This window comes from Equus asinus, chromosome 2 (genome assembly GCF_041296235.1).
Source record: "Equus asinus isolate D_3611 breed Donkey chromosome 2, EquAss-T2T_v2, whole genome shotgun sequence".
In the NCBI taxonomy this organism is placed as follows: Eukaryota; Metazoa; Chordata; class Mammalia; order Perissodactyla; family Equidae; genus Equus; species Equus asinus.
The window spans coordinates 117,863,341-118,151,698 of NC_091791.1; the positions used below are offsets into that span (position 1 = coordinate 117,863,341).

General features: G+C 43.0%; 1 protein-coding gene across 1 annotated transcript; it reads right to left on the reverse strand.

Annotated features, from left to right (window-relative positions):
* Nucleotides 1-51,078: 51,078 nt before the first annotated feature.
* Nucleotides 51,079-230,404, reverse strand: ATP10A (ATPase phospholipid transporting 10A (putative)). The gene is given in 22 exon segments (XM_014844398.3): nucleotides 51,079-51,431; nucleotides 51,433-52,011; nucleotides 52,154-52,341; nucleotides 52,819-52,923; nucleotides 53,002-53,082; nucleotides 54,662-54,862; nucleotides 58,518-58,643; nucleotides 60,562-60,638; nucleotides 63,241-63,568; nucleotides 69,084-69,268; nucleotides 74,830-74,956; nucleotides 75,046-75,149; nucleotides 88,343-88,940; nucleotides 94,581-94,775; nucleotides 96,068-96,285; nucleotides 99,447-99,699; nucleotides 101,868-101,998; nucleotides 103,044-103,175; nucleotides 103,540-103,646; nucleotides 114,189-114,274; nucleotides 161,795-161,999; nucleotides 226,801-230,404. Coding segments are annotated over 22 exon segments (4,524 nt in total). The 5' UTR covers nucleotides 227,268-230,404; the 3' UTR covers nucleotides 51,079-51,400.
* Between the last annotated feature and the right edge of the window lie 57,954 nt (nucleotides 230,405-288,358).

Sequence of the window (288,358 nt, forward strand, 5' to 3'; positions counted from 1 at the left end):
CTGCCTGCAGGCACCTGTTCTCTTTCTAGCGATTTCTGAGGGCTCACACTTGGACAGCAGGGAGGGGGCTCAGATAGCGTGGGTTCAGTCACAACTCCCCGTTGCTTTTGCCCCCTTGGAGTCACTGGAAGGAGAGCCAAGGCCCTGCCCTGTCCCTCGAGGCAGCCAGTCTTGTTGACAGTGCAGAACCCTCTTCTCCACCAGCGTTGCCTTTTAAATCAACAAAATCACAACAGAATACAAGCCAACAGCCATTCCTGACCCCACCCTTTCCCTTATTTTCACCTAAGTCTCTCTAAGAACACACCAGATGGGAGCAATGCTGCAATAGTCATTTAACTGATCATCACATCTGGATAATGACTGGAGAGTCAAGGCATGTCAGCAGCATGCTTAGAAATACATATTTAGTAGGTACGATAGTTTAAAAATGAACAAAAATCCATCCTAAACCAAAATGAGGGGAAGAGCTGAGGGAGAGGATGGGGCTGTTGTTTGCACCCCAGAGCTCCTCCAATTGGTTGAAGGTCTTAAGAGAAAGAGCCGGACTTCCTCTGAGAAGAAGGAATCCTGTCTCCAGGCTGCCTTCAGACTCGAACTGCAACAACAACTGCAACCAGGTCTCCAGCCTGCTGGACCACCCTGCAGATTTTGGATTTGCTAGCCTGCAAAATCGTGTGAGCCAATTCCTCAAAATAAATCTCTGTAGATCTCTTTCTGTCTCTTTCTCTCCCACTCACTCTCCCTCCCGCCCTCCATCCTATTGGTTCTGCTTCTCTAGAGAACCCTGACTAACATGCCATCCCAGGAGCAAGTGTCAGCATCCTTCCAAGTATGTTCAGCAGGCAGAGCACATGGGGTTCTGTCCTATCATGAAGTATTTTTATATTTTATATAAAATAATAAAACATAATATAGGCTAAATCAGACACAATATGTTTGGCTGTATTTTAATTCACATAAGCAATATTAGATGCCAAAAGTTTAAGAGAACTTATGGGAGAAATTTTAAATTCGACAAAAATCTGTCCACTAGCTTTATTTTTTTCTGCTTAATTTGAAAAAAAAAAATGAACATAACTCCATTTTAGTGGCAGACATTTCTATCTCCTTCATAGAAACCAATGTTTGCTGAAAGCAGACTGAGAAGGGATGAATTAGGACAGAGGATCTCAAACTCACCGGGCCCCACCCCAGAGGTCTGCAGGGCACGTGCTCTGGAGGGTAGTTTTAAGCTCCCAGGTGACCGTGACAGGCAATCAGGATCAAGAATTGCTAGTTTCCAGGGCAGCATCTGACCTTGCGTAGTTGTGGAAGCCATTTGCATGGAGCACTTTACAGGACACTGGAATCCTACAGGACAGTTTAGCAAATGGAACAGGGTAAGAGGTCGGCTGTGAAAAGGGTATACTTTTCCTCCTGTGAGGACAGGAGGGAGATAGAAAGAGCTTTTTCCACAGGAATAACACACAGCTCTGGTGGGGCCAGGTGTGGGTGGAAGAGAAGCTCACACTGCACATGTGAGGGCGTGGATGTGGACAGAGAGAGCAAGGAGGGAGAGCCTCAGGGCTTCCGGTCCCCACAGTAATGTCACTGTCATACTGATGGGGACAGTTAACTGTTAACCAAATTTGTCCCTAAATAAATGCTCTCTCTTTGAGGATTTATTTATTTATTTTTAGCATATATTCTGGAAATATTACAGAAAAGTTGTGATATTTAGTTATTTTTTAATGTGCCTGTGGGTTTGTCACCATTAAAAAAAAGTTAATTAAGGCCTCCTTCTAAGTGGTTCTCACAAATTCAACATCAGCTAGAGAACCGTTGCCCTCGCCTATACAGATACACTTCCCCCTCCTTCCACAACCCAGAGTGAACTCCTCAACCACAGTCCAAGGGCAGTTCTGAGCCTCCCCAAGAGGTTCCTGGAGGAAGCGCAATAAACCAGATTTGTGGACAAGCAGAAACACTTAAAAATGATGCTTCAGCAATATGACAAATCCCCCAGAGCAACTAAAAATGTTCAAGTTTTGATAAAAATTAAGGCAGCTTTTTCTTTGATACCTGCAAAACAGTTTACTAATCATATTGTTTTGGCTTTTAGTAATTCCTCTGACCATGGGTGACAGGTTTATGCCATTAGACAACTGATACATCACTCCGTAGTCTGGAGTTTGCTGTCTTTCTGATGGGTGAGAGGGCTAAATGGATGGTGAGTAGAGAGATGGAGACACGGATAGATGGATGGGTGGATAGATAGCAATTGAATGACCCACAAAGCACACCATCTCCACATGATTTCATTGAATCCTTACAATAATCCTCTTGAACAGGTAGAATTATAATTGTTTTTAATGTGTAGAAGAGAATAATGACTGGGTTAAGGAACTTGCACAAAATCACACCATTTGCAACAAGAAAAGCCAAGATTCAGACAAAGGACTTATTCATTTTCAGTGCCTCTCAGGAAAGGAGTCCCCGTCCTAAAACATCTCTCCATTTCTTCTCAGATGAGCTCAGCTACCAATGAACCACATAGTCCACTATCAGTGATGAGGTTTTCAATGAAATACACCTGTAAGAGGTCACGCATCTGCTAATACCCGCATCAAAGGATACATGACTCCAGTGAAGATGTTTCTTAATGGGTGGTTGGCAAAGGCAAATGAACAAGGAGGAAGCCCCAGACTTCCCTGTCTGCCTGTGTTGGGAGAGAAGGAGGGTCTTCACAGGCAGAGTGGAGGGAAAAAAAGCCAAACCCAGAAAAAGCCAAAGCATGGAGTAGTGAGTGGCCTTTTCTTGAGTCACATGGTCATCTACACCAGCCTTGGTAGGAATAAGGAGGAAGTGTTTATCCATTCCTGCTTTTTCCTTCCTATCCTAGTGCAAGTCCTGGAGAAAGTAAAGCTGGAAACCAGGGTGAAGGTGCTATAATTCTATGTAAAGTTCAAGCCCAGGGCAGTTAGCATGAGGAAAATGGGTTGTGAGGGAAGAGAAGATGCCATTTGATTTTGTGCTTTGCCGTGAAGACACTGCAGTGCTCAGCAGTCTCCTTCATTTGTCCTGTGGACCTTCTCCCTAAGGTTTGTGAGATGGGCACACAGTGTAGAGCAGGCCTTTGGAGAACTGTACTGAGTTCTGTCCCTCTGCAGTTCACATTGGTCAAGTCTCACCCCCCCAGGGACCTACCTCCTCCTCTTTGGCATGCCTGTCGCCTCATCTTCTGAGGCTGCATGGGCACTTCCTGAAGTCCAGGGCTGGGTGGTTGTGAGAAAGAGAGAGAAAGAAGGAGGCAATGAGGGCATCTGAGCCCAATCCAAGGGTGGGTCTCAAGCCGCTGCTCTTGTGGGTATTATTCCTGTGAAATTCTCTCTATGCTTCCACACAAGGAGAAAAAACACTGTCCTCAATTTCAATAATCTTTAAGAGGACGTACTTGTTTATTTAACACTTTAATTCAGCAAATGTAAGGAGTCAGGAGAAGTTGTGCCCATCATCTGCAGCAGACAATTAATGTAAAATGAGGTCCCTCTTCCTTCTGGGATTCTGTCTCGTTTCTACAGTTTCGTTTAGTTTCTAAATGCTTCTTTCCATCTCCATACGCCAGAAATACAGGGTAGGAGATGTGTTTCCTTGCCTATATCTCAAAAGTGATCTGCTATATAATATTTTTTTAGAAAAATTGACCTTGCATTTGCCTCTCTTATTCTCTATTTTCACTTTCCTGGGACAGAGTAAGACCAAGATGGCTGTCATGGAATGCATGCTTTTGAAACCTTGTGTCCTGCACAACTTACCATGGCTTCTCCTTGTGCCGCAGAGCAAGTCCAGTCACTGTGACCTAGCACACAAGTCCTCCACATGCTGTACTGGCCTGGCTTCCCACCTGCCTCCACCACTCCCCTCCCCTGTGCAGCCTCCCTGCCTCCCTCCTGGGCTGCAGCTCACCACACCTACACTTCCCATGGGCTCCCTGATGCAGTGCCCAGGAACATGCTTTGTCTGCCTCAGTGCCTTCTCTCCCCTCCACCCCTTATCCTCCTTGGGAAATCCTTGACACCTAACTCCAGACCACCCCAGTCTACCAAGTACATTGCAAAGACTCTGGATTTTGGAGGCTGATGGCCTGGCTTCAAGTCCAGACCTCATCAGTGTGTGTTCCTGTGTAAGATCCTAACCTTTCTGCACTTTAGCGTCCTCGTCTAGGTGTGGGAATAATAATGTCATCACGTTTTGATAGAAGACATTTTTTCATATATTTTGCATGCTTAAATCGACTTTTGTTCTGGACTATCTTTTCAAAGATGTTCGTATAGCAAATAGGTTTGGGAGATAGAGATAGTGCCTCCCTCTGGGGAGATGCTAGATGTTTCCTGACCAAGACAATAAAAATATTGTTGCCCTGCAGAGCAAATTTAGACAAGTTTGTTAGTAACCCCCTTGTAAGACTGGGGGTTCCTAAGCTCAGGGTACCTCAGCTGTGATACAGACCTACTGTGTGTGCAGCATCCTCCTGGGCCTATCTCCATATCATCCCCATGAAACTTTTGGGGTAAAGGGAACAGATGTCCTAAGCAGTGAAGTCCTTTGTCTCTGACCTAGAAGTCTCATGTCTTCTTCCAGCTTCTCTGAACAGTGACAGGCTAACTAGTTAGCTTGCAGGAAGGTAAAGTCTCAGAACTTTCATAGTTCTTGACACCTGTCCTCTGGCCTGAGGGGAAAATTTCTCACTGCCAGACAAAGAAAATAGAACCTCCGGGAGGGGAGCTGACTTCCCAGTGTCCTCGTAACTTAAAGTCACACACATGTTTCTATTACAGCATAGATCACAGTTGGCTCTGTATCTAGGCATAGTGCCTGGTTCATTCACGGAGGTGTGAAGTAATTTTCCATGAAATAAATCAACACACCTCAAAGATTGTTCTGCTGTTGAAATCTACTGCTCCCCTGCATCTTGCTGTCATTTCATCTCTGTTAAAAATATGATGTTTAAAAAATCATAAACATTTATGTATTCATCATTTACTTTGCAATATAGCCTCTGTTTTAGCCAGGGCCAAATGTTGATACAGGGCTCTTCTCCAGGCTCAATACTGCTTATTAATTTGGAGTGGGGTTAGTGGCCTATGAACCTTCGGAAAGTAAATGAAAGCTGTGTGCATGTGTGTGTTTTCTTGGGGACAGGGGTTATTGCTTTTATTGAATTCATAAAGGTGTCTGAGCTACAGCGCCTGAGATGAGTAAAACATGTATTAGTCAGAATCAGGAGGGCTTTGATGCACTTTCCCTGGAGGCTGTGCAGAGAGTGAGCCAGGCGGTGGGTCATCCAGGCCATGTCAGGAGAAGCTATGAAACGAAAGCAGCACAAGAAGCCTGGCTATTGACGGGGTGCGGTGAGAGAGAGAGAATCAGGTAAGGGAGGAAAGAACCCCCACCAGACCAGAGAAATTGCTAATCAAGATGGGAGTGTGGGGACTCTACTAAAAAGATGATTTTCTTTCCAGAAAAATGTCCTTTAAAGAAAGGTAGGGATTTTCCTGGTGGATACGTAAACTGGAAAACAATTTGGTCTGAGCTACTGTCTTAGTCTGCTTGGGCTACTGAAAATGAGGATGAAGGAGTTAAAATTTCCCTGGATTGGGGTGAAACTGTGCCTTATATCCACAAGGTTAACATGGGAAACAAAATAACCAAAGTTTCTGAGCTTGCCTTCCAGAACAACAGGAGGACCGCTGATAAGAGAGGAACTTGCTGATATCCCCCTGCCTGACTAAGCATCTTTCAGGGACACTGAGAAGCTAAAAGGACTGATCGTAAACTTTAGACATCAAAGACTAAAAATCCACAAAGTGCAACACGTAGAACAGAGAATCAGGCCTGTGCAGACGACTCTTAGAACTTCAGCCCCCAGGCCCACACTGTCCCTCCCCTACCTAAAAACCCAAATAAAAACCCTTGCTTGTAGCTTTTTGGGGAGTTTGGGATTACAACATTAGATGCCCGTTCTCCTTGCTTAGCACTTTGCAATAAAATTCCTACTTTCTTCCACTATACCCTGTGTCAGAGATTGGCTTGCTGTGCAGTGGGTGAGTGAACCCCCTTCAGGTTTGATATCACTACCATCACAAAATACCATAGCCTGGGTGGCTTAAACAACAGAAATTTATTTTCTCACAGTTCTAGAGGCTAGAAGTTCAAGATCAGGGTGACAGCACACTCAGGTTACTGGTGAAGACCCTCTTCCAGCTTGTAGATGGCCAACTTTTTGCTGTGTCCTCACATGGTGCAAGGGGCTAGGGGGCTCTGTGGGAGCTCTTTTTATAAGAGCACTAGTCCCATTCATGAGGGCTCCATCCTCATGACCTGATCACCTTCCAAAGGCCTCACCTCCAAGTACCAACATTTTGAGTGTTAAGATTTGATACATGAATCTGAGGGGGACACAAACATTCCAACCATAGCATATATGTATAATATATATCTCATACACATCATAGATAGCATATATATGTCTTAATATATGTGGCATAATTATATGTCACAAACATTCTTTTATATCCATATTTCAAATTAGATAAGGTGGCATTTACTTTGAAGATGAGCATTTATTTCTGCTCTACTGCCAGCAGCAGCAGCAGGGGGAGCCTCAGCTCACACACCTGGCCTTTGACCTGGGTGATGTCCTAAGAAGCCGGTGGACAGCACGCCACCTTGGGGCAGACATCCACAACAGCTGCTGTGGTCTTACTGCCCAGGTTGGACATGCAGGGCATGGAGCTGGGCAGCCCAGCTCCAGAACTCCTGCTTGTAGGCACAGCTAGCACTGTGTGTGTCCTTTCTGCTCTCTGGGTGAGTAACTGCCCTGGGCCTGCTGTGGTGTCCTGAGAGCTGCCTAAGAAGTTACTAAAACTTGACGAGTTATGTATTAGGGAATAGCGTTGAGTGCGTTCAAGGATTCAAAACTTTGACAGGAGATCACTTAAGCCCCCTACTCAGTGCTCTGCTGTCAAGACTTTTTTTTAATATTGGCACCTGAGCTAACAGCTGTTGCCAATCTTCTTTTCTTTTTCTGCTTTATCTCTCCAAAATCCCCCCTGGTACATCGTTGTATATCCTAGTTTCAGGTCCTTCTAGTTGTGGTATGTGGGATGCCGCCTCAACATGGCTTGACGAGCAGTGCCATGTCTGCACCCAGGACCCAAACTGGTGAAACCCTGGGCCGCCACAATGGAGCATGTGAACTTAACCACTCAGCCATGGGGCCAGCCCCCTGCTGTCTAGACTTTTTAGGTGACTTTGTATTCTAAGGACTGAAGTGCTGCATGCAGTGGGTCTGTATAACCCATAGATGGGCTTGCGATCTCTGCTGTCCACATTGGTGGCAGTGCAGCTGGCATCAACACATGTTCTTCTAGTTCATTCCTGGCACTCCCAGGAACTAGATCAAGGCACAAGCGGGCTCCAAAGTAAAGCCAGCCCTTGAAGAACAGCTCACCTTCCTTTTGGATGCAATTAAATCTTGCAGAGGGTAGACTCTCTCATAATACACCTCTGAAATGTCCAACGTTACTCTTGAGTAGGACAATGGAGTTGTGGGTAATACGGGATTATAGCATGTTCAGTTGAGAGAAATGTCAGAGGTGACAAATGTTGCAAGGTTTCAGAATATACATGCAGAATATGAATATAAACTCATTTCAGAGGATCAGAAACAGATCTCTCAGACTTTGCCACTGGATTTCTTTAGGCATGTGGGGTGAGTCTCCAGAGATATGGGTGCCAAATGGCTTCTGTCTTGCTGGAAATGACAATATGTCATGTATACAAACATCACCTAAGATTCTGAGAGACAAGTGCCAACTATGCTTAGCAAACCTAGAAAGATGTGTTAAATGACACTCCATCCAATATAAGAATTACCAGAATAGAGCTGGGCAGAGGTACTGATAATTTCACCTATGACCACTCCATTCCCTGTGGTAAAAGCCCTACCCCATGCCATACACAAAAGTTAATTCAACATGGATCATAGAGGGGCCAGCCTGGTGGTGCAGCAGTTAAGTTTGCACATTCCACTTCGGTGGCCCAGGGTTCACTGGTTCAGATTCTAGGTGTGGATGTATGCACCTCTCAGGAACTCAAGTAAGATATGAGTCTGAGAAGGAGACATTCATTTTGACAATTAGAAATTATTGCTGCTATTTGCAAGAGCAATTTCTTTGCAGAGATGAGGACAGACATTGCCAAAGGTGGAAGATTCTTCTTCAAAGGACTTTGTACAAGCTCTTCTCCCTCCCCCCAAATTCCCTTGATTCCTTATTCTCTAGCTCAAACAACATCTATCTGTAACATTTTCCTTGATGTTGTCCTTCTCTCCAAGTCACTTCCACCCCCATCCCTCAGCTAGTATCTGCTTCTTGAGTCCTGTATCTATTGCCTGTGCCATGCACTTTCACACTGTCCTGGAAGCAGTCCCTGATGTCAGGCTTCTCCACTGGGCTTTGAAAGGGATTCTGTTGTCTTTGTCTTTGCAAACTTAGTGTCTGTCTCATAGGAAGATTTTAGAAATTTAATTTAATGAAGAGAAAGAGGCAAGAAATGCTTCAGGGGGATCCACTGAAATGGGGGGAGGGGGATGAGCACATTTACAGATGGGAGAGAAGGAATCAGTAAAGGAGGAGAGAGTGAACATAAAAAAGAGAAAAAATAATGGTACTGGAGAGACGATGGGGCAAGAGTCTGGGAGGAGGTGGGACACACCTCTCAGGGGCAGAATGGAAGACATAAAAGCAGGAAGAGCAAGAAATAAATCCACTTCCAGTTTAAGGTGTGAGCTTAAACACATTGCTCATCTCAGCTCTCTTCTGAGGCCCAGTCAAATCATAGTAAAGGAATAAAAAATGTACAGATGCATAAGGACAATGGGGAAAAGGAAAAGTTCAGCAGCTGATCAAGCATTCAGTGAATATTCAGAGGAAAGGAAGGAAGCCAGAAGTCAGAAGTGAGAGAGAGATGCCTCTGAAAGGGGACATGGGCCCAGAGCCTCACTGCAGGAGAACCTCAAGATCCCACACACAAAAGAAAGTGCTCCTCTCCCTGTCTGGTGCACCAGTTAGGCCAGTCAGCCAGAGCGAGGGACCTCCACCAGAGTGCCTGCATGCCTATGTGTGTAAATCAGCAGTGTCCAGCAGGCAAACACAAAGAGGGCCCATCAGCACACCTTCCAAATGACAGGTACGGCTGTCAGGGATCACAGCAGGCTCGGAATACACAGCTCCTGCTCCTTACCCCTCCAGTGGAAGCAGGTGGAATTTTCTACCAGGTGCTACTACTAATCCACAAATCCACCCCATCAAACAACATGAATAGGTATATTAACACTCCCTACCAGAAGGAAAATGACAATACCAGAAATCAATCCTGAAGTCACAGAAATTTACAACCTAAATGACAGAGAATTCAAAATAGCTATCATTAAAAAACTCAGTGAGTTACAAGAAAACTCAGAAAGACAGTTCAATGAAATCAGTTAATGAACAGAGGGAATTCTTCACAAAAGAGATCAAAACTATTAAAAAAACAAGCAGAAATGTTGGAGATGAAAAACATAATGAATGAGATAAAGAAAAATCTGGAGTCCTTAAATAAAAGCTGATATTATGGAGGACAGAATTAGCAATTTAGAGGACAGAAATATAGAAATGCTTCAGATGGAGGAAGAGAGAGAACTAAGACTAAAAAGAAATGAAGAAATTCTCTGAGAAATATCTGACTCAATTAGGAAATGCAACATAAGGATTAGAGGTATTCCAGGGAGAGAAGAGAAGGAGAAAGGAGCAGAGAGCTTGTTCAAAGAAATAATAGCTGAGAACTTCCCAAACCTGGGGAAGAACTAGAATTACAATTAAATGAAGCTAATAGAACTCCTAATTACATCAATGTAAAAAGACCTTCTCCAAGGCATATATTAATAAACTGGCAAAAGTCAATGACAAAGAAAAAATATTAAGGGCAACAAGACAGAAGAAAATAAACTACAAAGGAAACCCTATCAGGCTTTCAGTGAATTTCTCAGCAGAAACCTTACAGGCTAGGAAAGAGTGGAATGATATATTCAAAATTCTGAAAGACAAAAACTTTTGGCTGACAATACTCTATCTTGTGAAAATATCCTTCAGATACATCAGAGAAATAAAAACTTTCGCAGATAAACAAGAATTGAGGGAGTTCATTGCCACAAGACCCCCCCCCACACACAAGAAATTATCGCGAAGGCCCTCATACCTGAAAAAAAAGAGAAAGGGTTCACAAAGCCTTGAGCAAGGAGATAAAAAGGCAGACAAAATCAGAAAATTGCAGCTCTCTATCAGAACAGATTAGTAAACCATTACAACATTAAAGAAAAAGGGAAGGAAAACATCAAAAATAAGTAAAACTGCTTCATTTTAACCTGAAACCCATAGAAGGCAGAATAAGTTGTGACAACAATAACTTAAATGAGGAAGAGGAAAGCGATGGGATCTGCTTAGACTAAAGAAATAAGAGGCTATCAGAAAATGGACTGTCACATCTACAAGGTGTTATTTTTTTTAGGAAGATTAGCCTTGAGCTAACATCTGCCATCAATCCTCCTCTTTTTTGCTGAAGAAGAGTGGCCCTGAGCTAACATCCATGCCCATCGTCCTCTACTTTTTATGTGGGATGCCTGCCACAGCATGGCTTGACCAGTGGTGCATAGGCCTGCACCCAGGATCAGAACCAGCGAACCATGGGCAGCCAAAGCAGAATGTGTGAGTTTAACTGCTGCACCACTGGGCTGGTCCCATACAAGACGTTTTATACATAGCTCACAGTAACCACTAAACAAAAAATCAGAACAGAGACACAAATGATAAATAAAGAGACAACTGAGAAAACCATAGAGAACCACCAAACTGAATTGGCAGTAGGAAATCCATGAGATGAGAATAAGGAAAATACAGAGCAACTGGAAAACCAGTGATAAAATGAAAGCATTAATCCCTCATATATCAATAATCACTCTAAACGTAAATGGACTGAATTCTCCAATCAGAAGACACAGAGTGGCTGGATGGATTCAAAAAAGAAGACCCAAAAATATGCCACCTCCAGGAAACACATCTCAGCTCTAAAGGGAAACACAGGCTCATAGTGAAGGGAGGGAAGACAACAGTCCAAGCCAATGGCAAACAAAAGAAAGCAGACGTTGCCATACTTATATCAGATGAAGTAGACTTCAAGATAAAAAAGGCAATGAGAGACAAAGAGTGGCAGTATATAACTATAAAAGGGACACACCACCAAAAGGACATAACACTTATAAATGTATGTGCACCTAACACAGCAGCACCAAAGTACATAAAGCAGCTATTAACAAATGTAAAAGGAGAAATTAACAGCAACATAGTAATAGTAGAGGACCACAATAACCCAATTACATCAATGGACAGGTCTTTCAGACAGAAAGTCAACAAGGAAATAGTGAAGTTAAGCAAAAAACAGGACCAAATGGACTTAATAGGTAAATATAGAACACTTCATCCAAAACCAGCAGAATACACATTCTTCTCAAGTGCACATGGAAAATTCTCAAAGATAGACCATATGTTGGGAAACAAGGCAAGCCTCAATGAATTTAACAAGATTGAAACCATATCGAGCATCTTTTCTGACCATAATGCTATGAAACTAGAAATCAACTGCAAGAAAAAGCTGAGAAAGAGACAAATATATGAAGACTAAGCAACATGCTACTCAACATCAAATGGATCATTGAAGAAATTAAAGGAGAAATCAAAAAATACCTGGAGACAAAAGAAAATAAAAATAAACCACACTAACTCAAATCAGATGAAGCCAAAGTGGTCATAAGACAGAAATTCATAGCAATAAAAGCCCACCTTAACAAACAAGAAAAATATCAAATAAGCAATCTTACACTGTACCTAACAGAACTATAATTAGAACAACAAACAAAGCCCAAAGTCATCAGAAGGAGGGAAATAATAAAAATCAGAGCAGAAATAAACAAAATTGAAAACAATAAAACAGTAGAAAGGATCAATGAAACTAAGAGCTGGTTCTTTGAGAAGATAAACAAAATTGACAAACCCTTAGTCAGACTCACCAAGAAAAAAAGAGAGCCTCTAATAAATAAAATCAGAAGTGAAAGAGGAGAAATTACAATGAATACCACAGAAACACAAGGAATTATAAGAGAATACTATGAAAAACTATACGTCAACAAAGTGGACAATCTAGAATAAATGGATAAATTCTTAGACTCATATAACCTCCCCAAACTGAGTGAAGAAGAAAGAGAGAATCTGAATAAGCCAATCAAAAGTAAAGAGATTGAAACAGTAATCAAACCACCCGAAATAAAAGACCAGGACCAGATGGCTTCTCTGGAGAATTGTACCAGACATTCAAAGAAGATTTAATGCCTATCCTCCTCAAACTATTCCAAAAAGTTGAAGAAGATGGAACACTTCCTAATACATTCTACAAGGCCAACTTCACTCTGATCCCAAAGCCAGACAAGGACAACACAAAGAACGAGAATTACAGGCCAATATTGCTGATGAACATGGATGCAAAAATCCTCAACAAAATATTGGCAAACCAAATACAGCAATACATTAAAAGGAATCTTACACTGTGATCCAGTGGGATTTATACCAGGGATGCAGGGATGGTTCGACATCTGCAAATCAATCAATGTGATACATCACACTAACAAAATGAGGAATAAAAACCACATGATAATCTCAACAGATACAGAGAAAGCATTTGACAATATCCAACATCCATTTATGATAAAAGCTCCGAATAAAATGGGTATAGAAGGAAAGTACCTCAACATATATGACAAACCCACAGTCAACATAATATTTAACAGGGAAAAACTGAAAGCCATCTCTCTGAGAAGAGGAACAAGACAAGGGTACGCACTCTCACGACTCTTATTCAACATAGTACTGGAGGATTTGATCAGAGAAATTAGGCAAGAAAAAGAAATAAAAGGTATCCAAATTGGCAATGAAGAAGTGAAACTCTTGCTGTTTGCAGACAGCAAGGTTAAACATAGAAAACCCCAAAGAATCCATCAGAAAACTATTAGAAATAATCAACAACTACAGCAAAGTTGCCTGGTACAAAATCAACTTACAAAAATAGATTGCATTTCCATACTCTAATAACAAACTAACAGAAAGAGAATTCAAGAATACAATCCCATTTACAATTGCAACACAAACAATAAAGTATCTAGAAATAAATATAACCAAGGAGGTGAAAGACCTATACAATTAAAACTTTAAGACTTTATTGAAAGAAATCGATGATGACATAAAGAGATGGAAAGATATTCCATGCACATGGATTGGAAGAATAAACATACTTAAAATGTACATACTACCTTAAACCATCTACGGATTCAATGCAATTCTAATCAGAATCCCAATGACATTCTTCATGGAAATAGAACAAAGAATTCTAAAATGCATATGGGGCAACCAAAGACCCTGAATAGCTAGTGCAATCCTGAGAAAAATAACAAAGTTGGAGGTATCACAATCGCTGACTTTAAAATATACTACAAAGTTATAGTAATCAACAACATGTACTGGTACAAAAACAGACACACAGATAATGGAACAGAATTGAGAGCCCAGAAATAAACCCACACATCTACTTACAGCTAATGTTTGACAAGGAAGCCAAGAACATACAATGGAGAAAGGGGAGTCTCTTCAATAAATGGTGTTGGAAAAACTGGACAGCCACACACAAAAGAGTGAAAGTAAACCATTATCATTCACGTACACAAAAATTAACTCAAAATAGATTAAAGACTTGAACATAAGATGCAAAATCATAAAACTCCCAGAAGAAAATATGGGCAGTATACTCTTTGACATTGGTCTTAGAAGGATCTTTTCGAACACCACATTTACTCAGGCAAATATATATGACATAAAATTTACCATTTTATCCTTGTCTACATGTACATTTCAGTGCTATTAAGTACATTTTCATTGTTGTACAACCATCACCACCATCCCTCCACAGAACTTTTTCATTATCCCAAACAGGAACTCTACCCATTAAACACTAACCCCACATTCCCCCTCCTCCTGCTCCTGGCATGCACCATTCTACTTTCTGTCTCTGTGAATTTGGCAACTCTAGGTACCCCATATAAGTGGAATCATGCATTATTTGTCCTTTTGTGACTGGCTAATTTCACTTAGCATTATATCTTCAAGGTTCATCCATGTTATAGCATGTGTCAGAATTTCCTTCCTTTCAAGGCTGAAAAATATTTCATTGTATTAGGATTTTCCAGAGAAGCAGAACCAATAGGATACATATTGATATATTTAAGAAATCTATTATAGGAATTGGTTCATGCAGTCATGGAGGCCGAGAAGTCCCACAATCTGCTACCTGCAGCTGAAGAACAAGGAAACCTGGTGGCGTAATTTAGTCCAAATCCAAAGCCCTGAGAATTTGGGGGCTGCTGGTTTAAGTCCCAGAGCTCAAAGCTCCAAGAACAAGAAGCTCTGATATCTAATGTCAGGAGATGAAGGATGTCCCAGCTCAAAGAGAAAGAATTCACCCTTCCTTTGCCTTTTTGTTCTGTTCAGGCCCTGAATGAATTGGATGATGCCCACCAGCGTTGATGAGGGTGGATCTTTTTACTCAGTCTGCTGATTCAAATGTTAATGTCTTCAAGAAACATCCACAGACACATCCTGAAATAGTCATGCACCGCAAAAAATATAGTCAAGTACTACGTAACAATGTTTTGGTCAACAGCGGACCTCATATGCGATGGTGGTCCCATAAGATTAGTACCATAGAGCCTAGGTGTGTAGTAGGCTATACTATCTAGGTTTGTGTAAGTACACTCTATGATGTTCGTACAATGACAACATCACCCAGCAGCGCATTTCTTAGAACATATTCCCCTCGTTAAGTAATGTTTTGCCAGCTATCCTGGCATTTTTCGCTCAATCAAGTTGACACATAAAATTAACCATCACATACATTGTATAGATATACCACATTTTGTGTATCCATTCATCTGCTGATGGACATTGGGTTGTTTCCACTTTTTGACTATTGTGAATAATCCTGCTGTGAACATGGATGTACACATATAAGTTCAAGTCCCTATTTTTAGTTCCTTTGGGTATAGCCTCAGAAGTGGGATTGCTGGATCATATTGTAATTCTATGTTTAATTTTGTGAGGAACCACCATACTCTTTTCCACAAAAGCTGCACCATTTTATATTCTCATCAACAGTGCACGTGTCCCAATTTCTCCACATCTGACAATTCTTATTTTCTGGGCTTTTTTTTTTCAATGGTAGCCATTCTCATGGATTTGAAGTGGTACTCAGAGACTCTTAATACCATGCTCAAGTTGTTTTTCAATCAAATTTCAGCCACTTTCTCTTGTTTGGGTCCTGAGAGAGATCCTAATAATAACTGTCATCTAGGAAATACCTACTGGGTGGCAAGTATTTTAAATAAATTAAGTCATCCTCAAACAAAACCATAAGTCAGCGTGTTCATGTGTATTTCATACATAAACACATGCATCTTTTGTGGTCCTAGAGAGCAGAGGATCCTGATCATAACTCAGGTTTCACTGCCTCCTACCTGACCCATGCTGGCCTTTCACGTCCCCAAAGTGTGTATCTGACAAGCCCCGGTGTAGACACCCTTCTGTACACTGCGGACTTCCAGGTGCCAAGGTGATAATGGTCTCTGGGGAAAAGAATGCCTCCACTTCCCCTGAGTGCAAGACATTTTGACAAGATCTGTCTTGAATCAAATCTAATACCTTTTGAGGAGATACTCATTCCCTGCCCACAGCCTACCTCATCCCAAGGCTCCATCCATCCTCAAATCTACCACTGTCTTTGTCTTCTTTGCAGACTCCCAGTCTTTCCCTTCTGAATAGACCAAGGACAGTAATGACTGCTTTACCATCCTGATACGGCAACAGAGTGTGCCCAGATGTCCCCTAGCAGGAGCTGAGCTATCCCTGCAGAGGACACACTAGCCTGCCAAAGCTGATACACCCAGGGTTCTGGGGAAGAGATGAGATGCACCCACTGCTCACTGCTTTGATTCAGCACAAAATAGCCTTTCTACTGTTTGTGCCGTGACAGAGATAGATGCGACCTGTGACTGCAAAGCTGCAGATAATTGCACTAGAGGCAGTGCTGGAGGCCAAGAGGCGGGGAGTGGGGAGTGGAAATCCCTCACACGTGGCGAAGCAGACATTTCCACCTGCCTAACCTCGGAGCTGCCATCAGTTGAGGGATGGGGCCAAGGGTGATGTGAAACTCAAGAACAGGGCAGGCGTGCCACATCACAATGAGAAAGTAGCTTATGGTTTTTTCTCTTTTTACTTTTTTTTTAGCTTGATCAAAAATGTTCACCCCATGGCCAAGTGGTTAAGTTCGCGCGCTCCGCTGCAGTGGCCCAGTGTTTCGCTGGTTCGAATCCTGGGTGCAGACATGGCACTGCTCATCAAGCCACGCTGAGGCAGCATCACACATGCCACAACCAGAAGGACCCACAACAAAGAATATACAACTATGTACTTGGGGACTTTGGGGAGAAAAAATGAAAACTTTTAAAAAAATAAACGTTCCCCCAACACTTTTGCTTCAGATAAAGTGCATAAACCATGCTGTTTGTTCCCTAATGTTTTGCAGAGTGTTTTAGAATAGCATTCCACAACATACAGGAGTGGCAGGAGGGCAACCCAGCCAGGCTCAGGGACTTTGCCCCTCTGTGCCTGGCTGCAACTGGCTTCTAAGTGTGGAGGGGCTTGCCCCAGCCAGGTTCCTGGGCCCTCTGAGTGGGCTCCCTCCCAACAGGCCTGGCACTAACTGCCCCCCACCCACCCACCCACCAGGGCCTTCTCCCTAGATCCCCCAAGACTCTGCATGTTCTGGCCTGCTGTGCTTTTCTCTGGAAGTGTTTCTGTTTGCATCCCTGGGATCTTTCTTCCTCATCATCTCTGGCTACTCCAAGTCAGGTTCAAGGCCTGTAAATGAGCACTGACCAAACTCAAGAGTAGTTGGTGGTTCATTTTGAGCAAAACTATTGAATTAAAAACTGAGGTTCATGAAATAGGTAAAGTAGGATCTAATCATCCCCTTGACAAAGGATTCTTGGCTTCCCAGAAGGCTTTGAACTTGAAATGACCTTGTACAGATCCCAAGCCCCACACTTTATTAGCAGGTTTCTAGGAAACTTTCTATTACTTAAGACTAGGTGAGGTGGCCGTGGCCCGGGCACACCCAAGACAGAGACACAGAAGAACATAATTTGTGCAGGTGGGAATTGTGGAGGTTCCTCTTCTATGATAACGGGGGGAACTTGAGGGCTTGTGCCCCAGCCCAGAGGGACAGTACTTCCTCTGGCTGCACAACCTCACCTGTGCAGGTGTCCTTGCCTGGAATTCAGGGGCTCCTTTGTGGGAAGGAAGGAATGTTTGCAGCCCAAGGCTTTACTCTGACCTTGGGTATGCCTTTATGCTTCTTGTCTGCTGGTTTGGTAGTTAATCAGAGTGAAACAGCTTGAAACAAGTGTGAGTCATCTGTCTTTCCAACCTATGAATTCATTCATTCATTTCCTCATTCATTCCACAAATAACTATTACGTGCCCTAGGTGAGCCAGGCACAGCTCTAGACAGTTGGGATACTGAAGTGTTGTGTGGGTCCCAGCCTATCAATAGCAATGCTATGGGCCAGGAATACCGGGACCTCACCTGGGACCATATTAATCCTAGCAAGTCCCCACAGGCATTGCCCTTCCTGAGGCCAGTATCGTGGCCAGACTGGCCCTTGTGGGTCTTATGATCGAAGGAGGCACTTCAGCAAAAACCATGAAGGAATGTTGAGGAATACGATTTATTACTCATAGGTCTTACAAGGTACATCAAACACACGAGGCCACAGAGGGAGATCTCAGGTAGAAGGAAAGGGAGGGAGTACAGACCTGGGGCTCTCCCTTCATTAAGTTCCCAAGGTGGGATGTCTAGAGTTTTGGGTTCACTTTTTATAGTCTAATTTAAAACATAAGAGTGGGAAGTAGGGTGTGGGGAGAGAGAAGCAGGTCATTCAAATAGCCATTTACCTAGGTCACGCAGGGCTTTCTGACAGCACGAACTTCATGGGTGGGGGAGGCCTAATTCTTTATCTGGTTGTTTTGCTAGTGGTTGTGTCACATTGCTCACAATATGTTTATTCAAGATGGGTATCTTTGAAATGGATGGCTCAGCAACCAAAAGCTTGATGTCAGGCACTTACACCATATGAAGTGAACAAAACTGACAAAGATCCTTGACTTTGTGGCACTTATAAGGTAGTAGGGAAGTAGAGACAAGAACCAATGAGCATCATTATGTAAGTGAATTGTAGAGTTCATCAGAAGGTAATAGCAGCTCTGAGGGATAAGAAAAGGTTGAGCAGGGTAGGAAAGGCATGTGATAGATGAGAGTTACCCAAAGTGCAGGGGCCTGATGGAAAACAGAGGAAACCAGCCAAGAGGACATGTGGGACCTAGCACCCAAGCAGAGGAAGCAGCCCCCTAATGCAGGAGCGTGCCTCATCATTTGAGGAAAGGCAAAGAGGCTTGTGTCCTTGGGAGGACAGAGCAAGGGGTTGATGAGATAGGGGAAGGCAGAGATGCAGATCATTTAGGACCTTGTGGGCCCTGCAAGGACTGTGGTTCTTGGGAAGAAATGGAAGCCTTTGAGGAGAGCAGGGACTTACTCTAACTTAAATTTTCATTGGACCCATCTGTTGGGAAGAGACAGTGCAGCATGAGTGCAGTCCCAGGGAGACAATGCAAGGGTCGTGGAATTGGCAGCATCTGGACACATTGTGAAGTTGAACCAACAGGACTTTGTGAAGGATTACATGGGTTGTAGGGGAGAGGGGGGGTCGAAGTTGACTCAGGATGTGGGGTCTGCGAGCTCAGAAAGTATCTGAGCATCATGGGAAGGTAATTTCTCATTTCTCCAGTCCATAGTTTGCTGTTATGCCCAAGTTTACTTTCACGCTCACTTTAGATCCAGCAGGGCCCTTTGATGTTTTCAGAGTTAGTGTCTTGCCATGATGAGTAGTTAAAGTTCCCTTCTGTGCTAGGCTCAGATGAGTTAACATCTTAAACTAATTGAGAGTTTAAAAAATGAAAAGAAAACTGGACCAGAAAGGCAATATTGGTCAAATATTATGGCCTTTCCAACCTTGGCCTTCTCCATCACAGTGGCAGGTTTTCATTTTAATGTGCAATGTCAGCCATCAGCCACAGTCTTGGAGGGGGTGGACTTCTCATATTCCAGATTTGGGAAAGAAGGTTATATTGAGCATTATTGAAGCCACTTCAGATGTAGATTTTAGGAAGACTCATGAAATGAAAGTAAGTGTCTATGACATCATTTCCATATGAAGGGAGCCTGGAACAGATTTCCATAGACAGTGCAGAATAGAGACTGGTAGCTAGGCTGGGGCTTCTTTACTGAGAAGGTGTCAGCTCAATGGTCTCTTGGCAATTCCTATGTTCTCCTTGGGAATTCCCACCTCTAGATATTAGTGTTGGTGGATGAGACGGTTAAAATATCTTTTTTTTTTCTTGAAGAATATTAGCCCTGAGCTAACACCTGTGCCAATCCTCTTCTATTTTTTGTACCTGGGATGCATCCACAGCACAGATGATGAGTGGAGTAGGTCCACACCCAAGATCCCAACCCATGAACTCGGGCCTCAGAAGTAGAGTCGTGGAACTTTAACCACTCTGGCACAGAGCTAGCCTGAAAATATCATTTCTGATTATACTTTAGATCCACATGACCATGATATTTATCTCCCATCACAGCCAATTGTGATTCTTAATAATGCAGTTGTGAACTTCTTGGGGAGATAGTGAATAGTAAGCATGTTCTCAGTATGCACCTATAAATTATCTTCCTTTTTAACTTAGGGAGCCAAGGGTGATGGTGTTGTTGCTTACATTGAATTCCATAATTCATAAGATCTGAAGTGGTGGGAGAAAGAGGCAGAGAAGAAGGCAGGAAGGCAGGAAAGGGAGACCCTTTCCATCAAAATAGCCTTCCTTTAATTCAGTACAAGTATCTGACCCCTCTCTCATCCTCCTTCCCATTTTTCTCTTGCTTCATGAATATGTAATGAAAACAACACTTTGAAAATCTTAAATATTAAGTCTTTTGATTTATCTTAAAGTTCTGCATCCTTGTAGTCTCTCCTGTCTGAGGTGAGAGCCCCCAGAAGAATGTACTTCAAGACTATAGCAAGGTGATATGGACATGTCCTAAAAATTTCTGGATCGCCCTTCACATGGCCAGGTCTAGTCTTGAGGCAGTGGGAGATTTTTATGCCAGAGAGAGCCAGACTGGATGAGAAAGAGAGGAGAGTCCCTTTGTAGGCCACTGGGGACTATGGGGAGGAGGGAGAGGGGGAGGGAGGAGAGCTCAAGTCAGATTTTCATCCCTCTGCCTCTTGCCTGGGTTTCAGTGGGAAAGAAAGGTGCACATTAGCTGAGTAAGGAGTCAAAGGACAAAGGTCACCAGTGGCAGACAGGACAGGGGCTCCTCAAGTCCACGTGGAGTTGCAGTGTGGTTGAGCAGAAGAAAGCATGAGGATCAACTTTCCTGGGGCTGCCTTCATTCCCAGAGCATGGATGTGGTCTGAGGTTCCAGCAGACACTAAAGGCATCAGAGAGGAGCAGAGCCTGTGGGTCTGCCAAGAGGCCAGCCTAAGGCAAAGTTGAGGACCTGGGAGATTCCCCTGGGGTGGCTGTAACAAAGCACCACAAACTAGTGCACTTGAAACAACAGAAATTTATTCTCTTACAGTTTCAGAAGTTAGAAATCCAAAATCAAGCTATCAGCAAAGCTGTTCCTCCTATGAGATTCTGGGTAGAATATTTTCTGGACCCTTCTTAGCTTCTGGTGATGGCTTTTTTTTGAGGAAGATTAGCCCTGAGCTAACTGCTGCCAATCCTCCTCCTTTTTCTGAGGAAGACTGGCCCTGAGCTAACATCCATCCCCATCTTCCTCTCCTTTATATGTGGGATGCCTACCACAGCGTGACATGCCAAGCAGTGCCTCGTCCACACCCAGGATCCAAACCGGTGAACCCCAGGCCGCCAACAAGCAGAATGTGCACACTTAACCACTGTGCCACCGGGCTTGCCCTATGGTGATGACTTTTAATTGCTTGGCCTTCTTTGGATTGCATCACTTCAGTCTCTGCCTCATTAGACACACAGCTGTCTCCTCTGTGTGACTCTCCTCTTCTTATAAAGACATTGGTCATTTGGATTAAGGGCCCACCTTACTTTAGTATGATTTCATTTTAATATTACATTTACAATGACCCTATTTCCAAATAAGGTCATGTTCTGATGTGTCAGGGGTTATAACTTCAGCATACCATTTTGGGTGGCACAATTCAATCCAAACAAGGAGCAATTGCACTGGTCAGGGGACCAGCAGATATTCAGGGGTCTAGAGCACTAGCAGAACCGCAGGTGAGGCCAAGCCAGCAGGTGACAGGGCCCAGAGCCGATGAGATGGCTTTGTGAGAACTGGAAAAAGGAACCCCTCATGGGCTGATGCTCTTTACCCAAACGTCTTGCCAAATGATGGTGCTGGGCCAGGGCTTCTCCTCCTATGGGTCCATGAACTTGGATGGGAAGAAAAAATATGTATTTTCACTAAAGTCTAACTAAAATTTAGTATTTCTTTCACTTATAAATGTGGGCAATAAACTACTGTAGCATTGATGGTACTGATAGAGTTGCCAAATTTAGCAAATAAAAATAAAGGATGCCCAAAAAGGATGTAAGCAACATGGCAGAGTGTGTTGTTACCTTTGTCTCTCCCCCTTTTGAATTACAACTAAATGGACATTCACTGATCATCAGAGGAAGCCCACACAGCACAACAGAACACCTGAGAGACACACACAGCTTTACATCTGAGGGCAGATAGACTGGCCCCCCAGGAAGTGGTGGAGATAGGTGAGCACTTCCTGTTCTCCCCTGGTAGCCTTGTGCACAAGCATGAATGCTTTCCAGGCTGGTACAAGTGCCCCAAAAGTGGGAAAACACATGGGCAACCATAGGAAGAGGGAGTGGTAGCCCTTAGCCCACTTGTGATCACTTTTTTGGCAGGGAGGGTGAGCCCACCATGCCTCTGTGGCCCCAAGGAGTGGCCCTAGCTTGGTCTGGAAAGGAAGCCCTGCCTACCAATCACAGCTCACACAAGCACCTGAATTCACTCCAGGGTGGGGCAAGTGCTCATAATACCCCCACAGCTTCCAGCAGATGAGCTGGGGCCTGCTTCTCCCTAGTGGTAATAGGTGGAATCTGAAACCTAATACTACCATAAATGCCCTGAAAAAGGATTAGTTCATCAAACACCATGAGAAACTGCAGCAACAATTCAGACCAGAAGGAAAATGACAATTCTCCAGAAACCAACCCTGTAGACAGAAAACTTTACAACCTAAATGACAGGGAATCCAAAATAGCTGTCATAAAGAAACTCAGCGATTTACAAGAGAACAAAGAAAGACAATTCAATGAGCTCAGGAATAAAATGAATCTCTTCACCAAAGAGATTGAAACTATTTAAAAAAAAAATCAAGCACAAAGTCTGGATATGAACAATACAATTAATGAAATAAAAAATAATCTAGACTCCTTAAGAAATAGAGCTGATGTTATGGGGGAAAGAATTAGCGATTTAGATGATAAAATATAGAAATTCTATAGGTGGAGGAGGAGACAGAACTAAGATTTTAAAAAGATGAAGGAACAAGAGCAGAGAACTTGTTCAAAGAAATAATAGCTGAGAACTTCCCAAACCTGAGGAAGGACTCAGATTTACAAATACACAAAGCTAATAGAATGGCTAATTACTTCAATGCTAAAAGACCTTCTCCAAGGCATATAATAGTAAAGCCGGCAAAAGTCAATGACAAAGAAAAAATATTGAGGGTAGCAAGGCAGAAGAAAATAAACTACAAAGGAAACCCTATCAGGCTTTCAGCAGATTTCTCAACAGAAACCCTACAGGCTAGGAGAGAATGGAATGATATATTCAAAATACATGAAGCTAAAAACTTTCAGCCAAGAACACTCTATCCCGTGAAACTTTCCTTCACATACGATGGAGAAATAAAAGCTTTCCCAGATAAGCAAAAACTGAGGGAGTTCATCACCGCTAGACCTCCCCCGCAAGAAATAATTAAAGATGCCCTCACACCATCAACAAAAAGGCAAAGGTCTACAAAGATTTGAGCTAGGAAATAAACAGAAACACATGATCAGAAACCTTAAGCTCTCTACCAAAACAGGGAGGCAAAGAGTCAATTACAACTTAAAAGAGAAAGAGAAGAAGGAGAGGAGCCAAGATGGCGCCGTGAGTAGTCCTCTTTGTCTCTCGCCCTTCGAGTCTACAATTATTTGGACACTTATCGCTTGACAAAGGATATCCAGACAGCATCTCAGGACGTCTGAGACACCCACGCGACTATACATCGGAAGGCGGATGGACTTTCCTCCGGGAGGATGTGGAAATAGGTGAGGGCTCTCCGACCCCGACGGGCAGCCTGGTACCCGCAAGCGGCTTTCTTCCAACGGACGCCCCCAGAGGATCCACGCACGTCTAGGGCAGGAGCGAGAACACAACAGAGGAGCGACGGTGGAAACAGGTGACCAGAACCCTACCTAAACCCCCTGCAATTACTCCTAAACGCAGAGGGAAACTTTGGAGTTGCACACCTGAGCCCGCGGGGAGAGTCTCTCCCCGCCATTGGCGGGGGGATCCAGCCTGGTGCTCGGGGCGCCCGGAGGGTCCCAGAGAGAGACACGGAGGGCACGGAGATCTCCCAGCTGCCGTTGCCCGCCCCGTGGGACTAGGGATTGCCGGAGATCTCGGAGAGGACTGGGGCGGGGGGAATTTTCAAAGGCCGGTCCTGCGACCCGGAGGGGAAGCGCCGGAGCTCCGCCCGGGCAGCAGACAAAACTCTCTGTCTGCCATTAGCAGAGGGGCCACGCTGAGCATTCACGGCTCCGGGAGAGGCCCGGAGAGAATCCCTGAGGGCGGGGCGACCCCCAGCTGCCGTTGCCCGCCCCGTGGGGCTAGGGATTGCCGGAGATCTCGGAGAGGACCGGGGCCGGGGGAATTTTCAAAGGCCGGTCCTGCGACCCGGAGGGGAAGCGCCGGAACTCCGCCCAGGCAGCAGACAAAACCCTCTGCCTGCGGTTAGCAGAGGGGCCACGCCCAGCATTCACGCTCCGGCAGAGGCCCGGAGAGAAGCCCTGAGGGCGGGGCGACCCCCAGCTGCCGTTGCCCGCCCCGTGGGGCTAGGGATTGCCGGAGATCTCGGAGAAGACCGGGGCGGGGGGAACTTTCAAAAGGCCGGTCCTGCGACCCGGAGGGGAAGCGCTGGAGCTCCGCCCAGGCAGCAGACAAAACTCTCTGTTTGCTATTAGCAGAGGGGCCACGCTGAGCATTCACGGCTCCGGCAGAGGCCCGGAGAGAAGCCCTGAGGGCGGGGCGACCCCCAGCTGCCGTTGCCCACCCCGTGAGGCTAGGGATTGCCGGAGATCTCGGAGAGGACCGGGGCCGGGGGAATTTTCAAAGGCCGGTTCTGCGACCCGGAGGGGAAGCGCTGGAGCTCCGCTGGGCAGCAGACAAAACTCCCTGTCTGTCATTGGCAGAGGGGCCACGCCCAGCATTCACGGCTCCGGGAGAGGCCAGGAGAGAAGCCCTGAGGGCGGGGCGACCCCCAGCTGCCATTGCCCGCCCCGTGGGTCTAGGGATTGCCGGAGATCTCGGAGAGGACTGGGGCTGGAGAGAGTTCCAGAGACCCAGCTTAGTAGCCTAGGGGGAAACCCTACAGGCTCACAGCAGCCTTAGGGAAAGCCTCTGCACAGCACCAGTAGAAGGCACCCAGCCGCCAGCCACAAGGCTGGAAGACCCCAGGGCAAAAGCAGCATAACTAGGTGTACTAACCACAGACTGTAGAAGATGCCAATAGCTCTCCTGCGACCTATAGAGGACAAGTGAGATTTGGTGGGTGCCGACAGCAACGGAGCGACAAATATAAGTGATCCCACCCCTGGCTGCTGGAAAAGCCCATAACACCGTTGCAGACCCCAAGGAGAGAGCACATCTAGGTGGGCTGCAACAGTAGGCACCTGCAGCCTGAAGCCCCCCTGTGACGGCCCCCACAGCAGAGGAGGGAATCCAAAGGGCCACTGTGGCTACGAAGAGGGGCCCAGGCCCAGTTAGCAACTACGGACAGGGTTCCTGGTTGGTGAAATATAAACAGCTGCTCCTCCCACCGCAGCAGCTGAAACAAGTGAAAGGAGCAACTAAACTCTATCTCCATGCGGAGGCACAAATCAACAACATCAAGCAATATGAAAAAATACATCAAATCTCCAGAACAGAAAGAAAGCAACAAATACACAGAAAACAATCCCAAAGAAAATGAGATGTATAACCTAAATGACGATGACTTCAAAACAGCCATCATTAAGATTCTCAATGAGTTAAGAGAGAATTCTGACCGACAACTCAACGAGTTCAGGAGCTATGTCACAAAAGAGTTTGATACGATAAAGAAGAACCAAACAGAAATATTGGAAATGAAGAACACAATAGAGGAGATTAAGAAAAATCTAGATGCTCTGAACAGTAGGGCCGATAATATGGAGGAAAGAATTAGCAATTTGGAAGATGGCAATATAGAATTGTTGCAGGCAGAGGAGGAGAGAGAAGCAAGACTCAAAAGAAATGAAGAAACTCTCCGAGAATTATCAGACACAATTAGGAGATGCAACGTAAGGATTATAGGTATACCAGAGGGAGAAGAGAAGGAGAAAGGGGCAGAAAACCTATTCAAAGAAATAATGGCTGAGAACTTCCCAAATCTGGTGAGGGAGATGGATCTTCAGGTGACAGAAGCCAATAGATCTCCAAACTTTATCAATGCAAGAAGACCAACTCCACGGCATATAGTAGTGAAGCTAGCAAGAGTCAACGACAAGGAGAAAATATTAAGGACAGCCAGGCAAAAGAAACTAACCTACAAAGGAACCCCCATCAGGCTATCAGCAGATTTCTCAGCAGAAACTTTACAGGCTAGAAGAGAGTGGAATGATATATTCAAAAATCTGAAGGACAAAAATCTACAGCCGAGAATTCTCTACCCAGCGAAAATATCCTTCAAATACGATGGAGAAATAAAAACTTTCCCAGACAAACAAAAATTAAGGGAGTTCATTGCCACAAAACCTCCTCTTCAGGAAATCCTCAGGAAAACCCTCTTTCCTGAAAAATCCAAAAAAGGAAAGGGGCTACAAAACCAAGAGCAGAGGAGATAAGTAGAAGGACAACAACAGAGAGTAGTAGCTCTACATCAGAACAGATTAAACCATGGGACGAGAAACAAAGGAAACTGAAGAAAACCGGAAAACAAGACACAAAATGGGAGTGGTAGGCCCCCACGTCTCAATAATCACTCTAAATGTAAATGGATTGAACTCCCCAATCAAAAGACACAGAGTGGCAGGATGGATCAAAGAACAAGATCCAACAATATGCTGCCTCCAGGAAACACACCTCAGCCCCAAAGACAAACACAGACTCAGAGTGAAGGGATGGAGAACAATACTCCAAGCTAATAATGAACAAAAGAAAGCAGGTGTCGCTATACTAATATCAGACAAGGTAGATTTCAAAGCAAAACAGATAAAGAAAGATAAAGAGGGACAGTATATAATGATAAAAGGGACTCTCCACCAAGAAGACATAACACTTATAAATATATATGCACCCAACACAGGAGCACCAAAATTTGTAAAGCAACTCTTAATAGAACTAAAAGAAGACATCAACAACAATACAATAATAGTAGGGGACCTCAACACACCATTAACACCAATGGACAGAACATCCAGACAGAAAATCAACAAGGAAATAATAGAATTAAATGAAAAATTAGACCAGATGGACTTAATAGATATATATAGAACACTTCATCCAAAAACAGCAGGTTACACATTCTTCTCAAGTGCACATGGAACATTCTCAAGGATTGACCATATTTTGGGAACCAAAGCAAACATCAATAAATACAAGAGAGTTGAAATAATATCAAGCATCTTTTCTGATCATAACGCTATTAAACTAGAAATCAACTACAAGAAAAAAGCAGAGAAAGGTGCAAAAATGTGGAGACTAAACAACACGCTTCTCAACAAACAATGGATCATTGAAGAAATTAAAGAAGAAATCAAATATTATCTGGAGACAAATGAAAATGAGAACACGACATACCAAATCATTTGGGATGCAGCAAAAGCAGTCCTAAGAGGGAAATTCATCGCAATACAGGCTCACCTCACTAAACAAGAAAAAGCTCACGTAAGCAACCTCAAACGACACCTAACAGAACTAGAAAAAGAAGAACAAACAAAGCCCAGAGTCAGTAGAAGGAGGGAAATAATAAAAATAAGAGCAGAAATAAACGATATTGAAACAAAAAAGACAATAGAAAGGATCAATGAAACAAAGAGTTGGTTCTTCGAAAGAATTAACAAAATTGACAAACCCCTAGCCAGACTCACCAAGAAAAGAAGAGAGAAAGCGCAAATTAATAAAATCAGGAATGAGAGAGGAGAAATCACAACAGATACCAATGAAATACAAGAGATCATAAGAGAATACTATGAAAAACTATATGCCAACAAATTGAACAACCTGGAAGAAATGGACAAATTCCTAGACTCCTACAATCTCCCCAAACTGAATCAGGAAGAAATGGAGAATCTGAATAGACCAATCACAAGAAAGGAAATAGAAACGGTAATCAAAAACCTTCCCAAAAACAAGAGTCCAGGACCAGACGGCTTCTCTGGAGAATTCTACCAAACATTCAAAGAAGACTTAATACCTATTCTCCTCAAACTGTTCCAGAAAATTGAGAAAGATGGAGAACTCCCTAACACATTCTATGAAGCCAACATCACTCTGATCCCCAAACCTGACAAGGACAACACAAAGAAGGAGAACTACAGGCCGATATCACTGATGAACATAGATGCAAAAATCCTCAACAAAATTTTGGCAAACCGATTACAGCAATACATCAAAAAGATTATACACCATGATCAAGTGGGATTTATACCAGGGACACAGGGATGGTTCAACATCCGCAAGTCAATCAACGTGATACACTACATCAACAAAATGAAAAACAAAAACCACATGATCATCTCAATAGACGCAGAGAAAGCATTCGACAAGATCCAACACCCATTTATGATAAAAACCCTCAGTAAAATGGGTATAGAAGGAAAGTACCTCAACATAATAAAGGCCATATATGATAGACCCACAGCCAACATCATACTCAATGGACAAAAGCTGAAAGCCATCCCTCTGAGGACAGGAACAAGACAAGGGTGCCCACTTTCACCACTCCTATTCAACATAGTACTGGAGGTGCTGGCCAGAGCAATTCGGCAGGAAAAAAAAATAAAAGGAATCCAAATAGGTAACGAAGAAGTAAAACTCGCGTTGTTTGCAGACGACATGATCTTATACATAGAAAACCCCAAAGAATCCACAGAAAAACTATTAGAAATAATCAACAACTACAGCAAAGTAGCAGGGTATAAAATTAACGTGCATAAATCAGTAGCATTTCTATACACTAACAATAAACTAACAGAAAAAGAACTCAAGAACTCTATCCCATTCACAATCGCAACGAAAAGAATAAAATACCTTGGGATAAACTTAACCAAGGAAGTGAAGGATCTATACAATGAAAACTACAAGACTTTCTTGAAAGAAATTGACGATGACATAAAGAGATGGAAAGACATTCCTTGCACATGGATTGGAAGAATAAACATAGTTAAAATGTCCATACTACCCAAAGCAATATACAGATTCAATGCTATCCCAATCAGAATCCCAAGAACATTCTTCACAGAAATTCAACAAACAATCCTAAAATTCATATGGGGGAACAAAAGACCACGAATTGCTAAAGCAATCTTGAGCAAGAAAAACAAAGCCGGCGGAATCACAATCCCTGATTTCAAAACATACTACAAAGCTACAGTGATCAAAACAGCATGGTACTGGTACAAAAACAGGTGCACAGATCAATGGAACAGAATTGAAAGCCCAGAGATAAAACCACACATCTATGGACAGCTAATCTTCGACAAAGGAGCAGAGGGCCTACAATGGAGAAAAGAAAGTCTCTTCAACAAATGGTGCTGGGAAAACTGGACAGCCACATGCAAAAGATTGAAAATCGACCATTCTTTTTCACCACACACCAAAATAAACTCAAAATGGATCAAAGACCTAAAGATTAGGCCTGAGACAATAAGTCTTTTGGAAGAGAATATAGGTAGTACACTCTTTGACATCAGTTTCAAAAGAATCTTTTCGGACACTGTAACTCCTCAGTTGAGGGAAACAATAGAAAGAATAAACAAATGGGACTTCATCAGACTAAAGAGCTTCTTCAAGGCAAGGGAAAACAGAATTGAAACAAAAAAACAGCTCACTAATTGGGAAAAAATATTTACAAGCCACTTATCCGACAAAGGGTTAATCTCCATAATATACAAAGAACTCACACTGCTTAACAACAAAAAAACAAACAACCCGATCAAAAAATGGGCAGAGGACATGAACAGACATTTCTCAAAAGAAGATATGAATATGGCCAATAGACACATGAAAAGATGTTCATCATCGCTAATCATCAGGGAAATGCAAATCAAAACTACACTAAGATATCACCTTACCCCCGTTAGATTGGCAAAAACATCCAAAACCAAGAACGACAAATGTTGGAGAGGTTGTGGAGAAAGAGGAACCCTCATACACTGTTGGTGGGAATGCAAACTGGTACAGCCACTATGGAAAACAGTATGGAGATTTCTCAAAAAGTTAAAAATAGAAATACCCTATGACCCAGCCATCCCATTACTGGGTATCTATCCTAAGAACCTGATATCAGATATCTCAAGAGTCCGTTGCACCCCTATGTTCATCGCAGCATTATTTACAATAGCCAAGACGTGGAACCAGCCTACATGCCCAGAAACTGATGATTGGATAAAGAAGATGTGGTATATATACACAATGGAATACTACTCAGCCATAAAAAAAGACGAAATTGGCCCATTCACAACAATGTGGATGGACCTCGAGGGCATTATGTTAAGCGAAATAAGTCAGTCAGAGAAAGACGAACTCTATATGACTCCACTCATAGGTGGAAATTAGTATATTGAGAAGGAGATCTGATCGGTGGTTACCAGGGAAAAGGGGGGGTGGGGGGAGGGCACGGAGGGGGTAGTGGTGTACCCACAACATGACTAACAAAAATGTACAACTGAAATTTCACAAGCCTGTAATCCATCATAACATTAATAAAAAAAAAAAAAAAAAAAAAAAAAAGAGAAAGAGAAAGAAAGTATCACAAGTAACATTATAAACACTTCAACTTAGTCACAAAATCACAACATTAAAAACACAACAATTTGTAAGGTAATAACTCAGAAGGGGAGAGGATAGGGAAGTAACCTGCTTAGGTTAATGGAGATGGGAGGCTATGAGAAAACGGACTATCTTATCTATGAGATTTTTTTATACAATCCTCACAGTAACCACTAAATGAAAAATGAGAGCAGAGCCACATACACAAAAAGAGAGAAAATGGAGAAATCCCCCTCAGAAAACCATCAAAATGAAATGGCAGTCAGAAACACAAAGGAAGAGAAACAATGGAAATGTAGAATAACCAGAAAACAAGAGACAAAACGGCAGTATTAAGCCCTCATATATCAATAATCAGTCTCAATGTAAGTGGATTGAGTTCTCCAATCAAAAGATTCAGAGTAGCTGGATGGATTAAAAAACAAGAGCCAACAATATGCTGTCTCCAGGAAACACATCTCAGCTAGAAAGACAAATACAGGATTAGAGTGAAGGGATGGAAGACAGTACTCCAAGCTAATGGCCAGAAAAGAAAGCAGATGTTGTCATACATATATCAGACAAAGCAGACTTCAAGTTAAAAAAGACAATGAGAGACAAAGAGAGGCAGAATATGATAACAAAAGGGACATTCCACCAAGAGGACATAACACTTATTAATATGTATGTACCTAGCATGGGGGCACCAAAGTATATAAAGAAATTATTAACAGACCTAAGGGGAGAAATTAACAGCAACACAATAATAGTAGAGGACCACAACACTCCATTTACATCAATGGACAGAACACTCAGACAAAAAGTCAACAAGGAAATAGTAGATTTAAATGAAACACTTGATCAGATGGACAATAGATATAGAGAGCATTCCATCTAAAAACAACAGAATAGGCTTTCTTCTCAAGTGCACATGGATCATTCTCAAAGAGAGACCATATGTTTGGAAACAAGGCAGGCCCCAATAAATTTAAGAAACTGAAATCATCTCAACCATCTTTTTTGACCACAATGCTGTGAAACTAGAAATCAACCACAAGAAGAAAACTGGGAAAGTCAGAACATGTGGAGACTAAAAAACATGCTACTGAATAACCATTGGATCAATGAAGAAATCAAAGGGGAAATTGAAAAATACCTGGAGACAAACGAAAATGAAAATACAACGTACCAACTCTTACAGGATGCAGCAAAAGTAGTCATGAGAAGGAAATTCACAGCAACAAGCCCCCCTCAAAACAAGAAAAATCTCAAGTAAGTAATCTTAAACTGTACTTAACAGAACTAGAAAAACAAGAACAAATACCAAAGTCAGCAGAAGGAGGGAAATAATAAAAATCAGAGCAGAAATACATGAAATAAAGACTTAAAAAATAGTAGAAAGGATTAATGGTTCTTTGAGAAGATTAAAAAAGTTGACAAACTCTTAGCCAGCTTCACCAAGAAAAAAAGAGAGAAGCTCAAATAAATAAAATTAGAAATGAAAGAGGAGAAATTACAAGGCATACCACAGAAATACAAAGGCTTATAACATACCATGAAAAACTATGTGCTAGCAAGTTGGATGACCCAGAAGAAATGGGTAAATTCTTAGGCTAATACAATCTCCCAAAACTGAATCAGGAAGAAATAGAGAATCTGAATAGACCAATCACAAGTAAAGAGATTGAAACAGTAATCAAAAACATCACAAAAAATAAAAGGCCAGGATCAGATGGCTTCTCTGGATAATTCTACCAAACATTCAAAGATTTAATACCTATCCTTTGCAAACTATTCCAAAAAATTGAAGAATATGGAACACTTCCTAACTCTGATGAGGCCAACATTACCCTGATACCCAAACCAGACATGGACACACAAAGAAGGAAAATTACAGGCCAATATCACAGATGAACAGATGCAACAAAATATTGACAAACAAAACACAGCAATATAATAGAAGAATCATAAGCCATGATCAAGTGGGATTATTCCAGGGATGCAGGGATGATTCAACATCTGCAAATCAATGTGACACACCTCATTAACACAATTAGAAATAAGAATCACATGATCATCTCAATAGAGTCAGAGAAAGCATTTGACAAGATCCAACATCCATTTATAATAATAATAAAAAAACTCTCAATAAAATGGGTATGGAAAGAAAGTACCTCAACATAATAAAGGCCATAAATGATAAACCCACAGCCAACATCACATTTAATGGTGAAAAACTGAAAGCCATCCCTCAGAGAACAGGAACAAGACAAGGGTGCCCACTCTCACCTCTCCTATTCAACATAGTACTGGAGGTTTCAGCCAGCACAATTAGGCAAGAAAAAGAAATAAAAGGAATCCAAATTGGAAAGGAAGAAGTGAAACCCTCACTGTTTGCAGATGACATGATTCTATGTATAGAAAACCCTAAAGAATCCATCAGAAAACTCTTAGAAATAATCAACAACTATAGCAAATTTTCAGGCTACAAAATCAATCTTAAAAAATCAGTTGCAGTTCTATGCACTAACAATGAACTAGTAGAAAGAGAAATCAAGAATACAATCCCATTTACAATTACAACAAAAGTATAGAATATCTCTGAATAAACTTAACCAAAGAGGTGAAAAACCTGTACCCTGAAAGCTGTAAGACATTATTGAAAGAAATTGAAGAAGACATAAAGAAATTGGAAGATATTCCATGCTCATGGGTTGGAGGAATAAACATAGTTAAAATGTTCATACTCTCTAAAACAATCTACAGATTCAATGCAATCCCAATCAGAATCCCAATAACATTCTTCACAGAAACAGAACAAAGATTCCTAAAATTTATATGGAACAACAAAAGATCCGGAATAGCCAAAGCAATCCTGAGCAAAAAGAACAAAGCTGTAGGCATCAACAGTCCCCGACTTCAAAATATACTACAAAGCTATAGTAATCAAAACAGCATGGTACTGGTACAGAAACAGACACACTGATCAATGGAACAAAATTAAAAGCCCAGAAATAAAACCACACATCTACGGAGAGTTACAGTTAATCTTTGACAAAGGAGCCAAGAACATACAATAGATAAAGGACAGTCTCTTCAACAAATGGTGTTGGGAAAACTGGACAGCCACATGCAAAAGAATGAAAGTAGACCACTATCTTGCACCATACCAAAAAATTAACTCAAAATGGATTAAAGACTTGAATGTAAGACCTGAAACCATAAGACCCCTAGATGAAAATATAGACAGTACACTCTTTGACATTGGTCTTAGCAGTATATTTTCTTATCATCTCTACATGGGCAAAGGAAACAAAAGAAAAAGGTAACATATGGGACTAAATCAGACTGAAAAGCTTCTGCACAGCAAAGGAAACCATGAACAAAACAAAAAGACAGCCCACCAACTGGGAGAAAATATTTGAAAATCATTTATTCAACAAGTGGTTGACATCCAAAATATATAAAGAACTCATACAGCTCAACAATAAGAAAACAATCTGATCAAAAAATGGACAGAGTTTATGAATAGATATTTTTCCAAAGAAGATGTACAGATGGCCAAAGACACATGAAACAATGTTCATCACTAATTATTAGAGAAATATAAATCAAAACTACAATAAGATATCACCTTACACCTGTCAGAATGGCTATAATTGTCATGACAAAAAAACAACAAATGTTGGAGAGGATGTGGAGAAAAAGAAACCCTCATACACTACTGGTGGGAATGTTAACTGGTGCAGCAGCTGTGGAAAACAGTATGCAGATTTCTCAACAAATTTAAAATAGAAATACCATATGATCCATCTATCCCACTTCTGGATAGTTATCCAAAGAACTTGAAGTCAATGATCCAAAGATATTTCTGCACCCCTATGTTCATTGCAGCATTATTCACAACAGCCAAGATGTAGAAACAACACAAGTGCCCTTCTACAGATGAATGGATAAAGAAGATGCAGTATATATATACAACGGAATACTACTCAGCCATAAATAAAACAAAATCACCCCATTTGCAACAAGACGGATGGACCTTGAGGGTATGATGTTAAGCAAAATAAGCCAGACAGAGAAAGACAAATACTGCATGATTTCACTCACGTGTGGAAGATAAAACATACTTGGATATAGAGAACAGATTAGTAATTACCAGAGGGGAACGGGCTTGGGGGTTGGGTGAAAAGGATAAAGGGGCACATATGTATGGTGATGGACAAAAATTAGACTACTGGGGGTGAGCACGATGACGTGTATTCAGAAATTGATAAATAATAATGTACACCTGAAATTACACAATGTTATAAACCATTATGATCTCAATAAAATTCCTTGAAAAATAAAGGTTTGCCAGTTAAATCAAAATTTCAGAAAAAGAACTAATTTTCTTTTAGGATAAATATGTTCCACGCAATATTTGGGACACACTTACAGTAAAACATTATTTGTTGTTTGTCTGAAACTCAAATTTAACTGGGCATTCTCTGTTTTATTTGGCAAACCTAAGTAGTCTTTGTCCCCAGTAGTAATTAGCTATTGCCGTTCACATTGTGGTCAGTGCAGTTATCAAGAAATACTGAATACGCTCATCACTACTCCAGAATTGCCACAGCTACTGAACCAGGTGCGCAATTATTTAATGCATTAATAAGGCACATATATTGTCATATAGTGAAGTAGAAGAACACCCAGTTCTTTCCCTCCTGTGTGTCCCTTTCACTACTCACAGAGAACACTTCACTTCTGACACTTCTGTCACCAGATCTGTGGGATTTTTTCCCCTCACCAAGCAATTCTGCAACATGAGCTGGATGTCCTATTAACTTGTCTACCTGGAGATAGCTAGCATCAGATCCCACATGTTAAGGGCTCAGTCACAGGAGACCTCCCCCCTACTTCAGATATCAATTACAAGTAGTAGGCCCCCAAGTTAACCACAACTGTCTGACTTGATTACAAATCAGAGGTTCTCATGACTCCCTCTTCAAGTTCAATTCATTTGCTAGAGCAGTTCACAGAACTCAGGGAAACACTCACGTTTACCAGTTTATTAAGAGATGTGATAAAGGATAAAGATGAACATCCAGATGAAGAGATACGTATGGGCCACTGGAAGGGTCCCCAGTGAAGGAGCTTCTGTCCGTGTGGAGTCGGGGTGTGCCACCTTCCCGGTGTGGATGAGTTCACCAACCTGGAAACTCTACAAACCTCTTACTTTTGGGATTCTTCTGCAGACTTCCTCATGTAGGCATAATCAATCATTAACTCCATTTCCAGACTCTCTCCCCTCTCTGGGGAATGGGGAGCAGGGCTGAAAATTTCAGGTTTCAGATCATGGCTTGGTCTTTCTGGTGACCAGCCCCCATCCAGGAGCCATCCAGGGACCATTCAGAGTCACCTCGATAGAACAGAGATCTCCTAGTGTTCTTGTCACTTAGGAATTTACAAGGGTTTTAGGAGCTCTGTGCCAGCCTATGGGGCAGAGACCAAAATACATATTTTCTATTATCTTACATAGAGCAAATTTGTTTTTAAAAATTATTTTGCTATTTCAGTATAATTGGTTTCCCTCGTCATTGATGTATTTCATTTTATAGGCTTGGAAACAAGAGTCTGAGAAGGAGTCGTGGTCTTGGCCAGATGGCCTAGAGGATCCATGGCATGAAGAAGGTTGAAGTCCCAGCAGTGCAGCACTCCCATTGCCCCCAGTAAGCTCAGGCCTAATGGCAGCCCCCACATACCCCTGAGGCTCGGACCACTGTGCAGCTCGATGACTCTCCTGCCAGGGCCTATCCAAGCTTAGGGAACCCAGAGCACACTCTGACAGCCTGACTTCTGCAGCCATGCAAACAGAAGAGTCTCAGCCCACCTCCCCCAGGCCCGGGGCCTCTGACCTGAGCCAGGAAGCTGCCTTAGAGGCTGGGGAGTAAGCACCCTAAAGACTGAGCAGCCCCAAAGTGACAGCTTTGATGACACAGGATAAAAGCTAATTTGTTCCTGCCACCCAGTGCAGGAAGAATGGATGGGGAGGAAGACCAGATTTTTCCAGAGAAAGGCACCCCATTTGCTGTTTGCTCCGCATATTTGTGTATAGTAGTGTATATCTTGTGTCCAGCTGTACATGGGGGTCTGGAGTCCGGTGGCAAACCCCTCCCTCGCTGTCCAATACCACCCTGCCACAACCCTTCCTATTCCTGTTTTGGGTCAAAGCTGGCAACCATCTTTGCCCATCACCTCGGTTCACCTGTGCATCCACTCTGGCTGAACGTCTCCCGCCACTCCAGCCTGGTCGCAGTCTGACTCCTTAAGAGCTCTTGGTGACATGGGTAACATATCTGACACCAATCACATTCCCACCCTGATTCTCTGACACTTGGGCTGGGTACATGTGTCTCTAGTAATCCTCTAAATTTTCCAGGACAGGGCCCAAGTAGGAAACCATGTGCTGCCTGAGAGCCCCGCAGGGAGCCCCTTGCCCCACACATCCTTGGTGCTCCATGGATGCTTGTTGAAAGAGTGAATGAATGGGTGAGGAAATTGAACTGAACAGTAGGTGCCCTAGGAAACTGGATTTAGAAATAGCGTGTGTCCCACCAGAATTACCTTTAAGTATTTGTTATTTTAATTTACTTTGTCCACAATTGAGAATGACAATTGATATGTCTATGAACAAGTAAAATTAATATTCTTATCTTGTATGTGGAAATTAATTAATATCTGGTAAGCCTTTCCTCAACCAAGATACTATGGTGTGAGTTAAGACTCAGGTGCCAACCTGTAGGCTCAAATCCCAGCTCTACCACTTACTGCTTCGTAATCTGGGCTTGTTAACAACCCTCACCGGGATTCAGTTTCCCCAGGTGAAAAATGGGCAAAATTAGAATATACCTCAAGGGCTTTTGTCAGGGGTTAGGGGGTCCATCTATAGAAATCACTTAGGTGGATGTCTGATTCATAATAAGCATATGCTCAGATCTTACCTCATTTAGTTTCAAAATGTGTGGGCGTCCCATTAAGTGACTGACCTAATGGCCCTAGTCATCCCTGATGACTAGGATCCCTATTGCCTCCTCCCAGTCGCCTGACTCTAAAGTTTAGAGATGTTGACAGAGAAGAAAAATGTATGTAAAATATATTTAGATCTGGGAATATGGTATGCTGCTTCTCACTTACATCTAACTGTAGGAACAAGATTGCTTCACAAAGTTTTGTGCCTCTGTTTCAAGAGAACCAAATTAATATCATCTCCATTTAAGACTATTTAATTAAGGCCACACTACAGAGCACTTTGCTGTCCTCTGTGTGTGTGTTGGGAAGCATTTGTAAAAGCATTCACAGGGTTACTTATGTGCACCTTCTCCCCGGGGAGATCCTCTCCCCATCATTTTCCTGGAATATGCTTAATACTATGCTGTACTTAATAAGTTAAGAATATACAGAAATGCTTTTGTGAAAGGGGATTATAGTATCTGTAACATCATATATATATTTAGGGAAATATGGGACTATTGTCATAAGGACTCTGTCCTTATTTAAAGAGACCTCTCTGTAGCCCGGGTTGGGGGGCGTCTCTGTGTTTGATTCCTACACCTGTCCAGATTTCAGAATCCCTGTCAGAGTAGAGGGATGGAGAAAGGGGGCCACCAAAGGGAGGGACAGGTTACCCTGATTCTTTTCGCAGGATCACCAGCCAGAAGCTGCACACGGCAGCAAACCCTTAGGGTCAGTCCACATGAGAAGTCCAAGCTGAAAAAAGCTCAGAGCCTCACACTCTGGGAGGTGCTATTTTTCGTCCAGGGTTCTTAGCTGCCTTAGAAGTGCTCTGTGCGTAGCACAGAAGAAATTGTGAATACTGGAGGATTTGCTTTATTCTTATCAGCATGCTGGAAAACCTCGAATTCCTGTTTTGTTTTTTTTTTAACTCCACTGCCTTCTGATGCAATCTGGAGTGCGCAAGTAAGGAATGCCAGGCTGTCCACAGGGTTCAGGGGTAGGGTTTGAGGCTGTGAGGACCTGTCCCCCAAGCCCCAGAAGGTGAGCAGGCTCCGTGTACACAGGCACCCCCAGCAGCAGGATCACATGTCCTAGAGTGCATCATGTGGGCTCCTTTTAAGATCTAACTATGCAGCTGCAATTTCAGGTGTAGACAAGAATAACATTCCTTTCTCACACAGTGGAATGTAATGTTACACTTCCTTTTAAAAAAAATGTATATTATCTTCAGCAGTAGAATTGCATGGTTTGCTCCCAGGGCATGATTAAATAAGAAGAAACCAAAAAAGGGAGTTTGGGGTAATTTCTAAAAACATTCAGGTTTTCAAGGTGCACTCCATATGAACTTCCTTTTATTGTACGTACTCATAAATAATCAAATTGCGTGTGTTTGGAAAAGCTAGCATTTTCCAAATCAGGAAGCTTGCGGAATTTGCGCCCTTATTTCTCAAAAAAGCTAAAATTCTGAGGAACATATCTGTGCTTCTTGGTGTGAGATGGTGCTGATGTTTCAATATCAAAGATCAAAACGATGTTTGGCAATTATAAAAATCCTCCTCAAATAACTATGAAACATACTGTCTCATCTATCAGATAATTTCTCTCTCCCTCCCTCCCTCACCCTTTCCCTCCCTTACACTCTCTCTCCCTCCCTGTCTCTGGCTCTCCCACTGCCTCTCTCTCTCCTTTCCCTTCCTCTTCTCTCCCTCTTCCTCTCTCTCAATCTTTCTTGTATGGGAGTTTTGAGAAGGAAACATGCTCCCCCCCCCCCCCAGTGGGAAGGGGGAGAAAGGGGAAATGGAGAACGAGCAAGGCAAAAGTGGCCAAGATAATATCATGAGGTGATAATTGCTACAAAGGAAATGAAGCGGGTGTCTGGCAGATAGAAGACATCCGCTTTGGGGTCTGGGAAGCTCTTTTGGGGAGACACTCTGCAGAGGCTGGGTGTCCGATGGGAGCTGTCCTGAGAAGGTGGACAGAGCACTCCAGCTGGGGCTACAGGCATATGTGACCTCCACCCTGTGAGTGGGCAGCACTTCGTTTCCTCTGAGAAGAGGTGGGAGCAGAAAAATAGGAGAAGGGCTTTTGATTGGATCTCCACAGCCAACGCATTTCCTGCTTCCGCGGCTGTAACTCACTGCAGAGACGTATGGCCACCTGGTTCCAATAAGTTATTTAGAGCTTCTGACAAGGAGTAGACACATTTGCTGTCATGCTTATTTAATAAGCAGTTAAACTCTCAGACCATCCAAAAATGAAGCAGGATTTAGGCAGGCCCAGCTGCCAAGGCAGCAGGAAAGTGGGCCAGGGCACGTGCTGTCTTTCTGAACTCAGTCTCATAACCTCATGCTTTGAAAATATTTTAATCTAAAATTGTATTCTCCAAGGTGCTCTTTTTTAACCTTTTTTTATTGTGGTAAAATACACATAGCATAAAATTCGCCATCTTTAACCATTTTAAGTGTATAGTTTAGCGGCATTAAGTATATTGTTGTGCAACCATCACCAGCATCCCTCCACAGAACTTTTTCATCATCCCAAACAGAAACTCTGCCCCCACCGCATTATAACTACTCTTTCTCCTCTCCCCCTGGCTCCAAGCAACCATCATTCTACTTTCTCTCTCTACAAATGTGACTACTCTAGGTACCTCATATTAGTGAAATCATACAGTATTTTTCTTTTTGTGTCTAGCTTATTTCACTTAGTATAATGTCTTCAAAGTTCAACCATGTGGCAGCGTATGTCAGAATTCCCTTCCTTTTTAAGGTTGAGTAATATTTTATGGTATGGATAAGTCACATTTTGTTTATCCATTCATCTGTTGATGGACACTCAACTTTTGACTATTGTGAATAATGCTACTATAAACGTCAGTGTACAGAAATCAGTTTGAGTTCCTGTTCTCAATCCTTTTGGATATATACCCAGAATTGGAATTGCTGGATCATATCTTAATTCTGTGTTTAGTTTTTTTTGAGGAATCTCCATACCCTTTTCCACAGTGGTTTTACCATTTTATACTCTGAACAACAGTGCATGATGGTTTCAGTTTCTCCACATCCTTGCCAAAACTTAATGTTTTATGGCTTTTTTTTGATAATAAACTTCTTAGTCGGTGTGAAGTAGTATCTCACTGTGGTTTTGATTTGTGTTTCACTAATGATTAATGATGCTGAGCATGCCTTGACTAGTGACATAATGAGGTTTTAATGTGAGTGATTGTCAAAACAATGAAAAGAACTCTCATAGGTTATGCTTTGAAGTGTAGGTTGAGGGTAAGGGAAACCATGGTTTTGGGAGGCAGAAGATGTCCACCAGGGTTTTTTTGCAGAGGGATAATAGGTTTAAGAACTAATCTGCGGTTGTCACCTCTGACACGCACATGTAGGAATGCTTGCTCAGTCACACCCCAAGCATCATACCCATGGCGTGAGGAGGACAAAAGGAGCATCCACAGGGACAGGTGCCAGTTAGTAGAATACAAGGCGCATACCCAGCACCTGATTGGTGGTTCTTTGGATGTTTAGGGTGTGTCATCTTCCCCCAGAAGTCAACCACGCGAAGCACCCCATAATCCCAGTTCCAATATGGAGGGTGGATTTCAGAGGCACAGCCCACTCTCCCGAGTGAGGCAGGCACAGGCAGATCATGCACTTGCCCTCTTAAGGCGCTGGGAAGAGGCAGAGGGCCAACCTTGCTTCACATTTTAACAGGAACTCCTAGTAGGAAAATTGAAAACAAGAATGGAGGAGGGATAGAGCTTCCCGGGTGTCTCTCTTGCCAGACTTCCACTCCTGGGCAACACCAATGGGTCATGGCTAAACATCAGCAGGAAAAGAGTTAAATTCCTATTAGAATTGCCCTCCTTCTGCACTCGATGCCTCCTTCGGTTTCAAACAACTCTAATGTCTCCTCAGATCTTGGGTCTTAGAACCACACATGCACTGGACTCCACAGTGAGGTCCGACTTCAGAGTGTCCCAGTAGGTTTTCATGGTCCTGCTTTGCCTTTTGTGAATGTGGCCCAGAGAAGGGTTGGCACACCCCTCCTTGCCTGCATTGGCTTGTATTTGATGTCGCCACATTTAAAAGTCTCGAGAATAGTAAATGCTTAAAATATTGAGATCTTGGTTTTTTTTGTATTTAAAGAAGGGAGGTGAAAGGCAATGCTTCTCTCTGTGTGTCATTGTGTGAAATTCACCATTTCCCTTGGGACCCTCAGCCCTTTCTTGGAAGCCTGGTTGCTTCATCTGATTGGGGATGCCCTGACGTCACCTGCATGCACCAGGTGCTGAGGGAGACAGCTGTGGGTGTGATGGCCTACATGGACATCTTGGGCATTCACTTGACAGATATTTCACAGCTCCAGCAGAAGTGGTCTTTTTTGGCCTGGGAAGTGTGATGCAAGACAGGGAGGTCATGTGCCCCCCAGATGGTCACTCTCATTAGACTAATGAAAAGAATGCAAGGACAAGCCTCAGTGCATGTCCTCCACCCTGGGATGCTCTCCATTGAAGCTGCTGAGTTAGTGCACATAGACATGAGCCTCATGGTGCCCTGACCCACCAGCAAGTCTGGAGCCGAAAGAGGAGGCTCGCCAGTGTCCCCTCAAGGCTGCTGGGATACATAGCCACCCTGTGCACCATGGCTGGATACTGTCCCTGACATGGGGTCAGTACTCTAGAATGTTTTCCAAACAGAAGCTACTGCAGCCACTTGCACCCCCAAAAGCCCAGGAGTGGGTTCTCTGTCACATACTCTGAGCTCACGTACAAAGTGGCATTCAGGAAGAGAAACAAGCTGGTAAAAACATCTCTACATACTTTGGCTGCCCACCCAATGTATGGACTTGTGTTTATAATAAATGACTGATGAGCTCAAAGTAGAGTCATGCTAACCATGATGTCCTCCTCTGTTTTATTAAATGGCCATGTCCCTGGCCAGGTATTCTTAAAATTGATGGCTTCCTCCCAACAGTGTAACAGATCAGTCCTGACCACTTAGAACATTTTGGGACTTCTCTGTGTGTGGATTATTTGCTGGAGCCAGTGTGAACAGGGCATCTCATGTCGTTTATTAAGTTTTTATCATTTAGCTATGAAAGGCAAGATGCAAGAGTCAAAAATCTCTAAAAGTAACCTCTTCTAAAATGATTGAATTATGGGCCAGGAAATATTAATTTCCGTGGTAAAAAACTATGGGGTTGAGATAAAAAAGGAATCGTAACTTGCAGATCCTTCTGGGAAAGATGCTACTGAATTGTATCATGGTCCACGCGACATAGAGGCTGACCTAGGCAGGAGAGAGGCAGCCTTCGTGGAGATGGTTTTCATTCTGAGTAAAATCAAAGTACAGAGGCTGGGAGGGAGGTGAGCAATTGCTGTTGTCATCCTTGTGGCTTGCTCAGACAACAAAAGGCCATCACTTAATTAAAGGAAAAAAAAATAGCTGACGGAGACAAAGCTGATTTTCATAATCGCTGAATGGGCCCTGACCTGCGCTTAAGAAGTGGTGCCCTAGACACAGGTTTTGCTGCAGTGGCAGAGTGAACACTTAAGGAAAGTCTTTATACTTTTGAGAACAAGTATGGATACAGAGATTGCTCAGTAAAGATACAAGAAATGCAGGACGATTGTAAATCTGAGTCACAGCGCTGGTGCCAGTACATTGTGTGAAGAGCTTGGACAAGAGTCCCATGGAACTGTCCTTCAGAGGCACAGACAAGGGTGTGAGGGGTGGGAAGGGCCTGCCTCCCTGGCCAATGAATCCAACAGACAGGTCAAGAAGGTGTTAGATTAAGTTAGAGTGTCCTTTAGTGCAGTTTTAATAGCACCACCTACCCATTACCTACAAGGTCGGCATATACTGTGTAATGGAGCTTGTGTCTTGGTTCAGCAAATGTGTACTTACAGCATAATATGTGCCAGGCTTTGTACTAGACCCTTGATTACATGTAAGTAAACATATAGTGAATGGTTTCTAACCTTTCCATCACGAGGGAGGTCTTTTATCATATTTCCCTCAATGGACCCCATGTTTTAAAATCTATCACTTTTAAAATAAAAGCTTTTGAAAAACAATTTTGCTTTCCATTGTTATGAATAAAATGCATACAGAACATTCTATTATAAATTCAAGACAAAAGTAAATATATTTAATGTGATCCTTGACTTTGCAGCTTTATCTCGGGAAAGTATACATTTTCTAATAGGCTTTTGAAATATTAGAAATAACTTGATTTTCCTCTTGTACTGTTCCCAGGTTGGGAACTACTGCTATAGGGTGAGGCAGAATCAACATACTACATAAACACTCACTCCATACAGAGGGATTCATGAAGAAGTTATCGTAAGTTATTATTAAATAGAATTTAGGTAATAGAAGCAAGTTGCAGAAATTTGGAAATTAAGGGGAAATCACTCACAATTTCAATCCTTATAGTCTCTTTATCAATCCAAGTTTTATGTTTTACATGTTTCTAATCCTGCTTTTTTCAATATCATTGTTCCATAAACCTTTTCCCATAATATTCATAAACATTGTTTATGCATTAAACATATTAAATGCAAATAATTGATTATTTTCTTTAGATTTAATCCCCAAAGTGAAATTATTAGGTCAAAGAGAATGAGTATGTTCAAGGTATTTTGTTGAACATTGACAAGTTTCTTTACAGAAAGATTGTTCCCACTCAAAAACATGAGTGCTCAATTCATCAGTCTTTGGTCAAATAATGTCTTGATATTTGTTTTATTGATTCATAGCAGTCATTTATCTCATAAAGCTCTTTCTTATACTTATTACAATTTTTCCCAATGGGGTTGGTCTTTCCATTTTGATTATCATCTAATTATAGAATGTTGAAATACCTTTTAGTCCAATTTACTGATTTCTTCTTTGGGGGTTTTATCTATCATTTCTCAGTGGGAATACCATCCTTCCCGTTTGATTTCTTCAACAAATCTAATAGGATCTGTTTCTCTAAGACTGACTCTTGGGGTCCCAGGGATTGGGTGGGGTCATAGTCATGGCCCCTCATGCTCTGTGGGAGTATTTGTGTGTGAGTAGGATTCTAACACCATTTCCGATGTGAGGGTTTTTCCACACCATCAAGCAATTCTTGGACAACCAGCTGAGTGTCCTACAATTCAGCTCAATTCTGACATCATCTACATGGAGATAGCATCAGATCCCATAGATTAAGGGCTCAGTCCCACAAGACTGCTCCTACTTCAGGAACCAGCCACAAGGCCATGTTGTTATCTGTGCTTCTGACTGATCAACCATAGACTAGCAGTTCCAACAACCCCCTCCTTGGGTTACAGGTTAAGTTTAAGTCATACAACACTGTCTCCTCCCCCCAGCCTGTATTTCAGATGCCAATCACAAGTCCAGGTTGTCCCTTGTGCTTCTGACCAACTGGCTATTGATTGGGGGTCCCCACGCCCCCCTCCTCAGGTTGGATTAGTTTGCTAGAGCAACACACAGAACTCAGAGAACCATTCTAGTTACTAAATCACCTGTTTATTCTAAAAGGATACAACCCAGGGACAGCCAGATGGAAGAGATGCATAAAGCAGGGTATAAGGAAAGGGCCCAGAGCTTTCACGTGCTCTCCAGGCACCACTCTCCCAGTGTCTCTGCATGTTCACCAACCCTGAAGCTCTCTGATCACTGTCCTTTTTTTAAATTTTATTTTAAAAGAAACTTTTATTCATTGTAACTAAAAAGATATTGACTGGCGCAGAAATGCCATATTTGTCAGCTGGAAGTCAGGGGCCAGCTCTGCTTAGGAGGCTATCTGAACTTTCCCAACTCCTTGTTCTTCTGTCCCAGAGGTATGCTTTTTCCTTTTTTTTTTACAGTTTTATTCAATACATTCTTTTTTTTTGTTGCTGCAGTAACATTGGATTGTAACATTATATAGCTTTCAGATGTACATCGTAATATATATCGATGTCTGTGCAGATTACATCATGTTTACCACCCAAAAACTAATTATAGTCCAACACCACGCAGATGTGCCTAACCCCCTCTTTTACACTCCCCTCCCCCCTTCCCCTCTGGTAACCACCAATCCAATCTCCGTTGCTATGTGTTTGTTTGTCATTGTTTTTATCTTCTACTTATGAGTGAGATCACATGATATTTGCCTTTATCCCTCTGACTTATTTCACTTAGCATAATACCCTCAAGGTCCATCCATGTTGTCACAAATGGCCAGATTTCATCATTTCTTATGGCTGAGTAGTATTCCATTGTGTATATATACCACATCTTCTTTATCCATTCGTCCCTTGATGGGCACCTAGGTTGCTTCCAAGTCATGGCTATTGTGAATAATGCTGCAATGAACATAGGGGTGCATGCATCTTTATGCATTTGTGTTTTCAAGTTCTTTGGATAAATATCCAGCAGTGGGACAGCTGGATCATATGGTAGATCTATTCTTAATTATCTGAGGAATCTCCATACTGCTTTCCATAGTGGCTGCACCAGTTTGCACTGCCACCAGCAGTGTACAAGAGTTCCCTTCTCTCCACATTCTCCCCAACACTTGTTGTTTCCTGTCTTGTTAATTATAGCCATTCTGACTGGAGTGAGGTGATATCTCATGGTTTGGATTTGCGTTTCCCTGATAGCTAATGATGTTGAACATCTTTTCATGTGCCTGTTGACCATCTGCATATCTTCTTTGGAGAAATGTCTGTTCAGATCTTTTGTCCATTTTTTAATTGGGTTGTTGGGTTTTTGGTTGTTGAGTTGTATAAGTTCTTTGTATATTTTGGATATTAACCCCTTATCTGATATATGGTTTGTGAATATCTTCTCTTAAGTGTTAGGTTGTCTTTTCATTTTGTTGATGGTTTCCTTTCCTTTGCAGAAGTTTTTTAGTCTGATGTCATGCCATTTGTTCATTTTTTCTTTTGTTTCCCTTGCTTGGTCAGACATGGTACTTGAAAATATGTTGCTAAGATCAATGTCAAAGAGCATAGTGCCTGTGTTTTATTCTAGAAGTTTCCTGGTTTTGGGTCTTACATTCAAGTCTTTAATCCAATTTGAGTTGATTTTTGTGCACAGTGTAAGATAATGGTCTACTTTCATTCTTTTGCATGTGGCTGTCCAGTTTTCCCAACACCATTTATTGAAGAGACTCTCCTTTCTCTATTATATGTTCTTGGCTCTCTTGTCGAATATTAGCTGTCCATAAATGTGTGGATTTCTTTCTGGGCTCTCGATTCTGTTCCTTTGATCTGTGTGTCTGTTTTTGTGCCAGTACCATGCTGTTTTGGTTACTATAGCTTTGTAGTATATTTTGAAATCCAGTAGTGTGATACCTCCAGCTTTGTTCTTTTTTCTCAGAAATCCTTTGGTTATTCAGGGTCTTTTGTTGTTCTGTATAAATTTTAGGATTCTTTGTTCTATTTCTGTGAAAAATGTTGTTGGAACTTTATCTGATAGAGATTGCATTGAATCCTTTTGTGTTTTTATCGAGGCTTCCTTAGATGGGCATGATAGATGAAATCATTGGCCTTTGGTGATTGAATTCATTCTCTAGCCCCTGTCCCCTCCTCACGGGTCAGGGTGGAGGTTAGCAGGTGGGAAGGTGGTAGGACTGAAAGTTCCAGCCCTCTGATCACATAGCTGGCTCCACTGGAAACCAGCCCCCATCCTTAGCTGCTTTCCAAAAGTCACCTCATTAGCATAAACTCAGGAGTGGTTTAAAGGTGCTTGTTATGAATATCAAGACACCTTTACTACAGGAAATTCCAATGGTTTTAGGAGTTCTGTGCCAGGAATGGGGACAAAGACCAAATAGATATTTATTATAAATCACAACATTACAGTGGGCCTGAGGGAAGTTTGTAAGAGCAGCATCCTGGATGGTTCAACTGATAGTTCCAGATAATAACAGATCTGGGTTGGCAAATCCCAAATGGGCCTATAAGAAGCCAAGAAGGTTGAGAAAGGAGCTGTGTAGGGCATGTGGTTCTCAGATCGCCCGTGGGAAGCAAAGCCTGAGGAGTGCCTGGAGCCAAAAGGCAGATAAGACCCCAGGACCTGCCCCAACTGCCTACAGGGCCACCCTCTCCAGAAGTTTGATATTTGATTTCAATTTCTTCTAGTTTTACCATGGTTTGAGCTCTTAAATATTTTAATTTATTTGGAATTTATTGCTATGGACATAAGATGATGAATTATTTTTCCACATTGTTGACCAATGCCAGTGTGATTAAGTAACTATTTCTCTTTCTTACTGATTCTTGATCATGTTTTAAAGCATAAATTAAGTTCTTGTATGTAATAGGATAAATTCCTGTCATTTCTAGCTAGTTCTATTTACGTATCATTTCTTGAATTATTATTATATTAAGTTTTAGGGCTTTATGAGATATTTGACTAGTTTGGTTTCTCCATTACTTCCATTTTTCAGAATACTCTTTGATGTTTTTGCCTGTGTATCTTGCCAGATAATCTCCATATCCATGCTATTAATTTCAAAAATACATAAACAAGGAGAAGGAATAAAAAAGAACTAAAAATTTTAAAAGGCTACAGAGATTATGTTTGGGACGCAGCACCTTTACAGTACTTAGCTTTTTAACCCAGAAATGAGGCAGGTGTTTGTAGTTAAGACTTTGGCTAACGTCTTCGGAAACTCTGAAGTTGTCTTTATACTTTTCGAGACTATTTCTGCATTTATATTTTTATTAGTGTTGATCTTGTATTGGTGAGTGAGATCTTTTCTTTCCCTTCGTTGTGCTCTGTAGGAAAGCTACAGTTAGCTTTCCTCATAGTCAATTTATTGCTTCATCTTATTAGTTCCGAGACCCTTTTAATTTATTCATTTGGACTTTTCAGGTATACAACCACATTATGCTTAAGTAACAATAATTTGGTCTCTAATTTCAATATTTACTCTTTTTAAAAATTCATGTCCTATTGCATTAGTTCAGAAATTCCAGAAAATATTAAATAATAGTGGGTTATAACAAGTAACTTTCCTTTATCTCTATTTTAACAGGAATGTTGTTAGTGTTTCACTATTAACATTTATTCTTGGATTCAGCAAGCATGTACTGAGTGCATTCTAAGAGCTGGGTTCTATGCTAGTGCTTGGGATATAAGGTGAAGAGAACACAAGATCCAGCCTCCAAGAACTTAACACTGGTTTGGGGTTTGACACAGGCATTCTGTTTAAGGTCAAATAATTAGTCCAGCCATGTTGTCACCAAGAGCAGAGGCAGCCTTAAGGAGCCAGCCTTCTTATCTATTTTAGGTTTGCGATTAGGATTGGGTAACATATTTACATAGTGTTTTTTTTTTTTTTATGAAGATTAGCCCTGAGCTAACATCTGCTGCCAATCCTCCTCTTTTTGCTGAGGAAGACTGGCCCTGAGCTAATATCTGTGCCCATCTTCCTCTACTTTATATGTGGGATGCCTACCACAGCATGGCTTGCTAAGTGGTGCCATGTCTGCACCCAGGATCCGAACCGGTGAACCCTGGGCCACTGAATCAGAACGTGCGAACTTAACCACTGCACCACCGGGTGGGCCCCTACACAGTGCTTTTTTGAGATAATCATGAAATTCACCTCTGTAGGATGCTCATTTTGATCAAACTTAGTTGTTCGTGATGGATTATTATCATAGGCTTTTATGAATATTCTTCATCCTAAAGAGCGGCTAACTGCCAACGCCTTTCATGATGTTTGTTTCTCTTAAATGGCTTTAGTATGTGTTTTCCCAAAGCCACTTCCTGGATCATTCCACTTCCCAAGAGGAAGTATCTATGGAGAGAAGATGTCCTTTGGAAAGAAGGTAGGTTGTGACTGCAGGAAAATCTAGAAGCTGGGGCTCTCAGATACTCTGGTATCTGAGTAAATATCCATACAGTTCTTGTACTTTATGGATACAGCCATTACCTTAATTCAGGAAACTGTAATGTTGTACCTCTTCCCAAGGAAATTCTTTTCATATGTGTTGCTCCAAGAACAGATGAGGTAGCCTCAGTCATGGGGGCAGGGTTGGGATTGTGTCACCTTCAGTCCTGGGCATTGCTGGCTGCTGAAGCCTCCTCCACTCTCTCTTCTCTCTTTCCCCTCTAACAGGTCCCAGATATTCATCTGAGAATCCACTCATGCAGCCCAGGTACTTGGAGGGAAGCTGACCTCTCTCCCAGCTCTAGCTGGGAGCCCCAGCAGGACATTCCCCTTAGTTTGGCAGTACCCGGTTTAAGGCTGTCATGCAACCTCTGTGGTATGAGGTGAAGGAAACCAGGATTCTGCTTGGAATGTGGAGAGTGGTGCCTTCTCTCTCCTCTGGACAGTGTGATGTGAGCCTATGTCCTGGGATGGTTCCAGCCATGTCATCACCAAGAACAGAGCCAGCCTTAGGATAAAATTGACCCCAGAAAGCTTAGGGCAGGAAGAATGGAGAAAAGCCCCGGGTCTGAGTTGCTGATTTCAGTCATGCTGAGACCCACCCTCTCTCTGGCCTTGCACACAGTGAGACTTGCCTTCCTTTCTGTCTGACTGGATGAGGTGCATCTTCTGTCATGTGCAATAAGCCACACCCACTCGATAACCAGACATTCTTCCTGTATGCTGTGCTCAGGAACTGCTCAGTCCTGAGACCCTCCGCTCTCTGTACCTTGCTGTTCTCAGGGACAGGTAGACACAGAAGCCCTAAGCAGGGAGCACCCTACGCACTTCACATCCCCAGCTGAGCAGAGCAGGCACCTCACTGCTTGGCAAAGTGCAAAGAGAGGGCTCCGAAGAGGAAATAGTGTGTAATTGCCTTAGGTTTTTATAATTTTTCCCTCTCTTTTTCTCTATTTGGAGGCACAGAAATAATGATTCATAAGACAAATGTGTAAAGATACACACTTAAAAAGCCTAGCCTCTTGGCAGAAAGGGCTTGGAGGGTGCAGATGACTGGTGCAGGGAGCTGTGGTGTAACTCAGTGTCACAGCGTGACAGTGTGCAGCTACCAGGTCACCTAGCTGTTTCCTTTTTGGTGTCTGAAAGGACTTGCCATGAGTAAGTGTCCTTGGCACTCAGAACATGCTCTGTTAGGTCACAGATTAATAACTCCACACAACAGTGGCAACTGGACACATACTCTTTGCTAAGTGAAGTTGTTTATTGTTAGGATTTTGACAAGCAAGACTCTACACAGGAACCATAATACCCACAAGGCGATCTTTATGAAATGCCTGTGTCAAATTGAATGGTGGAATGAACTTCACGTATGTGTTTTTCTTGAGTTCTCATTTTCAATTTTCTGGGGGAAATGGAGCCCCCGCTCTCCCAAGGTAGCAGAATCGGGAGACAGACTGGGGGGGTCTGCTGTTGGGGGCCACATGCTCGCCCCTCTGTCACCTCCCCTCACTGCTGTCCACATCCGCCCAGGTTCCCGGTGCTCACACACACATTTACACATGGGGAAAGCAAAGGTCACGCATGTTGTAGAAAACCAATCATACTGCATTTTCTTATAAAATGAGATGAAAAAATAAATCTAAACACACTTTTCAAGTGTCACTCTTCTTTAAACTTTATGTATGTTAAAGTTCTTATTTTTCTTTCCAATATACTCTACTTAGAACTTTTAAAAAGTATACTTTCTTTTTTGGTACCTTTTGTTTCCCGTGTTAGCCTTTGAAACATATAAAATACATCTCACTAGAACTCTTCTGTGCAAATAATAAACCATCTATGGTATAAAAAAGGCCATTTCAAGGTTTTCACAGTGGCTGCTGTCAGCTGCAGTCCCTGGAAGATGCTCCTAGAAGTAGTCCGTGGTCTGCCCGTTTAAGGTCCTGTTCTGGCTGAGGGGCGCTGGGCAAGAATTCGCTGTCCTGCTTGTCCATCTGTAAACTACCTCGGGAGAACTGTAAGACACTTCCCAGCCTGCTGACCAGTGAGAGGGAGGAAATCCAGTTGAGTGAGCTGAAGGTAGGCAGGTTGAAGATGGACGACAGGAGGGTTGTCCTACTGGTGCTGGTGGGTTTTCTCTTGGAGTCCCCAGGACACCCTTCCAAGACAGCCTCTTCTGGCATGGAGGACCCTGGGGTCTGACTGCTCAGTCCCGCCAGCAGGGTGTCCTCCCTCAAAGGTACGCCCATGTCCACTGTGCTGGGCTCCCCGCTGGCCTCTGGGGAGCAGGATGGCTGTTGCGTGTGCCAAGACACCGGCAAGGTGCAGTCCTGGGAGAGGGGTCCAGAGGTACTAACGCTCTTCTGTTCCGCCGGTTCAGTTCTCATTTCTCCTGGGAGATGTCCCTGAGCAAAGGTCTCTTTGGGAGCATTGAATTTCTTGGGGGACTTCTTGGTGAACTGGCGTCCCAGCTGAAGTTGGGTGGGGAAAAGGCTCCCCTGCAGGGCTTTGAAAAACAATCTGGAAAGAGCATATAAAAAAGTCAGCTATCGCTGTGGTGGTGTCTTTGAGCTTTCTGAGACTCATACAGCGCAAAAACACAGATTTTAAGATGCTCTCAGAGCTCACTTAGTACTTGAGAGACAACATCCTTGATACCCACCTGGGCAGCAGCGCGGTGACAGACGTTAGGAGACAAGTCAAGTAAAACATGGGGTCGCCCATTAATATTTGCATTGTCCAATAAGGGTTGGACGGAGGATAACAAGTTGCACAAGAAGCATTGTAAATCAAAGCCACAGTGAAAAATAAAAGGATACTGAGGCCACAGGCTGTCCAGTTGAGCCAGGTCTAAGGGGGAAAGAGAAAGACAGGGCTTTTATTTCAACAAAAATGCACTGGTCATCCGTGAGTGGGTGTGATGTTCTAAGAGCTTAGTGAAAACAGGGGTCTTGGCATGGGTGACTGGTGGGGCTTGGGGAAGCCTAGGGAACCTGTGGACCACCCTGGACACGGTGAAGAGATGGAAGTCACGGTGTGAGAGAAAGGAGAGAGGGAAGGGAAGCACGTGGTAGAGGAGGAGGGAAAGAGGACGGGAAGGAACTAAGTGCTGCCAGCAGAAGTGTGGGTCATGGGCTGCAGCAGCTCCCACACCAGGGGCTTGAGCACATGTGTGGCCAGCCCATGGATCTGTGTTCTTTCCCATTACAGTGAGGCTGGCTTTGTAGTCCCCTGTCTGCTTAAAAGCCTTCTAGATCTCATGGAATCTGTATGGAAGAGTGGGACTGGCAGCATCAGCACCCTCTGGACCATGCCTGCCATGCTTACCCATGTCTTGGTTTCAATACCCAGGTGCAGCAGGAAGGTGAACAGTGCGATCGCCGTGATGAGGGTCCCCCAGGTGAACACGTCTGTGTCTGAGTCGTAGTAGGCCTGAAAGATAGCAGTGCTCTGTGCCTGTGGGACGCTGGATGAAGCTGATGGGAAAGGCTGTGCCAGGTGCCAACTTACCAGGTAAGGAACGAAAAAGCACACCAGGCTCTGGAAGGCAGCGTCGGCCATGTTCAACCAGAATGTACGCGGCCGATATTCCTGGGACACAAAAACCAGCACAGAGATTACAGGGAAGTGCTCATCTTTTCAAATATGTTTTTCATCATGCTACAGGCCAGTGACGAACAAGTCATGCACCCCAGGGAAACCTGCTCATTCAGGACTTTGGAGAGGGAGGTCCCAGAGGGCTGGCAAGAAAACACTACACAAATGCCTGCTGAAGCACCTTCAGCTGAGTCACCACTGACAGCATCTGTACCACAAGACAGACACGGAAGTTCTAGGTCAACAGTAGGAAGATGAAACTGCTAAGTCCTATGAGAGAACATTTCCTTAGAGGAGGCACAGAACCTGGAAACCAGGGCATCCTCCTCCAATTTGAGTCCTTCTACTCCTACGTGGTCAGGGTTTTGTCTCCTTTTGTTGGTGGATCCCCTAGAATGTTTCTTAAAAGTGAGGCTTTTAAAATTAGATCATGGATATGTTTTAATGTTAAAATAAAAAAGCTGTATACTAAGGGCAAAAATGACCTTGATAGATGCTGAGTCTTCAGTATCTGGGTGACTAAATTTGTGTGTGAGTTCCTGAGCAGCTGGCCGGTACTGGCCTGCAGAAAATGCACTGCAAACAGACAGAAGGAGAATCTAATGAGCGCCTATGAAAGTCCTGCCTAGGCTCTTCCTGTTGGTCATCTAACCACAGGACAAATGCCCTGAGTCTTGGTCCCACAGCCAGCCGAACAGATGAGGCCTGGCTGAGTAGAGGCGACAGTAACAAGCAGAGGCCTTCCTCACCTGCCTGACCCTCAGTCACCCGCACCCATGCTGCCTGCTTGGTAGGAACCCAATGTCAACAGAGATGACCAGGGGAACTCAACTCATAAGTAAATGAACTCTGAATTAGAGTATATTGTAGGAGGTATGGGGCTCCATTCCCTTTGCACACATTTAATAATTCCAATTAGCTTAAGAGAAGCATTTAGCTGGCTTACATTGATGGCTGGCTGAGAATAACTGGTAATTAGCATGTCAATCTATGGCATGCATTGATGCAAACATGTATTTACATCTGTTTGTATTCACTTGTTCTTTCAACAGTTTCCCTAGGGGTTTATCTTCTTGTTAATTCCCATTCAAAATAAATCACATTTTTGGGGGGATTGTTTTAGAAAAACCCCTGCCAGGCTGCAGAGATCCCATGTGACCCTGATGTAGATTCCAAATGGGCTTTCCTTGGGCTTCTAGAGATTCTTGGTGTGGATACAGTTCTCACCTCACTATACACTTTTTTGAATCCTCCTCTCTTTTTTAAGCTTTATTGAGGTAAACTGACATACAAAAACTGCACACATTGAAAGTAAACGACTAGTTGGGTTTGGACACATGCATACACTCACGATACCATCACCACAACCAATCACCTCCCTCGGCTTAATGCCTTGCATAGGCAAGTAGACAGAATTCATTTTTTTCCTCTTACTGGTCAGATTCTAGGATTTTAAGAATCTGTCTCAGGGTGTACATTTAAAGGGAGATGTAGGGACTTGCACTTTCCAGCAGGTGAGCGTGGTGGGTGGGAGGCCCAGGAAACAGGAGGTAGAGGCAGGAGGGAGCCTCACCTCCATGTGCTGGCCACTCCTATAGAGCTGTGGCTCAGTCAGCAGCACATAGGCTGGCACGTCCTTGTCCAGCACCCCAGTCACGAGCTGGGGAAGCGATGAGAAGAGCAGATTAAAGAGGATCAGATACCACTGGTCAATCATGGTGGATGCAGAGAAGCCACAGTAAAACTGGAACCAAAACAGGAGGCCCACGAACATCTGAAATCAAGCCAGAAAGAGGGGAATGAGCAATTCTTCGTTGCCCTTGCAGATTCTCATCCGAGAGATCTAAGGGTTTTGCAGAGTTTGACTATAAAGATCGAATTTATAGGCAGCAGTTTCCTCCAAAGACAGTCCTAACCTTGTTGCCTTCTGTCTCTCCCTCCACCTCCTCCCTGTGCTCTTCTCATTCCCCTCAGTGTGAAGGACTGGCAGCAGGAGCTGGGAATTCCCATGATCAGCCCTTGGAGGGATGAGCCGCAGATCATTAATGGAAAACAAAAATGGGTCCAGCAAAGTCTGAAGGCTGCTCACATTTCAAGAGGACCAGCTGAGTACATCACCCATTATGGCTTTTTCCCTAGTATTCCTCCTCTGTGACCCTAAACCAACCTACCTGTGCCATATGCCAGGTCTTTCCTCCCTCTTTAGTTATATACCCTTTTTGCTGAGGAGCAGTGAGCAATTATTGGCTCCCACGGCAGAGAGGACACAAGCATGGCAGCGAAGTCAATGATGATACCAATATTGCTGCCTTGACTAAGCCCTGATATCCACTGGGCACTGTGCTGGCAGATGAGTTACAGGCATTATTGCTGGTTCTTACAGCTACCCTCACTTTGCCAAACAGGAAAGTGAGGTTCAAGGAGTTGAACAGCCTCCTCAAGCCCATGCTCAATAGGAGGAGGAGTTGGGTGGATCTCTTCTCACTATTACTAGATCACTGAGCATCAGGGGCCAGAGTGCATTTATATGAGGGGCATGGCAGTTTAGCAACTGCCAAGCATTCTTAGAATTATTAGCTGTGCAACTTGGCACAGATCATGTAACCCCTCTCTGCCTTAGTCTCCTTGTTCATGAAATGGGCATACCAATGATACTTAGCTATGGGGTTGTCATGAGGAGCGAATGAACTAATGCATTTTAAGTACTCACAAGAGATCCTTGCACACTGTAGGCACTCACCTATGGTTTGCTGTTGTTACCATTAGCAGTAAAATTATTTCACTTGAGGCTCAAGCAGCCAGTGTGCTTACCCCATTTAGAGAAAAGGAAATTAGGTGCAAGATATTAAATTATTTGACTATGGTCATTGTATAAGTAATAAGCCAACTTGTTTACTCCTGGACCCTGGCCTGATACACATGGACAGCCCCAAGAGAAAACACGGTAGACGAACATTCTCTGCTGGGCTCCACAGACAATGGCCTTGGTTTTGTTTCTGCAGTGGCCACAGTCTACCTTTCTGACCTTGATTCAATCACTTAACCTCTCTGAGCTTCGGTTTCTTGACCTGGAAATGGCTTGATATAACCTATAATGATATAACTTTGATATAATCTATAACCTATAATGACATATTCTCCAGGTCCTGTTTCGGCCTAAGATTTAATGCAACGTTTCCCCTCCACACTGAAAACGGACAAACTTGGATTTTTCATTGACTTTCTTCCCTTTCTCACTCCCACGGCTGACTTTCTCTCACCCACCCCGACAGGCTTAGCCTAATGAATCATCAGTGAGCAAGTGCAGTCAGGAGAACGAGGAGGAAAAGTACTTAGATAATGGAGACTTTTTTTCTTGTACTACCAAAAAGCCTTCTTCCCAAACCACTGTTGCTATGGAAACTTTTCTTCTCTGTTCTTTATTGGAAAGGAAGGCCAACTTATTCCTAAAATTAATGACTTTCTTACTTTGGGAGGCAGAGAGATCATCCTTGAACTCCTCAAATAGATTAAGTGCTTGTTAACAGTGGCCCTGCATTTTTTAAGGAATAAAAATAAGCACCTCCTTCTTTCTGTCCTCTCTGTTAGCTCAGATTCATCTGGTGGGCAGGAGGCTCTGCCCACTCCAGGTGGCCACTCTGGCCCTTGTTTGCAACTGAAATGTTGAATGCCTTCCCCTCAGTCTGAGAAATTTTCATTAGGAATTATGAGGAGCAAAGCTCAATTCCCAATGTTGTTGTTTCAGATAAAACAAAATCCATAGAAGGCAAATAACTTGCTTAAGAGCGCACAGCTAACGAATGACAGAAACAGGGATAAGATTCTGCCCCGACCAACCCCACTCACCCTTACTCAAGGCACCTGTCCACCCCTTTGGGAGCTGGGAACCTCTAGGTTTGCAATTGTGTGCATAGGGCCTCAGTGCTGGGGATGCAATGCCAGGTGGTCAGAAGTGAGGGGGAGTGATCAGCAAGGACAGGGGGAGCACAGCCCTGCCTCGCTTGGATACAGTCCCAGGCAGAATCTAATCTGAATTAATTTCCAGAACTCAACCTATCAAATCAGACAGGCCCTGATTGGTCCTGAGCATTTGTATTCATTTGCTAGAAGACATTTCGAAAAATGGTGAGAGTGAGGGGGCAGGAGAGGATGGAAAAAGAAAGGTAGGTCTAAATCTCCAGAGCAAACAATTAAGAACATGAACAAGAAGTGTACTGATGGCAGCTGAGAGTTAGCATGGAGATTTTAAATGGAATTACATAAAAAAATAATAAAATAAAAAATATATCTTTTAACGTATTTTATTCTTTTTCAGAAGAGTACAGGATGATCTTCGCTGTGGTATCCAATGTGGTAGATTTATGGGACTACTCTGGAAGGTCACTGATGCCAAGAGTTTACTTATTTTGTCTCCTTGTTTGTACATTCAACCACAAGCTATCAGAGGCAAGGGCAACAAGCCCAGGAACTTCTCAGCAGAATGTCCACACCTCACTTACAAGTAGGGCAAGTTCTGAAGTGGCCATGGTGTCCATCAGGGAGAGGTATGGAGAAAGACTCCTGTCTTCCAAGTACTTAGTAATGAAGGAACTAAGAGTCAAATGTGAGGATCCATGTGAAATGGACCAGAGCCCTGGATCAGAGCCCCTGGAGAGACAGAACTGTCCTCAGCCAATCAGGCCTGGACCTGACCTGACTGAAGGGGCAACTCCAGACAGAGCTGGCCAGAAGGGGCGCATGTATCCTGAGAGCACAGGAGAGACTGTGGCCAGGTCCTGTTGGCGGTTCCCTTCCTGCCAGGCCCAAGCCTACACCCTGACCTGGGACTCGCTTGCATGGCCTGTTGTGGGTGTGTCCAGAGGGAGGCCATTCAATATCGAGATCATAGTGTGACAACGTGCTCCTATTCTGACTCCAGGGCTGCCAATCACACACCTACTTATCATTTCATTTCCCTGGCCACTCTAGAGAAAGCAGTGATTGGAGGGCTTCTCTCTGTGGACACCTCAGCAATCTGCTCCTGAGAAACACGTTAACACAATGGTTAAGAGCTTAGGGGTTGGACTGGATGGACGGGGGTTAAACGTGGCCTTGACTGCTGACTACCTGTGTGACCTTGTGCAGACCACTAGACTCATGATCACTCTACTTTTCGTTCTAAAGCACTAAGTGGATGTTCTTGTTTGATCTACCTGTTTCCACAACCTTCTCCCTTAGAGGAGCAGCTACCCTTAAGAGCCTGTGAGCTAGACATCTGAGCATACAGGGTGCAAGGCAAGGCCAGGCCAGGCCTGGGGCAAATGCACAAAGGCCAACCAATGGGAAGCTGTGAGGTGGCCTGCTGGCTGCATTCGGGTGATAGTCCTATGAATCTCAGGTTAGGCCTTTTGATTCAAAAACCCTAAAGACTGGTGGTGTCAAATACCTACTGTGTTTTTGTAGAAGAAATACAGCACCATGTTGGCAAGTCGGGAATAGCACCAATGTCCGTGAACAATTAAGAGTCTCTGGAGGTATCGGAATCTCGGCACTGCAAAGTCGCTGGCCATCACTGCCTTGAAATGGAGAGGAGTTCTCATTATTGGTGATGTCTCACTCCGCCTCATGTCTGTCTTATCTCCCCCGAATTCAAGGTAGAACATGGATGGAGAAATCCAGTTTGGAACACCGTGTGCAGGTGACTGCCAAGGCTCGCTTTACCATTGTTTCCCTTATTATCTCCTTCAAAAAAAAAAATTCAGTCTCGACAAGCACTCTAGTTCAGGGATATCACCTTATAGGACTCAAATATTTAAGATTTCCAATACATGTAATTGATTGATTTTTAAAAGTGTTTGCTTTGTCTTTCCCATGCTTTCTTTCATAAGCCAAAAAAAAAAAAAAAAAAAAAAGCGGAGATGAGCACAGTTTCCCTGCTTTTCTCCGCCCTCTGATATTTTATTCATCTAAAACATATTAGGATCTCAACCCAAAGATGAACCAAAGCTGCCCCTTTTGTACATGTCACAGACAGATGGTCAGCTGTCCTAGGAGGTGCATTTTGGGTCATTCTCCTCAGGAGTCAGAGGCGATAAGAGAGGCAAGGCCCATGGCTCCACTGACATCCTCGTAACCCAGTCCCAGGACGGCCACTGCGGGGCACTGGACGTGGACAGGAGGGAGTGGGGACAGCAGGCTGCCCCTGTCAGCAGGAAAGATGTGTTGGGGCAGGAGCTCCCCTTCGCTTCCTTGGGCACAGTGCTCTGCACAAGTAAGCTAACCAGGCCAGACCAATGACATCAAAACGACACCTTTTGTGCCCAGAAAAACTTGGAACATACCATATAATGAATTTCTCTATTTGGAAAAAAAAATCAAAGAAAATGTCAGGAAAAGACAGATTTACACTTATCTTTGGAGGGTTATTCCATACAAAAATGTAAGTCTGCTTTTAATATTTAACTAATTTCCCTACATTCAAATAACACCCAGAAAAGAGCACAGCACACTTGATGTACTCCTTTCTGTGAAAGAGAGTAACGTCTTTAATACATGGCAGACGTTTGAAGCCTCAGAACATCTGCTTTTTGAACTGAAGGATTTAAAAGAAAATACTGTCTCTATACTTCTTCCTGTTAACACATAGGGGTTTGAAGGGCTTTGTGCATTCCTTAATTTATTATTCACCATTTATTTCATTATTTATTTCATTTGTTTCATTATTCATCCTCTCAAAACTCATTTATTAAGACCCTTCTATTGCCAGACTTGGACCCATGAGACAGGGTCCCTTCCTCAAAAGAGTTAGTCTAAAAATTCAGCCGAAGGGATGGTTGTCAGAAAGAAGTTAAAGAGAGGAATGTGAGGTAGACCCCTAGACTGTCTTTGAAGAAGCTCCAGCCCTCGGGAACTGCAGATGAACCCCTCCTACCAGGCCATGCCTGCCTCTCCAGCCTTCTGCCACTCCTTCCCACATCCAAATCTAGGTCCTAAACCCAATGCTCGCCCTTCTGTCAAGGTGGCCTTCCCAAATGCTTCCAGCCAGGTTAGACCCTCCTGTGAAATATCCAGCACAGAAAATAGTGTTTCTCTTTCATAGCACTTATTACAAATTAGGACTATTTGTGTACATTTAAAAAATGTCTTCCAAGGATGAGCCATAAACAGCCAGAGAGAAGGCAATGACTCACATTGCCTTTCTCTGCTTCACTTACTCCACGAAAATATACTTATAGACATAGGCAGACATATTTACTGCACATTGCTTCATAAATAGGAAGCTTCTACTTCTTATCTTCTACTTATTCTACTTATTCTTCTACCTTATCTTCTACTATTGGCTTAGCAGAAGGCGAGTATCAGTTGTATTGAAGGCCAAACCTTTAGCTTTGTCAGACAGAGCCAACAGGAAAGCCAGGACAGATTGTGGCGTGACAGGACAAGGGGCCAGTGAAGGCCAAGTGGCCACACAGGACAGCCCTGATTGGTCTTTACCTGCATGCCCTCCTGGCCTGAGATTCCCACACCCACATCTGCCACCTGGATCATGCTGACATCATTGGCTCCGTCTCCTAGAAACAGCACAGGCAGGAAGAATCGTTTAAGTTGAGATGCACAGGATCAGATCCTGTTGGGTTGATGGGTCTTTACAGGGACCGAGTCCTGTGAAAGGGTCATGGGCAGAGCGAAGAAAAGGCACTGCAGTGTCTGCCCTGAGAGAACTGAGTGAAGCTGTCAGAACATGGTGTGAGGTCTGGAACTACCAGCCACACTAGGAGATGCTGGAAAGGAGGCTGGAGTTATCCCTTTTTATTTAGTATTCACTCTACATCATTGGCTCATGCACCAACAGAGCCCTTAACACAGTGTCTGGGACAATGAAAGATGCTATCATCACCTTCATCATTATTATTTACTGAACTACCCTGGTCTTTATCTCATGTACAGCACATTAGTCACAGCTATTCCAATTCATACTTACAGGAGCAGTTTTCTAAACTGAGAGAGGAGGCTAAATTCTGCCCCGCAAACAGAAGAGTTCTTTCTGCACCTTATTACCAGCTAGCTTATTAGCGACTATGCTCACCTGTGGGCTCTCTGAGGGGGCAATAAAGGAGAACTTCTATTTATTCAGTCAAACTGCCAATAGAAACGTGTAGGAACACAGGGCATAGGTCAGAGCTCTCGACACCTTTGGGGAAAGGCAAGCAAAGACTTAAAGTCATTGTTACTCAGTGATAGTGACCATTCTTGGAAGGGGACAGCAGAAAGGGCCAAAGCATGGAGAATCTCTCAAGCTGCAAAAATCCAAAAGCACAGTTAAAGTCAGAGTAGCTCATAACATGCCTACAGGATGGCTCTCTTCTGTGATTTTTCCGTTCTTTATTGCACTGAGTCCAACACCAGCGGTCAGTATTTGTTGAACTGAAATTCTGTGAAGCAATAGCAGTCTCTACAGTTCTTCCCAGAATGTCCCATTCACAATGAGACACGGCAGCCTCCTCTGTTCTCTGTATCATAAACCACTGGATGCCTGGGAATGGATCACATCAGTGTTCTAACTCATGGTCAAAGAAACGAGCTAAAGTTCTGATGGGTCATTTCTTTCCCTTTCCCTTTTGAGATTCTATTTTGTTTCTTCTTTTCTTTGTAACCAGCCAAAGCTTCATCTCCATTTTCTTAAATGAACACTACACATCAGTGATTCAGTGGCTGAGCCAGGCACTGACCAAGCTGTGACAATGTGGTTTATCAATCACATCTTAAACCAGCCTTACCAGGGGGACACGGATCCTCATGTCACCACTTAGGACAGGAACTCAGAGGAGCAAGGTTGGCGGTGAGCATGCAGACATGCAGACCCAGCCTGAAGACTCCTTAGCTCCTGCCTCCAACACTTGCCCAGGGAGACCAGAAGGCCCTCCAGGCACATGAGGGCAAAGGTGGTCCTGAGGCAGCTTCCCTCAGGAGGGCCCCACCCCCGGAAGAGCTGCCTGTCTTCCCTCAGCCTGAACCAGGGGACCACAACTGAATATGTGCTCACATCTGTGCCAATCTCACTCCCCTCCATGGCCCTCAGGATTTGCAGAGCTGTCTCCATGATGATCACATTAAGGCCACCAGACCTCGGACCCAGGTTCTACACTGGCCTCAACTCTGTCCTGATGAGGTGTCCCAAGTGCCAGGGTGACAATCCTCACATCAACAAGTAGGGGCTGTCACAGACCTTTTGCAGAAAATACTGTAATTATTACTGATTGGTGAGGATGTTTTATTTCAGAGCCAACTCTCACCTGGGTGTGGCTTTTATATGCAGGCAGACCAAACTTTATAGCTGGGGATCATGGGGATTACCCTTTCCTCAGGCTACCTGCAGCCTTTCCTGGTTCTCACCAGCAGGTGGCACTGCTGAGTCCCTGAACCTGGCTGGAGAAGACTTGACCCAGCTGTGGGTGGGATGATGCCTTGCAGGGGCAGGTCAGCACCATGTAGCACTGGAGAGGAACCCAGAAGGCTCTCCAGGCCAACAGTCTGCATGGAAAAAACACCATCAAACACACAGTCGTTAAGGAAATGGCATAACATTTAGCAACTATTCATATCTTAGGATGGATTTATTTAATTAGATGCTTGTCTTGGAACAATGAGCAAAGTAAAGCTGACAAGAGGCAATGGGAATTCTGATCACCAATCAAATCTGTGGATCCTTATGGCATTAAGAAGCCTTAGACTCCAGGTGGCTCATGGTGACCAGAAGAACTCGCAAAGGGCCTTCTTTCTATGCTGGCCTGGGATAATGCTTTGTGTGCAAGACTCTGCTATCGCTGTGGCTATCTGGGATGGGCAGTTCTCTAGTCTCCTGTCTCCCAGGAAACAGTAAAAGCTCCATCTTCTTAAACCACGTTGTATTACTGACCTCCTAGTAAGTAGCTATAACTGTTGTTAATCTATTTTGTGGCTTTCACATCTAAGCTTTATATTTGGAACAGGCTGCCTGTTTCATTGCACTGGGTATGATTTTGTGAGTAGAAAAAAAAGCAAGGAATCATTTTCCCATTTTATAGTATAGCATGGAAGGGGTAGGAAATTCAGGATGCATCAAGAGGAAGCAGCTGCAAGAGATGGGGGCTGCTCATTCACACACAGACTCATCAGGTCAGCCTCGATACTTGCCTATGGCCAGAGTCATGGCCTTGAGCTTGCTTCTGACCAGCTTCACCACCATGCTCTTCTGCAGGGGTGTCGACCGACAGCAAAGGACTGACCGGCACTGCTTAGCGAGGAAAAGAAATTTATCCTCTAGATTTTTCTCAAGGGCATAGGCCAGACTTCTCCCATCAATCACAAGGCTTGGGCTGGGGTCAGAAGTGGTAGACGTGGAGGGGGCGCCGAGAGGGGAGAATCCCACGCTCATGTTGTCCATAGTCTTCTGAGGAGTGCTGCAGGGGCTTGTGGACCGCACGTAGTGTAGGCACTGGTCCAGCAGGGCTGCGCATGCCTCCTAAAATGGACATGAGAGGACCGTGCAGTTCACTTGGCTGCATGCAGACCAGGTGACCCTCCCCACACATCTGGGTCTGACATTGTCCAGGGCATCAGGCTGCAGGTTCTGCCCAGAAGGCCTCCCTCCAGAAACTGGGAAGTTAGTTGAAGAGGATGACTTTCCACAGAGAAGAGACCGAGCTGGTCTAGGGTTTCTATAAGATTTTCCTTTATTTCCCATTATACCCTGTAGAGGTTGAAAGAGAATGCCTTCACTTTGGGAGGCCTAACAATTTTGTGGCTAGATTGCTCGCTGATTAGGCAGAAGGGACCTCACATGTACTTCTCCATAGTTCTCTGAGGTCCTCATTCAGCCCCTGAAGAAGTGTAATCATCAATGTCTCTCTAAGCTCTCCAGCTGACCAGGAAAATGAAGTAAAAAAAAAAAAAGCATAATTACTAAGCCTTTTAATTGGCAATGCTCTTCCAAAACTCTATCTGAATTCCAGAAAGAAGAGGAAAACTTATTGAAGAATCTGCAGGTCAGGGGACAGAGACATCGGAAGGACAGCTGTTTCCAGGAACAGACCCACTCTGGGGAACTCAAATGGTTCCTGGTCCTCCATGGGCAGTGAGCCCACCGAGTTAGTGACCAGTTTCCTACAGAGTATGGAAATCAAGCTGTGTCCAACAACTTCTTACTAAGGACCTTTTATATTTAGGAAAGTGAGTGAGACCAGAGAAAAGAGGATTGGAGAAGACAGTTAGCAGCCTTGGGGCGATAGGCAGGCAGCCAGACATGCAAACACACATAGTCACACACACTCATGACCACAGCAAGTCGCAGATCAGAAGGTGAAAAGTGTTACTGGATACAGACAGGGAAAGATTTGCTTCCAGCGTGGGGTTGAGAGTGGTAGCAACTGGGGAAGGCTTTGAAGAGAATGTGGGACCTCAACATAGCAATCCATGAGTTCCCTGGTCCTAGCACAGAGCACTGACAAGGTAAGATGGAGCAAGCACACACCACCCTGTCTCCCTCACTGATGCAGTGATGGCACCTGGACAGAATTCACAGAGCACTTATTCAAGGACTCTGGAAGGAAGGAAGTAGTAGCTGTTGGATTAGGGAAGAAAACCAGCATTCCAAGCACAATGACCAGGTGGCTGAGTTTTCCATTTTCACTCTGGCAGCCTCTGGTCTGGACCCATCATAGAACCTAAGAGTGGGTACCAATGCAGGAACAGAAGGAGCTCCAGGAGAAGCCCTGCGGGTCTGGTTGAGGAATGGAAAAAGGAAGTCCCCATGCTCAGAGAAGATGGAAGAAATTTCATTTTAATTTATTTTTCTCTATTCTCTTGACCCTAGCCCCAGGCAATTTTCCCATGGTGGCAGTGGAAAGAACAGCAGTGGCAACAGGACTGTCTGTGCTGAAGATTCTGAGGGAGATGGACATTCTCTTCTGTCCGTGAAGCTGAGGTCCCACAATGGCAGGATAACTGTTGCCTTCCTTCTTTCTGTTCAACCCCCACTTGGCCCTGGAGGTAGATGTCAGTGCAAAGTACAAAGCAGAAAAAGGTCACTCAAACCCCAGCTTCCTTGACATAGGACTGAAAAGGGGAGTCCCAGAGAATGGGAAAGTACTGGAAAGACTGTGAAGAGGGAGGAGCTTGGCTAACTGGCCCCATGATGTGGTTTATTAATTCCTGCGCTCACCCACAAGCTGTGCACTCATGGACATAATCCTAAACAGCATAACAAAGACTTTTCACAATTGAACTCTGGGGTAGATTGTTACTCAAATTGCAAACTGACCTCAGGGTGGCAAAAATGTGAGACAGATTCTAACAGCTGGGCAAAGGGTGAACAAAACTGACACTGAAACCAACACAGAGGCTGTTGAGAGCAGGCAGCCTGAACTCAAGAGGGTTGATCACCTGTGTAAAAAAAATCCACATTCTTCACAGAATTAAAAAATGACCAGAATGTCATTCAAAATGCCCACAATATAACCCAAAATTTATCAGCACACAAATAACCTCAATGTATGTGGAAAAAGACAATCAACAGAAGCCAATGCCAAGATGACATAGATAGTGGAATTATTTGGCAAAGGCTCTGAAGAAGCCTTATTCTCCAAGAGGTAAGAGTGGGCATTCTGGAAATGAATGGAAAGGAAGTCTCAGGAAAAATATAGGAGATATAAAGAAGAACCAAATAGAAATTTAAAAAACAAAAACACATTAACCAAAATAAAAAGCTCACTGGATTCTAAATAATTTATGTAGATACTCTGCCCTCAAGGAGGGAGACTACAACTCCACATTCCTTAAGTGTGAGCTATACACAGTGACCTCCTTCCAAAGAGTACAGTATAGAAAGGGGTGAAAGAATTAGTTTACAGTGGAGAAACCTGACAAATATAACATTAACAATGATAAGTCATGTTGATATGATGTACCATTGATATCATGTGATGAAATGATGAAAATGGCATTTTGTCTGTGGCCTTCTTCCCCTAAACCCACTGCCCTACTCATGAGAAAAACATGAGACAAATTCCCATATCGGGGCATTCTACAGAATACCTGACCAGTACTCCTCAAAACTGTCAAGGTCATCAAAAACAAAGAAAGTTTGAGAAATTGTTAAATCCAAAAGAGCCTAAGGAGACACAATGACCAAATGCAATGTGGTATTCTGGATGAGATGCTGGAACACAGAAAGAACATTAAGTAAAAATTAAGGCAATCTAAATATAGTATGGATTTTAATAAGTAATAATTTACAGATGTTAATAATAGGAAACATTGGGTGTGGATTACATGGAAACTCTCAGCACTGTCTTCACAATTTTTCCTTAAATCTAAAACTGTTCTACATATATCAAGTTTATTTTTTTTAAAAAAACTCACTAAATAGGATCAACAGCAAAATAAAGATAACGAAAGAAAAAGTCAGTGACTTCAAAGAGAGATCAATAGAAATTATCCAATTTGAATAAGAAAGAAAAAAATTGAAAAAATGAAGAGAGCATCAGGGATCTTTGAGACAATACCAGAAGGCCTAACATTCACGTTGTCAGTCTAACGAAGAAGAGAACATGTGGTGCAGAAAATGTGTTTGAAGAAATGATGGCTGAAAACTTACTGAATTTAATGAAAGACATAACCCCACAGATTCAAGAAGCTTAGCAAATCCCAGAGTATAAATCTAAAGAAATCCATGCCAAAACAGTCATAATCAAACTGATTAAAACTAAAGACAAAAAAAATGCTCAAAAACAGCAAGAGAAAATGATTCATTAGTCACAGGGTAACGATGATTCAGATACTGTTGATTTCTCACTAGAAACCGTGGTGAAATAAAGACATTCTCTGTTGAAGATAAGTAAGAGAACTTGTTGATAGGAGACCTACTTGAAGGGAAGTGATAAAGGAAGCTCTTTCAACAAAAGGAAAATTATGCTGCAAGGCAACCTGGAAATCAGGAATTAAAGAAGAGCAACAGAAATTGTAAATATTTATGTAAATATAATGGACTGTTCTTTTCCTCTTGAATTCTTTAAAATAGGCTTTTTGATTGAAAGCAAAAATTATAATATTATCTGACGAGGATTTCAACGTTTGTAGCTATAATATATGACACCTACATCATAAGGGGAAGAGAAGACAGACATATGCAGTGACAAGATTTCTTCATTCCACTTGAAGTGACAAACGACTGATTCAAAGTAGACTGAGAATTTAAGTATGCACATTAATCTCTAGAAAAAACACTAAAAAAGTTAAGTGATGTTGAAGAAACACAATAGACAAATTAAAATAAAATACTAAAAAATGTTCAAATAACCCAAAAGAAGATCAGAAAGGGAACGGAGAAACCAAAAACAGAGAATAATAAGAAAACAAAAAATAAAATGGTAGAACTGAATACAAACATATTGATAATTAGACTAAATGTAAATGATCTAAGCATATCCATTAAAAGGGACTGTCAGAATGCATTCAAACATGATCTACCTGCCAAAAAAAGCCTTATTTTGAATGTAATGCTATAGGTAGATTAAAAACTAAAGGATGGAAAAAGATACACTATGCAAATACAAATCAAAATAACTGAGTGACTATGTTGGGCCAGAGAGTAACTATTTTAGGATTTGCAGGTCATTCGGTCTCTGTTGCAACTACTCAACATTGCCATTATAACGTGAAAATAGCCAATGATTGTACATAAGATCAAAGGCAAGGCTGTGTTTGAACAAAACCTATTTATAGAAATAGGTGATGGGCTGGATTTGGCCCATAGGTCACAGATTGCTCAACCCTATTATATAAGAATTAACCATACCATCTACAAACCGGATCTAACTGATCCACCAGCCAACAACAAAGCAGAATACACCTTCTTCTCAGGTGCGCGTGAACATTCACCAAGACAGACCACACCCTGGGCCATTAAAAAAATAAACAAATTTAAAAGAATTAAAATCATAAAAAGCATATTCTATGACCATAATGAAATTAAAACAGAAATCAATAACAGAAAGACAACAGGAAAATCTCCAAACACGTGGAAATTAAACAAAACACTACCAATTTTAAGACATAATAAAACCACAGTACACCATAGTATTGGTGAAGGGATAGACACATAGATCAATGGAACAGAACAGAAAGTCTATAAATAGATCCACACAAATAGAACCAATTGATTTTCAACAAAGGTGTAAAGACAATTCAATGGAAAAAAGACTTTCAACAAAAGGCGGTGGACTAATTGGACAGCTACATGTAGAAAAGTGAAGTTTGACTTAAACCTCACACCTTACACAAAATTCTACACAAAACAGATTGTGTCTAAAGGTGAGATATTAACCAAAAAAATTTAGGAGAACATATAGAAAACATATTTGTGGTTAGGCACATCTTAGATCTGACTACCTAAAGGATGATCCATAAAAGAAAAAGTTGATGAATCAGACATCATCATCCAGCTTGAGGAGACGCTTCAAGTGGGAGCTCACTGGAGGAATCAGAGCCCAGACCAGGATTTTACGAGAGGCAGGTACTCCCTACATACTGGGGGATTTAATTAGATAATGTGACTGGATGAAAACCTTCAGTGCCCATTGGGCCATCCATGAGACAGCCTACATTGTTGTGAGGACTTTGATGTGTCCTGAGCTTCCAGGTGATCTCATGAAAAAAATTTCTGATACTGTTGACATGGATACTTTATCAGGAAAAAGCAGGTTGAATTTTGCAATAATAAAGCCCAGATGTGTGTTCTTTGAAAGAAATCTAAGAAATTCCAGCAAATTACGCATCCTCCAAGGCAACAATGAGCATGTTCTAAGTGCCAGAAACATAACCCAGAGGTGCAAACAGAGAGGCAGAGGGAAAAGGCCCACCTCACAGTGGCTGCCAGAAACGGAGGCTCCCTGGTGGCCTTCCCACAGAGCTCTGCTGTGGGTGCTGGCCAGGCACGTGGCTGCCTCAGGCAGAGCAGGGCCTCCTCCCAATCCACCTACCCGGGATTCAGCATTCAGGGTGATGATGTCCTCATCATGGTCCAGAAGTTTGCAGGCGTATGCAATGTTAATGGCTGTTTCTTGTTTGTCACCGGTGAGAACCCAAATCTGCAGTCCTGCTTGACGCAATTTAGTAATGGTTTCGGGGACTCCATCCTGTAGGCGGTCTTCAATCCCAGTGGCACCTGGTCAAGTGTACAACAGCGTGGGTGAGCCCACTCCTCACGTGCCCCAAGACCCTGATGGGGTGTGGATGCCATATATCAATACACCAAAGATGTCCGCATGGCCCTGTAGACTGGGATCTGCTTGAGATCTGACTCATTTGGAAGCACTCTTTGATGACTCATCATTTCAGGACAGTGGTGGACACTTACAACACCTTTCTTGACTTGACACAATCGAGGATGCATAGGAAGAACTGGGAGGCACTGAACAGAATTCCTTGTACCTACAACAAAGCACCTTCAATGCTTTCTAACTTTTAACTTTATAGATAACTTGGAAACAAAGCTTGTGGGGAAATGGTGGCAATGACCACATTCTGAGGGATGGAAAAGTTTTAAGAATTACCCATCCCACATAAAGCTTCTGGTGAATGACATCCACAATGTTTGCTCTCAGCGATGCTCGAAACAGACTGCACAGGCCCATTATTACTTGAAAGCAACATTATTTTGAATGTACTTTTCCCACAAATACAACGAATAAGAGGCGAGTTTTCCATTTAGGTCTCAGGATATTGGTAAAAATATACCACTCAGTGGGAAATGTGCTCTCTAGGCCAGCCTCTGTGTTTTCCTCTGTTTCCAACTTGGTGAGATGGTCTCTACCTTCCCTCTAGAGGTGTGTCATTGACTGAAGGCTCCTCATCAGCCCTGCCTTTCTCTTTTATGCCAAGCTGTTCCCTGTGCTGGGACATGGCTATGAATGTGTCCCCTCCAAATTCATAGACTGAAGCCCTAATTCCCAATGTGACGGTATTAGGAAGTGGAGCCTTTGGGAAGTGATTATGTTATGAGGGTGGAGCCGGCACGAATGAGATTAGTGTCCTTATAAGAAAAGACACAAGAGAGATGATCTCTCTCCACCATGCAAGGATACAGAAGGAAGATAGCAATCTGCAAACAAAGAAGAAGTTCTTTATCAGGAAGCAAACTGGCCAGTACCTTGATTTAAGACTTCCAGACTCGAGAATTGTGAGAAATGAATGCCTGTTGTTTAAGGCACCCAGTCTGTGGTATTTCACTATAGCAGCCCGAAATGACTGAGAAAAGCCCATTCCCTTTCTCCTCCTAGAAAGGACCAGATGGCAGGTGCAAGGAGGATGGAGTCAAGGTATAACACATGTACAAAAAGTGCCCATTTCCTAAATGATACCCTTCATTGTGCTTTCACAAATCACACATACGTGTAACCAAGGTCAGGATAAAGAGCTCCTCAGAAGCCGCCTTCAGGGGCAAGTGTCTTCTGTCTTCCACCTCATGCAGCCTGTGTGGTGTGTTGGACCTGGGCCTACCTCCCACTTGAGGAATGCACCAGAATGTTAAGTGGGAACTTGAGAAGGACCCAGAAAGGAGGAGGGGATATCGTACCCCAGCTGCCCTCTGCTCTGAACCATGGAGTCCCCATGGGAAGGACCAGGCAGAGGTGTGGGGTTCGAGGTCTACTTAGGAATGAGACCGCATTATGGTCCATGCTCACTGTGAACACCTCCCTGACCACTCAGGCACCAGGAGGGCAACTGGTCTTGGCCTCTCCACTCTCGCAGCCCTCTGGCTCTAGCACGAGGAAGAGTGTGTGCCTGGTCTCTGACTCCCTATCTTCACCATCCAACAGAGTCGTCCTTGTTCAGCGCATCCTAAGTGTCACTTCTTCTGTGACATGTTCCCTGACATCTGGTGAAAGAGGGTAGGATGATCAGGCCTGCCTCCATGTGTTCATAGTGCCTTGTTCATACTTAATGCTAATAATAATGATTATGGAATAATCACAATGACAGCTAACTTTGATGGATTGCTATCTGCCAGATAAAAATTTGGGCAGCATCCCTAACATCTGAGTACTACAATTATCCCCATGATACAGACGTGGAAAGCAAAGGTGAGGGAGGTGAGCCTGCAAGGAAAGGGCCAGGATTCCACGCACAGTATGTCTAATGTCCCAAACCTCTGAACTGCACGTCTGCTCTGGGATAATTCTTCCATGATGGTGTGGTGCTTCGTGTATAACTCATTCAATTGTCACCCTTCATTAGACAGCAACTTCCTACAGAAGAGACCGTGTCTCCTGTCTCTGTATTTTGGCCACTCAGCCAGGGCTCCTTGGTAAATGCCCACCAAGAAAGAAAGCAGGGAAGGCCTCACAGATGAATTCAAGGGCAGAGGGAGTTTGACCCTTTATGGAAGACCTAACACCTTGAAAATATAACTTATTTATTTCAGGACTTAATTGGCCAAAGTAACGGGCCCCCCACTGGGTCACTCAACTGACCCTCACCTATATAAAGTGCAGCTTTGAATCAAACACAGAATATTATTGATATTAGAAACAGAGTTAGGGAAAGTATGTTTGTCTCAGCATGAAATATGGCTGAGGATAAAGAGTAAATTCGAGGGAACAGTCCTTTTAAAATGATCTGGAAGCACAGCATCTTTCTCCAGCTCTCCAAGGTAGCTGTTGTTAATATAATGTATGTGACTTTGAGTAAATGTCACCTTCTTTACAACCTGATCCTCGGGAGAACCTGGCATTTTGGGTATTATAACAAGGGTGCAAGCTAGTGCCTCCAGGCCTCCCTGTGCTCAGATATAGGCAGCTGTTAATGGGAGGGCAAAGCTTTCACCAACTGAGGAGTTTCAGATGACACTTGGAGAAACTAGCAAGAGTGCGGAGGAAAGTGAGCAGAACATTGTCCTTTGAATTTAGGTTCTTGGCCAGAACATTATGGAAAAGAACATTTCAAGAACACAGCATGAATGATAGTCTTTCCTTTGTGGTTCTCTGATGTTATTGAACATGAGAACCTAAATGAAAAGATCTAGAAAGGGGTATTTGGCTTTGGGATATTAAAAATAGAAACAGCTTACTTCACATTTCTCAGAAATGAATCTGAGGAGCTGGGACACAGTGCCAGTGGATAAAGCTGTAGGGAGCATGGTGGTGGTGGCTCTCCTGTTTTCCAGCTCAGGCCTCATCCTGAACCATAAATATCCCAGGCTGCAGGAGATGGTATGTGTTTAACAACCAGCTTGCAGGAAGAGGCTGTCTGATGCACTTGCCCCTTTCTGTGGTGCAAATACCCTCACCTTGGCTTGGATTTCAAGCTATCAACATAGCGTCAAAGGCTATGCAACGTTCCTGAAAATTCATGCAACACAGCAAACAGTGATTGCAAAATTTCCAAAAATTTATCAACAGGGTCTCACCAACAGGGATGAGCAGGCCCCAGTACACTGCTGGTGCCCACTATGGACAGTCCAGTGGTTCTTATTTTTTTTAAAAGTAGCACTTTCTTTTTTGTTTTTTTAAATGAAGATTGGCCCTGTTCCTAATCTTCGTCTCTCTTTTGTTTCCTCCCCAAAGCCCCATTACATAGTTGTATATCCTACTTGTAAGTCCTTCTTGTTCTTCTATGTGGGATGCCACCACAGCATGGTTTGATGAGTGATGTGTAGGTCTGCACCTGGGATCTGAACTGGCGAACCCCAGGCCGCTGAAGCAGAGTACGTGAACTTAACCACTATGCCACCAGGCAGGTCCCCCTGGTTCCTGCACTGACCCATCTCAGAGCCATTCTAACACACTCCTGGAGAGAAGCATCAGCCTCAGGATGACAGTGGAAGGTGGCTGAATCTGAATTCTGAAAATCTTCACTAGCCAGGACACAGACCTGACCCCAAAAGAAAGAATGGGGACAGGGATAAATAGAAAACCATACTTGTAGAAGTTTACATAGTTGCCTGAGTAAAAGTTACAGAATCCAAGCTAGAAAGCAATTCCTGTGAAAAAGATCTAGGAAGGAAGACTGATTTCAAGTTCAGTATAATCCTAGGGTATACTAGGGCTATCAAAAACTTAGGACATGTTAACAGAGATATAGCATGGGGGCCGAGGGAGGTGATGAATGTCCAACTACCAGAGAAAGTTTGTAGAAGAGGCCAGCCAGGCTGTAACAGATGTGGGAGCAGTAACCTGAGACTCATCAGCATGCTGCTGCTGAGGGCTGGACTCAGTACCTGCACCTTGCTCAGTGCTTCACTGCATCCCCTCTGTTCACCCTCACAGGATTATTACCCCGCAGGTAAGGAAAAGACCTCATGGCCAGTAAGTGCCAGAGCCAGGACTGGACAACCAAGCCAGGGCTCCTAGACTCTGAAAGAAGGAAAGGTAGGCATGCCTGAAAATATGGGTGAAGAAGGGGATGGCTCAGGGTGGGTCTGGGGGGTTGCTTACAACCCTGTCCTCACACAGTTACGGTCTCGTCCTGTAGAAAGGGGAAGAGATTGTGTATGCATTGCTCCAGAGGGTGGGACCAGCGCCCTCTAGAAGGCAGATTTCATTCCATTCAAGAAGTCAGACTGTCAAGGGAGAGAGGCTGCCCCGGAGGGAGAGTGCTCCATGGTGAAGTGTCAGAGGTTGGGCAAGCGTGTACTGCACTGCAGGCCAGGAGAACCAGCCGGACCCCTGCTTAGCCGACAGGTCTGATCAACAGGGTCTTTCGGAGAAGCACATTCTAGATGTGAAGAGTTTTAGTTCAGTAAATCAAAACTTGGCCGTCCAGAAGACACATAGCTGTTTTCCAAGGGTTTCTCTGAATTCTCCCCAGGGACACTGTTCATGGCATCTCTGCCTCTGGATCCTGGGGCTGTCCTGAGTAGTGCAAGGCCTCTTACAGGATACCATAAGCAAAACAGAACATTATATAGTATGTGTATACATTATGCTATTAAATACATGAGTTAATATGAATTAGATATTATATCAGATATGCATATATAGGTATACAGACATCCCAACTCATTTGCCAAGGGAACAAGGCCAAATGAATTACAGCCTTTCTGTGTGAAATGAAAGAGGAACCTGTTTCTTCGTGCCCCAGGAGTACCATCTGACCATCAGACCACAGGATGGGGTGTGTGTATACATAGCAGGTCACAACTAGCTCCTGGTGAGGACACACAGAGCACACATACAGAGGCTCAAGTAATTTAATAATGCTTCAATAAATCTTAACTATTTTAAAATATTAAATATTAAAATAAACATTCAAGTAATAAATACTTTTATAAATACTAATAAGAACACAGTACCAAATATGGGCAAGTTTTAGTAAAAGTGAGTCTGTTTTCTTTCCATCCAAACTGAATCTGTGAAACATTCATAAGATGTAAACTAAAGTGCAGCCACTTCTGGGGTCCAACAGTTTCTTTTTGTCTCTGGGGTAGGCGGCATCAGTTGTTGAGAAGCCTTGCTCCTCATCTCTATTTTTGGTAGGAAAGCAGGATTTAAGGGGAGGCAAGTCGGCTGCCCTTGCAGGATGCCTGGCGGGGGACACATGGAATTCCACAGAAATAGTGGACCACGGTGAGAACATTCAGTCAAGGACGATCCCACCTGAAGATCACGCTAGTGTCAGGCCAGGCCTGTGCAGAGTTGTCAGTGGCTAGAGCTGTGTCACCTCCTATTGAGGACTGTCTCTAAACTCCACACTGCTCTACGCAACACACGTTGTGAGTGTAATTACCCAGCAGATGCAGATTCGTCTCCAGGCGGATGGCAGACTGAAAGAGGAGCTCCTCACGGTTGTCCAGGGAGGATTCTGCTTCCAGGTGGCTTTGCAACCAACAGGCATACTCTTCCTTACTCAGAACCTATGTGAGACACACTAATGAGTGCCCACAGGCACTGAGCACTGCTAGGGCACCGTCAGTGTGCCACTCACAGAGCGGCCCCCACTTACCCTCTTGGCGATGCACAAGGTGCGCAGGCCTTCCACCGCATACAGGTTCAGGTAATTCTGAGTCATGCTTTGGATTTTCTTTTGATGCCTTCCTCTGGCATCATCTAGGTTGGAATAGAAGCAGAAACATGGATGAGTAAGAACAACAGAGTCCAGAGATCTCGTCAAGATGGCGGAGGTAGCAGACTCTGAACTCATCTCCTCCCGTGAACACAACCAGGTTATAACTATTTTTGGAAAAATTACCATGGATAGAAAACTGGAAACTGGATAAAAAGAACCCCCACAACAAGGGACAGTGCTGACTAAGGTGGAAGAGGCAGGAATTCCTTCTGGAGAGAAAAAAAGCCTCCTTCTGGAGCAGAAAAGTTTCTCAGCCAGCCAGGCAGGAGCCACCCTAAGGTACGCAGCCCTCTCTGGAGGAGTGAGGCCTGGAGTGAGGGACAATACTGCTATAAGCACCCTTCACACTCAGCACAACTGAGATGAGCGTCTTAATATCTGGCTTCGGTGGCCATTAACTGCAGCAGGGATACCCCCAGAAAAGCTACTGGATGAAAGCCAAAAAGACCCGGGCCTTAAAGGGCCCATGCACAAACTCACCCATCTCAGCAACCTAAAATCATCAGAGAGAAGGATGACAGTCCTGGTGAAAAGAGACTCACCTGGTGGGCTCTGAGTGCATGTTGGTGAGAGGAGAGACCTCTCCCGAGACTGAGACCTTGGTGATGGCCATTGCTGTGACCTGGTCCAGGCATGCTGACACAGACCCTGGCAGACGCCATTGGAGTTTTCCCCCTGGCCTATTATCCCAGGGGTCTGACACACCCACTAGAGCACAGATTTAATCCAGTTCAGCCAGGCCAGGCAGCCCATCTTAGGGACCAGCCTGGCCCAACAGCAAGCCCTCAGGCTACTTGTTGGCCTGCACTGACTGGGTGCCTTGACCCTCTACAGGAAGGTGCGTGTGTCTGCCTCTGTGGGGGAGGGCCTGTGTGGGGGCCAGGTGAACTGTGGGGGATATTGCTGGAGAGGTGGGGGCCTCTGCAGTGTGGCATCAGGGTATGCTCCAGGGGGGTGGGAAGTGTGCACGGACCAGGACTGTACTGACAGTTTGTGTGGTCCTGTGGGGGGTGAGGCTTATCAGTGGAAGAAGACCTGTGCTTCACAAATAACCATAAAAAGGATCAGCCCCACCTTCCAAACCTGAAACAATTGGGTGTTCCCATGCCTAGGGCCAGCCCCACTCAGCTGCACTCCTGAGAGAACTCACAACAGCCTTGTAGGCCTGAGGTCTATAGGAACTATAAGCCCATGAGCCTAGCAACCAGCTACACTGGGTACCTACTCAAATAACAGGAAAACGGCAACAAGAGTGTGCTGTTAGACCTAGTAGACAATGGTGCAGAGGCTCCCCAAACTGGATTTACAAACAGCCTGCCAGGGAGGGAAAGACTAGAATCCGTGGGTACCTGCATTAAGAGCAACCCTGTTACAGCAGAAGAACACAACTAGCCCATTTGGACTGGTGATGAGAGGGAAGCACACTGCCGGGCCTCAAAAGGCAACTCTTACATAAGGCCACTTCTCCAAGATCAGGAGACACAGCTGACACACCTAATACATAGAAATAAGCACAGAGAAAGAGGTCTAATGAGGAGACAAAGGAATACATTCCAAGCAAGGGAACAGGACAAAACCCCACAAAAAGGACTAAATGAAACAGAAATAAGCAACCTACCTGAAAAAGAGATCAAATAAAAACTAATAAGGATGCTCACAGATATTGGGAGAAGACTGGATGAACACAGTGAGCTCATCAACAAAGAACTGGAAAATATAAAAATGAACCAATCAGAAACGAAGAATACAATACTGGAAATGAAAAATTCACTAGAGGGACTCAATAGCAGAGTAGAGGATACAGAAGAACAGATTAGCGAGCTAGACGAAAGACTAGAGGAAATCACACAAGCTGAACAGAAAAAAGAAAAAAGAAATAGAATGAGAACAGTCTAAGGGAACTCTGGGACAATGTCAAGTGCACTAACATTTGGATTACAGGTGTCCCAGAAGGAAAAGAGAGAGACAAAGTGGTAGAAAATTTATTTGAAGAAATAATAGCTGACAATTTTCCTAACCTAAGGAAGGAAACAGACATCCAAGTACAGGAAGCACAGAGAGTTCCAAACAAGATAAGCCCAAAGAGGCCCACACCAAGACACATTATAATTAAAATGTCCAAAATTAAAGATAAAGAGAGAATCCTAAAAGCAGCAGGAGAAAGGCAACAAGTGACATACAAAGGAAAGCCCATAAGACTATCAGCAGACCTCTCAGCCAAAACCCTACAGGTGAGAAGAGAATGACATGACATATCTAAAATGCTAAAAGGAAAAACCTACAGCCAAGAATACTCTATCCATCAAGGTTGTCATTCGGAATGGAAGGAGAGATAAAGAGCTTCCTAGACAAGCAAAAATTAAAGGAGTTTATCACCAAGAAACCAGTTCTACAAGAAATGCTGAAGGGACTTATTTAAGCGGGAAAGCGATGACCACAAATAGGGATACAAAAATTATCAAGCCCCCCCACCCCCCCAAAAAAAACAGGCAATAAAGTCACTAGTAAAGGTAAAAATATAGTAAAGGTAGTAGATCAACCATCTGTGAAGATAATATGAAGGTTAAAAGACAAAAGTACTAAAATTACTTATTTCAATGATAAGAGGGTAATGGAGAGACACACACAAAACAAGAGATTACATATGATAACAAAAACATAAAATGTGGGAGGAGGGGAGTGAAAAAGTAGAGCTTTAGAAAGAGGTCAAGCTAAAGAGTCTATCTACTCAATGTAGACTGTTATAAAGATAGAATATTATATAGGATCCTCATAGTAATCACAAATCAGAAACCTATAATAAGTAAGCAAATAAGTAAGACAAAATAAATCAAACATATTACTAAAGAAAGCCATCAAACCACAAGGGAAGAGAGCAAAGGAAAAAGAAAGTAACAGAGAAGAACTACTAAAACATCCAGAAAAAAAAGTAACAAAATGGCAATAAATACACATTTATTAATAGCTACATTAAATGTCAATGGACTAAATGCTCCAATCAAAAGGCACAGGGTAGCCAACTGGATAAAAAAACAAGACCCATGTATATGCTGCAAACAAGAGACACACTTCAGACCTAAAGACACTCACAAACTGAAAGTGAATGGATGGAAAAAGATATTCCATGCAAATGGCAAAGAAAAGAAAGCAGGCGTAGCAATACTTATTTCAGACAAAATAGACTTTAAAACAAAAACTGTAACAAAGGACAAAGAAGGGCATTACATAATGATAAAGGGAGCAATCCAAAAAGAAGCTATAACACTTGTAAATTTCTATGCACCCAACATACGAGCACCTAAATATATAAAGCAATTATTAACAGACAGAAAAGGAGAAATAGTAACACAATAATAGTAGGGGATTTGAACACTCCACTTACACCAATGGATAGATCATCCAAACAGAAGATCAAAAAGGAAACACTGGCCTTAAAGGACACATTTGACCAGATGGACTTAGTGGATATATATAGGGGATTCCACCCCAAAACCACAGAATACACATTTTTTCAAATGCACATGGAACATTCTCCAGGATTGATCACCTATTAGGCCATAAAACAAGTCTCAATAAATTTAAGAACATTGAAATAATACCATTCATCTTTTCTGACCACAAAGGTACGAAACTAGAAATCAACTACACGGAGGCAATCAGAAAAGCCACAAAAATGTGGAGATTAAATAAAATGCTACTGAACAATGATTGGGTCAATGAAGAAATCAAAAAATTCCTGGAGACAAATGAAAACGAAAATGCGACATGCCAAAATCTATGGGATACAGCAAAAGCAGTTCTAAGAGGGAAGTTTATAGCAACTCAGGCCTACCTCAACAAAGAAGAAAAATTCAAAATAAACAATCTAACAGTGCATCTAAAGGTACTGGAAAAAGAAGAACAAACAAAGCCCAAAATCAGCAGAAGGAAGGAAATAATAAACATTAGCAGAAATAAATGAAATAGAGACTAAAAAGCAATAGAAAGAATTAATGAAACCAAGAGCTGGTTCTTTGAAAAGATAAACAAAATTGACAAACCCTTAGCTAGACTCACCAAGAAAAAAAGAGAGAAGGCTGAAATAAATATAATCAGAAATGAAAGAGGAGAGATTACAATGGACACCTCATAAATACAAAAGATAATAAGGGAAGACTATGAAAAGCTATATGCCAACAAATTGGATAATCTAGAAGAAACGGATACATTCTTAGAAACATACAACCTTCCAAAACTGGACCAAGAAGTAGAGAATTTGTATAGACCGATCACCAGTAAGGAGATCAAAACAGCAATCAAAAACCTCCCAAAAAACAAAAGTCCAAGACCAGATGGCTAACCTGGTGAATTCTACCAAACATTCAAAGAAGACTTAATACCTATCCTTCTCAAACTCTTCCAAAACTTTGAAGAGGAGGGGAGGCTTCCTAACTCATTCTACGAAGTCAACATTATCCTGATAGCAAAACCAGACAAGGACAACACAAAAAAAGAAAATTACAGGCCAATATCACTGATGAACATCAACGCAAAAGTTCTCAAGAAAATACTAGCAAATGGAATATAGCAATACATTAAAAAGATCATAAGTCATGATTAAGTGGGTTTCATTCCAGGGATGCAGGGATGGTTCAACATCTGTAAATCAATCAACATGATACACCACATTAACAAAATGAAGAATAAAAACCACATGATCATCTCAATAGATGCAGAGAAAGCATGTGACAAGATACAGCATCCATTTATGATAAAAACGCTAAATAAAATGGGAATACAAGGAAATCATCTCAACGTAACAAAGGCCATATATGGCAAACCCACAGCAAATATCATTCTCAATGCAGAAAAACTGAAAGCTATCCCTCTAAGTACAGGAACCAGACAAGGATGCCCACTTACCCCTCTCTTATTTAACATAGTATTGGAAGTCCTAGACAGAGCAATCAGGCAAGAAAAAGAAATAAAAAGGATCCATATTGGAAAAGAAGAAGTGAAACTGTCACTCTTTGCAGATGACATGATTACAGAAAACCCTAAAGAATCCACTAAAAGACTTTTAGAAATAATAAATGAATACAGTCAAGTCACAGGATACAAAAATCAACATAAAAAACCAGTTGCGTTTCTATACAATAACAATGAAGTAGCAGAAAGAGAAATTAAGAATAAAATCCCATTTACAATTGCAACCAAAAGAATAAAATACCTAGGAATAAACTTAACCAAAGAGGTGAAAGATCTGTACATTGAAAAGTATAAAACAATGTTGAAAGAAATCAACGGTGACACAAAGAAATGGAAAGATATTCCGTGCTCTTGGATTGGAAGAATCAACATAGTTAAAATGTCCATACTTCCTAAAGCAATCTACAGATTCAATGCAATCCCTATCAAAGTTTCAAGAACATTTTTCACAGAAATAGAACAAAGAATCCTAAAATTTATATGGATCAACAAAAGACCCCAAATAGCCAAAGGATTTCTGAGAAAAAAAGAACAAAGCTGGAGGTATCACACTCCTGGATTTCAAAATATACTACAAAGCTATAGTAACCAAAACAGCATGGTACTGGCACAAAAACAGACACACAGATCAATGGAACAGAATCGAGAGCCCAGAAAGAAATCCACACATTTATGGACAGCTAATGTTCGACAAGGGAGCCAAGAGCATACAATGGAGAAAGGAGAGTCTCTTCAGTAAATGGTGTTGGGAAAACTGGACAGCCACATGCAAAGAATGAAAGTAGACCATTATCTTACACTGTGCACAAAAATCAACTCAAAATGGATTAAAGACTTGAATGTAAGACCCAAAACCAGGAAACTTCTAGGAGAAAACATAGGCAGTATGCTCTTTGACATCAGTCTTAGCAGCATATTTTCAAGTGCCATTTCTGACCGGGCAAGGGAAACAAAAGAAAAAATGAACAAATGGGACTACATCAGACTAAAACGCTTCTGCACAGCAAAGGAAACCATCAACAAAACGAAAAGACAACCTAACAATTAGGAGAAGATATTCGCAACCCTTACATCAGATAAGTGGTTAATATTCAAAATATACACAGAACTCATACAGCTCAACAACCAAAAACCCAACAACCCAATTAAAAAATGGACAAAAGATCTAACAGACAATTCTCCAAAGAAGATATATGGATGGGCAACAGGCACATGAGAAGATGCTCAACATCATTAGCTATCAGGGAAATGCAAATCAAAACTACAATGAGGTATCACCTCACTCTGGTCAGAATGGCTAGAATTAACAAGACAGGAAACAAGTGTTGGAGAGGATGTGGAGAGAAGGGAACCCTCAGACACTCCTGGTGGGAGTGCAAACTGGTGCAGCCACTATAGAATCAGTATGGAGTATCCTCAGAAAATTAAGAATAGATCTACCATATGATCCAGCTATCCCACTGCTGGATATTTATCCAAAGAACTTAAAAACACAAAGGCATAAAGATACACGCACCCCTATGTTCATTGCAGCATTATTCACAATAGCCATGACTTGGAAGCAACCTAGGTGCCCATCAAGGGACGAACGGATAAAGAAGATGTGGTATATATACATAATGGAATACTACTCAGCCGTAAGAAATGGTGACATCTGGCCATTTGTGACAACATGGATGCACCTTGAGGGTATTGTGCTAAGTGAAGTAAGTCAGAAGCAGAAAGTCAAATACCGTATTATCTCATTCATAAGTAGAAGATAAAAACGACAGACAAACACATAGCAACGGAGATTGGATTGGTAGTTACCCAAGCGGAAGAGGAAATGGGGGAGGGCAAAATGGATGATTAGGCTCACATGTGAGGACATGGACTATAATTAGTTTTTGGGTGGTGAATATGATATAATCTACACAGAATTTGATATATATTATGATGTACATCTGAAAGTCATATGTTATAACCTGATGTTACTGCAATAAAATAAATAAAAAAAGAAACAACAACAGAGTCCAGCAGAATGCCCTGGACCACTCCAGAAACCTCTGGGAGCTGTGTATGGTGCTGAAATCACTCTGCACATGCCACAGTTCATGCTGCTGAGAGTGTAGCACCATCCCAGAGGCTCTACTAGGAAGCTCTTCGCACCCAGCTTTTGGGCAGCTTCCCATGCCACATTGTAAGGTCTCTAGAGTAGTTACACTGAGTGAGACAGAAAGTAGAATGGTGGTTTCAGGGGCTGGGGAAGGGGAGAAAAGAAGAGTGTTTAATGGGTAAAGAGTTTCAGTTTGGAAAGATGAAGAAGTTTTGGAGATCTGGTGCACAGCAATGTTAATATAGTTAACACTACTGAACTGTATTCTTAAAAATGGTCAAGATGGCAAATTTTATGTTATGGGTTTTTTTTTTAATCACCATTAAAAAAAAAGCTAACAAATTAGCTGTCAGTTAGTAAGAGTTCCCCACACATCCCCCTTTCTCTGTTTTCTGTAGACACAGATGAGGAGCAGACTTGCTGCTTTGCTTACTATACCCAACTGCAGAAGAGCTGGCTTTGAGCCTCACCCAACCGTAGAATCCATGCCAAGGTGACACACACCTTCTTACCTTCACCATGTTCTTGCGCCAACAATTATGAGTGGGAAGGCAGAATGCACTTTAGTTTGTTCATGACAAAAGTGTGTGATGAGTGTGTTTTGGGGCCAGTGCAGGGTAACTGGCCCTTATGTATACGCCTTGCTCTAGGTGGCTGCAATTGGAACACTGGGCCAGAATTTTGTTGCAATTCATTAAGCAGGTATGTCACAAGAGCGTCCTTTCCTGGTGATTTACTCCAACAATGTCCAATAAGGGCATGTGGGAAACCTCTGCACCAGTAGATTTATTCCATGTCTATTTCATTACTTGTAAATAGCACAAACTTTCATATAAAATTTAAAGTAAGAGTTAGCTGTTATTTTAAAAGGAATCTCATAATATTTTTGACTGTTCTAATATCCCTTGTTGAAATGAGCAGCTCATATAAACAAAACCTCATTAAGAGTGATCTGGCATCATTTTGTCCAGAAGGTAGGCATAAATGGAGGTGCATATTCTTCCTCTGTTTATGAAAAATCATACTGAATTAAATATGAAATTTCTTTCCCCAGAACACCAGTAGTGTTGCCAGATAGAATATAAGATGCCCATGGGGCTGGCCCGGTGGCACAGCAGTTAAGTGTGCATGTCCCGCTTCGGCAGCCCGAGGTTCGCCGGTTTGGATGCTGGGTGCAGACGTGGCACCACTTGGCAAGCCATGCTGTAGTAGGCATCTCACATATAAAGTAGAGGAAGATGGGCACGGATGTTAGCTCAGGGCCAGCCTTCCTCAGCAAAAAGAGGAGGATTGGCAGTAGTTAGCTTAGGGCAAATCTTCCTCAAAAAAAAAGATGCCCAAATATTGTATAGGACATACTTTTACTGAAAATATTATTTGTTGTTTATCTGAAATTCAAACTGAACTGGACATTCAATACATTTTGCTTGCTAAATCTGGTAAGCCCACTTACCAGTGGTGAGGCCCCTGGCTTGGGGAAGGCTGTCTACTACCCAAGGTGGCCCCTTTACAAACTGAACCTGGGAGGAACACTCTTACCTCCTGGACGTGTATTCTCCACAGAGAAGACAGCACCCCCAAGGGAACAAAGAGTCGTTCTTGAAGGCAAAAACATCTTTTTTATGTGTATAGCACAGATATACATATAGTACATAAACAGATATACAGAATATCTGTGGCATTACAATGCCATGGGGGGACAATGAGAAAAAAAAAGTCTAAAAAGCCTCGTTAAGGGGTTAATAATGAAAAAAAGAGAGAGAGAGAAAGTTGGGAAACACTGCCCTAGATTACTTTGCTTTAGGAATTTAAATTTCCTTAAAAGATGACACTCAAAGTCATCTTAACTTTGGCTACCATTTACTCCTGATAATGTGATAACACTCTTAGAAGGCCATGATAACATTATTCCAGATTCTGACGGTTCCTTGAGCAAAGACCTGTCTGTCTGGGAAACGCTGGAATTCCAATAATAATAATAATAATGATAAAGTTCTTTGGTCCTCCAGAGATGGGAGGAGATGGTTGTGCTCCAGGGAAGGAGAAGAGCGCAGGGGCTGGGATGCTGCGATTAACCACATCAGTCAGAACAAAGCTAATGGAGCAAGAGGCAGGCCAGGCCACTGGACCCCAGGTGTCCTGGAGGAGGGTAAGGTCACACAAGAGGCCACACAGAGGCGTTTCTGTGCAGGGCAATCTGCAGCAGGGCCTGGGGACAGACCCCCCAGCCCTGAGGGGAGAGAAGCAGTGACTGCTCCACTGTCCCACTGTTTTTAAAATTGCTCCTCCAGAATCAAGGACACACAGCTCCTTGGCCACGTCTGGGAAGACCTTGCTCCTCATTCTTAGGTGGCTTCTCCCTTACAAATCCTCACTGCAACAATGGCTGGACAGTCACTGGGAAAAACCAATGTCAGGGTTTGTAGGATTTCATTCTTTATGAATGCTGGGATCCCTCTAAATTCGGATGGAGGGCATAGGAGAGTGCAAAGAACCTAAGCTCAAAGCAGAGGACCACCGAGGAGCTGGGAAGATATTGAGCCCTGTCCTAGGGAGTAAGGATGTGGACCCCCAGAGTGATTCGGTCAGCCCGGCTCTCCTGCGCTAATCTCAGACTACAGGCACTCCACATTCACTTTGCATTTTAAGTGATATTCATGCAATATTAGCCTCTTCTTCCTGATCTAACACAAGGCAACCCAGAACCGCTGTGGCTTTTCTACCTATGGTTCTAGGAGAAATTCTGGGTCCAGAACACAGCTGATTGGGTAATGGAGCAACATCACTTGAAGAAGTGGAATCAATGCTACCCAGCGTCTGATCGGCAGGTGGTGGCTGTCTGAGGGGGCCTACGCAGAAGTTCCTTGAGGCCACATGTGGGTCCTGGAGGGGCCAGGGCCACAGTGTTGGACAGCGACAGCTCCTGTCAGTCTGTTAAGATGACTCCCATGTCCACTGACCTCAAGACACAGCAGGCCTGAGATAAGCCCTGCTCCTGCTGAGCAGTGCAGATGGACACTGCAGTGGAGCACAGGCTGCTGGCTTGAGTCCCCACCACACACCACTGGCAATGCTCAGGACCCCGTGAAGGGGCCCTCAGAGGAAGATGCCCACTCCTACTCAGGATTTTAAAGTGTGTTTTTAAATTGCTTAAAGTGATATTTCCATTTCTTCTACACATTAGAAAAATTTATTTCTCCAACAAGTAGTTTCATCTCAGTAAGATGGAAAATTAAGAAGGAGAACTCCCTCCTTCACTCATGCATGCATTTATTGATTTATTGAATAGCAGCAATGTGTGAGGTCCATGCGAGGTGGTGGAATACTCTCCATCCTCACTCTTGGAGGAGGGGGGAGCAGTCTAGAAGTTTGTGCCTTAAAGACCAGAAAGACTTAAAGACTGAAGCACAGGCAAGTGAATCTTAAGGGGAAAGAGCCAGAGAAAAGGGAAAGGAACCTAGCTTATGCTTATGCTTTATACAAGCACAAAGCTAGGGGTACTGTGCTACGGGCTTGGGTGGGGGCTTCCTGTGAGGTCGGCATCCTGGTTTCCCTCGTATAGGTGGGAAACAGAGGCACATAGAGAGTGACTTGTTCAGGGTCACCCAGGCCTTCAGTGTAGACCTGGGATTTGAACAAAGGTCTGTAGGTACTGCGGTGGGTGGAGTCCCTGCTTTCTACCTGATCCCACATAGCTTCCTGTCAGGGCAGGCAAGACACAGTCATGTCCTGCAAATCTGACACGTTCCCTCTAACACAGTCACGTCCATCCCCAGCTTAGCCTCCTCTGCCTTATTTAATAAAAGTGGCATGAGCTCTTTGAAGAAAGATGTTGGATTAAATCCAAAGGGTAACACTCATGTGTCCTAGTTACTTTATCACCTGCACAGCTTGGCCACAGCGCTGTTTCCTGAGCACAGATCAACATCTGCAGGTCTGCTCCTCTCCACACCCCACAGCAAAAGTTGAATGATTTATGCGTAATGCCAGGGTGTTACCAGTGGATACTTCAACATGACCCCAGAGCCATCCTACAGCCCCTGTCTTGGGAAACCACTGGGGTCTCTGAACATCATGAATCCTAATTTGCCTGTGTCTACATGTAGATCTTCCCTATCCAAACCTGTCTGAACCACAGACCACTTGGCAATTCCCAGAGGAAGGAGGCTTATTTTTAATTTGCCCCTTCAATGTCATGGTTTGGGCAAGGTGACAGTTACAGCAATGTCATTCTTTTACCTATTTCTTCTATGGTGCAACAGATAGGAGGCTTTGCTCCTTCTCATCTGCAGGTACCTGGATGTGGATGGTAATTTCCTCCCAGGGACCCACAGTAGGAGATGGACAGCAGCAGAGGAGATGGGCGCAACAGCAAAGCTACACTGGTGCTGCAGGATCAGTGGAGGTGCTGTGAGGCTCCAGCCTGCACATGGGCTCCCTGCACCCCTGACCTTGATGTTGACTCTGACTTATAAGAGTTTTGTTTGCTTCTGCTTTGTCTATAAATTTGAGACTTTTTACTCATTTAAGAAAGTGCATTGCCAGCTAAGTGAAAGTGTGGCAACTGTGGCAACCTTCTCGGTTGCTCTGGGTCCCTGGAACAGCTCAGCAGGGCTCCCTGCCCCACCTTGGGGGCCTTTCCTGCACCCCTGTCCTACCCTTGCTTGCTAGTGCTGGTCCAGGCCTTTTACATCCCTGACACACTATACGTGGTAAAGTCTGAAACACAGCACTCCATTTAACTGTCTTTACTGCAAGGCTGTGGGATATGACAATGGTTATTTTTTTTTTTACGATAGAATGAAATCTCAGATAATTGCCTATTTATCTGTTTTTCTTTGGTATGTATGCAAAAATCAAATTTCAGAATGAAGAAGGCTCTTGGAATGCAAAATCAGCCTGTGAATTGGATTCTCTGTCCACCCTATGGCAGAACCACTGCAGGGGTGGAAAGGCAAAATTCTGCCCTCCAGAAGGTTATCTCCATGAAAGCCCATCCAAACTGTTTTTAGAGACGTATTTGCAAATTTAGCTCAGCTGCTTTTGGGAGGCAGCAGCTCTGTGATGGGAAAAAGGATTTCCTGTCTGCAGAGATCCTCCAGGGCACTTTCTCACAACAAAGTGGTCCTGGCCTTCAGAGCGACGAGTCCTGTTCCAAGGCACTGAGAATATGTTCTGTTCTGAGGCACTGCAATTATGGAGAGAGGACCATGGGAAGTAAGGCATTCCCTAGCTCCATCCCAGGGCTCCGGAAAGACATAGCCAGCATACAGGTTTTTTCCAGCAGGTTGTACCTAGAGCTGTTTCCAGGATACAGCAGATAGGTAGGCTGTGGTGGTCAGGCAGAGCAGCCACACAGGGTCCCTCCCTCTGCTAGTATCATCCACCTCCACTCTGCTTCTCTCCCTAGAGATCAGAAGTGCACTCCTTTGTTCTCCAAGTGCGGAGAGTGGGTGACCAGCTTTACAGTGGCGACCAAGGTGCTTCCCTCCCAAGTCCCAGAAGCATTGCATCTGGAAAGAGGTGAAGCCCTTCTGCTTGGTAAAGTTCCACCCTCTACACCAGTGGTTTTTGAACCCCTCTTTGCCAACCTAAAAGTTATATGGAACTCTAGTACACAAAAGAGACCAGGAAGGGGCTTCTCTGCTCTAAGCTGGGACAAAGAGCAGGGGGCAAGAGGTCAGCAGCCTCCACTATGTGGGCCCCAACTGTGGACCGAAGCGGCTCCACAAATGGACTAAAAACTGTGGCCTGGGCCTCACAGCTGCTCCAGGTCCGGGCAATCAGAAAGCAGAAAGGAACTTTCTGGAACATTTAGTCTGAAAGTTCTTAGCTTTCATTGTCCAGATTTTAAACCTGATGCCTGGTCTCACCCCCATTGTTATGAGAGGAGTTCAGGAACTGAAGCCCTCCACCCCGTTCCCCAGTGCCTTCTAGTCCAAACCCTTCAAAGGCGGAAAGTGCCATGCAGAGACGCAAATCTCGGATGGGGACTGCTTAAAAAAGAATTAATGAAAATCACTTTATCCGTGGGACGGGACTAGGGGAGGGTTTGATTTCTTGGGATTCTACCTGGGGCTGGGGGTGCAGCCAAGCGAGGGAGCTGGATACCTGAGGAGCAGGGCAGCAGCAGGTCCATAATCACGGAGTCGGCCCCCTTGGTGTAGACGTAGATCTCGTCCGTGAGCGGGTGCCGAATCACCACCGACATCCTCTTGCGGATGGAGTCAAAACCCAGTGTATGCAGGAGCTCGAAGGTGAGCCTGCCCAGGTGGGGAAGTTCCACGGACACCTGGTCATGCAGCCGGTCCGCCAGCGCGCAGTTGTAGGCCCTGGCGGCATACACGAGCGCAGCCTCATCAGGGCTCTCGGCCTCATAGCGCAGCTCCTGCTCTTGCTCCTGTGCCTGCTCTAGCTCCCTCTCCTGCTCCTGCTCCCGAGCGGCCGGCTCCGGAGACCAGCCCTCAGCCCCGCTGCTGTAGCCATTGCTGGTGATGGCTGGGGCGGGCTGGCCCAACCTCTCCTCCAGTCTGAGCAGCGTGCTATTGTTGGATAGGGTGGACAGAAAGCTGGACCCCGACTTATGGGTGGACTTGGTGGCCAGGCTCCCAATGCTGCTGCTGCCCGAGGTCAGGCGGCTGGGTGTGAACCTCCGGAGGAAGTCTTCTATTGTCTTTACCGGGGACTTCAGCTCAAACCTCCCCCTCACCTGCAAGAGAAGCAGTCAGAAAAGAGGTGAAGTGTGTTCCCCAGAGGCCTCACCCCGACTACCACTGGGCACTCCTCCACTTCCCCAGTGGGGGCTCCAAGCACAGATATCCCATTTCTCAGATTTCCTGGCATGCAATGAAAATTGCAGCCAGAGCCAACATTTCTTCCTTGAAACCATCTCTTGGCCTCTTCCACTTCACTTAAACCAAGATTATCCAATATTCATTCTTTTAGGATGTGATCACCAGAGTAGCCACAACTGAGGCTCCGGATTGACTCAGTGGAGTGTGTGGCTGGTGGTGTCCGCACGCTTTGAGACTGTCTCCTCTGCTGGCTGTCCTCTCACTGCAGTGTTCCACTGCTTTGCAGAAAAGGTTCAGAGGAGTGGGCTTATCATTGCCTGGCGTTGCCTGGCACAAAAGCCAGCCTTTTTTGTTTTTAATTAAAAAACCATTTAACAAAAGGTCAATTTATACACTCCTTTGAATTATGTCCATAAAAAATTTAAATATACAAATAACCTTCCGAAACCCAAAAGAATCTTTCTAAACAAATGAAATACATACACAAATTCAGGATCCAAATCACTAAACAAATTTTTTAAATCACAAATTATGTATCTTCTAACAAGAAATGAAAACAACAAAATTACAGTTATATACAATTGTTAAAGTTTCAAGAAGCTCAATGATGGAGCAACAGAGCAACACTTCTGAGTACTGTTCAGTAATGCTGGTATAACACATCTATTTTAATTTTCTGCTAGAAAATGGATTTAGAGCTACCGTTGAAACAAAACATTGAATTATAGTTATCCTTAAATTTCATAATTTTGCCCACCAGTCCACAGTTGTGAATTACAGTAATAGCCTCCAGAAAAGGCAGGTATTTGGTAAAGCAAGGTACATAGGACCAAGTATTTTTCTTTTTTTTTTCTCTTTACTGCTTGGACACAGTGATTTTTTTTAACTGAGTTTATAATAGTTTACATCATTGTGAAATTTCAGTCCTACATTATTTCTTGTTCATCATCACATAAGTGCTCCACTTCGCCCCTTGTGCCCACTCCCCACCCCCTTCCCAAGGTAACCACTGAACTGTTTTCTTAGTCCATGTATTTGTTTATAGTCCACATATGAGTGAAATCATATGGTGTATGTCTTTCTCAGTCTGGCTTATTTCATTTAGCATAATATCCTCCAGGTCCATCCATGCTGTTGCAAATGGGATGAATTTGTCTTTTTTTATGGCTGAGTAGTATTCCATTGTATATATATATATTACATCTGCTTTATCCAATCATTGGTCGATGGACACTTGGATTGTTTCCACATCTTGGCTATTGTGAATAGTGCTGCAATGAACACAGGGGTGCATATGTTACTTTGGCTTGTTGATTTCAAGTTGTTTAGGTAGATATCCAGTTGTGGGATAGCTGGGTCATATGGTATTTCTATTTTTAGTTTTTTGAAGAATCTCCATCCTGTTTTCCATAGTGACTGCACCAGTTTGCATTCCCACCAGCAGTGTATGAGGTTTCTCCACACCCTCCCCAACATTTGTTATTTTTAGTCTTAGTGATTATAGCCATTTTAACAGGTGTAAGGTGGTATCGTAGTGTAGTTTTGATTTGCACTTCCCTGATGATTAGTGCTGCTGAACATCTTTTCATGTGTTTATTGGCCATCTGTATATCTTCTTTGGAAAAATGTCTGTTCATATCCTCTGTCCATTTTTTGATCAGGCTTGTTTTTTTTTTGTTGTTCAGCTGTGTAGTTTTATATATACTATGGAGATTAACCCCTTTCGGATATATAATTTGCAAATATTTTCTCCCAATTCGTGGGTTGCCTTTTTGTTTTGATTCTAGTTTCTTTTGCATTGCAGAAGCTCTTTTAGTCTGATGAAGTCCCACTTGTTTATTCTTTCGTTTCCCTTGTCTGAGAAGACATGGTATTCAAAAAGATCCTTTTAAGCTTGATGTCAAAGATCATACTACCTATATTATCTCCCAGGAGTTTTGTGGTTTCAAGACTTATTTGCAAGTATTTAATCCATTTTAAGTTTATTTTTATGCATGGTGTGAGATAATGGTCTACTTCCATTCTTTTGTAAGCGGCTGTCCAGTTTCCCAACACCATTTATTGAAGAGACTGTCTTTTCTCCATTGTATGTTCTTGGCACCTTTGTCGAAGATTAGCTGTCCGTAGGTGTGAGGTTTTATTTCTGGGCTTTCAATTCTGTTCCGTTCATCTGTGTGCCTGTTTTTGTACCAGTACCATGCTGCTTTGATTACCATGGCTTTGTACTACATTTTGAAGTCAGGGACCGTGATGCCTCCAGCTTTGTTCCTTTTTCTCACGATTACTTTAGCAATTCGAGGTCTTTGTTTGCCCCATATGAATTTTAGGATTCTTTGTTCTATTTCCGTGAAGAATGTCATTGGGATTCTGATTGGGATTGCAGTGAATCTGAAGATTGCTTTGGGTAGTATGGACATTTTAACTATGCTTACTCTTCCAATCCATGTGCATGGAATCTCTTTCCACCTCTATGTCATCATCTATTTTTTTCAATAATGTCTTACAGTTTTCATTGTATAAGTCCTTCACCTCCTTGGTTAAATTTATTTCTAGGTACTTTGTTCTTTTTGTTGTGATTGTAAATGGAGTTGTATTCTTGAGTTCTCTTTCTGTAAGTTACTAGAGTATATAAATGCAACTGATTTTTGTAAATTGATTTTATACCCTGCAACTTTTACTGTAGGTGTTAATTATTTCCAATATTTTTCCGATGGATTTTTTAGGGTTTTCTATATACAAGATCATGTCGTCTGCAAACAGTGAGAGTTTCACTTCTTCACTCCCTATTTGGATTCCTTTTGTTCCTTTCTCTTGCCTAATTACTCTGGCCAAAACCTACAGTACTATGTTGAATAAGAGTTGTGATAGTAGGCATCCTTGCCTTGTTCCTGTTCTCAGAGGGATGGCATTCAGCTTTTCCCATTGAGTATGATGGTGGCTGTGGGTTTGTCATATATGGTCTTTATTATGTTGAGGTAATTGCCTTCTATCTCCATTTTGTTAAGAGTTCTTATCATAAATGGCTGTTGGATCTTGTCAAATGCTTTTTCTATGTCTGTTGAGATGATCTTGTGGTTTTTATTCCTCATGTTGTTAATGTGGTGTATCACATTGGTTGATTTGCAGATGTTGAACCATCCCTGGTTGGTTGTATAAATCCCACTTCATCATGATGTATGATCTTTTTGATGTATTGCTGTATTCAGGTTGCCAATATTTGTTGAGGATTTTTGCATCTATGTTCATCAGTGATATTGGCTTGTAGTTTTCCTTTTTTGTGTTGTCCTTGTCAGGCTTTGGTATTAGAGTGATGTTGGCCTCGTTGAATGCGTTAGGAAGTATTCCATCTTCTCTGATTTTTTGGAATAGGTTGACAAGGATAGGTATTAAATCTTCTCTGACAGTTTGGTAGACTTCTCCAGGGAAGCCATGTGGTCCTGAGCTTTTATGTTCTGGGATGCTTTTGATTACTGTTTCAATCTCTTTATTTGTGTTTGGTCTATTCAGATTATTTCCTCTTGATTCAGCTTTGGGAGGTTGTAAGAGTCTAAGGATTTATCCATTTCCTCTAGATTGTCCATTTTGTTGGCATATAGCTTTCCATACTATTCTCTTAGAATTCTTTGTATTTCTATGGTATCTGTTGTTATTTCTCCTCTTTCATTTCTAATAGTATTTATCTGGTCTTTCTCTCTTTTCTTCTTTGTAAGTCTGGCAAGGGGTTTCTCAATTTTGTTTATCTTCTCAAAGAACCAGCTCCTTGTTCCACTGATCCTTTCTACTGCCTTTTTTGTTTCAATTGCTTTTATTTCTGCTCTGATTTTTACTATTTCTCTCCTTCCGCTGACCTTGGGATTTGTTTGTTCTTCTTCTAATTCACTCAGGTGTAGTTTGGGATTGCTTATTTGGGATTTTTCTTGTTTGTTAAGGTGAGCCTGTATTGCGATGAATTTCCCTCTTAGTACCACTTTTGCTGCATATGTAGGACCAATTTTGATAAAGGGGCTTTTCTTTGTTCCTACAATGACTTTAAATATGCTACATATCCAGGCGGGAGATTCAGCCAGCCACGCTGGAGCTCCTGTGGCTCCAAATACCCTCAAAGGTGGCACTCGCTAAAGTGTCGGAACAGAAATGCACACAGAGATGTTCATTTACAGTCTGAGGTGGGTGATTGAATATTGTGCTCCCTACATGGAACTCACTACATGTGTGACACAGGCTTCAGTTATGTTGGGGTCTCTCTCATGTATTCAGTCCTTGCAACAATGACTAGGTATGTTAGATAGGCTCTAACCTAGAAACCAAATACCCCTCCAGGGATGCACATCAGAGTGATTGAATACAGGGTGGCGGAAGAACCCAGAGGCCAGATGAGACATGCTGAGACAGCTAAGAGATGAGCTGCAGCAGGAGGCAGCTCTTACCCAGGCTGGCAGCACAAGCCTTCTGTCTCTGAGTCCTTTCCACTCAGGATCTTCTGGGTCCACTGGGGCCTCTGCAGGCCCACGTGGCAGAAGCGAGAGCACAGGGGGCCGCACTGCTGCCAGGCATGCTTCTGCCACAGAGAGGACAGGGACGCCTGGTTTACCCCACATCCCACACCAGTGGCTCCATCAGTGGAACCTGTTGGAAGGGCTGACCCAGGAGATCGGGAAGAGGCCTGGGAAAGCAAGGGGCTCGGGGGCAGGTCTATGGCATGCATCTGGCCCTGGAACACTTTTGTTTTGACCCATTTAAAGTTGCTTTGCTGCACTGTACAAATCCATGCTTGGATGATTCCCACACCACCTGGCCCACCTGAGGACTTTCTGAGGAGCACCTGAGTTATAGAGGCTTCTTTCACACATAAAAGCTTACTCCTTTTGGAAAGAACTTTAATGTTAACCCAAGCAAAAGAACTTGGGTACTGCTATGCTTTCCACCTTCCTCCTCCTCAGGTAACCTCTGATTGATTCTCAATCACTTCTTGAATGACAATGTTAAAAACCTTTATTAAGGTCAAATACTTTTACTGTGTGCCAAACCCTATTCTGAGCCCCCTCTGTAAATCCTTACCACCACCCTCATGTCCCAGATGGGATTCATGAGGCACAGGAGGGGAACAGCTTGTCTAAAGCCACTCAGCTAAGTGGTGATGTCAGGATTCAAGTCCAGGCCACTCATCCCAGAGTCTGTCCTGTCCTCTCTCCTGTGAGAGTCTGGGACCCAGAGGCTCTGCGTAGGTTGTATAAGGCAGCCTTGCTCCTGCCCCTGCCAACCCCAGGCCAGGCCAGCAGCTCTGCACCCCTTCTGTCCAGGGCTCAGAGGGTGTGTGTCTTCTCCCACTTGGCCCAATCCTGGCACCCATCTACTGCATCCTGGGATGGCACTGAAGAACCAAAGAGCTGGTTTGCCCCTATGAAGCCCTCTGCTGCATCCCCTTAAACATGAGAGGTGGTGCTGAGTGGCTCCTGCAGAAAGGAAAGAGCAGTACCTGCAGGAAGACTGACAACAGGAGGGCTGCGCCAAAGGTCAAGGGCATCATGGGCTCACAGGAATACTCTAGAACTTACCTTTTGTCGTGGCTGATCCGGGGATGTGACAACCACTGTGTTGCAGATGGTGAGTGCAATGAAGAAGTCGAAAACATCAGACAGCTCTGGTGAGAGGTGGGCCAGTGGGTGCTCCTGGTGCCTAGCGACGGCCAGGCACCTGTCACACTCACTCACCTTCTCAAACAGCTTTGGGTCAGGTGCAATGTCTTTCTCCTGGGAAGAAAACAGAGCCTGAAGGGTGAGTCTGACCCAGTGACCTGACAAGCGTCTTGGTGCTTGACTATTGAAGGCACCCTGACTTTACCATCAGCAGTAAACGCACCTTCATCTCACACATACACATGTGCCATTTTTATAACAATAAATTATGTGTAATTTTAATTGTATGAGAATATATCTTACATATGAAATGAAATGCATATATTCTTATATATAAGATATACATGTTCTTATTATAAAATAATACATCTAAGAATATATATTAATATAACATATCGTACTCAGAAAGACTTGAAAAATCAGAGAATAGGGAAAATTTAGCAAATATCACCTCAGAGTAACGTATACTTTTTGAAAAACATGCTTCTGCATTTCTTTCCAGTCGTTTTTCTATACATTTTACATAATCAAAACATTTTATACATAAATTGGTAGTTTCCATTTTCCCCAAGACATGATATTGTCTGAACTTTTCCAGGCCTTTAAGAATTATTTGAAAACACAATTATCAACAACTTCAAAAAGGATTAGCATAATTTATCTGGCCATTCCTTTATCACCAGATACAGTTTTTTCACTGCTCTGCTGATGTAAATAACACACTGATAAACTTCTGTGTACAGAAATCTTTGCCTGAATCACTAAATTTGAAAGTTTGAGCATTTCAGATATTCTTGACCGATATTGCTAAATGGATGTCAGGAAAACTTGTTCAGGGTGGTCTCCCTCCTGCCGAGTGTGAGAGCCCCCTCCCACATACCCTATATAAACCCACATAATTATGTGGATCATAATTCTCCATCATCTCTATTTAAATGGTAGCATCTCTGTGGGTTCAGAAGGACATAAAAGAATGAGGCCACCACAGAGTGAACAAAATCGACTCAGAACTCTCTGTTCTTAAAACATTTTAGCAAGGCAAGGGAGAAAGAAGTTTTATTGGATTTGAGCTCATCTAATTAACTCCTTTTTTCATTTGGCTTTGCTTTTTCATAGTTGTCATCTTGCTCTGATGTTTTAGTTATTTCATTTGGCAGGATGGACTTCCTCTCTGTCACCCCTTTCAGTGGCTCACCAGCAATCCTCTAGCCTTAGAAGCTATAGTGAAGGGGCTGTAGATACAATGGTGTTGGAAAAGATACAGTGCTGTGGGGAAAAGGTGTTGGCCAGAAAGACTTCTGCTAACTGAGCAGAGTCAACCTCCAGCAATAGCTTGTTTGTATTACCAGGCACAGACACTTTCGGTGAATACGGCATATGGAAGTGGGAAGGAATGGTGGACTCACCATGGGACTACTGAAGGCCGTGTGCTTGGACAGCATGCTGGCCCGCTTGGTCTCCGCCCGGCTGCCCGTGCGCCGGTGCGTCTTGGTGCTCTGGATCCTGTGCATGATGCGGACACTCTGGTGGCTCCCAATGCTGCCGCGCTGGGGCAGCGAGCCCCCTCTGGGCACCATCTCTTCCTCCTCAGAGTCTGCCTCCTGGTACTTGGCTAGACGCCGGGCTGTGGGCAGAGGGACAAGGGGTGACACATCATAGGGAGGCTTGGAAGACAGATCTGATTCAGAACACTCACAACCCTCACTCTCTAATGGCAAGGCCCCATTTAAAGAGGGTTTCCACTGAGGGATGGAGGACATTCTCATTTCTCTGCTCCTTCAGTCAACCTGATGAGGTTGATATTCTCAACCCCAATTCACAGACGAGAAGGTTGAGTCTCTGAGACCTTAAGGAGCTTGCCAAGGTCACAGGACACAGAGGCAGGGAGTGGAGATGGCACCCAGGCCCGTGGCCCACCAGAGCTCATGTCCTGTCCATTATGGCACAGTAGCTGTTCCCCTCCATAAACAAGTCAAGCATGGGCAGAGATGGATTCACACAGCCCCTCCGTTCAAGTGGAGTCTTGGTGTAAATACGGGCTGGATGGGTCAGTGGCTGGGAGGAAGGCAGGGCAGACGGTGAAGGCCTGGCCCAGAGTAGCTGGGTTCCAGGCTTTGCCCTTCATCCTGAGATCATGGGGCCACCTGGCTCACTGGGGCCATCAGGATGGATTACATTGAGCATCTGACTTGCAGTCAAACAAAAATAACAGTTTTCATGCTGTGTTGAAGGTACAGTGTGGGGGCTCCTTGCTCAGGGCCTGGTGGGTACTGTCCACACTCAATCTGTACAGATGAAGCACCATGCAACAGGGGGGTTCACCGTCCTCCTGGGGTTGGGGTTGCACAGCATGGACTAATGCCCCTGGGTTTTAGAACCAGCAAGCAAAGCTCCACTGAAGAGGACCTTCACTGCGATGCTACACTCAAGCCCTTAGGGGGCGCTGCGAGCAGACGTCCCTGTGGCTGCTCAGTGAATCACAGGAAGTGCATCTGTGCCGCTGTTTCTTGCTGAGGATGGCTCTGAACACGTTTTCCTGGCTTTGCCTAGTTAGTTCAGCTTGTTCCATCATGGGTGAGCCACAAGGAGACTATTCATGAGGATTACTCATTCAAAACAAGTGATTACTCAGAACTGCAAGAGCAGGCCCAATGCTGGGCAGGAGTGCAAGGTATCCTCAGACAAGGCAGCCTGGGGGAGGGGCCAAGAGAAGGGGCCTTTATATAAGGATGCCTGTGGTGTTGGGCTGTGCTGTGGGCCCAGCCTTATATTCAGCATCTTTCTTTAGAAAGACTTTTCTTTAGAGATGAGAAAAATGGAGATAAGGAAAGAGAATTCACCTGCCCATGGTTACAAGGCTGAGTAATTGCTAACGCCAGGATTCTACCTCAGGGAGCTCCTAATTCCAGGAGCAAGATTCCTCCTGCACGCCCCACCCACTCTTGGCTGACATAAGTCCCAGTTTGGTGGCAAGTGGACAACAAGGAAGAACAAAGCCAGGACATGGGACTGTCTAGCTCCTAGGCTTGTGTGTTAGGAGCTTGGCGTCCAGCATCCTGAAAAGCACACCTGCCTGTTCCACCCTCATGCAGCAGCTGTCGGATGTTAGCCTAAAAGTAGCCATCCCTCAGGCCATTGCTGGTGTCTCTGTGGTCTGCAAGTAGACAGCAGTTTCTGACCAGAAGCTGCCTTAGCGATGCCCTTGATGACGATGAGGGCAAGGAGCGGGTGATGCCTGTCCCTAGGTGTGCACTGTCACCAGGACAATAGGTCAGAGAGGGTCATGACCACCCATGGCCTCCGTGGCCAGTTCAGGTATCTGTGAGCTGGGCTCAGTGCTCAGAGCCAAACCCAGAATTAATTTTACTAATGAGACCTGAGAGGTCAGGTCATGGGAGTAACCGCTAAAGATGCTCTTGGACCCGGGTTCCCATCAATGACTGATGGCAGCACTTCTTTAAAACAGGTTGCAGAGACTCCTGGTGGTTTCAGTCTTCAGCAGAAATGCTTTCTTGTGTCTTTCAGAGGTGATGGAACCCTTTGGTTTTACGGTAAGCATTTGACAACTGTCAAATTCTGTAATCTTAGTTGGGATTCTGCTCATTGAGCCTCAGGTCCAGCTTTCAAAAGCTGCTGCTGACCTGACTTCCTAGGTCTTTGACTCCTTCACAACTAGGCTGAGTTCTGCTTTTAGGTAAATAAGCTCTTCTGCACAAGGTTGAGGAATTACAGAAAAAGGAGAAAGAGAGGGTGGACAGGTGGTGGATGGGATACCATCAATGACCGTTTATTTTGGATGGCAAATAAAACATTAAACAAAGTAGGTAAGTTCCTATGCCTTCTTGTTTAATATGACAGCTTTAATTTTACATGGACATTAGTGGATATCATGATAATTCTTGGTTTTATAAAACTCACAAAAAATCTCTTGCTTCCAACAGATCCTTGCCACCAAATCCCCCTAAAGTACAGTTTCCTATTCTTGCCCACATGCTGTCCCTCTGTTCTATATTTGCTTCTGTTTCCATGGGAAGGTCTCTTTGATGTTCTCAGATGCCGTTTCAGCAAGGAAAGGGAAGGCTGCAGAGCAAGTGCCCCCGTCAGAGGTGCGATAGCCCCAGAAACAGGACTGTGGCACAGGGACCCTTATCATGGTGCCCTCTCCTGACTTGGGTGCTTGCTGGTTACAGCCACACACTCAGCTTATGAAGTGGATGGCTCTCCTGTGTGTTTAGAGAGGCAGAGGCAGCAAAGGGTAAGGAAAGGAGAGGTGGGAGGAGGGACCGCTTGAAAAATCCAAACTGAGTGACATTTCTTTCCAGCTCCCACAGACATTGTATTCCAAGGGAAAGAATGCAGCATGAATTGCCCAATGCCATTCTGAGAATTTTCAGCTGAGAACAAGAGGACCAATGGGTGACAACAGAAACATCTCTGTCTCTTGGAGTGGTAGAGAGACTGGGTGCCTGAGAAGTTCCACAAGGATGCCCTCCTTAGTTCCCCTTGTCTGGCAAAAAATGAATGTTTAGGCAGATGCCCACCATATGGAGACCGTGCAGTGAGTGGGTGCTGTCAGCCAAGTGGAAGTGCCTTTTCCAAAAGTGCCACCAGGCTTCGGGCTCCCCAGTTCTCTGACAACCCTTCTATGTTGTATTCTTCCTCGAAAATCAGCAATCCCTGAAGCTTGTGTGCATGTGTGAGAGTGTGAGTGTGCACATGTGTGCTTGTGCATGCAGCTTTGACACAGCAGCTTTCTGGTCCAGGACCCCCTCCCCACCCACTCACCATTTGCATCATGAGAATATTCTATACCAGACACAGTGCATCTTCGGAAAACCATCTTATTCTCAGTTAAAGTGCCCGTTTTATCTGAGAAGATGTACTGTATCTGCCCTAAGTCTTCCGTGATGTTCAGAGCTCGACACTGCAGCTGTGAGTCTGTTTCTTCATCGTACAACTCTACATCCTGGTTAATGAAGTACACTTGGCAGACTTTCACAATTTCAATGGAAACATATAAGGAAATTGGGATCAAAACCTGGAAGACACAAGACACAGAATGAATGGCTGTGAGGACCAGGGAGCTGCAGAATTAGTCCAATCTATTTAAATGACAAATGACTACAACCACAGGTAGGTAAGGACTATACTGTACCTTTCAGAGCTTAAACAGGTTGGTTTAGAGTCAGTATTGGAAAAGTACTAGGATATTGGCAAAGAGTTTAAACTAGGACAGCCTATGGTGCCAGTGCAGAGCAGAAATCCACTACTGTGTTTGAAAGTATGGTAACCATGGCTTGGATAGAGGCAAGCGTTTTCATATTACTAAGTTGTGCTTGAGAGAAGCTAGGAAAGAAAAGAGAGAAAAGAGAAAAAAATCACATGACACAGTCAGAGTCATCGTAAGCAAAGTTTCCTCGCACCACAGTGGCACTCTGCCCCCAGGCTGTCCTGGGGCTCATGGCCACAGGAGTGCCTGTCCCGCAGACACAACCCCACAGTTCAGAAGAGAGTCTTTTCAGAGGATGGTTTTGTGTTTAAGGACAATTTCTGTGATCTTGTACAATACAGAGCAAAGAGAAGACGACTTTCAGAAGGATATTCAGTTATGCTTTGACAATTTAAGGATAACCTCCATGAAATCAATGTTTAATTTTCTATTTTTTTGTGGAGTTAACAGTATTGAACTGATGTTGATTGGCTCAGAATATCATATCTAGACTAACAGGATTCTCCTGGTAACTTAAGTAAGTTAATGCAACACCTACCACAATACTAACCCAAGGCTAGAAGAAAATTTGCATTTACAAAAAAAGACAGTGAAGTAAGACAGAGAAAGACAAATACTGTATGATCTCACTTATATGTGAAATCTAAAAAAACAAACTCATAGATACAGAGAACAGATTGGTGGTTGCCAGAGGTGGGGGTGGGCAAAATGGGTGAAGGGGGTCAAAAGGTACAAATTTCCAGTTATAGAATAAATAAGTCATGGGATGTAATGTACGGTATGGTGACTACAGTTAACAATACCAAACTGTGTATTTGAAAGTGGCTAAGAGAGTAAATTTTAAAAGTTCTCAACACAAGGAAAAGAACATTTGTAACTATGTGTGGTGACGGACCTTAACTAACCTTATTGTGGTGGTCATTTTGCAACATCTACATATATCAAATCATCATGTTGTGCACCTAAAACTAATGTAATGTTATATGTCAATTATATCTCAATAAAACTGGAAAAAAGTTACAGAACAGAAAGAATTACTAATAAAATAATAAGTGAATTTCTTGAATAATTCAAAACCCCATATGAATCACCATAATAGTTTCAATCTCTTTTTCCATCGAACTTTTTATGAGAACAACTAGGAAATAAATTACCACTTTGAGTTCCAAAAAAGAACCCTTGCTATTTTGGAAAGTTAAATAAGGCTGTTTTCCATTGTGTGAAGCACAAGACAGCAGAGCTCCCCTCCTAGGCAAAGCTAAGCAAATGCTCACTGGTCACTCTGTGCTCCCAAGGAGGTTGACAGTGATGCTCACAGTCCCTTCTCCACTCTTTAACAGGCTTTTTGGGCATAGATTCTCAATTAGTGACTGGGAGTCTTTGGGTAGGCATGTGAATTAGTAATGATAATAATAATAAACAATCTCACTAAATGCAGTGTGATATCCTGAATTGAATCCTGGAACAGAAAAAGCACATTAGTGGAAACACTAGTGGAATCCGAATACGTCTAGAGCTTAATTCATGGCAAAGGACCAAAGTTGGATTCCTAGTTTTGACAATGTTCCATAGTACTATGATACATTCACATCTGGGGAGCCTGGCTGAGGACACATGGGAACTCTCTGAACTATTTTTTGCAACTTGTCTGTAAATCTTAAAATTATTTCAAACTAATGTTGTGATTTTTTTTAGAAGTAATTGAATAGAAAAACAAAACAAAAGAGAAAAAATGATAAAAACTAACCCTACAATACTTAAGAATCTTAAGAACAGCAAAGGAGAATTTTACCTTGAAAATCCCCAAGAAAAGACTATAAATAAATTAAGGGGAAAAACAAAATGCAGCATGTTAGGCAGGTACATTCATGGTCCTCCAGATGCAGAGATTATAGGAAATTCTTGGCAGACTATGATGACTTGAAGTTCTCCTCAGAGAAGTAAAGCAATTATTGTACGATACTTAGTACTGTTACCTGCAGAACTATTATCATGGTCAAAAATGAGTACACTGCAGCTGTGACTGGGGACAAAGAGCTCCCATCAGACTCGGGAACATCGAACAATGACTTCTTCTCTTTGTACCGCCACACCCATAGTCCGTGTCCTGTAGTAACGTTCAAAGAGAAACGTCATTTATCCAAAGGAAAAATAAGAACGCTGTAGTGCAAATTAAAGCAAAACTTTAAGACTGTGACTCGACGCAGCCACATGTGGGTTTATCAGCTGCCTTGCCACGTCAGAAAGCAAAAGCACATGGCACTGTGGCACCCACGATCAGACTGCTGGATGGCAGCAGGACCTGGACCTTTCCTCACACCATGTTGGCACTAAATGGCACCACTGGTTATAATGCAGGAATTGAAGGTGCTGGCAGCTGCCGTGGGAAACCCTCAGAAAGGAATTTCCCAAAGAGTGCCTCATAAAATGCCAGTTTTGTCAGTAGCCTCTGGATACTGCCCATTATTGTCCCTTCTTGGAGGTTCAAAATGCACTATCACAGACTCTGAGAGGCCAATGGCAATGCACATTATTTCATCATCCGGGTCTCACACCTATCTGACAACGGAAGCCCTTTTCCTGTCCCATACACCTACGTCTCCCAGACCACGACACCCGCTGGTGCATGATGGCAGCTGAGCAGGGTAAGTGGTAAAGGTCATTTACCTAGAGGCTCAACACACTTCCCTGCAAGGTGCTCCCAAGGCAGTGTGCTGGGTCTGGGGACTTAAGGATGGAGAGCACCAGAGCCCACATGCAACCCAACTGCCAGCTCCTTCTGAGGATCCCAATAATTTTTTTCCTCTTTTCATGGAGTTCTCATTAGTAGCATTCATGCTTCTCCTGCTATTACTCTCAGTTCATCACCAGGTTACTTCTTCCACTGGAATCATTACTAGTGATATGATTAAACCATTCTTCTGTCCAAGATGTTGCCAATTCGAAAAATAACATTACTTCACCAAGCCCATTCATCTAGGCATCTCAAGATGGCCTATGCTGATGCAAACATCCCGTGATTCCAAGTCAGTGACAAAAGTGCATTTTAACTTTAGATCAGTGGATCAGGACGAGTTATGGGCAGCCTACCACGCTCACCTGGAGGCTGTCCAGCAGCACCCACTCATTTGTGACCCGTCAAGGAGACTTACCAATCGCTGAGAACAGAGACATAAAAACAAGGAGGAGGACACACCAGAGCACATCGCAGTTCATCTGCCTCTCAAGCTGGCTGCGCTTGTAGCGGGGCCCGCTGTTATTCAGCAGAGCCTTGGTTTCGTGTCCTATGGGGGAGAACGAAGGGTCACAGTGAATCAATGCCCAACAGTTAAGGGATGCACTACGCTGACTGCATGGTTTGAGGTATGATGCTGCTATCCAATAACACTTATGGGATAAGCTCAGTCAATAACAACTGTGGAGAAACACATGGGGAGAAACAGGCTAAAATGCTCAGAGAACACTTTTGGTTGAGGTATTATTAGAAGTTTTCCTTCTTTTTATTTTGCTGGCTTTCCAAATTTTCTACAATGGATAGATGCTGCTTTTATAATTAGGAAAAAAACCAGGAAGCAATGTCCAAGAACACGCAGCCCAATGTGGCCAGCCAGTGCTGTCACAGACTGCATGTGACACGGCCATGCCTACCCGCGTAGATGACGATGCCGACAACGGCCTCTGTGTTTCGGATGGTGCAGCCTCGCAGCAACAGGTTTTCTTTGTACAGCCCAGCCTTCTTCCCATTATCGTGTATGCTGTCGAGAAAGAGTTGGCATGAGTCACTCGGATGCTTACATGTTCCTTGTGGCTCAAGTAGCACTGCCTTTGGGAAGGAAGGCCTGGATGCTGGACTTGGATGGGGAACAGGGAAACTCAAGAGGGGTGGCTTGTCTCAGTGGACCTCTGCAAAGGCTGAGGGGGAGCTGGTGCTCACCAATAACTGGGCTTCTAGAAGCATCTCAAGAAACTGATATTTGATTGTTTACTTTGCCCATGGGCTTTGTGAAAAAATAAGAAATAGATATATTGGTCTCTGCCTCCAGTTCCTGACACTGGGCCCCTGAAACCTTGTAAGTAGGAGTGCTAGGAGAATCTTTTGTTCTAATATTTAGTCTCTGCCCCCAGTTCCTGACACAGAGCTCCTAAAACTCTTGCAAATTCCTAAGTGATAAGAACAGTAGGAGCATCTTCTGTTCTAATATTTTGTCTTCGACCAGTTGTTCCTGACACAAGATACTAAAGCCCTTGTAATTTCCTGGGTGATAGTAGTGTCGTTTGTCCTAATGAGGCAACTCTGGGTGGGCTCTTGGATGGCTCCTGGATGGGGGCTGATCACCAGAAAGAACGAGCCATGATTAGAAGCTTGGAACTTTCAGCCTGGCTCCCTATTCTCTAGAGAGAGAAGAGGAGCTGAAAATGGAATTAAAAGTCCATCATGCTTCCATCAAACTCCTGAAAGTATGGAGTTTGGAGAGCTTCCAGGTTGGGGAACAGGTAGAGGTGCAGAGTGGAGTCCAGAGAAGATACTGAGGCTCCACATCCCTTTCTACACACTTGCCCTACGCATCTCTTCTCTCTGGGTGTTTGTCTGTATCCTTTATCATATCCTTTTATAATAAACTGGTAAACAGCAAGTAAACTGTTTTCCTGAGTGCTGTGAGCTGCTCAAGCAAATTAATCAAATCTGAGGAGTGGGTCGTGGAAACCTCTGATTTATGGCCAGTAGGTGAGGAGCACAGGTGACAACCTGCACTTGTGATTAGCATCTGAAGTGAGTGTAGGGGGCAGTCTTGTGGGACTGAGCCCTTAACCTGCGGGATCTGACACTATCTCCAGGTAGATAGTGTCAGAATCAAGTTAAATTGTAGGACATCCAGCTGGTGTCGCAGATTTGCTTGATGTGGGAAAAATCCACACAACTGGAATTGGTGTCAGGATGGTCGTAGACTTATCTTCACCACAGGGATTGACCACAGCTAAAGAGGGCAGACGAGGAATGGGGGACCGAGTTGGGAAGCTGGCCAAGGAAGGCCCTGCTAGGTAGTCACCCACCCATCTCCTGCTTATCATATAGAGCACTGCTCCTCATCAGTACCTTGTGTGTCACAAAGATACAATGATTTCTCCAGTAAAGGGGATGATAGTGGTTTCAGCAACATTTTCTGCATCCTTTTTTTCTTATAAAAAGTCAAAACTTTTAGAAATGCTAATATATTAACTTTGAAATGTGGTAAATTCTATGAGACAATTTTATAAATTCGGTTTCACTGCTACTTAGATTCAGAGGGATAGTCCAAGTTCAAGCCACTAGTTGTCAAGCTCGTCTTCTTGGCTCACTAATGATGGCTGTGTCCTCACCCATGCTAGCGAGGATCCCCCCTGTGCTAGAACCACACTAGGACAGACATGGTCCCAGGAGCCTGAGGAACAGGTCACAAGAGGAGGCACTAGAGACTTGTGGAACTAGAACTGGGGCCCAGCTTAATCTACATCAGACAGTGCCACGGAGAAGTGGGCCTTCCAAGAAGCCACCTCCTCACACCCTCAGTGGACAGCACTCCCCACACCTCCCCAACAAACCCATAGCCCAAACCCCTTCTCTGTAGTTCTTGAAGCTCACCAAGGGCCCCTGTAAATGTTTTCCCTCCCACCAGCTCCTAGCATGGTGCCATTGACACGAGAACAGAGCTGGTGTGGAGAGGTGCAAGGTCAGAAGAAGCCCACAAGGTTTCCAGGGAAACAGAACTTCCTGCCACATCTGGAGCCTAGTCTCTGGCACGAGGGGCAGGGCCACCTCTCAACCTTAGACACAACCCTGTTCTTCACAACCAGGGAAATGAATATATTTTCTGGTGAAGAAGAGAAGCTAAAACAGAGAGACAAGGCCAAACTGTGTCTGGGGGGGCACACTTTCCTCAAGCCTGTTATTCACAGTGTAGCATCGGGTCCCCTGCACAAGATGTGCAAATGAGCATGCAGGAGGATGCTCAGTCAACACTGTCCATGGTTCCCTTACGGCAATTCCAGGATAGAGTAAAACTTTGCTTTAAAAAGAGATTCAAGCCTGAAAACCTCACTGCCAGCTAAAGCATCCAGAGACTAGCGTGTATAAGACATGACACTCAAAACTCGGCTCCCGCATCTGGAATGAGTGGGTGTCCGTGGCCACAGTTCTGTCTCTAACAGCCAGATCTAGCAAGTATTTCTCAGGGACAGGAGTGAAGAATGAATCACCTCAATCAAGGTTCCAGGCATGCTTTTTTAGGACAAGAGATGAACTCAATAGAAACAAAAATATTTCACATTAAGCTTTCTTTGACATGCCCAACACTTTTTAGCAACTACTGTGCTTTTTAATCAGATCAAGCCAGACCAGCACACATCCCCAGCAGGTGCATCGGCCTATATGAGGAGCATAGCCACAGGGACAAGCAGTGGACCATGGGACGAGGTCACACTCCTGAGTGAAAGACCCTGGTATCAGAAGCCAGAGGACACCAGAGGTGGGAGGAAGGGAGGCCAAGCTCCAGCAGAAGGCTGAAAAACGGCATCACCAAGCAGGCTTGGCCTCTGAAGTGCTGCCTGGGATTCTGAGTGAAAAAGTCCCTGCCAAGAGTGGAGCAGGCCCAGGGCCAAGCAGGCATGAGGCCTGACTCCAGGAGGGCACACACAAGAACATGAACCCATCAAGCTGCCCTCAGCGCCTACCTCTTTCTTATGGGTTGACTTGTGTCCTCCCCAGAATTCATATGTTGAAGTCCTAACCCTGGTATCTCAGAATGTGACTGTATTTGGAGTTAGGTATTTAAAGAGGTAATTAAGTTAAAATAAGGTCATATGAATGGGCCCGAATCCCTTATGATGGCGTCTTTATAAGAAGAAGGAATTCAGACACAGAGACAGACAAGTATAGAGATTAAGATGATGTGAAGACACAGGAGAAGATGGCTGTCGGCAAGCCAAGGAGAGAGGCCTCAGGAGAACCAGTCCTGCTGACACTTGATCTCAGACCTCTAGCTTCCGAAACTGTGGGACAATAAATTCCTGTTGTTTAAGCCGCCCGGTCTGTGGTCAGCCTGAGCAAACTGATACACCCTTCAACATTTCATTTGAGCCCTTAGAAGAGCTCCTCTAGTCCATGTGTTCAGGCCTCTGACTCATCAAACCAATTGTTTCTAAATCAAAACTGTCCAAAAGTAAAACATGATGGGAGAGCTGTCTGGTGATATGTCCTGCCCACTGGCAAGTGCCACATGCAGGCTCCTTGGGAAATGGCAGAGTTCAGCTAAAAAGTGTCCTGCCTGTCTTTTCTTCCTCAGAAGATGTGTCTCCCTGACAGCTTGCTACTGGTGATGGATCCCACGTCAGTGACCATACATCTGAGTCCCAGCGGGTGAAGGTGCTGACAGGGGCCTGCAACCCATTTCCCCCAGGGCCAGAGGCCCTAGCGCAGAAGTCCAGGGACCTTGGACAATAGACTGCAGCCGATTCCCTCCCTAGGTCACATCACCTCCAGCACCCAGAGTCCTGGGCCCTCCTCTCTGCTCCAGACCAGGTACTGGCTCCACCATCGATCCAGTCACCTGGACCAGCATCCTTGGGTATCCTTCTTTATCCCTCCTCCCTTATTTTTACATCCACTCAAACATCAGTCCTCAATTTCACCCTCCTCAATGGTTATTTCTTTAACCCACCTCCTTCTTACTCTCTGTGCATCATTGCCCTAATTCAGCTTTCCACAGTTCTCTGCCAGAAACTGCAAAACACCCCTTGCTGGCCCAGTTGCCACCAGCCTTGGTCCCTCCTGTCCATTTCTCACACAATCCAGACCAACCTTTCAGTGTGCATGTCTGAATGTTACATTCTCCTTGGAGAATCCTGTATGAACTTCTTACTTCCTCTAGCTTGGAATGCATGACCCAGCCCACTCTGCAGCTCTTTCTGGATCCTTTCTGTGCAGGATTTCAGCCCCAGCCACCCAACACTACACAACCTGCTATCCATGCTGCCTTTCACCCCAGCACAGCCCGTGCCAGCCTCTCTGCCTGGAGGAGCTGGGCCTGCTGGCCTGGGCTCACATTTTGCAGGCTTCAGGAAGATTCTCTGTGCTAAGTACCCAGGCCCTGCAGCCAGGAGACTGCAATATTCTTCTGTGCTTCCTTGTCTCCACTTCTAAATATGGGACTCATACTTTGTTCCAGTTTGCATCCCTGATGTTCACCTCAGTGCCCAGCAAATGCTGAAGGTTGCCTTGCCCTTGGCTTCAGGTTGGGTCCATCCACTGAAGATGTCAGAAGGACAATGGAGGAGTGGACAGAGGCAAAAGAGGATGGGGGGCTTATTCCCTGGCTCCCCCCAGGGAGAGAGCACTGGGCTGACCATGCCCCTGGACCAGGGCTGTGAGTCTCCTCAGGTGGCCCCGAGCATGAGTCCCTGGTGGCCACTTCTTCCCTGGGACTGTTGGGCCTCACAGTGGTGACAGCTCAGCTGCTACTAACCCTTGTGGCTCCCCTAAGCTCCACTCGCTCCACTCTCCAGGAGAAAGGGACTTTAGTGGATAGACCCCTCCACTTACGCAAACCTGAGTGCCTGATCCTAAGGGTACCCTGACTGACACAGGCAAGGTGGAAGGAACGATAGATAATTCCTTCCACTGTCAAACTCTGGGCAGAACTTTCTTTAAAATTATAGTTTTTTAAAATTATCAGGTTTTTGCTTATCTATGGAAGTGCAGAAATGACTAACCATGTGCCTTTTGCCAATGTTAGATTTTCTTGAGTTGTAAATATGTTAGTTAAAGGTGCCAAGGTAAAATAAAAATACTCCAATTTTAAAGAGTCTAGTTGATGAGGTTATAGTTCATCTTAATGCCTGGTCATTGGTAGTGAGGACATTTGAGACATAAGCCCACACAAAGCTCCATCCAGATGCTGGGCAGGAGGGATGCCGGACATGAAGGCTCTGCTTTTAGTAATGACCCTGATGTGGTCTCCTGTGAGGTGACAGCGGTCGTGGAGCACGTCATCTGCCGAGGTGGCGAGGCAGCCCCAACAAGCACGTCCTGGGCTCTAGACGGCAGCCGGTGCTCATGCAGTCCTGTGTGGTTGCATGAGACTCCACAACACTCAGGAGGGAGCTCAGAAGCTGTTCTGTGGAGGACTTTGGGGTAAGAAATGGGACACAGCTTTACCATTTGAAATGGAATTTTGCATCAGAGGACTAAACCAATCAACTTTTTTGCTTTATTTTTTAGGGGTAAGGGGAAATGTTTGATTGACTGCTGGCTTCAAAGGCCACCCATGGTGTGCCATGAAAGTGGCCGACCACAGCCAAGCAGGGCACCCTGAGCTGCCAGGTGCACTGGCCTCTCTGGGCAGTGGAAGGCCAGGGGCTGAGGGCAACTCAAAGGGTTGAGAGTGCTGTTCCTTCCAGTTCCTAATTATGAGGATTTCATTGGCACTTAGGTACACAGATTGCATTAAAATGCACCCAAATAATGAAGCTCCTGACACTTTTTCTTTTCTTTTTTTTTTTTTTTGCTGAGGAAGATTAGCCCTTAGCTAATATCTGTGCCAATATTCCTCCACTTTATATGTGGGTCAAAACCACAGCATGGCTGACAAGTGGTGTAGGTCCGCATCCCGGATCTAAACCCAAGAACCTGGGCCACCAAAGTGGAGCACACCAAACTTAACCACTACGCCATGGTGCCAGCCCTCAACATTTTTTTTTTTAACTGCTTGAGATATGTTTCATATACCATAAAATTCACCCACTTAAAGTGTACAGTTGAGTGAATTTTTTTTTGTATATTCACCAAGTTATGCAGCTCTCACTATCAGCTAATTTTAGAATATTTTCATGACCAGAAAGAAACATGGTACCCACTGACAGTCACCCCTCATTCCCATCCCACCTCCACCTCCTGGCAACCACTAATCCACTCCTGTCACTGAAGATATTTGTATTGTGGACATTTCATACCAATGGACTTGTACACTACAGCTAACACCACTCTCTTGCACAAAGCGTTCTAATTCAAGACGTCCTTCACACATACTCCTTCACTCTGTTCTCAGGTCAGTCATTGTTGCTTCCAGAATTAGGAGGGAGTGAGGGCTCGGAAACGCAGGATGACTCTCTTTAGGCCACCTGTCCAGGGGAGGAGGAGAGCTGGAATTCAGACTTGGGTATTCTTGCTTGCAAACCCAAGCTTAGTTCTCCAAGTGCAAAAGACTAAGGTTCGAAGGTCGGACTGGCTGGTCCAAATAAGACTGAAACCTACTGAAACGGCTGTCGGCTGGGCTCAGCCTGCAGGTTGGGCTCCCTGGCATGACTGAGGCAACAGGGCACAGCTGTGTCAAGGCTGAAAGGAGGCCACCCTAGGCAGATAATGAGAGCAAGCCAACCAGCAAACCAGGAAACTGGCTCGGCTGCTGCTCAGCTCCCTGGTCTAAACTGCAGGTCTACTGCCCAGGTTAGCTCCACCCCTGAGCATCAGGACCAGTATGAGGCTGAGGCCCCCCTCTGGCTGCTGACAGGACTCAGGGGTGTGAGCAGGCTGCTCCCCTCTCCTCTGCACTCTTCCTGCAGCAGTTCAGCCTGACTTTCTGGGGCCAGAGGGCTGCTCACTCTGGTTGCACCCCAGAGCCACGGAGGGAGGAACTTTTAACACCCTGACATTCCTGTAGCAAATCCAAATTCCCCACCTGGTAGATGTGGCAAGTCACAATGACATGGGGGTCTAGGCACACAGATGGCCAGGACTTCGGCCCAGGCTAAGGGGTGAGACTCAGGGCAGCCAATTTGTTGGAAAAATTAAGGAAAAAGCCTGGCAAGACTGGAGAACAGAATGGGAAAAGATTTCACACAGGGGACAGTTGCCCTCTTCACGTTTCTCTCTCAGGCAACATGTCAAGGAGGACACTGGTGCTGGGAACCCTTGCCCCAGTTGGCCTGGCTGGTGACAGCATCCATCTGAGGGGCCGCCTTCTGAAGGAGGCGGCGGGGGCGCTGAGTGAGCCGAGGGCTGCGTGTGGGGGTGGTGTGGCACTGGGGCTGAGTGAGGATTCACGGGACACTGCCCCTCATTGGTCACCACCCTCTCCACACAAGGAAGTCGCCACACCCCATCACATGCCCCAGAGAGCTCTACCAGCTTGGCCTTTTGTGTCTTCTCTCTTCCTAACAAAAGCCCCTGCTCTTTTTTTGAAGATTAGCCCTGAGCTAACATCTGCCACCAATCCTCCTCTTTTTGCTAAGGAAGCCTGGCCCTGAGCTAACATCCGTGCCCGTCTTCCTCTACTTTATATGTGGGACGCCTGCCACAGCATGGCTTGCCAAGTGATGCCATGTCTGCACCTAGGATCCAAATTAGAGAACCCCGGGCCGCCGAAGTGGGACATGCGAACCTAACTGCTGAGCCACCGGGCTGGCCCGGCTGATCTTTTTTTGAGGCTTTCATTTCTGGCCCTGTCCCTCCTTTTTAAGCCACATTTCTGTAAAGAGTGGTTAAGCAATATAATTCCTCTTCCATCTCCTGCAATGTGGAGTCTGCCGTCTCAGGCTCCCCTGGCAGTGTGGTCCTCTCTTCCTAGGCTCCCTGTGAGGTCTAGCATTCTACAGACCTCCTTCCTAAACATCCCTGCTGTGCCTCCACTGCTGGGCATCGCCCTTGGAACTGCATTCCTGTGACAACAAGGCCTCCTGCTCCTGACTGCTGGGGCTACCATGTCTTCATTCCTTCCCTCTCTTCCCTAACCCTCTGCCCCACCTTGGCCTGGCCTCATCCCTGACTTCAAACATGACCTCTACGCAGATGGGTCTCAAATCTCTACCTCCAGCTCCCACTCCCCTGATTTCTTGACCCATATTTTTTTTTTTCTGTCAGCTGGGTCACTCCACCTGATGCATTTGCCAGTTCCTCAAATTCAGGAAACCTCAAAACCCCATCTTTCTTCGTCCTATAGCTTCTCTGACACATATACTGAAGACAAACCATCCTCCCAGCCACCTCTTCAATTGGATCTTCCTGCCTGGACACATTCAATCAGCTACCTCCCTCCTGACTCTTCTCTCTCCCTGCTCTACAGTATTATCTCTAATAGTAATATTAACAAGAGTAGCAGTAACCATAATAGCGGCGGATACTCATTAACCCACCCACCCTTCTGAAAGCTTTCTGTGGACTCAACTGACTAAACTTTGCACTGATGACACAAGGAGCTCCTGTAATTCTCCCCATTACAGAGATAAATCAAGTCAGGTTGTCTACTTGAGGTTATTTGGCTGGACAGTGTGGGCTCCAGAGTGCTCCAGCATCAGCACTGAGCCACACTGTTTAATCTCCTACCACAAAGGTAGTTCCCTGAGGGTAGGCCCGAGAGCTGCTGACTTAGGGGTGAATTGCCTTCAGTGTTAATCCAGCTCTAGCGCAGGCAGCAAAGGGGTGAGCAGTCGTTGGAGCATAAGAGCGCCACACCTTCCAGGGCTCCAGGGGGACCCCAGAGATGCAGAGGAGACTGACTACAGTGAGGTGAGGTGTACAGTCTTGGAGAAGGACGTCTACCCTTTTTCTGTGGTAGTGTTGGCCCCCAAAAATTACCCCATGAGCAAGAACGTCCACAGAACATTCTCTCTAGAGGTTGACACTGCCTCCTTCACAACAGGTATTTCAGGGTCTTTGGAAACCCAGTACCTGCTCTGTTGAGAGATTCGTGGTGGTGTTGAGAATGGTGCCATGTGAGTGAGGTCCTGCGGACACCAGGTCAAGGGGTCCTGGAGAAGATAGCCCAGGGACCAGAGAGGTTAAAAGTCCACAGCAGACCAGTTATGTGTGAGTAGTTGAGTATTCTCCCCCAAACTGTACATACTACATTTTAATGTTTCCTTATGAGTTTTGCCCTCCTTTAATTGGTTCCTTGAAGGGATGATCTGACATTTTCCAAGTTTGTGATCCTCAGGCAAGAATCAGGGCAATTTCAGTGTTACTGGGCCATCACTCATCAGCAGACAAATTTCACCCTTTACTGTTAACACTTTTTATTTGTTGATTCAGCCCACAACATGACGGAGAGCCTACTGTGTGCTGGGCACAGGCAACGTTGCTGGAGGTGTTTGTAAAGCAGAAGATTCAAACTTATACCAAAAGCTCTGGGAAGTGGAGCCCACTTTCAGAAGCAGAAAGTGGGGCAATGCGTCTATGTGGGGGGGGGGGGCACTCTGCAGCTGGACCGCTAAGCAGCAGACTCGTCAGCTCCCACCTTGAGTGGGAGAGCCGGCCAGAAGGCCCCGAATTCTCCAGACAAGAAATCTAGGCCTGCAAGAGTTGACTGATGCACAAAAGATTGAGCAGGAAATCAGGGTAAGTCAAACCTGTGCCCTCAGGTTCTTGCTTACACATCTCCTTTCGTTCTTTGTGAGGTCACCTCCGACTGCCCTGGTGTGCAACTCAGCGACTCCTTCATTCTCCCTATTCCCTCCCATGTTATTTTTCCCCACACCAACTGCCTACACACACACACACACACACACACACACACACACACTATTATTATTATTGAAATTTCCAAATGTATATGAAAGTAGAGAGACTAGTATAATTACCTCCTGTGTACCCAGAGCCAGCTTCAGTAAGGACCAACACATGGCCAATCCTGTGTCATTTATCCACCTTTTCTATCTTTCTGTTTTGGAGCAAGGGACTGGACTATTTGACATATTATATCTTGTACTTATTGTTGTGTTTATTGTCGCCCTTTTCCTGTAACTAGATGAAATGAACATAGAGGCAGGGATTTTGTCTATTCGGTTCATGGTATGATCCTCAGAGCCTTGAAGAGGGCCCAGTATTTTGTAGGTGATCAACAACTATCTTTTCAATGGGTAAAATCATAAAGGAATGAATGAATGAACTCCACCCAGGCTCCAGGTGTCTGGTCCCTGAGCTACCATTAATGGGGCCACAAGTAGTCAGCTACCCTTCCCTTGTCACTCCCTCACCTTCCCAGGAACCAAGAGGGGAAGGAAAAGCAGTCACTCTTCATCACAGGCTGCTCTGATGAGTTCCTACTGCATGTAGGATCTTACCAACTCGTCCCATAAGCAACCAAGAAGGCTCAGGTGCAGGGCAACACTCCTCAAAGGTGCACAACATGGCAAAGAATACGAATACTATTTTAGAACTGGTTTGTGTGTGTGTGTGTGTGTGTGTGTGTGTGTGTGTGTATACAGAGACACATTTCAATATACAGTTTGTCAAATAGGATGACCACTTCAGGCAGATGTAGGATACTCACATGCAACCACGAAACCTAGTCAGGTCGTTGTTTGGCTTCTCACACTCGATTACGCTGGTGAAGGTCAAAGGATTGAATTCAGAGACCTAGAATAATATAGCATGTAGACATTAGAGAAATATGGACTCAGACTGCTCTGTTCTAAAAGGCACTTGATTTTCTGTCTAGCATCCATGGCAGGGAAATGTTACGGAAGAAGGTCTCTGTCTAGTAACCTTTACAGAATCCCCATGCACACAGCACTTAGACCATGCTTCTTCCTTTTTATAATGAATGATAGCTAATCATTATAGAATGAAGAGAAATTAGTAGAATAGTGAGTGAGTGAGCTGAAAGGATGTAGCTCTAATGCAAAGTAAGAGAATATGAGATTACAGCAAAGGAAGCCACTAATGATGGGAAGGGATGAATGAGTTTCTTCAGAAAGACCAGCACCTTCCAATTTTCTATACAGATTCAGAGAAGCAAATTCCATCTGGAAAATAGGAAATTATAATAAACTATCATTTCCTCAATGTGTGCTAAAAATCCTTCACATATATTTGAAGAAAAACGTTTAAATAACCAATGTGTAAGGCAGTAATTTCTTTATTATTCTGCTTGATGAAAAAATGACAGCTCACCCCAAAGAAGGTCTTTCATTTAGAATTTTGTGACTGATAGATATAAAAGTGCCATAGAGCATATGAAGAGATCAGGAGTGGAGAGAGGGAGGAGAGGGAGGAGGAAGAAAGGAAGGAAATATAGAAAATAAGCCTTTAGTATAAATAATGGGCAACAATTCATGGACTTTTTAAAAATCAGCTCTCTCTTATTAAGCTTGTCATTCGCTTTTCTCTATCAAGTGTCACAACATGGTGAAAAGTCAAACTGTCTTTGCTCACACAAGTAAATCATCACAAAAAAAAGTGCAACTGGTAAAAAATCACAGAACTGGCAGAAACATGGTTGACCCCACCCCAGATAATTATTACTCCACTATGACAATGCAGTCCCTGGCACAGAATACAGCCATAAAGGTAACCACTCCAAAGGCAGTTCTGACCATTTTCAGTGCGTCCTGTAGGTTCAAGAGAAGACTCACTAGATGATAGTAGCGCAATTCAATAGCTAAAATTAAAATGTCATTTTAAAAAGCTCTTCTTGGACTTTAATTAGCCATCAGCCCCTCTCCTTGGACTGGAATGGCCTCTGGTTCTATTTCCAGAGTGAGGCTATGTTTCCAGAGCCCCGTGTGGATTATCTTAAAGCCAGTTGGTTGCTTTTTCCAGGGCAGACATCTGCAGATATAGCGTCCAGGATGGCCATGAAGGGAGTGAGTTCCAGAACATGCCAGGATTATTCTTGGCAGACAAGGAGGGGAGACTTAAAATACTCTGTCTCTGTTTATTATTCTTTCTAAGAAAAATGTACTGTGCATGGCTCAGAAATGGTAGGACATTCTGTCTCTGAGACTCCAGAGCTGCATTCATAATGTTCTACCAATGATCATATACATTGGGGAATGTGTATGGCCATGGCACCAGATGCCTGGCTTCATCTGCTTCGTCTGGAATTGGGGAGGATTTTGAGGATTTTTACAACTGGAGAGATCTTTAGAGACTGTTATGAGTTGAACTGTGTCCCCCATCCCTACCCCCAGAATTCATATGTTGAAATCCTAATCCCCAATACCTCAGAATGTGACCATATTTGGACACAGGGTATTTAAAGAGATAGTCAAGTTAAAATGAGGTCATTAGGGTGAGCCCTAGTACAATCTGACTGGTGTCCTTACAAGAAGAGGAAATTTGGACACAGACAAGCACAGAGGGACGATCATGCAAAGAAAAAGGGAGGAGATGGACATCCACAAGCCAAGGAGAGAGGCCTCAGAAGAAACCAACCCTGTGGACATTTTGATCTCGGACTCCCAGGCTCAGCACTATGAGAAAATAAATGTCTGTTGTTTCAGCCACTCAGTCTGTGGTATTTTGTTATGGCACCCCGAGCAGACTAATACAGAGCCCATCTTTGAGTTTCTCATTTTAAAAGGGTTTCACATCTGGAGTGCACCTTTTGGATGAGAAAATTATACTTACATTGATTGTTTTTAACTTAACTGGCGATGCAGTTTAATACCCCCATTTAAGAAATATATTTGTTTATCCCTCTATCCACTCATCTACCCACCTGCTTCATTCCAAACTGGCTTCAAGGCCATGCCCTAGTCATCCTTCAGCCAAGGTTTTGTCAACCTCCCCTTGGAGCATGGACAGAATGAGACACCCGAGCCTACCCTTTCCTTTGGAGTATGTTGACTCTACTTTTTTTAAAAAAGCAGATATACGGTGGGGGAAGATGAAAAAGTTCTGGAGATGGACGGTGGTGATGGTTGCATAACAATCTGAATAAAATTAATGCCATAGAACTGCATACTTAAAAATGGTTAAAATGGTAAACTTTGCATTATGTACATTTTACTACAATAAAAAAAAGTTTAAAAAAGCAGATATAAATGAACATTGAGAACTGATTGTAAAAAACGAATTAATCATCAAGTAGAACATACAGCCCAGAAATCCAGGAATGTCAGGACAAACATGGAAAGCCTCATGCGTAAGTCATTCTTGAGGGAGCCACTGTATTACTTCACCTGCATCATCTGCATCATCATCATCATCATTGTCATCAACTACAATTACAATTCTGTAAATGTAAAAAGCTTGCTAAATGCCAGGCTTTGTGCTACGTGCTGCTCATCGCTACTTACACCACTACTATGGGGTTGGTTTTCATACGACCTTTAAGGTGATTAAGGAGCATGTCCAAGGTCATGCCCAAAGTCAAGAGGCCTTGGAGTGACTGACGGAAGTTCCTTGGCCTCTCAGACATCCAGCTCAGCCACCGACACTGACTGAACCTATCTTGCATTAACAGGAAAAGACGACGCTCTGCTTAATACGCTGGAAAGTATATAATTGATTCTACAGAAATTTCCAAAGAAACTTACACATGTCTTAAAGTTTTAATGTTTTCCAACAAGTAAATGTACCCAGATCTGATGGTCTATACCCTCTTCCCATCTTTAGCAATGCCCGTAGATGTGGAGTTAGCAGAGTTCACCCAAAAGTGGACTAAAAGATCAGGAGCCATGTGATTTAGTTCTAGGTGTTCTGATTAATAAATATGAGAGTTTTGCAAGTGAAGTGAGGGCATTTAAACTTGGATCCCCGAGGTCTCTGGAGCCCTGTGAACCCACAATCCCATGGGACGCAGAGGTGATTCTATTCACCCCAGTGCTTGTGATGGCCTCAGTATGGAGAGGCACTGCAGAAAGAAGCAGCCTTACCTTGCCAGTGTTCTTGCTCCTGCAGGCCCTCAAGCCGAAGCTGCCAGCCCTCTGCAGCTTGGCCACGGTAAGCTGAGCACCTCGGGCCAAGTGCAGCTGATGACATCAAGTCAATGACATCACTCACTGCAGAGCACGCAGGTCCAAACCAGTACCTTACTGGCAATGAAATGCTCACAGTTTCTGCTGCCATACTCCAAATATTTCTCAAGCTTCTTTGAACAAAGTGATTTGCCCTTATTAGATGGAAAGGAAGAGGCAGGGTGGTGATGCAGGGTCGGCCCCTTAGCCCTGTCTTTGAACTTGCATTTCTGCTAGAAACTGTAGCAGCTGAAATCTCTGTGAACAGAGTCACCCCAGAGGGTGGTCCCTCTCTCTTTCCCTCCATAGATGCCCAGTGCCCACCTCTTTCTGATGCTCAGCACCCCCTCTAGCCAGAACAGGTATCTGTGCAGGTGCTGTGTACCCCTGTTCAACCACACGGGACAGGTTTGATATGTTATTCAACGGTGCCCATACCATTCACTGAATGGATGCTTGATCCATCTGGAAGATTCTGTTACCAATCTTGTATTTCACATTTGCATTAAATGAATTACTAATAAGTACTCAATAAAAGCAAAAGTGGACTTCCCCCATGCTAAAAAAGAAGCAGTGATGTCTGGAGGGACATTTATAGTCCATCAAAACAGACACCATTATTTTTTATCATAAAAGAAGTGAAAAAAAATGAGTTTACATTGCTTGGCCGATTGGATAAGCAAGTACTTCCAGCAGGGACCCTGCCTAGCTCTCTATCTGGAGATTTCAAGGTGAGGCTCTCTGCCTTGGTCTCTGGATGACATGGTCACAGAGGAGCCTGGTGAGAGAACGCACAAAGCCCAGGAACTCCACCTACTCACCAGCAACAGGACATGGAAAACACATGCTCCTTGTGTTCCCTGCATCTGGGACTCGGTCCTGAAAGTGCCCTTTGTGTCACCTGTCATCAGGCTCCTGGTCACAAGGGACTCAGGGTTTTCTCTCTGCCTCCACCCTCAACATCACTGCCCCACACCGGCCTTTGAAGGCTGAATGCCCTACATCAGCTGCTGCCCTACAAGGTGAAACCTACACCCTGACACAGCTGCCAGGCTCTGCCCAGGGAGCCTTGAACTGACCCTGTCAGCTGCCAGCCCTCCCAGCACCTGTTCATTCCTCCCATGTGGCTTGTCCTGGAGAGGCACAAACCTTTGTGCACAGCTTCCTTTGCCCTCCCATCCTACTCTACCTGGAGAACTGCCCTCTACATTTCAGGATGTGACAGCTCCCCACCCTCTGAGCTTGCATGGCCCCTATGCACACACGCTTGGCTGGAGCCGGCTCCATCTCTCCTTCACTAGACCTCAGGTTGCCTGAGAACAGAAGCTATGTTCCCTTGAAACCAGCACAGAGCCTCGTGCACACACAGCCCAGGGGTGACGAATGCTTATTCCACAAAGATTTCATGTACCACAAGCTTCCAAAACATCCCAGAGATCCATGCTGTGCTCTTGGGGGCCTACAGCCCCTGCTTGCTGGGTGGCCCCCCCACCCACTGCTGGGGAACATGGAACTCCCAATGGGGGCTGGTAGGGCTTCTCTGTATTCCAGAAAGCACAGTCTCTCTTTTATAAGTTTTTTTTTCACTTGGTAGTAATATAAAATGATTTCTTCAGAGTCTCTAATCTAGCTGCTAGAACAATATCTGAATTAATTTAGGCAAAGCATTTAACCCAAATTAATGAAATAATTACCCCAACTTGTTTTGCTGTTTCAATCCAATTTGTTTAATACATGCCTGTCAGTGCTGTGGGAATTCAAAGGAGGGCAGATGGGCCAATACTGATGGGCGAATGAATGAATGAATTTACTTATTTACTGCAAAGACTGTATTGTCAAAGCAATATTTTCAACTAGTTAACCTGAAATGGGAAAGAAATTGTCTTGTCTACCACAGTGTCCCCTGGCACACAGTGGGTACTCAATCAGTATCTACTAATAAATAAAAATCTGAATGGAACTGTAGGCATTCTGGTCCTGGTGGCAGCAGACGTCAAATGTATGAAGAGCCTTAAATCAAAGGAACCTTTTCTCCAATAAGCTTCATAGATTCAGTGTTACTTAGAGCTTTTGCTCCAATACAAATAGAAATAGAATAGAAACGATCACAAAACACATCTAAGTAACTATTTAATCTACCATTGCAATAGTCGTGACTGTATTATTTAACGTGTCCTAAATATATCAGTGCATAAGTAGGTTGGCACAGCAGCCCATGACAAAGCACTGGACTGCAGGCAATACAGCTCACGACAGTCTCTGTGCTGTCATTATCTCCAGGGAAACAATGCTGACAGGGACCATGGGACAGACGTCAGGGCCTCAGCGGGCCTTACAGGAGGCTCCCGGAAGCTCAGTGCCTTTGACAGCTCATAGGGGAAAGTGATCAAGGGGTGTCTGGGTTTCTGCCTTCTTTTTCTAATTGCAAATTTTCCTGCCCTAAATCCAAGCATTAGAGACCAAGTGCATCTCTGTGTCTGAAGGTAGAAAGCCAGCCTTTCACTCCTGCAATCTGCCCTGAACATGCAAGAGCCAGGCCTCCCTTCCCTCCCTGTCTTTTCAACCTTTGTTCCCTTCCCTCCTGCTGTTTCACAGTCAGAAAACCTCCCAGCTTTCATTTAGATGGTGGCAAAATTCAAAGGCTCAGAGTCCTGGGTTTGAGTCTGAATTCTCAAAATCAAAAGTCTTTCTTTCCCTCTCAGCTAAAAATGCTTCGTGCTGCCTTTGTGGGCTGTGATTGCCAGCAGAATTCCACTTTCTCTTTTATCAAATGTATTTAGAGAATCTAAGGACTGGCTATGCCTACAGACAGTAAGCAACAAGAGCTGTTTTATAGAAAACCAACTTCAAAACCTAAATGAGGGCTGTTCTTTAAAACAGCCCTCTCAGAAGAACCTGTACTTAATCCAACAGGTGCCACTGCAGGAGACATGTCTAGAGCAACACTATTGAGCTGCTTTGCCCCACCAGGTTGCAAGTCAGCCTGTCTTCTTCACAGCCACAGGCCTCTGGTCCCTCTTTCATCACTACCAGTGGGCGTGATGGTGTGAGCAAAGACGGGGCTGCAGGGTATGAACCTGCCACGTTCTGGAGATGACTGAGCAGAAAGTCCAGCCGGAGAAAAGATGCTCTCTTCTCACCAGGTGGTGGAGAAGGGAACTGGAGTCTCAGATTCATTTATAACGAAGTGAATCCTGAGGCCAGATCTCAATGGTAACCATGGAGGAGAAAGTCATACTGCTGGCTAGAAGAAACTCAGGATGGAGGATAGAGAAAGAAGAGGTCAAAGAAGAAGCTCTTGCACTAATCTGGGAACTGACTCTGAGACTAAAATGGCAGCAGGAACATGGAATTCTAAAGCACAACCAGACTAGCTCAGTCATCAGGATTCAAAAGAAAAATTGTCCAGCATTAAAGACATGCAATTTGGACAGACCATCTGGCTGAGGGCAAATAGGAACAGTGGACAAAACATTTCAAACACCAGCCTGAAGGTATCCGAGATTGAACAAGAAGGTGAGGAATACCCAAACAAGACCCAGAGAGTCCACACTGGTCTCTGGGGCCTCTTTTCCCTTGGAAAAGTCTAGTTTCTGAAAAAGTTGAGAAATTGAGTGGAGCCATTGAGTCAAATCTTGGAGTATAGGACCTGAATTAGTTCACCATTTCTGCTGTAACAAATTACCACAAACTTGGTGGCGTAAAATAATATAAACGTGTTATCTTAAGTTCTGGAGGTTGGAAGTTGGAAATGGGTCTCACTGAGCTAAAATCAAGGTGTGAGAAGGGCTGAGTTCCTTCTGGAGTCTCTAGGAAAGAATCCACTGCTTGCTCTTTCCAGCTTCTAGAGGCCATTCACATTCCTTCACTCATGGCTTCCTTTCATTTTCAAAGTCAGCAACTGAGGATGGAATCTTTCTCCCACTCTGTCATCTGGCGCTCACTCTCCTGCCTCCCTCTTTCACTTACAAGGCCCCTTGTGATTACACTGAGCCCACCTCAATAATTCAGGATAACTAGAGATAATCTCCCCACTTCAAGGATAGCTAATTAACCACCTTAATTCCATTTGCAATGTTAATTTCCCCTTATGAAGTACCATAACATGTTCTCAGGTTCCGGGGATTAAAACACGGGAATTGTTAACGGGCTATTATTCTGCCTACCGTAGAATTCACCAACAGAGGGGCCTGTTAAACAGCTATGCTTTTTAATGTGTCCATGAAGAACTGAACCTCATAGAGTGAACTGGAAGAAAGAGTGGGCTTTTGTGTAAACTGCTACACAGCTTAGAGTCAACTTGGTGGCCCAGAAAATCTCAACCCCTAAAATTGAGTTAAAGTGATTCCAGACTTCTGGAACCCCCAGATACTGAACAAAACAAAAGTCCCCTCTTAACGAAAAAAACATAATCCTAGGCGTCAAATGATTTATAAAACACAAATTTCCAAGTGCAACGTCAGACACATACTCAAAGATAATCAGGTATAAGAGGAGAATAAGGCAGCATGCAACAAGATCCAAAAAACACAAAAATAGGAAGCAGCTCACAGGGACTTTCAATTACTATGCTTGCTAGGATCATGAAGCTAAAGCCAAGGCTGACATTCTAGAAGAGCTGGAAACCATAAAATGTGACCTAATGGTCAGATTTGAGAAAAACAAAAATAAAAACAAAAAACTAGACTTGAAAAAAGAACTCAATTAAAAGCGCACTGAATGGTTCAACAGTCGATTTGGCTGATCTGAAGAGAAAATTAGTAAACTAGAAGAAAGGTCAGAAAAATTGATTAGAATAAAGCAAGGGGAGACTAAAGACTGGGAAATAATAGAAGAGGGTAAATGCATAGAGGATGGAGAGGGAGGGGCTGATGTATATGCAATTGGAGCCCTAGAAGAAAAGGAGAGAAAGAATTAAGCAGAAGCAATGTTTAAAGAAATGACAGCTGAGAATTTAGCAAATCTGATAAAAAGTCCCCAACCACAGATCCAAAATCCTTAAATAGGACAAAAAAGGGAGATTATACCTAGGCACATGACACTAAAATGCTGAAAACCAAAGAAGATAAAATCTTAACAGGAAATTGAGAAAATAGGTCAGTGTTAAACTAGAACTAAAGAAAATACTTAAATAGTGTCCTTCCAAGAGAAGGAAACATGGCCCTGATGACAAAAGGGTTAAAATGCAGGAAAGAATGAAGAGCAACACAAATGGTAACTGTGAGGGTAAATATAAATGCATGTTGGCTGTATTAAATATTAATAATGATGTCTTAGGGGATTTATAAACAGACTTAATTATAACACATGACTCTTTTTAACAAAAGGTCCTTTCGTTGTCCAGGAAGAGGATAAACATCAGTTCATATTAAATACTGATAGGTCCAAGACGCATGTTGTAATCTCTAAGCACTAACATAAGAGTAAAGGAGTGTATAACTTTCAACGCAACTCAAGAAAGAATAATAAAATTCTCAATCATGTAAAAGAAGGCAAAAATGGAGGGAAGAAGGAAAACAGATCAGGCAGACCAAATAAAAACTAAAAGATGGAAGTTTCAGACTCAAATGTATCAATAATAACATTAAAAGTAAATTAAGTAAAATCTTCTAATGAAAATATAAAGATCGTCAGAATGAATAAAACAAAACTCAACAATATGAAGTTATAAGAAATATACCTAAAATATACAGATATCAGAAAACAATGTGAAAGGATGAAAAAGATATCTGGCAAAGAGTAACAAAGAGAAAGCTAGTGGGCCTGTATTAACATTAGAGAAAGCAATTTTGAATCACAAAGAATTTCTATACACAAAAAGGGTTATTTGAAATGAGAAAAAGTTTAATTCATTAGGAGCATAAAAATAATTCTAAATTTACATACTACTAATAACATAACTTCATGTTACAGATTGCAAAAATTAAGAGAAACAAAGAAGACATAAACAAATTCAAAATCTCAGGAGATTTTAACACTCCTTTCTCAATGTTTGCTAGAACAAACAGTCAGAAAACTAGGAAGGTATAGAATTTTGAACAGCACTATCAACAAACTTATCCTCGTGGACATATATAAACCACTGCACTCGACAACCGTAGAGTGCGGTCTCTTCAAGTGCACTCGCAATGTTTACAGACAGTGACCACATTCTGAGCCATAAAGCAAGTAACAAATCTCAACAAACAGAATTCATATAGAATTCAACTACACCATAGTTAAAAATAAGAAGAAAATTATTTTAAAAAACTCTCAGGGGCTGACCCTGTGGCCAAGTGGTCAAAGTTCCACACGCTGTGCTACTGCGGCTCAGGTTTGCGGGTTCAGATCCCAGGCGTGGACCTACTCCACTTGACAGTCATGCTGTGGCAGCATCCAACATACAAAATAGAGGAAGATGATTGGCAATAGATGTTAGCTCAGGGCGAATCTTCCTCACACACACACACAAAACAAAAAAACATTCTATTTGATTTGACATTGAGGAATACAATTCTAAATGACCAATTTAAAGACTTAAATGACCTAATAAATGACCAAAGGAAAAAAGTCACAAGAGAAATTAGGACATGTATTTACTTAAACAATATTAAATATACTATGCATCAAAACTTGTGGGATATTGCTTGCTTTCAGGGAAATTAATATTAAAAATATTAAAAGCTGATGTTAATGAGCTAAGCATCCATCTCAAATATTGGAAAATAGTAAATGAAGTCTAAAGAAAGTTAAAAGAAGGCTATATTAAACATAATAGCAAGAAAAAACACAAATATAATAACTAACCCACCCCAGAAAGACAGAATTGAAATACATGGGTACAAAATATGAATAAGAGAAATAAAAAAGGGGACATCACTGCAGATCCTATATACATCAGAGGTAAAAGTACTATATGAGTAAGTGTACGCCAATAAGTTTGAAAATTTAAATGAAAAGGACAAATTACTAGAAAAATACAAATTACTAAAATTTGTAGTAGAATAGTACATATTCTAAACAGTTATTTAACTTTAAACAAATTAAAAGATAATTTAAATCTTTCCACAAAGGAAATTTTAGATTTGGATGGTTTCACCAGTGAATTTTACCAAACATCTGAGGAAGAAATCACACTCACCTACAAAAGCAATTCAAGTGATGAGAATAAACACTTCTCAACTGATTTTTATGAAGCCAATGTCAACTTGATACCAAAACCCATCAAACACATTATAAAAATGGAAAATTACAAGCTTATTCATGCAAATATTCTTTAAAAAACATTAGCAAATTAATCCCAACAATATATGTTAAAAAATAATACATCAAGAAAGTGGATATAGTCCAAGAACTCAAGGTTAGTGTAGCATTAAAAAAATCAGTCTAACTAGCCACATTGCACAAAATGAGAAAAATCGTATGATTATCTCAGTTGAAGCAGAAAACACATTTGATACAATTCAACATCTGTTCATGATAATGTCTTCTTAGAAGAATAAGAATACTTAGTCTGTAGAAAGCATTCAGAAATATCCTATTGAAATATCATATATAATGACGAAATGTTCAAATTTTTCCCTTTAAGATTGGTATCAGGGAAAGAACGTCTGATTTCACCAGTTCTATTCAAGACTGTATTGGAGGTCCTTGCCACAGCAGCTGGGCAAGAAAAAGAACCAAAAGTCTAATAATTGAAAAGGTAGAAATAATGCTACCATCATTTGCAAATGAAATGATTATATGTGTAGAAAATCTAAAATAAACTTCAGAAAACTTGTTAGAATTAATAAGTGAGTTTAGCAAGATTTCTGGAAACAAGATCCTCCATTGTATTTCTATAGATTGTATACACATACATACATATATAGGTATGTATATTGCATTAATTGTTTTGTAAATGCACACATGTTGCATTTATATACACATTATAACAAGCTAACAAAATAATCTTGTAAGACTAAATCTGAGAAGAATGCGCAAGGTCTCTATGTTGACAACTACAAAGCATTATTGATGGAGATATATAATATTTATGAAATAGAGGACTCAAAATTGTACTTATCAAATTCTCTTATCCCCATATTTATCTATGTAGTCAATGTAATTACAATAAAAATTCTAACATCTTTGGGAACTTGACAAGTTCTTTCTAAAAGAATGGAAATGTAAATGGTCAAGAACAGTAAAGACACTCTTGAAAAGAAGAGCAAAGTGAGAGGAAGATCACCACCATGTATTAAGACTTACCAGAAAGCTAGAGTAATTAAAACAGTGCACTGCTGGTGTAAGGATGGACAGTGAACTGAGAGAACAGAATAGAGAGCCCTCCCAACAGAGCCTGTATATGTGCTCATCTGATTTATGACAAGGTGGCATTGCTTTGGAAAAAGGAGGTCTTTTCAATAAATGATTTCGGGATAACTGGGCATCCACAGGGCAGAAGGAAATGAAACTTGACCCTACCTCTCAACTACAAAAATCAATTCCAGGCGGACTGTGGCCCTAAATGTGAAAGGTAGAACCAATAAAGCTTTTAGAAAATTATAGGGGAATATCTGCATGATACCAAGATAAGGAAAGATTTATTAAATAGGACTCCAGAATCATAAAGAAAAAGACTAATAAATTGTCTTATAGAAATATTAACAACTTCCTTTCATCAAAAGGGTGGAGAGGCAAGCCACAGAATGGGAGAAAATATCTGCACATGACTTTTATAAGAGAATATATAAAGAATTCCTAGAAAATGATTACAAAAAGACAGAAAACCTGGTGGAAAATTAGACAAAGGACTTGAATAGGGACATTACAAAAGACAGTATCTATGTGAGGAAAAAAATAGAAAAGAAAAGATCTTCAATATCCTTCATAATCAGAAAAGTGCAAATTAAACCACAATGAGATGCCTCTACCTACCCATCAGAATGACAATAAAAAACAAAGAACCACGTGTCAGTGAGGACCTGGAGCAAAGTGAACTCTCACACACTGCTAGTGAGCACAACCATTCTGGATGACTGTTTGGCATTATCTATTAAAGTTAAAAAAGGTGTGGAAATAGAATGGCCTCTCTCCTTATTGCTCCCAGTGACCTTCATGAGGAATTTGTGCTTCCTGTCCCTTCAACCTTAGGATCTGCTGGACTAGAAGCCCTAGTTCCTCAGGGGGGAAGGTGGAGGTGGAGGGAGATGATTTTCTACCAAGAAACCATTCCCTTAAGCTAAAGCTGTTGCTGCTACCTGTCACAGGCTCCTCATCCCAGAACTTGAACAGGAAAAGTTTGACCCTAATTATCCTGAGTAGAGAGGGTTGCTGCTATATCAGGGGGGCAGGAAGGAGCATGTTTGAAATCTAGAGAATTTGCTAGGGCATCCCTGCTGCTTCCATGACCGGTGACAATGAACAGGCAACTGCAGCAACTATGGCCAACAAGGGCACAGTGACCAGGAGCTCATGGAGAACGGAAGTCAGAGTCATCCCACTAAGCAGACCTAGACCAGCAGACGAGGTGGTTGAGGTGAGGGGAATCTGGAATGGGTGGTTAATTATGGTCTTGGGACCAACAGCTGTCTTCTCATTTTACTTTTTTAAAAGAAATTGCTATGGCTACCACTTCGAAGAAATGACATAAGGGCAGCATGTACTTGATGTGAAGAATGAGTATATTTGGGTGGTGTGCTGAGAGGAGCCACGTATACATCCTGTGTCATCCTCTTTCCAGCACATGCTTCCTGCCTTCCACGGCCAGCACCTGCATCTTTTACTTGAGGGCTTTTGGGGACTCACAAAGCCCACTCCACTGTCCTACGGCAGACTGGAAGTGTTGGAAATTAACGCCTCCTGGGAGTGTCTCTCAACCAGGGAACGGCAGGTGTCAGTGTATAAACATCTCAGTCCCCTTGCCTCTCAGCCTGAGTGAATCTAATGTAGCTGTCTACACTGCCATCCAGAGTTTAATAAATGGCTGTGATCCAGTTCCACTTGCCGACAGTGGAAACCTGCTTGGTAACGTGCCCTTTAACAGCTGCCTTCCTCCCCAGTCTTACTTCCCCACTCCCCCATTTGTGTTTCCTAGAATCATCTTCCCCAAAACTGCTTGCACTCAAATCCTTTCCTCTGTGTCTGTTTCAAGAAAATATGATGACAAGGGTTCAAAAAGAAAATTCAAGAAGAGGGAAGAATTGAGAAGAGGTAGCATTTGAAATGCACTTTGGTTTCCTCACCTTTATTCTCTTTGCACTGCCATCCTGACCATACTCTATTTATAAGTTAATTTCAGAACACATGGCTTCTATCATTTTGGTCCCATGATCCCCTCAATGGCTCCTGGTGCCTAAGAAATTAAGTATAAATGTCTCCACCTGTCATTCATTGCCTTGACAAAATGGTCTCCAACTGCCCTTTGCTCCAGAATTTTTGCCTGCTGCTGCCATCTTATATCTGTATGCCAACGCAGCTGGGGAACTCACTCTTTTCTGAAAATGCAGTCTAATCTTTCTTGACACCCTGTCTTTATTCAAGCTATATCTTATACCGGGGAGGTTCTTTAAATTGTTCTAATGTCTATATTATCTTATTAAGAGAAATAATGAGTGTGAAACTCTGCCAATTGTAAAGTACTACTCAAATGTGAAGTTTTTCTATGCTAACGTAAGTGCTGACCAACTCATCCTTCAAGGCTCTTTTTAAATCTCATCTTGTGTATGAAGCCATTTTCTTCTGTACTCAGCTTCTGAATTGTCTTCTACCAAACTGCCTCACTAACTCCTGCTTGGATGAAAGCAGTTCATATACTTGTCTTAACATTGCCCATGACTGTAAATGTCGTGAAGGCAGGGGCCATCCTCCTCATGGGCATTCTCCCTGCAGAACTAACTGCCTTGCTTAGGGTAAGAGGTCAAGCATGTGTAACTGAGTGAATTAAAAGACAAGTGCAATCTCCAGGGGAAAAGCATCCACAACAGGGAGGGAGATTTTAAAATGTAAAGTTCAGGACTTCCACTACTTGTTGATTTAGTAACAGAAACTAGACTTAATCTACAGTCAGAAATAATAAACAACAGACAAAATATATAAAACAAAGACCTTGAAGACACTGAACATTTGGACAGCAACAGCTGACATGGAAAACAAAGGAAGTGAGCCCTACAATTGCCTCAGAATATTGCTTTGAAAGACTTTATTTACAGACAATGACAGACAGAAAGAGAACATAGCAGTTTATTTCCTCAGCTGAGCAGCTGGACCTCAGAGTCTAAGGAGACTAAGAGAGCTAGAGTTTGCAGGATAGAGTACCTGAGAGGAGACAAGTGCACAGAGAACCCTGGAGACCTGCACAGGGTTCCCCTGGAGAATCCAGCAAGGACAATGGACATATGCATGTGACAGGACTACTTGAGAATAGGCAAGAACAATCCAAAAGGATTAGAGGGAGCTGTGCTCTGGGCTCACTCAGATCCTGGACCAGTGCCTGTTCCTACCAGGCAGACGGGAAAAACTCACAATCCATGGGCACTGGTAGAGCAGTCAGGAGTGGAGAATAATTAGCTCTAGGTGAACACTGCTTCATACCCATCTAAAAAATCAAACTATTTCCAGTTATTTAACTGCAGTCCAGAGTGAAGCTCAAGAATATTTATAGGAATATGAAAATAGGCAGCACCCAATAATGTCAAATCCAAATATCTGGAAAGAAAATAAGACTCATAATGAGGAGAATAAATAAATCGGTTGAAACTGGTCTGGAAGAGGCACAGATGTTAGAATTAGAACGAAAGGACATTAAAACAATAATTATACCTGGATTTCCTACGATCAAAAACTTAAGTAGAGTGGGCCAACCCCATTGCCTAGTGGTTAAGGTCAATGCACTTCACTTTAGCAACCTGGGTTCAGTTTCTGGATGCAGACCTATACCACCTGTCAGCAGCCACGCTGTGGCAGTGGCTCACATACAAAACAGAGGAAGCACGGATGTTAGCTCAGGGCCAATCTTCCTCAGCAAAAAAGAAAAAAAAAACTTAAGTAGAGATATGGAAGGTATAAAAAAGATCCAAGTTGAACTTCTAGAAATAAAAACTACAATGTCTGAGATGAAACTTACACTGAATGAGATTAATGGCAGATTAGAAATTGCAAAAGAAAAGATAGTGAACTTGGAAGATAGTAGCAGAAACTATCCAAACTGAAATACAAAGAGAAAAAAGAGTCAAAAAGGAAGAGAGCAACGGCAAATTATGGAACAACTTCAAGAAGCCTAACATTTGAGTGCTTGGAGTCCTCAAAGGAGAGGGACGGTATGAAAAAAATATTTGAATAAGTAACGGCCAAAAAGTTTCCAAACTTGATGAAAACTATAAATCTACAGATCTAAGAATTCCAAGCCCAAAAGTTATGAAGAAAACTACAAAGGCACATCATAATCAATTTGCTCAAAGCCAACAACAACAAAATCTTAAGAGCAGCTACGTTATATACAAAGGAAGAAAAATAAGGATGACAGCAGATTTTTAACTGGAAATAATGTAAGCAAGAAGAAAGTTGAGCAGAGTCTTTAAAGCACTGAAGGAAAAGGTACTGTCAACCAGGAATTCTATACTCAGTAAAGTTACCTTTCAAAAAGAAAGGCAAAATAAGGATGTTTTCACATATACAAAAGCTTAAAAAAAATTCATCACCAGCAGAACCACACTACAAGAAGTGTTAACTGTTCAGGCAGAAGGAAAATGATGTCATTTGGAAATATGGCTCTGCACAAAAGAATGAGGAACATAGGAAATGGTAACTGCATGGGTGAGTATATAAGATTTCCTTCTTATTATATAAATCTCTTTAATATATGCATATAAACAAAAAATAATAGCAAGATGTTGTGGTGTCTATAACATATAAAAATGTAAAATGTATGATGACAATAGTATCAAGGCTTCAAGAAGAAAAATGGAAGCATATCACTGCAAGGTTCTTTACTCTATCTGAAGGGGATAATATCACTTGGGAGAGACTGTGATGAGTTAAAGATGTATACTATAAACCCTGAAGTAACTTCTAAAAGAGCAAAACCAAGAGTTATAGCTAATAACACAAGGGAGAGGACAGAAAAAGGGGACAAAGAAAACAAATATCAAGATTATAGACTTAAGTCTAACCATGTCAGTAATCACATTAAATGCAAAACCTTTAAACACCCTGATTAAAAGGCAGAGATTATCAGAAAGGATTAACAACAACAACAAAAAAAACAAGGTCCAACTCTATGCTGCTTACAAAAAACATACTTTAAAAACAAAGACACACATAAGTTAAAAATAAAAAATTGGTATGTGAATACTAGTCAAAAGAAAGCTGAAGTAGCAATATTACTAGCAGACAAAGTAAAATTTCAGAGCAAAGAATACTGTGAGGGATAAAGAAGGTCATTTCATAGTGACGAAATGGTCAAAATGCCCCAAATAATGAAACTTTAAAATAAATGAAGCAAAACTGATAAATCTGCAAAGTGAAATAGACAAATCCAGAAAATTATACTCAGAGGTTTCATTAGCCCTTTTCCATAATTCATAGAACAAGTAAGCATAACATTAGCAAGGACATGGAAGATTTGAACACCACCAAAAACCAGAATGACCTGCTTGACATTTACAGAACATTCTACCCAATAACAGCAGAATTCACACTGTTATCAAAAGAGCACATGGAGCATTTACCAAGATAGACCATATTCTAGGTAATAAAACAAGTATCAGTAAATTTAATATAGTTCAAGTCATACAAAATATGTCCTCTGACCCCTATGGAATTAAGTTAAAAATCAGTAATAAATAACAAATGCCCAAATGTTCAGAAAAAAGGTAACACATTTCTAAATAACCTATGGGTCAAAAAGAAATAAAAAAGGAAAGTAGAAAGTGTTTCGAACTGAATGTAAATGAGAACACAAATATATGGGATTCCATTAAAGCAGAAGATAAGGGAGAAATTTATAGCACTAAATTCATGATTGGACATGAGAAGTGGTCTCAAGTCAGTGACCTCAGATTTAACCTGAAGAAACTAGAAAAAGAAGAATAAATTAAATTTAAAGTAAGCAAAAGAGTGATAAAAATCAAATTGGAAATCAATGACATAGAAAACAGAAAAGCAATAGAGAAAATAAAAGAAAAAGCTTGCTCTTTGAGAGCATCAATAAAGCTCACAAACCTCTAGCTCGACTGATAGAGAAAAAAAGAGAGAAGACACAAACTACCAATATCAGGATTGAGAAAATATGAGCCAACATTGCCAATTAATTCAACAAATTAGACCAAAAGGGGAAAACTGCTTAAAAGACAAACCACTAATACTTACTGAAGAAGAAACAGGTAACCTGAATAGCCATGTATCTATTAGAAAGTTGACATATGATATGATCCTCTATATACAAAGTCTTAAGGAATCCTCAAGAAAGGTACTAAAGCTAATAAATTCAGCAAAGTTGCAGGATACAAGATCAACAAACAAAAACCAGTTGTTTCTATACACTAGAAACAAACATCCTGAAAAGCAAGTTAATAAACTTATTCAATTTATTATAGCATCTAAAAGAATAAAATATCTTGGAATAAATTTAACCAAGGAGGTGAAAGATTTGTGTACTGAAAGCTATATACTATTGTTGAAATAAATTAAAGAATACCTAAGTAAATGAAAAGACATCAAGTGTTCAAGGATAGGAAAATTTAATATTGTTAAGATGCCAGTACTGTCCAAAGCGATCTACACCTACAATTCAATCTGTTTCAAAATCTGAAGAGCATTTTTTGCAGAAATGGGAATGTCAATCCTCAAACTCATGTGGAACTGTAAGGGGCCCCAAATAGCCAAAATGATCCTGAAAAAGAAGAATGAAGTTGGACAACTCATATGTCCCAATTTCAAAACTTACTACAAAGCTACAGTAATCAAACCAGTGTAATAATGGCATAAGGAGAGACATATAGACCAATGAAACAGAATACAGAGCCCAGAAACAAACCCTCGCATATAAGGTCAAATGATTCTTAAAATAGATACCAAGACCACTCAATGGGAATAAAATAGTCTCTTCAACGAACGGTGCCGGGACAACTGGATATCCCTATGCAAAGAATGAAGTTGGACCCCTACCTCACACCATATAGAAAAATTAACTAAGCCAGTGTCAAGATGGCAGCATAGGAGGACTCTGAACTCCCCACCTCCCATGGACACAACAAATTTACAACAACTTTTGGAGTAATTATCCTTGAGAGAGAATTGGAAACTGGATAAAAAGAACCCCCACAACAAGGGACAGTGCTGACTGAGGTGGAAGAGGCCGAAATCCCTTCCTGGGGAAGAAAAAGCCACATTTTTAGCCATGGTGCTTCACAGCCAGGAGCAATCTTAAGGTAAGAAGCATTCCTTGGAGGACTGGCAGCTCTGAGCAGGAGAGCTTTGACACAATAAGCAGCTTTTGAACTCACAACAACCGAGACAAGTGTCATAATATCTGGCTTTGCTGAATATTAACAACAATGGGGAACATGCCAAGAAAAGCTATCAGACATAAGGGAAAGAAAAGCCTAGTCTTAAAGGGCTCATGCATAAATTCACCCATTTTCGGAAAGCAACCTAAAATCAGCAGAAAGAAAGGCACACAGTCCTTTGGAGAAAAGAGACTCACCCAATAGACTATGGGCGCATCTCAGTGAAAAGTGAGACCTCTCAGGGACTAAGACATTGGTGGCAACCATTATTGTGACCTAGTACAGGCATGCTAACACAGATGCTAGCAGACACCATTGGAGTTCTTCCCTCGGCCTATTAGAGCAGGGGTCTGTCCCACCCACTAGAACATCAATTTAACCCAGCTCAGCCGGGACAGGCAGCCACCCTAGGGACTGGCCCCAACCAAAAGCAGGCCCTCGGGAAACTTTTGGGCCTGCAGAGGCAGGGTGTGTGGGACCTTTGCAGCAGGGTGATTGGGTCTATTCCTTTGCGGTAGGACACGTGCAAGGGGCAGGACGTGTACACATGGGGCAGGACTGTGTTGATGGGGTGTGTGGGCAGAATGTGTAGGGCCTGCAGGTAGTGGGGCTTGTCAGCTGCAGCAGATTTGTGCATCTGAAACAGCCGTATAAGGGATCGGACCCACCTTCCAATGCCTGAAACAACTGTGTGCTGCCAGGTCTGGGGCTGGACCCACCTAGCTGCACCCTGGAAAGGCTGACAATAGCCTTGCAGGCCAGAAGTCTACGGTAATTGTAAGCCCCTGAGCCTAGCAACCAGCCACACTGGAGGCCTGCTCACTTAGAAAAAAAATCCAACAGGAATGTGCTATTAGACCTTGCAGCCAACTGTGCTGGGGTTCCCCATGCCTGAAAAAGAAACTGAAGGGATTGTAGCAGCTACAAGCAGCTGAGCATTACAACCAGTTGGCCAGGGGAAAGGCTAGCCTCCCCATGCACCCCTGCAGCAACACAAGGACACATGTAGCTCACGTAGGGGACACTCCTGAAACATTTGGAACTGGTGATGAGAGGGAAGCACACTGCTGGGGCTCATAAGGCATCTCTTATTTAAGACCACGTCTCTAAGATTGGGAGATGTAGCTGATCTACCTAATACATAGATATAAGCACAAAGAAAGAGGCAAAATGAGGAGACAATGGATATGTTCCAAATAAGGGAACAGGACAAATCCTCAAAAAAAAAAACTAAACAAAACAGAGATAAACAATCTACCTGGTAAAAAGTACAAACTAATAGTCATAAGGATGTTCACTAATCTTGGGAGAAGAATGGATGAATTCAGTGATAAGGTCAACAAAGAATTGGAAAATATAAAAAACAACCAATCAGAAATGAAGAATACAATAATGGAAATGAAAAATGCACTAGAGGGACTCAATAGCAGAGTAGATGATACAGAAGAATGGATCGGTGAGGTGGAAGAAAGACTAGAGGAAATCTCCCAAAAACACACTGAAATCACTGGTAAAGGCAAATACACAGTAAAGGTAGCAGATCAAACACCTATGAATAAAAGAAGAAGGAATTAAAAAGAACGAGGATAGTCTAAGGGACCTCTGGGACAACATCAAAGGCACTAACATCTGTGTTCTAGGTGTCCCAGAAGAAGAAGAGAGAGAAAAAGGGGCAGAGAATCTATTCAAAGAAGCAATAGCTGAAAACTTTCCTAACCTAAGGAAGGAAACAGATATCCAGGTACAGGAATCACAGAGAGCACCAAGAAGGCCCACACCAAGTCACACTATAAACATAAAATAAAGTGTAAAGAATTAAAAATAAAGAGAGAATCCTAAAAGCTGCAAGAGAAAGGCAACAAGTGACATACAAAGGAAACCCCATAAGGCTATCAGCTGACTTCTCAGCAGAAACCTTACAGGCTAGACAGGAGTGGCACAATATATTTAAAGTGCTGAAAATAAAAAACCTACACTGAAGAATACTCTGCCCCACAAGGTTATCATTGAGAATGGAAGGAAGATAAAGAGTTTTCCAGACAAGCAAAAACTAAAGGAGTTTATCACCAAGAAACCAGCCTTACAAGAAATGCACAAGGGACTTATTTAAGTGGAAAAGACAAGACTACAAATAGGAATAAGAAAATTATCAATTAAAAAAACACACTAAAATCATTGGTAAAGGCAAATACACAGTAAAGGTAGCAGATCAACAACCTATGAAGATAATATGAAGATCAAAAGGCAAAAGTATTGGGACCACCCAGTGGTGTAGTGGCAAAGTTCACACACTCCACTTCAGCAGCCAGGGGTTTGCCAGTTCAGATCCTGAGTGCAGACCTATGCACTGCTTATCAGGCCATGCTGTGGTAGGTGTTCCACATATAAGGTAGAGGAAGATGGGCACAGATGTTAGCTCAAGGCCAATCTTCCTAAGCAAAAATAGGAGAATTGGCGGTGGATGCTAGGTCAGGGCTAATCTTCCTCAAAAAAGAAAACACAAAAGTACTAAAATTATCTGTTTGTAGGATAAGAGGGTAACAGATATACATGAACAAAAAAGAGGTTACATATGATATCAAAAACATAAAAGGTGGGACAAGGGGAGTAAAAGAGTAGAGCTTTTAGCAAAAGGTCAAACTTAAGAGACCATCAATTTAACATAGGTTGCCATATACATAGGTTATATGAATCTCATGGTAATCACAAACCAGAAACCTATAATAAATAGACAACAAACTAAGAGAAAGGAAGCCAAACCTAATACTAAAGGAAGCCATCAAACCACAAGGGAAGAGAGCAAGAGAAGAAGAAAGGAAGAGAGAAGAACTACTAGAACACCCAGAAAAGAAGTAACAAAAGGGCAATAAGTATACCCTTATCAATAGCTACCTTAAATGTCTATGGACTAAATGCTCCAATCAAAAGGCACAAGGTGGCTGATGAGATAAACAAACAAGACTCAGATATATGCTGCATACAGGAGACATACATCAGAATTAAAGATACAAACTGAGAGTGAAGGAATAGAAAAAGATATTCTATAAAAATGGCAATGAAAAGAAAGCTGGTGTGGCAATACTTGTATCAGACAAAACAGATTTTAAAACAAAAACTGTAGCAAGAGACAAAGAAGGGCACTACATGACGATAAAGGGAACAATCCAACAAGAAGATATAACACTTGTAAATATCTATGCACCCAACATAGAAGCACCTAAATATATAAAGCAGTTATTCACAGATATAAAAAGAGAAATGGACAGTAATACAATAAGAGTAGGGGACTTTAACACTCCACTTACACCAATGGATAGGTCATCCAAACAGAAGAAAGACAAGGAAATAGTGGCCTTAAATGACACATAAGACCAGACAGACTTAATAGATATGTACAGAACATTCCATCCAAAAAACACAGAATATACACTCTTTTCAAACACACATGGAGCATTCTCCAGGATAGATCACATATTAGGTCACAAAACAAGTCTCAATAAGTTTAAGAAGACTGAAATAATACCAAGCATCTTTTTTGACCACAATGGTATGAAACTAGAAATCAACTACCGGAAGAAAATCAGAAAAGCCACAAATATGTGGAGATTAAACAAAATGCTACTGAACAATACTCAGGTCAATGAGGAAATCAAAGGCAAAATCAAAAAATACCTGGAGGCAAATGAAAATGAAAAGGGCATATGCCAAAATTTGTGGGATACAGCAAAAGCAATTCTAAGAGGGAAGTGTATAGCAACACAGGCCTACCTCAACAAACAAGAAAAATCTCAAATAAGGAGTCTAACAGTGCACCTAAAGGAACTGGAAAAAGAAGAAGAAACAAAGCTGAAAATCTATAGAAGGAAGGAAATAATTAAATTCAGAGTGGAAATAAATGAAATAGACACAAAAAAAAAAAAAGAAAAAAGAAACAATGAAACCAAGAGCTGGTTCTTCGAAAAGATAAACAAAATTGATAAACCTTTAGATAGACTCACCAAGAAAAAAAGAGAGAAGGCTCAAATAAATAAATAAAAGAAGTGAAAGAGAAGAAATTACAACAAACACCTCAGAAATACAAAGGATTATAGGAGAATACCACAAAAAGCTATATGTCAACAAATTGGGTAATCTAGAGGAAATGGATAAAGTCTTAGAATCATATCACCTTCGAAAAACGAATCAAGAAGAAATAGAGAATTTAAATAGACCATTCACTAGTAAGGAAATCAAAACAGTAATAGAAAATCTCCCAAAAACTAAAAGTCCAGGACCAGACGGCTTCCCTGGTGAATTCTACCAAACATTCAAAGAAGACTTAATACCTATCCTTCTCAAACTCTTCCAAAAAATTGAAGAGGAGCGAAAACTTCCTATCACATTCTACAAAGGCAATATTACCCTGATATTAAAACTAGACAAGGGCAACACAAAAAAAGAAAATTACAGGCCAGTATTGCTCATGAACATCAATGCAAAAATCTTCAACAAAATACTAGCAAATCAAATACAACAATACATTTAAAAAGATCATACACCATGATCAAGTGGGATTTATTCCAGGAATGCAGGGATGGTTCAATATCCACAAATCAATCAACATGATACACCACATTAACAAAAGGAAGAATAAAAATCACATGATCATCTCAATAGATGCAGAGAAAGCATGTGAAAAGATACAGCATCCAATTATGATAAAAACACTGAATAAAATGGGTATAGAAGGAAAGTACCTCAACATAATAAAGGCCATATATGACAAACTCACAGCTAATATCATTCTCAATGCAGAAAAACTGAAAGCTATCCCTCTATGAACAGGAACCAGACAGGGAAGCCCACTTTCACCACTCTTATTTAACATAGTACTGGAAGTCCTAGCCAGAGAAATTAGGCAAGAAAAAGAAATAAAAGGGATACAGACTGGAAAGGAAGAAGTGAAACTATCACTATCTGCAGTTGACATGATTTTATATGTAGAAAACCCTAAAGAATCCACTAAAAAACTTTTAGAAATAATAAATGAATACAGTCAAGTTGCAGGATACAAAATCAACATAAAAAAATCAGTTGAGTTTCTATACACTAACAACAAAGTAGCAGAAAGAGAAATTAAAAATACAATCCCATTTACAATTGCAACAAAAAGAATAAAAGATCTAGGAATAAATTCAACCAATGAGGGGAAAGGCCTGTACACTGAAAACTATAAAACATTGTTGAAAGAAATTGAAGACAGAATAAGAAACGTAAAGATATTCCGTGCTCTTCTTGGAAGAATTAACATAGTTAAAATGTCCATACTTCCTAAAGCAATCTACATAGTCAATGCAATCCCTATGAAAGTTCCAATGACATTTTTCACAGAAATAGAACAAAGTAGCCTTAAATTTATATGGAACAACGAAAGATCCCGAATAGCCAAAGGAATCCTAAGAAAAAAGAACAAGTCTGGAGGCATCACACATTCTGATTTCAAAACATACTACAAAGCTATAGTAATCAATACAGCATTGTATTGGCACAAAAACAGACACATAGATCAATGGAACAGAATCGAGAGCCTGGGAATAAACCCATACATATATGGACAGCTAATTTTCAATAAAGGACCTAAGAACCTACAATGGAGAAAGGAAAATCTCTTCAAAAAATGGTGTTGGGAGAACTGGACAGCCACATGCAAAAGAATTAAAGTACACCATTATCTTACAGCATACACAAAAATTAGCTGAAAATGGATTAAAGACTTGAATGTAAGACCTGAAACCATAAAACTTCTAGAAGAAAACATAGGTAGTACACTCTTTGACATCAGTGTTTGCAGTATATTTTCAAATACTATGTCTAAGCTGGAAAGGGAAACAACAGAAAGAATAAACACATACGGCTGCATCAAACTAAAAAGCTTCTGCACAGCAAAGGAAACCGACAACAAAATGAAAAGAAAATCTAACAATCAGGAGAAGATATTTGCAAACCACGTATCTGATAAGGGGTTAATATCTAAAGTATATAAAAAACTCATGCATCTCAATAACAAAAAAAAAAAACCCAATCAGAAAATGGTCAAAAGATTTGAATATTTTTCCAAAGAAGATATGCAGATGGCCAACAGGCACATGAAAAGGTGTTCAACATCACTAATTGTCAGGGAAATCAAAAGTCATCAAAACTACAATGAGATACCACCTTACTCCCATCAGAATGGCTATAATTAACAAGACAAAAAATAAGTGTTTGAGAGGACATGGAGAAAAATGAACTCTCATACACTGCTGGTGGGAATGCAAATTGGTACAGCCACTATGGAAAGCAGTATGGACATTCCTCAAAAAATTAAGAATAGAACTACCACTATGGAACTACACTAAGGAACTACGATCCAGCTATTTCACTGCTGGGTATTTTAACCAAAGATGAAAACACGAATGCATAAAGATATATGCACCCCTATGTTCATTGCGGCTTTATTCACAATAGCCAAGACTTGGAAATAACCTAGGTGCCCATCAAGGGATGAATGGATAAAGAAGAAGTGGTATATATACACAATGGAATACTACTCAGCCATAAAAAAGATGAAATCTTGCCATTTGACAACATATATGGACCCTGAGGATATTTTCCTAAGCAGAAAAAGTCAGAGGGAGAAAGTCATATACCATATGATCTCACTCATAAATAGAAGATAAAAACAACAACAAACAAACACATAGAGATAGAGATCGGATTGGTGGTTACCAGAGGGGAAGGGGGGAGGGAGGAGGGTGAGGTAGGAGGGTGAAAGGGGCGATTAGGCACATACGTATAGTGATGGACAGTAATTAGTGTTTGCTTGGTGAATATGACGTAACCCACACAGAATTCGAAATATAATGATGTACACCTGAAATTTATATAATGTTATAAACCAATGCTATCTCAATAAAAACTTTAACTCAAAATGGATTGATGATCTAAATGTAAGAGCTAAGACCATAAATTCTTACACGAAAACACAGGGGTAAATCTTCCTGACCTTGGATTTAGCAATGGATTCTTTAATATGATAACAAAAGCACAGGCAACAACAACAACAAACTGATAAAATGACTTCATCAAAATTTTAAAATTTTGTGAATGAAAGGACATTATCATTAAAGTGAAGAGACAAGCTACAGAATGAAAGAAAATATCTGCAATCATATATCTGATAAAGGTGTAGTGTCCAGGATATGTAAAGAACTCTTACAACTCAAAAACAAAAGACAACCATATATTTAAAAAATGGGAAAAGAACTTGAATAGACATCTATCCAAAAAATATACACAAATGGCCCATAAACATATGAAAAGATGCTTAATACTTTAGGCATTAGGAAAATAGAAATCAAAACCACAAGGACATACCAGCTCACATCTACTAGGATGGCTATCATTTTTTTTTTTAAAGAAGGAAAATAACAAGTGTTGGCAAAGAACTGGAGAAACTGAAACCTTCATACACCCCTAGTGGGAATGTAAAATGTGTAGTTGCTGTGGAAAAGAGTTTGGTGGTTCCTCAAAAAGCTAAACATAGAATTACCAGATGACCCAGCAATTCCACTTCTAAGTATAAGCCCCAAAGACTGAAAACACAGACTCAAAGAGAACTTGTACACCAATGTTCACTGCAGCATCATTCATAACAGCCAAAAGGTGGACACAACCCAAGGTGTCTACCAACAGCTGTCTGTCAACAGATAAATGGATAAACAAAATGTGGTACACACGTACAGTGGAATACTATTTCAGCCACAAAAAAGGAATAAAGTTCTGATACATGCTACAACATGGATGGAACTTGAACCATAATAGTAAGTGAAATACGTGACACCAAAGGACAAAAACTATATTATCCCATTAATACGAAATATCTAAAATAGGCAAATTCATAGAGACAGAAAGTAAATCAAAGGTTGCCAGGAGCTGGGGGAATAAGGAGTAGCTTAATGGTTACAAAGTTCTGTTTGGAGTGATGAAAAGTTTTGGAAATAAACAGCGGTGATGGTTGGATAACACTGTGAATAAAGTTAATGTCATTAAATTGTACATTTAAAAATGGTGAAAAAAAGAGCTAATTTTATATTATACATATTTTACCACAATTAAGATAAAAAATACTGGCTGACCACTCATGATACCAAATGTTGTGGATGGTGTAGAGGAATCAGAATTCCCACACATGCTGGTGGGAATGTCAAATGGTGCAGCCACTTTGGAAAACAGCTGGCAGTCCTCAGAAAGTTAAATGTACACCTACCATACAATCCAGCTGTTCCACTCCTGAGCATTTTATTTATCTAAGAGAAATAAAAGCCTATTTCCACATAAAGACCCATACAGGGATTTTCATAGCACCTTTACAGCCAAAAGCTGTGAAAAACCCAAACGTCTATCAATAGATGAATGCATCAAGATACATGAGATTTATCAATATAAAGGAATACGACTGGCAATGAAAAGAAAAAAAAATGAAAAGCAAACAGCTTGGATGAATCTCAAAATATTTGCACTGAGAGAAAAAGTATATACTATATGATTCCATTTATATAAATCTCTAGAAAATCCAAAATAATCTATAGTGACTGAAACAAGATCACTGGTTGTCCACAGGCTCAGGGATGGGTGGGAGAGAGGGATCACAAACTTAGGGGTGATGGATATGTTCACTGACTTCACTATGGTGCTGCTTTCCCAGGTGTAGACATATCTCAAAACTCACCAAACTGTCCACTTGAAATATGTGCAGTTTATTGTATGTCAATGACACCTCAAGGAAGCAGTTTTAAAAATGAAAAAGTAGCTGAAGTTTGCAACTGATAATTAGCAAAAGTTTTTTATTTCCTCTAGTGGCACACAAATTTCCCCTAACTTTTTATTTTTTGAACAAGTCTTACAGAGCAAATCAAAACAGCCGCTTAATGAAGCCTGTCCTTCAGGAATTACACTGCTATCTGACTTCTCCGAGGCTATGTTCACCCTAGGAAAAGAGAAACTTCTGTAAGAAAATAATTGCTCCTCCACCTGTGCTTAGTTCATTCTCCAATAAAATTCACCTGCCCAGGGCAGGGGCTTTACTTTTACAAGGCTAAGTTACTTGCACATGGGATTCCTAAAATAAATTCTTTTCACTGGGGCTCGGTGTCCTTTTAATTCTAGATCATTAATTTACCATCTGCTTATTTGTTTGTCTCCTGAATATTAGCAACTGGTGAGCCCAGCTCATCCCAGATGACAGCAGATGATCAGGCTCCTGCTTGCAGCTGCTGACTCTCCCAGGGTCCTGGGACTCACTTCCTCCCGTAGACTGGCTACCCAGCCTCTCTTCAAGCACTGTGCTCCCAGAGCCTCGATCACCAGCTTTAATTGGCTCTCAGTTCCTCTCTTTTCTAAACCTTCCCATCACTTGACTCAGCTCGGCTCCCACGCACAACATTTCTGATCCTGGCTCCTAGGAACATCCACAGTACACCAGGTCCATTGCAGACCCACCCAACAACTAAATACAGCACTATCTTTTACTGAGCACATGCCATGTGCCAGGAACTGTGTCTTAATTTGCCTCCCATCTTTACAACAGCACTATAAGGGAAGTATTTTCTTATCCACTTGACACAGATCAAGAAACCGGGATCCAGAGGGCATGTAACTGGTCCCAGGCAGAGTCAAGCAGGAGTCTTCCCCCTTTGGAGGCATCACTCCTCTTTCTTTTGCTCCTTCGTGCCCCCAGGGTCAGTGTCCAGCTTGGTGAGAGTGGAAGAAGGGGTCTCCCACTCACAGAGGACTGTGCTGTGTGTGCTGCTCTCACGCATGCTTCCCTTTCTCCTCTGCTGTTGGTACTGCTGGTTCTGTGCCTCCTCACTTTGCTCTGCCGAACAGGTCAAGAGTAGTGGCCTCTCTCGCTTAAAACGACTTAGAACGATGGTCCGAATCACACACTTAATTGGCTAGCAACACTTATTCTCCTGACCAAGTCCCTAATCCTCATGAGGATTAAAAACTTGAGCAAATAAAAGAATCCCCTGTGTTATCCAAGGATCTGAAGTCAGACAGCAATTCTCCTCTTGGCCAAACAGCCGTGCCTCTCTGCTCCCTCTGCAGCCTTCAGTGCACCTCTTGGGGCAGCCAGGAAGTTGTGGTTCTGTCCTCCTAGGGTACAGGGCAGGAGACTCTTGGCTCCTGCTGAGCACAGAGTCAGTAGGTCAGTTTACCTAATTCCCGCCAGGCTCACTCTTACATGCTCCTAGGCAACTGCCCTGGTTCATCCAGATCAAAGCAGAGGAAAAGTGAGGAAGAGAAGGAGCACAGAGAGGGGCGCCCTGTCTCTAAGGCTCCCCTTGTTATACACATGTATAACCCACCCGTGACCAGCAGACACCAATGTTCACACACCAACTCCACCCGTGCTGGCCTCTGACGAGATCCACCATGCAGCAGCAAGCGAGGAACAGAACTTCTGTTGATAGTCATTTTTAACCTCGTCTCGAAATGTTTCTCTTCTGTAGTATACTTCATGATGTACCTAAAGTATTAGTATAGTAGTAATTTGACCCATGAAAACAGCATCGGTTCAACCTAATACACAGAATTTAATTTACAAGGAAATAAGCACAAACCGCAGGGAGGATACGCACCCGGTCACTGGTTACCAATTAGGGTGGGTGAACAAGTTTGGGAACTGGTGACCTTGCTGGGAGGACAAAGGGCACGTGCACAGTTAGACGAATCCAAAGGGGAATCCCAGGTCTCCCATGCCCCAGCCATGTACCTGCTAGCACATCGCTGCATCTTTTGATTACATACAGGGATTTCAATTCCCGCTTGTGGAATTAAAGTGGGGACCATGGTAGTCCTGTCTCATGAGTGAGAACTAACAGGACACGGACATGAAGTGATTAGCCTGGTAAAGGGTGGCAGTGAACATGAGGCCTGTTGTGGCCCAGGCTGAGCACCTGGAGGGGCCAAGGCAGGAGACAGGGTGAGTGGGACCACAGGGGACCCAGAGGAAGCCCTAGAAAGACTCTCAGGGCTTCCTTCCCTGAAGAAAGCACCTTACACATCCAAGGGGCCACACTGATGATGACCAATCATTCTCTGGGGCACAAACTCTTCTAGGCCACAGGGCCCTCTGTGTTAATTATCATCCCAGCCCTTCCTTTTGCAGATAAGCACACCCTCACCTCACAGCTGCTGGCTGACAACAAGGCCACAGATCTAGAGCTTCCTCCCCAAGAAGGAATTCTGCCCCCCAGGACCCTCTCCCACTCCCACACTAGGGGAAGACACAGTACTGTCTTGATCATGCAAGAGAGTCTAATTTGAATCTCCCTGCCCAAGTCCACCTTCCTCGGTTCTATTCTTCACAAAGCTGGACCTCTGACTGCAGTGCAAGGAGGCAGACAAGACATGCCTCAGCCAAAGCCCGAGTCCACTTGTTGCTGTGCATCCCACTCTGAGAAGCTGATTTCATGTGCCTGCTTCTCGGCAGCCGCATTTATAAAATGGGAACAGTACCAGAAGCAAACCCATCAGGTTGCTGAGGGTTAACCCCTGTGGGCCTGGCACACAATGAGCCCACAGGCTGGCACTATGGTTGGATGCTGTGGTGACTGGGCACAGCTGCCTGTGTAGCTCTGTTGTCTCACCACCCCACACCATTGCATCCTTGCCCTCTTTCATAAAAGGCAGTCGCAGAGCGGGGGCAGGAGGGGCCCTGAGACCTTATGGTCCAATGACGTCCATCTCTAGATAGGGAACAATCCTTGGGACAGGAGAGGGGTGACCTGGTCAATGTCCCCTGGCCATGTCACGGCCAGTGTCCCCAATCACTGCCTCCTGAAATCACGACTCCATTCACTCCCACTTCTCTTGCTCCCTTGGGAGACCCTGGGATTGCATGGTCCCTCTCAAGCCATTGGTCAGCATCAAAAGCAGAACAGTCAGGGCCTAAGCAGAAGAAGTGCCAGAATGGGCTCCTCCCTTTGTATTTTTCATATTCTCTCCAGGGAAAACCCCAAAAGATCCCAAGTAAATGCACGTGATCTTAATTTTATGTGTCAACTTGACAAGTCACAGGGGTGTGCAGATTAAACATTGTTTCTGGGAGTGTCTGCAAGGGTGTTTCCAGATGAGATCAGCATTTAAATCAATGGACTGAGTGAAGATTTCCCTCCCACACTCCAGTGGGCATCATCCAATCCCTTGGGAGCCTGAATACAACAAAAGAAGGAGGAAGGAGGAATTTGCCCCTTTCTTCCTGCCTCACTGATTGAGCTGGACATCCTCTCATCTTCTGCCCTCAGCCTGGGATTTACACTATTGGCCCACACGGTTCTTGGGCCTTCAGTTTCAGACTGAATTACAACACCAACTTTTCCTGGGTCTCCAGCTTGCAGATGGCAGATGATAGGACTTCTGAGCCTCCATAATCACACGAGCCAATTTCTAGAATAAATCTCTCTCTATATATAGATAGATCTCCACATACATAGATAGCTATATAGCACTATTTCTCTCTAGAGATCTATCTATAATAGAAAGAATGATTTACTATAGATATTGGCTAATACGTATATATATATAGAGAGAGATAGCAAGATACCAACATGAGAGAGAATTTATCTATCTGTCTCTCTCTCTCTCATTGGTTTTGTTCCTCTGGAGAACTCTAATACAGTGCACAACAACCTTTTAGGGTCTGTCATCCTTTCTGAGTATTCCCAGAGACCTAAGTATGACCTCTTCCCAAAACAGCCTCATGGCCCTAAGAGCAGTGGGTATGAACCAGGCAGAGGCTGAGAAGAACTCAATTTCTGTAAATGGTTCCACCCTTAGTGATTTCTACCAAAGACAGCCTCCCAAGTTTCAGCTGACCGAGGTGGTACAAATCACGATTCTTGGGACAAGCACTTCCTAATGGGAAAGCTGCAGGTCTCTATATATCTTACTACGCTCACGCACACACATGCACGTGCAAACACGTCAGTCACATGAGTGTGCTGTGTGCCTGCAGCTTATCCTTACATTTTAAACATTAAAAACCAAGAGTACTTGTTATATATATACATATATATATATATGTATATATATATATATATATATAATTTTTTTGGGGGGGGGTGAGGAAAATTGTCCCTGAGCTAACAACCATTGCTAATCCTCCTCTTTTGCTTGAGAAAGATTGTCACTGAACTAAAATCCGTGCCCATCTTCCTCTATTTTGTATGAGGGGTACTGCCACAGCGTGGCTTGATGAGCAGTGTCCAGGTCTGCACCCAGGATCTGAACCTGTGAAACCCGGGCCGCCGAAGCGGAGCGCACAAACTTAACCACTACCTTAAGCCACCAGAACAGCCCCCTACTTGTTATATATTCTGATCTTGTGTGTAATATTTCTGGAGGCCTTAGAGGATAGAGTGTAGAATTTTAAAAAACAGGCAGTACCTGAAAAGAAGCCAGACTGCAGGAGCAGAGGAAATCCCCGAGGTTGCCCAAGTTTACGCCTGGAGGAGAACCCGGGACCCTGAGTAAAGGAGGTCTGAGGCGGGCTGTGGGTGATATTCTAAAATGCTGGTGTCTCCTAACAGTGTGCCCACTCTGGGAGGTGCTGGGCTGAGGGAATTTAATAAAGGCAGACACAATGAATGAAGAGCCAACAACAGGAAGCAAAACAGTTCAGAAGTGGAGGAGCATTTCAGGTGGGTAGAGGGGCTTCCTTGGGAGGCCAGCGGACAGAGGTCCTCATTTGGGAAAACTGGAGGGAACAGAGGCTGTCGGTTCATCGAAGACCAGGACCCAGCACCCGCTGTAGAAGGACTCACCCTAGGAAGCACTGTTGATAATTAACTACTGTGCAGATCAGAGCCAACCACACAGGCTCCTCTCCCGTGGCTCAATCCATAAGTAATGCAAATAAGCAGCCCGGAAATTACATCCATGGGAGAATATCATTCAATTTTATTTTATCCAGAGTTTTTCAAAGCACATGTTTTGTAGAAGGCGATCTACGTTTGTAACTTTTTTAAAAAAGGAAGTATCTTAATCAGTGAATTAGGGAAATATCAGCTCTGTCATGTGAGCAAGAAGAACACAAAGACTGATTATTATCCCACTCACGTCTGGAAACAGAGGAAATAATTACAGAAGAATAAGTATTCATGTCCAGGTGTAAATCCTGCACTGCATGGCTTCTCAAACATGAACACCCTGGGGACCCTGTCAAAATGCAGATCCTGCCTCTGCAGGTCTGGGCAAGGCCGGGGACCCAGCATTTCTCACCAGCCTTACATGAGGCTGATGCTGCTGCTCTGCCCATCAACCTCTGGAGCAAGGACCTAGGAACACATGGAATTATGTGCAAGAAGTTTTTCAGTCTAAGATCCATGATGCAGTATGGGTTTCCAGGAACAAGGATGTTCCCTTTCTGGCAATCTCAGCCATCCTTAACTTCCCCTGTCTGAAACACAAAAGTTGGTACCAAGGATGGCTCCACCTGTGATACTAGAAATCGTATGGGCTCCACCCTCAGACTCGAGGGTGCCAAGAGCTAACGGCTCCAGCCTGCCAATTGCAGAGGGTAATTCTGTGGTGTGCTGTGACTGCTTATGAGGAGACAGGAGAAACAGTGGACATAAATTAGGGCTTGCTTCTAGATTATTTTCCTTTGTAAGACTGGCCTTTACAACAGTCCTCCAGTTTGAGGTGGGGCCTGTCTGGAGAGGCCTGGTGGCCCCGTGGACCCTCATAATGAAGTTGGCCCTGCCCTGTGGGACATTGTGTCTGCTGAGCTCAGCACAGTGGCCCAGGCTCCCGGCCTGCAGTAGAGATTTGTCTGACAGCCACTGGCACATTAAACCAATGTCCTCCCTTATTCTGTGGAATACCTGCCAATAACTGCAATACGTGACAAAAGAATTCCCTCTAAAATTGGAAATTTCCTTAGAGCCATGTGGCCCTGCCCCTGCAGTTGAGCCAAGCAGCCCAGGTATTGGTTTTGTCCTACTTGCTCCCGTGCTCTTGCCCCAGTGAGGCTCAGGTTAAAGCCACAGACCCAGCATTCCACAACCCACAGGCCACAACCCACAGGCCGGCACTCTGCCTGTGGGGAACTTGCTCTTGCCACAGTGCTAAAGCTGCCCTCCTCAAAGGCATAGCCGGGTGGCGACTCCCACAGCCTCAGGGAAGGTATCAATGACACAGCCTCCTCCTTCCCACATCCCTGGACAATTCCCTACTGGCGCCAGAACCCTCCAGCCTCTGTGGACCCACTGAGCCCAAGGCAGTGTGTCTCACTTCAGACAGACCTATTGTGTTTATTGTCAGGCTCTTCTGCACAGAGAGGTGAACTCTTCTACCTGTAACTTGTTTGCAGGGGCCACTCCCACTCTCCCTGCAGAAGCCCTTCAAGGATAGCAGCAGGGGGGCAGGGGCAGAGCCAGTGACAAGAATGGCCACCCCCGCTGAACAATGGCCTGCCAGGAGAGAAGGACCTCTACATTCTTTCCATTTTTCAATGTTGAAACTGAGGCCCAGAGAAGTCATATGACTCTCCTGGGTCACAAGCTACCCCACGCAAGGACCCAAAGTCTGCTCTCCTTGCTGCTCTGCCACCAGCCCCCGTCTTTAAGTGCCATGTGCTGTGACCAAGCTTGCCCGTGCTCCTCCTTCTCAGACCCTCCACTGTCTATCAGCATCTTCTTCCCCAGGCCCTTGCAGTGGCCCTGACTCCTCCTAAAATAGAGCTTTCTTCTGAACCGGTAAGAATGGGTGAGAAGAACTGGGCTCAGTGAGACAGACTGGGAAGCTGAGAAGACAGGAAGCCACAGGCCACTTCACAGACCAGGGAGGGTACAGCTGTATTTCTACTTTGCACGAAGTGGAGGGCTGCAGCACTAAGTCAGCTTCCCCAGCTCTGCTGGCCTCTACAACAATTGGGTTTTTCTCCCAGAAATTCTTGGAGAGAGTGCGGCAGGCGGCGCTGACACGCACAGAGGATTCCCCTCCATGCCTACCAAGTAATAGGCAGAGTTTAGGTGTGGTGACTGGGGAACCTAGGAGGTTGGGCATATTCCTTCCCGGCTGCTTAAGCAGGCTTCAGCATGAATCCGGCTCTGTTCCACTCAACAGCTCAAATTACTTAACCAGTGTTTCCTTGAGGCAAGAGATTTTTTCTATTTTAATTACAGTGCCTGGCACACATAAGTGCTTAATAAATCTGTGAGCAATGAATGAGCTTTTCAGAGCCTCCCATTTCTTTCCTTGAAGGCAAATCCTGGATACTGCCACCCTCTGGGGGGGGAAGGCGACAAGGCAGCATCCCCAGCACCACCTCCCCATTCCCCCCTGCCTGCTCCTCACACAAGGACAGTAGAAAGCAAAGATACAGTGAGGGCTCAGTTCTCTCTCCACATCTTGGCTAGATCTCTAAAGGTGACGGGTTGTCATGTAATTTAAAAGCCTAATGCAGCATCACGGTGGCAACACGTGATCCGAGATGCTCCAGTGCAATACCCACACTGAGGTGCAACTACTTCCAGTCCTTACCATCTGGTAACAGCAGCAAGCACCTAACACGTGCAGGGGGCCTAGACAGGTCATCTCATCTCCCTGCGAACAGCCCCAGGAGGGTCCCTCATCACCCCCATCTTACCAGTCAGGGGTCCCCACCCCAGCTCCCATCAGCAACAGAGCCGACTCCAGCCTAGGCCTTTCTATCCCCAGAGCTCAGTGTCTTGCTCCACTACAGAGTGCCCACGGTGCCTCAGCAAAGCCTCCTGGAATGAAGCCAGGACTAGAGCTACAGCTTGGTAAGGCACAGAGTCACAATGCACCCTAGGAATAATCTAGTCAGGGTTTCATCATACATTAAACCAGTGGAACTCTCTTATCAACAAAATCTTAAGGGGAACCCATATAAATGTGTGTCTATGTATAGCTATATCTACTATATCTACGTCTATGTGTATATATGTATTTACATATGTGTGCATGCATATATATATATACACACACATACATATATATGCATTGTGCCTGCGTGGTTTCTTTGCATCAGCAGTTTCTTTAGACCCAGTTGTTCTGCCTGGTAGCAAATTATAGTCCATTTTCAGACAGTAATCAATTTACTTTCTGCCCATTCTGTTCTAGGGAGCTGTTACTTAACGTTACCGTGGTGCTCAAAAATGCTACCTGCCAGGGCCAGCCCAGTGGTGTAGCAGTTAAGTTCGCGCACTTTGCTTCAGCAGCCCGGGGTTCCCCGGTTTTGATCCCGGACTCAGACGTGCATACTGCTCATTGAGCCACGCTGTGGCAGGTATTCCCCATATAAAGTAGAGGAAGATGGGCACAGATGTTGGATCAGGGGTAATCTTCCTTAAAAAAAAAAATGCCACCCGCCACTGCAGGCTTTGGAACGAGAGACTGCCAAGATGAGAACTGCAATTTGGGTTGATGATTCTGGTAGTCGCTGCAGCAGAGTGCAGGGCTGACTGTGTTGAGAAGAGACTGTGTGGACACAAGGCAGTCCCCTTGAGAAGGTGCAAGGAGGAGCCAAGGAAGCAAAGGACGGACACAAGCACCCCTGATGGGCAACCCCAACAAGCTGAAGCAAGCAAAGGGCAGGAGGAGGGCCGTTGGGAGAATGGGCTTTGTAGCCATAATGCCTGGTTTGCAGCAGCCCCTTCTCTGACGAACTGCATGATTTTGGGCAAACCATCTAATCTCTCTGGACCTGGACCACCTTATTTGTAAAACAGGGAAGCAACTGTGCTTATCTCAGGGCAGTGGTTCTCAGCCCTGGGGAGCTTGGAAAACACCAGTGCCTACCCACCCCATGCCAAGGGAGCCAGGGTGCTTGTGGGCCTGGCCCTCGGGACACCTAAGTCCTCCCCAGAGGATCTCGTGCACCCCCAAGGGTGGGTTTAGATCAATCATACTCGCAATGTGCTAAGTGGAAAGTGCTGGCAAATGTTAGCTGTGGAGACTACTCCCATCAGCTCGCCCCCTGGCAGTTTTCAAAGATCTGAAGAGCTCTCCTTTGGAGGGGAAATTAGACATGCTCCAACTGGTCCCAAGAGGGGAACTTTCAGAGCCATCTATTTGAGATGAATCTCATTTGCTGGCCTAGACAGGTGCATGGAAGGGCCTTGGGTGTCCTTGACTGAGGTGACACCTGGTGAAGGTGGGGCCAAGGGGGGCTGCCTCCTAAATGCCCCTCATCCCTGTGAGTCTGGTTCCCAGTCCAGAGTTCCACAGGACTGAGACTGGGTGTCTGCACTCGGTGAGGGAGGGTCAGGTCAGCGGTAACTTCAAGACCTGGGCCCAGGTGGCTGGGAAAGGACCAAACCACTAACAGGGTGCAGTGAGAGGAGTGGCCACGACAAGGGAGCGTCAGATCAGCAAGGCCTCCTGAGCTGTGGGGTGAGCGGTGGATTGAAGGGGCACCCCAACCACCTGCTCCTGCCACGACACCTCAGTGGCATTAACTGTGGACTTTGTGAAAGGTGTAATCAAGGGAAAAATGGCTTCCTCTGCTTAGAACACAAGCAAATGTTTCCTAGTCTCCTTATGTCACAGGTGTGAAATCAGGCAGAGCTCCACGCTGGGCAGCGAGCCCCGCTAGGCCAGGCATGGCAAGAGCTGGACTCCTACCTGTCCACCCCAAGGAGAGCCACCCTTTACCTCGCAGCTTCCTGCTTTGTTTTTCCAAATTGTCTCTCAGAAGAGCTCTCTTCTTACTACTGACATGAAACAAGTCCTGAGATTCCTTTTATAATGTGAAATGAACAAGTGGATAGGAAAAACACAAGATATCACGTCCAATGGAAATGACACCTTCTTTGAAGATAGAAAGATCAAAAGGATATTTTAGTCAAGGGTTGAAAGGTATTTCCCTCTCTACTTCTACGGGAAATTATTAGGAGAAAGGGTTTCTGTCCTGGCAGGGTATTAACTATTAACACTTGGACGTACACATGATATGCACATACAAACACATGCACACACACAAATACTTAAAAGAACTCTAATCAAATTTTTGAACTCCATTCCATAGTAAAATTCATGTTCTCTTTGATCCATTGTCACCCACAGAGTTTTTAATATATAATGTATGCATATATGAATGTTTAGCTTCCTGGCAGGCTGCAGCCAGCCAGAAAAGCCATCCTGCCTAGGCCTTCGGCAAATGTACTAGAGCTCAAGTTTCTAGCAACAAGTTCATCAAGAGAAAGCATGTTCCTCCTCCTGGCAGTGGAAGAGAAGTGATCTGGAATGCAACGGTGGGTTGATCTGAGAAGACTAGAATGTTAATGCCACCTTCAGGAATGGTAGTCACCTTCACTCTGAAACTGCAATGTTATGGATTGAATTGTGTCCACTCTCCAAATTCAGACATTAGAGTTCTGAGTTCCAGTACCTCAGAATGTGGCCTTATTTGGAGAAGGAGTCTTGACAGAGGTAATCAAGTTAAAAGGAGGTCATTAGGGTAGTCCTAATCCAATGTGACCAGTGTCCTTATAAGAAGAGGGGATTAAGACAGATGCACATAGAAGGACGACCACATGAGGACACAGTGAGAAGACAGCCATGTGCACACCAAGAAGAGAGGCCTCAAAAGAGACACACACTGCCGATACCTTGATCTGGGACTTCCAGCCTCCAGAACTGTGAGACAACAAATTTCTGTTATTTAATCCACTCAGTCAACAAATACATGCACATTTAAAACATGACCCATGCAGAAGCTGAGAATCACCCTGGCCAAGCCTGCAGCCATCCCTGCCTGAGGATTTCAGCTGGGAGACTCCCCAGAACTTGAAGCTGACACTTCTGCTGGTGTCTCACTGACTCCTGCAGACTACACTGAAATGAGCAGGGACCATGATGCAGTGCTGGACCCGAGGCCTCAGAGCTGGGGTTTGAGAGTTGGAGCATCATGAAGCCGATGCCAGGCGTCCCTTCCTTCCTTCAGCCTGACACAAGTCTGCATTTGTCCCCATTCCTCAGGAGGATTCCCTGTTGAGGCTGTGAGAGTGGGCTTCCTGAGCACTTGCTCCAGAAAGGCATGGCTGGCACCCCTCATCGTGCCATTTGAGGTCTTGGGACACCCAGGCCTGACCACAGCAGCAAGGGAGTACTTCTCAGTGAGTGCACCAAGGTGCCACCAGCAAAGGCCTGTGTGTCCTCAGTGGAGGAGAGACAGATCCCCTCAAATGACCCACGGGAACCGGGGACTTAGGAATTCCATTCCCCCAGTGTGGGCAGGGCCAGGGAGCACAGGGTGGTAACCAACCACTGCATTTACAAAGTAACTTTCAAAACCCTCCAGCCCATCTAGTTGACCTACACATGTCACTGCCCCAACATAAGAAGTGCTCAATTCCATGTTTTGGGAGCATCTGAGACTACTATTAATTGCTGGAGTTAAAACTTTGATTTGCAGACATATTCTCAGTTGCTCATGATTTTTTCCAGACTTTACCATGACTGTGGATTAGCCCAACTTGGCCCACATCAACCAAAATATGCAATAGCACGGTAAGGGTAATCCCTGCAGGTGGCTCTGAGAGGGCCTCACAACCAGGCACTGAGCTCCACTGGTCTGCCTGGAACCTGGCCCACCACTCCCTTTGGGTCAAAAGGCTGAGTGAGCCCCTCTATGTCTCTGTTGCTTATCTGTTACATACAAATAACAACAGAACCTCCCTCACAGAGTCCTCCAGAGAATTAGAGGAAGCAACAACAAGAGAAGGCTCTGAAGAGGGACTGGCACATTGAGCACTGAATGAATGTTAACTGGTACTATTGCCCAGGGTGTGTGTGTGTTGGGGGGGATCTTGCTACTCTCACCAGAAGGGTCACAAGCTTTCTGAACACTGACATGGAGCTCCCCCACTTCCAGGTTCTAGGTGGTGCCAGCCCTGGATCTCCTGTCAACAGGTGATTTGCAGGCAGCTTGTCAGGAAGACCCCAGTCTCCCAAGGAGGTGCAATGTCCAGAAACACTCAGAACAGGTAGGAGGGCTCCCACCTTGCTGACTACCAACTGCCCCCGAGCCTCCTGAGGCTTGAAACAACAGTCCTATCTCAGGTACAAAACCCAAGCCTGCACGCACACCTTTGTCTGCCTGCTGTTGGCCTTGAAAGGCCAACTCTCAGAATACCAGAGAAGGGTTTCCATGGTTAACACCGGTCTCACTGGGCCGAGGCAGAGGTGTCAACCTCACAAGGTCCGTCCTCACAAAATTTCCTGCCTGATGGTCAAGGCTCCAAAATGCTTGATAAAGGCCGGACAAGCAAACCAACTATTTGAAGTTCCATCCAAAACAAACCTAAATCGGTAATGCTTTGAAGTCAGCCTTTACCACCCAAATGAAAGGGCTTGTTTTTAGCCAATGGCGGGTGCAACTGCTGAAAAGTTAGCCACTTCAGGGGAGAACTAATTTTTTTCCTTTTTTCTCAAAGCCACAAAAGTCACGTGTAGACATCTTTGTTTAAGTCTTGCGTGTGTGTGTGTGTGTGTGTGTGGTTGAGACAAAGAATGACTTCTAAGCTTTGGCCCAATTCTTAACTTATAAAACCCCATCCTAAGCACCTGCTCTCTGGAACCCGAGGGGAAGACTTGTCCTCACTGGCAATAACCCTTTTTATAGTAGGAGTGGGAGCGTCAGGCATTCTGACAGATAGACCACTGAAAATGGCTTCGCTGAAAACTGACAAACTAAATAAGTTTGCTTTAGGCCTGACCTCAGATTAGTTGAAACTCCCACTGGGGCCCATTAAGTCATGCCCTTGGCACCTTTCACAACATGGGTTGCTCATTAGCAATGGGGAAAAGTCCTGAATTTATTCCAGTATGGCTTAATCCCAATTTAGATGTCAGGAAGCATGGTTTCATCCATATCCAAGTAGGTAATAGTGTTTTCTGAAGTACACTTCTTGCTTCCCTTAAAGACAGAGCCCCCTCTAAGGTATGGTTTCTGTTAATACCATTATGAGAGTGCAAACATATAGATCTCTCTGCCTTGGTATCTCTCACTCGTGGAGAGGCGAAACTCTAAGGAACACTAACACCAAAATGAGAAGCAAAGTACTGCCTTCCACTGGACGAACATGAAAGTATTGCACAACTTCCCCAGCAATTCTTGGTGAAATGGGGAAATAGACTCTTACACAGAAAAAAAATTAGAATAACTTGAAGAATTTAAAAGCTGTGGTGATCAGGGTGTGGCAACTGGTCTTGTGCTGTGGAAACAAGGAACTTCCTCTTGTTGGGGCCTTTGCTCACAAAACAAGTGAAGGTACACAACACCAGGCACAGATGCTCTTCAAGGAACAAAGTGGTCCACAGCCCACTGAACAGACACTGCACTGTCCAGGCACCTGCCACCTAACGCATGCCATGCACAGTAGGTGCTCAATCACCAGACTGGAAATTCCAGATTCTCCAGGAATGTGCCCTTGCGGATCAATCTGCTTCTAGAACATTATGTCCTAGCCCAAGAAAGAATATGTATTCTCCCCTCAAAGCTAACAGAAAGTGATACCTTAAGCACTCTCACCTCATGTTGCTTTCTTCTTTAGAACATGCACACACTTGCACACACACTCACATGCTTGTGCAAACACACACGTGTGCACAGACATGCACACACTCACACACAAACACATCCACACCCACTTGTGAGGAAGAACTTAGCATCAACTGGACAGATCTCACACTGTCACTTCTTCTTACTGGTAGAGAAATTTCTGCTCCAGAAACATACACACTCACACACACACACTCACACACACAAACACAAAGCCTCAAACCCTTTGCAATTGCTGATGCAATTCAACTATATTTAGTCAAGTTGGAATTTGATTAAATTCCCTTTTTTTAACAATGAAAATACAGTCAGAGAGAAAAACAGAATTTCCCACTGTATACCACCATAAAGAGAACCAAAACTTCTTACTGCTTTGCTTGTCTTTTTCCTAGAACAAAAAATGACCACTTCTAACCACACAAAAAACATGAAGTTAAATGCACACAGAGAATATTCAAGTTTCCATACGTTGTAATAAGATCTTTTTGGATTACTACTCAAGTTAGCCTAATATTATCAACTCTATGGCACTGAGTTGCTCTCACTAAGATCACACACCTTACCCTCATTGATTTGCTAGATCACAGGATCCAGGAAAAGAATCTCTGGCAAAGTCATCAGGATTAGAAACAAAAAGATCTTACTACACAATCGAATTTACATTGTCCATGAAGCTAACCCAGTTGATATTATAAAACATGGCATGTCTCAGATAATTACATTACCTACCTACCTGGATTGCTTGGAATATCCACACTTGCTGGAATTACAATTTTAGTCTAAATGCTGTTGTGTTCTCCAAGTAATTTTCTTTCTCATTGTCTTTCCTGTTACATATTTAATATCTTTCAACAAAAGTATGTGATTGTTAAATTTGAGACTGAAAATGCCCCACGATATAAATTACGAACTTAGAGACTTGAAAAGAAAACCACACATTTTTCTGTAAAGGCTTCCTGTTGACCGATCCAATGAACACACTCAGCCAGCTGTCTTTGTTTTCTACTTATATGATGGATTGTTTCCTCCTCCAATTCCACGGCCCAGAATGTAGTTAATTTAATTAAAGATTAACAATCTGAAAAGCTTAAGGAAAAGGCAGCTTTGGTGCAAGAACTATCTTGCAAACTCTACTTTCTCACCTCTAGTTTTCACTTGGTAGAGATGGTTTGGGGAACATGTATAGGTAGAAACAAAAAATAATAATAATTTTGTCTCCTACATATTGGGAATTTTTAAGTCATTTTTCTAAGCTCCTTGAATTCTTTCAAGTAACTTTGGGGAGAACTGCCTCTCCCTCATAAAGGAAACTTTTCTTTGTCATTGCCTGAGAGTGCCTGGCCCCCAAGAACACTGGGGGGAATTTGGTAAAAATATATGTGCAAAGTGGAGGTAAAGCCACATAATCGTCTTAGGATCACTGCAGGTCTAGACATTTGGTACATGTTTTCGAGTAGCTTCTCAGACTCCTTTCAGCCTAGGAGAGTTTCCATACCGGTTTCATCCTTCCTCTTGATTGGGAGCATCTACCAGGCACACACGCAAAAGCACACACCCACATATGCCTGGAAAGGCTTGTGATGGCAGCCTTGTGATCTCAGCTCTTCCTGCAAGCCTCACAGTCACTGCTCCAGACGGCAAGAGGCAGATGGCCCCGTGGGTGTGCCTGGGGGAGAGGGTAATAAGCCCTTAGTCCATCCAAGAGACAAACTGGAGGAACGTGTTTTCTCAGTAAATTAGCCAGTACACAAGTCACCTCCTGGACAGCTCCTCCCAGACACTGATGAGGCTCGTCCAGCAATGTCTCAGGTCCCACTCTCCCACAGCTCTGGGGGAGGCCTGTCCTGCCCCACCTACACCTGAAATTCCAACACCCACCTGACATTTCACATCCTGTTTGTGCTTTATCATATACTCCTCAGCACCAATGCTCTTCCACCATCTGCCTAATTTACTTACTTACACGGCCTCATAATCGCTGTGAGGGGAAAGAGGGTAGCCTGCTTTGACCAATGCAGCGCCTAGAACTGCATTTGAAGAGAGTGGGCAATCAATAAATACTTGTTGAAAGAATGAAAAATCAAAAGAATTAGTCTCTGAAAAAAGCAACTTTTGTAAAAAATTATCAGCCTAAGGAACTCCCAATTCTGCAGAAATGACTGTGCAAATGTTATAGATGAACTAGAAACTTCTACTCGTTCAGAGGCTGAGGGCATGCAGGCTCACGGGCAGGGATGCAGGTCTGAAGGAATATTTGTGAAGTGACCACAGATGCCAAGTGCGAAACAGGAGGCCTGGATGCTGGAGAAAACCAACTCAGGAGGTGAGAGAACCCAGAACTGGCTCCCAACTCTGCCCTGATTTGGGAGGAGGGCGCCTTGGAAGAATCTCCTGATGTCACATTTTCCATTTCTCATCTATAAAAGGATGTGACAATCACGATCTCACAAGATTCATATTAAAAAATATGTGAAGTTGTTTTTAAAATGTTTGTGCTACCACAAATGTGAGAGGCATGGCGAGGGCTGGCAGTGTCTGGGAGCCTTGTCCTTGGGTTTGGCGGTCTAGGCAGGCTGTGCCTGCTGCCTTCCTGCTGCTAGCCCTCCAATTCTGTACAATTTGTCCAATGCTATTCATTAAATCCTATCCTATTTCCACCTCTGAGACGCCTTCTGACCTGTGTCATTGCCTAACATACCTGGCACCCAACCCTCCCCATCCTAGCCTTCAGAGTAAGTTTCAAGCTCCTTTTTCTGGAAGCCTTCCTTGACCTCTTGACGGCCACTTTGCAACCCCAATCCCCTAACAGGAGACCCCAGGATTCTTATTTTTTTTAAAGATTGGCACCTGAGCTAACAACTGTTGCTAATCTGCCAATCTTGTTTTTCTTTCTGCTTTATCTCCCCAAATCTCCTCCCATACATAGTTGTATATCTTAGTTGCAGGTCCTTCTGGTTGTGGCATGTGGGATGTCGCCTCAACGTAGCCTGACGAGCAATGCCACGTCTGCGCCCAGGATCTGAACCGGCGAAACCCTGGGCCGCCGTAGCAGAGTGCGCGAACTTAACCACTCGGCCACGGGCCGGCCCTCCCAGGATTCTTTCTGCTGCTCAATACCGGGAGTCGGCTAGAGAACAGGCCTGAGTCCTCCAGGTAAATTATTAGACCCTGCAGCACATGGACCATGTCCCTCTTCATCAGCATCCTTCTCAAAGCAAACAAGCACTTCATAAATGACTTCTAGAAAGGGAGAGGGTGGAAAGAGGAGCTAAGCTTTTGCCTTGTCAGTAGAGGGCACTGGAGGGACGCTGCAGGAGGAAGGAACTGGCTTTGGGGTGGTGGGGAGTCTGGATTTATTCTCCATTGCCAGGCCCCTCCAGGTTTTTCCAAGACAGGAAGCCTGCAGGGCACAGTTTTCTCTGGGACTCGGCCTGTGCATGTTTTCTTCAGCTCTCAGCTTGGATAACCAGAGGCCCTGAGGGCAGGGGACCAGATCCCAACCTGGGCCGCTGCTCCCTGTACCCTTTCCTGGAACGCTTCTACATGCAGCCCTGAGCTCCATGGGGCCAGCTGTCTAGAGAGCCACCACCTGGGTTTTGTCTACTGCAGTGGTGGTAGCCACAAGCAGAGGGTGGCATCCCTAGCATCCAGCGGCCAGAAGCCCCTGGCATCTCCCAAGTTCCCTGGCTTGGCACTTCCCTGTGGACGGTTCCCCTGCACCCTGAGGGTCCACTTCTAGCTTGCACAGCCCCTCAGCAGCTTTTCTACCATCACCTGAGTGATGGCCGTGCCCTCGGCCATCAGAATAAGACTCAGCCTGGGGGGCCTCTCCCTGGGTGCTATCTCAGCCCCAAGGCCAGTGGCTGCTCCTCATTCAGCTATGTCTGTATTCTTGCAAGTTTTTACTTCTTACTTTACTTCTTACCACACAGTCCTTCAATGGAATTCTTTTTTTCTTGGCTGAGGAAGATTCCTCCTGACCTTAACATCTGTTGCCAATCTTCCTCTTTTTGTATGTGGGCCGCCACCACTGCATGGCCACTGATAAACGAGTTGGTATACGTCCATGCCTGGGAACCGAACCCAGGCCACCAAAGCAGAACACGTCAAATTTAACCACCAGGCCACAGGGGCTGGCCCTCCCCTGGAATTCTTTACATTAAACTTTCCCTGCCTGAATCATGTGTGGTTTCTGCTTCCTCCATGGAACCTGACAGATACACCCAGTCTCTGCATTAATGCCAAGCTCCTCTCTTATGCTTCACTTAAGTTTTGCAAATTGCTTCTAATTTATGTTTTCCTACGGGCAACAACTTCCAAGTGACCAGTCCTCAAACTCGCAACATATCACTTTGTATTGGACAGGAGTCAGTTCTTCTCCAGTCTGAGACACTAGCTGACTCCGTTCTATGAAACCACTTAAATACAGAGAACCGAAATGTTCTTGGCATTGGAAGATTGCAGTCAGAGCCTTGCTTTCCAATTGACAGGTTTGTAAAAGTCAGAGACTTCCTATGTTTATTTTCCATGACATGGTTCATATATTTCAGAATAATAATGTATGAACAGGAATTCAAGTACCAGAAAAATGTCTTTGAACATTTAGGGAAAGAGTAAAAAAAAAGAAATGAGAAAGCGAAAAAATATACCAATAATGAGCACTAGAATTGTGCATGCATATTGAAGATTTGGGGTGCTGATAAAGAAACTTTTTCTAAAATCAGAATTGTTTGGGTTGTTAATTTTGGCCATTTTGACTAAATTATGGCTCAACCCATTACTGCCTCAGACACTCATGGGGCCCTACAGAAGGTGATATAGGATGTGTCTGTCTGCAGCCATCCTTGAGTTTTAAACATCCGACTAACAAACAGCTTGTTTATAGAAAGCATCATTGAGCTATGAAGTGTTCCAGTTGTTGTTTGGGGAAAAAGTGGGCAGAGGAGCTTTTAAATATTACTGAATTCAGTCACTGAATAAAACCAGAAGGTATGAAACAAGGAAGCTATTCTTGAGGCTTGACCAAAGAGAGACACTTGTGGCTTTTCCCCCACCCACTACCCTAAACATGCATGCTCTGCTCTTCGGTTTTCAAATTTTGCCATATCTTCTACAGTGTCTGAAGTTTCACCCATTAGCTATTCACATACATTCATTTACGTTACAGTCATCCTCTGTGCTCACTGGCTGCTCCTCTAGGTGGGTAACATTCTAGCCTGTGCAGCCACTGCCTCTTCTTAACCCCGTGCAGGCCGAGATCACAAGAACTGGGAGGGAGATGCAGTATCCTACTGATTTCAAGGTTAGTCCACATACCAATCTGTGCCCTGGAGAGGCATTAGGAACTTTGGGTTCTGGGAGCCTCCCAGGCATGGTTGAGACAGGCATCCTAGGACAGGGCAGGTATTAGGAGAACAAGGCTCAGGCAAACCCATTTCTCTTCCAGACACTTCCTGATCCTGGCAGCTCACGCTACTTTAATTTCACTCGGAGTTTGCAGCCCTGCATCCTCTGCACAGACCGGGAGGTGGGAGCGTGGACTCTTCACAGGGGCTTGAACTTTCGGGCCACAAGGCTGCTGATGAATGCAGTCAGACCTCACTTCCCCCTCTACGTCTCACTCCCCATGGGCTGTGCATTTCTGAGCTGTGGCTGATGTTCCTCTAGGCAGAACTGAGTTACGGAAGACCTGATGCTGAACTCAGAAACACCCTTGAGGAGAGCGATGCATCGGCAACAGGCCATTACTTCTTCTGCTGTGTTGCCGTTTAGTGAGGTAGAGTAACAGCTGGGTAAACGTCAACAGTCAGCTGGTCGTAAATGTCCCTTTTAACATTAAAGGGACTCCAAATACTATTTTGAGAAACTCAGAAGTGTACAGTGGAAATGACAGTCCTAAAAACTGGGTCCTTTTCCCCACAGCTTCAGGCTACTCATGAGCTCAGGAAGGTCAGGGGTCCTCTCAGACCCTCAAGTCCCCCACTTGTCTACTAGGAAAAGGGGCCCGGCCTGATGGAAGGGGAATGCAGTGCTCTGAAGCCCAGAGGGCCGGCATGGGTGATACTGTGTGGACATGGTGCCTGGGATGCCCTGGAAGTGTGGGGGCACTTACATGCTCAGAGAAGCCGCGGACCACCTGCCGCCGCTTCAGGTTGGTCTCTCCGTCTAGGTTGGCAGTCTCAATGTGGCACAGCCCATCGGGGTCGCTGGAGGAGAGCAGCAGAATGTCCGCAGGGATGATCTCGTTGCAGCGAAGACGCACAAAATCTCCCACGTGGATTTCTTTCCAGAATCGGTTCACATACTGCTTTTTTTCCCTGGTAAAGAGACCGTCATTAACAAGACTGGCAGGAGGTTGATCATGGTCAGAGCTGAGTGAAGGGCACATGGAGTTCCCTTAACAATTCTTTGTACTTTCTAGTATGTTGAAAATTTCCATAATAGAAAGTATTTTAAAAAGAATATTCATAAAGGCCACATATAGTATGACTCCATTTATAGCAAATATCCAGAAGAGGCAAATCTATAGAGAGAGAGGCAGATTAGTGGTTGCCAGGGGCTGGGGAGAGGGGAAGTGGGGAGAAGTTATTTACTGGGTACAGGGCTCGGTCTGGGGTGATGAAAATGTTCTGGAACTAGGTAGTGGTGATGGCTGCACAACACTATGAAGGCACTAAATGCCACGGAATTGTACACTTTAAAATGGGTAAAATGTCTACTCCAAAGAATTAAAGGCAAGGATTCATAGCATCATTACTCACAATAGCCACAAAGTGGAAACAACTCAAAGGCCCAACAACAGATGAATGGATAAGCAAAATGTGGTATATCCATACTATGGAACACTATTCAATTGTGAAAAGGAAGGAAATTCTGAAACATGGTACAATATGGATGAACTTGAGGACACTATGCTAAGTGAAATAAGCCAGTCACAAAAGGACAAATACTGTCTGATTCCACTTCTATGAGGTACCTACAATAGGTAAATTCATAAAGACCAAAAGTAGAACCTCTCTACATTTCACTGTCCTCATCTGCAGAATGGAGATAAAATAGATGCGTCCTCTCCACATCATTCAAGATGATGTAGATAACACAAGCCAGTCACTCAGAACCAATGCCCAACACAGTCAGTTTTCTACACCTGTTAGTTACTATTAATAGATATTTAGATGAAAACGTTATTTGTAAATTTCTTTAGACTTTTTTTTAACTCTGGAAAAATAGGCTAATTAGTCCCACAGAGGGCATTTTTAAGAGTTCCTCAGAGGCAGTTTTGTCCGTTTTTATAACTAAGTAGAGGAACATGGCTTTATCCCAACATGCTATGCTATATGAGGAAATCTTACCAAGAAATCCACTGGGTGATATTGTTGAAGGAAAAAAAACACTAAAACACATTTCACTTCAATCATCACCTTCTTTCTGGTTCTTTCCCCATAAAATGCCGCTCCTTGCCTGCGTGTCCAGACTGCTGAATTAGGGCAGCAATTCTGGATCTCAAGGTGGACCAAGTGAGCTACATCTGACTCCTGAGCTTCAGGGGTGAAGTACTGAGATATTTTTTCCATACTGTGAATCTGAGGGAACCCATGGTAAACTTCCAGGGGCTCCTAGCCATCAGGTGCTCCAGACACTGAAGAGAGCAGTATCCCCTTCCATTTTAAGCCTCTATTTTCTTGTATTCCTCTAATTCAAGATCTTCCAAGCCTACTATGTGCACAGCATAGTTTTGTCATTATAGGGCCAACAAGGATAAATTAGATATAGCTCTGTCCTCAAAAAAAGAAAAAAAATGCAAGGCAAGATCAAACCACTAGATAGCACCCCCTGGGGGCTACAGAATCAAGCCCCCCAATGTGAGCACAAAGGTATTCTTCCTGGGCCAACCTGCACTCCCTACAAGGCCAGGGCCTTCTTCAAGGCTGCTACTCCAGCTGTGACGAGGTCCCAGCAGGCTCCAGCCTGAGGTCAGCTGGCTCTGAGATAAGACACAGAAACAGCGCTCAATCACCTGGTCATCCTGCTCACTCACTGCCAGTCAGACCTCTTCTTAGTGGACAGACAGCCTTGATGTCTGATAAGAGAAACCACAGTTAACCACATTCCTATTTTCTTTCCTAAAGGTCAGACCTTGACTTTATATCACTGTAAGCAGTAGCTCCTCAGTCTTTCTTCCCCATCATGACCATTGGTTGGGTTCCCACAGAAAGTACAAGGGAACTTGAAAGCGTCCGTCCTCTTCCAGAAGAAAGTTTCCAAAAGCTAGGTCACCATTTAGTCACAGAGGAAGGCAGCGTATGCTCTGAGAACAAGCTGGACAGGTTTTGGTGTGATGGGAACTGCCAGGAGACCGGCGGTCTGGACTCGCCCGGGGACAGGCAGAGGGAGGTGACGCCAAGGAGGCGGGGAGGGAGTGCTGTCTGTGCACAGTTTATCTTAACTACATTCCACTTATAGAACTCAACAAAAAGAAAGTCAGTTTCCATCTGCCTTGTAATCTTAAAACATTAGCTTGCCTGCTCCATCAGAACATATTTTTCAAACAGCAACTTTGGTAGAGGCATTTGAGCCCCAAAAGAGATTTCCACCCAGCCCCCACACAGCCACCAGATGCGCCTGGAAACAGCAGGCGATGGGTGAGGAGGCTTCTGGTGATAGTCTTGGGGAGAGGACCCACATGAGCCACGGGGGGCAGAGGAAGCCGGAGGTAGAGTGGCTCCAGGAAGCCTGAGAAAGCGCTGGTTTCTGTGAAAAGGCTCTGCAGCTCACAGGAATTCCTACAGCAGCAGGACCCTGGAAAACCCAGAATCGGGAAACAACAACAGCAGAAAGGAACCCCTTCTTCACCTCGATAGACCAAAGATTTTCCCCATGAAAGCCACACACTCCCATCAATTGTGCCAGCTGGAGGGCCCAGCACCAGGCCTGGACCCTACACCAACCCTGCAATGTCCCTGCCTGCTTTTCTCTTATTTATTTTTATCATACATATATACATACACAAAATATAATATATCATATATATTTTATATATGCCACTATATTATATACTACATTACATATTATATAGGTACATATATACATATACATTTATAATATATACATTACACACAACATATATGTATTATATATAACCAGCCCTCCTTTTCATGGGGAAGGTATATTTACTTTTTCCCAGCAACTGTGTTTGGCCATGGGGTCTTTAAGGAGGTAATGAAGTTAAAATGAGGTCATAGGGTGTGGGGCCCTAATCCAATGTGACTGAGTGTCCTTATAAGAAGAGGAAGACACCCCAGGGGTGTGTGCACACAGAGGAAAGCCCATGTGAGGTCACAGAGAAAACCGTCTCCTGCAAGCCAAAGAGAAAGGTTTCAGGAGACACCAATCCTGCCAACACCTTGATCTTGGACCTCCAGCCTCCAGAACTGTGAGACGATAAAGTTCTGTTGTTTAAGCTGCCCAGTCTGTGGTGCTCTCTTTTGGCAGCCCAAGCTGACTAACACCCAGTAACTTCCATTCTCACCACTCCTGCTGGAAGGAGCAGCTCCCAGGCTGCAGCGAGAGAACAGAATGAGCAGCAGAGGACGCGGGTAAGGGAGGGGCATGGCATCAGGTGGATTATCCACATGCATGTGCCCCAACTCCCCTACACATCTGTGCACAGGAAAAGCACCATAGAGAAGACAGAAACAAATCCCGCTGACACAATACTAGAACAGTGGCATCCTAATAACCTTCTTCTTAGACTTTTATAAGGAGCAGGTAAACAATTTGGGACTGGCTTCTGTTTCCAGAGTCACTGTGGATGCAGTTCAGGGTGGACAGGATGTGGGACCCTTCCCGTACACAGGAAAAGTCTCAAGAGTGCACACCACCCCACGGCCTCTCTGCAAATTCCTGAATTCTAACTCCAATCAGGGACATGCCTGCATCCCTCCAGGAACCACAGGATGCTCCTGAGACGCATGGGTTGTATTTTTTAAAGTGGTAAGGTTTAAAATCGTCCCAGTCCTCAATGCTATGGATTTGTTTACAGCAATTTTACGAAGTGGCACTGTTCAGTTTGCCCACACCATATTCCTTCTAAGGACAAGTGCTACCCCATGAAGCAGCAGGACTCTGAGATGGCCTGATGTACACGTCCTGCCAGCCCCTCTATGAGGTCGGGACTATGAAAGTGGTGGGAGTCAGTCCTGCAGATGTAACTAGGGTGACCAATCAGTAGACTATGATCCAGTCAGCAGGGAGACCACCTGGGCCTGACAGAGCCACAGGAGCCTTATGAATCTGGGCCTAAGGGAAAAGACAGGGAGTCAGACACTGGAAGTATCAGACAGCAATGGAGGGGCTACATGGCCAGGAACTGAGAGTGGTCCCCAGCCACCAGGCAGCAAGAGCACGTGGTGTCAGTCCTGCCACTGCTGGAGCTGAAGAGTCTGAAGGAGACTGGAAGAGAACTTGAGGCTCAGACAGGACCACAGCCCCAGCTGACACCACCACTGCAGCCTGGCGAGACCTTGGGCAGAAGGCTCCCGAAACCATGAGATAACACGTCTGTCTTGTTTCAGCTGTTCAGTTTATAGTGACTTGTCACACAGCAATAGAAAACTAATATATACCATTTCCTTTCTCTGCTCAGAAGCAGGAGCTACATACTTCTCTCTCCCTGGCAATTCGATCTTCTACAGTGTGCAGCAAACTGACAACTCCACCCACACTCAGCTTAATAATATGCTTACCTGAGAAAAATAACTTCACGGGAGAAGAATGCAGAGCAACACGTTAAAATCCAACACGTTTCTCTCTCTCCACAAAGTGGAAGCCCATCAGAGGGCATGAATACCACATTCAAATGTGGGGAAACCCTGAAAACATGCAGTCTTGAAACATGGGCTGTGTCATAAATATTAAAAACATGGGACATGGTTACTCCACAGGAACGACACCGGCTCTTCCGATTAGCCACAGTTCCCTGCTCAGGATTCCTGCTGGGTCTAAATTCAGTGTTGATCCAAGAGAGTCAAAGGTTATTAGTGAAAAAAGTGTGATATTTCTGAGATGGGGAAAAAAAACAAGGTGAAAAGGAGTAGTGATAAAAATGTCTTGTTTAAAAGATCCAGTTATGAGGTCAAAGGCAAAAGCGAGTCTTTTCTGGGAAAGCCCTGCCACTGGTTTTCTGCAGCACTGCCTCATCTCTCAGACCGCTGTCTGCTTAGCTCTTAAGTGAGGGAGTTAAACAGAGGATCTCAAAGGTCTGTTCTGAGCCTAAAGTAAGCCTTCTGTGATCAATTTTCCTCTTCTGGGAAAATCTGTTAACAACATTTTATAATTAGTCACGCTGAGCTTTGAAATTCTTATCTGAGCCTTTTTTGTCCAAAACAACACAATGCAGGGGTGAAAGAATAAGGACATGTTAGGATGACGAGCGACAAATTTTATTTAAAGAAAAGCAGTCAACAAAATTTTAAGATTCCTTAATTCATCATTTTTGCTCCCTTGTTCAGGGGAGTTAAACTATTTATTTGTACTAGTTATGTGTTTTTTTTTTGTTTTCTTTGTTTTTTTGTTTCTGCTTTATCTCCCCAAATCCCCCTGGTACATAGCTGTATATGTTAGTTGCAGGTCCTCCTAGTTGTGGCATGTGAGATGCCGCCTCAATGTGGCCTGATGAGCGGTGCCATGTTCGCGCTCAGGATTCAAACTGGCGAAACCCCGGGCTGCCACGGCGGATTGCACAAACTTAACCACTCAGCCACGGCGCTGGCCCCAGTACTAGTTATGTTTTTAAGGTTATTAAGTAAACACCTTCATAAGAGAAGATAGCTGACTTATGGAATTTACAGGCATAACGTTAAGTAGTTGAAAAGCACATTTTTGCTGGGAGATCACTATGTTACTTTTATGTAGCTCTTCATGAATGCAGGGTCAAGGACTACTGCTCAGAAATGTTTTCTTAATGTTTTATTTTTTGAAATGCCTCAGAATCGTCACCATTTCAGCCTCACTGACCCGCTGGGATTCAACGCGTCTCTGCAATGGCTAAGAGTTTTCAACAACGTATTTATAAATCCCTCCAATGTGTTTCATGAAGCTGGGATCTATTTCATAAAACCAAACAAACTTAGATACAGTTTCTTTTAAAAAGGCATTTGCAGGAAATAAGGGAACTGTACTTGCATCTTTAACATGCTGTTTTCAAGTGGATTCGCATTTAGGTTATCAGCTACAATTCTCCCTAATAGTAAAGGAACATTTTTTTCTTAAGTTGACAACAGATTCCAAATTTGCCCACAACCAGTTAACACCCTTGGTGACCCACCGCCACTTCTGTACAAGGACAGTCACAATTATTATTGGATCCTCACTGTCCCTGGTCCAACCTGGGCTATGAATCCATGAGTGAGCTGTTCCATTTGTAAGAGTCCTCCTGGGTTGGAGGAAGAGGGGGAGGAAGAAGCACGCTCATTTCTGATTCCACCCACAGCACGTTACTCCTGACTTGCCCTTGACACCATCATTCACGTTTAGTGGCACTGGAGTCAACATAAACCAGTAGCAGGCATTTGCAGTGGCATGCTGCCTACACTGCTGACCATGTCCACAAAATACCACATGCCACATGCATGGAGGTGCCGCCTGCCGGCTTCCCAGGGCCTCTTACAGTTTGAGATGCTTGCCTCTTCTATTTTTTGGTAATTTAGGAGATGAATGAAAAGTCTGAAATGCTTATAACATGCATACACAGTTCATTTTCTTACCCTTACACTATCTAACCACTTCATATGGCCATATTTTATTGTATACTTGCCCATGTTCCAAAAATGTCAGCTTTAATTCAGTTGCATATTATTTTCACGACTACACATGGGAACCCCTTCCCCACCCTCCCACCATTCACTACACCCACACCCTGCTCAGGTGCTCGCCATGGGGGCATGGGGGTAACGAAGGCCCATTTCACTGCCTCCCTTGCTTTCTCCCCCCTTTAAACTTGTCTTTCCTCCAACAACACCAAGCAACAAAGGAGTGCGTCTTGGGTTAGGATGGGCAGGAAAGAGAGTGAGGAAGAGAAACAAGAGATAGAGGTTTTTAAGGTTTGAGTGCTAAAATTTTTTAAGTACAATTTAATGCTGAGAGGAAGGACACTTGTTTTGATTAGGCAATCAGGGACTGCTTCCGAAAGAGTGGGCGTCTGAATTTAGATCCTAAACAATGAAAAGAATCTTAGCCCAACCCATACCTCACCCCACCCCAAGGGGACTACTTATACTACAGAGCGGAATTTAGGGAGAGGCTAGAGTGGCAGTGCCCAAATCAAAGACAAGGCAGGGTCAGATCAAAAGAGATCAGGAGACTTGGAAATAGAAACAGCAAAGAAAGGATCAGCCTGGAAATCTGACTGTACAATCTATGTGACTAGACACCACAATAGATTAGATGAGGATGGGCATACTGGTGTCCAGGTCTCCAGCCCTGGTGGCTGGAATGTGAGTGCTACGAACCTCACCCAAGAGTGGGTCTGCTGTGGGAAGGAACAGAGTCTAGTTGTGAGCAATTCTGAGTTCAAGGTGCTGGTGGGGTGTGTGGGGTGGGCTTGTGGGAGATGCCCCTAGCTTTGAAGACAAAGGCAGATAAAGACAGGAATGTGGGGCCCACAGGGACCCTACTGTGGACACCATCACTGAGATTAGCAGGGAGAGTATGGCTGGAAGGAAAACAGTGATGAGAGCTATGCATGACTGGGGGACGACGAAGAGTAGGGAAGTGCTCAGGTGGGGAAGCCAGCAGAGGTGGCTGGGCAGACAGGGCATGGCACGGGCTGGGGTCCAGAAGAGCACAGGGTCCACAGAATGAAGGTATGCCCAAGTCTCCGCGGTGCCCACCCACCACCAAGGGCAGCCAGGAGTAGGAGTCCAGGGAGCCTCCACGCCTCTCCCTTGGTCCTTCCATGGTCAAGTGAATGCATCTGGAAAAAGAGTCATGGAATGTGAGCACACAATCATAGAATTTTTATTTCCTTTTTTGGAACTGCAACTTTCAGTAGCACACACTTGAAAATGGCACACCCATTAAGAAGAAAGGTCACCTTTCCAAACATTCCTGGTACTTCATCTCCCTCCAGACCTGTTCACCACTCAAGCACATTTCCTGCCCAGCTCACGTGAGACTTCAGACTTTTGAAAGACTGAGAAATGTCTTCCAGAAGTGAACCTCCTGTACAAGGGTCATGAAGGCTTAAAGTCTTGGGACAAGTCTTTCAGCCATCACCAGCTGGAGGTCTAGACAGCAAGTCCCTATCAGTATTGAGACATCATTGTCATCTTAATAACAATAACAACAGAACAGTAAGCACAGCTTCCCCGCATACCACTCATTAGGAACCAGGCACTGTGCGAGCATGTCATGTCCTTTATCTCAGGGAGTCCTCACACAATCTGGACACTGTATTCTCACGTACAGATGTAGAAACTGACGTGGAGAGACTGATCCATCCAAAGCCACAACCAGAAAGTGGCAGAATAAGAACCAAACCTGTTTGACTCCAGGGTCCACGAAGCCTCGAGGCGATCTGGTTTAGAAAGCACATTTGATCCGGTGGTCTAAAGGAGTAAAGTCTAGTGACAACTTTGCAAAACTCTAAACCAAAAACTCTTCATATTTTTCTTGTAAATTATGCAGCCCAGAGACCAATATGGTCTGAAAACAAAATATTGCTATGCCTGAAAAAAGGTGAAAATGCAGACAGTTCCAGCCCTATGCAGTGTTTGACACAGACACAGAATAACAAATTTTGGTCCATTTTCCAAAAGCCCTGCCTATTTGCAAACAACCAGAGGGGCCATGTCCAAGGTCAGAAGTCACCAAATTGTGGTCTTTGCAACAAACTGGGAAGTATGCCCTAAATCAGCCTTGGCAGGTGGAGGGACGAGCTCATCGTTCACTGAGACCACCTGCACCCAGCACCTTCAGAGCCGCTGCAACAGAGGGACTCTGTCTGCCTCTCGCCCTGGAGACTCCCTCTGGGATGAAAGGTGGCTGGTGGTTGTCACTAAGGCAGGGAAGTGGTTTATTCTCACAACTTCAGGATGACTTGGTAGCTTTGGGAAGTGCTCCCAACTTGGGCAGGACACAACTGACACTGTTGGAGACAAGGCTTCGGACCAAACTGCTCATTTTCAAATACGGTGGTTCCATACTACAGGCATCTTACAGGTCACTTCTGCGGAAAGCTGTCCCGTCCTTTCTCAAAAATACCTCCTGTGGAAAATATTTACAAACAGTACTGGTTCTGGAATGATCAATCATTAATAATGATGCCTCACATCTGGGCAGTGCATTGCCAAGGGTCACAAGCACCAGCATATGCACTGTTTCTCTAAGTTAATGACTCAAGTAAGAGGCACGGCCAGAGGAGATGGCTCAGGGCTGGGGGCCTATACTCTAGCACCTGGGGTTCCTGGGCTACAGGTAGGGGTCTGAGCAGCCTCTCCAGGTTCTTCCAGGAGAAACTGTTCTCTGTTAACCTCGAGCAGCCCCTCCTCTGGTCCTAGGTGGTTCCCGCTCTCAAGGTGGGCACCAGACCTTCCACACGTACCCTGGATTGAGTGAGGCTATGGTCTCTATTTGGATTTCCCTTTCTATTTTTTTGTGCATGATTTTTTTCCTCGTTATTTTTTTTTTCTTTAGGAAGACTGGCCCTGAGCTAACATCTGTTGCTAATCTTCCTCTTTTTTTTTCTCCCCAAAGCCCCAGTACATAGTTGTATATCCTAGTTGTAGGTCATTCTAGTTCTTCTATATGGGATGCCACCACAGCATGGTTTGATGAGCAGTGCGTAGGTCTGCACCCAGAATCAGGACCAGCAAACCCCAGGCTGCCAAAGTGGAGTGCGCAGACTTAACCACTCAGCCATGGGGCTGGCCCCCATCACTGTTAGCTTTTGAGTGAGTTTGACTTTGCCCTGTAAAATCAGAAATACCACCAATGGACATCAAGTTACCTCTTACAGCATGAGCCACTATTCTGTTTTCTTAGAGAGACGAGGTGACTGTTCTCAGTAGTCAAGGGAACCAGGGGGCCTGGATGGGCGGTGCTCACCATAGAGTCACACGGAAAACATGACTGCCTGGTGAGTGTCATTCTGTACTACTTCACTGGCAGACAACAATTAATCTCTGTGAAGAGAAAGCCGTTTTCCAAACATCAAATTGCTTCTGGCATCCTCTGGATGAGACAGGCATGTTACAACTCAAGTGGAGTAATCCTTAGCACCAGGCCCAATGCTTTGGGGAGAAGAACACATTTCACGGAATTTATTTTTCAGGTGGTGGGCAAATGAAGGAGTGTGTGTGAGGCGAAGAGACAGACAGACAGAGATAGAGACAGGGAAAATTTTCACAGCACTTTAAAAAAGCTCACGAGACTGTAAAATTACCCCAAATTTAATACACAGTCATTACACAACAGGCAGAAAAGGGGAAAGCCCAGAATGAGAGAGACAATGGCTTTAAAGCAGGGTTTCTCAATCTCAGCAAGACAGACATTTGGGGCCATGTAATTCTTCATCACCAGGGCTGTGTTGTATTGTAGGACACTGAGCAGGATCTCTGGGCTCCACCCAAGAGGTGCCAGCAGTGTGCCCCTCCCCACAAGCTGTAACACCCAAAAGTGGCTCTGGATGTTGCCAAATGCCTCCCGGGGTGCAAAATCGCCTCTGGTTGAGAACCACTACTTTGAAGCACCCGGGACAAACATTCTGGAAAATGGATTATTGAGTAAAGGCTTACAGAAACAATACATTTTAAAAATCATACAGGTGAGAACTCAGCACTGAAACAGAAATGGTAAAATCTGCAGCAGGAACTTGACCCAAATATGTTGTGTAATGTACAGAATGTGTCTTCTTTCTCCCCTAAACTGAACCATCTGCTTCTTCGGTGAGATACGCTAATGGATTCTGAATCTAACACGAAAAGGCAGAGGCAGTGAGAGAGGACACTTGGGGTGATTTTTTCTGAAGTGAATCTTGCGAGAGCAAAATTACTAAAAATACAGTAGTTTAAACTATATGCATGAGATATTTTCTAAAATATTTTCTAGTCCAGATATCTCCAAAAAGCTATATGCACTGTAAGAAATGTCCCAGATGTGTGTGGAAGCCCACATGAGCATGGAGGAGACTGCCCAAATGCATCAAGAGGAGTGGAAAACACTGGCCCCTCTGAGGGGAAGTCAGAAAGGACTGATCACTGTCCTGGCAGAACTCTCCCTCAAATGACAAGGGCCTCTCGCTTCTTTAGAAGAATGGGTGCCGAGTTTCTCAGCCCACACTATACTATGCTAGGACCACACAATTATTCACTACAAAGCAACAGTGCATACCCAGAAGAATGAACTTTTCCCAGGAAATATACTAGCTTGCAATAGCAAAATGATACCTAAAAGCAAGACAACTTAGAGACTAATTTGGAAATTTTAACATTGAACTTTTTCTTTTGACTAATCATTTCTACCGCAGACTTTTCTGAATTTCATGGAACATTCTCAAAATATCTCAGCAGATATCACGACGAGGGGATCAGATTCGCCATCTCAATAATAATACTGCCCATTTGTAAAGCATGTAAAACACTTTGGGGGCTATTTTAGAGTTTTCAAGGTAACTTCTTCTACATCATTTCACTCATTGGGATAACATCCCCACAAAACAGACAGAAGTAATATGATCCACATTCTTACAGGAGATGCCCTAAAGCTGGGAGAGGTCTCATGTTTTTAATAATTTTTCCTAAGAGGCTATGAGAATTCACATTTCTCCATCGGTATGTATCTAATACCGGCCCCCGTATTTCTGCAGCAATAGCTGCTTCTTCCTCTCTTCTTAAAACCTCCCTGCCAGTCTGACAGGCAGGATACCACGCTTTACCTTTTATCTGCATCTCCCTGACTCCCAGCCCATCTGACTTGTTCTTATGAGAATTAACTGCGTATTTTCCCCTCATTTTTTCGACTGTATTGTTTGCTTCATTCTTGACAACTGAATTTTTGAGAGCTTTTATATTAAATATAGTAATCCCTTTTCTGTCTCTTGCCTTGAAAATATTTTTCTCTAAAGAACTATGGTTTGTTTTTTCAATTTTTGCTTGTGGTGTATTTTCTCACATAACAGTTCAAAACTTTTATATAGTTTAATATGTCTGACTTTTTTTAGGCCTGGCTTAAGAATGTCTCCTGCGCCCTTGAGCTGTATGTGTTGACTCTGTTTTTTGTGGGGGAAGTGCAGAGTTCTTTTCTTTTTCATATTTAAATGTTCAAACCAACTGATGTTCATTTTTATATGGTACAATCTAAGGGTCTAATGCTGTTTCCTCCAGAGAGCCAACTGTTTAAACACTATTTATTAGATAATCTTTTTCCCATTGAACTTAAACACCCACTCTAAAATTCTCACATATAATATCATTTATTTGGGGTTTACCTTTTATGCTGAAGCAATCAACTTGCCTTTTTTCAGGTCCACACTATACTAGTCTGAGTGCACAGTGTGTCAGCTCAGCTCCACCATGAGGTACCCCCATCTGGGTGAATAAGCCCCTAGGAGGAGCCCCAGCTCAGCACGTGGGGTGAATGCCGGACAGGCTCCCACTCCCCCCTGCAGGGCACCCAGGAGTCACACACAACTGCATGGTGCAGCCCTGGTTCCACTAAGTGGTACCAAAAGTCCCTCCTTTTTCATCTTTTTAAAAATGTCTTGGCTATATTGGGGCATGATAAGGCCATTTTATTCAATCCCAAGAGAACCTCCAGGCAGAACTGTACCACACACAGGCATATTCTTGGAAGAAAACTGGGATTGCACTAGCACTCACTCTTCCACCAGGGCCACGGGAAGCTCTCCATCACCCAGTGCATACATCCTTCAAATCCTTGCCTACATTCTTGCTTAAGTCCTTCAAGAAGACAGTGCTGTTTTTTTTCACGAAGGTTTGAGCCTTCTTGTTAAATTTATTCTGAGGTATTTTACAGTTTTTGTTCCTATTTTCAGTGGACCATCTTCCCCACTTCCTCTCCTAGGTGCTCACTGCTCCCTGAAACAGTCTACGTAGTTCTTCTCCGTGTGGTCACAAGGCTTCCGCAGCAGCTCCATTTCTGTGGGTATGAGCCCCCCTGCTCAAATCATCTGCCTCTCCCTGGCAGGCAGGCCCCTTTGGAGGAACAGTCACTGTGCTCAGTTAGCATGCTCCGGCTCTGCTCTGCTCTGCTCTTTAAAGTGATGGACGGTGAAGTGGTCCCCAGGAGAGCAGAGAGCACAGAGCTTCACCCAGGCCTCCCTAGTAGCCTCTCCCAGCCTCAGGGGCAAGTGAAAATCACCCCTGGGACTAGGGTGTCTAGTCACTTTTTTATGCACTGACAGGCATCCTTGCATGCATGGAGGGCCACCTTCCCCACTGGAGGCCCACAGACCTCTGCAGGCCCAGGCTTTTTCAAGATGTTCTGCTTTGTGAGACTCATCCCAGGTCTCTCTGACACTCTTCTCCAAGTGCCTGTGGCCTGTGGGGGGAGCCTGCACTGGTGCTCATTAGGGACCTGGATGGAACCCAAGGCCTGCTCCAGGTGCCCAGAGACCCCAGAAGCCACTCTGCTCAGGCTCGTGGGGTTGGAAGGGAGAAGGATTTGTGCTCAGGCCACATTTCCCCAGAGCGCCCTGCTTCCTCTGAATCCGAATTTTGAAAGCAAAAAGACTTCATTGGTGACAAGCTCCCTCCCTCTCATTTGAAATAACAAGGGAACTAAGAGCCAGAAAAGCAGATCAATCTCACTCACTGTGGTGGGGGGTAGGGGGAAGACTGGGTCGATGCAGCCCAATTTGCCTCTTCCTGCACTGTTGGGAGGTCCTCCTGATGCTTCCTGCAAAGCACCTGCCTCCCCAACCACCACCAGCCTGGGTTTCTCCTTGCCATGCAGAATTAGAAACCAAGCAAGCAACCTCTTCTCTACATAAAACCTTCCTAAAAAAAAAAATCACCACAATGACATTTTTCCATAACATATTTATTGCAAATGTCCCTAAATTGTGACAGGCTATGAAGAAGCAGGATCACTGAAAGACCTCAGACAAGCACTGCCCCTCTCAGAAGATTTAGCCCCTGGAACAGAAGGAATGTCAAAATATGATCAGACTATGCTATGGTGACATGATTTCTTCTTATACAGTTTGTGTGGTGACATAGGACACCTCTGGTATTCACAGCTTGGGGGTCAAATCCCCATTTTCTCCAGTAAAGCAGTTAACAGCAGCAGTAACCTCAGGAAGTTGACTTCACCCAATAATTTTCTGAGAACGATCAACAATGCTGGAATTCAGAACAAACAATGAACTCTGTTTTCCTCCTTGGGTAAAAATATGGTGAGACCGGCCATGCTGACAGTCACCTTTTCCCATGTGCCATGGGCGCCAAACCCCACAAGGCCACATCAGGGTCACTGTCACCATTCTGTCTTTGCAGAACCCCTGTGAGGTGGTGCCATTTCCATCTTAAGGATGAAGATACTGAGAGTCAGAGGGGGTTAGGTTAATTCCCCAAGACTTACAGCGAGAAGTCAGGAAAGCTGCTCTAAAAGCACGCATAGAAGGAAGGCCTGAAACTAAAGTAGCTCGTGCTTCCAATTTTAGATAATTGGGGGGAAAATGCTGACAAATGGGAATTGCTAAATTATAGATGTTCTTGCTTTTCTTTATTTAGAAAAAAAACAGTATAGTTTTTGTTCTTTGGGAAATTGAGCACATTACAACTGGTTACACACAAAGTGTTCTTTGTCGCCATACAAATGTACAAAGGTAAGACGCTCGTCCCTCCTGAGGAACTGAATCAGCCAGGGGGTTCCCACCACCTCAGCACCGAATTGCCGTCACACAGCTGAGCCCACCTCACGGTACCTGGGTGCCACAGACGTGACTGTCACACACGATTCCTCTGGGGGAAAGCCTGCACCGACCTGTCACCTCTGGTCCAATTTAAAACCCGTAATAATGATGAGTCTGGGCCTTCGCTGAAGTCTTCTGAGATGAGGGAGTAGGAGACTCTCCCTCAGCGCTCCTCAGTGATTTGGGATTGAAAGGGCTTGTAAATAGAAACAAAAATTGTTTCAGTGTTTTTGGATTCTGCTTATGTTTCTAACAATTTAAACGTCGCTGAATTACATTTCCGATTTTGGTTTTAGCAATAAGGTATTATCCTTATCACTATTCTTGGTAGTACTTACTCTCCCAAAGTGTGCCAGATAGGTACCAGCACTAAAATTACTGCCTGCAAATATTACTTTAGACGTTTTGTTCCTTAACTCTGAATTTGTGTGTCATAAAATCCACTGGGAAAAGTTTGGCCTGTGAAAATAGTTTGTTTCAGAGCTAATGAATATGAGCTGAGCATCCATCTACCTCGGTCATCTACACCGCGACGCTCTATCAGGGCCTGGGCCCACACACAGCAAGCCCAGGCACCTGGACCGTCCTGCAGCAGGGAACCGCCAGGGGGTTTACAGACAGCTTTTCACGCGCACACTCTGTGCTGACAGTCACCAGGGAGCAGTCACCTCTCTTCATACAACCCTGGGGTTCCCACTGGGGGACGTGCCCCCCATAATCACAGATCCAGTCACAGGTGACCCCACGGCCAGGCAGGCTTCCTGGGCATGGATGGAGCCACATGTAGTTTGATAGGTGTTCTCTGCCCAGAACTTGCCTGGTGTCCCACTGAGATGGGCCAACTGGGTCACAGGACAAGCTATCCCTGGATAGAAGGGGCGGCAGCAGTGATTCGAACTCGCCTTGGAGAGGCCTCTACTCCTTCAGGGGCTTTGGAAACTTTAGTAAGTTGGAAATGTTATTTTTTCAGAAAAGAATTCACAAAGCACAAGTCTTTGTAAATTAGGACTCCTGAATGGCATTAGGAAATGCTGCCCCCTAGGCAAGGCAGGGTCTGAGGCCAGCACTGTGGTGGCTCCCTGCTCCCTTGTCCCTGTCCTTCCTGGATGCCTTCCAGGGGCTCTGTGCTCCCTTGAACTCAAGTCTCTCTCTGACTTCTCTATTTTCCGCTAGGTTTTATCTTTTAAATCACGGACTCTCTCCTGATGAAGACAGGATGCTCTCTGAAGGATGAGCAGGTTGTCAGGTCCCTTCCCTTGGGGACAGTCACCAGGATGGCTGCCCCACAGCTACGATCTTCCCTGCCTCAGGCTCAAGGCTCAGCCTCCCCACCCTTCTAGGGCAGAACGTTGTAACAAGAGATGGCTCTCCTCTGGGGCAGGGGACAGAAACTGCAGGACAGAACACACACAACCCCACCCTGCTCCCACCCTCGGCCAGGATTCCACATCTAGGTCAAGTCCTCCAGGGAAGTCCACAGAGGAGACTGAGCATGTGTCACACACAGAGATCAGGCTCACCACAATAAGAAGTTTCCTGAGAACAGAGTTAAATGTGAGACTTGCGTGACTATTACATACTTAGTCTTAAGCTTCTTAAAAACATAACCTTTGCAAAGTCTGTCAGGGCCACACATCTGGGATACAGACTTCATTGGCTGGCAGAAGCCCCCAATGCCTCCCGTCTGCCTTCTCCCTCTCATCTGCAGTTAATAACTTACTAGCACACCCCTCTATTTCACCGACGTCAGACACTCTTCTGTGGATAACAGCCCGGCCCTGGTTGGAAGGACCAGACTCCAAAGCCAACAAAATCAAAGTATCTTGGAGGAAAATAAATGCTCCTGAGGCACCAGGTGCAGTATGTGCTTCATGTTTCAAGGATCTGGATTCCAAACTAGGACAGTTCCCTCCCTGAGGTCAGTGCTCCCAGGCGAGGGGTGTGGGTGCCCACCTTCCCCGCACCTCCCGCAGTCCCCCTGCTGCCAGCAGAGCTGGAACAGGTGCCCCTAAGGCCCAGGAGACACCACTATGAGAGTCATTTGTTGTAGAAAAGGGGGCCAACCCTACACACTCATGTGGGTGACAGGAGGTGCACATGAAACCACAATGACCCTCAGAATGTGCTTATAGGGGTCAGATCACCCACCACAGCCTGTCTGTGGACATCCTATAGAATGGCTGAGAGCACATCGGAAGGCAGCACGAAACAATGAGAAGGCTTAAATCAGCAGGAGAAAAAAGGGCTTTTCTCCTGCCTGCAAAGTACCAGATTCCCACATGGTGAAACAGCTTCCAGGACCCCATGGCCACAGTGGACTGGATAACACTCAAACACTGAAAACAAGAACACACTCTCTCCAGACTGTGTGGGCAAATCTCGACTCTGTGGGAGCTTCCTAATGCTCTGGCTAGCTGACCCCCACCCCTCACTCAGAAACACACAGCATGCCTCCCACACGCAGACAAGCCGAAAAAGCGACTACACTAGGAGCCCAATAATGCAAACTAAGCCTAGTTTAGCGTGGACAGGTTTGTCCTGCAGCACACTCTGGAACAGTCCCTGAGACTTCCCACCCATCCCAATAAAATCCTCTCTACTTCAAATATCAGCACTCACGGTAACTATTTTAACCATCTATTTCTTATCCTATTTAATTTTTTATCTTTCAGTTTATTACTAGTATTTCAACAACATCAGAGACTATGTGTTTTTACAGAAGTAAAATCCACACATTTCATATCTTCTCAGTGTCTGAATAACTCTAGCTGTCTGCACTACCCTTATGCTGTTCCCGTTTAGAGCTTCAGCCACAAGGCGTGGGATTTGGTGAGTCACTCTGGCTGAAGGGAAAATGCGTTTCCTTTTAGGTAACTACCTTGAGAAAAGAAAGCCCTTTGGCAGCCTCCCTTCAGCCATGGAGGGCAGTCTGGCGCACGCAGTGTTCCCAGGGAGACAGGGACTCATCTCACATGCACGAGCCCATATGCTATCATGTGTGCACTGGGTTTGAGGAGGCTACTCACCCAGCAGCAACGCAGACCCTGGAGGTGGGAACACACACACACAGCATACAAGGGGGTCTGGGTGCCCCTCAGCGGCACGCAAGTGCACAGGTGTGAGGCAGGTGAGCTGAGAAGAGGAGCCAGGGATGGGGGCCAGACTTCTAGGTTAAACCTCCAGAGTAGGCACTTATGAGCTGCGCAGCTAGTCATGTCTCTGACCTCAGAGTCCGCATGTGCAAAGCAGGATAACAGTGATGTCCCTGTACCATGGGTGGTGGCCCGTGGGTGAGGCAACACGAGCCAGGACAGCCTGAGCTCAGTTCTGCACTCAGGGCCACTGTGAACGTGTCTCAGGTGCAAGTCTCTGGGGGATGGTGGTTGGAATGCTGACTCACGTTAACCTCCCAAGCAGCCAACACCTATCACCCTTAGTTCCTCATTCATCAGGCCTCAATTTGCTCATTTTGGTAAAATTGTTCAATAGGGCTCCTGGAGCAGCTTGCTTTTAAGGAAAATATACCTTCTAGCTCTAGAAAGCATCCTGACCCTGATGCCGATGCACCTAAGGCTCACCTGGCCTCCTACCTTTCGCACCATAGGGCAGGAAGGGCACCCCAGTCCCCCAAAGGGAATCCCTCATACTAACCTCTGAACTCCAACGCGTCCTACAGAACACAAAAGCCATCCGTTATTGATCCATCACTCTGATAACCGATCCAGGTTGGTGAGCAGCTACTCACGTGCCCTGAGCCAAAGGCTGAAAACCTCTCCATATTTCAATGGGAAGGATCTCATTTACATTTTTATACCGACACCAGGAACATACGCTACACCCGAGGAGGGCACATGGCCTACTTAGGTTCAGTACCACAGCCAAAGCCACCTTGTTCACCAGAGAGACTTTTTAAATTATTTTTCTGTTTTAAGTCAGAAAAATGTTGCTTTAGGGCCAAGATTTTATTTGGGAACTCTCCATCTGGATGCTTTTCTCCTTAGAACAGGAGAAAAATTGGGCAAAATGCACAGTGGAAACACTGGTGTGTGCCCATCCCCACAGGACAGACTGCATTGTCTTAACATCGCAAACACAGAGCTGGGCTTTCCTCGTTTAAAACCAAGAAGACGACCACACTGAGGATAAACGTTGAGGCAGATGCTCTCAGGCCCACGAGCCTCCCTCGCTGCAGGCTGCAGACCGGGGCTACACGGACAGTCTACCGAGTCAGATCACTAGAATAATGAAGCTGTTTCCTACGGTTCCTGTAACACATTACCACAAACCCAGGGGCTTAAAATCACACAAATTTATCACCTTATAGTTGTGGAGGTGAGAATTCCCAAACGGATCTCACTGAGCTAAAATCATGGTATTGGAGGCTCTAAGGGAGAATCTGTTTCCTTGGCTCTTCTGCTTTCTAGAGACGCCCACATTCCTTGGCTCACAGCCCTTTCCTGCATCTTCAAAGCCAAAAATGGCAGCCAAGTCTTTCTCACTGAGCTGCCTCCTGTCTGGTTCTCTCTTCCGATTCTTTCTTCCACCTTAAGGACCCCTGTGATTACATTGGGGTCACCCAGATAATTCAAGATAATCTCCTTATTTTAAGGTCATCTGATCAGCCACCTTAATTCCACTTTACCATATAACCTAAAATATTCACAGTCCTTCAGTATTAGGATGTGGACATCTTTGGGAAGGCCATTATTCTGCCTACAACAAATCAAAAACAGAAGTTTGGTAAAACTGCATTTTACATATGAGGAAGATGCGGCAATATTCAGTGGGGTGTGCTGTTTTAGGGGCTTCACCAAGAACTCAGTTTCCACCTGGTACCCTCATGATCAAGGGGTCTTTGTGAAGTGGGAGAATTCCTGACATCAGGCAAGGCCAGGTCACAGGAATACATCCTCATATGACCCCCTGGACACAGCAATCTTGGGGGTCTGAGGAGATAAATTATTAGTAGGAAGGTAGTAGGGTAGTGACACTGTGGCCTGCGTTGAGGCCCTCCTTCCCAGTCTCTCAGGCACTTCCACTATGTTGTCCTCTCTGACTCTTGAATTACACACTACCCCTAGGCTCCTCTTTCATTCATTCATTCATTCACTCCCCTAGCAAGCGTCTGTTGGTTCTGCTGGGCCCATGCTAGGTGCTGAGGATACATCAGGGAGCAAGGTGTGCTCATACCCTCTGAGCGCCTGAACATTTTTCTCTGCTTCTCAAGCATAAGGACCATGTCTCTAGAGTGACTCGCCCACTATCAAGAGTTCTTCAGAGAGAGCAACAGAACCAAAATAAGCAGCCCAAGTTGCTCTGTCTTCATTAGTCCGTTTGACCCAGGATTTGGCCACAATGTAGCTGCCATTTTATCCTCAGATGAGCTAAATCCGGTCCCCATCCACAAGTGCCTTTGTCACCAGCACTTGTTCCATAAGGATATGCATTCTCAAGGCTCCAATGCCTGCTGCCATCCTGTCTGTGCTTCCAAGACAGCCCACAATGGGCATGCCAGCAGTGCCTGGTGAAGTGAACAATGAATTCAGAAAGCCCAAGAGTCAAGCTCACTCAGGCTTGACCACGCTGGGAAATTCCCAAACCTCCACAGGCCTTGGTTTCTCTGAGTGTAGAATGGAAGGAGCAGTGCTCCTCCCAGACATGGCCACACGTGCGTCTCTAATGCCACCCACGTTGGCTGGTCTGTCTTCACACTGCTCTGCCTCAACATGTGTGTGTGAGAGTGTGTGGTGTATGCAGGAGTGTGTGTGGTGTATGCACATAAGTGTGTGTGGTGTATGCAAGTGTGTGGTGTGTGTGTCAGTGTGGTATATGTGCGTGAGTGAATGTGAGTGTGCATGATGTATGCACATAGGTGTGTGGGGTGTGAGTGTGTGGAGTGTGAGTGGTGTGTGCATCCGTGTTTGTGTCTGTGTAGGGTATGTGTGTGCACACGCACGTGCAAATAGGTACATGCAGACATACACGTAAAGGACAACTGACAGGGAGCAAACAAAGTAGAGCAGAAAGAGCATGAGGCCTCAAATAGAGCCCAAGTGTTCAAGTTCATCTCTGTGATGTGGGTCTGGACAAACCATCTAACTTCTACGGACATGAACATTAGTCATCTTATCTGTAAAATATGCTTAATGACTAGGCAAGGCAAGTTGTCTCTCAGAATTGTCCTTGAGAATCAAAGCAGAAATTTTCCAAAGCATACCAAGAATTTGTTGAATAGTTAATATATACATTCAAATAAATGTTTGCTGACTAGTCAAATGAATAATAAATGTGAAATTTCTTTTAGAAGTAAAAAATAAAATACTATAGAAATATTAGATATTTTAAGTTCTGGCTTTTTCGATTTTAATGAACCTTGGGTAGGTGGATGCTTTTGGTTCAGAAAATAGAAAGGCGGGAATGGAGTAAAAGTAAAAACCCTTCTGAAACACAAGGCACACTGTCAAAAGAATACACACAGAGGGTGTGGTGAGCTGACGGTGATGCACGGGGACGTTCTGAGAGAAACCAGCCCCAACATCCACAAGTGGATGGATGGACCACGTGTGGGCCCACGTGAGCCTGCTGGACGCCCACTCAAATGATACTTCTCAAGGCTTGTTTTTGAATGACTAGTTGAGTCCCTCCAACCCACAGCGCAGAAGGAATCTATCCCGCCAAGCCACACACTGGTCTCGGAGACACTACCTCACAAGGGATTAGAACCATGCTGCCAAGTGGAGGATTTCAAGTTCATCCTGCTCTGCCTAAGAGTCATGATCCAGGAAAAGACACGTTGCCTTCACTAAAACAGAAAGTCGTTTATCATAATCAATTTTTTCAATGGTAGCATTTACCAAAAAATGTTCCACCTACCACCTCGTAATTCACACTAATTTTGTGCTCTCTCCAAGTTAGAACAGTAACAAAAAGGCTACTTATAGATTCTGATGGGGAAAGTAATGATTAACAAAAAAGTCAGAGTCTTGCAGCCCAACAAATGTAGGTGTACTCCTCTCTAGCACCTCCTGGGCCCACAGACTGGAGGGTCATGCTTCTCCTCTAGGAGTAGAACACAAGAAAATTCTAAATCCCTATGTAAAAAATGAAGGCTGTCTTCTCTCCCAAAAGTTACTTAACCCTAGAGATTGTCAAACATTTCACAATTTGCTTCATGAAAACAAGTTTCTACCTTTACTAAAAATAAAAGAGAAAAAGAAAACCTGTAATCCCCATAGTTCCCAAACAGAGACTAGAAGAAAAGCTATTTTAGAATCAAAGAAGACAGGAGCATCTGCTATTTATTTCCAATGGTTTCCCTTAATTATTACAAAGCTCCTTACTGCTTTGAGAAGAAACAACTGAAAACTTCTGAACAGGATGATTTTCTAATAGAGAAGATTAACATCCTCTTGGCCATGCAGATTCATTCCATGTACTACACAAAATGGTTGCCCTAATTCATTTTCTTCCCTCCTCCCCATCATGATTGTTCCCTTACCCCAAACCATGATTCATTCTTTCTCCAGGAATAAGTGAAGGGCAGGCACACATTTTTCTCTAGTGTTTCTAAGAGTCACACAGTTCTGACTACTGCTGACACCTCCACACACCACGTTTCCATAACATGGATGGGCCTCCACCATGGCTAGGTCAGTTTTTTAATGACAAAAGAGCAAAGGGGAGAGAAGGAAATTCTCAGGACTTCTAAAGAATGACTCAGAGGTTGTAAGAATAGGAAACAGCTTCACTCACTTTTTCACTTACATTTTTCAAGAACCAGCTCACGTGCATCTTCTCTCCTCCATCAAGCGCCTCTGAACTCTAGAGATGACCAAATGCCAGTCTCTGAGCACCCGCATCACAGGCAGGGAGGGGCGGGCAGCAGGGTAGCACCCTAGCCTGGCCACGTGCCTCCTCACCCACTCCACAGTGGCCATGTGCACACAGCTGTGGGCTGGTCTTCAGGCCACCGTCCCTGCCCCAGCCCATAGCAGGTCTCCCAGAGATGCTCAAGGGAGCTTTGCTGGCTGAATAAATGAATGCTTTGAAAGTCCTTGCTACAGTCAAGTACTCCTTGATGCGGGATGTGGGATGATAGTTTTAAATGAAGTCTTAATTAACCAATTATTTTTAAGAGGAAAATGAATTTATTGGTACCAATTGGAACTCTGAGATGACTTTCTTATGGATTTTGTCCTGTCTTTATAGTGAAGATGAAGGTAAAAAATTTGGTTGAATGATTTCTTTGAGGAAGACCACAGGAGAACATTCTAGGAAGAAAAGAGCAATCGTCAAATAATGTTAAAGTTAAATATGTCATATTCACCATTCAAATGTGCCAAATATATCAGCAGGCTGAGAGAAGACACGTCCTGATTTTATTTTTTGTTCCCATGCCGTACTTACATGAACAACGCTTTAGTTTTGCAATACAAAAATAACATCACCACGAATTGCCCCTGGATATTAAAGTTACTCCCCAGTATCCAGAAGATTACTTCCCAATTCTAAGGCTTGTTCTCAGGATTGCGTTTGCTTTTCGTCAAGGTCTCACTATGGCCTTACTGTCCTGCAGAGTGTTGTGGATTAAGCAGCTAGCCATAAATTTAACAGTCAAATGGAGCAACAAAGGATTATTCAACACAACTGATCAACAATCTCCTTGAAGCAGTTTCCGGTTTGTCTCTTGCTTCCCATGTGGGAAAACTGCATAGGTAATTACTAATTTCCAACTTACGTATTTTTATGCTAATATTTTCCCCACATTCAGTGACCAGCCTGCATCTATGGTATTTATATGCTACATGCTGTCCATTCTTTGGGGGAGCCTGGAGAAGTGTCTTGGATGAGATGGGATTTAGGTTTAGGATTAAAGAGTGGGGGGATTCACAAGTGCTAACATTCTACAGGCTTTCCTGGGCTTTGGGGAAGACTAAAGTCATTGGGAGAATGTTATGTCTCAATGATTGGCCGTGAAATGGGGGTGTGTGGAAAGGCCAGAAGTGGGCAATAAGGTCCTTATAGAAGATGAAGGGGAGACATAATGGCTAAAGGAGAGGATCCCTACTGTGTTTTTAGGCTGGAGCCCTGCATTAGCTTCCTGAGCATTACGACAGTCTGTACTCTAAGTAAGAGCACCCCCAGGTGGCCGTAGATGGGATGGTGGGAAGTGGAGAAGAGAGATCACCACCCAAAAGAGCCCAGTGAGTGTGGATGGTGGAGGCCCTGAGAGATGTCACAGTGGCGGAGTGCCCATGAGATGGGGTACAGGAGGAAGCCTGTAATTTACATAATCCCCAAACAGAGTCTAGGGGTGAAGAGGGGGGTGAGGTGAGTCGTGAACTGAGGGCATTCACTCCCCAACATTCAAGGACAATGACTGCATGGCATGTTATGGAGGATGTACATTTTACTATGATTTTCTCAAAAGAATGGATTTCCTTTTAAAACCAAAGACAAGAAAAAAATCAAATTCAGCAACAAAGCTTAATTTAAGAACTTCATCATAAATTTGCTGTGAGCTAAAATAAAAAAAGGGCACATTTCCTTTATCCAAGACTGTCTGGTGGTTTTTTTTTGTAAAGTCTATCTTCAAAGTAGCACATGATTAAATTTCTGTTTTAAATGTTCCACTTGTATTCATTTTTCTTTTCTCTTAGAAAAACCTCAAAGTCACTCAAAGTTCCATAGATGTACAATGTGGCTGAGCACAGTGCTCATCACCTGGACTTGCTGAGAAGGTGAGAAGATATTTCCATTACTGCAGTTCACCTTCGGTCTCTGCCAGCTCATTGTGACTTAACATGGGACCCGTTGCTAAAAATCCTGAAGGAAAAATGAGAATGGGATCAGAGGAACTTAGCCCTCTTTCCCACAGACTTCATTCTCAGCTCTACCTACGGACTGGTTATATCTGGGCTGATCACCCAGTAGGGAAGTCACCTGTCTCGGAGTTGCCCAAGCCAGAGACTGTGTGAACTTCAGGTGGATCTAGAACACAAATGATAAACTATCTGAACACAAGAAATTAATCACAAGAATTCTTCTTTCCGAAAAAATGACAATGTGTATTTTAGAGTCTAGTCCTAAAAGTCACAGTCCTCAAACAGAGATGAATGCTCAGTGGGAGTTTCCCCCATCACTCATGACTAATTCCTGATGATCCATGGTAGTGATGGGGGCAAGGAATGAGGAGGCCAGAGCAGGAAAACCATTCTCAAGCTCCTCATCTCCTGCAAACTTTCTAATAAGATCTGCTGTCAGAAAGCCCAAGGACCTAGTTCAAGTTTCCCTAACTTTTCTATCCGTGGTCACCCAACAGAACAGCTGTTAGAAAAGCAGTGGGGTTGTCAGGAGAGAGAGTGCAGGGAGGAAGGCTCAGAGGAGTTACCAGCTCGACTGATTAGAGCCCGACATGCCTGCACTGTCTAGAATTCACAGCCCTCATAGGTAGCTCGAGCGTAGACTATTCCTCTTGCCTGCGTATTTTATGGTTCCATCAAATCTGAGCATGTTCTAGGAAATGCACATCTATGCATTTAACTATTTTCAAAGTGTAGCAATGCCAAGAGAGCTCTGGGCACACAGGCTGTTTTTCCAAAAGTTAAAAATACAAGATGAAAGATGGCCAAAGAAAACAGTAGCCAAATTAAACTCAGATTATATGTCCAACAGGGCTTTACCTCCTACCTGCCTACAACAGGCACAAGAGGAACAAGGCATGTTTGTACCTCAGTCTGAAAACTGAGCCAGCAGTTTGGGGCAGGACTTAAGAGGCAAGGGTTGCCCAGGGTCTGATGTAAAAGCCTTCCACAGAAAATACCCCACCCCAGGATTCCAGTGGGTGACCACTGCATGGTGAGCAATAAGTCCTCAAAGCCAGGAAGGTAAGGTGCTGCAAAGACCCAAACACCATAATTATGTGTAAAAGCTAAGTGGAAGGCATCCTATGGCCTTCCTTTTGACCACAACCTTACAAAAACAGAGAGAAAGTAATGATGCCCTGATCTGAGAGTCAGCAGAAGGCTTCTAGCTATATGACTACCGTTGTGTGTTTTAAAGAGGTGAAGGAATCATGGTATCCAGCAGGGGATACAGATGACCTGAGAGAACCTTACTAGGAATTTTACTTCATTGGGTTAATTGCAGCCCATTAACACCCAATATCCATAAGCTACCAGACAATGGGGTACAACAAAAGTAGGCCCTAAATGGATCAGTATGAGTGAGACCCAGGAAGTGGGGAAAGGTCAGCAACAGCAGGCACTGTACAGGCCCAGAAGGGAGCTGCTGGGGTGTCTCAGGCAGACATAGTCAGCCCAGGGCTCTGGCAGGCTCTTCAAAGATACCGGAGGTAGGTGATTAAGAGGAAGAAGAAGGTCAGAGGCAAATTTTGCTGACTGGCCAGTTCTTGGCCACCAAGAAAGAGAAGCATCCCACAAGAAATAAGGCAGAGTTGGGAGAAGAATGGAGAGGAAGAAAATAAGAGAAGATCAGGAGATGAAGACGAAGAGGGGAGAGACAAAATGAGTAGGGTGGGGCATGCCAGTAGCCCTTCAATAACTGCCCCAAGTGGACACTGTACCCCTGAGGGTTCGCTCCAGCTTTAAACAGATGGAGACAGTGGATACTGCCAGCTCCACTATTTTTCAAGTGTTTGTGGCAAGACCAATGCATAAGTGGAAAGGTGATCTGAAAATTTGCAAGAAAGGAAAAAGCACTTGTAAGACTGTGAGGAGGAAAAGATGCAGGTGCCCAAAAACACCACAAGTGTCAGGAGTGCAGCAACAGCACACACGGGCTATGTGACATACAACACACTCTGTGACACACAGGGACCAAGCTCAGCCTCCGTCCAGCTGGACAACGGCTCATCCCCACCAGCCACTAGGTGCCTGTCAGTGCCTGACTGCACTCCACTGCTCTCTACTCTACAAAAGCCACCCTAGAGGTCAGGGGAAACTGAGGCAAGTGGCTGGAAGCTGCTAGCAGGCGGTGCATAGCATCACACAGGAACCAAGAGGGATGACAATTCTCACTCAGTGGGGGTTCCGTGTCTCTCCCCATATGGCTCCTCTGAAAGGGACCAAAACACCATTGATTAGGAGACAGTGAGAACACTTTTAGGAGCAAGGATGACAGCTGTGGTCCCTGCTGGACACTCTAAGAACCTGGAGCCTAGGAGTTAAAACCAAAATGACTTTGAGTTCTAACTGTTTTGTTTTTTCTAACAGTTTCCTTAGTTTTTGACTATTCTCTGGTGAAGAGCATGGTATCAATCACACTTAAAAATAAGTCAGGAAACAGGAACCTCATTGGGATTCTTACCGTGCTGAGAACATTTCTGTAGCTGGATACCATGCCCTGTTCCAAGTACAAAGCCCTATTTGTCTCTGCTGTAATGCAGAGTGTTATGTTCTACAGTTGCTACACAATCGCTTTGAGGAAACATTACTATAAAAATAAATAAATTTCTTTTTTCATTCAAAGTGAGGGAAAATAACAAGGACACCCTAACACACCCACGAACCTTTTCCAAGAACACTTGTATTTGTCGCTGGCTGGCAAGAATGCTTTGCTGATGATATCAAAGCCCTTTAATTTATCTACAATCAACCTGACTTCAATGCAGAGGAAAAAATACTCATTTTTGATCCACTTTAAATTAAAACAAGCTATTTTTTTTTGGTTCTGGGCTGTCTTTATTTTACTTTAAACACGGGAATATACTAATCTGAAACCTTGTACTATTATTCGCTTTTGGCTATGGAAGGGCAGCAAAACACATTATTAATCTCTGAGCTGGATTTTTAGAAAAGACAAAGTATAATTCCATTTTCAAAAATGATTACCAATTTCCCCTTCTGACCAAGATGAAAGAAAGGTACAGGATTTACTCTCCTCTAGGAAGTAAGTAAGAAACTGAAACAAAATATATTTTTCAAAAACGGTTCTCAGACACTGGAGAGCAGGAAGCTAGGGACAATGAAACAAGGTGAGCCCCACTTTATTGTCTGGAGAAAGTTGCCTGGCTACAGACAGGACAGGGAACCAGGCAGAGGCCTTGGTCTCCCTAAGTGGAAGAGACAGGGCTGAGGGTCCAGGGAGACCAAGGCAGCAGCAGTTTGCAGGGCAGAGTCCAAGAAAGGGGAGAGCTGCCAAGAGGGTCAGCTCTGGAGGCCAACGGAGGGTCCTCCTTGAGTTTTTGGCTGAATCTTGATTGGATGGCTGCATGTGAAGAAACTACCCGAGGCAAGGGCAAGAGCCACCTGAAAAAAAAAGCTAAGGAAAGCTCTCGAGCTCAGAGGGGTCTAGAAATGTCCTTGCTGTCACCAGCTAGGGTGGAAAATTTCTTACTTCAAAGGACACCAGCTAGAGGAATCTGATGGGTGTTATCTCAGCATTAGGGAGAGAAGGAGCCCTAGGCTACAGGCTACTCTGATCCCACCTCACAAAGGTTAAGTGTATGGCTCTACAGGACCACACTGCCTCTGAGTAACTTAACCACATTGAGAACAAGGCTCAAGAATATTTACAGGAACACAAACATGTCCAACACCTTAACAGGTAAAATTTACAACACTTGACCTCTAACAAAAAATTACTAGGCATGCAAAGAAGCAGGAAAATACAACCAATAATGAGGATAAAAATCAATCAATACAAACAAATCCAGAAATGATACAGAAGATAGAATGAGTAGGACATCAACACAGTCGTGATTATTGTAATCCATGTGTTCAAGAAGCTAGAGGAAAGATTAAATTGTTAAGTAGAGACATGAGATGGATTAAAAAAATAAAGACCCAAATCAAACTTCTGGAGCTGGAAAATACAAAGTTTGAGATGCAAAACCCACTGGATGGGATTAATGGCAGAGTAAGACATTGTAAAAGAAAAAATCGGTGAACTTGAAGACATTGCAATAGAAACTATCCAATATGAAATACAGATTTTAAAAAAAGATGTTGGAGTCTGGTTATGAGAAGAGTATCAGTAAGCTGGGGGACAACTTCTCATAGCCTAATCTTTCTGCAATTAGAGGTTGGGGCAGAGAAGAATAGATGAAGAAATAATGAATAAAAATTTTCCAAACTTGATGAAAACTATATAGCCACAGATTCAAAACACCCAATAAACCCCAAGCATGAGAAACAAGAAGAAAATAACAGCCAGACTCATCATATTCAAATTGCTTAAAATCAACAACAGAGAAGCATAAAAACAGAGAAAAAAGATACATCAGTACAGAGAAGCAAAGAAAAGAATGTAAACCTCTCTCTGGAAACAACAAATCAAAAAGATAGTGGAGAAACACCTTTAAATTAATGAAAAAAAAGTTTGTCTACCTACAACTCTGCACCTAGTGAAAACATATTTTGAAAACAAAGGAAAAATAAAGACTTTTTCAGACTTAGCAAAAGGGGTAGAATTCATCCTGGGCAGACCTGCACTCCAGGAAAGTAAATGGAAAGCCTTCAGGCAGAAGGAAAATGATGTCAGATGGAAATCTGCATGTAAGACAGGAACGAGCGATTGTGCCATCTGCCTTGTGTCACCAATGATGCCTGCAGATCAACAGCTGTGGTCTGGAGTCCAAATCCTCATTTGCCCTTTTCCTCGGCACTGTCCGTGCTGACTGGGGCCTCATTTTCCTGTGTTTCTTTAAAGTTGCTCTGGGAAATACACATTTCCCTGTGGATCCCTGGAGCTTTCCACAGTCTTAAAGCTGGGCAGATGGGAGTCAGTTACTTCCAAAGATAAACGAATAAACTTTCTTAAATTTAAATTAGGCTACTTTGGATTCCCCTTGGAGCTATTTCTGGTTTTGGAACTCATTTTGTATATATAAAAAGAGGAAAATCTTTTATATTTACAAATTTGAGGACAGACAGAAGAAGATAAAGGCAGAGGCAGCCATACAAACTGGAAGCGTAAAGTCTGTCAGAGTCTGGGACCAATGTTAAAAAATTAATGCGAAAATGCACAAATATTTGCACTTTTTGTATACAGCGTATACCCTCTAAACATGAAACATCTGTCTGGCTTGTGGAGAATAAGCATGCACGAAGGTTCTCTCAAGAGACCAGAATATCCTTTTAAGAAGAAAGATATTACAGTTGAGTGTCCTGCTGTTTGTTAAAATCAACTTGATTCAACTGCACGCCCTTCACCGGCCACGCCCGCTGCCAAGTTTACACGGAACCACTGGGCACTCAGAGTTAATCCAGAAAACCCACACTGCTGAGCTCCATCCAACCTAAACAAAAGCTGAAATAGACGCCTACTCCCTGGGTCCAGTTAGTTCAAGTTACTGGTCAGTTAAGATTACCAGTCCTCAAAATGACTAACATAACCCCAAGTTCCAAAACAGCAGAAATCTGTGTGGTATTCTAGGGAGGGGACACTGGGAGGTGACAGACAGCCAGAACGCTGTGGCCACAGACTGACCACTCACACACTCTATGCCTGTTTTCTTATTTTATAAGTGCACTTATTTCTCGTTGCATAAAGGAGGGACTGTGGCTCTCCAACTGCCTCAAGGTTCTATTTCGAACACTTCTAAAATAGTATCTACAGAGCTGATAGAAGCTCTGTTCCATGGGAGTGTCTCGGTCCCAAACTAGTGGTCCACAATCACTTTTGCCCTCGGAGTTGAAAAAAAGACACATAAAAATACATTAATAAGAGTCTCCATGTCTAGCTTGCTGTGAAACTGCAACTCCACGAGAAAGAGGGGCTTTCTCGGGCCGAGCTGGCTTCTGCAGCCACAGTGTGCCAGCCACCACAGCATGCCTCAGTGCCTGCAAGACCTGGACCCAGCCTCCGTGTGCACACACCCTTCTCCTGGCCTCTTGCTTCCCTCAGCGCCTCCCACCAGCTCTTCCCATTTGCCATTCCAGGAGTGGCCAGGCAGCAAGAAGATGGAAAATTTAAATGCATCAATTTTGCTATTTATTAGCAGATGTTCTTCAAATTGCAGAACCTCAGAGGGCAAAGAACCTTAGCATTCACCCCTTCCAACTCTCAACAACACAGGCTACAATCAAACTCAGGAATGAATTCTGCAAAAACATTTCATTAAGCTTATTGTAACGATCAGATTTTCTTCACACGTGAAAAGTGGCTTTTCCCAAGAAAATAATATCGCATTGGAAATGTTAAAATAACACGCTGGTTTAATTTATTAGCCATTTTAGAGGAAAAGTTAACTTTACCAAGCAACTAAACTCCCCTGCTTAGGATAATACATTTTTGTTTTAAATAGGATAATACTTTTGTATTTACATTGACTTGTTATTTTAGTTCTAACTCTTGCAAGTGTAAGGAAACTTTACCTTTCCGATTCTAGGCTGATTAATCTGAGGGTTAATCTGACAATTTCATCTAATGAAAAAAGTTTCAAGAAAAGGAGGAAAATTACTTATATCTTTTTTAACCAGAAATTGCCATAGTAGGGGATCTAGAAGGCCCATAATAATTAACTTACAGCGAAATTAAGAATACTTCTAAAAGTGAGATATTGCCATTCCTTTACTATCAATAATATTTACAATTTAGAATTTAAAATGTTTGAAGGCGGTGAATAGAACTTGCACGGCAATAAAAATTATGATGAACGAGACGACAAACCTCATGTTGCTTTTCTGACTTTGCTTGTAAAACAAAAGTGGAAAAATATGGAAATGAACTCAAAGTTCTTCCTTTCTAACTGTGCCTAAAGAATAAAAGTGGTTTTACGTAAGGTAAAAATTCAGATTTCTGTTAAGTGATAGCCATAGTAAAAATCAATGAAATACAGAGAATTCTGTGTAAGTTTTTCTAGAGTATACATTTATTTAATATTTTCAAAAATACTGTCATGCCCTTAATATCTCTTTAAAAGGTAAACATCAACGAAGTTAAAGATTTGGCTATTTCTCTCCCTAACCCTGCACTATCAGCCATCATGTTACACAGTTTCGAGATAGTATGATACTGCAAGAAATTAACAAATGAGAAAAAACTGATTTTTTCTGTCTTATCTATATGAATTTTTGAAGTCTGATTATCTGCAAAGTGAAAAGATCTAAGATCATGTTTAAAGCATTATTCTCCTCATTAGACAGAAGAGAGGCTTGCAAAGAAAAGCCTGCTGTAAGAATGGGTGTGAGAATTCCTGTTGTGGCTTACTCTTGGCTACAAACAGTATGGGTCCCTACCCTATAATTTCATAATGTGTAGGAAAAAAATTCTGCTTGAATTTTACAATTTAGCTAATCTATTATTTATAATGTAAGTTTTCCTCCCCCCCTTTTTTTTGGTGCAGACAATTGGCCCTGAGCTAACATCTGTTGCCAGTCTTCCTCTTTTTGCTTGAGGGAGACTGTCCCTGAGCTAACAACTGTGCTAGTCTTCCTCTATTTTGTATGTGGGACGCTGCCACAGCAAGGCTTTGATGAGTGGTATGTAGTTCCACACCCAGGATCCGAACCCACGAATCCAATGCCACCAAAGTGGAGTGCGTGAATTTAACCACTATGCCACCAAGCCAGCCCCTTTCCTGTCTCTCTTTTAACAAATAATGCAGTCTGTATCCCACTGTAAAGTAAAACCCTTATTTAAATAGATCAGTTTAATAGATCAATTTCCAATTTTGATAGTATGGAGACTATTAAAATGAAAATACTACTCTTTTGGTAAATAAAATTTCACTTAACATAGTTATCTTACAAAAGTGTCTAAAAATGATTGATACGATAATTTATTTAGTGAGTACAACAACTGCCCAAACGCACACCAACAGCTCGCTCTTTCTTTTCTCCGAACTCTCTTGTCCACATAGATTAGAGCTGAAACAACACTGGTCGCCTCCATGGGTAAGAAGTGATTGTGAGGTTCAACTATCAGTTCAGCTCTTAACAGAGGGAGATGCAGCTGGGTCCACATTACCTAACCTTTTCCAGGGTCCGATTCCTCATCTCTAAAACGGGAATGATATCAAACAGGGCTCTTTTGAAGATAAAGAGCACTAAAGAATTTAGAGGATTATACATAATTCAGTGTACACAGCTGTGATGATGGCAACAGAGTAAACTCCAAGGGGGAAAATACATTCATTTATACAGAATACGTAACATACTCATTATTTATTTTCCTCTAGAAATTAGTTTTAATGTTCTAGTAAATCAAATTTTCATGGAATTTGTTTGAAACAACTGAGAAATAAATTCATAAATATAAAAAGCCATCCTGAAAAACATTATTAATTCATACCATTACTTGTGTGATCTTAAATTCCATTAAAATGAATCTTAGGGATAACTTTAAATTGTCAATTTAACTTTATTTTTATGCAAGCAATATACAAAAATAAAAATAGTTCCTCTTCATAGGAGATAAACTTAAAGCAAATTTAAACCAAAAACAATTCTTAATGTGGAAAAATACAGGACAAATATATGAGAAAATAATTTTTAAAAAGAGTAAATTAATAGTAAACAAATATTTTTAAATAAAAGATATTAAAGAAAGAGATATTATAGTGATAAATATAATATGTATAGATGAATATAAATTTAACAGAACTATCATGATCATAATCAAAAACATCAATAAAATAGCCAGATACAAGTGAACAACATACCTAAGCTTTGGCAGTCACTTGCTCAACCATGTGGGGAGGGAGCATGTCCAGGGAAGGCAGTTCACTCACAATAGCACAAAAATTATAAATAGAAAGAAATAAATTTAAAAATTAATGTGCAGAATCTATACGGAGAAAACGGCAGTGCTTTCTCAATGACTTAAAAGGAAATTTTGGCTAATCGAGAGACCCATCATGGCCCTAAATGGAAACACTCTACACTATATCGATGCTGCTTCTCTTCATATAAGAGCAATCTCAACCAAAACTCCAAAGGGACTTTTTTGGGGAGAGAGTGGCTTGAAAATATTTCTAATATTTATACGGAAAAGAAAATCGATGAAAATACCCAAGAAAACTATTTAAGTGGAGTGATTTTTCACCACGATGTGTTAAATGTTTATAAATGCGCAATGTAATGTGCAAGATAAGATCAGTAGTCTGTAATAAGAAGATTAAAAAAAAATGAACACAATAAAAGCAGGATTTTAAGTTGGTGAGGAAGAGAGAATTCAATAAATTCTCCTTGAAAAAATACATCATATGAAGGTGAAAAGGCCAAAAGGGAGTTGGACGACATATTCAAAGCGCTAAAAGAAAGACCATGAGCCACTAAATCTATATCCAGCAGAAACTATCCTTCAAAAATGAAAGAGGGGGGCCAGCCCAGTAGCACAATGGTTGGGTCCACGCACTTCACTTCAGGGGCCCAGCATTTGCAGGTTCGGATCACAGGTATGGACCTGCGCACTGCTCATCAAGCCATGCTGCGGTGGCATCCCACATACAGAGTGGAGGAGGACTGACATGAATGTTGACTCAGGGCCAATCTTCCTCACCAAAACAAGAGAAAAACTGAAGAAGGACTTGACATTCCCAGATAAACAAAAACTTGGGAGAATTCATCACTAGCAGATTTCCCCTATAAGAAATACTAAAGATAGTCCTTCAGGGTAAAATGAAAGCACACTAGACAGTAATCTGAATCCATCTGAAGAATAAAGAGCACCAGTAAAAAAATCTACTAATTAAACATAAAAGAGAGTGAAATGTAATTTTTTGTAACTCTTTTTTCCCCTTGATTTAAAAGACAAATGCATAAATCAATACTTAAAAATCTAGGTTGATGAGCATAGAAGGTATAAATATGTAATCTGTATAACAACAACAGCACAATGCAGGGAAGAGCAAATAAAACTATATAGTAAGCAGCAAAGTTTTTATAGTACTGTAATTAAGATGGTATTAATCTAAACTAGATTTCAAGAAATTAAGATGTTAATTATAATACCCAGGGTAAACATTAAGAAAATAGCTCCAAAAACATAAAACAAATGACCATGAGAATAGAATGGTATGCTAAGAAGTATCTATTTAACAAAAAAGAAGGCAGCGATGGAGGAAGAGAGGAACAAAAAATACGTAAGAAACAGTGAAAATAAATAGCAAAATGGAAGACTTAAATCCTACCTTCCCAGTAAGTACATTAAATGCAAATGGATCAAACTCTCCAATTAAAAGGCAGAGATTGACCAAATGGAGTTTTTAAAAAAACATGATGTGCCTATATGCTATCCATAAGAGACATCCTTAGGATTAAAAAACCAAATAGGTTGAAGGTAAAAGGATGGAAAAAGATATAACATGCAATTGGCAACCAAAAGAGAGCTGGATTTGCTACATTAATATTAGAAAAAACAGATTTAAAATAAAAATTGGTACTAGAGGGGCTGTCCCCATGGCTGAGTGGTTAAGTTTGCACGCTCTGCTGCAGGCAGCCCAGTGTTTTGTTGGTTCGAATCCTGGGTGCGGACATGGCACTGCTCAACAAACCACGCTGAGGCAGCATCCCACATGCCACAACTAGAGGGACCCACAACAAAGAATATACAACTAGGTACTGGGAGGCTTTGGGGAGTAAAAGGAAAAAAATAAAATCTTTATAAAAAAAATTGGTATTAGAGATAAAGAACAATATTTTATAATGATAAAAGGGTCAATCCATCAGGAATCTTACAATTATAAACATAAATGCACCTAAAAAAAGAGTCCCAAAACACATGAAGCAAAAACTGACAGAATTGAAAGATGAAACAGATAATTCAACAATAATAGATGGAGATGCCAATATCCCACTCTCGATAATGAATAGAACAACTATCAGAAAAGCAACAAGGAAACAGAAAGATTGAACGAAATGAACTGGATCTATAAGACAACTATAGAATACGTCACCCAACAAGAGCAGAATACACATTCTTCCTAAGTGCACAAGGAACACTGCAGCACAGACCACACGCTAGGCCATAAAACAATCCCCAATAAGTTTAAAGGACTGATATCATACCAAGTGCGCTCCCCAACCACAATGGAATGAACTTAGAAATCAATAATAGAAGCAAACTTGGAAAATACAAAAATACATGTACATTAAACAATATACTCTTGAATAACTAATAGATCAGAGAAGAAATCACAAGACAAATTAAAAAATACTTTGAGATGAATATAAACAACAGCACAACACACCAAAACTTATGGGATGCAGCTAAAACTGTGCATAGAGAAAATTTTAACATGTAATATTTATTATTTGCATTACTGTTTTCAAATACAAGCATTTCCATGTAATTAACAGTACTGTTAAATACAATTTAATAATACATAATATTCCAAAAAATGAATGTACCATAATAACTAAGTATTAATGATAATTCAGCAGCATTTAATTTGTGTTCTATTTTTGCTGTTGTAACAATTGGCTTTCTTTGGGCACTTTAATTTTTAACTGCATTTAAGATTATTTCCCCAGAATAGATTCATAGAAATGGAATGTTCACTTAAAAGGTAGGTATTTCTATGGCTGGTGATATCTGGCAACCTTATTTGTAAGTTATGTTCAATATCATACATAATGCTACAGGGATTGGGAGAAAGGATGGGTGGGAGACAACATAATCCCAACATGCTTGTGAGAACCAACATGGTAAGGAGGGAGAAGTGGAAGCCAGTTATATTCCCTCCTTTCTCATTTTTCTTGTAATAACACAAGTATATGAAAAGAATACTTTTTTATAAAATAATTTTTATAAAGCTTGGTCACACTGGCCTGGGGGAAGGGTAGGCGGGTTCTCAGTTCACATCTCTTTGTGGCCGGGTAGTAATGTCATCACTGATGATGATAACCTCTGACAGCACCCAATGAGCAACAACTATCAGGGCTTTGCATTATTTAACCTAACCTACACTCAGGGGATAACAGTAGTTCCATTTTAAAGACAAGTTAAAATGGGGTACTCAGTAAAAGCATTTCTCAAATAAGTGAGTCGAGTACTGTGTTGATGTTATTTGTTCTTTAAAATATATATATATATATATATATATATATATATATATATATACATACATCTTCAGCGTCTTTTAGGAGGCAAAGTCACTCTACTCTAGGAGTCAGGTATTCCTGCTCCCCTGGAGTTTACATTCTAACGGGGAGGGAGGGCTGCAAAATAGCCAAGGACACAAATAGGTAAAAGGTCAGAAGAGGGTAAGTGCCGTCAAGATTAACCGAGCAGCTTAAGGACAAAGACAAGGTGTTCAGGGAAGGGCTCCCTGAGGATGTGACACTGGAGCCAGGGAATGCTGGAAGAAGGTTTTGGAAAGATTCAGAAGGTTTTAGAAAGTCCCTGAGTTAGGGCACCGCCAAGAGGCCAGTGTGACACATGGTGGGACTCAAGGTGGTGGGTGAGGACACAAGGGAGGGAGGTAGCAGTCAGTCAGGTACAAAACCTGTAGGCTGAGGAAAGAGCTTAGGGTCTGACTGTGAGGGGAGTGTGGGGTGAACCAGGGAGGCTTCCAAGCAGAGGTGTGTATGATCTGCTTTATATTTAAAGGCACCACTCTGGTTGCTGGTTGGAGGGTACATGCTGTGTGCTGGGGGCAGAGATGGAGGTAGGAACCGGCAAGAGTAAAGGCAGAGAGGCCAGCTAGGTGGTATGGTCAGTTGGAGTGGAGGGGGTGAGAAGCGGGCACACACAGGACCTGAGGGAAAACCAGCAGGAGCTGGGAAGGGAATGAGGCACAAAGAGGGGCCACCCCACAGCACAGGCACAGCAGGGGGTTAGCTGTAGGAAAGAGAGTATCACTGGGCAGTGCCTTGCCCTGAGCCCATATCCTCACCTTCACCTCCCTGAGAACGTGCCCCAAGATGCCACGCCTGTGCTCTACTAAAGGACTACTCTCCCCTCCTTCTCTGACTGTTGGTTTGGGGTCTGGACTAACCAGAACTCTCACGATTATAACTAATTTTCCCAGACCTGAGCTGTCCCAGAAAGGCATGACACTTTAAGACTATCTTTTTTTCATTTTAACTATTAGACCTTTTAAAAAAAGTAACTTTAGGAAACTTGCCACCTGATGAGAACTTCAATATTTAACAGCTTATGGGAATCGGTAATTCAAATCTAAGGAATTTATTTTCTCAGACTTACAAAAGATACCAAAAAACAATTAGCTGAGCTAACAGTACTCTAAGAGGGAGACGTCAATACTTCTCTGGCTTCACAGCTTCACAATGTGCCAGATTTTCCTTCATCTGACTGCCCATCCACATTATTTAAAGCCAAAATTATATTTGGAGTGAATGACAAACCTGCAATGAAATGCAAACAAAGTTCACAGCCACCCAGCCAACTTCCCCACCACACCCTGTCCTACCCTCAGCAGAAAGGCTGGACCCTGGGCCTGACCCAGGATCCCCTCCACTTTGTCTGGATGTCTGGAATCATTGCCCACACCCTCTCTCTTCTAAGGAAGCCCAGCTCATTCCAAAGCCATGTGTGCCTCGGGGCCTCCGTGGACTCCTCCCATACCCGGTACACGCACAGCAATGACACATCATCACCATGACAATGTTGTTGGGCAGTTACTGTAACTCTAATGGGTTCTGAGTGTTTACGCTCTCTCAGAAAATGCCAGATTTATTCATGACACAGTTAATCTCCTTGATAACATTTTCCAGGGTAATGCTATGGGCAGGCAATTCCTAATAGGAGATGGAAACACATTTGGGAGTTCTCCAAAAATACACATTCAGTGTGTAGAAATGTGAAAGGAAAGCTGATCTAGCAATATCCTGGAAATACTTAGCAATCAATTCTAGTATCTTCAAGGAATTTTTCCAAATAGCATACAGATTAATGTACCATGTTTTTGGAGTTTCTATTTATCTAAAAACTCTAATTGAGCTCATACGACATGCCAGGCATTGTGCCAGGTACGGGGAACTGTGCACCAATGAGGGAGACGCTCTCCTTGCACTTACAGAGGCTCTTGTGTGTACCACCTCACTGCCTGATCCAGGTACAGACATCTAGACAACAAACATTGTCAAAGATTTCCAAAGAGCCACACAGCCTTCTGCTCTCAATAACTCCTCATTATTCACCACCAAAAGGGAATCCTTAAAAAAAAAAAAAAACCTCCCTAGAGAGACTTCCAAGTGTCAATAAGTTATGACGGCAATTACACCGTGATGATTAATGTCACCCAAAAAAGTCATGTCCACTCAGAACCTCAGAACCTGACTTTATTTGGAAATGGGGTCTTTGCAGATATAATTAGTCAAGTTAAAATGAGGTCATACTGGATTAGGGTGGGCCCTAATCCAATGATCCTGTCCTCATAAGAAAAGAAAACAAAGGTAGAGACTCACACAGAGAGAAGAGGGCTGTGTGAAGACGGAGACTAAAATCGCTGCAAGGCAAGGAATACTATGGATTGCTGGCAACCACCAGAAGCTAGAAGAGGCAAGGAAGGATTCCTCCCTCGAGCCTTCAGAGGGAGCGTGGCCCCATGGCAGCTTGATCTCAGACTTCCGGCCTCCAGAACTGCGAGAGAATACATTTCTGTTGTTTTAAGCCACCCAGTTTGTGGGAATTTGTTACAGCAGCTCTAAGAGACTAGCACAGCACTGGTGGAGAGCTGACATTATTTCCTATGCACATACAAGGGCTCGTTTTAGCAGAGAGTTAGGCTGAGTGTGCTGTGCAAGGCACAGACATCATCAAAGACTGGTGACACTCTGGACCCATCACCGGAATTCCAAGTTGGCCTCTTTACATCCCAGGCTGCTGATGGGCAGATTCCATTTTTGCATTATGATCTTGGGTCCTATTTAAAATGGGTTCCAGGTTTTTTTCAAACACATTTCCTTTGCATCAGAGTCATTCTACTTTCATACACTACATGTGAAGCAGAAAAATAAAACAAAAACAGGCAACAGCTAGCCTTCTGCCTGAAGGACAATAAAAGAGCATGAAACACACATGCATGGTGGCCATGCTCCCCGAAGACTGTGCTGAAATGGAATATCGATGTCTCCATGGAACCAGTCAGTGAAACCCAGCTCTACGGTGCCAAAGTGGATTGGTTAGAGCCCAGTTTACACTGACTTTCTTGTTATAACCTTCAATGTTATTTTTTAGAGAATCATTTGACAGTAGAGTACTGCTACCAAATATTTCACTGTGGAGTTGAATATCAAAAAAGATCCATGATCCATTGCCCTGCCGACCCCCACAGGGCAATATCCCTCGGAAGTGACTCCCCTACTACTTGTCACAGTGAGAGAGGAGAAACAGGCACCCATTCAACAGCATCTGCGGCTGCATCCTGGGCTCCAGGAGTCAGTACAGTCTTTACTGCATGAACACAATCCAGGAGCTCTGTCACTGGGCTCAGAGCATCCCACTCAAACTCCCATCTCTCTCCACTGTTTCTTCCCTCCAGTTTCTTACACTATTCCTGCTCCACCTTTCTCAGGTATATCTTTTCATTCTTTCTTTCCGTACTCTTTTCTCTTTGTTAATTCTCTTTGCTTTCCAACTTCCCGTCTGCAGATTGTCTGAACCAACGACCCCATGAGTCTGTTGTGACAAAGGAAACAGTCCCTGACCACCGAGGTGGCAGCGCCAACATCAAAGTGAGAAGCATTTAAGATTTGTGGCGCAGGCTGACCTGCTATAGCCAACAATGAAGCAAGGCCATCAAGTACAGACTTATTTTATTAAATTCGTGTCTACCCACTCAAACACTAAGATATCCCCAAGGCCCCGTGCAAAGCCCACCTTCTCCAGGAAGTCTTCTCTGGCAGTGCAGCCACCCACCCTGTTCCCTCAGACAGCTGGACCTCCACCTCTATTTAATTAATTAATGCCAACAATGCGCAGGAACTGTCCTAAGACATTGCAGGTATTGACTCATGTGCGCTGCTCCCCACAGCAACCCTGGGAAGTGGGTACTACCATCACGCTTGACTCACAGAGGAGGAGAGTGAGGGCAGAAACCACTTGCAAAGAGCTACACATCTAGCAAGGCGATCTATGTGCATGTCTGTCCCCCTAACAGCTAGGCTGTAAGTCCCTTAAAAGCAAAATCCAATGTTTCACCTTTGTGTCTGCATAGCACCTGGAATGGGACTTTCTACGTGTAGATGATGAGGTTGACTTGAAGAACAAAGCAGAAAGGTATAAACTGCCATGCTCTTTAAGCTCTAAGAACTAATTATTTAACACAAATGGGCACCACTGGGCACCAATGGGCAAAGGACCAGAAAAGACACATACATTCACAAATGGCAAATTTGGTGAAAATCACTTGCCTGCTTCCAGTTAGCAGAAGGACTCCTGGGAAATAACTGAGGACTTGTGGCAGACTTTGAGCAAACTGAAGGGGGAAAACACTGCAGACTTGGTTAAGAGCCAGGCAGGAGGTAAGATGGGCCAGGCAGGGCTGAACTAGGAGACAACACTCTTGGAAGGAAGACCCTGGCTGGAGGGCACTGTTCCTCAGCGGTGTGGAGAACAAGAGGAGGGAGAGAGCTCATGGCACCAACGCTCGGGGGCAGGATGCTCCAACTTCAGCACGTGGCAGCATCAAACACACATTATGGCACCCATCCCACACTCTGATGCAGCTGGTCAGGGACAGGGTGTTAGAACGTGCACCTCTAACGAGTTCCCAGGTGATGCTGATGAAGCTGGTCCAGAGATCACACTTTGAAAAACGCTGCTCTTGGGGGTTCTAGCTATAACTCTAGCAGTTGTTCCAGTGTTTCCGTGAAGCTCCACACTGATGTTTCTCATTATATCCCAAAATTTAGCCAAGTTAATACTGGATCTGCTTAGGCTCTGAGTGCAAACACGACAGACCCAACTGCTTTCCAAAGAAGATGTGCACTTCCTGTTGCTGTCTGCCTTCCTTAATAGACCTCATTCTACTCTGCTGGCAGAAAAATAAACCAGCGGGAGGCAAGCAAGCTTTCCATTGCAAATCCTTCCAGGATACGAATCCTTGCAAGCGTGACTAACCAAGGCAGTGAAAGGGGTGGGAGTAGATAAGACAACTATTCATCTAGGGAAACACATACACCTGGAAAAAGCACTCCTCCAGGTGATCCTGATGTGGTCCTCTGGGGAGGGCCTGGCCTCCCCTTCCTTTAAGTTGAGAAAGTTAATTTGAATAGATCAATGTGTATGACTGTAAGATTCATTGTTTTATTAAAAACTGGGGCATATGGAGATTTTAACACTTTAATATATTTCATTAAATATAAAACATTCTTCAACTTTTAGAGAAATGGTGATTACAGAGAGGAATTATGTTGTCACAAGGTTACCCTGAAGTTAAGTAAAAATTTGAGTGTATGAAAGTGTGTAAAAAGTACTAAGATGCTACATTTCAGGGGCAAGGGAGATAACTAGTGAAAGAAAAAGACATCTGAGGATATCAAAGGCCAGACAGCGGGGCATTTAATTCTGATCAGTATTCGTGAGAGAGGTGTCAGACCTACTCGGCTCAACATCTGGGTCTACCAGGAATCCCCTTCACACAGCACCAAGTAGCTGGTCACAGGGGAAAGCCCCCTCAGGAAGCGTGTACCCCATCTGGCTACAGTCCGCCTGAGGGTCAGCAAGTGCTCGTTTGACCCAATTCAGACATATCAGAAACTGCAATACTTTTGATTTTTCAATGTGAAACCAACATGCTCAAAGTAAAGTGCTTACCACTCAGCAATAAGAGTCTCCAAGGGAGGACTCACACTTTGGAATGTACGCTTCCCTTCCTCTCAGGTTAGTTGCCTGCAGAACACAAGCACAGGACACCAAGCAAGCTAAGCTCATGCACAGACCTCAATTTCCCTCAGGGAGTCAGAGGGAAGGCCCTGAGATTGTCAGTTCCAAAGGAGCCTCTGAGGAAACATGCCCTATGACCAGCAAGGTGACGGTAACAAATTCATATCCCCAGAGAAGCCACGCTTGGGTACAATCTTCCAGCCACACTGTTAGTATGACAGCCCAAGGGGCACCCCCAGCTTAGACTGCACTATATAGCATCCCAATTACAGCCTCAGGACTTGGCTCCATGCTCAAAGTCGTCCTGTAATCTCTCTAGATAATATTTTACTAATCTAACAACTGGGTGTTGTTACTCAAATGCAGATCAAGTTTCAATTTTCTGCATCTTTAAACTCCCTCTGCAATGGGATCCCTTGCTGCTTTTTATGGGAAGCATCCCATTGAGAGTTATGATTCTTGATAATAATACCGCAAGTGGCATTTCCTTAAAATCTACTTCTCTTGCGCAAACAGGGAAAGGGCAGGCATACTATCTCAGTTCCAGAAGCGGCCTTTCTTTACAGTTTCTAGTGTGTTTTCAGAAGTATTGCCTATCGAGACTTCTTCACCTTTCCACATGATTGCAAGACACCTGCCCCATGTTCAGTATGACTCGTCTCATGGGAGTGGATGTCACTGACCACAAGCTTGTTTATTTTAGGAACGTGTGATACAGTGTAGTATTTCTCTGCAGTATCCATTTCCTGTAAATATGTTAAAAGTGCACATTTACCTAGGTGTGAACTGTGACATAACAATGTGCTTTTATCCAACACCCTTCCTTTCTAGAAGACATTGGCTGTTCCTCAGCATCCAGTCACAATTCTGATTTCAAAGGCGAAGGGCTATGCCACTCCCAGGATTGAGACAGGGATAATAAATGACTCCAGGGTGTGTGCATTAGTGCATCCCTTCCGACTATAATTATCTGAATTACCCATTACAATAAGATAAGATACTAGTGGATATTTCCAAGCATTAATTTAAGCTAATATTCCCAAGCCTTTTATATATCCCTTATAACCAGAGAACAAAGTCTCCTTAAAGTCAGATCTGGAATAATAATGAGATTCTTCTATTTGTCCTTAATTACAGTTATTCATAAATCTTATATGCTTATGCTCACACCCATGAGAGACGTTGTCTCCCAAGTGCTTCATCTCTGCTGGAAAGTATAAATGTCTGATTACCTCTCCCTAGAAAAAGTGGCAGGCACATTTTTTCTCCCCATCTCATTTGCAGAGCATCCCAATGGATCAGGGCCTCCTCCTGAGGCGTTGGTCTTGGCAGCCCCACATTTCAATTGTCTGGGTGCTAGGCACGTTGCACTTCTGTGTCTCCTTTTCATATTTAATAATTACAGTTTCTAGTAACAAAAGGATCATCTTTAAACTTTTTATTTTGAAATAATTATAGATTCACAGGAAACTGCAAAGAAATGTACAGGGAGGTCTCATATACCTTTCACCCAGCCTCCCCCGATGTTAACATTCTGCATAATCATAATGCAATATCAAAACCAGGAAACTGACCTTGGTACGATCCACAGAGCTAATTCAGATTTCACCAGTTTCAAGTACACTCGTGTGTGTAGGTACTGCCATGAAATTTTCCACAGGTGTAGCCTCTTGTAACCATCACATTAAGATACAAGCCCTCTCATGCAACCTCTTTGTAGCTACACCCACCTTCCCCCATCCCTAAGCCCTGGCAACCACTAATCTGTTCCCCATCTCCGTAATTATGTTATTTCACAAAAGTTACATAAATGGGATCACGCAGTATGTTTCCTTTTGAAATTGGCTTTTTGCACTCAGAAAATTTCCTTGAGGCCCACCCAATAGTTTTGTGTACCAATAATTCATTCCTTTTTATTGCTGAGTAGTATTCCCTGGTGTGGTTGTACCACAGTTTGTTTAACCATTCATCTGTTGAAGAACATCTAGGTTGTTTCCAGCTTTGGGCTATTATAAATAAAGCTGCTGTGAACATTTGTGCACAGGCTTCTGTGTGAAAATAAGTTTTCAATTCTCTAGTGCAAATGCCCAAGAGTGCAACTGGGATCATATAGCAATTCTGTTTTTAGTTTTAAAAGGACTATTTCCCAGAGTGGGTGTATTTTACATTCCCACCAGCAGTGTATGGGTGATGCAGTTTCTTTGCATCCCTGGAAACACTTGATATTATCACTATTTTTATTTTTTCCATTCTGGTAGATGTACAGTGATATCTCTGTGGTTTTAATTTGCATTTCCCTGTTACCTAAGGATGCTGAACTTCTTTTCATGTGCTTATTGCCATCTGCATTTCTTCCTCAGTGACATGTCTCCTCATGTCATGCCCATTTTCAAGCTGGATTTTTTTTAATGTTCAATTTTTAGAGTTCTTTATATATTGTGAATACAAGTGCTTTGTAGGATACATGATTCACAAATATTCTCTCCCAGTCTGTAGTCTGTCTTTTCTTTTTCTTAACAGAGTCTTTCCTGTAGCAAGTTTTAAATTTTGATGAGGTACAATTTATCAATTTTTCCTTTTATGGATCATGCTTTTGGTATCGAGTCTATGAGTATTTTGCCTAGTCCTAGGTCCTGAAAAATGTTTATGTCTTCTTCTAGAAGTTTATAGTTTTACATTAAATCTATGATACTTTGGGAGTTAATTTTTGTATGAGGTATGGAGGTTTAGGCTTTTTTCTTTCTTTTTTTTTTTCCTTTTGGCCTACGGATGTTTACTTGCTCCTACACCAATTATTAAAGGCTATATGAATTGCTTTTGCTTCTTTGTCAAAAATTAATTTGGTATACTTGTGTTGGTTTATTTCTGAGTTCTCTATTCTGGTCCATTGATCTATCCCCCTTGCCAGTACCACACTGTCTTCAATTCTGCAGCTCTATACTAAGCATCAATATCAGGAAGAGTGATTCTTCCCACTTTATTCTTTTTCAAAATTATTTTGGTTATTCTAGGACCTGTGTTTTTCTTTTCTTTTTCTTTTTTTTCTTTTTTTTTCTGCTGAGGAAGATTAGCCCCAAGCTAACATCTGGGGCCAATCTTCTTCTGTTTTGTATGTGGGTCACCGCCACAGCATGGCTGCTGATGAGTGGTGTAGGTTTGTGCCCGGGAACTGAACCTGGGCCGACAAAGCAGAGCATGCCAAACTTAACCACTAGCCCATGAGGCCGGCACCTGACCTGTGCATTTCCATGTTAATATTAGAATAAGTCTGCCCACGTTCACAAAAAACTTTGCTGAGATTTTGATAGGAATTGTGTTAAACCTACAGACAATTTTAGAGATACCTGACATCTCTATTATGTTGATTCCTTCAGTCCATGAACATGGTATTCAAATCTTCTTTAATTTCTTTCATCAGCATTTTATAGTTTTCATTATATAGATCTTGTATGAGTTCTGTTAAATTTATACCTAAGACCTAAGTATTTCATTTTCTTTGGAGCAATTGTAAATGGTATTGTGTTTATTTTCACTTGTCCATTGTCAGTACAGCCATGCACTGCATAATAACGTTTCAATCAACAACAGACTGAATATACGACGGAGGTCCCATAAGATCAGTACCACACAGCTTAGGTGTGTAGTGGGCTATACCACCTACATTTGTGTAAGTACACTCTATGGTGTTTGGACAATGATGAAATAGCCTCACGATGCATTTCTCAGAATGTATTCCCGTCATTAAGCAATGCATGACTATACATAGAAATGCAACTGATTTGCAGATTTTGGTCTTATATGTTATAATCTTAATTAATGAGATCATTTTTTAGTTCTAAAAGAGTTTTTTTTCTTTTTGGTAGATTCCTTAGAATTTTCTTCACAGTAATCATGTTTTCTGAAAATTGAGTTTTATTTTTTTCTTTCCAACCTATATGAATTTCGTTCTTTTTCTTACCTTATTGCAGTGATGAGAACTTCTAGTACTGTCTCAAATAAGAGTGATGAGAGTGGATATCCTTGTCTTGTTCTCATTTTTAGGAGGGGAAGCATCAGTCTTTCACTATTAAGTATGATGTTAACTCTAGGTTTTTTTTACGTGTTTTAATAAGGAAGTTGATAGCACCTCTCTGGGCCACCTTCTGTTGTGGTGGGGGTGGGTGGGCAGAAGCCTCTGGGCCTGCGTCTCCTTGTGTCACTGAGTGGAGATCAGGGAGATGCTGACACCGCCCTTGCAGGAGGATCAGACTGCCCACTGGTGCCCTGGGTGTGAGGAAGGACTTGGGCTCTCGGAGGTCACAGTTGGGCTTCACCTTTGGCCAGAGAGAGCCTTTTTTGTTTTGTTTTTCTCTATACTTTTTGGCAGTTCTGGCTACATGCCTCTCCAGGCTGGCTGGGAGATAAAAAGCAGACCCAGAGAATTCACTGTGTAATCATCCTCATGTTCTGAAGTCTCCAGCCAGTCTGCTGTCTTCTTCCAGCTTCCAGGGTCCTTTTATTGTTGTCTGTTAAATTATTTCCAGGATTTGGTTGTATTTACAAAGGAGGAGCTGGGAAAAGTGAATCTACACCATCTTATCCTGGAACCAGAAGCGGCTGTTTTTCAACTTTTCTACCACGTTTCAATGAACTGTTAAGAACTGAAGCATTGATTTATATTTACTTGTATTTTTGAGATATTTCCTGAGAACTGCATCATTTTCATACTGAGATAAATAGAATTTACATAGTCTATATAAATGATTAATGTCAACAGTCTTTTAGGCCTCTGTCACAAACATCATCTATTTTATAAGGTCTCTTTTACTGCTAAAAGTCTGACTCTATGATCAAGCAGTTTCAGTTAAATACTAAAATTCCCTTCCTCCATCACCCAGAACTTCCAAACCCAGTGGTCTAAACAGCTGCGAGAGGTGCCAATAGTTTAATGTGGGAGAGAGGGTACAAAACTAAATTGTGCAAACTCATGTCCAACATGGTCACTACAGATGCCTCCTCTCTGGTGCCAGAGAGAGAGCAGACATGAACCAGATGAGCAGCAGGTCCATCCTCCAATCCTCCCACTCACCTCGGCCTAGGGTATGGTTGTGGCATCCAAAAAACTTTTATTACCACCTCAATTCACACCAACATGTGTAGAGGGTTTCAGAGGGCAGAGCTCTGCAGATGTTAAATTTTAAAAAAGAAAACCAGAGATAGAAGGAAATTCTCTCTTCAGTGCAAATGAAGAGAGAGAGAGATGTGATTTAAATGGTAGGAAGCATAACAAATTCTCTAAGACCCTGACTGAACTTTGCCTCTATATAGACAGGAGGGTAGATTCTTCCAACTCAATGTCCAGATTTGGTGCAGAAAAGAGACACTCCTTTCTCTGCATGGATTTGTCATGTGCATCCTTCATTACAGCAAACACATGTACACACACAGGCATACACGCACGCACATCAGTCATGTCTGGCATCTATGAATGAAGGCAGCTTCTTTCAACATCCCTCCCTCAGTCCTGACCTCACAGATTCCCATCTATCCAGAGTTCATCCAGGCATCCAGAGAAGGAAAGATCCTTTGGGGACATTCAAGAACTCATCTGCAACATAAAGACAGATGCATGGCCACCAAAATGAAACTCCCAGTGACTGAGCGATCTGGGTAAGTCATGCTATGCCCACAGCTACTGCCACAGATCCCACTACTTCTAGAAGCTATTTCTGGACCCTCTTTCTGGTTGCCACCAGAAACTATAAACTCATGAACACTTAACAGACACTGTCAAGGGCTGGAGTCGCCTCTTCATCTATTTCCTCCTCTCATGGGCTCAAGGCACAGTTTTGGAGTCTTTGTCTAAGATGATAACATGACCGTCTGCCAAAACTATGACCAGAAACTTGTGTTCAAGACAAATCAAGTGGATATGATGCCTTACTTTACTATCACTCCAAATAATAAGAAGGAGCCAAAATGTCAGAAACGAATCACACAAGGCCACAAAGCACACAGGTATTAAAACATGCCTCTGTCATATGCTTTGATACTGTCTATTATTTCCAGTTGGTTGTACGTCATAACATTACAATTTGAATGTTTTCAAAAAGAGGGGAGAGAATTTGTCATTCAGTAGAAACCACCTTGAGATAACAAGTCTTGAGTTTCTCTCCACCTCCCATCTCTGATCCAGCTGGACCCTCTACAAAAGGAGGATTAATAAACTGTAACCTCAAGTTAAATTACAAAGTAAATAAAAGGAACTGTTACAGGCCTTCCTACACAGGGGATCCTGTCTAAGGTAATGAAGTTTAAGAGAGATTTTACTACTTATCACCATGTTCCTAATATATTCATTTTTATGATGTCTTATTTTTAAAGACATATATTAAGTTCTCAGGTAATCAAAAGGGAATTAAATAAGTGAATTTTTTTTCCTTTAAAAACAATTTCTATGTTCCTGCAAGCTTTAAAATGTATGTAGAGCAAGCACTCACTCCTTAGTAAAAGGAGTTTTAGAACCAGCCTCTTTCAGAGAGGCCTCTACAGTCACACAGTGAGAATGATGGGTGAGGGGCCAGCTCGGTAGTGTAAGGGTTAAATTCTCGCATTCCAATTCGGCAGCCTGGGGTTCATGGTTCAGATCCTAGGCACACACCTACATCACTCATCAAGCCATGCTGTGGTGGTGTCCCACATACAAAAAATAGAGGAAGATTAGCACAGATGTTAGCTCAGGGACAATCTTCCTCAAGCAAAAAGAGGAAGATTGGCAACAGATGTTAGCTCAGGGTCAATCCTCCTCACAAAAATGAAGAATGATGGGTGAGGTGGAGAAAGAGCTGCTGGGTGCAGAGCTGTGGGCATGCCATGAGGCAGGCAGATCTGGTTCTGCTCCCCAGCTGAAACACAGTTGGAACTGTGGACATTAGCTTGCCCTCTGGGAACAGGCTTAGCCCCACCTATAAAATGAGACAAGGAATGGGACTGGGGCTATGGGGGTTGGGAGCTGGTGCGACAACATCAGGGACACATGAGATGCTCTGAGCTCCTTTTTGTCTTCAATGATAGATGTTGAGGTCTGGTCAGTACCCTGTTCCTCTAATCGTCAATTATAGTGTGCCTTGGAGTTGACCAGGAGGGGCACAGCCCTAAACGAGGGCCCTAGTAAGGGTTGAACTGATCCAGGAGAAACCTCCAAATGCAGGGAGAAAGTGGCACCTTCAGGGACATGGTAGACACTCACCAAGCAAATACCTTAGCTTCCACACCCCTCACCTGGCGAGTCTCACAAGCTCTGAGATACACTAACGGGTAGCTTCTCACTCTGACTGCCAGGAACCAAAGCGTGAACAAAGGACATAGACTAAAAATAACAGCAAAGGAAGACAGAGGTGCAAGAGTTGACAAAAGGCAATGAACACCAAGTCATGCCTTCAAAATCAAGAAGTCAGCACGGCCCATTGTCCAGTGTGTGCATCAGGGGCCACATCAGCGATGAGACTGGTGGTGATAATACCCGGCCTCCTCCACCAGCGAGCGAGCCCCAAGCTCTTGGCACTGCTCCTCACTCTGCAGCGATCCCAGAGCTGTGCCCACATGGCACAAACTCAAACTCAACGATAAAGCAGGTATAACATCTAAGCAACAAGACCACTAAGCAGCACTTGACCCAGTCTAAGTTGACAGCAACTGTGCCAAGCTCGCTGTGTGCACCCATCCATGGGGTGACAAGTAAGGTGAGCAAACATCTGGCCAGGGCCACTGGACACCTCACCATGGGCAGTGTCACCTCAAGTTAAGGGGCTGATGCAAACTTCTCAGAGTTTATGAGAGCAACACAAAAACTAATGGTGGGAAAAGACTCCGTCATTTACACTGTTCTAGTCACCACCCCTGACTGTTCCGGCCCTGACACAGCCCCTGGAAAAGGCATCCACATGAAATCTGTGCAAAACATCCCCATATATGTAAAGTGCAGACACTCAAGCAGATATTAGCATACCTGTGTTCAGAGAAGCATTATTCACAATACCAAAAGACAGAAACAACCCAAGTGCCCATTGACGTATGAATGGATAAACAAAATGTAGTCTATTCATACAATGGAATATTATTCAGCCTTAAAAAAGAAGGGAATTCTGACACATGCTACAACATGGGTGACCCTTGAAGACATACTAAGTGAAATAAGCCAGACATAAAAGGACAAAGATAGTATGACTCCACTTCTATGAGGTACTTATAGTAGTCAAATTCATGGAGACAGAAAGTAGGATGTTGGGTGCCAGGGGCTAGGGGAGGGGGGAATGGGAGTTGTTTTTTAATGGGAACAGAGTTTCAATTTCAGGCACTGAAGAAGTTCTGCTGATGGATGGTAGTGATGGTTGTACAACAATGTGAATGTACTTAATGCCACTAAAGCTTACACTTAAAAATGGTTAAAATGGTAAATATTATGTTCTGTATATTTTACCAAAATACAATTTTTTTTTAAGTAAAGCGCAGAAAGAACACACTGGAGAGAAGGTGGCCAGTGTGCCTGTGCAGCACAGCTCAGACTGCCCCATGTGAAGTGACACGTCCCATGTAAGCACACCATCTATGCCATCAGCCACCCTGCCAGGCCCAGGAAGTGGACGCAGTCAGACACTCAGCACCTCACAGGCCTCGACCACCAGAACCAATCCCACAGCACAGGGGGAAGGACAGTCCCTCTGTGCACATGGCGGGCATCAGTGGTGCCTGAGGTTCTTTTAAACTTCATCACATAGCCCTAGATAAAAGAGAAATCATGAGAATGAACTGGACTGATGTGCAACTGACCTGTGCAATGTTCTTTCAGTGGTCTAGGATGGCATCACTACAAAGAGCTACTTGAGAGAAGCTTCCTTCTGGAGTTCTAGGACACAAACCATGTCCTTGCCTTTTCCAGCTTCTGGAGGGACCCACATTCCTTGAGTTGTGGCCCTTCCTCCATCTTCAAAGCCAGCAATAGCAAACTGAGTCCTTCTCACATGGCATCTCTCTGCCCTCTCTTCTTCCCCTTCTTCCACTCTTAAGAACTCATGATTAGATTGGATTTCTTCAAATAATCCAGGATAATCTCCCATCTCAAGGTCACTGACTAGCAAACTTAATTGCATCTGCCATGGACCTTAATCCCCCTGTGCCACATAACCTAACAGAGTCGCAGGTTCTAGGGATGGGGACATGGGTATGTCTTGGGGGGTTATTATTCATCATTCTATAACTCACATATCACAAGGATTAGTTCACTCATTTATCTCTTCATTCAATCAGAGATGCTGAGGCTCTGCTCTGGGGTAAAACTACAGGGACAGTGAAGACTGGCTGGTCCCAGAATGGCCCAGAGGGTAGGACAGAGCACTCTGCCCATGGAAACAGCGGAGCAAGGGAGGGCACTAATACCAGATATGGAGGAGGGACTCCTGCTCCCAGCAGGAGCAGCAGTAGGAGGGAATGGCCACGGGCCTCAGAGAAAAGAGCTGGAGATGGGAGAGGGTGGCAGTGGGGAGGGGGCTCCGGGCGTGTGCAGAGCAGGGAGAGCATGTGCCCGGGACCCGGGGCAAGGAGCTCCAGAGCTGCAGCTCAGAGTGCTGAGTGGGAGTGACATCTGGTTTCACCAGAAGTTTCCAAGATTCAAAGAAAAAGATCGCTCTGGTGGCGATGAGGAGGGTGGACCAAAGGTGAGGCCCTGACAAAGGTAAGAGTAGTTAAGTCGAGAAGTGAAGTCAGATACACAAGGAAGGTGAAGAGGGTCTGAGGGGAGTAGCTCCAGGGCATGCCTTAAAATGCAGGCTTTATCGTTACTCAGGGTTAGCCAGGCCAACAGATCAGGATGAGCGCTATTGCAAAGATAGTTACTACAGGGTTCCCAAGAGGAGGGGGCATGCCACACCACAGGGGGCCACCTGGGGAAGCACAGGGGCTCAGGCAGGAGGCAGAGGGAACGAGAGGAAAATGTGGGTGAGAGCCTTTACCGTGGTTTCCACAAGAAGTAATGGGCAAGGCAAGGTAAGCAAACTTAGGAATAATTTCAGGACTCTGGGGCATAGGGGCTGTCCCTAGCTGTCTGATACTGGCCCTGGGGTGATTAAGGCAGGTGGATAGTGGCCTAGACTGCCCACTCTTGTGGGCTCTGATTGGTTGGTTTGCACGTGGAAGGTGCACTCACACGTGAGCCTTCTGCTATCTCCAGGAACTGACCAATCTTGAGAGAAGTCATCCCTCCAGAGTCAGCAAGACCCCAGATATCAAAGCATCAGAATATAGGCAATAAAAAGACATGGTTAACACAGGACTGAAAAAGCGGGAACTGATTTAAGATGTCACTAGTTAGGAACAGAGGCAAGAATTACAGACACGATGCTCCCTCCGTCCGTGCACACTCCCTTCTCCCAGCCTGGTGTAGCACACTGAAGGAATTCCTGTTAAGTCCCACCATGCACTTCACAGAGGAATTAACCGGAGGAAAACTGGAAGAGTGAATGGAAGAAAGGAAGACCAGAGCAGGGAGGTTTACAGTGATCAACAGTATCTACACAACACATGAAGACATCCCTCCCCACGGGGCAGCCTCTGCACTGGGACTCAACTCAACTCTAATTCTCAACTCCGTGTGAAAGAACACCAGGGGCCTCTGCTAGCAAGCGTGGTGTCCCAGCCACAGCAGGCTCACCAGTGTGAAGCACGGCAACCAGATTTCAATGTAATGAATCAAACTTTCCATCCCACTTAAAAGCAACAATTTCCTCTCCAAAAAAGAACTGTAAATGGAAAATGTTACAATGCAAGTCACAATGCCACTTAAGTGCCAGGAAAAGATGCACACATCTGACTTTAGGACTAAAGTCTGTCACGGCAAAATGAATAAAGAAAAGAATGCCGATGATAACAATTACAATATGAATGTTTATTGCCTAGGTTTCTGCCAATCAGTCTTGTGGAACAAAGCATATCTAATAAACTATCATGCAGTTTACTAAAAGTACTCTTTGGGGCTGGCCTGGTGGTGCAGTGGTTAAGTTCGGCGGTCCAGGGCTTACCAGTTCGGATCCCGGGCATGGATTTAGCACCACTTATCAAGCCATGCTGTGGCAGGCATCCTACATACAAAACAGAGGAAGATGGGTGCAGATGTTACCTCAGGGCCAAGCTTCCTCAGCACAGAGAGGAGTATTGGCAGCAGATGTTTGCTCATGGCCAATCTTCCTCAAAAGAAATAAAAATTAAAAAATAATAAAAGTACTCTCTTTTAGAAGATAAATAAATACCAAGTGTACCTCGAGACTTGAATGGAGAGGGGACATCTGTGGCCCTTATTTGTCTATTCTGAAACAAATCCCTTGGATTTATCTTTAAAAATGGCTTGTTCAGAGACAGTCACAAGCTGAGAGCATCCCGAGAGGAACTGCTGCCTCCCTCCCCACAACTCTCTCTCTTCCTGCAGTGTCTTTTTGCCTCGTGTTCTGAGTTTTCTGAGTCAATAGATTTCTTAAGCCACTGTGCACTGAAGATGATCAAGATATAGAGAATGAATGGGTTTTGTAACTGAAATAAAAATAATTTCCAACTTGGGAGAGGGCAACAGGAGTGGCCCCATCTGTCTCTCTGCCCTGGGGACTAAAGAGAAAAGCCCAGAAAAAGGATGGCGCCCATACCCTCTGAGTAAACCCAGGGCACAACCCTCCACCCACTCACCCACTGGGAGAACTGGAACTGCTGGGTGACAGCCAGTGTCTGGGAGCCACCCACACGAGGCTGGCGGGACAAGAAGCCTCAGCCATGGATGGGATGCCACCGAGCACTGGCCACACTCGCCTCCCCATCTGCAGCTCACACTTTCTGCAGAGACCACCAGGAGTCCCAAGGTCGCATTTTGACAAAGAGTAGAACTCAGAACCAAAATTCAATCTCCCGAATTTGATATTTTGTAACTCTTAATTAGAAGTGCACAAAAACAAAGGGCGGGACAGAAGAGCAGCAAGAAAGGTCTAAACCCCACAGAGGACCCAGCTCAAATGTCTGGTGACAACTTGGGTTTCCTTCCATTTCATCAACCCCTCAGGTACTGGATTCCTCTGGGGGCAGACGTTTCATTCAAAAAGCGCTGATGTGGAAATTATACGGGATCCGTGACGTTAGCAATGGGGGTGCACGAACTGTTTTCAATATTTCAAAATGCTCTTCAAAACCTATACATTCACCCATGATAAAACTACACAGGCAAATCACACTTAAAGCACTTTGTTTTGGCAGGAAGTACATGTACTTCAGTGTAACGATAATGTTTAGAAACATTTTAACCAAAAGATCTTGGTAACACTAATAATCAAGCATAGTAGTATAGTCATAATAATGAACTGCAGCTAACCTTTTCAAACACTTACCCGCCTGCCCAGCGTGGCTCTATCCGTTGTGCACATTATCTCACTTGCTCCTCACAGTGCACCCAGAGACTGTATCCTCCACCCTATTTAAATGAGGAGACTGGGCCACAGAGAGACACGGGCCACCCCGCATCTAACTGCTGGCACAGGTTTCACTTCATTGAGGGGGGTTTAATTGTCTCTGATTGACTTAAAATGGGCAAAAAAATTCACTATTTCCTAATGAAAATAGTTTGGTAGGCAAAGTATTTCAAAATACATTGTCCCCAAAGGAAAAATAACCAGAGGGTATGTCAGGGCAATGCACACACACTGTACTCCGGGAAAATTCAAACCAAGTAAACAGAGAAAGCCGAGCTAAGACTATTCTAAAAAAGCAGACAGCAAAATAGCCTTTCCATTTCTCCTGTGAGTTCTTTCAATGTGCTATATATAGCAAAGTAAATCTTGTGCAAATGAGCACACTGGGTTCCCCTGTTATGGGAATTCAACAAAAAGTGGACCACCCCATCAGGAAGGACAGAACCCTAACAGCCAGACAGCCCCTTTTCAATGCTCCCAAGTCAAGAAATCCAGAAATGTGGATAAGCTTTGTCTTTAAAATGGTCTGGCAAAAGTGCTTTTTAATGAGAGCCTGACTGGTCATTGGGACAGGGGAATTCTTGTGGAGCGGACTGTCCTTAGCCAGCCAAGGGGATCTCATACCATCCAGGAGCCTGGGCCAAGAGCATGAGGTCCCAGGAAGATCAGCAGGCACTGTGGTAACTAAATATTTGCAAACACTCCTGCAGGCAGCATTACCCCCAGATGAGACACCTGACCCCTTCCAGGAAAGATGGAACCTGCAGAGTTAACGATCACCATAATGAAGGACGATCAGGTGAGGATCCAGCTAGGCCACAGCATGACAAACTAGGAACAGGCACATCGGGCTTCCTAGGCAACTGAAAGCTATAAAAGAAGTGCATTAAATACCAACACCTCTTTTGGTTCCAGAAGTGGGGTAGGAAATGTTTAAGATGAGCCTGGAATATGGACCAAAAGAAATTATTAAACATTACGTCAAAAGGACTCAGCCATCAGCTTGATTGGCTTCTGCTGACCAAAGAACATCATCAACTATAGTGTTAACTATAGTGAACTAAAACTAGTGAATTATATTTAAATCTATGAATTCCATAATAAATCCATGAAATTCACAATAATTTTTAAAAACCTAAGTAGCCCCTAGGAGAAGTGGGTGACTCCAGAACCAGGGCAAGGAAAATAGAAGATGTGCCTGGAGTGTCTTGTAGAGCCAGAGAGTAAGGAAGGACTCAAGGAAGGTTGGGGGCACGTCTAAGGACACAAGAGCCAGCCTGGGAGAGCACCCATGGTCAAAACTGGATCACTGTGAGGAACAAGAATAATTCTAATAGTATTCAATCACAACCCATAGAAGAAAATAAATAACTATTAGTCTGTACTGATATAAATAATTGAGTAAATAAATCAACGAGGAAGGAAAAAAGCCTCTTCATAAATACAGAAGGAATGAGGGAAAAAAAATCACCATTAGAACACCACCATGATAATCATTGCAGGGGAGACTCCCCAACGAAGCCTAATGTTGGAGGGCAGAAGTCTGAGGAGAAATGAAACGCCTGCACAGTCTCAAAGTATCTACCCCAGTATATTTATTTTTTTACAAAAGGAAAAATAATAAATTTACAATGGAGAAACCCAACAGACATCATCCTAATCAAGTGATCAAGGTTAGTGTCATCAATAAGCAGATATATTGGCATCATATACCCCCTGATATCATGCGCTGAAAAAGGCATCACTTTGGTGGTATTACTGCCAAAAATCCAAAATCTCAAATCTGATCATGAGAACCAACAGAGCCACCCAAACTGAGATAAATTCTACAAAATAACTGACCAGGAGGAGGGACTGCCAGAATGGTGAAGTGAGAGTTTCCGAAATTAGAAATCAATAACAGAAAGAAATTTGTAAAATTTACAAATATGTGGAAATTAAACAACACATTCCTAAATACCAGCGGGTCAAAGAAGAAATCACAAGGAAAATTAGAAGATGCTTTGAGATGAATAAAAATGAAAATATAATACACCCAACCTAATGGGATGCAACTAAAATAGTTCTTACAGAAAAATTTAGAACTATAAACACCTATAATAACAAAGAAAAAAAGATCTCAAATCAATAAGCTAATCTTCCAACCTGAGTAACTATAAAAAGACTAACCAAACCCAAGTGAAATAGAAGGAATAAAATAATAAAGATTAGAGAGGAAATAAATGAAATAGAGAATAGAAAAACAATAGAGAAAAATTAACAATACCAAAAATTGGTCCTTTGACAAGATCAATAAAACTGGGAAACCTTTAGCTAGAATGACCAAGCAAAAAAGAGAGAAAGCTCAAATTATTAAGATCACTAATAAAAGAGGATACATGACTACAGACCTTACAGAAATAGAAAGGAGTAAAGAGAATATTATGAACAAATGTGTGCCAGCAAATAGATAACTTAGATGAAATGGACAATTTCCTAAAAAGATACAAAACTGCCATGACTAACTCAAGAAGAAATAGAAAATCTGAAGGGACAAGTAAATAACAAGTAAAGAGATTAAACTAGGAATTTTAAAACTCCGCACAAAGAAATGCTGAGGACTAAATTGAAGTTTTGCCAATGTTGAACTCTTCCAAACATTTAATGAAGAATTAATATCAATTCTTCACAAACTCTTCCAAAACAGAGAATAGCAGGAATACTCCTCAATTCATTCTATTCTATAGTATTTTCCTTAAGCAAAACCAGACAAAGATACACAACACACATGCACTCACTCACACACACCAATATCCCATATGAATACAGGTGCAAAAATCTTCAACAAATTCTGGCAAATTGAATCCAGCAAAACATGCAAAGGATTATACACCATGACCAAGTAGGATTTATCCCAGGAAAGCAAGATTGGTTTAACATTTGAAACATCAATCAATATATTGTATTAATTGAATAAAGGACAAAAGCCACATTATCACGTGAATAGATGAAGCAAAAGCATTTAACAAAATCCAACACTCTTTCTTCATTAAAAACAAAATGGAAAAACTCAACAAAGTTGAGAATAGAAGGGAACTTCCTCAACTGATAAGGGCATCTATAAAAAAGCCCAGCTAGCACCATACTCAATGGTGAAAGACTGAATGTTTTCCCCTCAGACCAGGAAAAGGACGTGATTGTCCATAGAAGATCCTAAGGAATCCACAAAACAAGAATGAGAACTAATAAATGGGTTAGCAAGGGGGCAGGATACAACAGCAAGATGCAAAATGACTGACCAATACTTATTAATGCAGTAATGGAAAAACTGTTTAGATCTGAATAAAGAAAGTAGTTTGAGTGATAGTTTTGTACTAATGTTAATTTCTTAGTTTTGACCATTGTAGTACAGTTAACTGAAACATTAAAATTAGAGGAAGGTGGGTGAGAGGTATATAGGAATTCTGTACTCACTGCAACTTTTCTGTCAGTCTAAAATTATTTCGAATAAAAAGTTTTAAAATTTTAGAAAGCTAGTTGGTTCCCATTAGAAGACGCTAGTGATCCAAATCAGGCACTTAACTCTCCTTTCCTACATGAGACATAGGGAAACCAGGGCGCAGATGAGAAGGGCCTCCTTATAAAAGTATTCCTGATAATAATGAAAGAATTAGAACACCATCATTCTGCAACCTCCAACAGATCAACAGATGTAGGCAATGATCATCAATGGCTGCTCACATCACAAAAAAAGAGACAAGGGAACATCGTGTTCCTCCTTTTTCCTCATATAGACTTTACAGGTAACTAATTCTCTTGCCTTTTTCATCTGACTGCAGATATTTGCTTTTACTTTTTCTAACCATTATGTTCCTCCTGATGGAAGTGCAGAACACTACTTATGCACATGATTTTGATGAAAAAAGTATCAAATTGAACCTGATGGAGCTCTGATAAAGTGTCCAGACCCACCTACCACTTCACAGGAAGTACAATAGAAAGGGACATGTTACAGATGCCACAGGAAAGTAATCGGCATAGTCAGACCGTGGGAAACCCTACAGGACAAATAACTCAGTTTCTTCTAAATAAACTGCAAGGGGAAAAAAAGAGGGAGAGAGAGAAAGGGAGTTACAGAGAGGGAAATCTAAAGATTAACAGAAAGAAGACCTAAGAGACACATCTGCCAATCGCAATGGGGAGACCTTATCTGGATCTGATTCAAACACACAAATCGAAAACAAATATGTCATTTATGAGACAAGTGGAAATCTGAACACAGGCTGGGTATTTAATAATATTAAGAAATTAATATTAATTTGTTAGGCATGATAATGGTATTGTAGTTCAGTTTTAAGCAGTCATTGCTTTGCTTAAGATAAATACCAAAATATTACAGAAGAACTGTCATGATACCTGGGATGTGCTTCAAAATAAAAGGGAGAGGGAGTGAGTGGCTAAAATAACGCTGGCCCTGAGCTGCTAACTGTGAGACTGGGTGACAGGCACGCAGAGGTTCGTTTTACGTGCACTTCTCTATATGTGTGAATAGAATGAAATTAAAAATCAATAACAGAAAGACATTTGGAAAATTCATAAATATGTGGAAATTAAACAAGACATTCCTAAATAATCAGTGGGTCAAAGAAAAATCACGAGAGAATTAGAAAATACTTTGAGATTAATAAAATTAAAAAGTTTTTTTTTTTTAATTGAAGCCTATTGCTCTTGGGGCTGGGGTGGCAAGTACAGGAATAACTGTAAACATGGAGCCAGCCCAGGATGACTCTGGGCACAAACCATGGTGCTGTGATCTCCTGACAGGGGACTTTAGGCAAACTATCGAGTCTTGAGCTTCAGTTTCTTCATCTCCGAAATGGAACTGTTGCGAGGATAAGATGGAATTGTGCATACAGAACACTTACCTCCTACTAACAAGTGAAAAGAGAACCACCCCATGAATAAGACTGCCTTCTGACAGTAACCAAGTTTTTACAGAAAGAAAGGTTCTTTTTCTACAGCTTGACCCGATGAGCCCAGTCATATATGACACCTAACCAGTATCAAAAGAAAAGCTATTTCCAAAAGACATGTGAAAGGCAATGTCCAAATATGATTCCTCAAGCGTCCCCGGCCCAGCACTCCCGAGGGACGTGCCTGCTCAAAGAGGACTCACATTATCCTCGCGAGTTCCCACCTCCTAGGTCTTGTCCTAATGTCTCTGCTTTTGCAAATCTTTTACTCCAAATAAGACAAAAATACCATGCTTCCAGAAAGGTGTTTCTGCCTCTGGCAAGGAAGAGATGTGGCTCTGCAGGAAAGAGAAGGAAGGGGAGCAGAGACAAGATAAAGGGAGAGAAAATAAAAGGAAGACTTTGTGGAGTCTCACTTCAGGCTCTTCCGAAAAAACAAATCATGAAGCCAGGGCAGCAGGTTGGACATACAACCCTGGTGAGCTGGGGAATGAAGTGAGAATCAAAGGAATCAGAAGAGACAACAATGAGAGGAATTCTCAAATAAGCACGGAGCACCCCTGACTGGTCCCAAAAGGTGACAAAAAGACACCAAGACACCACACTCAAATCCAAGTCCAGAGACAAAAGATTTGGGGAAAGTCACCTTGGCTGATTTCATGCAGAAACGCTCCTGTTTCCAGCATCCTAGAGAAAGACGCTGAAAGGTGTCCATAAGATGATATTTGAGTCATCACAAAGCGTATGGCAGCAAAAGGGCAAAAATTCCACAATAACTCAGGTGAGGTTTGGGGCAGAGGGAGGGAGGTCCAGAGGACAAGAGCGCCGGCCCCTCCCCAGCCAAGGGACCAGGGCCAGAAAGGGCATGTGGACCTGGGGCCAGCACCCCCCTATACAAGCTAGGAAACGGAGTGCAGGCCAAGGAGGGGGCTTGTAGGCTGTCCCGGGCCAGTCAGGGCCTGAGCTCAGCCCAGGGCCCACACCTCAGGCTGCTACGTCTGGGGAGGTGGATGAGAGCCCTTTCTAGGATGCACATTCCTGCTTCCTCCCTTTGCCTCTCTCTGGCAACATGCCCTTCTAGGAATGTTTCTTCTTCAGTCTCCTCATAATGTCCTGTCCTCCTCTGATAGGTACTCTCTGCTTTCCCGTCACCAGAACCACCACTTTCCAGGCTGACTCCATTCCCCTCCCCTCGCCTCCTCCAGTCGCACCAGCCTTGGCCATATGGTTACTAACTGCCCCCTCACCCAGCCCCTGGTAGCAGTAGCCTTGTCCCAGCTGGACACTCCCTGCTGGAGACCAATGCCCACCAGCTAAAGTGAAGTCCGAATCCCCCAGAAACAGAAACCTGAAGCCACATCACCCCAGACTCCCACCAGGGTGCATGGAGTAGGGGGTATCAGACTCAGAACGCCACTTTCTTTCCACCTGTGGCCAGGAGGGAGATGGTTTCTCTAGCCAGCCTTTGTCAGCACCAAGGACGTCCATGTGACCACGAAGGGCTTCTTGTGCCTGCCCCACCCCACTAGACCACAGCCAAGTGATGCCCAGACTGACCTTTCCCACCAGGCCTGGGCCACAGGCAGGACCCAACCTCCGAGGATCACCCACTATTTCTCTCCCACTGGGCATGGCTCAGGAGGACTTCCTAGACAAAGTCTGAAATCCATGAGAGGATACAACAGGCTCAGGACTTGGAAACAGAGGACTGCTTCTTCAACTTCTGTGTGCAAACAAATCTGTGATGAAGACACCAGCTCTCCCACCTCCAGAGGCTCAGGGCTGGGGAGTGCCTGGGAAGCTGTATTTCTAACAAGTCTGATGAGAGATTCTCATAGAGAAGGGACCCAAGGACTAGGTTATTGAGAACCACCACACAAATAACGGTATAAGTATCTGATGCTCTGCAGGCTACATAGTCCAAACACAAAGGGATGTCTGAGAGAAGTCACCATCCAGAGACAGCGTCAGCGGGTCGGGCTTCCCCAGCTAACACTGGCTCTCATTCTTCATTTACATGTGTTTTGACTGAACACCCCTCTGCACATCAACCATAGCAATGACATGACACAGAACCAACGTGGACGGTGCACAACTGTGCTCCCCGTTGTCTCTGTAGTAATCAAAGGCGTGACACAAAATAAGTCATTTCCCTGGCTTCTCAGGCCAGTCCCGATGCTAGCTCCCTAAGATCCTATGCTTCAAGCCCGCACTTCGCCCCCACACAGGTTATGACCCAGTTGCAGTCTCAGGGTGCCCTGACCCTGCCACGTCCCCCCCAATCATTACCACCCTGCATTCCCTCACCTGCCACATCTGCCCCTCCCGCCCCTTGTCTAGCCACATCCTCCCTAGTCCTCAGACTCATGCCCTTCTCTGGGAGGCCTCTCCTGACCTGCATCCTGAATCCTTGGGCTTGGAGCCCCTCCCAGGGCTCCCTCATGGACATGCCCCCCAGTGAGATCTGTCCCCACAGTAAGCTCTGATGAGACCCAGCCTCCTGCTCTTTGTATCTCCAGGGCCTGGCTGGGGTCTGGCTCAGTGAGGAGCAGCTCATGGCACTGGTTTGAGCTGATGCACAGGAACTGAAGCAGCTACACGTACCCTGGAATGAGCGGGTGCACAAGTCACCCACCGTTCACAGATGACAGGAGAGAGCTCAGAAATCCACACTACCCACAGCTCAGTCACGAAAACACCAACACCAGACTCTCTGGGCCTGGAGAAGTTTCACTGGCTTCCGAATGGGGGATGACTGTCCTCCAGATAATCCTCCTCTCCACACACAGCTACTACCCCTCCCACACTCGCACAGATGTAACCGGGGAACCTCCCAGGAGGAAGCCCATTCTCTCCCCGGGAAAGCACTCAAGGAATTCGACTTGGGAGCTGGGAAGTGTTGGGGAACTTCTCCTGAAAGAACCATTATCCTCCAGGAACCATCCCCACGGACTGTACTGACTGTTGGAGAATCCAAGTCCGGTCAGGGGAGGAGGAGAGGAGGACAGGGATGGGTGTGGTCCAAGGGGAAGACGAAGGTTTCAAAATCCCATGAAGCCTTTCAAGGTCATGGGTCAAGACAAATGCTTGTGGGTCCCACTCTCAGTTTTCTCATCCGCAAGATGTAGGTGATGGTTGTTACAAGGGTCAAATGACATAACGGGTGGAAAGCACTTTGTCAACTGAAAATAAGCTATATTTCTTGAGGCCTAAGTATTTCTAAAAAGGAGGCTACAGGGGCCACTGGCTCAGTAATAAGAGGAAGTGGTATGTGTGCAAAGACAAACCTGCTAGACTCCCACCGGGGTTATGCGGTGCAGAGGCAGACAGAGTCCTCACACTGGGGATACTGAGGGCGTAAGTAAGGAGTGCCCCCTCCTCTCTCAGCTTCAGGGTTCTGGTGAACAGGATCCAGGAAATCCCACAGCCCTTTCCATCAACATCATGCTTGCTGACTGGACAATAGGGCAGAGCAAGAGGGGCAGCTTACTCAAAGTGTGGGTCATAAGCATCATCTCTGTGCTAATTAAATACTCAGCTTCCTGGGCCCAATCCCAGATGAGCTTGGTCAGAAATGTTGGGAATGGAGCCTGAGAACTGTTATTTGTAACAAGCTCCTCAAGTGATTCCTACATAAATTTAAGAAGCACAAGCACTGGAATACTGGAAAAGCTGTGCTGTCAGAAAGACCTGGGTCAAATTCCAGTACCACTACATAGCAGCTGTGTGGCCCTGGGCAAGAGACTTAACCTCTCTGAATCTCTGTTTATTCACTTTTAAAATAAGTATGAAGCACAACCAGTGTTGCTGGTAGGGTGAGAGGTACTCAAAGGCAGGAAAGGGCATTCACGGTCTTCATCTGAGCTATCCTACCTATTCTACTGTGACCCCCATCTTTTAGGATAACAGTGCGCCACTGAGAGCACAAGGGGTTTCCTAGAGACCTTCACAGGGGATAGAGACTGGGCAAGGTTAATATCCTCCAACTCAGGGCCCACATTAACCATTACACCAGGAATCAAGCAAGGCAAACAGGAGAGAAAGATGGGCTCAGCTTGGGATGGCGGCCAGGACCATCTGCCTTCCTGAGAGGTGTGACCTTGAGGTGGGCTCCAATACTAAATACAGCTCCAAGCTGGATTTGCAGACAAGCAGTTCTCTTGGATATAAAGGAAGAAGAGATGGCAGGCATCCTGGACAGGCCCAGCCTGAAGGTCTAAAACTCTGGGGAGGTGCAGAGAGAGAGAAGGAGCAGGAGCAGCCCAGCAGAAGGAACTTCCCGGTACTAACTGTGGGTACGGCTCAAAAATCCCTCAAAGCCTCAGTCTTTCCATCTGGAAACTGGGATCAGTTTTAAGAAAATGAAACAGTCAGCTATAGGATGGTGCCCAGCTGGGTGGCCTGCTCACAGCCCACATCAAGGAATGGACACTGCTGATATTACTCCTGTTCTTTCATCTGATCTTTGCTGGGCATGTCAGAAGTAGGTGGCAGTTTCACTCCGTCGTCCCAAGACTAGCTGTTCTCCAAGACAGAGCTTTAAACTCCTGTGCTGGCTGTTAGAGTTATTAAACATCCTGGCCCACAAGGGCTAGCCAAAGACTGAAGCAGAGACTTCAGGTCAGGGCATCTGGGAATAATTTCCCTCCTTTCTGCTTATAAAAAAGGCGGGAGCGGCTGGGAATGAGGACGCCCAGCAGCGGCTGAATTCCAGCCCTGGGATCACGCTGGTTGGGACGCAGGGTCTGAGTGAGGATCAGGGACAGGGTACGTCCCCCCGGCCACGCGCCCCGGCATCTAGCGTTTCCTGCTCTCCGCACCCCGGTTGCAATGCCCTCGCTCAGTCCCAGGCCCCTCGAGGGCTGCCAGACTCTCTGTCCCGAGTTCACTGCTCTCCCATCACCCTAAACCAGTGCCACTCACACCGCGCCCAACACTAAGTTCTCGGAGCGCCCGGCCCTGCGTGGACTCTGCACTCCCCCGCCAGGCCCGCTCAGCTCACCTGCTGAACACGAGACAACCCAGGTGGTTGATCTCGTGGTCCGAGCGGTGGCGGCTGTAGTCCTCCCACAGGTCCTTGAAGGCCGTGACGGCCAGGATGAACAGCACGGGCGCCAGCGTCAGGCCAGGCTGGAAGGCGTTCACCGCCGGCACAAAGTTGAGCATCGCGATGAAGACGAAGTACACGTTGGCCACGCGGTGGAACTGCTCGAACAGGTTCTTGGGCAGGAAGGATAGCAGAGTGTACTTGGTGGTCTTGAGCCGGTTGTCGGCCAGGTGCTGGGCGCCCCCGCACTGCCGCCTCCGCGCGCCCTTGGCCGCTCCTGCCGCGGTGTCCTCAGCACCCGGTGGCGGCATCAGGTTGGAGCGCACCGTGCGCTTCCTGCCCTCCCGGCGCCGCCGTCGCCGCCACCGCCACCGCCGCCCCGGGGGCGCGGGCTCCTCGGCCGCCGCCGGCTCCCGCTCCATAGCCGCGTGTCCCTGCGCCGGCTCCTCCTCCGCTCGCGCCCGCCCGCGCCAGCCTCCTAGACGATCATCGCCCGCGGCCGGGCGCGGCGGCTCGAACTCCCCGCCTGCGGGACGCACGGAGACGGCGGTCAGCGCGCGCCCGCCCGGCCGCCTGTCAGCAGTCGGGGCAGGGCGCAGGCTGGGCCGCCGCACCGAGCCCCGGTACTCGCGCCTGCCCAGGCCGTTTCCGCCGCGGCGGCTCCCGGCCCCGCCCCGCGCCGCGCCCGGCGGGGACACTGCGGAGAGCGGGAAGCAGAAAGAGCCGGGGCTGGAAACTTTAGAGCAGTTTAGTTTTCTTTCCTTGAAGCATCAGTTTGGTGTCAGAACAGAGCAAAGGCACCCCGCTCTTGGTAGGGGAAAGGACGCTGAGGAGTGTGAGAGAAGAGGCCCCGCCTGGGCAGCCCTGCCTCCAGCGCCCTGCAAGGGGACTAGTCTCTGGGGACCCTGGGTCAGGAGTCTCCTCCAGGAATCAACTAGCATCAAAATCCAAATGAGCCATGGAATACCAGTGCTCCAATTTTTAAATCTTATTTACCGAGGACAACTGCTTCTGGGGAGACTCAAGAAGTCTCGAGTCTGGGTCGCCTCAACCCCTTTCCCTCCCTTGACCAGACTCCACCCACTTTCAGATTCACTTCTTGGGTGAACTAGACTTTTTCCTTTCCGTGACCATCACTGCCTTCCTTACTTCCCTAAATAGGACTTTTTTTTCTTAATTGAAAGGAGGCATTTCGCTGTAGCAAAGGCAGGCTCTGGTTTGCAGCTATTTCCGTCTCTCTTCCTCTCTGGTCAACCCTGAGGGCCAAAATACTCCTGTGTGCTGTAGTTCTGTGGTGGCCTCTGTGGTGCAGACAGCGACAAGGAACTGAGGAAGGTTGTTGGGGGATTCAGGGGAATCAGAGAGGGGAGTGTGTGAAAGGTGGGCAGTGAGAGAAGACTATGCTGGTACTGGGGAGTCCCCACTTCTGCAGTAAGACTCTCCCCCAGAGGTACCACGGCTGGGACAGGGCGGTAGGAGCACAGAGATGAGATGCAGGGATTTCTTGCCAAGGAGTCCACGGCTAAGGATTTGGGTGAGAGGTGCACTTTTGGGTACTGCCTGTCTGGATTTGGAGAGCTGTTGGCCTCCTCCTCCTTCAGACCAGCCCTGTTTCTCTTCCTGCTGTTAGGACACTCTTATCAATCTCCCAAGAGACCACTTCAGTAGCCTCTACTGGCCTTGGGTTCTTCCCTCTGGCACCTGCTCGCAAGTCGCTTCCCCAGTTTTGCTGGAATCACTTACCTTTTCCCCCGACCCTCTCTCAGGATACTCCTCACCTCCTGTACCCTGGCTTACGCCCCATCCAGCCACCAGGGTCTCACATTTCTACAGGGAGCCTTGCCACACACCACAATATCTACCAGAATCCAGCACAAGGAGGGTAGAGAAGGTACTAAGGGTAGTACTGGTACTAAAAAAAGAATCCATGCCATATATCAAGCTGCCCCCAAACTCCCACTGCCATTCCCTAGGGGTACAATATTGATGTGTCGAGGACCAGATCAAAGTTTGGCTAAGGTATCTACATTTTCAGAGAAAGAAATCAGATCTCACAGTGGACCAATGACATCTGAAACTAAGTATTAACAACAAATGAAGGACCATAAGTTCTCTGGTTTCCAGTGACTAAGACCACATGGATCCACATTTTCCTTCATCATCTGACTCAGAGAGGGCTTGGCGTCTGCTGGTTCCCTCCGTTTCCACAGATGCCTCCTGTCCCTACAGGTACCCCCAAGGTTGGGCCAAAGCCTCCGGGGTGGGTCTCCCTGCCTCCTAGTCTCCTCGCTTCAGCCAGACCACATGTTGCCAGAGTGGTTACTTGACCTACCTGACCCTTCCTTTCATTCCTTACCCTGGAGTTTACTGTTTACAAAGTCAAATGCTGAGTCCTCAAGCGGAGGTCCTTTGAGGCCCTCGGGGGAACTGGCATCAAATTGCTGATTTAACTCCGCCTCTCTGGACTCCCTGCCCAGCCACAGGGCAAGAAGACAGGCCTTCTCAGAAGGGCCTTGTTTGTTCCCATCTACATTCCACTCTAAGATTCCAAGGCTCCGTGAGTCACACTGCTCCTTAATTCTGGAATCTTTGCCCACTTGCTCTTCACCAATCCGAATTCAGTATTTCCACTAAGGCCTCGCTCAACTTGATTCCTGGAAGTTCCCGTGCTGCGGGATCTATTGAACCTCGTGGAATTACTTTTGTTCTGAGGGGTATGCAGTGGTGTGTAAACCTCCCTTAGATTGTTCCACAGGGGTTTTGAGCTTGAATGTCTTCTGCCAGCTAAACTCTCAAACTCATCTGTCCAGGCCAGATCAAGGCTTGGATGGACTCTGGGCTGGCTCTCTGGACAAGTAAGCCCTAACAAGGCCCTGCTGCTGGGCCCTAGGCAAGTCACTTTCATTGTTCTCATTCAGGGAATATTTGTTCATCACCTACTGTGTGCCCAGCACTGTTCTAGGCACTGGGATCACAGCAGAGAATTGCCAATGATGACAGATATTCTCCTGGATATAACATCCTAGTAGGAAGAGGCAGTGTGATGTGATTTATAATAAGAATATATATTTGGTCTTCATCCTTTTCCTGGCACAGAGTTCCTAAAACTCTTGGAATTTCCTGAGTGATGAGAGTAATAAAGATGTCTTGATGTTCATAACAAATCCCTTTCAACCACAGCTGAGTTTATCTCAGTGAGGTGACTTTTGGAAAGGACCTAAGGATGCTACTGATTACCAGGGGAACCAACCATGTGATTAGAAGTCTGGAACTTTCTGTTGTACCCCTTGACCTCCTGGGAGAGGAGAGGGGCTGGAGGTTGAATCAATCTTCAATGGCCAATGATTTAATCAGCCATGCCTATGTAATGAAGCCTCTATAAAAACTCAAAAAGACAGGGTTCAGAGAGTTTCAGGGTCGGTGAACATGTGGAGACACTGGGAGAGTGTTGCCTGGAGAGCACGTGGAAGTTCCGGGTTCTTTCCCCATACCTTGCCCTATTCATCTCTTCCATCTGGCTGTTCTTGAGTTATATCTTTTTAAAATAAACTGATGATCTAGTAATTAAAATGGTTCTCTGAATTCTGTGAGTTGCTCTGGCAAATTAATCCAACCCAAGGAGGGGGTCATGGGAACCCCCGATCTATAAACTGTTGGTCAAAAGCACAGGTGACAAGCTGGACTTGTGATTGGTGCCTGAAGTAGGAGCAGTCTTGTGGGAATGAGCCTTTAACCTGTGGAATCTGTTACTATCCCAGATAGATAGATGGTGTCAGCCTTGAGTTGAATTGCAGGAGACTCAGCTGGTATTGGAGAATTGCTTGGTGTGGGAAAAACCCTCCTACTCACATTGGAATGGGAGTCCCATAACATAGGCAGCAACTAAACAAGAGAGCTGGGAACATGCCCAGTCCCTGTTCTCAGGAATGTTGTTCTCCTGAGGGATTCCCACAAGGAGGGCACAGGAAGTGGAAAGGCGCAGGAAACCTGTGGGGAAGGGTATGCTCACCTACTGTAGTGGGGGCTGTGGGAGGAACCTTCCTAGGCAGACCTGAGCAGAGGCCTAAGGAAACAAGCCTTGCAGACCAGACATCTGGAGGAAGAAACAGCAAGTGCAGGAAACTGTGAGGCTCCAGGCACAGCCAGATGGGCTGGTGACTAGAGCCAAGTGAGTGAGCAGAGGTGTAACCAGGAGTGGGCTCATGTAGAGCCTGGAGGATCACCATGAGGATTTTGGCTTTTAGCTGAGTGAGAAAGGGAGCCTTGGAAGGTTTTGAGCAGAGGCGTCATGTGACTGGACTCAGGTTTTTCAAAGATCATCCAGCTGCTGTGTACAAAGAATGCAGAGGGGTGAGTTCAGCAGCAGGGAGACAGTAAGGAGCCATGGCAGTGATCCTGGAGAGAGCGGATGCTGGTTCAGGCCAGAGTGGCCATGGTGAAGGGTAGGATATGGCCTACTTAAAGCAAGCAGGATCTGCTATTGGACTGAGTGTGGGGTATAAAAGAAGGAAGAGAGTTGAGTCTGGCCTGAGCAGCTGAAAACTTGAGTTGCTGGGGCAGGAACAGTAGGAGGGGCAGGCCTGGAGGTGGTCACCAGACCTCAGGAGTGGAAGTCCAAAAGGCAGGGGTGCACACATCTGAGCTCAGTGAGGAGGCCCAACCAGAGATGTCAGTCTAGGGTTACACAGTGGGTCTGGGTAGAGGAGAACATGGCTGGGATTGGGAGGGGGGCAGAGGCACCAGCATTCAAGACTTTACCCACCTGTGGAAGGGACAGGCATCCGGATTTGCTTCAAGTGCAACAGGAAGCTGTGTACTGCCTCAAGCAGAGACATGAGATGAGAGGATCTGATTTTCCCTTTTAAAAGATGGAAGATGGATTTGGGGCCCAGTAAAAGCCAGTGAGGCAATGAATTAGGAGGTGACCTAGACCGGGCAGTGGCTAGACAGAGTGGGACAACTGGAAATATGTCTTCCAGGTGGAGTCAACATGATTGGCCAACAGGCTGGATGTTTGCATGAGGAAAAGAGGTGAATCAAGAGTCACACTCAAGAGATTAGTTAGGGGGAACAGAATATGCCGCCCCAAAATATGCCACTTTGGCATATTGATTATTTTGAATTAAAGTTACTTGAGAAATAGCGAGTGCAAGAAGGATACTCTGGCCCTTCTTGGTCACTCTGAGAACAGGAAATACATCTCCCATGTGAAAGGTACCTTCCCTTTATGAGGAGGGTGGAAGGCATCTTTATCATCAGAAATAGAGGATTTAGGGCCAAGAAGGCTTGTTCTTTCTTCACTAATTTACTACCCAAGCCCAAACCCCTTTGTCTTGTCAATTCTTCACAAATTTGTTGTTTCTTTGTCTAAAAGGTATAAAAGCTTCCTGCTTTGGTCACTTCTTTGAGTCTCCTATTTTTATGGGGCTCCACATGAGTATGAAATTAAATTTGTTTTATTTCTATTAGTCTGTCTTATGTCAATTTAATTATTAGGCCAGCCAAAGAACCTAGAAGGGAAGAAGGGAGAGTTTTTCTGCCCCTACAGGGAAGAACAGGTTTGAGGAAGAAAACACGAAGCTAGTATAAGCCATATTAAGTTTGAGGTGACTGTTCAACGTCAAATCAATGTCAAGAGGCAGTGGCACAGTGAACTCTTCACATTATAGGAGAGGCCAGCACCAGAGATACAGATCTGGGCAACGTCAGGAGGGACCTGTGACGTAGAGCTGTGTGATGACAAGATCGTACCAACAGATAGAGCGTAAATAGAGTGCGTAGAAGAGACACTGGACATTACTTTCTCACTGAAAAATGTAGGGAATTGGATGAGGCAGTCATGAAGACTGCTTCCGGCTTTCACGTACCAAGAATCGGCACCTTAGATGGCATGATGCTTGCTTAATAAATATTGATGGAATCAGTAGGAGTCACAATCCACAACGTTTTAACCTGGCAGCATTTGTTCAATATTTGCTCTTGTGATTGTCTCTAACTGAAAAAAGCAAAAAAGGCATAAGAGATTCTGAAATTTGTAATGTGCAAAGTTAGGCACAGAAGCTGTCCATTAATTGACAAGGCCTTGACATTCATTCAGAAATTATTGAAGTATAGAGTCATGAAAATTAGATTGATTGGCAATTTGATTAATTGGCTAATGAGCCAATGAGCTGATTCCATGATAATGTCCCAAATCACAGAAATGCCAAATTTCAAAGACTTAAATAAAAATTTCTATTTTAGGAAGCCTGTCTGAGCACAATTGTTTTCCTTTTCTCCAAACTAAATTCCCTTTAAAAAGACAAGTGATATTTTTTTTAAAAGGATACATGTATAGTTGTGCTGGGAAACTGGGGAAAATCTCTTCAGTAGATGAAATAAGATTCTTCAGAAGATAGAGAGGGACATCTGAGAGATATAAGGCAGAGGAAAGTGGATTGATGAGGAAGTCTAATACATGTAAGGACATACATTTTAGAGTTAAGTAGGCAAGGACGCTTTAAAAAAAAGTGAGTTTTCCAAACAGATCCCTGGAAAGCCCCAAACGTGAGACAGCAGGTCTGGGAGCAGAGCTGTTTTGGGGCATCTGGGCAGAGAATGCCGTCGATAATTCACTGCATCCAGGAAAGTGTGTCACTGTAGACCACATGCTTTGACAAGTCGCTCTCATTGCTGGCTGCACCTTAGGGTTCCCTGGTGAGTTTCAAAGGCCTCGCCGGAGCCCACGTCTTGCTCCAGATCAACTGTATATGGGTGACTTTAATGTGCAGGCAGGGTCAGGAACCTCCAGGCAACTACATCTGCAACTACAGGCATGAACCTATAATACAGTCAGGAGCCATGAGGTGTTTGAGAAGAACCAGTAGCATGAAAGCAAGAAGGCAAACTCTGCAGAGGCAAGTCATTCCTCTCTGAGAATACAGAGCTAATTCAGAACACAGAAAATAACACTAAAAACCACTATTATCCTTAAAAAGATCCAAAGGCCAGCCCACCCATAACATTGCCGTGGAAAAGAAAGAGACGAGGGACAGTAAAGAATTCTTGGGAGTAAAAGACAGTGTAGGCTACATATTTTTTAAAAACACAATACACAACAATGTGAATGTACTAGGTGTCACTGACCTGTACACCCAAAATGGTTAAGATGGTAAATTTTATATTATGTGTATTTCATCATAATTCAAAAAAACATAATAAAGGGTCAAAATTTGTCATACAGATGATCAAATTGAGGAATTCTTTCAGAATGCAGGGCATAAAGATGAAGAAATTAAAATAACAGAGAAGTGGCTAAAAACGTGGATGATGGATCCAGAAAATTCCCTCACATATCTGCTTGTGCTAATTGCAGACAAGGTAAATTGGATCAACACTTCAGAGAACATCTAGAAAAGATGGGCAAAACATTAGCAGAAAATCTGTTTGAAAGCATCAGAGAGCTAACAGAGAGCAAAGCTAATGAGGCCAAGACACAGAAGAAGGAGGAAACCAGAGGGCAGAGTCCATCTCCTGGGACAGGACTTTCCAGGCCCCTCTTCCTATGAGGCCCATCCTGTGTTCTCGCTCTGTCCGACTTCGCATCTGATGTGCCATAGGCTTGTTTGTGGGCCGTCCCTTCTGCACGACTAGACCTGAGCTCCACCAGGCGGGGCTCAGCATCTGCAGGTTCACCCTTGCAAACAGTCCCTGGGGGCTAGGAGAGTGCAGCAATGGGTGGCCTCTTACTGGGTATTAAATGTATAAATACTCACCTTTGTTACGTGATGGAAAAATATCAGCACCATTCCACAGGAACCAGATTTTGATATAGGTTTCTACATTAGTCAAATTGACATTCAACTCTCTTGGCAATTAAATGCATGTGCAGACATGCAAGAATACAGAGAGATAACCACATATGCCGGTTTTCTGAAAGAAAAAGATTTACCTTGCTGTCCGTGGTATTATATTTACATAGTGAATATAAAATGCCTTTATATACTAGTGTTCTTTTTCTACTTTCTATAGTTAGGCAATATAAATTAGCATAAGTGATTCAGGAATAAGAAAACATTTTGAATAGATTAATAAGCCCCAGAAGATCTTGAAAGGGTCTTCAGAAATTCATCCTCCAAAAGCACCCAATGAAGAACATTGGACAAATTCTGTTGAAACTTCAAAATAGTTTATTCCTTTATTTTGTTTATAATGTGGTGTAGAAAGATACTGAGACTTTCTCAATTAGTCCTAAAAGGCTGGCAAAACCTGTATTAAAACCAGAGAGTGGAATTGCAGAGGAACCATTTATAGTTTATTGATATCTATTACCCTATAGTAATATTTATAGTCATAAATATGAGAAAAGAAAAAGGCACAATTTATCACTGTTTGCAACATCACAGCTTTTATCTAGGAAAGTGGTTGGTAATACAGCTAACTGCAAGATAAAGACGTACAAGTAAGAGCCAATTAGAAAATGTAATGGATCAACAAAAGAATTTCATTTTTAGAATAATATAAAATACCTAACGAAACGCAATAAAAAACCAGTTCGGGATGTATGTAAATAATCATCACAAAAACCAACAATAGCAGAAGTAACATTTGACCTTTCCAGAGCATGCAACACCTGCCAGACACATGCTGCTCATTTTATAAGCATCATCTCCATCCTCTTGGCCCTTCCATGAGGTGGAAGAATTTTTATCTCAATATTACAGATGAGGAATATGTGATTTCATGGCTAGCCAACATTTTACTGAAGGTGATAGAGGAAGATCTGAGTAAGTTTAGAAATATGCCATGTCTCTGGGTGGGCCTCTCAAATTAACCTATTGATTCTGTGCACTTTCCAAACTAATTCCAATTGGATTTATTTCTTTCAACTTGACAAGTTGAGTACAAGTAACTGAAGAATAAATGAAAATAAATAAGTAAAAATGAATTACATCTGCAAAACTCCATTACCAAACAAGGTCATGTTCTGAAGTACCGGGGTTAGGACTTCAATGTATGGATTGGGGGAGGACGTAATTCAACCCATAACAATTCCTAAGAAGCGAGATGAATTAATTAATAATTTATTGAATAAATCCTTGCTATGACCAGACTGTAAGAGAATGGGCAGGCAAGGAGGGAAGAAAGGATATCCAATTTTAACTGTTTTTTGAAAAGCAAGAATATTTTTATTAAAATATCAGTATTTTATATACTTGTAGAAGTTCAGAAAACACAAATAGAGCAATCAAGGTAAGATAATGGCTGTATGAGGACAGACTGAAGATAAAGGGAAAAAACCCTCACATGTGATAAGTATTTACCATGGGAAAGGTGATATGCTGGGTTCTTTTCTGTATTTTTTTAAATTTTATTTATTGTTATTATTTTTTTATTGAGCTAACAATGGTTTATAATATTATACAGATTTCAGGTACATCATTATATTGCGATTTCTGTGTAGATTACATCATGTTCACCACCCAAAGACTAATTACCATCCATCACCATACACACATGCCCAGTCACCCCTTTCACTCTCCTCTCTCCCTCCTTCCCCTCTAGTAACCACTAATCTAATCTCTGTCTCTATGTGTTTGTTTGTGGTTGTTTTTATCTTCTATTTATGAGTGAGGTCATACAGTATTTCACTTTCTCCCTCTGACTTATTTCGCTTAGCATAATACCCTCAAGGTCCATCCATATTGTTACAAATGGCAAGATTTCATCTTTTTTATGACTCAGTAGTATTCCATTGTGTATATATACCAAATCTTCTTTATCCATTCATTCCTTGACAGGCACTTAGGCTATTTCCACATCTTGGCTATTGTGAATAAAGCTGCAGTGAACATAGGGGTGCATATATCTTTACACATTCGTGTTTTCATGTTCTTTGGATAAATGTCCAGCAGTGGAATAGATGGATCATATGGTGGTCCTGTTCTTAATTTTTGGAGGAATCTCCATACTGTTTTCTACAGTGGCTGCATCAGTTTGCATTCCTACCAGTCGTGAATGAAAGTTCCTTTTTCTCCACATCCTCTCCAACACTTGTTATTTCCTGTCTTGTTAATTATAGCCATTCGGACCATGAGGTGATATCTCATTGTAATTTTGATGAGCATTTCCCTAATAATTAGTGATGTTGAACATCTTTTCATGTGCCTGTGGGCCATCTGTATATTTTCATTGGAAAAATTTCTGTTCAGATCTTTTTCCCATTTTTAAATTGGATTGTTGGCTTTTTCTTGTTGACTTGTGTCAGTTCTTTAATTTTTTGGAGATTAACCTTTTAATGGATATATGGTTGCAAACACCTTCTCCCAGTTGTTAGATTGTCTTTTCATTTTGTTGATGGTTTCCTTTGCTGTGCAGAAGCTTTTTAGTCTGATGTAGTCTCATTTGTTTATTTTTTTTTTCCCTTGCCTGGTCAGACATGGTACTTGAAAATATGCTGCTAGAATCAATGTTGAGGAACATACTGCCTACGTTTTCTTCTAGAAGTTTCATGGTTTCAGGTCTTACATTCAAGTGTTTAATCCATTTTGAGTTAATTTTTGTGTATGGTATAAGTTAATGGTCTACTTTCATTCTTTTGCATTTGGCTGTCCAGTTTTCTCAGCACCATTTATTGAAGAGACTTTCCTTTCTCCATTGTATGTTCTTGACTCGCTTCTTGAAAATTATCTGTCCATAGATGTGTGGGTGTATTTCCGGGTTCTTGATTCTGTTCCATTATCTTTGTGTCTGTTTCTGTGCCAGTACCATGCTTTTTTGGTTACATTGTAATAACCAAATCGAATTTGGTTCAATTTTATTTCTTTTCTTTTTTCCCTTTCTTTTTCTTTATTTCCTTCTATTTCTTTTTCTTGCCTGATTGCTCTGGCTAGGACTTCCAATACTATATTAAATAAGAGTGGTGTAAGTGACCACTCTTGTCCAGTTATTGTTCTAAGAAGGATGGATTTCAGTTTTTCTCCATTGGGTATGATATTAGCTGTGGGTCTGTCATATATGGCCTTTATGGTGTTGAGATACTTTCCCTCTGTACCCATTTCATTCATAGTTTTTGTCATAAATGGAAACCATATCTTGTCAAATGCTTTCTCTGGATCTATTGAGATGATCATGTGATTTTTATTCTTCATTTTGTTAATGTGTTGTATCACATTGATTGCTTCGTGGATATTGAACCATCCCTGCATGCCTGGAATAAAACCCACTTGATCATAGTATATGATCTTTTTAATGTATTGTTGTATTCGATTTGCTGGTATTTTGTTAAGGATTTTTGCATCAATGTTCATGAGTGATACTGGCCTGTAATTTTACTTTTTTTGTGTTGTCCTTGTCTGGCTTTGGTATCAGGATAACATTGGCTTTGTAGAATGTGTTAGGAAGCTTCCCTTCCTCTTCAAGTTTTTGGAAGAGTTCGAGAAGGATGGATATTATATCTTCTTTGAATGTTTAGTAGAATTCACCAGAGAAGCCATCTGGTCCTGGACTTTTATTTTTTGGGAGGTTTTTTGTTACTGTTTCAATCTCCTTACTTGTGAAAGGTCTATTTAAATTCTCTGTTTCTTCTTGATTCAGTTTTGGAAAGTGATATGATTCTAAGATTTTAGCCATTTCTTCTAGATTATCCAATTTCTTGGCATATAGCTTTTCATGGTATTCTCTTATAATCCTTTGTATTTCTGAGGTGTGTGTTGTAACTTCTCTTTCATGTCTGATTTTATTTATTTGAGCCTTTTCTCTTTTTCTCTTGGTGTATCCAGCTAAAGGTTTGTCAATTTTGTTTAACTTTTCAAAGAAACAGCTCTTAGTTTGATTGATTTTTTCTATTTTTTTTAGTGTCTATTTCATTTATTTCCACTGTAAATTTAATTATTTAATTCCTTCTACTGATTTTGGACTTTGCTTGTTCTTCCACTTCCTTTAGGTGCACTGTTAGAGTGTATATTGGATATTTTTCTTGTTTGTTGAGGTAGGCCTGTGTTGCTATACACTTCCCTCTTAGAATGGCTCTTGCTGTATCTCATAAATTTTGGAATGTCATATTTTCATTTTCATTTGTCTCCAGGTATTTTTTTATTTGTCCTTTGGTTTCCTCATTCACTTAAGCATTTTTCAGCAGCATTTTGTTTAATCTCCACATATTTGTGGCTTTTCTGATTTTCTTCCTGTACTTGATTTCTAGTGTTATACCAGTGTGGTCAGAAAAGATGCTTGGTATTATTTCAATCTTCTTAAAGTTATTGAGACTTGTTTTGTGGGCTAATATGTGATCAGTCCTGGAGAATGTTCCATGTACATTTGAAAAGAATGTGTATTCTGTGGTTTTTGGATGGAATGTTCTATATATGTCTACTAAGTTGATCTGGTCTAATGTGTCATTTTAGGCCAATGTTTCATTATTGATCTTCTGTTTGGATGATCTATCCATTGATGTAAGTGGAGTGTTAAAGTCTTCTAGTATTTTGTGTTACTATCTATTTCTCCTTTTATGTCTGTTAATACTTGCTTTATACATTTAGGCGCTCTTATTTTGGGTGTATAGATATTTACAAGTGTTATATCCTCTTGGAGTGTTATCATTATGTAGTGAACTTCTTTTTTCTTTTTTCTGGTGAGGAAGATTGGCCTTGAGCTGACATCTGTTGCCAATCTTCTTCTTTTTGCTTGAGGAAGATTGTCCCTGAGCTAACTTCTGTGACAATATTCTTCTATTTTATATGTGGGATACCACTACAGCTTGATAAGTGGTGTGTCAGATCTCATCTGGGATCTGAACTCACAAACCCTGGGCCACTGAAGCAGAGCAACCAAACTCAACCACTATACCACTGGTCAGGCCCTGTAGTGACTTTCTTTGGCTCTTGTTACAGTTTTTGTTTTAAAGTCTATTTTGTCTGATATAAGTATTGCTACCCTAGATTTCTTTTCATTGCGATTTGCATGGAATATCTTTTTCCATCCCTTCACTTTCAGTTTCTGAGTGTCTTTAGGTCTGAGGTGTGTCTCTTTTATGTAGCATATATATAGGTCTTGTTTTTCATCCAATCAGCCACCCTGTATCTTTTGACTGGAGCAGTTAGCCCATTGACATTTAAAGTGGCTATTGATAAGTATGTAATGATTGCCATTTTGTTACTTTTTTTCTGGCTATTTTAGTAGTTCCTCTCTGTTCCTTTCTTCTGCTCTTGCTCTCTTCCTTTATGGTTTGATGCCTTTCTTTACTATTATGTTTGGCTTCCTTTCTCTTAATTTTCTGTGTATTTATTATGGGTTTCTGGTTTGTGATTACCATGAGGTTCATAAATAATATCCTATTTATATAGAAATCTATATTAAGTTCATGGTCTGTTAAGTTTGATCTCTTGCTAAAAGCTTTACTCTTTTACTCCACTCCTCCCACATTTTATCTTTTTTTTTTTTTTTTGAAGAAGATTAGCCCTGAGCTAACTACTGCCAGTCCTCCTCCTTTTTTGCTGAGGAAACCTGGCCCTGAGCTAACATCCATGCCCATCTTCCTCTACTTTATACGTGGGACACCTACCACAGCATGGCATGCCAAGCGGTGCCATTTCCGCACCCAGGATCTGAACCGATGAACCCCGGGCCGCCGAGAAGCAGAACATGTGAACTTAACTGCTGCGCCACCAGGCCGTCCCCTGTTTTTTTTTTTGAGGAGGATTAGCCTTGAGCTAACATCTGCTACCAATCCTCCTCTTTTTGCTGAGGAAGACTGGCCCTGAGCTAACATCTGTACCCATCTTCCTCTACTATGTATGTGGGACGCCTACCACAGCATGGCTTGCAAGGCAGTGCCATGTTTGCACCCGGGATCTGATCTGGTGAACCCCAGGCCACTGAATCAGAACATGTGAACTTTAACCGCTGTGCCAATGGACCGGCCCCCGACATTTTATGTTTTTGATATCATATTTAACCTCTGTTACCTTCTTATTATGGAAATAGATAATTTTAGTACTTTACTCTTTTGACCTGCATATTAGCTTCATATTTAGTTAGTCCGCTACCATTACTGTGTATTTGCCTTTACCAGTGACTTTATTGTTTGGGGTTTTTTTTTTATACTGTTCTTATTCCTATTTGTGATCTTTTCTTTTCCACTTAAATAAGTCCCTTTAGCATTTCTTGTAAAGCTGGTTTATTGAGGATAAAGTCCTTTAGATTTTGCTTGTCTAGAAAACTCTTTATCTTTCTTTCCATTCTGAATGATAACTTTGCAGGGTAGAGTATTCTTGGCTGTAGGTTTTTTACTTTCAGCACTTTAAATATATTGTGCCACTCCCTTCTAACCTGTAAGGTTTCTGCTGAGAAGTTCACTGATAGCCTTATGGGGTTTCCTTTGTATGCAACTTGTTGCCTTTCTCTTGCAGCTTCTAGGATTCTCTCTTTAACTCTTGACATTTTAATTATGTGTCTTGGTGTGGGCCTCTTTGGATTCATCTTGGGTGATGCTCTCTGTGCTTCCTGTACCTGGGTGTTTGTTTCTTTCCTTAAATTAGGAAAGTTTTCAGCAAATAATTCTTTGAATAGATTCTCTGTCTCTTTGTCTCTCTCTTCTCCTTCTGAGACACATATACTATGAATGTTAGTATACTTGATGTTGTCCCAGAAGTCCCTGAGATTGTCCTCAATCTTAATCATTCTATTTTCTCTTATGCCTGAGTGATTTCCTCTAGTCTTTCATCCAGCTCGCTGATGTATTCTTCTGTATCATCTACTCTGCTATTGATTCCCTCTAGTGAATTTTTTGTTTCCATTATTGTATTCTCTAGTTCTGATTAATTCTTTTTTATATTTTCTAATTCTTTTTTAAAGTTCTCACTGTGTTCATCCATTATTCTCCGAAGATCAGTGGGCATCCTTATGACTATGGGTTTGTACTTTTTATCAGGTAGATTGTTTATCTCTGTTTCATTTAGCTACTTTTCAGAGGTTTTATCTTTTTCCCTTAGTTGGAACATATTCCTTTGTCTCCTCATTTTCACTCTTTCTCTGTGCTTATACCTATGTATTAGGTAGATCAGCTATGTCTCCCAATCTTGGAGAAGTGGTCTTATGTAAGTGATGCCTTATGACACCCAGAAATTGGCTTCCATCTCATCACCAGTTCCAAATGTTCCAGGAGTGTCCCTGTGTGGGCTATGTGTGCCTTCTGCTATGGCAGGGCTGCTCTTGCTACAGGTGCACAGGGAGGCTAGGCTGTCCCCCTGGCCTGCTGGTTGTAATGCTCAGCTGCATGTGGTTGCTACAGTCTATTCAGTCACTTTTTGGTGTGGGTAGTCCCAGCACAGTTGGCTGCAGGGTCTAATAGCGCATTCTTGCTGCGGTTTTCCTGTTAAGGTAGTAGGCCCCCACTGAGGCTAGTTGCTAGGCCCAGGGTCTTACAATTGCTGTAGGCCTCCAGCCTCCAAGGCTCTTGTCAGCTCTCTCAGTAGAGCAGCTGGGTGGGGCCAGCCCTAGACGTGGCAGCACACAATTGGTTCAGGCTTTGGAACGTGGGGCTGATCCCCTAGGTGGTTATTTGAGAGGAAAAAGGCTGCTGCAGTTGATAAGCCCCACTACCCACAGGCCCACACACCCTGTCCATGCAGTCCTCCCAGTACACATTCCCTGACCCACTGAAGGAGACCCACTTGTCCCACTGCAGAGGCCCCACACACTCTACTAATGCAGGCCCACCCCTCATGCACACTTTGCCCCTTGGAAACGCCCTGTCCCACAGAGGTGAACCCACTGGCCCTGCTGCAGAGGTCACACATACCCTGCCTCTATGGGCCCACAATTTGCCCAAGAGCTTGCTGTCGGGTGGGGCCAGTCCCTGGGGTAGGCTGCCTGCCTTGGTTGAGCTGGATTAAATTGGTGTTCTAGTGAGTGGGGCAGACCCTGCACTAACAAGCCGGGGGAAGTACTCCAATGGTGTCTACCAGAATCTATGTCAGCATGCCTGTACTAGTTCACAATAATAGCTGCCGCCAGCGTATCAGTCCCTGGGGAGATGGTTCTAGCTGCCTCCTGCCTTGCGAAGATGCACCCAGAGCCTGTCAAGTGAGTCTCTTCACCAAAGGACTGTGCACTTTTCTCTCTGGTGATTTTGTGTTGCTTTCCAAAATGGGTGAATTTATGCATGAGCCCTTCAAGAGTAGACTTTTCCTTTTCTTATGTTTGATAGGTTTTCTGGGGATATTCCCTGTTGTTGTTAATACCCATCAAAGCCAGACTTTACGAGACTTGTCTTGGTTGTGATGAATTTCAAAGATACTTATTGTGTCAAAGCTCTACCACTCAGATCCCCTACTCCTCCAGGGAAAGACGCATACCTTAAGATTGCTCCAGGCTGTGAAGTTCCATGGCTAAAATGTGGAATTTTCCTCTCCAGGAAGGAATTTCTGCCTCTTCCACCTCAGTCAGCACTGTCCCTTTGTGTGTGTGTGTTTTTTTTAAATCCAGTTTCCAGTTCTCTCTCAGGGGTAGTTGTTTGAAGGGTAGTTGTAAATTTGTTGTATCTATGGGAGAAGGTGAGTCCAGAGTCTGCCTATGCCGCCATCTTCCAGCAATCCAATTTTATCTTACAGAATAACCAAGTCTGTGTTTGGGCAAATAATATATTATCTTTTTGACAGATAGTAGACTGATCAGTAGATAGGTACTGATATAGATAATAATGTACTGCTTCACTGATGAAGGAATTGTTAAGAGAAGAAAGTGATTATCTAATGAGAGAACTCCTTTCCCAAGAAGATCTGAGTTCAATTATGATTAATTTAAATGTCAATCAATCCATGCATAAAACTATTTCACAATGTGAATAAATAATTATTGAGCACTTACTATGCATCACACACTATCATAACCATCAAGATTACAAGGACGCATAGTTAGCGGTTTTTTTTTTTTAGAAAGATCAGCCTTGAGCTAACATCTGCCGCCAATCCTCCTCTTTTTGCTGAGGAAGACTGGCCCTGAGCTAGCATCCATGCCCATCTTCCTGTACTTTATATGTGGGACACCTACCACAGCATGGCTTGCCAAGTGGTGCCATGTCCGCACCCAGGATCCAAACCAGCGAACCCAGGCCGCTGAAGCAGAACATGCAAACTTAACTGCTGTGCCACCGGGCCAGCCCTGTTAGTGCCTCTTAAAGTGTGGTCTGTGTGCAAGTTGATGCACTGCTTGTTAGACAAAATGTCCTCAATGAAAGAAGCATTATGTTGACTTTACATTGTGGGGCAAGCTCCTTAGCTGCTTGCAGACAAGCAACAAAGAATGGTGCTACTTGAATAACACTGGAATAGGGCTTTGTCTCTGCCCTCAGAAGCCCATGGTTACTGGGGAGACTAACATGTATTATGACAGTGTATCATCTTTGTCCAGGCATATTCAAATGCCATGGCTGAAGTTTTCTGTTCCACACCCATTGCTGCCCCTGTAGGTGTCAAAGACCCACCTCTGTTTCGGAAGGACACAGAAGTGTCCTGGGCCATTAAACAGGAAGAAATGTATACCAGGAAAAGACATAAAGGCAAAGAACAAAATGCCAGGGCAGCATCTGAGGCTCCTGCCGACTGTGGCTTATCTGCAGGCACTGACTCGGCTTCTACTGGCTTTTAGGAGCTACTACCAGGAGCTATGGAGGGTGAGGCCAGACAGTGTTCCAATGCCAGCCATGGTTCTCCACAATTGCCCACCAGCCAGATGCTCACCTCCCCGGCCCCCACCCTGGCAACTTTCTCCAGTCCCCCAGCTATGAGGTGGTCTTGCTCTTCCTTACTATGTTTCCATTTCTACTATAATATACCACCTTTCCTTTGATTCTCAAGAGTATGTTTTGGAAATCAAAAAACCCCACACCTGAGAGGGCCAGCCTGATGGTGGAGTGGTTAAATTCACACGTTCTGCTTCAGTGGCCCGGGGTTCTCTGGTTCTGATCCCAGGTGTGGACCTATGCACTACATATCAAGCCATGCTGTGGCAGGCCTCAGATATATAAAGCAGAGGAAGATGGGCACAGTTGTTAGCTCAGGGCCAGTCTTCCTCAGCAAAAAGAGGAGGATTGACAGCAGATGTTAGCTCAGGGCTAATCTTCCTCAAAAACAAACAAACAAACAAACAAAACAAAAACAAAAGCAAAACACAAAACCTGAACATATGGTCTTCCTAACTTTATGCCTCATACATCTGTTCTACTCTCAAAGGATTAAGAAGAAGTTCCAAACATGGAAGGGCAGGAACAGAAAATCACCAGGATCAACATCTCTAGATCCTACCTCCTTCCATGTAAACACCTAAGTGCCCCATGTGATTCCACTTCTGTGATAGAAACCTCTTTAGGGCTCTGTCAGAGAAAGGTCAATGCTACCTGGAGAGAGGTAGTTGAGAAAGGCTTCAGACCAGAGGTAATCCTTGAACTGAATTTGAAAAGAGATTAGGAACTTCCCAGCCAGAGGGAAAATGGGACATGGCAGAGAGTGGAATAAGCAAAGGGTAAAACAGCCAAGTGTTTAGGTTGTTAGCATTAGGCTCTTGGAATTTAGGGTGTGAGTTTAGGAAGAACAGAGGTGATAGGCCAGGTAAAAGGGATCTTGTTTGAGTTACATCAGTGTGGTTGTTGTATATCCTGTGTGTGGTAAGGAGAAGCATGATTCTATCAACCTCTTTTGCTCTTTAGCTACCCAAGCATGGGTTCATGCTTATTCTCTGACTGGATTTGGATCCTAAATTTTGTCTCGATCCTGCTGCAGACAATCCAGATGTGACAAACACTTGCCTCGTAAGGGACAGTTAAAATAAAGGGAAATGGTTTCCATACAATAGAAGCAACTTTGAGTAAAAATAACTTACACATATCCTCATGTGTATAATTCAGGTACCCACACAGAAAACTGAACGTTTCCTGTTGCTTTTCTTTTGTCTGTAGTCATTATTTTCTGGCTTGATTGAAATTTTCACTTTTTAAAAATAAAACAGGTCCTATTTCAAGTAGATTCTGCTGGTGTTATTAGTATTAGGATTATGGCTATGGGAAGTACAATAGTTTATAAGCTCAAAGGAAATAGGGGATTTGAAGGAGAGAAAAAATATGTATAGATGGGAGAAAGGCATGTACTTTTAAACCGTTTCTTACATTGCATTAGATAGTTGGTTTTGTTAACACTGCTCCCATGTGAGTTTTCCAATATCACTAACCAATTAACTCAATTCTGACACTAGATAGTGTCAGATCCCACAGGTTCAGCACTTGGTCCCACGAGACTGCCCCCACTTCAGACACCAATCTCGAGTCCAGGTTGTCACCTGCACTTCTGACTGACTAACTATAAATAGAAGGTTCCCACAACCTCCTCCTCCTCCTTCAATTAATTTCTTGAGTGGCCCACAGAACCTAGAGAAATATTTACTTACATTTTCCAGTTTATTCTAAAGGGTATTATAAAGAACACAGATGAATAGCCAGATGAAGAGGTACATAGGATGAGGCCTGGAAGGGTCCCCAGTGCTAGAGCTTCTGTCTCTGTGGAACTGGGGTGTTTCACCCTCCTAGCAGGTGGATGTGCCCACCAACCTGGAAGCTCATCAAATCTCCTTGTTGAAGGGTTTTTAGGGGCAGGCCTGGTGATGTAGTGGTTAAGTTCAGGCTCTCTGCTTCAGTGGCCTGTGGTTTGTGGGTTCAGATCCTGGGTGCAGACCTACATACTGCCCCTGAAGACATGCTGTGGTGGTATCCCACATATAAAATACGGGAAGATTGGCACAGATGTTAGCTCAAGGCCAATCCTCCTCAAGCAAAAAGACGAAGATTGGCAACATGTGTTAGCTCAGGGATAATCTTCCTCAAGGAAAAAAAAGAAAAGAAAAATAAATAAATCCCAGCACCAAGGACTCATGTACTGACAAGGCTGAAGGTGGCACTTAAAGCAGAGTCAGAAGAACACCTTTCAATTTCTCTGATTTCTTCAAAATGATTGTTTTTTAAAATAAATCTTTCATACTTTAAATTTGTTTAAATCACTAAATTAAATTAAAGTGATTTGTTAAAATCACTTTTGTAGTTTAACTGTTTTTAAATGTTTTTTCTTGTTTTAAAGTTTGCAGAAAATTTTCTACGTTATAACCCACGTGGGACAATGTTTGTAAATTGTCCAAGTGCAAACTTTAAAAAGACAGAGAGAGAGAAAGAAAGAAAAAGAAAGAAAGGAAGGATGGAGGCAGGGAGGAAGAGGGGGAGAGAGGGATAGAGAAAGAGAAGGAAGGAAGGCAGGCAGGAAACTCGTGGCAACTTCCGCTTCTAGCCGTGATGGAATAACTGGCACCAGACTAGCCCTCCTGCCATAAACAACTATCCACATGGACAAAACACATGAGGCAATTGATCCCAGACCCTGGGCACCAGAAGGAGAGGAATGTGACTCCTGAAAGAAAGAAAAGCATGAGGTGAACACCGAGACTGTCTCAGTTATTACCTGAGGGCATTTTGCAAACTGTAGCTGGAAGTGGAGAAGGTGGAGCCTACAGAGATCGCAGTGATCTCACTGAGTAGCAGAGGCCTTGCTCGAAGTTCACAGTTATTTAGGCACCTGCAATCTGCAGGGCAGAGTATGGGGGAACTGTGCAGAGAAGGAGTTTTAGAAATTTGCGTGGTGTCCATTTAGTCTGTGGCTAAATATTAAGATATACAAATGTAAGTCAATATTCTGCAAGAAATGGCTGCTAAGTTGAACAGAAATTCCAGAGACAGCACAATGCTGGAGCTGCTGGGAGACAGAGGCGCTCTTACCCACCAGAAGGTTCTGTCTTCAAAGACACAATGCTGAACACCCCGAATATTCAAATGGCTTTGGGAAAGCCATGCCTTAGGGGCAAGACTACATCGGGCAAAGAATAAGGGCTACTCTATACTTAGATTTTCAAAGTCTAGAGCAAGTCTCAACTTGATCAAGTTGAACAACCAATAAATTAACTGCCTATCAGAAAAAACACGCAAGTATAAAGGAAGAGGCCTCAAAAAGACTCTTAGTGACCTAGCATACACAATATCATGCAAAATATCAGATGAAACAGGAAAATGTGCACATAACCAGCAAAAAACCAAACCAAAGTGAAAAAATAGAAAATAAACTTTATGACCCAGATTTAAAGTTAGAAGGCAAGGACATTAAAGACAAGGACATTAAATTAGCTATTTCAAGTATGTTCAAATACAAAGAAAAATACAGTCATAATGAATTTAAAAATAGAGGGCATCAGCAGAAAAATAAGAACTATAAAAAGAAAGAAATGGAAATTTTAGAACTGAGAAGTGCAATATACAAAATGAAAATTTTACTGGATGGGTAAATCTATGGTGTAGATTAATAGTGGATTGAAGAAGACAGAAGTATGCTCAATAAACTTTGAGACAGACAAATATAAATTATCAATCTGAATTACAGAGAGAAAAAAGTGTTTCAAAAGTGAGTACAGAGTCATGGATCTGTAGGACAATATTCAGTGGTCTAATCTATGTATAATTAGAGTTTCAGGAGGCAATGAGAAAGAGAAAAGGCCAGGAAAAGTATGTGAGAAAATAGTGGCCACATATTTCCCAAATTTAGTTAAAACATAAGCTCCCATAAGATTACATATGAGAGAAGCTCAGAAAACTTCAGGCAGGATGAATAAAAGAAAACCATGCCCAGCCCTTAGAGTTGAACTGCTGAAAATCAGAGATAAAGAGAAAAATCTTGAAAGCAGCCAGAGAAAAGCAGGCACATTACATACATTACATACGGAGGGATGATTTGAAGGGCAGCTACTTCTCATCAGAAACAAGGGAGACCAGAAGACAAACGAATGATATCTTTAAAGCACTGAAAGAAAAACTATCAATTCAGAATTTTATATCAGTAAAAATTTATGCCAAAAATGAAGGTGACATAAAGACAGATTAAGATAAACAAAAGCTGAGAGAATTCATCACTGGGTTAGAAGAGAAACTAAAAGGACTTCTTTAGGCTGAAGAGAAATAAAACTAGATGGAAATCCAGATCAGCAGAAATCAATGAAGAATACCGGATATAGTAACTATAGAATATTATTTTTCATTTCTTAATATCTTTGAAAAGCAAATGATTGTTTAGGCAAAAATTATGCCAATTTATTATAAGGTTTATAACATGACAATTTAAAATATATGAAACAATAGCACAAAAAGTAGAGGTTCAGTGGAATCACATTATCACTATAACCTACAGGTATTAAAAGAATAATGAGGAAAGATCGCAAATAACTTTATACCAATACATTCAACAAATTAGATGAAATGGGTAATTTCCTTGAAAAACAGCTTACCAAAACTAATACAAGATGAACAGGAATTCTGAATAGCTCTACATCAATTAAAGATATTAAATTTATAATCAAAATCCTTCCCATAAAGGAAACTCCAGCCCCAGGTGGTACAATTAAACACCTACTGGAATGGCTGACATGAAAAGGAACAACATTGTCAAATGTTGGCAAGGATGTGGAGGACTGGAACTCTCATGCACGGTTGGTGAGAGTGTAAAACTTGTACAACCACTTTGGAAAAATAGTTGGTATTTTTTATGTAATCAAACATCTGAGATCAGCAATTCTAGTCCTAGGCATTTACTCTAGAGAAACAAAAATGTATATACACAAAATGGCTTGTTCATTGCAGCTTTCTTCAAAATAGCTAAAAACTGGAAACCACCACAACGTCTATCAATTAGTGAATGGATAAGCAAAATGTAACATATCCATACAAGGGAATGCTATACAGCAATAAAAAGGATAGACTTAAGAACATAGATGAGTCTCAAAACATTATGCTGAGTGAAAGAAGGCAGACAGAAAAGACTACATAATGCTTGATTCTAGTTAAAGTTCAAGCGTAGGCAAAACTAATGTAACTTGAAAAACAATCCAAGCAGTGGTTTCCTCTCTAGTAGGGAGACTGATTGGAAAGTGTCTCATGAGACCTTTGTGCAGTTTTGTAAATATTCTGTGCCTGGATAGAGTATGTGTCACGTGGGTTTTTGCATTTCTCCTTACCTTTGGGAAGGAGATGTGTCAGTGACTGGAAAGGGGAATGCAAGGGATCTTCTGGGGTGCTGGCAATGTTGTATTTCTTGACATGAGTGCATAGTCATTAACTGTACATTTATGATTTGTGCACTTTTCTAAATGTACACCATACTTCAAAAATAAGTTAAAAATTAGAAACCCTTTTAGATGACATATGGCCCACATATGCTATCTTCCTATGGTGCAGTTCAGTGGGGTGGCTGTGCGGTCAGGTTCAGACACTCTCCTTGGCACCCCTGAATCCTGTCTTCTGTGCTGCATCAGATGCTTCCTAATGCTGAAAGCTGTCAGAGTCAAGTTGATTTCTCCAGCAGAGTAAGCCCCGTTGTGGCCTTCCCAAGGAGGGATTGATCTAACTGGCTTACAGAAATCATGAACCTAAATTCAGTTCTCTTTTCTTTGTAATAACATGACATTATTTATTCTAATTTCTGACTACCACATGGAAGCAGCTGACTTGTTCTAGCTCCAGTAAATGGACACACCAAGAGAAACCAAAATACACACAAAAAGTTTGCAGACACTTGCCTGCTTGCCTCTGTTCCCTGGCCTTCAGTCTCTGGTGTCCTCTGTGCCTCACCTTCCCAATCTGGCTCTGCCTCTTGCTTCTGCTTTATCAGCCTACTTAGTACCTGCCTCTCCAGCTGAAAAAAGGTCAATTTCTTTTTTAAATGATATATTATTTTCTTGTATTTACTAATTTGAAGAATAATGAGTTGGTTCCTGCTCCAAGAGAAAAATGTACATCTGGCCACAGTCCTTTCAGAGAGAGCACAGAGGAGCCTGCTGCTGACTTCTCTGGACTGCTTGCTGGGAGAAACCTCTGGTGGTGATGCATGCCCTTACTTTAATGCTGTTGCTATATGCAATATGTCAGATTCTTTTCCTGTAAAAACCTGTGGATTTGTAAGCACTGCCATTGGGTCCTGTGAGCCTTCCTGGCAATCAAATCCTGTTTAACTGCTACTGTCAGTGTGCTAGGCTAAATCAACTTTCCCAAGGACTTCTCAGTACAACGACATTCAAGTCAGTCTCTCTCTCTCTCTTTCTTTTTTTTGGTGAGGAAGACTGGCCCTGAGCTAACATCTGTTGCCAATCTTCCTCTTTTCACTTGAGGAAGATTGGCCTTGAGCTAACATCTGTGCCAATCCTCCTCTACTTTGTATATGGGATGCTGCCACAGCATGGCTTGATGTGTGGTGTGTAGGTCCACACCTAGGATCTGAAACTGTGAACCCCGGGGTGCTGATGCGGAGTGTGCAAACTTAACCACTACACCACTGAGCGGGCCGCAGTCAGTCTCTTTTTAAATGCTATATTATTTCCCTGTATTTAGTAGTTTGCAGAATAATGAACTGGTTCCATAGCATCCTCCAACAGTGACCAATGTGGGTATTTTTTTGATGTTATCATGAACTCATGGATTTCAACATATTTGATGTCTTTGAATCACTGCAGACAGCATTTTGGGGCTCCAATTGTCCTACTATTGGTAAATGAGGGTCTCTTCAAGTTAGTTTCTGAGTCTTTTTGATACAATTCTAGTTGTGGTTGACAGCTTCCCTCATCTCTTGGATAAGATGATGTTCCAGGCTCATCTTGTACATTTCCTGCCTTAGTCTGGAATAAACCAGTTCTCCAAAGAGCCTGGAGGCTTAGTGTGGAAATGATATTTAGAAACTGCTGTCTGGGTGACAGGGCATTTATTGCTACTGTGTAGTCATTGCCTTGACTTCCTTAATAAGCAGCTACAAAAAAGTCTTTTATATTTTTACACAAAAAATAAAGGTATTTTCATTTGGAATGAAAAATAAGAAGAAAACTGGCTCCTGGCACACTGAGAAACAAAACTGAGAAACATATATAAATAAAAAATGTAATCCTATCACAACCATCAGTACAGTTTTTTCTTCTAAATAAACTATAATATGTTCAAAAGAGTCACTTAAAATTAAGGCATGAAGCATTTTTGAGAAAGACTAATAAATGCACAACATTTAGTTCAGATCTTTACTTTTTAAAAGTTAAAAAAAAGGAAAAGGGGGAAAAAAGAGAAACTTTAAGAAAGTGAACAGAAGTGAGATCCCAGAGGGAGAAGAGTTGACTGCATGCTTTCTCTTGTGTCCTGCATACACTACATGAACAAATCCTACAGATTCTCCCCTCAAAATATACTATAGCCCCCTCCTTCTCACTTTACTGCTACAGTCCTAGCCCAAGCTACCATCTTTCCCCTAAAGCACAATAGCCTCCTGGCTCTGGCTTCCATTCCCCCTGGCCGGGAAACTACCACTCTGGTCTATTTCTCACAGCATCCAGAGCAATCGTTTTCAAGATGTGTCAGGTGAGGTTACTCCTCTATCCAAAACCCTCCATTGACTTTCCAAAGCGCTTGCTCTGGTCCACAAAGCCTGCTGTGCTCTGCTTTCAGTCATCCCCATAGCTCCATTTCGTACCTCCGCCCGCTTGTTCACACCTGTATAAGCAACCCTGACCTCTCAGCTCCTCCATGAGCACACTGAGCCTGCTCTCACCTCAGCTCTCAAGCGTGCACTTGATATTATGGTCTATGTGTTGATTTTGTTTATCGTATGCCTTTCCGACACCCATCCCCAACCTATGTGAATATAAAGACTGTGAAAACAGGACAACAGAAATTGTATTTGCTTTGTTCACACCTATAGCTTCAATGCCCAGAACCATGTCTGGCACATAGTATGTTGTCAACAAATATTTGAAGAATGGATAAGTGAGACAGTTGGGAAAGGGGAATAAGAAACTGAGATACTGTTAAAACACAGACAAGTGTGTGTGTGCATGCAAAAACACATACACTAACAGCGATAATAATAATGTATGTAAATTTGAGAAAAAGCACAACAGAGGACATAGTGGGTAGGAAATAGGACTAAAAGATAGCAAAATAAACACAGATGTGACAAAAGACTGAATAGAAGGGGAAGAGTCCAGGGTAGGAAGAATCCAGTGAGAGGAAGATTGCAAAGGGTTCTCTGCCCCCATGCTCTTTGGCCTAGCCCAGTGGGTCCCTCTCCTACCTCCTCCCTCTGGATTCCGGCAGCTTTGGCAAGTCTGGGTGGAGTGGGTGGGAAGAATGACTCTTCGTCATGAGCTTCCCTGAGATCTCTCTCAGGTGGTTTTCTCTGCCATGAAGTTTCAAAAGTCTGTTTTGTGAATCCAAGCGCTGTCTCTGCTGCCTTTCTGGTCACTGTCCCAAGCTGGTAAGACGAGGCTTTCCAGGTTGCTGCTGAAACAGAAGGGCCAGAGGGAAGGCTGAATGATAAACACCTTGGTTAATATCAACACATTATCTCATCACATAGGTGTTTGTTAGGGCATAAATGTGTTTTTTCTTTTCCATCCATCAAGAAAGGCAAGGTGCTGGGGGTGGGGTGGGGGGTGCATGGAGACACCTGGGGCATGGGTTTGGTGTTAAAGAAAAAGACCAGTGAGATGAGAATTTCAACACCTCCAGTCAAGTTCACCCACGCTCCTTCTCCCAGGCTCTTGAATGTCCCCTTTCCACTCAAAGTCTTGCCCAATGTCCCTCTCCCATGCCAGAAGATCTGGAAGCTCATACCTCATTTGGGGAGCTGTTTCTGGTGTAGGGAAATGGTATGGAGACTACATATACACACGCAGGGCACCAGCTTCCACGGAGCTTGCCAGCCTGGGATTTTTATCATTTTATGTTTGTTAACTTACTAATTATAAAATCATACTTTGTTGCCTTAGTTTGCATTTTTATCACTTGCAGCCATTTTTCCAAATGACTGTTCTTGTAGGTACTGCTGTGTCTTATGCTTTACCTACACTGATTCTTTAGTGAACTTCTTTCTTCTGATGCTTTAAAATTGGCTTTTGTACATTTTTAAATGCATTACCTAGATTCTCTTAAATGCCTGATTTCTAGTTCATGTTTGATGTTTCCTAATATTTACTATTTCGATTTTTAGAAACAGCATTATACCTGTTTAGTAATTCTGGTGCCTAATAGTTTTGAACCTTAGTCCCCTATATATTAAAATATATATCCATACCTTTTTTTTGACCTCAGTGTATAACTTTTATTTTCTAAGATAGAATCATGGCTCTTCTTGGTCTTTTGGAATGAGAAGGAGGTGTGAGTGAAGGTGGGAGTCTGCAGGGAGAGGGAAGATGGGCAGGGGCAACGGCAGGAGGTGGAGCCAGGCTACTTCTCGGAAGACTGTCTGTGAGGTTGGTGAGAAATCTGATGTGATGACACTAGGGTGGAGGGGAGGGGAGGGTTGAGACCTGACATAGGGCTCTTGGAAATATATTTTATATTACATTATATATTATATATATATAGCTGAACTACAATCGAAGCATATGCTCATAAGCCGATTGTAAACATTCCAATGATACAGAAAACCATGGAATAAAAACTGCAAGCCTCTTTTACCCGTTCTCTACAGAATGCCACCCTGTCGCTCAGCAGTGACATAATGAGAATACTAATCTTGTGTTCAGGGCACTAGCAATAAAATGAGATTTTCAAGTAAGAAGAAAAATCAGAAGCTCTTGGTCTTACACTTATTTTATAGTTTTGAAAAATTATTATTATAAAAGGGGAGGAGGCACCGTGATGATTTAGTGTTTGGTGCCAACCAAAGGACTTACTAGGGTCTCGCTGTCTCCATAAGGATATGGTTTTTTCTTATATAAGTGGTGGTAACAGGACTTATCCTGTGTCTTTGCTTGCCATGTGACAATGGGAGTGTGATATGGGATATCTTTCCCTGCAGAACATACAGATCTATCTTACCCTTTGTGGTAGCTCTGTTACGTTCTCTGGCAAAGTGTTCCCAAAATAAGCTTGACCATTTACATATCGATAGGTGTTTAGATCATCTTCAATGATATCCTATTGCAATGTGACCGTAAACATCCTTCACACTTGCACTTTATGCACAGGTAGGGAATTGATACAGGTTAGGTTACTAGGACTGGTTTTCTAGTCAAAAGAAATGTGCATTTTAATTTGGATAGACACAGCCCTTCCAAAATACTGTACCGCTGGGTAGAGTAAGATGATTCCCCCACAACTAAAACAGTGGGATACAATCCGTCTGTCTACTTTTGCTCATCTGGTGGGAAAAATTGATAGTTCACGGATCCTAAACAATTTTGAATGCGGAAGGATTTTGAAGTTATATTTTAAAGAGCTTTCCTGGTGACAATGTGGAAAGTAGATTAAAGGGAAGGTATTGAGGGTAAAATGCACATCAGAGAGGGTGAAGACAGAAAATAATTATCCAGGCGAGAGGAAAGGAGGGCAGGATTTAGGGGGTAGCCATGGGTCTGTCAAATGGAGCAGGTATGAGAAACTTGCAATAGGGAGGATTAGAAAGGTATTTGTCATATACCCCAAAGCTACCTCCTTGCTTATGCCCTTCTCTCTCCATGCCCATAATGAAGCTTCCCTATGTGAAGACAGAGTTTGTCCTGAGAGATAGCTGCAGAAGTCAAATGCATAAAGAGGAAGACTGAGGCTTGGTCTCTTCTCAGGCAGCTGATCTCCAGGAAGTTGAGACCAACCAGGAGGTTGGACCAGATGACACCAAGGGTACCTGCTGCCCTCATAGTCTTGGGCACTGAGTGTGAAGAGCTTTGACCTTGGGTAGAAGAAAGAAGATTTTACTACACCTCCAGAATCTTTCTTATCTCTTCAATGCAGAGAACTGTGTGCAGATTCATAAGGTGCCAAGAATTTTTTAAAAAGTGAGTTAGATGGGAAATTTCTATAGAATGCTAAAATTGCTACCTTCAGTTTACTTCACTTGTGCTGGAGAAAGAAATAAAGGATTAGGAAGTATAAAGGGAAGATGTTTAGGCTGGAATAGAAATGTTTACTCATACTGGTTATGAATTAAGTGGACCAAGCTGTGAGCCAAGCAAGCCTTTATAGGAATTAGATAATTTGGGATGGTGAGACTACATGGCTGGCATTTTTATATAACATACCTCCCATTTGATTAGCACTTAAAATTTTTCCTAGCACTTTCTACTTATCAATACAATCTCATTTAGTTTTATTTATTTATTTGCAAGGTTGCTTTCTAGTGCTGGGGGTGAGGGTAGGGAGCGGAGGGGGTTGGGGAGTGGAGGAGGTGGGAGGGTGGGAGGATGGGGTAGGGTGTGTATTTGGCTGTGAAAAGGCATCTAACAGTCCTGCAGAACCTTGCCCCATGAACAATGCTGCATAGGGACCTGGAAACAGAGACTTTGGGGCTGTGAAATGCTGAAAAGGCTAGAGATATCTCAAGCTATGGCAAAAAACATTTCACTGCAGTAGCATGCAAGCAGCCAGGAATGATGCCAACTGAAGTGACTGCAGCCAGTGGAAGCCTGAAGGGAAACCAAGTTCATAAATTTGAAGAGTAGAAAAGAATCGTGATGGCAACGAAATATTTCTCTGTAAAGTAACCAGGCTAGTCTCACACAGCAGTGGCTGTCAAACTTTATAAACACTCAGTACTTCCCAAAGAGAAGGCTGTTGCAAGCTCCTGAAGAGGCACCCTCAGATCTTTGCTTTAATAAAAGAGACCGTTGGGCTGGTTAATAGAAAAATCATCTACTAACTTTCCCCCAGGGCTAATCTCAGGGCAAAGGAGGGGCAGTATTTAATATTTTATGGTAAAAAAAATTTAAACAAATAGAAATTCAAGAGAGTAACACAACAACCCTAACATAACCACTGCCCAGATTCCTCCTTCCTTTTTACTCTTTCATGTAGTACATTCAATAAGTCTCCTACTATTTTGACATGTGGGCAGTTTCTGGTCTTTTGCTGCAATGAACACTCTTTTGCCTATATCTTTTCACATTTTGAAAATGTATCTTTAAGCTAGATTCCTAGAAATGTGATTGTAGGATCAAAGAGGAAATACATATGTGATTTTGCTCCATATTGCCAAATTTCCCTCTATTACGTTATCACCTCCCACATTTGAGAGTGCCTACCTCCTCACAGTCTCTCCAGCAGTTTGTTGTCAGTGTTTTTGCCAACCTGGTAGGTGAGAAATGGTATCATAGTTTAGTTTTAATATGTATTTCTCCTATTTTTTTCTTTTGTTCAGAATTATGAGGACTTAAACACTCTTATAGTGACCATTTATGTTTTCTTCTACTCTTATTTAAGGATTGTTTCTCACAAAGGCAGGGAATGGCAACAGGTGCTTAGAGATGAATTGTTGGGCCTGACTTGAGTGCTACAGATTCTGTCCCAAATCTAGACTCAACAGGATTAAATGTTCCATGATCAACTAGCAATGTCTTCTTCGGGTGGGGTAAAGATACCTGTGGTAGGTACTCCTGATCTTAGCCACTCCTGTTAGAACCAACTGCCGATTAAGTCAGAAACAAAATAATAAGAAAGTCTACAAAAATGTTTTTCCCTCTACTTGAAAGTATATCTCTTGGTTTGAAGAAAGATTGTATTGTATATTTAGTATAATTTTAGAGTTGCATTTTTCAATTGTCCTAATTCATTGAAATCAATCATTTTTACATGTTCAACATGGTAGCTCTTGTAGAGGAGTACAAATTGATTATATAAGTGAAAATTGAATTAGAATGTCAACATTCATTTCTATGTAAATTATATTTCAATTAGTTATTTTAACTCAATTGCCTAGAGTTCCAAACTTACTAATATGTATCTCAAAATATGTAATTTGTAAAAGTCCCAAATTCTTTTTTTAATTGAGATGTAATTGACATATAACATTACATTAGTTGCAGGTGTACGATATAAAGATTTGATATTTATATACGTTACAAAATATCATCACAATAAGTTTAGTCAACATCCATCACCTCACATAGTTTACAAATTGTTTTTTCTTGTGATGAGAACTTTTAAGATCTACTGTCCTAGTAACTTTCAAATGTATAATGCAGAATTATGAACTATAGTTACCATGTTGTACATTATATTCCTGTAGCCAGGTACCTGATGATTACTGTAAATATTCAATAACATTATCTTTTGACTTTGTTATAAAAAGAAGTTAATCTTGTCAATTTGCTGTTTTCCTGTTTAACCTGAGGGGTAACTCAAGGGTCACAAGAATTTATGAGCCTGTTTTACCGAAGAAAATGAATCCCTTCAAGATCACCAGATAACCAGCCCCCAGCTGCTGCTGATGCCCGGAAGTCAGATTGCCCAAGGACTTATTAGGAGGGAAAGAAACACGGATTACCCATTGTGTCTCCAAAACTCCTCCTGCTAAGCCCCTTAGCTCTGTAAAACCCCCTTCTTTCTTCTCTCGTTAAAGTAGATTTGCGAGAACCCATGCTCTTGACTTCTCATCTTGGCCAATTCGAATAAACCTTTCTCCATCTCCAAGCCCTAATGTCCCAGTTTGGCTTACTGTGCATTGGGCACACAGACTTGAGATTAAGAGGTTCAGTATCAGTCTCATGATTTTTTTATTTTATAACTGGAAGTTTGTGCCTACTGACTCCCTTCACTCATTTTGCCCACCTCTCACCCCCTGTATTTCTCCTATTTTGAGTGAGTTGATCATCTTTTCATATGGTTAGGGGCTCACACTTTTTTCCACCTGTGAACTTACTCTCTATATATCTTGCCTGGTTTTCTATAGGGTTGTTGGTCTTTTCTCTCATTTGTTCTCAATTTTGAATTTTGAGTCATAATTAGGAAAGTTGAATTTTGAGTCATAATTAGGGAGGTTTTCTTACTTTAGGTGATAAAGAAGTTTACTCTTATTTTCTTCTAGAACTTAGATAGTTTCCAAATTCTACATTTAAACTTCTGTTATATTTGTAATATATTCTGGTATAGAGAATGAGGTATGGATCCAATTTTACTTTTTCTAGATAGCTATCCAGTTGTCCCAACAACATTTACTTGAGGTTCCTATCTTTTACTAGCTGACTTAAGGAGCCATCTTTATCACATACTCTAGCTCCGTGTGTACATGGTTCTATTTCAGTTATTTATAGTCTGTTTCATTGGCTGCTGTCCTTTCATTTGCCAACACTACACTATTTTAATGAAGAAAGGTTTATAATATACTTTAATATCTGGTAGTTTCCCTCTCTTGTTAATTTCTTCTAGAGTGTTTCTGACTGTTCTTACTTATTTATCTTCCATATGAACATTATGATGAATCTGTACATTCAGGTCTTTTATTGCTGCATCATTTTGTGAAAACAGATGTCTGCAACCCCACAGATGCTGAGAGCAGCCTCCTGATAGTGAGCTAACTTGTAGTTGCACGGGCTTCCTCTAACATTCATCAGGAACCCACCACAAAGCTAAGAAGTGTCTCTGCCCTTGGTGAGCTTACAATCTAATGAAGAAGGATGAACACAAATTACTACAACACAAGGAAGAAACCCTAAGTTACTAGAGGGCACATACCATTTAATAGGAACTTTCCTAAACATGTGTGTAGAGACCCATAAATTGCCAAGGCCTAATAAAGTGCTCAATTAAGTTGAATGAATGGATGCGATAAAGGCCAGACTAAAATCCCAAGTTCCAAGGGGGACAGAAGATGAAGATACTCATTTGGAAATGGGAACCTTTAACAAGATTGTGGGATTTTTGATTGGCCTTAAAGAATGATTGGATTCTAGTTGCTGTACATGACCATGTGGGAAGAGAATGACCCAGACACGGGAACAAAGCATGTAAAAGCCAGGAGGCAAGGGGCTTGTGCTGTATTTAGGAAATGGTGATGAATCCTTGGTGCTGGAACAAATGATGTTGGAGTTGTATAAGAGAATGTGGAGGAGCAGGGGTACCATAGGCATAGCAGGAAATGAAGTTGGGAATAAGGGTTGGACTCAGAAGATGGGAGAACATGAGATGTTTGGAATGTGCACACTTATGGTCTTTATGATCCTTTGAAATTTGGGGGCAAGGAGGGGATATCAGTAACACGATTATATGGGGAGAGTTAGAATTTGGATGTGGCTAATTTTAGACAGAGTAAGTGATTCTTTATTGTGTCAATTAAAAATATTATAGGGGCTGGCCCCGTGGCCGAATGGTTAAGTTCTTGCGCTCTGCTGCAGGCAGCCCAGTGTTTCGTTGGTTCGAATCCTGGACGCGGACATGGCACTGCTCATCAGACCACCCTGAGGTAGCGTCCCACATGCCACAACTAGAAGGACCCACAACGAATATACAATTATGTACTGGTGGCTTTGGGGAGAAAAAAGGAAAAAAAATAAAATGTTTAAAAAAAATAGAAAAATAATTATCAACAACTTGAGGTCCTCTGAGCCTCATGACCCAAAGTTAACATGGTACATGTTGAAAGTAGGAAACCTTAGTCTAGACCTTTAAAGAAAATTAAATGAGTAAATTTATGTCTGACTTGAGTTCTTGACAATAATGTAGCAATTCTAGGCAACTGAGTCTTAAGACTATCAGAATTTGTGAGCTGATCTAGGTGCAAAGAAAGTAGTTTTGTTACCATACTAACTCCTAATTCCTTGTTTTAAGTTATAACATGATAAAAAGCGGTATTCTTTTATAGAAATGTAATCTTTTATACTTTAAAACTCTCAAAGTCTTTCTTTCCCAAAGAGAATCCACTTTTTACTCACATGCAGTTAGAGGAAAAAAATGTCCTTCTTAATCCTTTGCTCACCTAGAAGAAAATGTGGTGCTCCAAACTATGAATGTTTATTGTATTTAACCTTCAAATTTTCTACTTATTGATCATAAAAACATACGTTTCATTAAAAACTGTCAGTAAATTGCTGCCTTACCTGTCACTCTGTCCCGGGACAGCTGTGACTGAATAAGCACTGTGTGTAGTTTCTGCTGACTAGTGTGCAATTCTCCACAAGAGTGGGATGGAGGAGCAGGAGGGACCTGCTCGTTCACAGTGCCCTCATTCACAGAGCTTGAACTGACAAGACAAGACGGGCGAAGAGTAGAGCTGAAGAAATCAAAGATGAGACTCTACAATTAGAAAATGAAGAAAAATTGCATTTTAATTTAAGCACTAGGAATTCAAATCAAAATTGTCACAAAGGACTATTATTATTTCAAATTCCACTTGTTCATTGTTGATATATAGAAAAGCAGCCAACTTTTGTATATTAACCTTGTATTCTGCAACCTTGCTATAATCACTTATTACCTCCAAGATTGTTTTTGTCAATTCTATCAGATTTTTTACATAGACAATCATGTCATCTGCAAACAAAAACAGTTTTATTTCTTTTTTCCCAATCTGTATACTTTTTATTTCTTTTTTTTGTATTAGTGCATTAGCAAGGACTTCTAGTCTGATGTTGAACAACATAATGAGGAGAGACAAATTTTCCCTTTTCTTGATTGTAGTGGTAAAGCTTCCAGTTTCTCACCGTTAAGTATAATGCCACCTGTAGGTTTTTTATAGATGTTCTTCATCTGGTTGAGGAAGCTCCCCTCTGTTCCTAGTTTACTGAGAACTTTTATCATAAATGTGTGTTGGATTTTGTCAACTGTTTTTTCTGCATCTATTAATATGATCATGTGATTTTTCTTCTTTTGTCTGTTCATGTGATAGATTGCATTAATTGACTTTTGAATGTTTAGGCAGTTCTGCATACTTGAGATAAATCTCACTTGGTTGTGGTATATATTTCTTTTTATATGTTGTTGGATTTAAAGGAGTATTTTTATTATTATTATATTTAATAAACATTGCACCAATAGCTCAAGTAAACAGTGTTGTGGAAAGGAAAGCCAGTACCTCTGGGAGACTTGAGTCCAAAGCATAGTAGTGAAGAGTAGAGAACAATATACAGCTTGAGGAAGCTCCACTCTAAATCAACAGCCAAAAGTGTGTGTATAAGAATGATAGAGAGAAATACTGAGAAACAATTTCTATTGGAAAGAGTTTTGGAAAGCCTTCAGTATCTGAACTCATGATCCAAGCTCTCCTGTGGGGGCAGCCTACCTTGGTATTGTTGCCAGGCAGGCGTGCTCCAGACCTCAGGGCTGATGGGGCAGGAGTGCTTAGTAGTTGACAAACGTTGGCCAGGGCGCCTAAGACTTACAAAACTAGAACCAACTTAGGGTGGCCATCATGTATGGCACAGGCAACTGAGCTATGCTGGCAACCCACGATGCTGAGGAGGATGCCATTGTGTTCCTCGTGGAACTATTGCTTCATTCACAGTACAGACAGACTCACTGGTGTCGGGGTGGGGGTGGTTATAGGATTTGAAAAAGACAAATGAAAAACTCAATTTTCCTTGAAATTTCATTAAAATGTGAAATGCGACAACAGCAAATATAAATTGGAAATGAACAGTTCCATATTATTCTATTTTTTTCATAATCTCATGTTTTTGCATATGTGCCAGAAGGAAATAATCTCTGATTCTCAGAATCTCTGTAGTTAATGCGAGTTTCCTTTTCCTTTCCACCCTCCCTCCTTCTTCTCTTTCTCTGATAAGATCATGTTTTCCAGACTAGACATTATTTAAATCGACATTTATTTTGTCATGACATGTTTTCATCTTTCAGCTCCATGGCAGGATCAAACAAAAATGGATGTATTTTGAAACAACCTCCCTTCTCTTTTGAAGAGCTATGTGCCAACAATTTAAATCAAGGTCGTTCTTTTCCTTTGAAATTTATCAAGATGAACTCTGACCTACCTTCTCTGATATCCCAAATCAGCTTTCTTTTCCAACTGTTGACATTCATGTTAGATCAAAAAGGAAAACATTTTTCATTTCATCTTAATCACCTGATTTATCACCAGTTGATGTCTTCTCATCTTTTCAAAGTAGAGTAAGATCCTATCACTCATTTTGGCAGTAGCTGGAGCTTTGGTCTCTGATTTCCGTCCTCTATGGGGACTCAATTTTTTATTCAGTGTTCAGGGGTTACTTCAAAGCTTTTGAAATTATTATTCAACTCTGCCTCATGATGAAAATGCTATATATAATACATCTCTAGTTACAGATGAGTGTTAGTAACACTCTACCTTTCAATTTTTCCTCATGGAAAATGAAGGTTCTCATTACCAAGAACAGGTATTTAACAACAATTATTTGGTGCGAAATTAAAGCAAAGTACACCTAGAGCACACCATCCTGCCGAGACATTTAGAAAAAAAAAATGCACACATAGATGTGAGTGAGGGGGAAGTGCACCACAGATAGCATCCACTGGATCCAAACAATCTGCCAACAAGATAAAAGATTGAATAGCCACTATACCCTTTCTTTTAATTTGGGCATAGCTCTGACACGCTTGGTGTTTAGGTTTCCTAACAGTAGATTGGCAATTGCAGATTGTCCAAGGAAGTTAGAGGCAGGTATTCTGCCTGCTGAATGAACTGATGGCTGACAGCCTGTTGTCCAAGGAGGGGTCAGAATGACCCGGAAAAGCCATCAAAAGGATTTAAGTCACATTGGGCTGGAGCGCCTTTATGAAGAAAGAGACCGTCCTCCAGACTCTGCTGGCACATGAAGACATCACATAAATGTTACATCTTGAACTCCATGGCATGAGCAGCTCCTACTCAGGGTAACCAGCTGAAACCCACCCCCACAGTATGGAGGAAAAGCTGGAGTACACCTTCCGGAACCTCTGGTGCTTCCTAAGTTCTGTCCTCTGTCCCCTGCTGCATTTTACCATTTAATCTTCCAGTCAAATCTATGAGTCAAACTCACTGTATCCTCCTTTCTATTGATTGGGAAATGGAACCAAATTTCCCAAGGCCACATGGCCAGTAAGTGACGGAGGAGGATCAAGCTTAAGCCACCTGCCTCCAGAACAGCCCAGTTCCCAGAGAGTCATCAGAGTCCTGTAATCTAATTACCATGTGCCCTTGTTAAAATCCTTAGCTCCATCCTAAACCTGCTGGATCAGAATATCTGAAAGTGGGGCCTGGGGATCTGCATTTTTACCATAAGCAGTCTGAATACTGAGAACCACCATGTAGGTTGTAGTCTCTGCTTCTCTGTGGAAGACATGTAATTCCCATACATAGAGGGCAACAGGATGTTCAGTCCTTGGCCAACACTCAAAACCCGGGTCTCGGGAGACAAGGTGGACATAACGCCAATGGTGGATGGCAGGAGGAGATGATTTTGGCCAGGACAGGACACGATGATGATGGCCACAGCAGGCATGGTCCAGGCAGCTCTGTCCTCTCCTCCAGGAGTCCCATTGGAGTGACAGAATAGACACTTTCGAAAAGTAAGAAAATATACAAATGTAGGAACACAGGAAAGGGGCCATCAATGGGCCATGAATTCTGAAGAAATCTTGAGAGATTATGCAGGTGAGGTCTGATTGTTTGATCAGGAAGAGATAGAAACTATAATCTGAGTATCTGAAGGTCAGCAGAGGTCCTCCTCTGGAAGATTTGAGAAATAAGTTTAGGTCTCTCAGCACAAAGGCAGGAGTGGTGGTAAGATCCAGTGAATCTCTGCACCCATCCAGGGACTCTAGCGGTATTTGGCCCTTACTTTCTACCCATTGTCTGCAAACAATGATGCGCATGGCCCTCAGCTGAGGCCTTGGTCCTGATGGGCAGGGGCTTGTTGGGAGGGAAGAGGTCACCCCTTCAGAACATGGCTCCAACAGCCTGCACTTTTGGGTGGCTCAGTTGCTGTGAGTTGTGCCTTCTTCCCTACCACCTGTACCAACTCCCTCAGTCTTCCCTTCAAAGGAAAACTACCAACAGCAGGGAAAGAGTGAGATGAAAAAGCTGACTCCAGAGCAGAGAGAATCAGAGAGCAGGAGAAAACTTGACTGGATATAAATATTAATTGAGTGTATAAGTAATTGTATATATTAACATGTGTAATATTATTATACACACATGTTATTACATATGAATACATGTATTATGTATTAATACAAAAATTAATTTGCAAATTACACATTATTACATATATTATAACATGTTATAATACAATAAATTACATGTACCTGCATGTTACATATACACGCATGTAGTATGTATACATGCATACTATGGGAATATATAGCTTTAAAATGACAATGGTCTGCTGTGAAAAATGAGCATTGGAAAACTTGAATTTGTTCTTGAAATTAGAAACGTTATAAATGAAATCTAAGTCTAAGGGAAGGGCAGGATAATAAGTGGGAATGGCTGAATACCAGGTTGCAGATCTGGAAGCTGGAACTGTAGAAATCTCCCAAGACTTAGAACAAAAGGACATAAAGGGAAGTTCTTAGAGGACCTGAAGCTGGAAACCATGGCCAGTGGTCACCCTAGCAGAGTGTGGCTGGAGGAAGAGAAGAAGAAAGACTTTAACTCTTCATTGAGGGCCCTTCTGAACCATGTGAATTTCTTCCTTTACTTGGATTAATCTTGCACACTGTCCTGGGGGTGGCCAGGAAGGTTCTGAACAAGAATATTTAATCAAACTGGGCACTGTTCTTCTGCACGCTTGTTGAACAACACAAGGTGGGAGTCAAACCTTGTGTAAAAGTTCCCTCTGTCCTTTAGGATGCCTATTTCCATATCTATTACATGAGCTTCCCAGGGAAACTTGTCTCCCTTTTGTCTGCGTTTCCTTTGCCCTAGTTGGTGTGCAGCTTAATGGGCATTTGGAATTCATCCAGCCTTTGATGCTGAATGTGGAAGAGAACTCACATGACATGGCTAGTGTCAAAGTGTTGGGCAAAGCCCTCATCTGTCTGGACAAACTTCAGCCCTCACAGGCAAGTGATTACATCCCAGCTGCATAAATCTCTGAATGGGGCAGAGGTAAGGCTTGCAGCAGACTCAATCCATGGCTTTCTTCAACGCAACAATGGTGGGGGCGGGGGGTGGTCCGTGAGGGGAAAGGTGTCTGTCCTTCATGGTCTTGGTGAAGTGTACCCTTTTGACTTGAAGATTCATTCATTCCTCTGTCACCAGTTAGTACATGACAGCCACATGGCCACCTGAGTCCCTGCACCCGAATACCCATTTGATTGTCTTTGTTTTCAAGTAGGAGATAATTCACTGCTCTCAGAGGTCTGGGAGGGAATGAAGAGTTTGAGAGTCAGCATCAGCCCTGGCAAGAGGCTGGCAGAATCCTATAATGGGATGTGTGGTAGGCAGAGTTCTAAGGTGGTTCCCAAGATCCCTGCCCCTGGTTTGTGTGCTCTGCATAATCCCCTTGTGTGGGGGCTGTACCTGAGAATACATTGAGGTTTTTCTCTTGTGATTATGTTATATTGTCTGGCAATAAAGAGATCTTGCAAATATAATTGAGGTCCCTAATCAGTTCACTTTGAGTTAATCAAAAGGGAGATTACTCGGTGTGGGCATGACCTCATCAGATGAATCCATAAAAGAGAGAGGAAACATTAGTAGACATCTTCCTGCTGGCCATGAGCATGTGAGCTGCCGTGTTTTGACTAGAAGGGCCATGTGTCCCAGACCTGAGAATGGATCCTAGCAGCTGAGTGTGACCTTCAGATGACAGCCGGGAGAATATGCGGATCTGTCTTATAACCATAAGAAGCTGAATTCTGCCGAGAACCAATAAGCTTGGAAGAGAACCCGCATCCCCAGATAAGACCATAGCCCATGCTTACATCTTCATCTCAGCCTGGTGAGACCCTGAGAACAGGACCCAGCTAACCTGTGTCCAGAATCCTAACCTGACAAAACTGAGATAACAAATAGATGCTATTTTAAGTGGCTAAATTTGTGGTAGTTTGCTACACTGCAAAAGAAAGCAAACACAGAGTGAGATGCATATCAAGTGAGGTTCAAGGGGGTCTTCCTTCAACTGGGAGTAATCTGGAACTGAGGCTGATTCATCATGGGGGCCACACATGTGGAGGGGTCAATTTCTAAGGGAAGCCCCTCAGCGAGCGATTCCTTGGGAATGCGGTGTAGGGTGGTGCCTAGGTCTGGAGCCAGAAGAGAGGCAGCAGCATCTTGACTCCATGTCACTGGTTCTGTGATCTTTAGGAAATGCTTTCACCTCTGCAAGACTCTTCCACTGTCTATGAAATGGAGATAAGCATATCCCCCCACGCCTAGTCCTATTGGGAGATTGAGCAAGACAATTCTTGGAAAGCTCTAGTCACAGTGCTGGTGACTCGAAAGGGCTTGGGGAACTCTGATGATTATTCCATCTCAAAGGGTTACTGGAGCACCTGGGTGGGGTCTGCAAATGTACCCACCACCAGTCTTACAGGGACCTGGGTTCTCAGCAGGCATGGACCTGTGGCCATCTGATACCAGAGCCAGAGTCAGGGTTGATGCAGGGCCGACACAGGGACTGGGGGTCACTGTGAGGAGCAGAATAACATTTGATTCTAATGATGACCCCAGGTGCTGAGAAAAGGGTAAAGAGAAGTGTGTGACCCATTTGAGAACATTTCTGTGTGTTTGGAGACAATGGATGCAAACAACAGAGGTTTATGATGAGGGCTGGGCAAGTTGGTTAAAGGTGGGACCCAGACTGAATAAAGGCTGAGAAGCCTTGGGCTATTGCTGGGGGGACAGTGACTCAGGCACGCCCATAAGTGGGGTTCCACAGTTGCTGATCTCTAGACAGGGTCAGTTGTTGGCCTGGGCTGACCATGGTGACCACAGCTATGTTAGGAGGAACTGAAACTTATGAGAACAAACGCAGCAGAACTAACTCCCACTCCCAAACCTCAGAGATGGAAAGGAGCAGGCTAGCCTGGGCTTGCTGGGGGGTTATGGTGGGCATGCCCACTGCACTCGAATCCAGAGTGAAAGATAAACAAAACCAGACACTAAAGGCTCAGGACAGATTTTAATCACAAATATACTATTGCAATAGGGAAGAGTCTTCTGTGAATTGAACTCAACTTGGATTTGCTCAGAGGTGACGGGGTGCTTTAAAGGGAGAATAAGGGAGTAGGGAGGGGGGTGACTGGGCACTCAGAAGAATCAAGGGAGTGAAAAATTACAAAAAGTGGAAATGAGGGTTGGTCCATATGCAACCCATGTGGGTTTGCTAACTAGCACTTACCAAAGTTAGGCTCCTACCTTCCCACAGAGACTGGGAGACAGGGACCCCATCTTCAGGAGTTGGCTTCAACAAACAGTCAATTCTTTTGGCTGAGTTTTCTCAGGCGGGCACTTTAAGGGGAGAGCGGGGGGTGCTGTCTAGAGTCATCCTAGGGATGCATCTTGAGCTGTTAGATACTATGTTTGTTTTTGTTAAAGTCTTTATAGGTCAAAGTTGAGGGTACTAAAGAAGAGGGCTCAGAGGAGCCTGGCTGGAGTTTGGTCAATGGGAGAATTTTTGTCCAGAGCCTCTCACAGCCTAGGTCCTGCCCCTGTACCCCATGGACCCCCTGCACTGACTCACTCCAGTGGGCCTCTGTACTTCACCATCAAGGCGCCTGAGATGCTAGCCTTAAGGAGCAAGAGTGTCACACTTCATGTTCCACAGAGTTCTGACAGCCTAAGAAATAGTTTGGTGACACCATGATGAGATAGGTTTTTTAATGTCCGGACAGTTTCAAGCCCTTCCTCAAGCTCTTCAAACTCTCAACATCTGCTGTCTTCCTTTTAACTACAAAGAATGCCACCCCACTGACTGGCCTTCAATGCTGGCGCAGTTCCATTGAAGGCATTCCTGTTGGGCCACTGAGCTCAGCCCCAGCCTCATTCTCTGGGCTGCAGGCCACAGTCTCCCTGAGGGATGGCACACTGGCATGCTAGTGGGATATAAAGTGAATTTACCCAAGTGTGTTTTATTCATTCACTAACTCCAGTTACAACATTGAGATGCTCCCGGCAGAAAAAAGCAATTGACCTCTAGTCTAAAAAAATCTTTCAAAATCATGGCTGGCCCAGTGGCTCAGTGGTTAAGTGCACACACTCCACTTTGGGGGCCTGGGGTTCGCCAGTTCGAGTCCAGGTTGTGGACATGGCACTGCTTGGCAAGCCGTATTGCGATAGGTGCCCCACATATAAAATAGAGGAAGATGGGCCAGTCTTCCTCAGCAAAAAAAAGAAAAAAAAAAAGAGGAGGATTGGCAGATGTTAGCTCAGGGCTAGTCTTCCTAAAAAAAAACAAAAACAAAAAAAACTTTCAAAATCATCTCTTTTTAAGAAAGAAGTGTGTGTGTGTGTGTGTGTATAGCTTATATATGTATACATACCAATATGTATGTATATAGATATATATACATGTGATTTTTTGATAACAGCTATAGTAGAGCAACACTACTGAAAGAATACTGCATTTAAAATGCAACATTGTGCTGAAAACAGTTTTGCTAAAATATGGTCTATAATCTGGTTTTAATTGTTAAGAGAACCAGAACTGTGATGGAACAGATACAGTGGCATTTGTTTGTCTGGGATGGGCCCTCTGGCTCTCCACTTCTGAGGCTGTGTTTGGAGGGTGCTGTGAGATGTGGGCTCTGGAGACAGTGTGTTGTTGCTCCCCAGGGTTCTCAGCATCCCTCACCCTGGGCAGTCCTCCTAGGCCACCCCACCCTGAGTGCAGGACACAGCATCTTCAGTGCCCAGCATGAGGTGGGGCCTCCACAGAAGAACTGGTCATATGATGCAGGGTCCTCCATAGCAGTTTGCTGAATAGGTGGTAGACAAACAATAAGACTTTCGCAAAAAAAATAAGAAAGATAGTTTGGAGTGACATGCTTCTGTTCTCACTGGGATTTATGCAGTGCAGTCTTTGGCAAACTGGGATCTGCAAACCCAGCAAGACACAGACTTCCAAGGGCATGGGCAATTCTAAGGGAACTGTGTTCTAGATCCTTCCTTCCTGAAACCATTTGCCTGGCAGGCCTGATGGAGTAACAGTACCTCCCCCTTCCCTCCACCACATCCCCTCGCTCCCTTGGGCAGGGATGGGGCAATGATGTCTGGACCCCAAAGAGGGTAAAGGCCTTTCTGGGAGCTGCAGCTAAGAGGATGTTCATTGTGCTGGGAAAGTATTCAGAAAGTGTAAGATTAATGGCTATGTAACAAATTCTATTGCAAATCAGAAAGTTCTAGTTCTTTGCTTTCCACAAACTGAAGGAAGATATAGTCAATTTATAAACTGATAGATCAGATCATTAATAATAATTTTTAATGGGGCCAACCCTGTGGCATAGTGGTTGAGTTCATGGGCTCTGCTTCAGCAGCCTGGGGTTCATGGGTTTGGATCCCAGGCATGGACCTAGGATGGCTTATCAAGCCATGCTGTGGTGGCATCCCACATAAAACAGAGGAAGATTGGCACTGATGTTAGGTCAGTGACAATCTTCCTCAAGCAAAAAGAGGAAGACTGGCAACAGATGTTACCTCAGGGCCAGTCTTCCTCACATACGCAAGAATAATAATAATAATTTTTCATGATCAATACTATGTAATTTTTAGCATATAACTCAGGGCAGAATATTTCTAACTGAACTCCTTCCATTCCTATGTATTTATTTATGTGAAGAAGTTTTTCTCCATGCCTACATATATAAAAAGAAGAGGAACACAACTGATACCAAACCCTATCTCATACTACTGATAAGTAATATTCAGCCATGGATCCATGAAATAGTTTGAAAAAAGACTCAGTACCGTTTATCTCATTACAAGATGAGTTTTTGATAAATGTATATTTTCAGTAATAATTAATCATTATTTATCAAAAGTTATAATATAGTCATTTCACTATAATGAATTGAGTATTAATAATAATTACAATGAAAAAACAATCAGGAAAAAATCATTTAACATTTAGAGAATTATGTTTCTCAAAATTTAAAATCTTAAGTTTCTGTACATATTTTTGTTCCAGAAAACTCATCAGTGTAATCTACAAAAGACTTTAAAACATTATGATAAAAATCATTATAAAATTATTTAAAAATTATAAAAAAATATTAGAGGAGTGATGTCAGCATCATGGCAGAGAGAATTCTCTGTTGATCTCTCCCAACCACCATACAATGAAAAAGACATTCATACTCCAACAGAGGACATCCACACAACAAAAAAGACATCTGAGAGACCAACACAGCCACATATCAGAGGGTGGGGAGGCTGGAGCCCCCCTTAGGGGAGGTGGAATGGGTTAAGAGAAAACTTTGCTCCCTCCCCAAAAGACTGTCATCCAGGACTGCACACAACCTCTGAGAGAGAAGGAAGAGGGCAGCGAAAGCTTGTTCAGGATAACATCAAAGATCCCCAAGGTCCCTCGTAGCTGAGGAATAAGCACCTCCTGAGGTGAAAGCTAACGTGGGGGTGACCTCATCAAGCCAACACCCCAAGAGAGCAGATAGTGAGAGCAGAGCAAGTAAACCTGGGAGAGAATACAGAAGAAACCACCCCTTCCCTGCCACTTGCTCAGCACCTGGGATGCCAGTCAAATGCAGAGGGCTCAGAATACATGACTCTTGACCTCCACCCAGTGGCAACAGGTGGTAACTGAGACCAAATAATACCAGGATGTGAAAGAACAAAGCCACACACTCTAGCAGTATCAAAAATCATATTAAATCTCCAGAGCACAGAGAAAATGACAAGTACCCAGAAATCAGTTCTGAAGACACAGAACTATGTAATCTAAATGGCAGAGAATTCAAAACAGCTATCATCAAAAAACTCAAGGAGTTAAAAGGGAATGTAGAGAAACAATTCAACAAGTCCAGGAGTTACTTCACAAAAGAGATTGAAACTATAAAGAAGAATCAATCAGAAACATTGGAGATGAAAGACACAATTGATGAGATAAAACAAAATATGGTTTCCCTGAACACTCAAGCAGACACCATAGAGGAGTGAATCAGCATAATCAAGGATAGACATATTGAAATACTCCAGATACAGAAGGAGTGAGAACTGAGCCTAAAAAGAAATGTAGAAAGTCTCTGAGAAATATATGACTGAATTAGGAAATACAACATAAGAATTATAGGTATTCCATGGAGATGGCCCAGTAGTGCAGCAGTTAAGCGTGCATGTTCCACTTTGGTGGCCTGGGGTTCACTAGTTTGGATCCTGGGGGCAGACATGACACCACTTGACAAGTCATGCTGTGGCAGGCATCCTACATATAAAGTAGAGGAACATGGGCACAGATGTTAGCTCAGGGCCAGCCTTCCTCAGCAAAAAGAGGAGGATTGGCAGTAGATGTTAGCTCAGGGCTAATCTTCCTCAAAAAAAAAAAAAAGAAAAGAAAAGAATTATGGGTATTCCAGAGGGATAAGAGAAGGAGAATGGAGCAGAAAGCTTATTCAAAGAAGTAATAGCAGAGAACTTCTGAAATCTAGGGAAAGAGATGGAAATCCATGTGGAAGAAGCTATCAGATTTCCTAAATATGTCAATGTAAAAGGACTCACTGCAAGACATATAGTAGTGGAACTGGAAGAAGTGAATGACAAAAAAAAAAAAATACTAAGGGCAGCAAGGCAGAAAAAAACAACCTATAAAGAAACCTTTATCAGGCTTTCAGTGGATTTCTCTGCAGAAAATTTACAGGTGAGGAAAGACTGGAATGACATATTCAAATCTTTGAAGTACAAAATCTTTCAGCCAAGAGTATTCTGTCTAGAAAAATATCCTTCAGATATGATGGAGAAATAAAAAGTTTCCCAGATAAAGAAAAGCTAAGGGAGTTTGTAGCCACAAGAACCCCCCCTAAGAAATCCTCAAGAAGGCCTTCATACCTGAAAAAAGAGAGAGAAAGGGGTTATAAAGCATGGAGTAAGGAGATAAACAGGTAGACAAAAATCAGAAAATTGTAGCTATACATCAGGACATGTTATCAAATACTCAAGTATAACATTAAAGATAAAGGGAAGAAAAACACCAAAAACAAAGTTAATCTTGTCATTTTAACTACAAACTCACAACACAAGATGGAATAAGATGTGAGAAAAACAACTTAGGAGGGGAAGAAGAAAGGGACTGAATCGCTTTAGAAGGAAATAAGAGCCATCAGAAAAGGGACTATCTTATCCACAAGATTTTGAATTCAGATTTCATGGCAACCACTAAATAAAAAAGCAGAACATAGGCACAAATAATAAATAAGGAGAAAATAAAGACACACAACATAGAAACTACGTAACTCAAGTGGTAGACCAAAATACACAGGACGAGAAACAAAAGGAATACAGGAAACTGGACAATGAGTGATAAAATGGCAGCATTAAGCCCTCATATATCAATAATCACCCTAAATGTAAATGGATTGAATTATCCAATAAAAAGACACAGAGTGACGAGATGTATTAAAGAACAAGACCCAACAATAAACTGTCTCCAGGAAACACATCGCGGCTTCAACAACAAACACAGGCTCAGAGTGAAGGGATGGAAAAATATACCCCAAGCTACTGGCAAACAAAACAAAACAAGTGTTGAGATAATTATATAAGACACAGTAGACTTCAAGATAAGACAGGTAGGGGCCGGCCTGGTGGTGCAGTGGTTATGTTCACACATTCCGCTTCCCAGCAGCCCAGAGTTCACCAGTTCAGATCCCGGGTGCAGACATGGCACCACTTGGCAAAAGCCATGCTGTGGTAGGCATCCCATGTATAAAACGGAGGAAGATGGGCATGTATGTTAGCTCAAGGTCAGTCTTCCTCAGCAAAAAGAGGAGGATTGGCAGTAGTTAGCTCAGGGCTGATCTTCCTCAAAAAAAAAAAAAGATAAGACAGGTAAAGAGAGATGAAGAGGTGCTGTATAGAAAGATCAAAGGGATACTCCACCAAGAAGACATAACACTTATAAACGTCTGTGCACCCAACACAGGAGCACCCAAGTACCTAAAGCAACTATTAACAAACCTAAAGGCAGATATGAGCAATAACACAATAATAGTAGAGGACCTCAACACTCCACTCACATCAATGGATAGATCAGACAGACAGAAAATCAACAAGGAAACAGTGGAATTAAATGAAAAGCTAGACCAGCTGGACTTAATAGACATATATAGAACACTCCATCCAAAAATAGCAGAATACACATTCTTCTCAAGTGTGCAAGGAACATACTCAAAAGATAGGCCATATGTTGGGAAACAAGGCAAACTTCAACAAAATTAAGAAGATTGAAATACACACATCTTTTCTGATCACAAAGCTATGGAGCTAGAAATTAACTACAAGAAAAAAGCTGAAAAGGGACAAAGATGTTGAGACTAAACAACATGCTACTGAACAAGCAATGGATCACTGAAGAAATTAAAGGAGAAATCAAAAAATATCTGCAGACAAGTGAAAATGAAAACATACCATATGGGATGCAGCAAAAGCTGTGTTAAGAGAAAAATTCATCATAATACAGGCTCCCCTTAACAAACAAGAAAAACTCCAAATAAACAATCTCAAACTACAGCTAATCGAATTAGAAAAAAAAAAGAACAAACAAATCCCAAAATCAGCAGAAGGAGAGAAATAATAAAAACCAGAGCAGAAATAAATGCAATTGAAACAAAAAAGGCAGTAGAAAGGATCAATGAAACAAATAACTGGTTCTTTGAGAAGATAAACAAAATTGACAAGCCCCTAGCCAGACTTACAAAGAAAAAAGGAGAGAAAGCCCAGATAAATAAAATTAGAAATGAAAGAGGAGAAATAACAATGGATACCACAGAAATACAAAGGATTATAAAGAGAATACTATGAAAAGCCATATGCCAATAAAATGGAGAATCTAGAAGAAATGGTACATTCTTAGACTCTTACAACCTCCCAAAGCTGAATAAAGAAGAAGCAGATAATCTGAGTAGGCCAATCACAAGTAAAGAGATTGAAACAGTAATCAAAAGCATCGCTCTAAAAAAATCTCAGGACCAGATGGCTTCCCCAGAGAAATTCTACCAAACTTTCAGAGAGGACTTAATACCTATCCTTCTCAAGCTATTCCAAAAATTCAGGGAAGATGGAATGCTTCCTAACACATTGTACGGGATCAACATCACTCTGATACCTAAGTCTGACAAGGAAAATACAACAAAGGCAAACTACTGGCTAATATCACTGATGAACATAGATGCAAAAATGTTCAACAAAATATTGGCAAACCGAATCCAGCAATACATCAAAAAGATCACATCACAATCAAGAGGGATTTATACCAGGGACATAGGGATGGTTCAACATCAGCAAATCAATCAATGTGATACAATACATTAACAAAATGAGGAATAAAAATGACATGATCATCTCAATAGACATAGAGAAAGCATTTGACAAGATCCAGCAGCCATTTATGATAAAAACTCTTAACAAAATGGGGATAGAAGGAAATTACCTCAACATAATAAGGGTCATATATGACAAATGCTCAGCCAACATCATGCTCAATGAGAAAAAACTGAACACCATTCCTCTGAGAACTGGAACAAAACAAGGATGCCCACTATCACCACTCTTACTCAACATCGTACTGGAGGTTTTGGCCAGAGCAATTAGGCAAGAGCAAGGAATGAAAGGAATCCAAAAGGGAGTGAAGAAGTGAAACTCTCACCCTTTACAGATGATATGATCTTACACATATAAAACCCTAAAGAATCTGTCAGAAAACTATAAGAAATAATTAACAACTACAGTAAAGTTGCAGGGTACAAAATCAACTTACAAAAATCAGTTACTTTTCTATACTCTAATAATGAATTTACAGAAAGAGAACTCAAGAATACAATTCCATTTGCAATCTCAACAAAAAGAATAAAATATCTAGGAATAAATTTAACCAAGGAGGTGAATGACTTATACAATGGGAACTATAAGATATTATTGAAAGAAATAGATGATGACATAGAGAGATGGAAAGAGATTCCATGCACATGGATTGGAATAGTACACATAGTTAATGTGTCATTAACACATTAATGTGTCATTTTAACACATAGTTAAAAATGTCCATACTACCCAAAGAAATCTACAGATTCAATGCAATCCCAATCAGAATCCCAATGACATTGTTCATGAAAATTGAACAAAGAATCCTAAAATTCATATGGGGAAACCAAAGACCCCGAATTGCTAAAGCAATCCTGAGAAAAAAGAACAAAGCTGGAGGCATCACAATCCCTGATTTTAAAATGTACTACAAAGCCATAGTGATCAAAACAGCATGGTACTGGTACAAAAACAGACACACAGATCAATGGAACAGAACTGAAAGCCCAGAAATATACCACACATCTACGGACAGCTATCTTTGACAAAGGTGCCAAGAACATACAATGGAGAAAAGAGAGTCTCTTCAATAAACGGTCTTGGGAAATCTGGACAACAACTTGCAAAAGAATGAAAGTAGATCATTATCTCACGCCATACATAAAAATAAACTCAAAATGGATCAAAGATTTGAAGATAAGTCCTGAAACCATAAAACTCTTGGAAGATAATATAGGTAGTACACTCTTTGACATCGAACTTAAAAGGATCTTTTTGAATACCACGTCTTCTAAGACAAGGGAAATGAAAGAAAAAATAAATAAGTGGGACTTCATCAGACTAAAGAGCTTTGGCAAGGCATAAGAAACTAGGATCAGAACAAAAAGACAACCCACCAATTGGGAGAAAATATTTGCAAATCATATATCTGACAAGGGGTTAATCTTCATAATATATAAGGAACTCAAACAACTGAGCAGGAAAAAAACAAATAGCCCAATCAAAAGATGAGCAGAGGATATGAACAGACATTTTTCCAAAGAAGATATAAAGATGGTCAATAAACACATGAAAAGATGTTCAACATCACTAATCATCAGGGAAATGCAAATCAAAACTACACTAAGATACCACCTTACACCTGTTAAAACGGCGATAATCACTAAGACTAAAAATAACAAATGTTAGAGAGGGTGTGGGGAAAAGGGAACCCTCATCCACCACTGGTGGGGATGCACACTGGTGCAGCCACTATGGAAAACAGTAGGGAGATTCCTCAAAAAACTAAAAATAGAAACACCACGTCACCCAGCTATCCCACTACTGGGTATCTACCCAGACAACTTGAAATCAACAATCCAAAGTAACATATGTACACCTATGTCCATTGAAGCACTGTTCACAATAGCCGAGACATGGAAACAATCTGAGTGCCCATCGACTGATGACTGGATAAAGAAGATGTGGTATATATATACAATGGAATACTGCTCAGCCATAAAAAAGACAAATTCATCCCATTTGCAACAACATGGATGGAGCTGGATGGCAGTATGCTAAGTGAAATAAGCCAGACTGAGAAAGACAAACACCATATGATTTCACTCATATGTGGAATATAAACAAACACATGGACAAAGAAAACAGTTCAGTGGTTACCAGAGGAAAGGGATGGGGGTTGAGCATGGGGGTAAAGGGGAGCACTTATGTGGTGACAGATAAGAAATAATGTACAAGTGAAATTTCACAATGATGTAAACTTTTATGAACCCAATAAAAAATTATTATATAAAACCCTGTGGAGTATGAAAATATAAGCTGAAGAAGAATGATAAATAATACAAAATTAAGCTGTTAAAGAAGAGCTTGTTGGGGCTGGCCCCGTGGCCGAGTGGTTAAGTTTGCGCACTCCGCTGCAGGCGGCCCAGTGTTTCGTTGGTTCGAATCCTGGGCGCGGACATGGCACTGCTCATCAAACCACGCTGAGGCAGTGTCCCACATGCCACAACTAGAAGGACTCACAACAAAGAATATACAACTATGTACCGGGGGGCTTTGGGGAGAAAAAGGAAAAAAAATAAAATCTTTAAAAAAAAAAAAAAAAAAGAAGAGCTTGTTCACGTACTTTCAAAATGAAGGATGACTGATATCAAAGTTTTAGGCTCTTTAGATTCCATTGGATACATGTAAAAGAGTATGTACTTTTTGTAATGTCAACATGTGCCATATGCTGAAAGTTAAATCTTTTGTAATGACTTCAATGTATGATTAAAAATGTTAAACGTCAACTTGAAAAATGCCCTGGGGTACGTGTGCATCACATGGTCTCTGGGAGTGAGAGTCCAAAGGCTTGCAGACCCCTGGTGGAGAGAAGCAGTATCTGAGTGCATATTTCCTGAGGTCATTAGAAGGCAAGTGGTTATTGAGACTTTAGGGGACTGCTCTGCTAAAACCCCTTCTCAGGAGCTATGAAAAATCCTGGAACATATAAGTGAATGAGGAAGGGCTAGCTAAGCCTCAAGACAGTGAAAGGAATCGCATAGAGGAAAATCACAGGATTTGACCATATAAGAAATTTAAACATCTGTATGTTAAAAAGTACCTGAACTAAAACTAAACAACTGTAGTTAAAGTAATGGTTTTCTAACTTTTTCTTACAAATTCCTAAAAGCACATTGAAAAACTGCATGCCTTTTTGTACACTGTAAAAATATCTTTTGATGTGTTTCATCCTAAGGTTAAATATTTGAAAAGAATATAATTTCTCGTATATTGCAAATATTGGCAACTTACATGTATATACATTATATCATTCTTTTAAGGGTGTACAATGAAATTTAAATCCTCCAGTAATATAAAATACATTATCAAATACATGAGAAAATCTTTGATAGCTGGAAATTGTTATTTTTTTCTCTTCCCCACACAATTTTTTTTTTGAGGAAGATTAGCCCTGAGCTAACTACTGCCAGTCCTCCTCTTTGTGCTGAGGAAGCCTGGCCCTGAGCTAACATTCATGACCATCTTCCTCTACTTTATATGTGGGATACCTGCCGCAGCATGGTGTGCCAAGCGGTTCCATGTCTGCACCCGGGATCCAAACCGGCGAACCCCAGGCCGCTGAGAAGCAGAACATGTGCACTTAACCCCTGCACTACCGGGCCAGCCCCTCCCCACACAATTTTATACTAACATTACTTATTTATTTGTTTGCTTGAATACTTTTATTGATTATTCTATAATACTTCTCTCTCACAAAACGTGTGTAAATTGATCAAAACAAGAAATGCACTAAAATTATTATTAAATAATCATGAAATTATATTGGAAATGCATCACAGTGAAATGGAAGAGGATTTATTTCCAATTAACCCATGCACCCATGGATGAAGATAGCTTAATTAGAGAATGGGGTAGAGTGCAGCACTGAACCTATTCTTAGCTTAGCTTTTTATAGCTGTAGCACTGAAAAGTCTTGATATAAATAGCCTAATTTTTATTACAGCAATGATATTCAATTCTTTGGATGTCTTGGAGTTATATGCTCCAAATCCCATAATAATTCAATATTACAAATTATTTTCAAGGATATATCTGCTGACTGCTTGATTCAATTCTGTTAAAAGTAAAAATTGGAAACCACATACTTGCCATGGGGTTGGCTACCAAGTCAGTAAGTCATTTACTTTCTCAATTTCTGGGAAATATACAAGAAAAAGGCTTTATCAGGATTAACAATGTGATAAGATAATTTTCAAAAAAAGGTGAAATCGTGATTATCATACATTTATAAAATGAATACATGTTAAGGATTTTACTTAACTCATTGTCAGTGAGGAAACTAGTAAGATATTACAACCAGTTCAAAGGACACTCCAGAAACAGACACGTTTATAGATCTGGAATATTGACAGGAATATATGAATGCATGCAAATCAGCAGCCTCTTCCACCTTGGGAAGGAGAAGTCAGCCTGTTGGACCTCCACAGACACTGCACGTTACAGGACTACAAACAGGAAGTATTTTACACTATGATCAGTTGTCCATGAGTTACTGAGATGTAAAACATCTCAATGGCAAGAGAAGGCAAGAATCAACACACTGGAAGGGTGTGCTCTAGAGTCTAGACCATGCATAATTCTCCAATGAAACACAAATTCTCTCGTATAATGACTATTTCTGTTTCTTTTCCACTTTTAGGCTATCATTAAAGGGTTGGGAAAATTGAAACATTAATCTCAAAAACACCTTTGCTAATACAATATGTTTTGATTGAACACTTTTACCACATACTTTAAGTATATTTTTCTCAAAACTCTGAAGTTGTAGATTTAGGTTATTCAGTCTATGGAAAATGTCTGCCACATTAACCTAATGGTCAACCCACCTGTCACATCACAGCCAATTTCTGTTAGAAAAAAATATGCTTCATTTTTATATATACAAGTAAATTAGTTGACATGTATTGTAAGAAATATTACAAAAAGCATTGAGAAATAAATCATGGAAACTGTCTTTGAAGGTAGACTAGCAGTCAAGATGACAACAATGCTGGTTAAATATAATTCAATTATTCATTCTATTGTTATAAAAATAAGATAATGCTGTTTACTATCACTTAATTTGTAATAATGAAGTGTTATATGTAGCTAGACTTACAGGTATGGGCAAGAAGCATAGGAGAAGCCTTGGTATGCCGTTGATAAATGTGTAGACAAGCACACCTTGAACTCCAATGTTTGGCTTAAGGAATGATTAAACAAAAATTATTCTTTTAATTAAATGAGAATAATTAAACAAGAATTATTAGTTAAAACACCAGAAAATAAATTCACTATTTTTTTACACAAGGTAACCAAACTTTTCCTTGGTCTCACCCCTAAGGTATAACTTTTGTTTTTTGTTGATAAAAAGCAGAACATGTTGAACATTCTATCTGATCAAATAAAAGTGAGGATTTATGATTGTAATAAATATTTCATGATCTTGTTTGATCACATAGGTTTGATTCCTTTATTGAATGATGCATTGAATCTGAAAGCAAATTCATAAAATATTTATTTGCATATCTTATATATCTTGAAAAATTTTATAGTCTTGAAAAAACATTCCATTTATGACAAAAAGAATCAGCATCATTAACATGCATTGCTCCCGCTGTTTGGAGAGACTTTATTTCCTGCTAATGTTATCTCTGCTAACACTCTTGAAGGAAAGAACAAAAGATATTTTTAGAATCTAACACTTTCTTTGCTTTGCTATCACAGGACCTGCACTCAGGAGCTATGCATCCCCTGATGATAATGGAGAAGAGGGGGTTCAGAGAGGTGAGGTCACTCCCAGTCCTTTACTACAGTGGCACTTAATTCTGAACAGCCCAACAAAGACCACAGTCTCAGCTTGTAGGGACAGCATCACCAGTAATAGCTCTGTGCATAAGAGCAGGAGAGAGGAGCTTAACACAGGCTTTAGGTGTTTTCTTTGCTGTTGAAGGATGATATCTAGAAGGATCTTTTGGTTTAGTTGTCTTTTACATTCTTTTATACATCTGGGCATGTGAGGCACAAGCTCTGCTTTTGTTACATGAGGAAGGCATTGTGGAAGGAAGTCCTGTGTGAATCAGCTTCAGGGGCAACTGCATGGATGTTATCATCCAAGGGGGGTTGTCTGCCCACCTCAAGACATGCCATAGTTGAGAAGCAAGGTGGTAGGAGAGAAAGGGATTTATTACAGCTTGCAAGCAAGGGGAAAGGTGGCCAACTAAATGTGTGAAGGAACCATCTTACAGAACAAAGACTACAGGCCAGTTATATTGGGGACTGGTCTCTGGGTGGGAGAGGCATCTGATCTCCCAGTGAGGGGAACCATCTGATCTCCAGGTGGGAGCAGACATCTGGTCTTATTTCCTGATAGTCTTGTTTTACTGGCTATGCATCAGAGACTGGAGTAATGCCCTATACCTTGCTTTTTTAGTTGTCATTGATGATGGCTATCAGCATAGACTCACTGCCTGGGGGTCATCACATTCCTAAGGAACACAAAAGAGAAAAGTTATCAACTTATAGCAGCTGAGTGGGGGGGTGGATGCCTAAAATCCACAGAGCACGTCTGGATTAATCAGAAGTCATTCAAAGTTACAATATGGTTTCTTTTCTACAACATGGCTTCTCTTATGTCAACCTTGTGCTGAGCCAGTATTAATTCCCTACTTTTGTTGTTTATCCCTAAATTTTTAGGGCTATCCTGCTGATGAGGGGCATAGGTTGTTTCATCTCATTTAACCAGTCTCTTAGTAAGACAGTGATGCACATGGGCTCCCAAACTTCGTTCTATATTGTGTAAAAAATAAACCCAGTACTTAACAAGAAGCATTTCTAGAAAAACAAAAGGAAAAACAAGATTAATGTTTGGAACAAATTATAGACAACTTCATGAGCCCAGAGAGTAGCCAGTCAAAGGATTTCTAGATGTCAGCATCAAAGCATCATTTGCAGTTTGAAATGTCTCTGATAATGTCATCAGATGTTAAGATATCTTTCTGAGTGGCTTACGCATCAACAGAAAATCTCTTTTAAGTTTATATCAAGTTGTCTAGTTTCAATCTGCAGGGCTTCAGGAAAAGAGCAGGTTCGGTTTTCAATGATTCTGAATGGAAATCATGGACAAAATTTAAAACAGTAGTTTGGAGATTTTTAGCCAGATATTTCAGGAGACTAGAAGAATTCAGGATCTGGTCCAGCTTACAGACAGAAAAGAAAAACCTCAAAGATAATTATCAGAACTAGAATCTAATATTCATGAACATGTACTATAGTCTCTATTGAAATACAATTTTTGTCTCTAAAATTACCCTAATTTTTACCAAAGATAGCCAATTAAGACTCATTGGATTGGAAAATAAGTCTAGTTTCAATAAAATTGGCCCAATTATTTACATAAGTACAGCAAGAATAACAATTGATTATACAGGATCCTTTAAATCTGCTTTGCTGGAACTTTAGACAAGGAATCTCAGACTGGACTTTAAAGACCTCTTGAGACCGGGAAAGCCAAGATAAGGACTTATCATCATATTTCACTTGCAATATCTATAGATTTGGGTGGATTCCTCTCTTCTTGAGGTCCCCCCAAATATTCTGAAGTTCCAGGCACCTGCCAGAGAAGTGACCTTCTTTACTTACCTGGTAAGGTTGCTGGGAACCCTGTAAACAAGGTAACAGACTAATATTTCCAAATGGATTTATTTCGTAGAGTCCAATCTTTGTTCCTCAAAAGCTGTCTTGTCATATCTGAATCTTCATGTTTCTCTCAAATATAACATTCTGGTCAAAGCTTTGGTAATAATCAAGGTTTCCAATTGTGTCCTGTTATAAGGAGAACAGATTCTTATTGAACTTATGCAAATAACCAATATAGCCTTGAAAACAATACTCATTCACTAACAGTTTTCAAATCCTGGAGGTATCAGGTAGGGAGAAAAAAGATAAATGTTTCAATTTTACTTAGAAATGTATAATTTTACCAAATTGCTATAAGTCGTAGTTAGCTTGACAGAAAAGAGAAAAAGATTTCCTTAAATCTAGAAAAACCAAAACATCAAAAAATCAGCACCATCTCAAACAAAAAGTCATAAAAATTATAATCATCCTCATCAGTTCATTCAGTCCTGCGTACTTGATTATTGATCTTAATCTTTTCTTAGCAGTTTTATGAAGTCATCAGTTTCTCTGTAAGAGTTCTGTAGTTTCTTATTCAGTTCAGTTTCACGATCTGAAAGTTTATCAGAAGGCTTTATTCTAGACTAAGTGTCAGAGTCCTTTCCATGAATTTCTCTGAAGACAAAAAACATCTGTAAAAACTTCAGAGTAAAACAACGACTTTCTGCAAATGACAAAAGACTCAAAAGGGGAATTGACAAAGAAACTTGGCTATTTTTATGACATACAACACTTCAAGATAATAACTAGAATTATGACTGACAACCAGGACAGTTCAGAATTTTAAGAATGTTATATAACTTTTAAAACATTTATATCAATAACATTTACCCACATAATACCATGTGAGAAGGTTTATTATCACTTATTTGACAATGTTTCCCTTGTAATTTGACGTACTAAATAAGCCTAATTAGTTTGGTATCTTCTTCTTTATAGGAAGAGAGAGAATTAATTTCTTTGAGTAGTCCCAGGGCTAATGGAAATTCTCAAAGTTTCCTTTTCTTTTTTTTTTTAAACTCCAAAGAAAGACAATTTTGGGAAACGTTCATCAAAAATATCAAAAAGTTTTAAAACATTTGGTCAGATAGGAAATGATGCTTAGTTATCCATTCAATCAAAGTGACAACAGAAACAGTAAAAAAAAAAAAAAACAAAACCAGCTTAATAGAGAGACCTCAGCTTTTTTTTTTTTATTTTTTAGGAAGATTAGCACTGAGCTAACATCTGCTCTCAATCCTCCTCATTTTTGCTGAAGAAGACTGTCCCTGAGCTCACATCCATGCTCATCTTCCTCTACTTTATATGTGGGATGACTACCACAATGTGGTTTGACAAGTGGTGTGTAGGTCCACATCCGGTATCTGAACAGTAAACCCAGAGCTGCTGAAGTGGAATGTGTGAACTCAACCACTGTGACACCAGGCTGGCCCTGAGACTGTAGCTTTTTGAACATAGGAAGTTATTTTGACAAAATGTAGAAGTTCTCTGTTTTAGGTAGACTTACTCAAAAATAAAGAAAAACATTTTATGACTTCTTTATCAAGGGTAGACTGAAAGTCCAAGAAAATGATCCTTTTAAGAAAGAGAAAACTGAATATTAATTTTGCACCTGCTCACGTTTGACATTAAGGCTCATTTACTTAATTGGATTTACTTTAATCTTAGCCAACTTGACAATGCATAAAACTCCTCAGAGTTTTACTTTCACAAAATTTCTGTCACTTTTTTTTTTGGTGAGGAGGATTGGTCCTGAGTTAACATCTGTTGTTAATCTTCCTCTTTTTGCTTGAGGAAGACTGTTGCTGGGCTAACATCTGTGCCAATCTTCCTATTTTGCATGTGGGATGTTGCCACAGCATGGCCTGATGAGCAATGTGTAGGTCCACATCTAGGATCTCAACCTGTGAACTCTGGGCAGGTGAAGCAGAGTGTATAAACTTAACCAGTATGCCATTGTGCTGGCCCCTTCTGTCACATTTTTACACTCAGATGTTCCCATTCTTTATATTTTCTTTACTGAAAACATACATTTTCATTTCCTTGAAAACAAGGATGTTTTCCTCATTAATTTCCAATAGCTTTAATTACAGATACTAATTAAAATTTTAACCCTTCAGACCTTAGTGAAAACTAAAATTAAGCAGTTATGAACTGTCTTTTACATTAGCATCCTGTGGCTTAGAAAATTCATGAGCACTTTTCATAATTTCTAGAAACATGCTATTTCATGGTACAATCTTTAATAAAATACATGTTTACTAATAGACCCAAACATATTTTAGTCTCTCTGTAATAAGAAGCCAAAAGTAGATAAACCAGAGTTAATAATTAATGTCTAATATTTTATCTTATTTGGAAATGGCCTAGATACTCAATTATTTTTTATCATTCAGTTTAACCTAGCAAAACTTCAATGTTTCAAGTTACCAAAGAGATTTTGGAAGCTATTTTAAGTACTCATGTCATAAACTATAATTATTGCTGAAAGTTTACCTATCAACGCTTATCTGACTTACATCTACACCATGTTTTGGTAACAAGCATAGTCAGATTACTCACAAAAATATTATGTGACACTAAAACAGTTAGCCATCATTTTATGTTGTTTTAAGTGCATACATCATAACACATAGTCATTGTTTAAAATTTCCCCCCAAAACTTTTACCTTTTTTACATTTATTTATTTTATCTGTTTCCAATAATTACTTAGATTGTCTATAAAGACTTTGAGACATCGATGAAACCAGTTATAATTCTAAGCTATTATTTTGCTGACAAGTTTATAAACTTGTCAAGTTTATACAAGTTTGTAAACAAGGGATAACATGGGCTTATTTGACTAGTAAACCCAGGCTGTATGTATGCATCATATCCAATGCTGATAACTGTGAGGACTTGTTCATTTTAATCAAACCAACAATCTTAAATAAGCTTTCAGTTATCAAAGATTAATTTATATCATGTTAACTTGAAAGACACTTGAGTTAGCTGCATTTAGAAATAATTTGTGTAAGCACTTACTTTAAGCCAATTAAATAGAGCTCTTTAGAATTTATAACATGTTGGTAAAATATCACACATATATAACATACATATAGACACACATGCACATAATTTCCACAGCTATTCTTTTAAAATTACCATCATGAATCAGGTACAGTAATACAAAGCTCCCTAGTTATGAATCCAAATTTTGTTTTAAGCCTTTTTTACGAATGTTTGTGGAAAAGACACTCAAGATGCTAGACTTTTGGTAAGGGCGCTCTTATGGCAACTTTTCTTTTTTTTCTTTCCGTCCTAGGAATTAGTGATGGGCTAAATTCCCCAGAGGATTTGCAAACTGTTTGAGATAAGGGAAATGGGTGGAACTTGAACTGACTCTAGAGTTGCATTTTCTGTCTTGCAAGGATTTTTTAAAAGACAATTGCTCTTGATTTCTCAGAAATTGGATTGTAACATAAATGACAGTATAGCTTGATCTACCTGTCCAACTACCTCACACAGGCTCAGAAAAATCACTCAAGATTCCTCCAAGATGGAGTTTCTGGGGCATAACCCATCCAACTAAAAGTGTTCCCAATTAGTTAAAATGCACCCAACGAGTGAGTCTCTGGAGATACTTGGGGCATTCCTCATGGCAGTAAAGTGGGTGTCTGACTGACAGCAGGTCCAGAGAAAGGTGCAGAGCCTGACTGCAGGTGTCAAAATAGATATAAGATTTAGTTAAGTTCCACTTAGCCCAGGCACTTAGTCCCTGCACCAGCATAAGGCAAGCCAGAGAGGCAAGAGGCAAAGGCCTGGAGTGGGCCAGGGGCTGGGGCTCCCATTGCTGAGATTGAGAGTTAAATATCTGGAAGAAAGCTTTTCAAGTTTTCAGTTTTTACAGAAGGTCCAGGTTCTGCTCAGTTCCAGCCTGAACTTAACCTTAACTTAGTGACAGCAGAGGAGGTGACAAACGAGGCAGACAAAGAAGGCAATGAGGTGATCAGGCCTCACTCTCACAGCATCTTCCCAAGGGTTATCAAAATGAGGGTTGCATAAACAACAGTTCGCATTCTGGGGCACACAACCCCAGAAGGACAATTTACAGAATAAATTACAGGTCTTCTGTCCCCATAGCTGACTCAGTAGGCACCTAAAATACTCAACAGGTTCTTGATAGGAGACAAATCAGAGTTCCATATTGTTAGTCAAATTACTGACCTAGGGGCCAACCTCAAATCACTCCAGGTACCCAAAAACCAAAAGAGAGCTTCCAGGGGTGGAATGCTGACTCTCTGAAACCAGAGACTGCAACCTTGTCCTAGGGCTGACCCAGGGCAACCTGGAATCCCTCCAGGTGTCAAAACAGATTAATAGAAGTCAGGACCACAAAGGGAAGCACCCTACTGGGGGCTGCCAGGGAGATCAGGCCTGGAAACCAGAGGAGAGCTCTCAGGGCTGGAGCTCTTGACTTGTTAAAGATTTCTTTGTTTCTTGATTCTAAAGCTCAAATGGAGCTCAAAGTGGCCACTGTAAATTTAAATTATCCCAGGTTAACTTGCCAGCTGTTTACAGCTATGCTCACTTTAGGGGGCTTTTCCCAAGGTGGCCACAACAAACAAGGTAGTTTTCTAAAGAGAGTTTGTTACAATCACTGAGAAACTCAGTCCCCAAACAGCCAATTTTAAGCTATTTACTGACACAGACACAGACACAGAAAAACCAGACACTAGTGAACTAGTTCTCAGATTTAGGGTAACAAGTCCTACAACTGTTCCCACTCTGAATGTGTGCCCAGATGGTCCTATCAAACTCCAGATGGCCCTTTTGTAAATGGAGGGACACCAGATGGAGGGGAAGGGAGTTCACAGGCATCCCCAAGGTGACTTATCCTATTCAAGATTGAGCCCATTGACTCGCCAGACATAGTTGTTTCTCCTCCTACCCCAGTGAGCTTTACGAGGCAGCCAGCATCAGTATGGAAAGCAGGGAGGGAAGTTCCCAAAGACAAAGAGAGTCTCAGCAGTGCAAGGGACTTATCCAACAGGCTGCCTGTATGATTGACTGGCCAGGAGCAAGACTTAATGTCCTGCCAGAGTTGCCAAATTTGTCACTACCCAAGGAGGATCATCTGCCTGCTGCAAGACATGACAATAGTTGAGAGGTAAGGTAGTAGGAGAGAAAGGGATTTATTATATCTTGCTAGCAAGGGGGAAAATGGCCAACCAAATGTCCAAAAGAATCATCTTACAAAACAAAGACTACAGGCCAGTTATATAGGCTGCTGGTCTCTGGGTGGGGGCATCCATCTGATCTCCTGGTGGGGGCAGACTCTGGTCTTCATTCCTGATAGTCCTTTTTTTTTACTGGCTATGCATTAGAGACTGGAACAACACCCTCTACCCTGAACTTTCAGTTGTCATTGATGATGGCTATCAGCATAAACTCTCTGCTGGGGTGGGGGTCACTACCTTCCTAAGGAACACAAAAGAACAAAGTTATCAACTTATAGCAGCTGAGAAGGGCCATAAAATCTACAGAGCATACCTGGGTTAGTTAATCAGAAGCTACT